The sequence below is a fragment of the Phalacrocorax aristotelis genome, chromosome 19 (assembly GCF_949628215.1).
Source record: "Phalacrocorax aristotelis chromosome 19, bGulAri2.1, whole genome shotgun sequence".
Taxonomy (NCBI): domain Eukaryota; kingdom Metazoa; phylum Chordata; class Aves; order Suliformes; family Phalacrocoracidae; genus Phalacrocorax; species Phalacrocorax aristotelis.
The window spans coordinates 152,935-438,948 of NC_134294.1; the positions used below are offsets into that span (position 1 = coordinate 152,935).

Sequence of the window (286,014 nt, forward strand, 5' to 3'; positions counted from 1 at the left end):
TCTTGGGTATGAGATCTTGCATTTCACAGTGACAACAGCTTTAAGTAAGATATTTTAAAAGCAAATGTGAACAGCTTTTCAAAGTATTTTGCTACTTCTCACTGTTATCATGTTATAATTTGAATTTTGACTTACTATTGCAAAATATTTTCTGGTTTTCTCCATCCTGTTTGCATTTTAACAAGGAGAGGGGAAGATCTATGGAGCTGCCAGGCCCTGATGTGATCAGCTTTTACTATAGCCCCTTCTATAACCATATCTAATCAGTCTTATCCAGCTGTTTCATCCCAAGGTCTCTGGATAACTCAGTGAGGGGCCACATGTCTGCAGTCCTTTCTCCAGCACAGCTATCTGCCCAATGGCTTTGTGCCGCTACAAGCAGTTTCTCTGTTTTCTGTAGCACCCCACATATGCTCTGTATCTTGAGGCTGGTCTAATAATTTCTGGCATCTAAAGACCATCTGATTATTGGACAAAATGGTAGCTGGTTTTTCATAACAATATCCTAATCTGAGATTTTAACCAAGGGCTATCTCAAATGCCATATTCAACCCCTACCTATTTTTTACCTCCTTTGACCTCAAAATTGCTAGCTATACTAGCTGACACTTTTGAAACATTGGGCATCATCATTACAACTATCTAAACAAGTAGTGCACTTGGGCAGACAGTCTTCGAGCTGTAAGCCATTCCTCTGCCTGGCAGTGATTACCAGGAGAAAGCAAACTGCACACTTCAACTATTGAAAACTCTTTGTCTCATGCTGAACAACCAAAAATTATAAAATAGGTTACCCACTATGGAACTCCACTGCTCCCTCTGGGTCACAGAATATCACTTGTGTTATATTCTGGGAATATATACCTCGAATATGTATCCTGCCTACTGCAAAAGTTATGAATAACAATGCCCCGATTTATTAAAATAGGCATCAGTTATAGCCTGCTAAGAGAAAACTATGGAAATGCCTGGTTCATATTACATAGAAGCATTGACTGTCACGCTCATAGTGATCCAGAACAATTTCCCTCAGTTCACTGAGGACATGCAAACCAAGACAAATCCTGCCAAGCTTGAATCAAGGTAGTTCTTCACTGCTTTTGGAAGAGTAGGGCTCAGCTCTTGCTGTACTGCCTCATTCAGACTGGGGCAACAAGATGGAAAAGTGCCGCTGGAAGCAAAGAACACAGCATTTCTTGGTCTTTCGATCTTTTTTCCCTTTAACTTTAAACCTGAACTCCCTGATACCTATTTCCCTTTATCTCTATATTGAGACCTGATATTAGAACAGATCTTTCTTTCTAGGGAATGTGGAGTCCTTTGCCTTGTTCCCTCCCCCTCCAGGCTTTTCAGTCCCTGATGGGGGATAGTCTTTTGAGGCCAATTTGTACACTTTTCAGTCACTGTATTCCACAATACGAAAAGCAAGCCAAATGCCTGATTAAATAGCATCAGATGGTTTGAGCTGCCCTTCAGCATATGCCACAGGAGCAATCCCTCACCTAACAGCATGCAGCTTCTTGCCCAGGGTCCCTGGCAGTCCAGAAGGATGCTGTTAACAGTGTTTCTCAGCCAGTCCTCACTGCTTCTGAGCTCTGGTTTTGTTTGACAGTTTGTCTCACTCTCATTTCCTGATTCCCCTTGTCTGTGTGTGTCATGACAGTAGCATTCATGACATGCTGGATTGTGTTTCAGGCAGAGAGGCTGCTGTGGAACTCTGGTGTCCACTGGGCAGACCTGGTGCACTTCATCTTCCAGGGTGTCCACATTCTGCTAAGGATCTTCCTCCACTTGAGTTCTGACATCCGTCCTATCATCTACAGCCTCTTATCCTGTCACTTCCATAGCTATTGCCAAGACCAGCTATTGCCAAGACTGGTCTGCTGCTGAGCTGGGTGTGCAGCCTCCCCCTCCTCTGGGATTCACTGCAAGACCAGGACACCACAACAAGATGCTTTTCACTTGAATGCAGTGTTCACATTATGACACTGGACTTCAGATACTAGCTATGTCTCTTATTGATATTGGAAACTGTCCATGGAGTGTGTCCGCCACAGTCACAAGATCAGGAGCCCAAAAGTAAGACAGGCTTGAAACTAAGAGCTCTTTCATGCAAACACAGGATTTTACCTGGTGAACTAAAGCAGGGGTTGTCTTTGCTGGTGATATACTACTGTTATGTCTGCAAAGATGAGCCCTACAGAGAGGTGTTGGCACATCAAGCCAACAGCTCATGCTCAGCTGGGCTGCACAAATGCCTATTAAATGTAAATGGAGATTGTCTCACTTCTCTGGAGACAGTGTTGGAGATTTTCTGGCACGTATTTTCTTCGTAACTACTGACCTGCAGCTCTGTAAAGCAAGTCATGAGTTGCAAAAATGTGGACAAGAAAGGATTAAACCTTCAAACGGTCTTCTAGCCTTTGCATTTTTGAAGCATACACAACCTTATCTAGAGTGAGACTCACACCTAATAGCAGTATGTATTGAAGCTTCCCTGCTAACTGTGGAGTACTTAATCATTTATTGGTATTCACTTCATGGATGAAAAGGAGACAGTGACTGGCTTTGACCCAGCAACTCTCTTAATCTCTTCTCTCTCTTGAAGGGTGGATGATGGCATTTCTTTTTAAATAACTCTTACAAGCTCCTGTGGAACTGAAAACTCAAAAAGCTTGTGCTTCACATCACAGAGTCTTAACACATCCCTTTGTGACAAGAACATCAATAAACTTCTGAGGAGGAAAACAGGGAGTCTGGAGTTAGTGTTTAATAAACTTTCAGACTCTGACATGAAGACCCTGTCTTTGCTAGCCTGACTTCATCCTTGCTTTCTGAGTCTTGCTCTGGTGGTGGTTGCAGGAAGATAATCATCTTACTCCCACCATTGAAACAGAAAAGCTCTGGAAGGATGCTCTACAGTAAACAACTGGGCCATGTTGCTCTGATTGAGAAGTATGAGTATGTAAATGAAGTGTGTAGGGATACATTGCTGTTTTCAAAATGTAGGTTGAAGTTTGAAGCTTGATATCACCCTCACTTGAGCTAATATTCTTGAAGGTGGAGTTCTTCTGAACTTATGTTAGCATGGAACCACAACAAACATCACTGTGTTCTACTTTGGGCCTGCTAATTAGTGAACTTCAGGTCTTTAGGGCAATGTTGATGAAACAAATTGAGAATTTGCCCTTACTGGCAAGCAGATAATGAAAGTGTTTCACTTCTTACTGAAAAGTTGCTTGTTGCAAGGGTTGGGTCCATCTCAATCAGCTGGAGGCTGGGTATTCATAGAGTGATTCACCAACTTATTCTAAATATGTGCCTTAAGATGAGATGAATCCTCTCTACTGACTAGAGTCCTTAAATCTCACTAAGTAGAAAGCAGTTTAAAGGGGCTAGCTCAGAGGTAGCTGTCTAGATTTTGCCAGGCTTTTAACTTGTAGACTAAATAGAGTTTTCAGGGACACTATTAAAATATTATGTGATTTCACCAGTGTTCCTTAGGGCAGAATTTGGTCTCCTGAACCAAGGAGTAAGTTTTCTTCTTGCCTTTTTTGATGCTGGTGATGCGAATGAAGCATCTTCTATTTGTTTGGTTCCCTGATGAGTAATTATAGAACCATTTTTAAGCACATTGTTCCTATAGGCTGCTGCAGACACATCTAGTCACCTTTTAAAACACACTGCTGTGAAAAGTGAGTAGATGACTGGATTTTTACATATTTGTTTTACTTATTATTGGAGCCAGTCTCTGACACAGATGAAATAACATTGGGATATTTTTTAATTCAGCAACAAACATACACAAAATCTTAAAAAATTACTCAGAATAGTAACTTAGATTCTGTGTTAAAATGGAAAGGTTATAAAGAATGGTTAAAGCTGGTATAAAGCACCTGCTAACATGAGTCAGGTCACACCAGGTCATAGAAGCTGGGTCTGCTCTTCTTAGGATGCTGTTAGGCATGAAGTGACAGAAATTGGACATTTGTGTTTGTAGCATTGACTCAGCACTGTGACTCTGGCTGCTCCCTACGGATGACTGGGGTCCTCCAAAACTCCACCTTAACCTGCCTGCCACACACAGCCTCTCCCAAACCCTCTGTACAGGCATCCCAATGCCTCCTTTCTCCTCTCTGTACCAGGTAAGAGCACTCTCCTGCCCACACAAAAGGGCAGCATAGGAAGCTCTTGTTCACCTTTCCAGAGTGACCCAAGTTTTGGTGAGATGAGCTCTACTGCAGGAGTGGGTTCACACTATGAATAGCAAAAAGCTGTACTTTGCTGTTATGGGTACGAACAAGAGGATCAAAAAGTGTCAATGTAAGGTTTGAGGGTGACTTACTAGAAAAGGACAGACACTTCAGTGTCTGCATTACTGAGGGAAACATCTTACCTTCTCCATCAGACAGATGGAGACAGTACAATATGATGTTTCATCCTGACCAGTGAGTGACATGGGATATAAATACTATTTTTTTCTTGGAAGCTTTTAAAGGTAGCTGATGGGTAAACAATCACTTCTTTTTTTCCAAAGCAAGAAGAACAGCTTCAAACTGGCACTTAGCCCTCACTCAACATGACCAGGGTTAGACCACTCAAAATCTTGCAATCAGACACTACATTGGTGAGCTCAAAGCCCAGAAAGCACTGTTGGGTCAGGCATGCCGTGACAGAGTGTAGGCACTTCTACAGGAGATCAACCATAGTGCAACTTATCTGCCTGCTTACGTACCTCTGGGCATGATTACACATGACAGCAGCAAGAATTTGCATAGAGTTTATTGCTGTTGATATAGCCCAGATTAAATACTTGAACATACAAGGTTGTACAAGGTAGGAAATGTAATCACCTACAAAGTCCAGAGGAAATCAATACAGCAGCAACCATGACTCCCTGTAAGGCAAGGTTTACATTATTTCATATGTTTATCAGGGAACTGAAATTGTCTGAAAAAAAAAGGCAGGGAACCAAGTATGTGAATCATAGATTTCCAGGCCTTCAGTGATGGTCTCTCTACTCAAAACTGAAGCTGAAGAACTGCACACAGAGTAAAACAGTGAGAGAGAACGAGATAGGAGGGAGGCAGGGAGATTTAGTTTGTCATTCTCTCTTGAGACATTTCAACTTTCAAGAGTCTGTGTGGACAAGCAGCAGAAGGAGGTCACTCTGCAAGAGTATCCAACCTCATACCAGTTATGGTATGGGTGAACATGCACTTTGAAGGGTCTTTGTGCTAGTATGCCTACTCTTTTGCACTTCCTTCAAGATTTCCATGCTGTACAGCCATTGCCATACTCTCCAGCTAGGCTATTAATTTTAAGGTAAGAGTTATCTGCCCAAGCCCTGTGCTCCAGTTAGGGCTGCAATTGCACTACTCTCCTAAACTTGAAGGGGCACTGCAGGAGCCAGTACTCCTCAGCCGGTGGTACTTGCCCTATCTTGCACTCGTGCCTGACGCTGTTCCCATCACAGTGATATGGTATTGGCTGTTAATGACATATCATCTCTCCTGCCTGCCTTGGCATTGAGTGGGCATGAGAAGGGAGAAGAAAATGCACCTGTGGCTTTGCAGATTGCTTGGAGGTGCACCTCTCCTAAATATAGTTCTCCCCAGACCAATGCCCTGTCCCTTAGCATCCTCCCTCATACCTGCATAAACACAATGGGTGCCTATTCATACAGACACCCTTCCCAAAACACATATAATGATTCCCATGCATTCCTGTACTTAAATGACACACTCACACACTTGTCTATACACTGACATAGTCACCTTCAGGGTGCTGGGCCATCTCATCTAGACTGCACTCTTCCTAGAAAGGTTGGACTAGATGATCCCTGAGGTCCCTTCCAACCTGTGATTCTGTGAAACCTGAGTCCAGCTGGAATATACCAGTATATGTTCATATGGCCCTGCTCACAGGAGTAAGCTTCAGCTTCTCTACTTAAGTGCTACAATACCCTTTGTGTGATAACTGCTTTTGAGAAATCCATGGAGCCAAGACATAACCACATTTCTGTCTGCTCTTTTCAGTTTCCTTATTGTGACCCAGGAAAGAAATGGACCCTCACTTCCCAGGTATCTCAAGCAGGGCCTGGTGTCTGGCTGGTGTAATTTTCTAGCACATAATGCTTTTGGCAAACCCAAGTGAGGCATCTTGTTCATGGTAGATGGGCTCCTGAAAAGCCCTGGAAAAGCCCTTGGGCTGAAGAAGAGGTATTTTCTGAAACACAGGAAATTCTCAGCCCTCTGTCGATACCAGTCAATTGCCACAATGGTCATCAAACAGACAATGTAAGTGTGGAGACCTAAGTGCTTGCCTTTTTTTTGTGGCATCCAAACACCTCCCATCCAGCACATTCTTCTGCAGGCAGCCCCAGTTACTAGCTGGCCTGTTGTGCACTGCCAGGGATCACAAGTGGCATGTGACATATTTGTTGGGTAAAGGAGTCATTTGCGACCATCTTTCCCTTTTAAATGGCAACCATAAAGCCACACAGACAGGAGAGCCTGGTAAGACACAGATTTGGAGCCACCTCCCAGAAGTGGTCAGAAAAGTAGAGGGGACATTTAGCTATAGAATACAGGTTTACGAGGTACACGCACCACGTTGTACGTGTTCAGACCTGGTGCATCAAAGCCGGGAGACAAACCCTTGCGATCAAATGGATAAAAGTTAAAGAGCTGCCCGTTTTGAGTCTCCAGTGAGATGGAGGCAGAGCCCAGGTGCAGAACACATGGGAACTCCTTGTCAAAAACAACTTGGAAAACACGATCTTCCAGGTGGTGGAGCTTGATTGTCCGGTACTTTTCAGGAATCAGCTCTTCCACGTGAGGCCCAAACTGCTGCATGACCAGCACTCCACCAGGTCCAGCTTTGATCTCATAGAAAGTCAGGTTGGAATAGGTATAATAGCCAACATAAGGACCTGGACTTGGAGGAGGAATCAAGCTTTTCCCTGCCTCTCTGAATGCCGTCTCCATGGCAGGAATAAGATACTCATATGTCTGAGTCACAATATCTCTACCCTGAGGCCTGGGCCCTGCCATCAGCACAATGAAGCTCAGGCGGAGCTTGGGAATAAGAGAGAAGGTAGCTGAATAACCATCAAGGTCTCCGTCCTTCCTAATGACATCATATCCCAGTTGCTCATTAATCTCCCAGGGCGTACCAGTCTTGTTAGCAAAGTATTCAGCGGAACACTTAAACAGAGGGGTCAGCATTGTCTTCACTGTGTCAGGCTCTAGAAGGCGACGGTGGTAGGTGCCTAAGAAGACCATTGCCAACTTGGCAAGGTCGGCAGCTGTGGAGTACATCTGGCCAGAAGGCCTGTACCAGCCAAGGTCATAGAGAGGGGCTGGCTGCTGGCTGCCATAGAAACCCACAGCCATCTGGGAGCGGATTGGTGGTGTGATATCAAAGCCAGTGTCCTCCATGCCCAAGCGTTCCAGGATGTTCTCAGAGATCCAGCGCTGGTATTGCCCCTCAGCTGCATGGTCTGCTAGCACATGTGCCATCAGTGAGAAGGCCAAATTGCTGTAGTGGCATCTGAAAAGGAAGAGGAATATTTCTGGATCAGCCTTACCTCAGTGATAATGTGGGTATGACTACACAAAACCAGTGGCTATGTCTCTCTTCTCTGGGGAAAATTCTCATTATATGAGATGACGTTTTAAACAGAGGAGAGAGATGAAGCAGGGACAGAGAAAAACTGAATGGCTTTGCCTCAATTTGTTCTTAAGTCAAGAAAGAGAAATTTCTTACAGAAACACCAGCAGAGCTATTTAACGACTATGTACAGAAAGAGAGATGGAGAACAAACAAACAAAAAAACACCTTTATGCAAAACCCTATATATCTGCATATCCCAGCTTATTGTTTATAATTATTCACGAAAGAATATATCCACTCTTTTTAAGAGCAGACTTGAGAGTTACAGGTTTTTACCTTAAAGGTCTCAAAATCCCAGGTAAACCCCTTTAAACATTTAACATGGTATAATCACTTAAGCACCTAAGATACCTTAAGATGGTAAAAGCACTTAAAGGTCTATAAAGCAGCATCCAGCAATGTTGAATCATTAAAGACACCTGAGTGCTTCAGTCTTTAATATCCATAAAGTGATTTAAGTCTTTATACTTAATGAAGTTTAATGACATGAAGACATGAACGGGCAACCTATTTTCAAACACATTTTCAAAATTCATGTTGTTTTCAACCTTTTTTTTTTAATTCTGTGAAGCTACACATCTCACTGAAGCCTATTTAGATCATAAATTTGGTACCATTTCAACCATTTTCAGCCCAATTAGCATATATATCTCTTCCCCAAGAATAAATACATTCTGGATCTAAAATTTTATAACCGAAATGCAGCTGAATTTCAATATACCCAGAAAAAAATGTTAAAATTTCTATATCAATGAATGGGAATTTCCTTTAGGAAGAATGATCTGTTAGCTGTGAAGTATATCCAGGAACATGGAGACAGAGTTAAAACTATCAGCATGTCAAGTAATAAGGGGTTGAGAGACTATGATCTTGATAGTAAGCATAATATAAATATCAATGAAGATGATGGGATTAAAGTCTTAAAAACCTTTAAGGAACATCTGTTGTAACCTCCTACTTGAGTCGGGACAGAACAAATACGAGGTTGCCATGACTGAGCTATTGAGTTTGGTAAGCTTGCAGACTTCAAGCCATAGTGAATCCTCAGGCAAATTATTTCAGAATGTTCTGAAATATTCCCTAAAAATTTTGCAGACCTAGAGAGTTTCTCCCAGTTAGTCTGAATCCTTTCCCTCACCCGTTGTCCACTGGATACTGTCCATATGTAACTCAGGTAATAGCCTTTTAACAGGGTATATGAATTGTGACAAACATTAATAGGACTTGTAAATGATTTAGAGAAATATAAATCACTACAGACATAGCAAGATTTTAAGTGAAATCTATGATGATTTAAACCAATTAAATTAACATGCTTTTCCACTTTTGAAAATCTTCATCTTTCACAGTTTAAGGCTCCTTGGACCTAACTGTAGCAGTTTAATTTGCCTCATCTAGGCTTCTCACTCAGTCTCTATACACATTAAAATAAAACCCTGGCACCTCTAACACTCACTCTTTTCAGCCTAAGACAGGGGTATGGGTAGATGGCTGAAGCTCCCTTTGGGAATGGCTGTCTTTTATCCATTGGCCATGGAAACTGCAGCCAATATTAGTGGAGAACACAAACCCAGACCAAAAGCTTGTAAGTGAATATAGCTGACCTGGTTCCTGGATCAGCAACCAAGACATCATCTTTCAGGAGAGCTAGAGCATCTTGCGTATTGCCCTTCCACAGCAGACTGGTAGATCGCAGCCTCCTGGGCAGACCTGTGTCATGGAAAAGAGAAGTTAACAATCTGAGATAAATCATGGTCCAGGAAATCATGAGTCTGGTGAAGAGTGAGCAAAAGGCAAGATTCAATGGCAAGATGGAAACAGCAATGATGCACATAGGTGCTTTATACACATAGCAAATGTGCTGCAAGAGTTTTTTCATACTGGACTGCAGGACACAGTATTCAAGTCATGGACCAATGTGTAATGTAAGTCCTACCCCAGCACCAACTCTGGGTTGCTATGTTTCAGTAACAATACCTTGGTGAATGATTAAAAAAACCCTGTATCTCCAAGTGTACTGTGGAAGAGAAGGGCATATTGGGTGTTGGGGAAATCCCTGTCCGTATTTCCGTGTGATTTCAAAGGTGTGCAACAGCCCCTTCAAAGAGGCTTTTGTTCTTTAAGCCTTGCTACAGAGGGCTTGAATTTCTCTGAACCATTCCAGGCTTGGCCTAAAGTGCTTTTAGCTTCCCCCCGCCCCCAGCTTTAGCAACATTTAGTCAGGGTTTCAGAATGTATAAAAACATAATTTCTTTTCACTTTTAATTCCACAACACTGAACATGGATTCCCTAAAATCTTTTGGCCATGACTTTATAAAATTCCATAGCTCCTTTGCACAGGATGTAAGGCTCACTGAGTCCAGAACTTGGATTACATCTGGAATGACATCCTCATTGCAGTTTACAGCTTGCTTTGATTTAGAGGTTAGGAGAAAATCAGGAAGGGAACATGACAGAAAAATGGCTTGCAATCATCCCAGTGAGCATGTGTTTAATCATGACAAAGCTCAATGAGGCCCTATTCTTTTGTAGCAGCAACACATGTTTTTCTCAATTAGCCTGACCTTAGGATCTGAACTGGAACAAGAACACTTTCTGTTTCTGGTCTGTGGTTATTTGTGCAGCTTAATGACCAGATAAGAGGTGCACTGAGAATCTTCCAGTAGACAATGGGGTCCTTAATTTCCTACTTGCCACAATGACGGCAGAGGAAATGGTGCACCACTGGGAGAGCTCACCAGCACCATGCCAGCAGTGCAGCGTCTTTCCTGAGGTTCACTAGAAATGATAAACCAGAGAATATGTGTGCATAACAGAAAATCCACAGTCACTGATTTATACTTCATGGGCTGCTAATTGATGTGACAACCATGCTGTTAATAATTTACAATAGCACCTCATACTGTCATTCATGTATATTTGACAATAGCAGTCTTGACAAGCTGGAACTTCCCTCTAGCGATGTATCCATCAAGTGTTGAGAAGAAAAATCTTTGGAGTTACTTCTGTAATATGCAAGGTAGAAAAGCCCAGATAATAAGCATATATTATAGATCAGTTTCCACTGGCAGAATTTACATGAAAAGCACTTTACAATATGTCATGCAGTGGCTTTGATCTTGAAGCTAAGGAGAACCTATTCCTTTTTGGGTTTTCACAGACAGGAAATGTAACATATGACCTCAACATTAATTTAATTTTTCAGTCGGGATTGTGAAACTGCGCTTCCCTTTCTACTAAACTGTCAGGGTCCAAGCTGGTTGGTGTGCCCTGCTGGTGTGCCCTGGGAAATTTGGGCCACATTCTAACAAAAAAGACATAGGAACATAAAAGGAGCTAAGCAGGGGAATAAATACAGCACAATGATGGAAGCAATGGAATGGCTGCACATTACAACCAATTACACTATGACCAGGTACACTTTTGACATACGCTTTCTACAAGTATTACTAGGGCATACCTCACACCTCACTGATTGACAGGGAACTGCAGCAGGGCTGGGAGCTGCAGCCCCAGCACACAGTGCTCCTGCAAGGAACAGCCAGACCAGCCTCAGGGGCTCCTGAGAGTCAAAGGGGACCAGGCAGAGTTGGTGCCCCTGAGGACATCAGCAGGCTGGCTAGAGCAAGACTTGTCTGCAGGGAGAGGGGCAGGGCAGGGTTGTGCACCCACCTTTCTTTCTGCCTCCTGCTGCCACTGGCCGTTTTGTGTTGTTTTCTGTTTGTTTCCAGATTTCAGCTACACCATTCCTTTTTGGGGAACCCTTACTTTGATATTGGCTTGCTTCAGGTGATGCTATACCCTGCCCAGAGGTACTGAAATTGGCCTCCATGCTATTTTAATCCTAGGTCCTAATTTTAGGGCTTTCATTCCAATCTGGAATAATGCAGATGCTACAGAGTTTAACAAAAATGCCACATAAGATATCAACACAGGCTCTTTGGCCACTAAGCTCTGGAACCTCCGAGTCAAGTTTTAGTAGCTTTATTTCTGAGAAAGGTTAAAGTTCTCCGAGTCCTGTGAACTCCTACCTTAACATAAGAGTTACCCAATTATGAAAGTAGTAGCAGATTAGTAGTCTTCTGCCAGCAAGTACAAAGCTATTAATAGCTCAAGAATCCCAGATCAGGAACCACACTGACACTTACATTTAGGTCAGCAATCAAGGTCTATCTGTTCAATGCAAAGAGGTTTGGTGCCACTTTGACCCTCAACTCTACATCTCAGAAAAATGAGAGCACCCTGGGCTGGAATACAAAACACTGTTATGCAGTTGGAGCCTGATTACAGGTCATGCTACTGTGTTGAAAGAAATATATATTCACCTTGCATGGAAAAAACAATTCCCTAGCCCACAAAGCAGACTGGCCCCTTTCATAGCAGATGTCCTGGACAAGAGTTTCCTTTTAGCACTTCATGAAGCTGCTGCCAACGTGCTTCCAAGTGTTCTGCCTGACCTCTGGGAAGTGCAAAGGTGCAGGGTCCATACTGGGATGTGGCCTCAACAGCAACCTTTCTTATCCCTGGCATATGGTGGTCTCTTTCAAGTGGCATAATGGTGGGCAGAGGGCATGCAGGTAGCAGTGCTGTCTCACCTGAGAGCTGGCTGGCCATTCTTCGCAAGGTAACAGGTGATGGCTTAAGTGGCATTGTGCCTTTTTCCAAAAAAATCAGACCGTCTGCTGTGTATCTCTGTTCTGATTCCTTGAGCCTTCCCAGAGGGTTCTTAATAACAAAGTTCTGGACATAACGTTCCAATGGGTCATCAAGAGATGTGACTTTTCCTTCCTCCCACATCTTGTATAACATAATGGTGGGAAAGATCTTGGAGACACTGGCAATTCTGTTAAGGAAAAAACATATAGAGGAATTAAGCATTAAGAAACACATGAATCAAGAGGAAAGATGGTCAGTTGTGCTGGTTTTGGCTGAGAAGGGGTTAATTCTCCTCACTGTGGGGGTCAGCTACCTTTCCAGCTTCCCGCGCTCTGCCGCGTGGCGTGGCAGGGGGGGCTGGGAGGGGCAGGGCCATGGTGGGGGCGGCTGACCCCGACTGGCCAATGGCAGGTTCATTCCATACCATGTGACACCATGACCAGTATATTGAGGGGGGGCAGTGGCAGCGCGGGGGCGGCGCGGCGTCGGGTCGGCGGGCGGCGAGCGGCTGCGGCGCGTGCGGTTTGTTCCGGCGGTTCGTTCCCCCTCTCCCCTCCCTTCCTTTCCCCCTCCCCCGGGGCTTTGCGCCTCTCGTTGTTCTCCTTTACATTGCATTTCTACTGTTGTTTCTTTTAATTTTCATTATTAAACTGTTCTTATCCCAACCCACGAGCGTTACCCTTCTGATTCTCTCCCCCATCTACCGGTGGGGGAGTGAGCGAGCGACTGTGTGGGGCTGAGCTGCCGCTAAACCACGACAGTCTTTTTGGCGCCCAACGTGGGGCACGAGGGTTGGAGATAACAACAGCTGCTGGTCCCAGCACCATGTTGTCCTTTTTGCAGTTGGTGTTAAAAATCGGTGTTGGTTGTTTGAGTCTGCTGTGTTCTGCTGTGATTAGTAATGTTTTGCCTACGAGATTTGTTATACAAACACTCGTTTTCAGCTTTATCTGGTATTTGGGGTTTTTGCTGAAACCGTTACTGTACTTCGGATACCACCTTGTTGAGGCAATTAGCAATTATACCTCCTCCTCTGAGAGATTTTATATGGAGGAAATACAGAATAATACCTTTGCAACTTTGTTCTATGATGTCTGTGCCTTTGTTACAACAACGTTTTTGTATCTTGAACATCCTTGGGTGGTTAAGGTGCAGTCATTGTTAGTTTTTGGGCATGTTGTTTTGGTTTTGACTAAGCAACTTAAGAATATCACCCAGAAATCTGCCCCGAGGCTTGATAGTTACGAGTGGCAGGGCATGTGGGATAGCATGGGCAAATACCTAGGGCAGTGGGCACCCCCAGTGTTTTGGAGTTTCACCCCCGAGCAAGTGCAGAATCCTAAAAAACTAGTAGAATATTTGGAGAAAGTATGTTGTTACGCTGGGAACTCCAGAGAGACACAGATAACTGCAACATGCTGGGGTCTGGCCCATGCATACCGAGCCCTGCTCAACAGTATTCAGTGCCCCCAGGGGGAAGAGAATGTCTCTGGATTGAAATGCAAAGTGACTGGCACTGTAGACAATCCAGCCCTGACAACAGGCACTGCAGCCACTCAAACCCCCACAACAAGTACCGGAGCTGGCTCAGAAAATAAACCCGTACCAGTATCAGTTGCCCCCATACATAAGACGAAATATTGGAAGCGGACATCAACTCGTTTAGAACGGGATGATGAAGAACCAGGGCCATCGCGGGGAGAGGAGGGAGAAGTAATAAATGAAATAGAGACCACCCGATCCCTGTCCTTAAGCGAGTTGCGAGATATGCGAAAAGATTATAGCCGTCGTTCAGGTGAGCACATTGCCACCTGGCTGCTCCGATGCTGGGATAATGGGGCCAGTAGCCTGGAACTAGAGGGAAAAGAAGCCAAACAATTGGGATCCCTTTCTGGGGAAGGGGGCGTTGACAAAGCAATTGAAAAAAAACCACAAGCCCTCAGCCTCTGGAGGCGACTCCTGTCTGGAGTGAAGGAAAGGTATCCCTTTAAAGAAGATGTTACATATCGCCCAGGAAAATGGACAACTATGGAGAAAGGCATCCAGTATCTCAGGGAATTAGCTGTGTTTGAGGTGATTTATGGTGACCTGGATGATCAACGGTCATCCAAAGATCCAGATGAAGCCGAGTGCACACGACCCATGTGGCGGAAGTTTGTACGGAGCGCACCATCTTCGCATGCAAACTCATTGGCAGTGATGTCCTGGAAAGATGACGAGACACCAACGGTGGCAGAGGTGATAGATAGACTCCGGGATTATGACACAAATATCTCTTCCTCGCTTGTCTCTGCTGTGGAGAAACTATCCCAAGAGGTCCAGCAACTCAAAGAAGATCTGTCCTACTCCCCACCTCGACAGAGCAGTGTCTCAGCTGTTAGGAATAAGCGTCCTTTGGCTCAAAGAAGGGGATACACACCACGGGCCACCCTATGGTTCTACCTGCGTGACCACGGAGAGGACATGATGAGGTGGGATGGCAAGCCTACTTCGACCCTACAGGCACGAGTACATGAACTGCAAGGGAGAACAGTCACTCAGGGAGGCTCTTCCAGGAAAGCTGCTGCTCCAGTTTCCAGCGAGCAAGTCCCCAGACAGAGGAGTAGAAGCGCAGATTTTATTTCTAAGTGTAATAGAGGGACTCCTGATTCACATTTACAGGAAGTGAGTTGTGACTGCCATGATCAGGACTAGAGGGGCCCTGCCTCCAGCCGGGTGGAGGAAAGGGATAACCGGGCTTACTGGACTGTGTGGATCCGATGGCCTGGCACGTCCGACCCACAGGAGTATAAAGCTTTAGTGGACACCGGCGCACAGTGCACCTTAATGCCATCAAACTATATAGGGGCAGAACCCATCAGCATTGCTGGAGTGACAGGGGGATCTCAAGAGCTAACTGTATTGGAGGCCGAAGTGAGCCTAACTGGCAATGAGTGGCAGAAGCACCCCATTGTGACTGGCCCAGAGGCTCCGTGCATCCTTGGTATAGACTACCTCAGGAGAGGGTATTTCAAGGACCCAAAAGGTTACAAGTGGGCTTTTGGTGTAGCTGCCTTGGAGACGGAGGAAACTGAACAGCTGTCTACCTTGCCCGGTCTCTCAAAGGACCCTTCTGTGGTGGGGTTGCTGAAGGTCAAAGAACAACAGGTGCCAATCGCCACCACAACAGTGCACCGGCGGCAATATCGCACCAACAGAGACTCTCTGATCCCCATCCATAAACTCATTCACCAACTGAGGAGCCAAGGAGTCATCAGTAAGACCCACTCACCCTTTAACAGTCCCATATGGCCAGTCCGGAAGTCTAATGGAGAGTGGAGACTAACAGTAGACTATCGTGGCCTGAATGAAGTCACTCCACCGTTGAGTGCTGCTGTGCCAGACATGCTAGAACTTCAATACGAACTGGAGTCAAAGGCGGCCAAGTGGTATGCCACAATTGATATTGCTAATGCATTCTTCTCAATCCCTCTGGCAGCAGAGTGCAGGCCACAGTTTGCTTTCACATGGAGGGGCGTCCAGTACACCTGGAATCGACTGCCCCAGGGGTGGAAACACAGTCCTACCATTTGCCATGGACTGATTCAGACTGTACTGGAACAGGGAGAAGCTCCAGAACACCTTCAATACATTGATGACATCATTGTGTGGGGCAGCACAGCAGAAGAAGTTTTTGAGAAAGGTGAGAAAATAGTCCAAATCCTTCTGAAAGCTGGTTTTGCCATAAAACAAAGTAAGGTGAAGGGACCTGCACGAGAAATCCAGTTCTTAGGAATTAAATGGCAAGACGGTCGTCGTCAGATTCCAATGGATGTGATCAACAAAATAGCAGCCATGTCTCCACCAACTAGCAAAAAGGAAACACAAGCTTTCTTGGGCGTTGTGGGTTTTTGGAGAATGCATATTCCAAATTACAGTCTGATCGTGAGCCCTCTCTATCAAGTGACCCGGAAAAAGAATGATTTCAAATGGGGCCCTGAGCAACGACAAGCCTTTGAACAGATTAAACGAGAAATAGTCCATGCAGTAGCTCTTGGGCCAGTCCGGGCAGGACAAGATGTAAAAAATGTGCTCTACACTGCAGCCGGGGAGAATGGCCCTACCTGGAGTCTCTGGCAGAAAGCACCTGGGGAGACCCGGGGTCGACCCCTAGGGTTTTGGAGTCGGGGATACAGAGGGTCTGAAGCCCGCTATACTCCAACTGAAAAAGAGATATTGGCAGCATATGAAGGGGTTCGAGCTGCTTCAGAAGTGGTTGGTACTGAAGCACAGTTGCTCCTGGCACCCCGACTGCCAGTGCTGGGCTGGATGTTCAAAGGAAACATCCCCTCTACACACCATGCAACTGATGCTACGTGGAGTAAATGGGTTGCACTGATCACCCAGCGGGCTCGAGTAGGAAACCCCAGTCGCCCAGGAATCTTGGAAGTGATTATGGACTGGCCAGAAGGCAAAGATTTTGGATTATCACCAGAGGAGGAGGTGACACGTGCTGAAGAAGCCCCACTGTATAACAAACTGCCAGAAGATGAGAAGCAATATGCCCTGTTCACTGATGGGTCCTGTCGCCTTGTGGGAAAGCACCGGAGATGGAAGGCTGCTGTATGGAGTCCTACACGACAAGTAGCAGAAACTGCTGAAGGAGAAGGTGAATCGAGCCAGTTTGCAGAGGTAAAGGCCATCCAGCTGGCCTTAGACATCGCTGAACGGGAAAAGTGGCCAGTGCTCTATCTCTATACTGACTCCTGGATGGTGGCAAATGCCTTGTGGGGCTGGCTGCAGCAATGGAAGCAAAGCAACTGGCAGCGCAGAGGCAAACCCATCTGGGCTGCCACATTGTGGCAAGATATTGCTGCCCGGGTAGAGAAACTGGTTGTAAAGGTACGGCATGTGGATGCTCACGTCCCCAAGAGTCGGGCCACTGAAGAACATCGAAACAACCAGCAGGTAGATCGGGCTGCCAAGATTGAAGTGGCTGAGGTGGATCTGGACTGGCAGCATAAGGGTGAACTATTTCTAGCTCGGTGGGCCCATGACACCTCAGGCCATCAAGGGAGAGATGCAACATACAGGTGGGCTCGTGATCGAGGGGTGGACTTGACCATGGATATTATTGCACAGGTTATCCACGAATGTGACACATGCGCTGCAATCAAGCAAGCGAAGCGGGTAAAGCCTCTGTGGTATGGGGGACGATGGCTGAAATATAAATATGGGGAGGCCTGGCAAATTGACTATATCACACTCCCACAGACCCGCCAAGGCAAGCGCCATGTGCTTACAATGGTAGAAACAACGACTGGCTGGCTGGAAACATATCCTGTCCCCCACGCCACTGCCCGGAACACTATCCTGGGTCTTGAGAAACAAGTCCTGTGGCGACATGGCACCCCAGAGAGAATTGAGTCAGACAATGGGACTCATTTCCGAAATAGCCTCATAGACACCTGGGCCAAAGAGCACGGCATTGAGTGGGTGTATCACATCCCCTATCACGCACCAGCCTCTGGGAAAATTGAAAGGTACAATGGACTGTTAAAAACCACACTGAGAGCAATGGGGGGTGGGACATTCAAGCACTGGGATACACATTTAGCAAAAGCCACGTGGTTAGTCAACACGAGGGGATCTGCCAACCGAGCTGGCCCTGCCCAGTCAGAAATCCTACATACTGTGGAAGGGGATAGAGTCCCTGTAGTGCACACAAAAAGTATGCTGGGCAAAACAGTCTGGGTTCTTCCTGCCTCTGGCAAAGGCAAACCCATTCGTGGGATTGTTTTTGCTCGAGGACCTGGGTGCACTTGGTGGGTGATGCGGGAGGATGGAGAAATCCGATGTGTGCCTCAAGGGGATTTGATTTTGGGTGAAAACAGTCAATGAACTGAATGGCACAATGTGAACTGCTATATAATATTGTGTGTCACCTCTGTGTTGTATCAATGATATCAGAGTACGAGCCTCCCAACCCATGGAAGATCAACTATGAAACAAGCCGTGCAGCAGTGATGGAACGATGACTGACTCGGTATGCAGCAACCCAACGCCACACACCATCTCTCCCACCCGGAAAGACTGATACAACAGATGGAGCCCAGAGTCATGGACTGGGTGAACTCAATGGACATTTTAATGGACATTTTACAGGGAAGATCCATGAACTAAGGGAATGATGTCTGTGTATTATGTTAAAGGATGGGAAGGGGAGGGGTGGTGGTTGGTACGGTTGTATTGCATCATATGGGACCTGGGCATGGTGTAAGTGGTATGGAATAAGGGGTGGAGAATGTGCTGGTTTTGGCTGAGAAGGGGTTAATTCTCCTCACTGTGGGGGTCAGCTACCTTTCCAGCTTCCCGCGCTCTGCCGCGTGGCGTGGCAGGGGGGGCTGGGAGGGGCAGGGCCATGGTGGGGGCGGCTGACCCCGACTGGCCAATGGCAGGTTCATTCCATACCATGTGACACCATGACCAGTATATTGAGGGGGGGCAGTGGCAGCGCGGGGGCGGCGCGGCGTCGGGTCGGCGGGCGGCGAGCGGCTGCGGCGCGTGCGGTTTGTTCCGGCGGTTCGTTCCCCCTCTCCCCTCCCTTCCTTTCCCCCTCCCCCGGGGCTTTGCGCCTCTCGTTGTTCTCCTTTACATTGCATTTCTACTGTTGTTTCTTTTAATTTTCATTATTAAACTGTTCTTATCCCAACCCACGAGCGTTACCCTTCTGATTCTCTCCCCCATCTACCGGTGGGGGAGTGAGCGAGCGACTGTGTGGGGCTGAGCTGCCGCTAAACCACGACATCAGTACATGAGATCACCTGGCTGAACCACTGTCTGTAGCTTTACATGCAACACCTTTGCTAATTCAGAAGGAATGGCTAAAATGCAGGTGAGAAGCTTGAATTAATATCCTTAACTCTGGCCTTTATGGACTGCAAGATAACTTTCAGTAGTATCTTTCCAACAGTGCAATGGGCCACAGAACTATTTCTGTTCATTTACTATTCATAAGATAACTTATTTTGTAAATTATTGCTTAGTAAATACTATAACAAGTTGCAAGTATTTTATTGGAATTTTAAGGTTAAATGCCATAAAGTTTTACATTTCATATTCAGAGTTGGTATTTGGGTGGCTTCAGAACAGAATCCAGTTTACAAAATGTCTTCTGGAATAGGACTGTGGTTCCATTTTGTCGGTTTTTGGAAACAGGGCCACGATTAAGAAGGATGGCCAGAGGCCATTGTATTGTATTGTGCTGCTAGAGGTGAAATTCTTGGACTGGCAAAAGGCAGCCTAGAGTGAAAGCATTTGCCAAGAATGGTTACATTAATCAAGAACAACAGTCAGAAGTTTGAAGATGATCAGATACCATCTCAGTTCTGACCATAAACTATGCTGACTGGCCATACATTTTTGGGGGGAGCCTCTGTGGTGCAATCAGTTAGCGTGTTTGGCTGGTAACCCAAAAGCTTTGTGGTTTGAGCCCACCCACAGACAGGTTCCCCTTTCCCTGCCAATGGTGGGGAAGTTGGAACTAGATGACCTTTAAGATCCCTTCCAACCCAAACCATTCTATGATTCTGGAAGAAATATCATCAGGTCATCTATACAGGGGTTTTACCATGATACAGAGTGGGGAAAAACAGCTAATCACAGATGCTGAAATGTTCCAAAATTGTTTACTTGGAGGAAAACATTTGATAGTCAGAGTGCAGCCCATATGTTTCATATGTGTGCTGTAGCACAGTTATAAATCACTGAAAATAGTATAAATCGATGATAATAGATCTTTAAAGGAAGTAAACACTTCCTTTGTATTTGTTTTTGGTTTTTTAACACACACTGAGAGCTTGATTCTATCTTCATCTGAAAAATAATGGCCAATATGGCTTTGACTTAACTGGGAGAATGAATAAGCAGACAAGTCTACCTTGTGTGTTAAGTAGATACTCTTCCCAAACCCCATTTTTTTGCTAGACTAAACTTTTTTTTTTTAATCCTATGGCACCGTCTCCTCACTGTTCACAAAATCTGTGCTATCTCTCAGTCTTCAGATCAGTGCCCTCGGCCTCCTCACAGCTTGGAGATATTCCTAGGTAAGGAGTAGTCCGTTTTCAGGTTTTCAGGTTGGTCACTGATATTCCAGTCTAAAATATTGTCAGATCAGATGTTTAAAAAAAAAATCAGAAGTAAACAACTCAGTAAGCCACAAGTATATGATAATTTAGGGACTAGCTGAGGCACTGTGTAACAAAGTTTCAGTGTAAGAAGAGGGTTCTGCCAGGAGGAGATGCAGTTTGTGATGGTGGCTCTATTGCCAGATATAAGATCTCCATATGTGTATCTGCTCTCTTTCTAGCTCTCATGCCTGCAATACAGTTGTCTCACCTGTAAATAGTATACTCGTTGGGCACCACTGAGGAAGGGTCCAAACCATTCTTCTTCCCAAAGTTGCCTGTCCAGAGCACAGTGTCATTGTAGATAACAATGGCAGACATGGCAGGGAGACCAGAACTATGAACCTTTTGGCGGAGCATCATATCTACCTGGAAAATGATGGGAAATGATGAACTTCGAAATGAAGACTCTTATAATGTATCTAGTCTGTAACAGGCAGTAGAAGATCCAAACCGTCAGCCCTCCTTACTTCCAAGCACCTGAGAGTGATTTTTTCACATATGTTTTGGCAAAAGGAAATACTTTAACTGTACTGTTCCTTTGAATTTTTTATGCTGAATTATCCATTCTCTGTCTTTCAGTCTACATGCTCACCAAGTAGAAGAATGTCATGCTCATATTTGTAATACCTATGATGTTTATATGGTTAAAACAAATGCTAAAACCTATTAATTGTAATTTCCTCCTTTTTCAATTACACTGTGCACGGCTGTTCTTTGCACTAATATTTTATGTTCAAAGATGTATGAGAAGAAGATCCAGACTTTTCAAATATCACATGACAATTTTCATGCCATGAAACATGCAAGAGTTTAGACTCTTGTTTAAAGTGCAGTCTGAGAAACAGCACTGAGCAACTAGAGGGCTTTGATTGCTCTTTGCTGTTGTGCCAAGGTTGTGTGGGCCTAATCAGCCAGCTGTGCTCCACCCACCTCCTGCAAGCAGAATGCATTGACCTTGCTCTTTTATGACTTTTTCAAAGCTATTACATCATCATGCATAATTTATGTTTTGCACAGAAAGGTTAAGACATAAGAAATGGCCTTCCAAGCCAAGCATCTGAGACAAGAAAGGCCAAGCTGAGTCATGTCCTCAGGATCTCTTCACTGGATGGACTGGTGAGGTGCACTGACAGCCAGCAGTGAAAACATCCAACTCATGCCAAGTCCTTCTGTAGTGCTTCTTTGCTCTCCCCTCTGCATGTGCCGATGGCCCATCAGTATGGTTAGGTACAACAGCACCTCCAGACTGGTCTCATGTCAGCAAGCATGGTCCTCCTTAGCATTTTCTCAGAGAGAGTCTGGCATGTAGACCTGCCTGGGCATGCAGAAAGTTGACAGAAATGCATGATGCTCTTCTAGACTCAAGTGTAATTTTGTCCAGTACTCAGCATTTGTATTTGGCTATTAGCAAGACTCTTCTGAGGAAAATGTAGGCCCTTCTAATAAACAAAAATATTTACTTTTAGAAAATAAGTGTTTCCTTAAGCCTCATGCATGAGTGAATGTCACTCTGTTGTTTCAAGCTGCTGTAGGCAGATTTTTCCCAAAAATGTCATCCTCTGTATACAATATAATTACTTCTTGTACTGTCCAGAGTCCCAGCTCCAGGATCCCTGGCCTGGCACAGGATGGTAGTTTGTCTCAGGTAGTGCAAGATCTTTAGTGTGGGTTTGAGTGTCCACAGGCTTAGGCAGAACCTAAGGGCATCTGAAGATACACTTCTGAGGTGCCTAGGACCCATTCAAATGCCTATGTCTTCCTATGCATCTACTGTTCAGGTTCTCTGTGCCTTATTCCATCTGCAAAATAGGAATACTTTCACCAGCCTACTTCAAGGAAGTGCTTGGATACTTCATTTCCGAGGAGCACAAACAAGGGAGGTTAGATGTCTCTCTGATGGACACTTAAAGTTCTGCATGTTCCCCCATCTCTCTGACTGATCCTAATCAAATAATAAACTACCTCTCTACAGTAACCCCGGAGACAGTGGCAGAGAATTCATAAAAGTGAATGTGAAGTGATAGCAATTGAAATTCAGTGTAGAAAAAGCAGTGTGCATGCAGGAAAACAACCCTAACTTCACACACATACACCCAGATGGGCAGTGAGCTGGTCATTAGCACTCAGGAACAAGACCTTGGCGCTATGATGGATGCGCCTATGTAAACATGTGCTCAGTGCCTTAGAGCAGAAAAAAAAAAGGTAAATCAAATATGAGGGATTATTAGAGAAGTAACATAAAATAAAACAGAAAACACCATTTTATCACTGTGTAAATCCCATAGCCACCAGCATCTTGAATACTGTATACAGTACTGATTTTCCGCATCTCCACAATAGTATGTTGGAGCTGGAAAAGACTCAAGGAAGGGTAAAAAGAACGATCAGAACTGTGGGACAGCTTCAATTATGGCTAATTAAGCTACTCATGAGAAAGAGACAGATGAGAGGGTCTATTATATGATAGGGGTCTACCAAATCAGGAGTGTCCTGTCAGAGCATGGCTGTCCTTGTGGTCCAGTCAGGGCAACACTGTGGTGTTTCCTCATTGCAAGTACAGCCTACTAGAATTTCAGACAGTGCTAAAATTTCAGAGACAGTATATCATACTGGGGAAAAGCAAGCGCCTCTCTTATTCAGACGAAGGTCCTCTTCCTCTTCCCTTTCCTCTCCATTCCTTCCTTGAAGTTACCTACAAATAGCTTTTTAATTTTTAAATGATGGCATGGGGAAAGCCAGCAAAGCAATAAAATAAGGAATTGGCAGTCACTGATGAATAGGAACTAGTTATATGAGTCACCTACTTTCCAGGACATGAGGGCTGCCTAATAGTAGACAAGATGCCAAGAGCCATCATTCTGTGCTGATGTATGCTCACCAGACCTTCTGATGGACAAGTAATAATGTTTCTTCGTCATAGGCTGCCTTTTGGATAAGATAACTGCTTATTGCCCTGTTCTGTCTGTTTAGTGAGGAGTTTTATATACTCATTTCTAGATTCATATCCATCTCCTCAATTTCCCACCTCCTTCCCCAGAGATGCTCGGGGGCAAAATACATATTCTCCCCTTTACACCTTCAGAAAAGCAGCCATGAGCTCTGTCTCCCTCTGTTCCCTTCTCCTCACAGACCTTCTCCAATGCATCCTTCAGAATGGGGATTGGGTGGTCCAGTGGTACTGGTTCCGGATAGTGGGGGCACATCTGCACAGCTTCTGATCTCACTTCTATCACGGATGGGCCTGGAAAACATTCCAAAGACAGAATATGTGACTTGAACAGACACACTAACAAGCTTTAACCTCATCCAGCAGTCAGCACTAGCTTTCTTGCTTACATTTTTCAAAGCTGAGGACATTTCTGCATCGGCAAAGAGATGATCTATTTCACATAAAACATGACTTGAAGAGGGGACTGTGCTCTGTTATTGCTTATTCCAACACAATATAGCACATGGGATGGACAGGAGCTGCAATAGCCTTCAACTGACTCTGCAACCTGGAAAAGTAAAGAACTGGGACTACAGAAGCCTGTAGGTACTTGAGAGTGGGTTTAGACCCCATCAAAGTGTCCTGCCCGTGTCTAGGGGAAATTCTGAGTTTGGGTTCAGGAGGACAGAGTTGTCCCATGCATATTATAACCTCAGAAAATGGATGTGAAAGTGAATTGTGAGTGCCACCAGAAATCTAACACTATAACAACAGTTGATAAGCTGCATACCTAGTATATTAGCTGTCTTCTAAATTAGCTGTATCCGGCATATACCAGAGACATAACATAAATTTCTGTGGCAAGCAGTCTTTAAACTCATTGAGAGATGGGAAGTCTCTTACTTGGAGGCACTATTTTCCCAGGTGACCCAAGGTGTTCATAAACACAACTCCTCTGCTCTGTAAGCTGTACACAAAATGCTTGTTTTTCTTTTCTCTTACCAACTGAGCATGAAGCACTAGAAATACAAATCAGAAGAGAAATGGCACTATGAAAACTTTGAGATGAATGGGGATGGATACACAAGAGGCTAGAGGCAGCCTCTGATAGTCTGTGATAAAAATGTAGTCTGAAATCTTTTTGACATTGGTACCTCTGGCACCTTCACCGTGGGTTTTATGCCACCTTTGGGCTACTTAAAACTCTGATCAGTTACACTATATATATTTCATCCTTGCACATACAGTGCCTTGAGTCTATCTGTTGAGTTTTCTATACTCAGCATAAGATAATTCTAGTGTGAACTAGAGGCTTGAGCTGGTTCAAAGATCTAAGATTAGGGGAACAAGGAAAGAAGTAAACCAATAAGCTAAAGCATGTGGTAAGGTGTAAAAGAAAACTCGTTCTAAACTGGCGTGGCTTTTATGACAGAATACTAAAAAAAGAGATACAGAATGTAAAATAAAACGTCTCCTTGGTATTTCAATTAACGTAGGTTAGTGCCAGAAGTAATGGGGCCTCTGGACACCAGCAGAGTTACATGGTACTCCATCAACCCAGTGCTCATATCCACTATGTCCTTGCACCACTTAGGAGGAGGTAAAGTTGTGTGCTGTTTGGGAAAATACTCTTCGGGGAAAAATGTCCTCGTGGGGAGAAAGGTGTCTATTGGTCTCACAAATTTCATAGAATCACAGAATCATAGAATCACTTAGGTTTGAAAAGACCTTTGAGATTACTGAGTCCAACCATGCCAAGCAATGTCCAAGCTTAAAGATGAGTACTTACTGGGCTCCACTTTGGGGAGGCTGTACTGCCACAGAAAGCAGCCTGTCATTGCAACAGTCAACAGGAAGAAGAAGATGACCAACACGTGAGTCCACTTCACCTCCATAACTGTGAGCTTGAGGAGGCTCCGGCTGCTGGATGCCTGCTGTAAGTCGGAAAGATATGATCTCAGAGAGAGAAAAACTGCCTGTCATGCATACCAGCTAGAAAGAAAGAGGCACACTGGAGAATAAAGCTACTGCAGGGACCTTGACTAATTCCAGTACTGTTGCAGCACCACAGCTGGGCATACCAGACCACGCTGAAATAACTGGAACTAGAGAGGACTTCTTGTGTTCCAATAAGGTTTGCAAGATGTTACTCTCCTTATCTTGTTGGCCTTGTTGGTTCTTGTAGAAGAAAAACATCCACTCCTTTTACCTTTTCCCCTCTTTGCAGGTGAGTCTCATCATCCCAGACTGGCAGGATTCTGTTACAGCTCTCATTTTCTCCCTTCTCAAACATCACGACTTATTCCTGGATATCTCTCCAACCCATTTTTTCCAGAGTCCAGCATCTGTTCATGGCAGCCACCAGCCAGATCACCTGAGCAAATCCAGCTTTTATAGACGAATGATGGAATTTTCCACCATGTACTGCCCTTACCCTTCTATTTTGTGCCTGTAATTCCCATTATATCATGTACCATCTGTATGCTTGGCATTTACAGATGCCATGTTTTGGAAAACTGGCTACTATTTTGGGTTTGTGCAGCTCTCGCAACACCGGAGACCATCCAGGTTGGTGATACTACCATATAAACGTTGAAGAAAAACAAGGAACAGATGACAAATTATTAAGTGCCTAAGCATGAGCTGTGCTCTTTCACTGACTGTAGGAGGTCAATAAGGTGCTTTTGAAAGTTTGGTAATCAATGTTGTAAAACGTACGGCCTGCCATTTGCATCCAATATGGCTCATGTTCCACTTCCACAAAGCTATTTCAGGTTGTCTGGACTCACTTGTAGCATAGACAGACTAATATACTCCCTTTAGATTTTCACATGGCCCTTTTCTTTCTTTTTTGAGCTACAGGAGAGTTCATGCAAAAGCTTCTGCAAGTCAACTGAGCCTCGTCCTCACAACGAGGGAATCTGCAGAGCCACTTCCAGACTTGTACATGGTTGTGTGGCTCTGTAAGGATCCAACTGGGGAATCTAGCCCCTGCTGAAAGCCTAGGTTTCAATTCCACTTTCTGCACAATGACAAACACTTCACAATTATTTCTGAAAGTTTTTAGCCAGTTCAGGCATCCCCACAAAAATTTCTGAAGGCATCTTACTTTAGGTTCTTCGATAAGATAATTAAGATTTCAAGGATGGTGTCAGACCATACAGGTACCTGCAGACCCACTCAGACCTGAGCCTGCCAGAGCACATATGCAGTCCGTATTCCAGATACCAGACTAAGGGACATGTGTTCCTAAATAGGGGAATTCCATTTTGACACCAAACACTGTTTCATTTACATATCATAGAATCATAGAATCATAGAATCATTAAGGTTAGAAAAGACCATCAAGACCATCGAGTCCAACTGCTAACCTGTCACTGCCAAGTCCACCACTAAACCATATCCTCAAGCACCACATCTACCCTTCTGTTAAATACCTCCAGGGATGGAGACTCAACCACCTTCCTGGGCAGCCTGTTCCAATATTTGACAACCCTTTCAGTGAAGAATTTTTTCCTAACATCCAACCTAAACTTCCCGTGACACAGCTTGAGGACATTTCCTCTCGTCCTATAGCTTGTTACTAGGGAGAAGAGACCGACCCCTGCCTCGCTACGAACTCCTTTCAGGCAGTTGCAGAGAGCAATAAGGTCTCCCCTCAGCCTCCTCTTCTCCAGACTAAACAACCCCATCTCCCTCCGCCGCTCCTCATAAGACTTGTTCTCTAGACCCTTCACCAACTTCGTTGCCCTTCTTTGGACACGCTCCAGCACCTCGATGTCCTTCTTGTAGTGAGGGACCCAAAATATATACAGATATATATACACACCAATACATATATACACCTATATATATACATACACCTATATATATATACACACACCCCAATATATATACCAATATATACCTCATACAGTGCCTTAGTAGGCAGGAGATCATATTCACAAAAGGAGCAGCCTGTGTATTGAAAACCTCTTTAATCACCCCCATGCTGGCAGGCTTCAGTTTACGCTGAAAGATGTTCGCTAGAGCTGCAATGAGATGCTGTTTTCCTACAAGGAGTGGGGCAGGGTCCTCCTTGCCCTGGAGTACTCATGGGGCGACTTTTTTGGATTTAGTCCCATCATAATAAGGTGAGTCCTCCACCAACCTGCAGTTACTCTGACCATTTTTCTGCCTCTTTCCTTGCTTCACTGAGAAACTCTGATTCCTGGGTCCCTAAGAGCAGGGTGAAAGGAAAAGATTTTCTGGTATATGCCTCATCTCATGAACCCTAGGCTCCCTAGGCAACTAACCGAAGACCCAAAGATACCAAGACTGAACTCTCATCCTTTAGTCCAAACTCCGCTTTACCTCTTGTGGATGATGAGTGCCCTGAATGTCTCTTTCATTCTCTGACCCATAATCTAGTGACAATGCAGTGAAACTATGGCAATGCTCTTAAACTAGAGATATGGATCTCTCTTTCTTGACAGAGAAATAAAAACGCAAAAGTGGGAGGAATGTTCATCACCCTGAGGAGGTGCTCTACCCTCTAAGCTACCTTTCAGGACAAATATCACTCTGTATCTGGGAGACTGTCAGACAAACGGATAGAAACCTACAAACATACTCCTCACACTTCCCACTCCAGGACCCGTCTCATCTCACTTCCCTTTCAGCTGGTTTCTCCATCTTACGTACATTGCTTGGTGACCGTCACTGCTAACAACATAAACACAGCAAGGCAGGGGGAAGGAAGCTATCAAGCACTTAGATATGCGCAAATGAATGCAAACACATGCTGGAACAAGTGCACGCAGCTTCCCGTGGATAGGTCAGCTATATGATACATTTTTTCCCCCTGAGCTTTGAAAAATTAGGATGATGGGGGGGAAGTGGGCATTTCACACAGACCACCCAGGTACACTGTCCTGCACCACCATGCTCATCTAGGCAGGCTACCACAGACCCTGCTAGCTGCTCAGTCAGAGGCACATCTTAACACCGGTTAGGGAGAGCAAGAAAGAGCCCCTGTCCCTGCACATACCATTGCCAGAAGCTGTCTCAGTCCCAGAGGCTGTTGTCAGACGTCTCAGCATGTGTGTACTGTAACAAAACCACACTGTCTGATCTCATCCCTGGAACAGCAGGAGCAGGGTGCCTTGCTGTGCTCCTAAACGCAGCTGCTTATCATGGGCAGGTGCTGCTCAGTCACTCCAGCTGAAGTGGCCATTTTTAGCTCCCTGATGGTCCTGCTCTGGGTTTCCCTGTCCATTTGGTACATTCAGACCCTCCAGAAAGTGCTGCTGACCTACCCTGGGCAAGGAGATTAAGTGACAGGGACAGAATGGCATTTGCTCTCAGGAAAGTGCCTGAGATTGAATGTTAATTCTTCCTAATGCTTCTCTGCCATGTGTGTGAATCACAGCTGAAACCATGAGGGCTTCGCAGTCTATTTATAGCAGCTTCATCTCCTCCTGACGTCTGAACAGGAGACGATTAACTCATGAGATGGACAGCCCCTGCATGCCTCCAGCCACTGTCCCTGGGCAGGCTTGGGAGGGGGTAGGCTGGGCAGTTTGCAGGAAGGGGAGGTGGGGGAGCTTAAGCCAGGAGCTCAGGCACTCTCTGGGCTTAATCCTGAACAGCCTCCTGGAGTTCCTCCGCAGCAATAGCAAGGGAGTCATTCCCAGCTAATATGCTCACTAGACATAGATGGAGCTGGTATTTTCTTTCTCCTTAGCTGCTGGGGACTCTGAAGGATGGTGGAAGGTTGTGATTTGCATGAGGTGAGCCTTACCCGCAGCTGTAACCCATCCATGGCTGCTCAGAAGTCTCTTCTCATCCCCTGTGCCGTCTGTCTCCAGAAATGAAAGGCTCATAAAACCCTGTGATGAAGAGAAACAAAAAATTAGTGCAGGAAAAAAATTGAGTCAGAGCAAGGACGGAAGTCCAGAGTAACAAAGCCTAGCTCAGATAAGCAGACCAGCAGGGAGACACTAGTTCTGGATAGGGAGATAAACCACAGTAACTACATGAGAAAAATCCCTAGCAACACCTTCCCTCTCTCTACCTCTGTTTGGCAGCACCCCGCGTTTACTGAAAGAGCTGGACCCAAGCTCTGGGACTTGCCAGGGCCCACAGCCATCCTCATCCTACCTCCCAAGCACAAGAACCTTGAGCTTTGGCACTTTCAGGGCTGACACATTTCCATTGTGCCTGCTCTGCAGAGTTCTTGAGCCCTGTCCCTGGCTTCTCAGCCTTGCTCCCCCTACACAGCCAACACCACCCTCCTTAGCCTTGGGTATCACAGACACAGCCAAGAAGCTATGACAGATTTGTGCCAAGATAATGGCATGGCTGCCACCTATCCCATAAAATCTCCTTCTTGTCTTGCTACCTGGCAGTGGCAATTCAATAGGCAAATCCCCCTGTAACAGCTCTTACCAGCCTTGCTGTTACCCTCCGGCTTCCAGTGCTGATGAATTTGGAGCTGTCCTGGAGCTGCAGATGTTAAGAGCATCTGAAGCACTAATCCCAACAGTCAGCCTCTCTGAGCACAGATTAATTGGCTATGCCTTACCCCTCCTCAAGCAACACAGCATCTGTCCAGGGATGTAGACAAAAGGGAGTATTGCTGATGATTTCGTAGCTCAAACAATACAGCAGGGTGGAAAATGGGGACCTGTGTATAAGGAGGGTATCCTTAACACCCTGTGAGCTGGAAATCTTAATAATGAGCTGCCATCACCATGTAAAGTACATTATAAATGCTCTCCAAAGAGGATGGCATGGTCATGCCCCCAGTTATGCACCAAGTCCAGGGAGATTGTGCACCTCAGGGGTCCTGCCATCCTATTGCCTTCTTCAGAGGTCTACAGGTAAGGGTATTCTCTTCAATGCCACATCTTCATTTCAGTATTTCCAGTAGTGTTCCAGGCTCTGACAGTGCTCAAAATATTCAAGTGGAGCCCATGCAGGCATGTACCTGTGCCCCAGGGTTGTGCCCAAGTTTTAGTGAATGGGGCTGCAGACGACCTCCATACTAATTAGATTAAGCTCTTCACAGTTTTGTTAATCCTCAATTCTGGGAACAACTATTTCTTTCTGTCCCTGCTACCAACCTCTCCAAGCTTTTCTTTGCAGTCTGTGCAGTGATCTTCCCTGAAAGCCAAAGAGAAGAATTGCACATGTAGATAACTCATGCTTTTTACATATTACACATTGTTGTCCCATTCCTTCTTCATTTTCACTCTGTTTTGGCAGAGTTCATTAAAAAACCTAGAGTTTTTCAGTCTCCAACTCACTGTGATTTACAGCAGTTCACTCATTATCCCTGTATTTCTTGAACTTCTTTCTGAAAGCTGTTGGCTTTGTGCTTCCCCACAAAAAAGGATGTGCATACCCAAAACCATGATGGAGTCTCAGTCTTTTCTGGCTCAACAGTGCTTCATAAGTTTCACTTTCATGTTTTTCAGTTCCTCCTTGCAACTGAGTGGCCTTCCACTGGCTAAGAGAAGGGTCTCATCTTAGAGAAGCCTCAAAACATGGCAGAGGGCTTGTGCCTGCTCTGTCCTAAGCAGGTTTCCAGGACAGTCTCTGCCTCCTGGGCTGCTGTTTCAGAGCATCCCTCTGACCTGGAGAGCCACAGCTAGAGAGGTAAATAGAAGTTGTCCTCCCTGCTGCCCAACTGAACGTATACTGCACATAAGTGACTGCACACAAAGATTTTGTGTTTCATAATACCAGTTACAGCAAAGCGACACAGCCCCAGGCTGTGAAGGTCAATCTGTGAAATAGCTTTGACCTGGAAGCACCCAGGACCCCAGCAGGATAAGGAACAACCAAAACAGACAGCTGTGGGCTTTTTAGGCTTCTCGACCCCTTCAGCTGCAGATTGATGCAAAGACCTGTGCATGTCCCGGACTGCCCTGGCAGACAGTCTGGCTGCATTCATTCCTCTCTGTTTCCAGATTGTTTGGAGCCAGCCACGCACTGCCGCAATCACAGGCACTTTGCACGGGGCAGGCTGTTCCTGGAGCAGTGAGCCAGTACACCTGGCAGGCTCTCTGCAGCTAAATTAGTTGACCAGCCCTGCCCAGAAACAATCTTTGTCATTGGCACTAATCGCGCTAATGCAGAGATGCTGGAAATCAGCAGTGTGAGGTATCACCCCCACCCACAACCCCTTCCCACCTGCAGCATCCTGCTGGGCACCGCATGCATTTTGTTCTTCCAGAATCTCAATCTTCTCCTCCTTCTCAAGTTCCTCTCCCATCCCCATTTCCCTAGCTGAATTTGGGGGATATAACTTGCCGTACTGTATGGGGTATACGCAGAAAGGATTTATTGTGGGGGGTTGCAGATGTGGCCTTTTGGGAGAGGTCAAGGGGTGCCTTGTGCTGCTTCCAGTCAGCTCCATAATGGACCCACCACAGGCCAAAGCTGACCCCGTCAGTGGAGCTTGTGATGCCTTTGTAAAAATATTTTTAAGAAAGGGCAGAAAATGCCAGATGGAGGGAGGAGGAAGGAACAAAGTGAGGAACAAAAGAGGAATGGCCAGGTCACAGGAGGAGAAGGTGTTCCATAGTGGTGCAGATATTCTCTGCAGCCCATGGAGGGACTCAAACCAGAGTAGGTATTTCCTGCAGACTGTGGAGGGGACCATGCTGGAGCAGATATCCACAGAGCAGCCCATGGGGGAACCACTCCAGGGAAAATGGATATTCCTGAAGAAAATGCAGCCCATGAAGGACCCACATTGGAGGAGATTTTCATGAAGCACTGCAGCCTGTGGGGATCCCATGCTGGAGCACGGGAAAGGTGAGGAGGAAGGAGCAGCAGAAAGAAACCACTTTATGCTGAGCTTGACCTGCTGTCCCCAATCCACCCTGTACCACGTTTGGTCAAAGGTGGGGTGGAGTGGGGGTTGGGTAGGGAAGTCTGGAGTGAAGGAGTGAAATTGAGTCTGTGAAAGTGGGGGAGGAAAGGTGTTGGTTTAATGTTTGTCTTTTTGCTTCCTGCTACCCAAATTTGTAATTATGCTATATTTTAATTGGCAATAAATGAAGTTACTTTTCCCCAAATTGTGTCTGTTTTGCCTGCAACAGTAACTGGTAATTGTCTTCCCTGTCTTTTTCTCAACCCGCAAGCTTTCTCGCTCCCAGTTTTTTCCTATTTTCTTCCCCTTTCCCACTGAGGGAGGAGAATGAGTGGGCATCTCAGTGGGAGTTTTGCTGATAGCCAAGGCTAACTCACCACATGTGCATAAGGATAAGCTCTCCCATATGACTTTTTCCCGGTACTGTTTTGCAAGATCTCTGCCTTGAAGGGTATTCCTGCCATTTTCCTGCCAGAGGCAGGAAAAAAAGATACACCTTCTTCAGTCACTCCAGTCTTCAGGAAAGTCCCATCTGCTGCCCAGATGACTGGTTCAGAGCAGATCCCTATACAGAGAACTTGTCAAGACTTGGTTTTGTTAGGTAGCAAAAGTTTTGTGTGTGAGCTAGTGAATTTTTGTGCTCAGAGTTGTGCTGGCTCCTAGACTGGGAAAAAATGACCTCTGAGCTATTCCTTTATCTACAAAGTAAACAGGCCCAGTGTCTAAGCAGTGAATAGCCATGCCTCTGTGAAGTATGGCAGTGAAATGCACACAGAAGCTTGGGCTTAAACAGACCCTATCCCACTGTGGGAGTGCCTTTTTTCCTGCTCTATGCAGCTGATGATTTAAAACCAACAGATGTTGTCTGGGTAAAATTTTACCCCAAATCCTTGCACAATCTCAAATGAAACAGTCTGAGTGGATGAATCAGGTCCTGATGTATGAGTAGCTTAATGAGAAAGAAGGAACTAGAAAATGAACAGAGGCAAGTTCTTGAATGAATGGTCCAGGCACTTTCTGTCTGCTTGGGGGAGCTGTGAGCATGTTTCAGGGGCACGGGCGCAGACACACTATCATCTCATTATTGGGCTGTCAGTCTTTTAGCAGTGACAAAGGGGAAGCTGCAGCAGGAAAAGCAATTGGCAGCTTTAATTGCCCTCCCCTCAGCACCAGCCTTTGAACCAGCATGAGGGTGAAGGGGGACTTTTCCCCTTCGCAGTTCCACTTTGCAGAGCTCAGCCAGAGACTCTGTTGTCCCACTGGGTGTCCTTTGTGTCCTACTGGACACCATTGTTGGTCTTTGTGTCCCATTACCAGCTGGTTCATTTTCTTGATAGTTCTGTATGGTTTGAAGTGAGCTTTGAAAGTCAAAAGATAGAGCAGAGTGCCAAATGGGGTCCAACTGGACAATCCTGTATCTAGGCATCCTAGCAACAGTGCGGACTCAGGTGGCCAGCATTGCCATTTGCTAGCATTGCCCAGCTCAGGAATTCAGAAAGCAAGAGTCAGAAGTCTCAGAAGAAATACTGGATATTGGAGACAGCCAGGACAAGTTTTCAAAGGTGTCTCCAAAGTGAGTACCACAGAGGCACACTGGTTTTACTCTTTTGTTTAATGCATCATGATCCCGTGACCCCAGGATTTGGGAATTTATTGAAAAACTGTTTGCCAACAGATTTGTGATAAAATCAGACAAAAGTCTATAGAAATGGAGAATACTGCTCCATGGTACACTATGGGATATACTACATTATATTCTATGAGGCTTTGTCAGGGCCCTGAGAGCATTAATGGCCTGGACCAGCCTCACCTGGAGCCTCCACCTCCATGCCCTGCCTGTTGGCCAAAAGGGCTGCATTTAAGCTCAGTATCTGAGACTTTAGTTCTTGCCTGAGGTACGTTGTAAGACTGCTGGTACCTAGCGTAGCTATGCCCATTCCCATGCCTGGCCGTGGACTCCACTGATCCTGACCCTGACATGCAGATTGACCTTGGACCTGCCTCATCAACACCAGCTCCCCTGATGATGAAGACTCTCGACTGAAGCTGGCCACGATGTCTGGTGCTGCTCCGCTCACCTCGCTTGGGTACTGTGAGGCTGGGTCCTGGCTGGTGAGGCCCCTGCCCAGCTGGCTGTGTTATTGCCCTGGTCTCATGGCTTCCTGTCCCTCAGGAAGCAGACAGACCTCTTGCTCCCTGACAAGAGTAAACTGCTTTCAATACATTTGATTTATTTAACACATTTCCAGAAAATGCATTTTTTTCTTCCTCAACTTGCCAACAAGTTGATGCAAAACCATCCTGTTCCTGGAAGTGTACACAAACAGCAAAAGTACACGTCCTAGATGCCACAACCTTACTGAGTATTTGTGGGTCATTAACGCACGAGGCAGTCCAATGTTTCTGCCACTGAAAATCTACAGACCTCCTACTGTGTATTATGAGATTTTTGACAGTTACCTCAATCTGCAAGTCCTGGAGTCACATGATTAATATCCATCATTTCAGTGAAAACCTGTAATTCCAACCTTCTTTGTTACAACATGAAAATGCCATGCTAGAGGCTGATTCTAGAAAATAAATGAAAAGCCAGAAACTATTACTTCTGGCCCTTGAGTGTCATCCATTTCTTTTATGTTTTAGGTCTGCTGATGCTGAAATTGTTTTTTTAAAACACTGTGACACTCCCTCCACTTTCTGGAGCATAACTTTGGCAACCTGACACATCCCATTGTCTTTGTCTAAAGCTGCACCTGCATCTACTGCATTTAGACTTTGCAATTCCAGTTATATAAAAAAGTTTACCATCCCAAGCAGGGGTCTTTAGCATGTCTGCTTCAGGGTGAATTTCATGCAACCAGAAGGACCACTCCTAGCATGGGAGCTGTGATGCACTGTTTGCACTGTTAATAGGACCTCAAGCGAGAGTGAGCTGCTCAGAGGCATTCCGTCATGGTGGCAGTGCGTGTCACAGCCTGGGGAGCAGCAGAACCCTGATGTTTCGGGTTTCCTCTCTTTTTCCTCAGTCTCAAAGCAAGATGAAGAATTTCTCATCTCAGAAAGGGAAGGATGAATGCAAATTCCTATCAGTGCTCTCACAACACAAACAAACAGAAAGGAAGAAAACCAGTAAAACTGAAAGTGTGATAGTTGCCTTATTTCATCCAGTTGCCTTGGGCCTCAGAGAGCTGCTTGTCCCTGAGGATTAGGCGTGCCCTCATGCCTCTGTGCAAGGATCTTTGTTATATCTAGTGCAGATTTAGTTCAGTGGAGAGGAACAGGACGACCATGGCATTTCCCTTGCTTCCCTTTTGCAGTCTGGTGGGATGCTTTTGTGCTGCTGAGACATGCTGGGTTGCTGTGTAGGTATGCAGCTCCTCCATCCAGGCAGCAGCTGCATCCAGCTGGATTTGCTGCTCCACTAGCTCCTCTCTGCTGCTGGGAAGACACAGTGAAAAGATCAAAATCCAGTGGAGGTAGGAGAATGGCTCTGTGACATAAGAACTGCTTCACACCCTGTGTCCTGGCTCTTGTGCGTGCTTTCTTATGGCTTAAAGACACCTTTTTATTTTCTTGGCTCATCAGGATGCTGGTGTTGGCTTGGGCCGCAGGTAGGGGGTCTGAACTCAGGCCATAAAGTCCTGACCTGTCACAGGCCAGCAGAGCCCCTAAAGGTCTGCAAAAAAAAAAACCCTGTTCTGGGTCTGAGAGGGGCTTCCCTCAGTCCATGGGGCAACAGTGAAGCTGCCACCACCCCATGTCTGCGCACATCACAGCTGGATCCAGCTTTGGCTCCCTTTCCTCTTTCATACACGTCTCAGAAGTCTGCAGGGAAGATGGATTTTTACTAAGCCATTTCAAAGCTCTCTCATTAACTGCTTGCCAGCAGCCAGTTCTCTGATAATGGGTATCGCCTGGGGAAATTGCAGCCCCATAGCAACAAGGAGTTTAATGGCTATTATTCCTAAACGAAGGACACGGCTCTAGTAATGTACCTCTTGCCTCTAGCAAAGTCCCTTAGAAATTACGATTTCCCTTCCCAGGTAAGGCAGAAAAATACACAGTCACAAGTATGTTAAAAAGACACAGCCTGGCCTGGCAGTGCATTTTTTAATAGTTTAAATGTCCCATCAAACGGCAACATGCTCCCATTGCAGCTGTCTTTTCTCTGTGCACCTGAGTCTGGTGCTGTCACTTTTCCAGCCCCTTCAGGCAGTGGAAGATGCCATTAGATCACACCCAGCCTTCCCTCCTGTCAGACCAAACCCAGCCCTCCTCATATCTCCTGTGCTCCAGCTCCAACCATCTCAGCAACCCTCCTCTGGACCCATTACTGTTTATTAACATGTCTCCCATACCCCAAAAGTGGACATGGTTCTCCAGATGTGCCCTCATGAGTGTCAAATAAATGGGAAGAATCCTTTCCTTTGACTTGTTAGCTATGCTTCTGTTAATACAGCCCAGTATTAATCTGAACCTGAAGTTAGCCTTCAGTGACTGAAGGGCACATTCAAGGCAAGGACAGAAAAGCTGGAAGGATCATGTACAGCTCCTTTGCTCATGTACAGCTCATCCAGGCAGGCAGTGATGGACAGGCAGCATGCATGACAGTGACAAAGATGCTTTGAGGCATCCTGAGGGAATCTGGGCCTCATCGGGCACTCAGGCTACTTTTCTGTCCCCAGTAAGTACAAACTGACAACTTTCCTCTCCACAAGACAGACACATGGACTGTCCTCCCCTACTGCAGGGATCCCTGGTGCAACTCTGCTAAACACTGTCCCCATGATCTTCATGCCACCAGCTCTCACAGATAAATTCCCTTCCTCATTGATTTCCACCCATGCAGCAGCTCCATCACCCCTGACAGTGCCAGCAGGGTTTTTTAAATCTTCCTCAGACATGATAAGACTGAGCTCAGCAAGATGGATACCCTGACAGCCTCCAACCAGAATCAGTTAAAACTATTGGTGTCTCAGATGTCCCTATGATAGGTGTGCCGCAGCCTGCACAAGCCCAGGACCACTCCATTACTCTCTTTCCTTGCCTCCCATGTGCCACCTTCCCCAGCCTCCCAAAAGGGAGAGAAATCAGAAGAGTTTAGAGCTATGGAGAGGACTGCTAAAATTGGAATATCAACTTGCTTGAGTAGAGAGAAAGGGTTTAGAGAGGCTACAGGGTGGGAGAGAGTTGGAAGCGTGAACTGAAGGTGTGCATGGATAAGCAGCAACCCTCGAGAGGGCTGAGAACAACCAGCAGAGAAGATACTAGCTGCATGCAGTATCCAGCGTACACTCTCCAACACTCTCTTCTTCATCACCAGGGAAATTAGAACACCCCTGGGTCATCCTTTTTCCCACATACAACTCTACCTGGTGAAAGCACTGTCATCCTGCAGGCTGGGCCTGGCACAGGGGGAGCTTGCACATGAGTGTGTGTGTATCTGTGATGCCCTCTGCAGGACTATGTGATGCCCTATGCCCTATGTGTGTGGGAGTGGGGAAGCAGCTGACTGTAGAAGCAGCTTTGTGGAACACTCATCCTGGGGTGCTCCAGCTCTGGCAGAAGGGACAGGATGCACAGCAACAGTGCCTGACCCCTGTAGCCACCTGTACTCACCAAGACTGCTGGCACTGCATGTCCTCAGAAACACACAGCTTGGAGGACCATGGCTGGCTTAGAAATATGAAGTTTCTAAGAGTATTTTTCACTGCAGCTGGCTTTTGGAGCTCTCGAGATTGCATTCCTGCCTTTTTTCTGTGCCAACGGGGCTGCAAAAGCTTTCCAATGTTTTTAATGAAAGAGGCATTTCTCCCACAGTCATCATGGGAGTCTAAGATCTGGGAAATACTGAATATTATGAGTCATAATAATATTTTAATATCCTTGTACCTCCTCTGTAGAATGAACAGAAGGCTTGAGCTCCATTTTTCCCTGAAGAGCCACCTAACCCAGACAGGCAATTCCTGCGTGTCACCAGCGTGACCCCAGGGAGAGGTTTCGTAGCAGCTGTGCACCCCTTCTCAACAGAGAAATATTCTGTAGCATGTTACAGGATGCTGGAGCTGGTGTCTGAATGCCTCCAAGACTGACTTTCAAGTCAATTAGATACCAGCATACGGTTAGCCATTATAGCCAATTTCCATGGTTGTGCAAACCAAGTCACTGCAAGTAAGAAGATTTTATTCAGGTCTGAAAAGACTTGAAAAGCTGGATCCAGTGGCAGCAAATGCAGGGAATCTTCCCTGTCCCCAGCCCAAAAGAGCGTGGGGGGATTTGAGCAGGTGCTGAGGAACGATGCACAGGGGTCCCCAAAGCCTGGGTGCACAGGCTGGGCTCTCTGTGCTGGTGAGTGGCCTCCCTGAGTCTGGGTACAGCTGGTGGTGGCTGTGCTCATGCAGCCCCATCACCCACCAGGCACCCCAGCCCCTGCCAAGCTGCACACCCACGGCACAGAGCCTGACCAGGGGCAGAGGCACAGTGATGCTGCCAGCAGCACCAGCTTACCTGATTGCACGGTCCAGGCTGAGAAAGTGTGGGCATCCCATTCCCCAAAGAGGTGACACAGGGATGCCTCACCTGCAGCCTGACCCTGGCTGCTGTAGGCTGAACCAGCAGCCACCTGCTCTGCCCTGCCTCCGGGTACTTTAAATAGGTCAGCAGCAGGTGACTGGATGAAATTACCCTTCATTTTATTGTAAGGGAGCTGCAGACAAGGTCCTTCCCTGTGGCTAACAGCAGGGTTTTTCAGTGACAATGTAATGATTTTAATCCAGCAGTTTTTATTAACTCCTCACATGTCGTGCACCTGTGCTGGTTCAGCCTTTCCCTGAAGCATCACCAGCCAGGTCAGGAGGATGCTGTCACTGCGCGTAAATGTGCACATGTCCCAGACATCACTGTGGGCCACAGCAGTATGAACCTATTGCTGGGCAGCCAGTGAAAAGGCTTTCTCAGTGCTCCCCTGATTCACTGCAAAGACCAGCAGCCATCATGGAGTTCTATAACAGTGAAGTGCCAGTTTAGCCTGGAGATCAAAATTTCTCAATTTCTGGAGGTAAACAGAGAAGAACACTGGTCTTCATGTGTCACTGCGTGCCAGTGGATTTTCATCATGGCAGAGAGCAAGTGGAGTCAACAGTAAAAGGCATGACTTGAGCATCGGGACATTGTGGGGGCAGCAGGACACCAGGGCAGGCAGGGGTAGGGATTGGCTGCTAGACAAAATAAGGTCTGATGGTGGGTGATCATGAGGGCAGGGATGCCTCACTGGGGAAAAACAGCAGGATGAAGGCTGTGAATGAGCCCAGAGCTGGAGCAGGCTTGTAGTGTCAGATGCTCAGTGAACTGCATGAAGTACAATTAGAGTAAATCATGACGGTATGAATGTCACAAATCAAAGAGGACTGACTTGTCTTTATTCCCTGTGTTACCTTAAACCTGTCATCTTATTTTGCCAGTCTTCAGCAGACCCCTAGGAGAAGCAGGGCTGACATCCCACCTGAGATGAGACAGCCTTGAACAGTGCTGCTGGGAACCATCTCCATTTGGCTGTGGTCTTGGCTGTGGTCACTTCTGCTCCTACAGGAGCTAATACTCCAGTGGTAACCTCTTTCCTTTGCTTTCCCAATAGACCAGGTGGTGGTGGTGGCTGAGAAGAGTGGGGTCAATGGGGAAAATTCCATGTAGTTTCTTCCAGATGCCAGCACCTAGTTGTTTCCACTTGCTCTCATCACCCAAAGCTCCTTTAGCAGAGCAAAATATGCAAAACCAGGGGAGCCCAGGGCACCATTTCCATGTTTTAAGGTAGACATTTATAGCAGACATCTGTGTGGTACCCTATGACTGGACATAGTACTTAATGGGATGGTCTCAGACTTAAAAATCTGTTTTAGCTGGTCCCAAGAAGGCAAGGAAGGGGGGCCTGTCATTCTTCATGTCCCACAGTGCCTACCAGGAAGGCTGGCAATACCTTCAACTGTCAACTCCAGTTTTCACGTTTGCATTTGCCAGTCAAAAGCAATATAAGTGCTGTTCCTAAGTAGGGGCTCCAGCCTCTCATACTGCCCACTGTTGAGCACTGTTGAGGCTGGGATTCATGCAGTTATCATGCATTTCTCCATTTTAGGAGTGGACTCACCTGCAAAAGTCTGAACACTGCAAAGTCTGAACATTGAATGCCTGGCCTCTGCAAGCACAGTCAATAAATGCTGGAAAAACAGTCTCTCTCTGCAGTGAACATGTAGGATTTCCAGCACAGACAGCAACACAAGGGACCCTGGTTTATCAGGTGTGACAAAGAGGCAGGACACAGTCTCTGAGATGGGCAGATCTGGAGCATTTCAAAAGCTGCCCCAGGTGAGGTGCTTGGAGACTCTGCAGCTATCCCTGCACAATGCACAGGAGGCTGGGCTGACTGAAAGGTGACCAAATAGCAGTGTTGTTGGTGAAGGTAAAGCCAAACTAGTTGGCATGCAGAAGTGACCCTGTGGGAGAAGTGCTGTGTTCTGGACAGGTCAGAATCAGATGGTTTGGCCTGAAGACACTAGGAATGACAATGACTGGGGCAGCATCTGGCAATTAGAAGGGTTGGCTATCAGTTTTTGTTTGCTGCATTACTCCTCTCGTTGGGCTGAGGACCCCCTTTACTTCTCCAGAGAAGTGTAGGAGCACCTTCAGCCATGCTTGTTTATTTGAGACTGGAAGATATAAAACCAGGGTTGCCCAGGAGTATCTTGGTCTTTGAGTGTGCACAGAGGCATGACCTTGTGCCCAGGGAATTTGCTCTGGATCTCACCTTGTACATTGGCTCCCTGACAACCATCATGGCATGTTTTCACCATAGGACTTAGCTTCTGGCTACTCTGAGACACAACATTCCGGCCTTGCTCAATTCCCTGATCTCAGAAGAGTCTTCTGTATTTTAATATTTGTGGTTGAGAATAAATAAGGTCCATAGAGACTGTGCAGGGCTCATGTAGGGCAGCCCACCTTGGACTGGAAACAGGAGCAGGCTGCCAGGAGCTGAGTGACAGTGCCCTCAGCCAAAGTGGCCCCAATGCCAGACCAGACATTAAGAGCAGCTGTGCTGGGACAGTCCACCATCTGTTTCTGAAACTGGGACACTCCCAGATCCCAATAGTTAGGTCAGGAGGCAAAGACAAAAGAGGCTGTAACAGGGACAATTTAGCCAGTCTGGTGGCTGGTCCCACTGAAAAGGGGAGGTCTTCCCTCCTCTCATTCCTCTTCCTGCATCCCTGACTCTTTCCTGACCCCAGTCCCTCTCTCCTCCCTTGCACTAGCTCATGTGCTTGTCAACCTTTCTGCAAGGGGGTTCAACTCATAAACCTACTCTAGGAGAACCCAGCAGTGCTGAGGTGTCTGCTGAGCACCTCTGGAGGAGTGGAAGGTAAAGCAAGACCTCCCCCTTGTGCTGAGCTGTCACATCACTGCATCTTTTAAAACCGCAGCCTTGGACAAATGCTGCAGATGTGAAATTATTAAAGGAATAAACTTGCAGAATTCAGAGAAGAAAATGCCTTTTGCTTCAACAAGTAGGACAAACTTACCCAGATTCTGTAACAGCATGGTGGAGACACTGTGCCGCTTCTCCTGAGAAGTGATTGGGTTTTCCCTGTTTTTCTCATAGGATGAGAAAGGACCTTAGGAAGTGATTTAGTCCAACCTACTACTAAATTCAGGGTCAGCTCTGAGGTCACACCAGGTAACTTACAGCTTTTTCCTGTAAGGTGTTGGAAACCCCTAAAGTCTTCTGGTCTTCTTCAACTGGTTTTATATCAATAAGGCTCTTCTGAAGTTCCCTTAAGGAAGATTAATTGCTGAAAGATATGGCCAATGACTATTTCTTCCCATTGGGTTGGGTTTTAGGACTATGACTTAAAATCTTACTAGCTTGCCCAGGTGATAGCCTGAATGTTTTATTTAAACATTGTAAACAGTGACATCTCCTGGCTCTCAGCTGGGCAAGAGAGTGGGCACCATTGCTCCATGTCCAGTCCACTGAACATTGGTGAAACTGAGGCACAGAGGAGAGGCGGGCACCTTAATTTCACTGTGGCATGGATGCAGTTCAGCAGGCCAGTGACACAGGGCTGTTTTTTACCAATGCAGGAGGCTTTCCTCCTCCCTGTTGCCATGGGATGGATGCAGGGCGTAAGCAGGTTGTGCACCCAAACCTTCGTGTGATGGAGACAACATATGCATTTATTAAAATGAGGAAAGCCTCTGTGCAGCAGCTCCACTCCAGGATGGTCAGGCAGCATGACCCAGACCCTGAGATATCTTACACAGCTCCCACAAAAACTTGGGTGGGAAATTACTGTGACTTATGAACCAGCCTTGGCTACATTTGAGCAAGCCCCTAGGCTTCAGAGCAACCTTCTCTATTAATGAGACTATCCTGATTTATGACAAGTATGGCCCTTTCTATTTTGTTTATTATTTCCCTTGCCATTAGGCATTTGCTCTGCCCATGGAATATGGGAAGGAAACAAGCCATAAACTTAGGAAGGCTGGAAATGAGAGCGTTGTTGGTGAAGGAGAGCTTGGAATACCTTTAGAGTTTAAGTAGCAAAAAGCTGCCATTCATGTCAGTGGGGCTCAACCCGTTTGCAGTATGCCTACAGACTAGCTTCACAACTACAAATATCCCTTCCTGATCTGTGCTCCTCTTTCACAGCCATGGGGTTTGTTCCCAGTACCAACCAGCTCTACATGATTTATTTTGCATGTTAACCTTGTGCTGCTGTTGTGGAACTCCTGCATCACGCCAGCATCTCATGCAGCTCCAACATATGCCCAAGACAGCACTCTGGCTGTAGCTGTGGGCTTTGGCTGGGTGAATGTTTCTGCTCTACTGTGCATGGCCCAGGAGATATGTCTTTGTTCTACGCTGTGAGCAGCCATTTCTGCCTTGGGGAAAAAGCAGGTGCTTTGCAGACTTTCTTGACCAGAGGACACAGGTGGCACTTTGTGCAAGAGCAAACATGCCATGACAAGGCAATCTATCTGCACTCTTTATTTATTTGTCTTCCTTGCCCCGTTTACTTCAAGTCCATGAGTTCCCATTGCCACCCTACAGTCTGTCTTCAGATACCTACTTAGGAGAAGAAAATACAGGGGAATGCTGACCATGCCTCAGGAGAAGAGGTAGCCAGCAGCAGTCTCTTATATGCTGTTGCAGGACCTATGTTCATTTGTCCTACATGTTGCATGTTGAAACCAAAGAACATTTTCTTCTTTGGGTAATGCAAGAAAATATGTGATTCTGTGAAATATTTAATACAGCTTCTGGTAGAGGCTTTACCTTGGGCAGGTGGAAGTGCGAGACATTTAAAAAAATAAATTTCTAAGGTCACAGTGCAGTGCTGTGCTCCTCTGCAGCCTGTCAGAAGGTCCCACTGACCAGGCTGGGCTGTCCTTGCACCCAATAGCTTAGTAGGGCTGTCTCCCCTCTGCAAAGACAGTCATGGTGTTGTTACAGCAGCCAAACCCATGGAATGTTAAGTTTAGCCTTAGTGAGACTCCTACTAATTTCTTGCACTTCAACTGTCTAACAGGGAAAGCGTGTTAACTAAAAACTGACCACACTAAACTGTTTATCATTTGCATATGATAAAAATACTAATCACCAAGCAAACTGGGTCCTGAGGAAACAGAAGCCCAGTCATGGGCTTGTTGTATATTACAAAATGGCTTTAGCTCTTCTTCAGCTATGGTGGACAGGTCTTCACAGGTTTTCTGATAGCTCTGTACAAAGCTTAAACTGGGACTTACTACAGGGTCTAGACTGGGATTGTAGAATCATAGAATGGTTTGAGTTTGGAAGGACCATTAAAGAACATCTAGTCGAACCCCCTGCGGTGGACAGGGACATCTTTCACTAGGTCAGGTTGTTCAAAGCCCCATCCAACCTGACCTTGAACGCTTCCAGGGTTTGGGCATCTACAACTTATCTGGGCAACCTGCTCCAGTATCTGTTATGTTATTGCCGGCCTCTGGTTTTACTTTCTTGGCAGCATCAATACAGTTAACTGAGATCTGTGTCTCAGATCAGAGAGGTATTCAGTCAGCATGTTACAAAATGAAAGGAGCAGAGAATAAACTCAGATGGTGAACTGAGTTTCCTCAGATTAGGGCGTGGGGAAAAAAGGGGATAAAAAAAAGGAAATAACATCCCAGAAGCTACCAGAGGAAAAAAGTCAAAGAGTAAATGAAAGCAATTCTGAACAAAACCAGTACAGGGTAAGGTCATGTGAAAGAATAGGACCCTTTAAAATTAATTTGAAAATAGCTGATATACTAGGAACCCTCTATCACCTAAAAATAACTTTACCTGGGTCATATCTATGCAGTGGAGTTGGATCTAGACCCTGCTTCCATTACATGTCCTTTCTAGGCACACGTAGGGTATATATTCAAGGCCAGGGCAAGAACAGCAAGGCATGTGGTTCTTGATTTGGACACTCACATGTATTTCCAAAAATAGGGCAAATTTGGTCCAAGCCATGTGTGTGCCACCACTGGAACCTGGCTGACACTGTCTCTTCACTTTCTTGCCTATGTGAGACGGTGAGCGGCATCATGTGCCTAGTGACACAAGACTGTGTTTCATGCTATTGCTACCCAATGCAGACATATGCCCATTGAAGCACAAAGGCCCTGCAGAACCTGGGCTTTTATGATTTATTGTCCTAGTCCTGCTAAGATTTTGGGGTGATTGGGATTCTGGGGTCCATCAGGATTTTTGAAAATTGTTGCCCATTAACTTTTGGCAGGGGAGCTAAAGCTTTGAGACTTGGAAATACAATCTTCAAAACAGACATCGCCATATACTGAAAGTACAGTTTGTCTGTTGAAATATTCCAATTCACAAATTCGCAAGATAATTTGGGTTGGAAGGGACCTCAAGAGGTCTCTTCTCCAACCTCCTGCTCAAAGCAGGGTCAGCTATGAGGTCAGATGGGGCTTCTCAGGGTTTTTTCCAGACAGGTCTTGAAAACTTCCAAGGACAGAGACTGCACAATCTCTCTGGACAATCTCTTTCAACACTTGATTGTACACATAAGAACAGATGCACATTATTCCTTTATCTGTGGAGCTTTTAGGTGCATGCCAATCTATTCAATAAAAAAATAGCCCTAAGAATGTGCTTGTTATTTTATAGGCAACTGTAAATAGTAGTTTCTGCCCTGTGCCACTTTCAGTCCCTTCTCCTCTCCTTCCAGTCCCTTCGCCTATCCTAACAGACAAAAATCGACGGGTGAGCATCACAAGATGTACGCACAGGGTGGTGAACGGAATCAGGAAAATATTCAGATAGTTGCTCAGTCTTCAAAGTTGGGTGTTGCTACTGTCACACACTTTCCAAGCAGATGCATTCTGGTGGAGTTATTGGTGTCCTCAGATGAGTATCTTTATGCATTTTAATACTTTGGTGTCCCAGAACAATTCATACAAAGCTGTTTCAACAAATCAGAAGGAAGGAAAAAAAAAGAAAAACCCAAAACGCACAATAAATTGCTATACTCCATTACAAGAAAGGGAGAGAATTTAGTCCTATTATTTAGATGTCACATGCAAGGACCACTGGTCTGAGGAGATAAGGATGAAGCCCGTAGTGATGAGCACTCATAAGTGTTTCTTTCTGAGAGAATATTTAAAAATAAGTGATCTGGAAAGAAAAGCAAAGCATAAACAACAATTAGCATGTCTTTATGTGGGTGTAAGGAATGATATTGACAAACAGAAGAGTTGAATCCTTAAATAGAGAGTCTAAGATGGAGGAGAAGCACGCATGTGAGGGTACAAAGACAAACGCTTCTGAATGGGTCTTGGAGAAGCCAAAATATGGAACATTTCTGTTCACACAGTGGTAAAATTATTGGAGGAAGAAGGAGTTGTAATGACCAGCAAATTCAACTGTATGTATTCGTCCCCTGACTTGTTCCTCTGCCCTGTGTACGTGGCTTTCCCATGCTGTCAGTGGAAAAAGTGAGGATATGTTATTAATTTAGGAGTAAGAGAAGAGCAGCAGAAATACAGCCCCATCCTCTTCTGTGTAACGGCAGTCTATCATGTCCTATCCCAGGGCTGTGGTTCCTTGCTGTAATGTACTGCAACATTTATACTGTTGCTCACTTTTAACCTCCTACTTAGCCATATACAGTCACTAAGGCACAGAGACATTGGGTAACTTGCCAAAAGACTGATGGTATGTGCTGATTTTCATACAAATTTACATGAATTTGCATACATCTCCCCCTCAGTTTGCATTCGTTCACTGTAATGCCAATAAGAACAAATAAAATATTTTCTAGTCTGAATGAGTCAAACTGGTTCTACTTCTCATATGTTTTATCTTTTGCTGATATTAATTTTCAGCTACTAGTTGATTTATTTTCTTCCTTTTCTGCTGCATTTTCCACCTCCCTTCCACCCGTAGCTATAGTGATCTATTTTTTTTTACGTTGTATGATTATTTTTATCAGAAATTATTCTATCAGTTGTTCACAATGTAGGCATTAACCCAAACTGTGGCATAGACTATCCAATTTACACAACACTGTTCGCAGACCAATTTTAATATGCTGCTTCATTTTTCATTTCCTTTTCTGTATAAACAGGTCTCAAGTACGTGTCTAAAATGTGCTTGGTGAGAAGTGTCAAGTAAGTGGAATTCCACACAAAAAAAATATTGAAGGAAAATAAGCCTAATAGGTACTTGCTGTGCAGATGAAAGATCTGTATGCAGGATCGTAGGCTGGGAATATGCGTTCTGCGTGGTGCAGCGTGGGTCTGGGGAAAAGCAGATGTTTTGGGAAATCTCTTAGAAGTCACTGTGGGACCTGACTGAGTAAGAACTAATGTTATGTTGACATTTTTTCCTAATATCCCACCTGAACCTTTGTTGTCTTTGTGGCCCTTGTTTTATTGTTTGGTATCACTGAGAAGTGTTTGGCTTCATTCTCCTTGTAACTGCCCTTCAAGTATTCGTGGGCTGCAATTATCAGCCCCTCAGCATCCTCTTTGTCTGACAACACAAAACAGCTCCTTCTACCTGTTCTCAGGCATTGTGTCTGAGACCTCTGACATCTCAGTCACCCTCTGCTAGTCATTCTCTGTTCCTTGTTTCCTATCCTTCTTGTCCTGGGTGGAGGGATGGGGCTTGGGGGATGGACAAACACAGACTATTCAAGATACAACAACAGAAGCACTGAGTAGAGGGATGCCATAACTCCTCCCTGCTGGTCACAGTCCTAATGTAGCCCAGTTTGTGTTTTCCTCATTTGCCATGAGAGTGCACTGTTGACTCGTGTTCAGTTTGTTCTCCTGGTCCTGCTCAGCAGGGCCGATCGACTGCTTCCCAGCCTGCAGTGATGCCGGGGTCATCCTGCCCTGGGCACAGAGCTTGGCCTTCCTAGCTGCTGAACTTTGTGAGGTTCCTGTTTGACCAGGCCTGAAGCTTGGTGAGGTCCCTCTGGACTGAAGCTCTACCATTCATGTGCCAGCTACTTCCTTGTATTTAGTGTTGTCTACAGGTTTGGTGAGGGTGCATTTGGGTTATCATGCAGAAAGCATATGAAGATATTGAACTATATCAGTCTGCTGCTTGACCCTGGGATACTCTGATTATTGCTTGAAGTCAGTCATACTTCAGTCTGGTTGTACCCACTGATTACTGCCCTTTGATAAGGGTGGTCCATTACTGCAGCCTTTAGCTCAAGATTTATTTCATTGTATTATCTCAGTGATGTCCAGTCTTCCCAGAAACTATTCTTCTACCAGTTTCATGCTACCTCCAGTGCCTCCCATCCCGCTCCCTCCACTTACCACCTCAGCTAACCCTTCATCTGTGAGATACACCTCATGGCTTGAGCCTGACTTCCCATTCTGGGATCACTGCCACATTGTCTGCGGCTCCAGGATCACTGCCTCTTGTCTTGGCAGGAGATGGGCTTGGTAAGCATCCTCCATAGCCGCCTCTCCTAGGAGCCCCCAATTACAGCCAGGTTTGGTGAGACATGCGCTGCCCAGCCATGTTCTGGGGAGTATGGCCAAGGTTTGGGAAGCCTGAATGCATTCCCATGTGGGTCTGTTTTCTCTGGGCAGGCATTTGCCCTCTCAGAGCAGGGGAGCATGTGTCTTACACTATGCCTGCACACTGATTCACATGCTTCAGGGAAAAGGCAGGAGCCTTTTCAAAGGTATCTGTACATGGCCTATTTAGCTAATTACGATAAACAATAAGAGGAAAAATCTACTTCAGTGACCAGGAAGCAACTATATATAGTCAGTGGGACAGAAGAAAAGCGACAGTGATATTCTCAAACTTTCCCCTTTGTTTAAGACTGTGGTCATGCTAAGAGACAGTCATTCCCTGATTTTAAGTCACAGGTGAAATACATGCTTATTTGTACATATACTCACTATTAACTCTGAAGAACAAATCTAATCAAGTACCTGAATTGTATAATCAAACTCCTAAGAAAAGCCTAAAGATTACTCCAAGCTTGGCATACAAATAGATGCCAACAGAAGCAGCTGAGGCCCTCTAACACAGAACTTCCTTCTGATGCAGGGAACTCTGCACAGGGACTTCTGCAAAAGATGTCTTTTGGGGAGCTCAGACTCTACCAGAAATCAAGTTATTCCATTGCCACAGAGGGATGATGGTCTGGAGATGATCCTGAAGGATGTAATGTTAGAAGAACACCTCTTTAGGCCACCTCCATGGAGGAGCGTAAGCAAGTGCACTTTGGCTGTGATTAAAGGAGGAGGATACTCTTGAAGTTAAAATTCATTTACTCTTACCCTCTCTCTTGTGGGGTAGGATCCAAACAAGGGGAACAGTGAGTTTTAATGACAGTATTAGCAAAGTACGTTACAGACAGGACATGATGTTCAGGAAGCCCAGCATCAGCCACCTGTGTGATGAAGAAACATCTTTAACTTTAAATAGACTCAGCTGAGAAAGAAAAGCAAAGAAATTTCTGTCAGCAGGTAAATACAGCTCTACTTAACTGTGCAATCTTTAGCTACAAACAATATTTAACAGATGTTCAAAGTTAGTTTTTCAAGCTATGTACCTTTTGATTACCAGTTTGCTCAGCTAATTGTTTTTAAAACTCTAGGAGGGAAAACTGTAAATGTGATCTCTGTCTAAGAAAAAGCCATTATTTATAGCCCTACTCACCCCTCAAAATATGATCCTCCTCATTTTTGCAAATCAGACTTTGTTTTGGTTTAATTCAGTTCACTGCCTTTTTACCTGTTTCACCTGAGAATTTTACCTGTTTAACCTGAGAATTGCTCAGGTTATTAGCAATCTGGTGACTTCCCTCAGTATCTCGCAGCAGACAGTGCACCAAGAAGGGTTAAACAAGCCTGCAAGTGTACAGGGAACATGTTCCACTTTTATTACTGGTTATGGCACATAAGACAGAGAACCCAGCATGTTCTCTTTAAAGGAAAATTGTGTTCCTCTGCCTGCTTCAAGCGTGTCAGTAAACTATTTCTGAAGGATGCAATTTACTTAGTTGTTCAAAAGCCTTTGTCAATGTTCCTCACTAAAGCCACAAAGAACCGAAAGAATCTCACGAAACTCAGTCATACAACAAACTCCAGCCAGCCAGGCGCTACAGTCAGAGACTCCCCTGATGTAGTGCTGTGGACTCACATGTGAACCTAGAAAATGAGAGCCTGCTCTTCAGATTAAATGCTTTCTTCCAAATGCCACCATCCATGGTATCCATCCTGGCTTTGCTCACAGAAGAATTGTATGAGTTGTCTTCAGGTAAGCACAAGCTGATTAAAAAGACGTGACTGACAGAATCCCAGAATCCCAGACTGGTGGGGGTTGGCAGGGGCCTCTTGAGGTCACCCCGTCCCACCCCCTGCTTGAGCAGGCACACCCAGAGCAGGGGCACAGGACCGCGTCCAGTTGGGGTTTGACTATAAACAGTAAAAGACAACAGTAAAAGGTAAAAATATTGCTTGCACAAAGACCAATGGTTCAGGTGACTTGTCAGCAGAAATCCTGTCCTCTGGCAATTGTGGCAGCCATACACAACAATGTATGTGCCATTTCTACTCCTGCTATCTGAACAAAGAGACCAGGTCCACGAGAGGCCCAAAACAAGGAAACACAGGCAACAGAAAGCAATCTCGCTTAAGCCTTACAGAGGGTCAAGCAAGCAAAATTCTAAAGCAAAAGTTCACATTGCAATAAATATTGACTCCTGGGTCAAAACTGCTGTCCAAAAAACTCTTTCCCTTGCCAATCAAGAACATCCAGGGAGGCATTGCAAGGAGTCAGTAGATGGCACCCTTTGTCCTCCATGCTGCACACAAGTGATCTTGTTGAGACCACCTGGGCATACACATCCTGGTGTTTGTAAATGTGCATGTAAGAATGGAAGTGGGCAGAATCAACTTCCTTGGAAAGTCAAATTAAGTCAAATCCTTTTCTGCTTCCTTACAACCTCTCACTGAGTTTTGGTGCTCTCACAACATCCAGTCAGAGTGCACAGCTTCTTCCTCTCTCTGCATTATTTTGCAGGACAAAGCCTGTCTTTTGCATTCCTGCAAAGGTGTGATGCTTCTTGGGGCTAGTTTTATGGCTGAATTGAGATATTTTCTCCACAAAGGGCTCTGTCCCTCTTCCCTGAACCACAGGGTGCTTGTTCCAGCTTGCATGCAAATCTCAAGAAAGATGCATTTCTGCAAAAGTTTTCTGTGAAAAGCTGAAAAGTGAGCGGGTCCAGTGCCTCCCAAGGGTTTAGGAAAAGACCAGGCTGTCTAGTCTGACAGGACAGGGTGAAGTACAAAGTCTACAGGGAATAAATAGAGCCTCCTGCTACCGAACTCTGTTTGCTTTTCTCTGCCCACGGACAGCAAACATCTGATGGGAAAGATGAGAGGCAAGGATTTGAAGAGCAGGGAGACAGAGGGCTTGCAGGGTTGGAGACACTGCCAAAAATCTGTTTCTCTGGGCATCAGGAAGGGAGCAGTTTAGGCCTGAATAAGGCATATTTTTACATGATAAGGTGGCAGATTGTCAGGGGGCCAAACACTGTAAGTCACAGACCCAGTGGTAATTCACTGTGTTTCTCAAAGTGCCTGCAGTTCTCACTCCCTCAGAGAGCTTGGTCTGCTTATCCCAAGTCACCTAGCACCAGGAGCTTCCATGCGCCCTTACCACAGGCTGCACACAGAGTCTCCATCACCGGAGAAGACTATTCTTGGGATTCCGATGACTAACTGGGGCTGTGGGGATCCACACGACCACTCCATCTGCACGTGTCTCTGGATATTTGGGCTCTCTTTCCTGCAAGATCCTGCATGTTCTGCCTCTGGTTTACTCATACAGAAGGGGCATGGGACCTGCTACATGGTAGGAAAAGTCAGCAGAAGTGATAGGGTTAAATTCCTGGTCAGATCCAGGTTTGGATCCTGCTCTCCTTTACCTCCCTTCAGACCATCACATGCTTCAAGGCCAGAGGGAACCAATGAGTCAACGTAGTTCAGCTTTGTGCTAGTACAGACTTTGCATTTCACCCAAATATCATGCCCAGAGGCTTCAACTATGCCTCTTCTCCAGAGAGCAAAATTCTGTGCACCACAGATGGTGAGGGGCAGAGACCAATGTGCAACCAGCAGCCATGTCTCATTACAGCAGAGCATAACTAGGAGACACGTTCCTGGTTGAATCCCATGGCTACATAGCAAGAGGTAGCCCATGAGGACCTGGCAGGGAAAATACCTTCCTCAGATCAGGACTGATTACACGGAAGTCCTTCCCTCCCTCACTGCTGTAGCACTGGCTTACGGAGTAAGCCCAGAAACCAGAACAAGGTACACAGTGCTCTGTGAACAAGAAGGAAGCTGCTGTCCAAAGCCCCGAGTGTACCCCTCGTAGGGGACGGTAGTAGTTAAAACAGCTGAGCCACAGTTATCCCTTCAGACCCTCTGCCACTAAATCCTCCCACAGTTGTGCAAAGGATGCAGACCACTGACGAGGCTGGAGGAGATAATCAGAGACTGTCAGGCATTTTAGTTCTGGCTGCATCCCTGTGCAGTGAATGTCACCTTGAATGTCCCCCCTCATGCTTCAACACAAATATACGCCTTTTCTTGTTGCTGGGTAATGTTGTCTTTGGCATACAGTGATGGCTGTCCATAGCTGGCCACCAGCTGCTACCCCAGTTTACTGCGGAGCTAACATTGACATTTGTCTTCATGCTGAGCTTCAACACTGATACAGGAAAGTGCCAGCTTTACCCTGTCATGTGGAGACAGCACTTTTATCTTGGCCTGAGGGAACTGGGAGCTATATTTTCAGGACAGGTCAAAATACTCTGATAAAGGTGGCCTTTCCCACTGACACAGATGCCCTTTAATGGGAAATACTTAACTCTTGTGCAACACTACAGACCCAGCCAAGATGATCCTGCAAGACCCAGGGGAAGACAAAGAAAAAAAAAAAAAGAGTGTAAATTAGTTCCTCTAAACAAATTCTCATCACAAAAACCTGATGCTTCGATTCAGCACCAGTTGGGGGGGTGGGAAAAAAAGGTACAATTCCCTCCAGAGTGAAAACTGACATGGGGAGCTGCTGCAACAGCGAGAACAAATTCCTTCAGGGTAGAAGGAGAATGGTCACCAGCTCAAATTCTGCAGTTACCAAAGATGAGAAGACTCAGAACAATGACCTGAAATTCAGAACAGAGGTGCATCTTACCACCTTGCCATCACTACTGCCAGAGAGGGTTCAGAAACAGAGAACAGAAGTGAAAACTCATTCCTACATACAGCAATAAAGACCTCTGGGATGAAAAAGGAACTGCATTCATCCACACCATGGGCCTACTCCAAATGCTCCACTTGGACCAGCTCAGGTACAGGTTATTTGCTTCCCAGCCAGCCGAGGGAAGGTGCTTGGCAACATTTTGACGTGTTCTCGGTTATTTTTCAAGTAAGTCATTGGAGACCCTAGGTCAGCTCAAAACCTGTGTGAATTTTAACAGTGACATGGGTGAGGCTGTACTGAAGTGCAACCACAGAGCCTCCACTGTTTGCTAGTGCCTCTGCTCCTCCTGACCCCTTTCTGTTTCGTTGTAAGGGTATATTGACTTTCCACAGGAACAGCTGTAGTTTGAGATACCCTTCCTGCTGTATAGACCCTTTTTAACCTTCATTTAATCCTAAATACTGTTCTGGGCCTGACTTTGCTTCTTACATAGAGGCCATCTCACCCCCGTTGTATGCCTATTCTGCATGAATACCAATATTCATCACAGAGCTTAGACATGCCTTATGGCTTAATAAAATCCATCTCAGTCGAGGGAAAAGGTTTAGACAGGAGTCAGCTCACACAGAGGAAACTGCTCCTCCAAAGCACCTAACAAACTCAACAAGCCATTTTTCATAGGAAACCAGTTACAAATGTATGTTTGCAAGCAGTAGGCTAAGACAAAAGTAGATCAATTTGTTAGATAAATTGCACATTGCGGACAGTAGGATGACATAATTCTGGGTTGTTTTTTTTCTTGTGACAGGCAAATTTAAGACCTAGGTTACCACATAAAATTATTTGTTAAGGAAATAATGTTCTTTCTGGCCTACTGACTCTGAAGCAACATGGAAAAGGGGAAAGATTTGGTGTCAGATGTCTCAGAGCTGTAAGGAGTTAATATATTTATAAGCACAGTCTGTAAAAGGTACTCAGTAAGGAGGTGTAAGATACCTCACAAATAATTCAACATATATACAGAGCCTGAGGCTGCTCAACACATCCATTTCCCCCAAGGATCACTGAAGACGCTAAAGATGGAGGGGGTGGGGGAAGAAATGGCCTCACAGGGAACATGATGGAGCTGTGATAGCTTAGAAGCAGATATTTTGCCAGCACTGGACTTCAGCCAATGTCCTTTGGTGGTTTGTAAAATGGTAATCAAAATTAGTGCTTACTGAAGCACCACTGCTTTCTGTGAGCAGAGAGATTGCTGAACTGTCGGACCACCCTGTGGTCCTTCTCATGGCACAGTATAAAGCTGTGCAGACCACTTCTCAGCTGGTGCAGAGACCAGTACTTCTCCTAAATGCTTTACTGTTGATTGCTGAAGCTCAGGACAATACTGTATTTGGCACAGATTATTTGGTTTTACTTTTACAAGAAGCAAAAAGGAATAGAATCACCTTGTTCACTCACAAAGGAGCACCAATGACTGGGTTTGGCACCTGAAATAAGCAGTTAACAGAACAATAAAGTGAACAAAAATGCAATAAATCCATGGAAGGTGAGTTTCACAAAAAGGACTCATTTGAATTGTTTCATGCAACTAATGCTCAGTTTGATGGACCTGCCATTGACTCTTCACTGTAACTCTGGCTACTTGTGCTAACCCCTTGACTGCGACACACAATTCACCCTGTGAGTGTAATAAGTCTCAGATCTGGCTCTGAAGTCATGTGCAAGAAGTAAAGTCAAACCTCGCAGTACCTTGTTTCCAGCCTTGGTGGCTTTCACATAACCAAACTGTACATGAAAGTCACTGCTACAGGCATCACGGAAGGTCTGCATAAGTACCTGCAAATCAGGCACTTATCTCAACAGATGTCCCTTGTGGATTCCTGCTCCTGCTCTACCAGTGAACTCTTCTATGATTGCCTGTCTCTGAGATACTTGCATGCACAGCCCCTGTTACACACTCTTCCTCTAGAGATATACCTGCAGGCCCGGGGGACTTTCAGCCCAAAATGACTGAATAGGAGCTTTTTACTGGAGAGGTGTACCTTACAGCTGTGGCTGTCAGTGGTCCTACCCACTGCCCTGCTGCCAAGCCTGCTCACACAGTCACCAGTGCCAGCCTCTGCTCGACAGGGCATTTTAGCAACTGAGCCACTAAAAATGGCAGGGTCAGAAATGGTCACTGTAATTAAGGTCTTTATTTTCCAACAGGTTTCACTGTCAGGCATGCTCTTGAACTTTTGAACTTCCATGTCATTGGGCTGGGTCTCCTGGGGACACCTTTCTGCTACATTTTTATCCTGCTGTTATTTCCACTTATCCCCATCACCTTGGTGCTAATGAGTACCCAAAACCCACTGCTTTGGGCAATGAGATGGAAGCTCCTGCCCTGATGTCACACACAGATTCTTGGAGCTGACTGTGACTGGATCACTATACCTATAACTTCATATTACTTGGGCTACCCTCAGCTCTAAGCACCTACATGATACAGGTTCAGTCTAACACACTGTACTTCATCAGTTTAAATGTCCCCATCACACATATGGTAGAGCTCTCTCTGTGTACACCTGATGTTTCTAAACATGATTTTGCACTGCCAGCAACAAGAACTTTGCACTTTTGACTGAACACTGGCACAGGTTGCCCAGGACCATGTCCAGATGACTTTTGGATATCACCAGGGATGGAGACTCCACATCCTCCCTGGGCAAACTGTTCCACTGCTTCATAACCCTCCCAGTGAAAATGTTTCCTGATGTTCAGACAGAGCCTCCTTGTTTTAGTTTTTGCCCATTGCCTCTTGTTCTGGCACTGGGCACCGCTGAGAAGAGCCTGGTTGTGTCCTTTTTGCACCCTCCCTTCAGGTATTTATATACACAAATAAGATCCCCCCCACCCCAAGCCTTCTTTTCTCCAGGCTGAACATTCCCAGCTCTCTCAGCCTTTCCTCATGTGAGAGATGTTCTGGTCCCTTTATTGGACTCTCTCCAGTATATCCATGTCTCTTTTGGGTTTGCCAGTGAGTTGTGGGGATGAGCTAATGTGAAGAAGGGGTGGTGCTCACCGTGGGATATCACAGTGACATCTGTCATTCCTCCCTCCCTCCAGAGACTCCAGCCAGGGGTTTCGCACCACAGCCAGCACTGGTTTCAAGGGACCTGGCCATCACCTTTCAGGGCCCGTGTTCACCCACAGTGGATTTCTGCCCTCCCACTGTGTGCAATGCATCCTGCAAGCCTGCAGGCTCTTCAAATGAAACTGGAGCATTCTCAGTTGCTCCATTCTTAGTGGAGGCTGACTGCAGCCTTGCTCTTCTCTCCTTCTCACGCACACAGTAATCCCATCTTACTTCCTGGCCAGAAACATATGGTATGAAGAGGGACGTGACTCCTGCAGCTCTCTGCTCCTCATACACCTTGGTGTGCAGAGCAGTGGCTGCCATGCAGCAGCCTCTCCTCCAGCCCATCCTCCCCCGCTAGCTCCAGGCCTCTGGCTGGATTGAAACACTGGATTGCATGCAGAATGTCAGCAAAACTATGTTTGGACGTGGGACCTTCATGTGATTTCAACAGACAGAGACCTGGCTGCAGTGTGACAAGTCCTGCTCTTCCCTTTCGTCAGGATGTGCATGGTGTCAGGAGTGTTTCTCACTTCTCAGGTTTTTCAAAAGCTCTACATCAAAGACAGCCCTTGGTTCCCTCTGTTTCTTTAATATATCCCACAATGGCCTTGTTAAATCACAGAAACCTTTTCAGCTTTTTTCCTTTCTTTCTTTCTCTCTCTTTTTTTTTTTTTTTTTTTTGTAATAATCTTTCATTTGTGGGCAAATAGATAAGCGAAAGTGGTTACTGGGGGAAGGAAATTTCTTCATAAGATTTTTTTAGTGTCTTGCTTATCAAAACAATGGAAAAGAAGCACCAAGGAAATGCAAGCAGGTGGATTAAATGTTTACCTTTTCTTTTTTTTCTTTCTTTTTTATTTTTTTAATGTAGCTTTGTTGATGTGCCTTTGATTTTCTCACTCTCCTGCTATTTGTCCCCACCTTCAATCTTCGGCTGGGGACTGGCCAAAATTGCACCAGTTGCCCATGTAATATCTCTTTTTTCTTGCCTCCAACACCAAGCTCACAGGCTCAGAGAAAACTGCTAAAACCAGAAATTTCCCATAGTTGTGCTAGGTTCCCTTGAGCCCAGAGAAACCTGATGCAGCTCTAAGAAGGCCAAACTATGCTAGGGTTCACACTTCTGGTGTGAAAGGTATGTGTAATTTGGCCCGAACTGGGCATGTCAGGTTGTGTTAAGTCACCTGGGTGCCTGTCATAAATCCTGTCAGCTCCCACCCAGCCACAGCAAGCCAGCCCACGACATCTCCTCCAGGGTACCACCCACTTCCAGGCAGCTGTCTTCTGAATTTGCCATCCATTTTCATTTGGCTTACTTCTTCCAAAGTGTCCTCCCTTCTGGCATGAAACTGGAAGCTTTCTCCAGACTGCTACTACCACTGCATCTTAGACCACCTTAAGTTTCCAGCCTAAACTTAGATGTCCTGTGAATTCACCCCTATCTTTCCTTGAACCGCTACTATCCAAATGCTTAAAACATCTCCTTCCCAGGCAGTCTGAGTACCCCAAAATATTTCACAGAAACATTTAGGTTGGAAAAGATGTTTAAGTCATCAGGTCCAACTGTCAACATAGCACTGCCAAGTCCACCACTAAATCATGTCCCTAAGCACCACAACTACATGTCTTTGAAATATCTCCAGGGATGGTGCCAGAACCACTTCCATGGGCAGCCTGTGCCAATGCTTGACAACCCTTTCAGTGAAGAAATTGTTCCTAATATCCAATCTAAACCTCCCTCTGGTGCAACTTCAGGCTGTTTCCTTTCATCCCATGACTTGGGAGAAAAGACCAACTCCCCTTCACTCCAGCCCCTCTCAGGCAGCTGCAGAGAGCGAGAAGGGCTCCCCTCAGCCTCCTCTTCTCCAGGCTAAACCCCGCCAGCTCCCTCAGCCGCTCCCCAGCACACTTGTGCTCCAGACCCTGCCCCAGCTCCGTTGCCCTTCTCTGGACACGCTCCAGCACCTCAAGGTCCTTCTTGACCCGAGGGGCCCAAACCTGAGCCCGGCATTCGAGGTGGGGCCTCCCCAGTGCCGAACACAGGGGCCCCATCCCTGCCCGGCTCCTGCTGGCCACACCATTGCTGACACAAGCCCAGGTGCTGTTGGCCTCCTTGGCCACCTGGGCACACTGATGGCTCATGCTCCACCAACTGTCAACAGATCTTGATCCTATCTCCTCCAGACCACCGTTTTGTTTCCGAGTGAAGCATGTCTTGTGTGAAGCAGAGAAGCCTGCTCTCCTAACAGTCAGTCCTCCTGTGATAGCCTTCCTAAAGGATGTATCTTGGGTGGGACATACATTAGGTGTGCTGATGCACTGGGCAGCTGTCCTCATCAATGTTGATCAAACAAACAGCTGTGCATCAAAGCTAACTCTTCCCCTGCTCCTCAAATGGCGGCACATCCCCAGCCCAGACAGGGCTGCATTAGCAAGAGCACAAGTAGAGGGATGGGGAATGTGGGTTATTCCTCTCTGCTTAGCACTCCTAGGGCTGCATCTGGAGAACTGTGGACAGTTTGGGGGCACAGTGGTACAAGGGGGATGCCAAGGAAGCCTGCAGAGTCCAGTAGAGGGTCACTAAAATACCCAAGGGTGTTGAGTGCATGGTCTCTGAGGGAACTGGGTCTGTGTGGCCTGGATGGGGAAGGATCTATAGCAAAATATGTGGTCAAACATCTCTGGCCCTGGAGATTTTCAAAACTTGACTGGACAAGGCCATGAGCAACCTGATTTGGCTTTTGAAGTTAGAGAAGGACGATAGGGTAGAGGTCCCCAGATGGCTTTTCCACCTTTCTGTGACTCCATTAAAGTAAAAGCCGAAGTATAGGGCAGACTGTACTCATTATTCTGTGCAGATGCCATATTCACAGCTCTTATTCATAGCTGTTTCAGCTACATTCACCACCCCAAGCATGCCTTACTGGAGATGTAACACAACACTGCTTCAGAGTTTTCTAGTTCATTACATGTATACTTCCCTGAGCTGTTAGGAAATGCTTCCTATTGCACATTGTAAGGATTGCACCAGTCTTTCGTGGTCATTTCTCGTACAAGTTCAGCCAAATGAAAGCACCGGGTGATCACCCTCTAGGAGAAAGATTCCCATATTTCCTACAACATGTGCAGTTTGTATCCTTCTCTTTAATGGCACCCAGCTGTTCCTGACAAGGATGCCAATGCTGTACCAGCAGGAACTGCCGTATTATGCAGGGACCATCCCTAGTTCTGCCTACACACCTTATCTCTGCCAGGGGCTCTGCCTGACCCTATTCTCCTACCCGATAGAGGAGGACATGCTGGAAAGAGAATCCAGTTCTTCCTCTGATTTCTATAGGCAAGCCTTAGAAATGTAGTCCTAGAGAGGGGGCAGATGGAGTGAAGAGTGAAAGTTGGAAGGTGAGATGACAAGAATTTACTGTTTTTCTTTGCTATCTCAGCATTAAAGAACTCTCTGTTGGATCAGGTTTTGGGGCTGCATGCATGAAGACAGCAGCTGGGAGATCAGGGCTGTGGAGTTATCAGGGTGGATGGGGTGAAAGGGATCCTCAGCAGAATCTGTGTGAAGGGTCTGGGTTTAAAATCAGGAATATCTACAAAGCAGTGAGATATTGCTGGATGTAGAGTGACGACAGCAGAACAGTGTCCAGAAGCTTGCAGAGGGTGGAGAGGGTTTTATTGCCTTTTCTGATCATCCTATCATCATAAACTGCCTCCAGCATACAGGTGTTCTCATCTGCAGGTACACAGCCTCCGGTTCTCCAGGTCCAGCCCCAGAGACTGGCCTGAATCCAGAATGGCTTTGTTTGCTCAAACATGCCCTTGAGCAATTGCTTAAAACTTGTCTTGGACTGGGATCAAGCACTGTGACAGTACATCCTAACCTTACATCTTATCACAGGTTAAACCGGTCCAGGCAGGAAAGACATCTTAGCATTAACATTCTGCTTCCCTTCCCCATTCAGCCCCTACCGTAAAATCTGACAACTTCTCTTGATAATCTTTTGGTATCAGAGAAGATCAAATGTTCTCAGATGTACACAAAATATTTCAAAAGTAAGAAGCCACTAGAGAATTCAGCAGGAATTCCCCAGCCTGCCCAGACCTTCTCTCCTCCAGGTGAGAAGCAAATCACTGCTTCCCCAGTCCTGCCTTTGGCTGTTGTGGTCCCACATTTGTTGCCATTTCAAGGTACTCTTACCCTATGTGTGCATCTTACAGCATCCAAGCAATTGTCAGCAAAGTGTGACCCCTGCAAGTGCTGAGGTCCAGCTCCAGGCTGCTGTGCACAACATGGAGCAAGGAGAGCAGTCTCCCATCCAGCACCTCAGAGAAAGCGAGTCATGTGGGGTGGGATTCACAGTAGCCACATGATTAGTGTAGGGGTGGCACAGCCAGCCAGCTGTAAGCAGAAACGTCTCTGAAATTCTTGCTTGCCTGGATTTATGACATCTCTCTGAAGCTGGAGCTCACAGATGCCAGACTTTTCTGGGCTCGGCTCTGGCTCATTAAGGTTTAGCTGGAGGTGGGGACAGCACCAGTGTCTTGTATAAAAGCCTAATGTGCAGAACATGCTCCTGTGAAAAGCCACCAGAAAGGCTACTCGAGATCCCCAAATCCAGAGCTACCCTTCCTCAGGACAGTGCCTCAGCTACTAGGAGGTTGCTCTGATGGGTGGGGGGTTGTAGCCGGCCACTGCGTTGTGAAGGTGGCTACAGCATCCCAAGAATGTAAATGACATAAGTAGAAAAGAGGAAGAGGCAAGATGTGGCCAGCCTGCGTAACCTTGACTTCAGGGATGTCAGCTAGGAACTGGGGGAAACTGAGGTGTCTGCTGCCGACTGTTTGTCAGGTGTCAAGTAAATACTGAGCAAAGTTATAGACACAGGGACCAGAAGTCAGGACTAACAATGGGTCTGGCCAGCAGAGCTCCCCTGCAGCTGTTTTGCTGGCCGGCTGGGGAACTTGCAGGCCCACTATGCAGGATGAGCCATCACTCATACAGGAACACAGTCCTGGGATGGATGAAATATGGGTAAAAGCCAGCATGGTATGAAGCCATTCCAAAGCAGAAGGAAGAGGAACCAGTAGTGGGCTGGCAGCAGGATGGGTGGGTGGAGGGGGCTGCCTGCGAGTGACACTCATGCATAATTCCCTTCTCCAAAGCTGGAAAACAGGCTTCAGCCTTGTCTCTCCCCTGCTGGTTAAGCAGACACAACCGCAGAGCAGAGGAGGTTCTCCTGCCCTGAGACACCTTCCTGGTGAGACCACTATCAAAAGCACAAGATTTTTGTAGGGCTCAAATAACATTTTGTCTCAAAAAGGTTTCTTTTATTATTTCCCAGCTAACTAAAAACCTTTGCAGTAGCCCAAACATCACAGGAGGAGACAGAGGGAATGGCTGTGAGGACAGCACAGGGCAGCTCCATCTCCTAGATGCTTAGCTTAAATTGTTCCTCTCCCAGCACCAGTCCTCTTACTAGCCGAAGTTACCGCTGCGTCTGTGCAAGGGCCAGAGCATGTGTGCTCTGTGGCGGCTGTATCAAGCACTTGCAAACTACCAAACATCCTCTGCGCTCCACCCATGGTCCCCCATCAGATCAAGTTCCTCCTGCTGCCTCAGGCAGAGTGGGCAACACTTGCAGTGGGGGCAACACAGTGGCATTTTATGCTATTGTTATGGTCACAGTGCCTCAGTTTCCCAACTTCTTGCATGCTGAGACATCAATGGGATAACATCCTTGTGCTCCAGAAGATCAAAAGAAGTGGTTTCTTGGCACACAGGACTCAAAGTCTCCTAACAAGGCATAATCAAAAATGGTATTTGGCACTGATACTGTGTTCCAAGCCAGGGACCATAAATCCTCCTCTGCCTTTCTGTCACCTGCTATAGATTCTATTCAATTTCCATCCTTTCTATGGAGGCCTCCCATCTAACTAATGAAGAGTAAACAGGAAATCAGATGAGATCTTTCCAGACATGCTGGAGAAGACAATTCTAACAGCACAAACTCTTCCTCCTTCCAGAAAATCGTTGCCTTCCAGTGTGACTCTGTAAATCGCTGCCACTCACTCTGTGACTGGCTTTTCAAACAGACCTCTGGAAATCTCCAGTGGAGACACATCATTAGGCAAACCAAAACTACCCACAGGGATGCATGCTGGAGGGACATCTGACATGCTGGGATGGAGCAGAAGAACCCATGGTGCCATCATTAATAGCTATTGGGAATGGTTGGGGAATGGCTGGAAACAAATTTATTCACCTTTATCACTTAACACATCTCCTGAAAATTTACCTGACTAAGCATCTTGCCTGCTATTAAACCTAATTTTCTTACCATTGTGATGCTCAGCGGTGCTTCTCTGATGGGTGTAAGGAGCCAGGGACAGAACCTGGTAGCTGTGTACAAAAATGTCAGTCCCATAACCTGGCAGGAATTAGGGAACTGGGACACTGTGGGCAATAGATCAACCCATGGCGACACAGACACATAGGAGCAGAGTGAAAGAAAGTATGAGGCAAAGTCCCTAGGAAGAAATCTCTGGGAAGGAAGGCAAATCAGGAGACTGAGCTAGAAAACTTAATGCCTGGCCCAGAAAGAAAGGAAAAAAAAAGGAATAATTGGACATGAAAGAAGGAAGACTAGAAGTAAGGAAAGCTAGCCACATGCAGGGGATCAGAAATACAGAGAAATCATGCTAGCTAGGGTCAATATTTCACATACTCTCCTAATCACATCTGCCTAGCTCTTTCAGCAGGAGCCAGGCCAGAGCACTGAGAATTCAGCATTTCTGATTACAGAGGACCCCAGGCTCTTGCCCAGGTTTGGCTTTGCAGCTCATTAGCCGTGCAAGGAGAGAGGGAAGTGGAGGATGGACAGGAGTCAGGGAGGTGAGAGCCCCTCCCTTGGAGATGATATGATGTGCACATCCATGTGGGGAGGAATTACCTTGGCCCAATAAGTGCAAGGTGTTTTCACACTTAATGTGCTTCCCCAAGGTCTCCAGCAAAGGTGTCAAGGTGAATATCAAGCAGACCTGAGGAGCCCCAGGAATTGGGCTAAGGAGGCAGTTGCCATGGTAACAGAGTGGCTTATGGTACACGATATTAAATGATATGTCACATTCATAAACTCACTGTGCTGAGGCAGTGTCTCGGAGGAGCCATTACAGCAAACCCAAGATGAAGCAAAGAGCAAGCTGGGGCTGGGGCCAGCTGCCTGCTGCCAGGCTGTGCCAGGGCGTGTGCACAGACGTGCAGTTGCATCGGGGCACTCCAGAGAGTGCGCGCAGATTTCCTGCATGTGGGCATGGTTGTGCTTGTGGGTGTGCTTGCGGTCAGGAGGGACACGCAAGGCTGGGCTACTGCTGTTCCTGGGGTTTGGTTCCCTCTGGAGGCACATGACAGCTGGTTTGCTAGAAAGCGCGTGGCCTGATGTCTTGTACTTTGGCAGGGGAGTGTGATTCTTGCACATAAACACAAGTGATATCCTGAGCTGCAACCAGAGCTCTGCCACTAAATCACGCTGTGCCTGGGGCAGGTCACCACAGCAGCTAGCCTTTCCCATTTGGTGCATTCAAAACAGTACAAAAACCGTGATGAATTCACCAAAGCATAATGATCTGATTTTAAGGGGCAGTGATTTCCTTCGTATTGGGGCAGAGACAGACCCCTTCTGCTCCTTTTGTGAATGGTGTCCATATCTCAGGGATCAGAATGATGGAGGCCATAGACTTCTAATAATTCCCACAGACTTTGTCCTTCCAGCATCAGAGACTCTGTCTTTCTATTATGCAAGGTCCCACTGAAGGACCCTGAAGATGGCAAGAACCTAGTCCAATAGACCTGGCCTCAGGTGTCATGGATAGGTCCACATTCCAGCCAGAGCCTGGCCATGGCTGGCGCAGAACAGCACGCATAGGCGCACCAGGTTTGGATAAGGGTGCTGGTTTGAAGATCGTAGAAGTGTTGTACAGGGGGATCTTGAATAGAAATGACAAAGTCCTCTATGCTTCTGGCTCTCATGGTCCTTCTGCAAGTACAGAGCAGGCTGAGGGTTGGCCTTCATTTCCAAAGGGAAATGCCTCCAACCCCATAGGACCTCACCTGCTTGCAGGATTCAAGCAACTCTGCCCAGCCTCAATTACCTCCCTCCCATACACTCAGTGGAAGCAAGTTTGAGCAAAACATATTTTTTAAAAAATCTGTTTATTAATGACAAATTACAGAGATTGCAATTTCCCCCAAACTCTGTGTATCCCAGGCAAAATTTGTGGAAATATTTTGCCTCAGCACTGTTCCCAGACCAGATTTGTTAAGTCAGCTAGCAGAGGTTTTCACTTTTGTTCATTCACTAGCTTAGTAGAGCACCAGTTTACAGTGGTGATGGAGCAAATCCCTCACCTGTCTGAAGGGACTTGACCCACAAAGCCTTAATACTGTGGACTACTCAGGATTTTGTGGTGAGGGATCTCTCAAATTGAAGCTGTTCCCCTTAGAGCATGGTGATAATGTGAGAAGAACCCTGTTTGTCACTGATCGAGGCTTTGTACATTTATACATTTATACAGCTTTGTACACCAACAGTAAATGGAAAGAGCAAGAGAAACATTCTCTCTCCACCTGGTAGCAGACAGCCTGTGCTGGGGTATAGGTTCAGAGGCTGAAGCAGAAGGTACATATAACCCAAGCTTCCCATAGTCCGCACCGCTGCTGCCTGAGGAGGGCTTTGGTTAGCTTCCCTTTCCTGGTTTTTTGGACAGTGTCTAAATCTGATGAGAAAGAACCAACTGAGGGAGCAGGGAATGGTGCTGCTGACTGCAATGGTGCTTATTTCTGGGCAGAGGTGGCAACAGAGCTTCTGCGGAGAAGAGGAAATTGCCTCATTACACTTGAAAGTTCTCATTCTCCATTGTTGTTCCACATGCTATGGGGAAAGTTAAGGAAGTTCAGAAGTCAACAGATGGATCCAAACCACTACATTATATTTTAAATTCATGTAATGATGTAGCTCGAGATTAACCTTTAAGATCAGCCTTACTAAAGATAGCTGAGCAGTGCCATTTCTTTCTGTTAGCAGAAGTTATTACCTTAATGTACTTACAACATTTACGTTTCTCCTCCTGTCCCAGAGGGATCAGGTGTTGGGTTCCCTGAAGCCCACACCCTGTATTGTTCATAGCACTTGCTGAACACAGCCAGTGATCTGGGGTCACTCTGTACTCAGCAGCAGCCCAGCACAGAACAAGTGAGCAGCCACGCACCGGAGACATACATAGAGATCTTATGGCATATATTCAAATCCCAGCTCCCCTAGGCCTAAACTGGGAAGCTGGTGTGGCTGGGCACAGGTCTAGACTATGCAGAATGTGTATTGCTGTCACCCTACAGCACAGAACTGAGCCAAGATCATCCCAGATATACACTGACTAGTCCCTGCTCTTTGGACTTTTTTAATTTCCTTATCCAATAAATGTCAAATGTAAAATGCCTAAGCAGTCAGAGGAGAACCTCAAGGCACAGTTTTTCCAGCAGGTGCCACACAAGAGACTTCCTACCTGCTTGTGCCACACACCTGTGGGTTTTATGCTCCTAGTTTTAAAATGGACACAGTGAGCGAGGGTGGTGGTAGAAGGTACTTCTGTTCTCCCTTCCCCAAATAATTGCAATTATACATACAGATTTCAGCTGGGATAAAGGATGTAGCCCTTTGTTTCTTGGGCAGGTGCTCTGATTGCAGGATATGACACAGCCATAAGTGTTTTATAAGAAGACAGAGGTCTAAGCATCTAAACATAAGAATAAGTTTCCTGCTCCAAATGCCAATTGGACATGAACTCATGTGGAAGAAACTCCACACAACCTGTGTCATTGTCATCTCCAATGTAGGGCCACAGACAATCCATGCTCAGCATCACCATTGTCACAGATCCTAGTCTCTGATTCTGTTTTTATAATATTCCCTCTAGTGTATGCAGATCCCCCAAATTCAGCACTACAAATTCCGTTCCTGGAACTGGGCTGTTAGTGCTCAGGTTGGGTGGTTGCTGCACACTGCAGAGCTAGAGTCCCTCAGGAATTTAACTACAACATTGTCATGATGAGGGAGGAGTATGGAATAAGAAGGGGGTTGAACATTAATAACAGCAGAGAAGACTGTTGATGGATGATTCTAGTACTAGAAAATCTAGAGTTTTAGACTGGACTTGGGAAAATTTGTGAATTGGGCTAAACCCAATGAATGCAAGAGCACCTTTATGTTCCTCTGTTCCCAAAAAACAGCATTGCAGAAGCATACAAAGGAGGTTTTTTTGTCCACTCCAATCCCAAATCACTGTTTCAGAAGACATAATCTCTTTTACTAGGTGTCTGTACTGGGTATTTGTGGCAATGTTTTCATAGCACAGGGCGATGGACGGATGGCCACGGTGGGAAAGGTCAGGGGCTGCTCTGTGCTGGACACTGCAACGGACCCACCATAGGCCAAAGCTAAGTGTGTGGTGACTGTGAAAACATATTTAAGAAAGGGCAGAAAATGGTGGATGGAGTGAGTGGGAGAACAAAAAGTGTGAGAAACAACAGAGGGAACATTAGGATCAGAAGAGGAGGTGCTCCACGGCAGAGCACCTGCAGCCTGTGGAGGACCTGCACTGGAGCAGGTGGATGTTCCTGTCGGGAACTACAGCCTGTGGAGGATCCATGCTGGAGCAGAGGAAAAGAACAAGAAGAAAGGAGCCACTCTGCACTGATGGCAACCCTGTCCTGCACTGCCTGTTTTGCTAATGAAGAGGTTGGGAGTAACCTTCAGTGATAACAATGGGGGGAGGGCAGGTTCTTGGAGTGAAGTCAACCCTGGGAAAGAGGGGAGGAAAGGTGTTTTGTATATGTGGTTTAATAGACACCTCTGCTTCCCAATAACTGAATCAGTAATCAAATATATTATTTGGCACTAAATTGGTTTGCCCAAGTCGAGTCTGTTTTGCCTGCGGTGATATTTGGTAAGTGATCTTCTGTCTTTATCTCAGCCCATGAGTTTTCTCACTCCTGATCTTCCAAATCCATCTCCCATCCTGCTGAGGGGAGGAGCGAGTGAGAGCTGGGTAGGAGTCTGGCTGCTAGCTAGGACCAACCCACCAGTGCCCATTCTTTGTTACTAGATGCAAATCTGCCTGCATCAAAAAATGTTTTTAGCAGACTTCCTTTGCCAAGTGTTATATCCTCCTTTCTGCTAGTGTCTGCTCATCATTACCACTCCAGCCTGTGTTTCACCCACAGCAGGTCTCAGCTGTAATGCCAGACTTGGCTTCAGATCTCTGGTCCTAAAGCTGAGCCACACATATGTCCAGCAGAAACTCATACATTATTCATTGGAGAAGTAGACCTTTAAATGTCAACTATGTTTAAATCTAATGTTATTTAGATTTTAGTAATATCACATGCTGTAAAATTTTCTACCACCTAGGCTATTCATTCAAAATCAGTTCTCTAAGAACTCTCTATTAGATACAATTCTCTTTGCCAACAAAAAAATAATCTCCTATACAACACAGTGTTCATTAACCTGTTTTTCCAAAATATGCAACAAAACATACACGCATGCACACTTCTTGCGTCATTATTTCCCAGCGAACCAATGCCCATTTCATATTGGATCTGCGTCACTAGAATTTTGGTTTCTAATGTACTTGAAAAACTTAACTCTATTGATTGCAACCATGGATTTTTCTCTGCTGATTTTAACTCCCTTTACCAATTTTCTGTTTTCTTAAATGTCTGCTTTCCAGAGGTTGTTAGGTATCCCTCCTCTCCTACTGTTACTTACAGCTTTTCCTTGTTCAACAGTTCAGCCCTAGTTAAGGGGGGGGGAAGTCGAGCAGCAGGAGCCACTATTGCTGAAAAGAAAGATGAGCCCTGAGGAAAGAGGAATGTGGGACAGACAGATGGGGCAAGATGAAGGGGGGTGGTTTGACTAGGATACCTTGAGGGTCTGGGAAGAGAAGAAATGGATGGGTGCCTAAGAGATGAGATTGCTCTTGGCAGCATCATAGAATACATACTGAGGAACTGCGACAAGCAGTTTAGATATGTGACCGATTGGTGGTCTCCCATTGGTCTGCAGCTGTGCTCCTTGGCTCTGCTGGCCACACGGGAATCTCAGCAGTGTACGGTGTAAGTGACATGTTGCCACTTCACTGATCAAGGCAATGATGTCCAGCCACAAGGAAGGGAGGCAAGACACAGGGAAGAAGCAGAAGGAACAGAGAAAGCTGCTCAGCCCTGTATATGCACAAGGAGCACTAAAATCAGTGCTGAACACAAAGAGAGAAGACAGGAGGAAAGAAAACACTCATCAAAATGAGAAATATCCAAAGGTTAAAGAATGTAAAGCGAAGAAGAAGCATCATGATATGGCATGATAAGGTCTTGGAGAAAGCACAGGTCCAGCAATGGTGTCCTTCCAACCCCCCAAAACTAATTCAAATCAAGAAGAATAAATGATTCCAGCTGATGAAAGAATATGGTGGGGACTGCTGTACAATGCCCTTGTCCCCACTGTGTTTCTGGAACACATCTCCTTCCTCTGCCCAAGAGGTGCATCTTTTTTGGACCCCATTGCAGAACATGAAGAGCCACAGCCAGAGCAGCCATTTGCATAACTTTATGCAAAACGTAGAAGACATCTCTGTAGTTCCTAGCGCTCCAATTCACTGTGTTCCCCTGGTGAAAGATATGTTCTAAGGCCACTGGCTGTCTTCTCCCCTTGTCCTGCTCCTGTGTCCTGCATAGCTCCCCTTCCTTGGTGGACCTGTCTGAGCTCTTTGATGATGCTGTACCCATAATCTGATATAAAGGCAATATGTCCCTTACCTTTTTCCACCACTGACCGCTACCAGATATCCCTCTGCAATTTCCCTTACAAGAGACTATGAGAGGAAGAACAACATCCATGCCTGACAGAGGGAGTAATGAGCCTCTGATGTAGCAAAGCAACCTGTTGTAGACAGACAACTCTGGCCAGGAAATCCTGCTTGGAAAGCGGTATACATGAAACCAAGCCAGAAACTGGAACTTGCAACCAAAACCTGGGGGTTAGAAGTTGTTTTAGCCCAGCATACTGGCTGTTGTGCTAGGTCCTGCACAGCTCCACACACGGCAAGTTATGCAAATAATATGTTAAGCTACTTTTTTTCATGTTTGCAGACTGTTTATACATAGCCATAAGCATAAAAGTATTTGAATGTAAAGGGAAACGTATCATTTGATGCATGTACGGTCTAGGTGTTCCACAGATTACTCCAGTCTCCTTTCTTAAGTGGAGGAGGCACCATAAATTACAGAAGCCAGCAAATGCAGAGGATAGGAAGCCTTCCAGATGGGAAAACTGCACACAGAAAGCCACGTCCTGTCCACTGACTAGCTGGGTGTGCAGTGGGTTTGGTCTACCTTTCTTTTTTTTTTGGTCATTTTGCCCCACAAGCCCTGTGCACTTTGAAAAGTATGACTGGTAAGAACGGCTGCTAACAAAAGCTGCAGTTGGAGATCAGAAGGAGAAGAAGAACATATAAAAGACAGTGACCCAGTCTACAGGAGGAATAATACAAAAAGTAATTGTGCTTTGCAAGGAGAAGCCTGTTTTTTGTTTGGGCTTTTTTGGTTTGGATTTTTTTTTTTTTTGGGGGGTGGGGGGGGAGGGTCGGGTCTTTGTGTTGCTTGGGGTTTTGTTTTGGGTTTTGGTTTGTTTGTTTGTTTGTTTTAGAAAATAAGATTATGGCCTGGAAAGAAATAGAAAACATTAAAAACAAAGCTAGGAAGCTGTTAGATGGGTTAGCTAACTAGGATCAAAAGATATTTCTGCACAGGTTTTAAAGGAATTCCTGAGGCTGTTTTTCCAATGTCTTCAGTGGACTTTGCATCAGTCCTTATATCTGTACTAACAGCAATTACGAGGAAGATTAGAAAGTTGCCCACTGATGTGAGGAACACTAGTCCCAGAGAAACAGTCTAATTAAGAATCAGATAATACAGCATTTAGATAAACACAGTGTAGCTTGATTGGGTCAAACCATCACAGCTTCTGAAGGGAAATGTACGCTTTGTTAACCTGAAAAAGTTAATAAAATCAGAGAGCAAGGTGACCTAAGTGCATGTAACTTACTTGGATTTTTGAAACACTTTTTATGAGGTTCCTCATAAAAGATTGTTAAGGAAAACAAATAGGTATAGGATAAAGGAAAATTATTTATTGGATTAATAACATATTTCATCAAAAGATACAAAAGAAAGAAATGTAATGGAAGTTTTTTCCCTACAGAAGCAGAGGCAAGAAAAGGTTTTCTCAGAGAGCCACTGTTGTTTTTCATAGTCTTCAATTAAATATTAAAAACTATGTTAACTTTATTGTCAATGCAAAACATGTATTTAAAATATAGGAGATACCAGACTTTCAGCTGTCTCTTGTGACAGGAGTCTGAGCTATCCATAACTTTCAGATGGATTTTCTTGGTCATCTTCCATAAATAGCCAAAGAAAATGTCCTTAAACACAAAAAACCTCCCAGATTCTGCTCTCCACATCCAACACCCTGCTGATATTCTGGATGGAATATCTCTGTTCAGTCTCTATTTCTGATGTTCCCTTGACTGCCATATGCCTTGTCCACATGCCTGCCACACTGACCATGGTCCTTTGTGATTCAGGCTAGCACCAATGCTGCCATATCATGTCCCTCCTCCACAAAGCTCCTGGAGGACTTCACCAATAGGCCAGCCTCTGACATGTCCATAACCCCTCTGGAGGAAAGATGGCTTGGAGGAGAAATGCTCCTTGGAGTTTGACATCTCAGATAGCTGGAAGACTCAGCTGAAGTCTTATGAAGAAGTTAGTCATTTTCAGAACATCCAAGGCTGAAGTGTGAGCTAAGGTCAGACAAAGATGAGATGCTGATGTGTTATATTGATTCTGAGGGTTTCACACAGGTATCGTGGTGTATAGATGGTCACCACAACCTGCAAAAAACTTCATGGCAGAGATTCAGGTGAACCACCAGTTGGTTTTTGGATGGTCAGTTTGATCTTGCTTCCCACTCTCAGCAAATCACCAGTATCAGACTTGTGATAGAAAGCCCCTCTGGTCCAGTTCTTGACACAGAAATGATTCATGTGTGTATAAGACATTGCTCTATGTATTCCCCAGAGCATTGAGAAACTGTTCCAACAGCTTGGAGCACCCACTGCCTGAGGCAGGGAAGTGCCAGTGGTGCAGTAGTGACCCAGGCCCTGAGGGAAGCAGTGACGTTTGTGATATTTTTCAGGAACAAATCCCCCTCCTGTCTATAGGAGGCTCATTGAGGTTGCATAGCACCCCTATACAGGGAAAAATAGGCAGTGATGCTCTTGGGGAACCATAAAAGTAGCACAACACAGGCTGGGCTTGAGGAGGTAGCATGCTGGTGAGCTCTCTGCGGCCTGTTGTTCCAGGTCCTGTAAGGACCAAGGTGCAGTTATGAGTCGGAGAAAAACATTGTCTGCTCTCTGCACCTTTCCCTTGGCCTCCCACTTATGGCATCTGTCCCTCCTGTTCCCTCACGTAGATCTTGCCCTAACAGAGCTCAGACCTACTAGTGTGCTTCTAGTTCTCCTGCTTCACCTTCCTCTTCAAACTGCCAGACTACTCCTGCCATCAGGTCCTTCCTAGCCTACGGAAAATTCCCTAAAATCTGTTCTGTATTACACTACCTAGTGTTCCCCTGAGCAAGGTACTTACCTTCTACCTCATGTATTTCTCCTCACAGTATTTGCTCTGCAAGCATAGGGACAAATCCTGGGAGTAGTCCTCTTTTTCTGTTGCAAGATGTTATTGCCACTTTGGGAGACCTGGCCAGCTGTGCACTGCTAAAATTGCATGAAATACAAGAATGGGATTTACATTTAGCAAGGTGAAGGTGTAACATACCAGAGTTTGGGCATACCATGTAACATACCAGAGTACTGGCTTAGATGGTATGTACTTTGCAGCACAAGAGTCACCTGAAACATGTGGCTATATTTGAGTACCCACTAATGTAAATGTCTATGAGAAACCTGGTGGTAAAGATCCCACTAAGCAAGAGTTAGCTGCATAAAATGGCACAGTGACCAACCTAGGACAATGACAGAGACAGGCAAGAATTTCCTATCTTCTGAGTGGCCTCCATGAGCTGTGCAGCTGGTTTTCCAATCTTTTTGAATCTCAGGCAAAACACTGGGGCCCAACAGCCTCTTGGGTGAGACAGCTCAGGTTTTTTAATTGAGTATCACTTGTCTCGTGCTAAGCATGGCAAAGGTTCCTACAGGGAAACAGCACAAGCAGGCAATTACAAAGTCCACAACATAAAAGAATGATGTAGCAACTTGACCACATTTCATGTAGCTCTGGGGAATGAGGACTGTCCATGATTTCATGCTTTAAAAAAGCTGAAAGACACACACAAAGAAACATCCCATCTGGGGTGCCAAAATGGACTGTCGTGGTTTAGCCCCAGTCAACAACCAAGCCCCATGCAGCCGCTCGCTCACTCCCCCCTGGTGGGACGGGGGAGAGAATCGGACGAGTAGAAGTGAGGCAACTCATGGGTTGAGATAAAGAAAGTTTAATAGGAAAAGCAAAAGCTGCGCATGGAAGCAAAGCAAAACAAGGAATTCATTCACTCCTTCCCATGGGCAGGCAGGCGCTCAGCCATCCCCAGGAGGGCAGGGCTCCATCATGTGTAACGGTTACTTGGAAAGACAAACACCGTCACTCCAAACGTCCCCCCCTTCCTTCTTCTTTCTCAGCTTTATATCCTGAGCATGATGTCATATGGTATGGAATATGCCATTGGTCAGTTTGGGTCAGCTGTCCCGGCTGTGCCCCCTCCCAGCTCTTTGTGCACCCGGCAGAGCACGGGGAGATGAAAAAAGTCCTTGACCAGTGTAAGCGCTACTCAGCAACAACTAAAACATCTCCACATTATCACCGCTGTTTCCAGCAAAAATCCAAAACGTAGCCCCATACTAGCTACTACGAAGAAATGTAACTCTGTCCCAGCTGAAACCAGGAAAGTCCGTCAGCATTACAATTTCATACATTTCACTTAAGCTAACAGAAAATCCAAAATATTGGGAAAAGAGGAAAGGAGACATTTGGAATTATCTGCACTCTAGATGCTCATGAAGAAAACCAGGATTCACTGAGGAGCTTGTACCTAGTGTTTCCTTTTACCTTCACTAGAGATGGGGAGATGTTGAAGTACAGCCTCTTTTACGGTAAATGACGAAAGCCTAATGTGACTGATTTATTTCATGTGTCCCAATCAGAGAGGTATTGTGCAACTTGCTGAATTCTTAAATAAAAATAAAAAAGAAGCATATATGAGAAATGCCTCAGCAGAAATTTTAAATGGTGCAACTATGTAAATATGGGGGTCCCTGCCTTCTTCACTAAGGTTATAACCATTTCCCAAGTGTCACATTTATTTGCTGAGACAGGAATAATGTAAAAGAGTCAATCTATTGCACATGATTTCATATAATAACAGAAAAAAATTAAGATTGGAGAGGACTCCTGGAGATCTCTTGATCACTCCCATACTCCAAGCAGGTCTGTCTTTAAAGACCCATCATATCAGTCAGGAACTTGTTCAGTCAACTTTTGAATGCCCTCAGTGATGGAGAACCCATGGCCTTGTTGAGCCACTGTTCTGGTGCCTGGCCAGAGTTTTCTTCCCTGATGGTCCTGGTGGGCTGTAATTACATAGGTTTCAAGAAAACAGAAGATTATGTGACTACGTGAAGTACCTCCTGTTCCTGCCCCTTTGCAACACGGCTTTTACTTCAAGCCTTACATCTGAAATTCATCAGGGAGTTCAGCCTGGCACGCAGCATAACTGATACCAGATTCATCATAATATTAGATGATAAAGAGGACAGACTAACAACTTACTGTGAAGCCCTCAGGAGAAGCAATACAATTGCAGAACCAAAGACATTCTAAACTAAGTTTAAATTGAGAGAAAACCCAAAGAACAGAGCAATCTGGAAACCAATAATACAGGAAATCAGTCTCCTACATGTGGTAGATTTTAATCTTGTATTGGGCAGTTTATGATCTGCCCTTATTGTTGATCCAGACACAGCTTTGACATTGAGCATCTTGCATTGCCGCTGCATTAGGCCCTGCTCTTCTCGTGTATGGTAAATGCTCTGCTCTCGTGAGGTGGACCTAGGGGGCATACACGCTGTGTCTTGAGATGCTTGCATAGAAACTAACTGCACAGCATAATGGGGCTACATCATGTGAAAAGATGAAAGGTCTCAGTACTTTCTGCACAGGGCAACGGATGCCTGCCATCACGTTTCTAATCAAGAAACATGAAGGAGGGATTTTGGTAGATTGCCAGTGACAGTGAAGGAAGCCACAGCTGACATACCAGACTGATTAAAAGGTTATTTTTCTCAGGGCATAGCTAATGATGCATAGCGAGAGTAGTTTGACTATTGTAATTATATTCACTATCATTGTTACTTGTTTGTGGGATGGAAATGCCTAGGGGTCCTGCTGGAGCCTAGAACCACTGTGCTGGATGCTGCACAGACACATATCAGAATCGATTTGAGAGACAGTAATATAAATGGACAAGACAGAGAGTGGGAGGAGAAACAGAGGCACAGAGGTAAGAAGAGTTTCCTGTAGATCATTTAGGGTATCAGCCATGAGTTGAGGCCATCCAGGTGTCCAGTGCTCTGCCCACCCAGCTGGGTGAATGGAGAACAGCCCAGATTTGAAAAAATGGTGTTTCTTCTAATTCTTTGGCCACTATTCTGATATTTTAGGGCTTAGATCTTTTTTTCTAGTTGTGACTGGAAAAGGGAACTTTTTTTTTTATATCACTGTCAAGTTTCTGGTTTTTTGACACAGTTCATAATGACTTCTACACTACACTGGATGAAAAAATGTAGCATACCATGAAATTGCAAAGATCACAGAAGACTTCAGAGCTTTTGTAGAAAGCTGGGAAAAATCCTCTCATGTTCCAAGCAAGAAGAGACAGAAAAGACAAAAACTCTCTGGTTTTATATTATGTTGTAAAGCCGGACTGTTGGGGTTTTGGATATGCAAGCTGCCTTTCAGAGAGGGTGGCTGCTTTTCAGAAAGGTAATTGGGCCAGACAAGGCCCCTGTAGATGATGACCAGCAGTATGGACTGAGAAATTGGACTACCAGCACAGGAGACAATACCAAGAAGTTAACCCAATACCCAGTGTCTATTAAAAGTGGCAGGGGCCTGCCACTCGGTGACAACGTGAGAAAGACTGAAAGGTCAAGCAAACTTTGAGATGCTCATGAAACTGCTACAGTGTGTGGAAGGGTGAAACAGAGGCATGGAATTCACACAAGTACTGAGAAACCTCAGGGGTGCTGGAAACCAGCACGGATGGATGGAATGAGGTGGTGCTTTGTGTTAGCAAGGAGTAGAGGGTGGAGAAATGAAGAGTTACAGCAGGGGCAAAAGAGTGTCTTGGTGCAAACCACTGCCAGGACGGGTGGCTGGACAGCAAAGAAAGGTCTCACTAGCCTCCTCTGTGCCCCTAACTCCAGCCTAACCATGATCCGTCTCCATACAGTAATCAAATGTTTAAGCATTAATGGGCATTATGGGGGATTTTAACATCTCAAAATTGGACTGAAAGATAATTACCGCTTAGTTGGCTCAGGTACCTTAGGTGATGGATTTTTTTGCAAAAGTAAATATAAGATTGTTTCAGCCCTAGCTCCTGTATGGCTTTAAATGTAGTAAAATTTGAATAAAGTGCGATTGTGAGCTGACTTTTCTCACTTTCAATTTCAAAATGGACAAAAGTAGGTCTAGAATGGAGGTTTGGAAGCTTAGAAAAGCAAACCTTGAAATCTAAGGAAATAAATTATTGAGTCTGACTAAGCAGCTCTGGGATCTGTGTGCAGAGAAGGAGTAGGTACTTAAAATTCAAAATTCAAAAGGGAGAGAGAGCAATGAGAAGAATTATGTTTGAGAGGTCACAAACTGCAAAAAGAAAGAATGACCAAAAACCTACCTCACATAAGAAATTAAAATTAGTAATAGTAAATGGTACTTAAGCCACAGAAACCAAGGGGAACAAAGAGAAAATCAGGTATGAGCTTCACAATTTGCAGGTGACACAAAACCGGGACATACTATCAGCCTGACAGAAGAATTGGATAATGTGATTGAAATGGTTCAGATGAGGAGACATATCGTAACACAAAGCAGAGTCATGTCCTTAGGAATCCTCAGCAAAGGCTGCTTTTTTTCACACTTGTTATAAAACAGGGGTTCAGGAGTTAAGAAATGAAAATGCATGAGCTGTTACCATAAGGAGGGTGGAAAAAGTTTTAAGTGTTTATAGGATGCATATGGCTATTGATTTTTTACACTAAGAATACACAGGGCCAGCCCTGACACTCATTTGAGACATGTTGCACAGTTCTGCCACTAGTGTTCGTCATTACTTTAGGAGGAAATGTTCATGTGACAGAAGGAATGTATTTTCTGTGTAAATATCAAGGAGAAACAGGAACTGGGTAAGCTGGCAGATAGGTCTGTAATGAAGTATCATGAGCACCAAGTCAGCATTCACCTAAAAACCAGTGGCCAACTCATCACATCCCACACAGGCAAGCGGAGGGCAAGCCATAACAGTGGCAAACATGTTGGGGTCTAGAGTCACAGAGAAATGCCTAACTCTGCCAGCACCTGCAGGTGGTCTGACAGACAAGACCAGAATAATAACATCCCATCAGTCAAATACATGGATACTCTTGCCCCACAGTCTTCATTACTGTGGCTAAAACATCTATATAAGTATCTCTTTTGGAACTGGCAGTAAACCTGAAATCACTGTGTCTTGTGGAGTATAGATGGTTTGGTTGCCCCATCTCTCTGCATCCTTCTGCCCCATCTGCATTGTGTGGAACAATCAGTGGCTTTTTTACGTAGAAAGGTCCTGTGGTAAGTAGTCGTCTGCAAGACACATGATGCAAAGTTTCTGCCAGGGAAGCAGAGCTATTAGTGAAGCTGCTGACAGAGATGGGATAAAAAACATTGGTATTGATACTGGAGTATTTTCTACAGCTTTAAAAATCCACCATCCCAATAAAACTACTACTGGACCCGTTATACTCAACCCATAGGACTGGAGAAAATGCATTCCCATCCTCAGTTACATCTGGTGTCACGAAGCAGGAGCAATGTTTCAGTGAAAACGTTCACAGTAATAGAGGCCATTTTATCTACGAAAAGAAGTACAATGTGGTTAGGTAATTATCAAATATTTAATGTAAAAAAATGTTTTACATAGAGGTAAACAGGTAAAAAACAGCAAAATATTTTTTAAAGTACTGAGATTATGAAATTCTTTCCATTAACTGGATCCAACTATGTTCCTTTTCCTACATAATCTATCAGATTCTAAGGAAGATTTCTTTTAAAGCTAATAAAACCATTTTTGAAATATTCACTCTTTGTTCATTTGCATTTGCTTACAGAAAATTGTGTCTACGGTAAAGACAGCAAAGCAGTAATTACTTAAATTAGTTTGATAGATGTTTAGTAATGTTTTGATTACAATATCAATGTTAGATACCAGTAAGTTTGTGAGAAACAGAGCATTTAAATGATAATGATTTTTTTTTCAATAAAAAGTTTCATTTGACACAAATATTTTGAATGGAAAGCCCTTTTCATATAAAAATTTCAAACACTCAAACAATGGAACAAGTGCAGAGCTGAGGTCAATACGGTGTGATCCAAATGTAATCATTATAAGACAGAAAAGGGGCACATGTCTGTCAGATGAAATATGGATTAATCCACCTGTACAAAGAATAGTTTTATTATGTGGGTGATGTCCAAGTAGCTCCAACTTGCTTGGAAAATTGTCCTGTAGGACTGACAAAACTTTGGTCAGGAATGAAGCTGAAGGTCATCAGCAAAAGGCAACGCCAGCCTAACAAATCCATATGAACAACCAAGCTCAAAGCCATCCCTGGAGTTCCTCATTTCAGCCTACAAGGTAGCAATGAGCCCCAGAATCATAGGAAAGGGATTTGTGCGCTTCTCTAGTCCATTGCTCCACCTCTATACATGAGGAATTACACGTTTATCACTCCTGATAAAAATTCATCTAATCTGTACTTCAAAATATTCCACAGTCCCTCTGGTGACTCTGACCTAAATCTTGTCATGCAAATTAAACCCAGTAATTTCTAGCTTATTCATAATAGATATGGAAGCATGGCTATTCCCTCATTCCTTTCATATGGCCTCTAAATCAGCTCTTCCTCCAGACAAACATCACAAATCCTTTTTTTCCCTCAGAGATATCTATCCAATTCATCTACCTCTTTCTCAAAATGTAGTTCTCTAAACTGGCAAAAGCACTCCTGCTGTGACCCTGCCCATTCGGAGCACAACAAAACGATTACTGCACGTGCATAAAGAATGGCAAATATATACATAAATATGCGTTTTTTTCCCTACTTTCTCTTTCAACAGCAATGTGTTATGCCTTACTCATGCTCATCTTGTGACCCACTAGTGCCTCCCAGGTTCTCTTCTTTAGTACTACCGCCAAGCTAGACTTTTCCTGCCCAATACTTGCTGGAATATTTATTCTTACCTGGAAGGAACAGCATCTTGCATTGGTGTGTATCAAACTGTGCTGAATTTCTTCAGTGCATTTCTCCATATTGTCAGGATTATGCTGAATTTTAAGCTTTTGTCTTTATGACTGTCCACCCTCAAATCGAATGGACAGAGGAAGAAGATGTGGTGAAATTTGTTAGATGAAAACAGCAGCAGCAAGCAATCTTCATTTGCAAGAGGTCAGGCTTTGGTGGGATTTTTGAACTGCAGACATTAAAACGGGCATCCAGAGGTAGGTTTTGTGTTTGGGTCAAAATGATAAGATTTGTAGTTCAGAAATGTTGTGAACGACTAACCCCCTCCTTCTACCTGGCAATTCCTTTAATGTAGAGAGGACATGAGACACATTACCTTTTTCAACATTAACAGTCAACTTGGAAGAAATATGTTAGATGTGGAGCTGGCCAGAAAAACAGGATCTTTTCTCAGTAAAACTGTGCTTCTGAGACAATAAATTTCTGAGAGAATAGCAACACTAAAGGTGACATAAGTGTCTGCTTCACTAATGAGCAACAGCCCAGGCTCCATGCCACCATCATGAACTCAGGCAGGAGTGCACCACGTCTTCACTGCAGATTTAGTGTAAGTATCAAGCCTCAGATCTTAAAAAAAACCCCACAAAACCAACCAAAACGAAAAGCCCAAAATGAAAACATTTTGAGCTCAGTAAAAGCACTTTTGCTAACAAGGCTTAATTTAATTACCAAATCTGTGAGTAGGGCTGATCTGCTATGAGAAAATCCTGTTCGTCTCTCACTGTGCTGATACTTGCCGTTGGGAAGGAACACATGGGAAGTGAAGCAAACCCACAGCAAAGCTGCAATAATGGCTGGGAACTGTCTGAAAAATAGTCTCTGCTGAATTTCATTTCCTCATCTTTTTCTCAAGCAATCACCCACACCTCGATTCAGGGCTGAGTAATGAACGACTGTTTGATCCTCAACAACCAGGGCATTCAGTATTTTTTTTCATTGCACAACTGAAAGAAACTTGTTGCATGCAGTTTGCACCAAATACTAATATAAATGGAGGAAGGGAGGGGAACAGATGGGTGCCAAAAGGAAAATAATTCAGCAAATGCAGGAACAACAGAGGCATGTCTTCTCAGCAAAGCCATTCACATTGTCACGAGCTCATCTCTAACCATTAGAAATTTGTCTGCCAGAGGCCTGTCCCAGCAGCTCGTGTTTACACTGTCCCAAATAGAGCAGTGTGAAATGTCAGTGCTAAACCATCATTGCAAATGACATCATGGAAAGTAATAGGAGAATAATCACTAGCGGGTGTCAGAGAACAATTGCCTCTGAGGTTTTTTTTCCTAGGGAACATTGCATTCTCCAAAAAGGTCTGTGTAGATACTCATATGACTAAGTGCATAGTCTTTTTTATTTTAGTTGTTGTTTGATAAAGGCAGACAGGTTTTAACGGGCTCATTATCATAACAAAGGAGAGGAAAGAAGGTACAGCTGCTGATGTTGGAACAAACAATATATCTCTTCTTGACCTTCAGCCCCCTTCACCCCTCCACCCTCTGTCCCTGGAAAAATCCCCATTCCACTGTGCCATGGTGTGAATCAGCACCTTTCTCTGGAGCTCTCCAATTAAGATTCAGCAGTGCTTGGAGAGCAGCAGTCGGCCCACACTGGACTAATTAATTTTTCCTGCCTGAGTAATTACAGTCCAGAGGTGACCATGAAAGCCTAGCAAATCAATTTGTGTTTTACTGAGATCGTCATCAGTCACGGAGCACTAATCAAGAAGAAAAAAAATTACCAGAGACAGAGCTGGCCCCTTGAACAACAAGCAACAAAGGTTGTTCTAAAACTGCTAAACTTCTGTGCTGGAGATAGCAAACACAGTTCACAAAATCTTTTTTCTTTTTTTTTTTTTTTTTTCCCTATCAGTCAGTTGCCACAGTCACCTTTTGCAAATTTAAACTTCATCTCCTTCCTGGTGCTCACATCCCATGCAATGGATTCATATTCTAGTCAAAAACACTTCAAAGCTCAGTTTATAAAGACGAGCACAATCATTTTGCAAATGTCTCAGCAAGCGTTGGGAGTGACTTTACCACTTTCCAAACAGAGTCAATCTGCTGCTCTGCTGAACCAGTGCATTGCTGTCAGCAGCTCAACCTATTTTCCAGGAAAAACTTTACCAAATGTGCCAGGGATCCAAGCAGACAGCTGTCTCCACACACCACTTGTCGATACACCCATGAGATGTCTCTCTCCGCCTTAACAGGGAGCATCCCAGAGATATATTGTTTCCTGAAATCCAAAGTTTTCTTCCTTGCCCTTCTAATTTTTCCATGGAGTTCATGCAACCCTAGATGAAGCGGTTTTGGCTGGTGGCATGATGGAGAAGATAAAGCTTTTCCTCCATGGCAAAAAACTGGGACACGTCATTCTCCTAGAAGTGGCTGTGAAGATTTGTAGACAGGAGCTGTCTCGCTTGCAAGGGTGCAGGTGAGATGGATCTCACTGTAGAAGTGCCATGGCATTGTGCCCAGCTAGAGAGGATTCTTCTGCCCAAGTGAAGCCAAGTGGAGCAGTCCAGTGGGGTGTATGTGTCCCAGAGTCCCTAATAAGCATACATTCAGCCTGAGTATTGGTCACTACTTGTGGTAAGGACAGTCCTGCTAGCATCACGTGTTTGAGCTTTCCTGAAGTCTGTCTTAGCATGCCTCATCTCTTAATGGAGTCGAGAAGGGAATAACACCAACTTAGGCAGGAAGAGTCACTGTAGAAGTCAGATGTTCCAGCTCTTCTCCAAGAGATGAAGCACCAGAAAACATAGAAGCAACATCCTACATACCACCTTTTTTATATGGAAACACCTGGACGCCAGCAGCTACAGACCATCCACTGGATATTCTTGCAAAAGGATTAATATTAGGGGGAGCCGTGAAGACCCCTGAGGAGCACAGGGTCTCTGACCAGTCAGTGACACATGTGCCCGCACTTCAAACTACAGCCTGTGCCAAAACCAGGTGCATCCCTAGCATACAGAAAGGATTATGAGGGTAGTCTAAGGCACATCACAAAGAGCACACTGGAGAAGATGTGGGTCTACCTGGCTGCAAGGGATTTTCTTTATCTTTCCAGGCAGGACTGTGAGCTGACAGGAACTGAGAAGGAGCCCACACAACATTCATGTTGCTGTGAAGTTAGTGTCCCTGAATGGATGTTACGGTCACTGAATGAGGGATTGTTTGCACATTTTATGACCTGGAAGTTCTTGTAGCAATTTAGAAATGTGTTACCTCTAAGAAATTGCACTATTAGTATGCAGACAAGAATACTCACAGTAGGGAGAATGAGTTAGACTACCACAAGGAAGCTGTTTACTTCCCAGACAGAACAGCTGTGACAGAAAAATGTGGATGACATTGCAGACAGCTGAATAGGAATCACTATTTCTAGTGCAGTGGCTAAGGCATTTTTACCCTGGTTTGGAGTATATGCTGGTACGATAAACATCCAATTGGAAAAACAGGTCATGGGCTGCAGAGACAGAAAGGTTAGAGAAACCACCAGGTCTGGGTATCTGAGTGGGATTACATCTGGCTAGTCAGAAATAGGAGTGCAAAGAAGAAGATGTGATGAAACAGTAAATTGGGCACAAAAGTGGCATTAAGTCTTCAGGGACAAAGAGGTGGTCAACAAAAGAGGAGTCAAACTGTTAGAAGGGAGTGGCAGGACAAGTAGATGCTTTGTCACACCAGGTCTTACTATCCCTATCTATGAGCAGTCATGGAAGCCTTTTATCACCAGATGAAAGTCTTTGGCTGTCACAGGGGTAGTGTGACTCCCCACCTGCAGTGCAGTTAAATGAGCTGCCACAGAGCCGCACTTCCACTGATGTTCAAACTGAATCACCTAATAAGCAATTTTTTGTCTATTTCCCCTTGTTATATTGTGTAACACCACTTTGTAACTTCCTTCAAGTAGCTGCAGCAACTATTAGATCCTCCTTCAAGCCCCTGTTAATCTAGATAACCCAGCCCAACTCTCTTAATGCCTGCTTGTGGGCCTGGAACCTGGGCCTGACCGTTTTTGTCACCATCTGCTCTTTCTCCATCTCTCTCTTGAAGCAGGAGAGAGGGTCCCCGAAACTGGCTACAATAAATCATGTTTGTCCTCACCAGCAATGACCAGAGAGGAAACTACTTTCCTTTAATCTGCTTGCCACAATTCTCCTAATGTTGCCCAGGGCACGGTTTGCCTTATCTGCAGTGAGAGCAAGCTCTTGGCAGACATTCAACCTCCCATCAACTATTTCCTCCAGAAGGACCTGTGACTTTTCAGCAAGACTGAAAGCATCCAGTGCTGTCAGACAAGGGATCTGTGCTCATTCAGATTGACTCTGGGATGTCACAGTGCATGGATAGACCTAAACAAGTGGAGAAGGCTATTCAAGTGCATCTCTCTAAACCCTTCCCTTTGGAATACGTGGACATGCATATGAACACAGGCATGTCTGTGTAAACACACATGAGCATGTGCGCATGTGTCTATGACAATATGGGGATAATTCTCACTCCCAGGTACTTGCTGCCAGGGCAGATGGTTGTCTCTGTAAGTTAGTTCAAGGCTTTGAGACTCTTCAGAAGGATGCATTAGCCACATGTTTTATTTGAACAGGAAGCTGAGTAAGGAACAGGCTTTGGAGTTGTTGCGCACACAGCACAATGCGATCACTGCCCAGAGCTTTCCAGGATGCTCTTGTCATATAGACAGTCCTGATGCCAGCCATTTCAGTCAGGACTCATAAAAAGTCAGTGGCAGGGCCCTCAAAGCCAGGATCAGCTAGGAGGAGAACAGGATGGACTGAGAAAAGCACTTCTTCCCCACCATTGACCTCCACATTCCCTTGTCCATCAGGTCCTCTACAGTGGGACAACGTTCCCCTGACAGATACCATTGGTCGAAAAAAGAGTGCTACACCCGGAACATGGGATGATTCATGCAGAAAATGCCATTCTCTGTTGAAGAGCCTGCTGAGGTCTGTTTGACTTTTCTGCCCCTGAGGTCCCTTAACCTTGCTAAGGAAAGGCTGTGTGATGATCAAGGTGGCCATCAGTGGTTCTCTGCCCAGTAGCTGAGCAACTCGATGCTCCATTTAAGTCCATGACCCATTATCCAGAGAATCCATCTACTACAAAAAGCTGTTCCTATTAACTACAGTGAAGTTTGTGTTCAGGTTTGTTTTTGGGTTTTTTTGTTTTGTTTTGTTTTGTTTTCCCCATGCATGGAAGCTGGGTAGGTTTTTCTTGTCCACCCAAAATGATGGCCCTTTTCCAGAATGGACTTTTCTTGCCAACATATTTATTTTTAGACTTAATTGCCTTTCAGATTCCTCCAGAGGACCATGCTTTGAAGAACCATTGCATCTGGAAAGGCCCAAGCCCTGAGTTCAGCAAGAACTTGTGGAGAGGGATGAAATTGTTGGGATTTTTTGCTTTTCTCTTTCTCCATGTTTCCTTCCCATCATTCCCCCTGCTGTCAAGTAAAAGAACTTAGTTTTTTGACTCTACCAACCTCAACGAAGCAGAGACTGAAGGGACCCTGAGGCGCTATTACCGCAATGAATGGCTCACCAAGAGCTTTTTGTCCTTCAATGTAAGCAGCTTGCAGCATGGTAAACCCACTCCATTGGGTCAGTTAATAAAAACACAACAGATAATTTATCAACATGGTGGTTTGAAAGCCACTGTTGGTGAGAATTACCAAATTTGCATCCGAGAGTAATTATCTTTTGCTATAAGATAAAACCCTTTCCAAAATTCTCCCGCCCCTCGTGCAATGGCATCAAGAAGATGATTTCTCTTGACGCGCTGAACTTTTGAACCCAATGAAAAAATCTTTTTTTTAGTTATACAAGAGAGTCATTGAAAGTTCATTGCCCTTTCTCACATTTGCACCACCAAAGGGACATAAGGAAAAACATCAAGTGTAATATCCATCAATGTTAGTGAGGCATTCAAAATACATCACCGATGCATAAATAACCCAAATGAAACTCCAGTGGCAGGAGGAGGTTCTGGAAGACCGGAGATACACAACAATATTTAATTATAAATTGCATCAAAATTATTGTCTTTACTCATCAAAGGACTTCTCACAATCATTCCTTTAGTTGAGATGTGAGCCTGAAAGCTTGGGTGCCCCCATGCAAAAATTCTGGATTTTTCTTGGTTCACTGGCTACTTTTTCCTGCCAAAGCTCATAAAAATCCAGACGCCAATTTACTTAACACGAGGGGTGTGAAATCCCCACTTAGTGAAGGTGAAGTTAATTGGAAAAGAAAAAAATCATAAATCCAGGCCACTGAGCAGTTTGAATTGGTGAGCTCTCCTGTGACCTTGATTTGTTGTGGTTTTATTTTCCTGAAATGTTTTTCCCAACACAAGTTGGATGGAAAAATCTTTCCACTGGAATCACCAATCGTTGGCTTTTCCTATCCTTTAAACAGAGCAGAGTATGTGTACACTTTGTGCAAGGCAATTGCTGATGGAAAAAAATCCTTCTGACAGGACTAGCAGAAGAAAGCAAGCATCCAGCTTGCATAGGTAGTCCATCTCATGTGAACCCAGGGCTGCTGTGCAGTTGCTGTTACCAATGTTTATGCAAATAAAATCCTCTAGAGTACCTTTACTTCTGTAAGCAGAAATTCCATCAGGGATGACCCACAGCATGTGCTATGAAGAAGGTCAGGCTACACAGTCACGAAGTTGCCTTCTGGTGGGAGACTGGAGACTCTCAGCTGGAAATGCTGCAGCGATATGGCCCGCAAGGACATAGACACCCCAGCCTGGTGGAGATCCCTGTTACCAGAGACAATGTCGTGGAGGCTGAAGAAAGCACAAGGTGATGTAGGCCACGGACTGGTCTTGCCCTAAGGAAGAGATGACCTTGACAGACTCAAGTCAAAATGGACTGTGGGAGATGTTAATTTGAAGAAAAATAAAGGTTTCCTAGTCTGTAGAGAGGCTCTTATATTCCTTTCTAAGATATGTCCATTAATCAATGAGAGTAAAGTAAGGCACTGTCACATGAAACTCAAAATCAGCTACAGTTACTGTTCCTTTTTGTACATTACTTTGATTGTTTGGTGAGGGATCCTTCTATTTAGCCACTGCATAATATTGCCCACCAATAGTTTCTACTCTTGCCAGTGAATACACGCATTTCCTCTTCGTACATCAATTATCCTCATGCTAATCTGTGTGGAAATACAGGTGGAGGGGAAAGAGACTGTCACAGCTGGTGAAAGCACCCATTGGTGCCAACATAAGCTTTATTGACAGACCCAACTCTAAGAGTTGTCAAAACCTAACTGGATGGTAGGGGAATAGAAAAGTCGACTGTGGAGATCTTACCCACAAAGTATGAATATCCCACTCTCGGTGAGTCAACAAGCATTTCTATGGCTTTCAGTGGGACAGTAACTGTAAAGGAGGCAGGGAATAGCTACTGGCACTATTGCCCGCAGGCATATCAATGTGTTTATTTGATATTCAACAAGCAAAGTAACCAAATGGAGGTGCTGAGCTGAGATAGGGACATACAGCACATGACACAGAGAAAGCAGGGACAGACATCATTGAATAAACTTAATATTGGTGTATGGTATAAAAAGCAAGGGTGCAAGGATACCTTAAAGCCTTATGCCTGATTGAAAGTGGCAAAAGTGTTATGCAGGAGATTTCCAAGAGAGGAAAACCAGTTCCTTTCTGAGCAATATAGAATGAGACACCTTTTTTTGGTGTTTTGAAGCATTGCAGAGCTAAAGCTAGGGAGGACATAAAATCAGAGCAATTCCTCCTCCAGCCACCAAGCCAGCAGGACAGGAGAAAATGTATACAAATAATTATTCTCTATCTTCAGGTATTTTAGACATCTTTTGTTTATTGAAAAGCAAGTGCAGATGAAACCTTTCTTTCCATGTGCCAGTTAAATGAAGGAAGTGTACATGTATCCAGTGAAATAAATTAATTATTGATTCATATTCCTTCTCTTCTCCTCCATCCCCTCAATAAATATTAAAAAAAAAAAAGAGATTTCAACCTGTACTGAAGGCTTTTTCAGTCTTGGTTCATCATTCAATTTTCACTCCACTAGGCTGTGCTGTCCATATGTATTGTAATGGTACAGCTCACTGAGCCTCGCCAGTGGTTACCAGGGTTCTAACCATGTCTCCGCTGTAATAATCCATTGCAATTCCATAAAACATACTTGGATTTATGACGTTACTTATTCTCTATAAAGTCACATTGCTTTTTTTCTAATCACAATTTTATCCTTTTCACTCCTCCAAGAGTCGCTCACAATCGCTAGCTAGGGTGTACGTTTACTGAGCACTAATTGCCAGGGAACTGAACAACTATACGCACATCTACACACACAAGCATTCACATATACATAGATGTGTATATTTGTTGCTAATAACAAATTTGCAAAGAAGGAAGAGTTTAAGAAGGATGGGAATGAGTAAAAAATCGTGTTGTGTTTGGCAAATCTTTGCAACCTGAAAGAATGGAATTTTTCTGAAGGCCAGACATTTCTCCTTAGACCCTTGCACAGAGAATCATCTGCCTGAACAGTTGGACTGTTTACCTGTGACATTTTAAAAATGAAACAATCCTACTTCGATTCAGAATAACTTCTGTAAAAATTTACATTTGTAAAAATGTAAAAAAAATTGAAGAAATGACACTGGGAGACATTGTGGAACCAAAGAGGAAGCAAAAAGTGTCATTTCCAGTGTCATGAAATTACTCAGGAATTTCGTGTGTCTGTGTGTGTGTGCGTTTTTTAATTTAATGAACACAACAAAGCACAATAAAAATAATTTCATTTTGATTTGATCACAGTTGATTATTCAGCTTCCGCTGTAAGACTACTGGCACTGCATTTATTTACCTCTCCGCAAATCTTCCCATTCAGAGCATTCACAGCTCCATAACTTCTCATGAATAATGTACTAACTAGCATAAATGTGACACTTTCATATATGTGTCCTGATCTGATTAATTGAGACTCACAACATCCTATGATCTATGTTATCTCATCCTGGCAGTTTATATATATTAGATTGACCTGAAATACACTTTTAATTGATTTTTACCAACAAATCCAAAACGCTGCAGTTTGATTTTTTACTTGTAGTCAGCCTGGATCTTCACTTAAGTTGCACTGCATTTCGTACTTTGATGAATTTCTCCATCAAGATCACAACAAAGCACCTTATGTATATATTAAAATGTTAAACAAAATATGTCATAAGGGAATAAGAGAGCAAAATGCAAAACCACACTGCTTAAAGTCTTATTAAAATACATGTATGTCAACAATGACAAGAAGAAGTTTGATGCACCACAACAAAATCAATAATCCAGTACTCAGAACTGGGAAACAGCTTGGATATTAATATTTAAAAATCCAAATTCAGCACTAATTATCAGCAAAAGTTTGGAAAGAAGAGGGCTAATATAACACTATCATCCTTTATTTGTCTCTGTAAAGAAGGGTACGTACCTTCTTCTGAAGTCCTGTGGTAAAGGTGAAGCCTCAGAGGCTCTGGTTGGTCATTAGGAAAAGCTGCTTTCGCAAGAGGGTGGTGCAGCCCTGGCCCAGACCACCAGGGAGGTGGGGGATGTCCTCCATTTGGATTTCATCTAAACAAAGCCATGGTTGCTCTGATCTCATGTGGAGACAGTTCTGCTGTGAGTGGGAGGTTGGACCAGAGACCCCTGAGGTTCCTTCCACCAGCCCCGCTGAGTTCTCTAAGTAACAGGACAACTTGGAAGATGAGGGGAGAGCAAAGCAAAGATCCACCTCACTTGGTGGATGATTTCCACTGAAAGTTTCTTCTGCTCATCTGTCATCCCAGGCAGTCCAAGAACTTGTGCCTGGCAAGACACATTTTGTGGCATAGTCTGGTCATTGCTGTATGCACAAAAAGCACCACAGGGTCCTTTTAGTATTCCCCCAGAAAGACACGGAGGCAACCTTGGGCTGCTTGATAGCATCCTTGATGGGGGACCACTCCTTTGAGTCCAGCATCAGCTCAGTCCCCCATTCCTATTCCTCCCCTGTATTCCTGTGAGAACCTCATGAGGTTGAACAAGGCCAAGTGCAAGGTCCTGTGCCTGGGCCAGGGCAGTATCAGAACAGGCTGGGGGATGGAGGGATGGGGAGCAGCCCTGCGGAGAAGGACTTGGGGTGCTGTGGGTTGAAATGCTGGACATGATCCGGCAATGTGCGCTCGCAGCCCAGACACCCAACTGTGCCCTGGGCTGCATCCCCAGCAGCGCGGGCAGTGGGGCGAGGGAGGGGGTCCTGCCCCTCTGCTCCGCTCTGGGAGACCCCCCTGCAGCGCCGCCTCCAGCTCGGGGCTCCTCAGCACGGGACAGACACGGGGCTGTTGGAGCGGGGCCAGAGGGTGCACAGAAATGCTCTGGGGGCTTGAGCCCCTCTGCTGTGGGGCCGGGCTGGGAGAGCTGGGGTTGTTCAGCTGGGGAAGGGGAGGCTGCGGGGAGACCTTATTGCGGCCTTCCAGTGCTTGAAGGGGGACTGTAGGAAGGATGGGGGCGAGCTCTTTAGCAAGGCCTGTTGTGGCAGGACAAGGGGTGATGGCTTTAAACTAAAGGAGGGGAGATTTAGACTGGGTATAAGACAAAAGTTTTTAGAATGAGGGTGGTGAAACTCTGGCCCAGGTTGCCCAGGGAGGTGGTCGATGCCCCATCCCTGGAAACGTTCAAGGTCAGGCTGGATGGGGCTCTGAGCAACCTGATCTAGCTGAAGATGTCCCTGCTCAGGGCAGGGGGTTGGACTGGATGGCCTCTAAAGGTCCCTTCCAACCCAACCCATTCTATGATTCTATGATTCTATTCTATGATTTATTCCAGCATTTCTCACGATACTCTGATGCCTGGGCACATAGGCGAATCTGCATTGCAAATGTGCCTGGGAAGACCTGAAAAGTCAAAGCTTTCATCATGTTCTGCTGTTAAAAGTGTATCGGAACAGAGTTACAGATCCTAAAGCTATTGCAGCGCAGAAAACAGAAAATACAAATGTGCACTAAATCCTGCCCCTGAGCAGATGAATGCAAAAACATCACAGTGAAAAGGGTGAGCTCTTGGTGGAACAGGCACATCAACAAGCTAGGATGCTCGTTGCATTTGGTTTGGCTACTAAATGTCCTGTCAGCAGTTATATAAAGGATAAAAAAGCCTTGAGGAGAACAATTAAGGCCCTCCCTTATTTCTCTTGGTGGCAGAGGTATGAACAAACCTGGCAAGCACAAGATAAACTAAGTGGAGCAGAACCAGAGGTTAGTGGAGAAAACATGAAAATATGAGGCAAAAAATGTGTCAAAACTGAGAACAGCAAATAAAGAAGTATAAAAGAGGGGAGATAAATATGCAAAGGAGGAACACTGCAGACAATAGATAAATGCCTTATGAAAAATGCCTCACAGTGGGCTTGTATCTAATACTCGTAGGAAGATCAACCATTATGCAAGAGTCTGCAGACCAGAAAAAGCCAAGGAAAGAAAGCACGATACCTGGGATACAAGTAGTGGCTCAAAATATCAGATTTTATACATTTTTGACACTAGCATATTCCAAAATGGCAGATTTTTTTTAAAGCTCTGACTAGCACCAGATAAGGAAAAACCTGGCAGAGGCACACAAACAAACAGGAAATTGAATGGGAAGCAGACATCAATGCTTCTGCGAATGAGCAAAGCTACAAAGACTTCCACTGCATTGTGCCAAGGGAGAAAGCAAACCCAGAGCTAAGCAAAGAGAAATTAAATTTTCATGCAGGCTTTAACACAGTGTAAGACACAAGCATACTAGAAAGGATATTCATTGGCCAAACAACACAGAAATAATTGCTTTCAGCAGTAAATTAAAGGAATCCTGACACGAAATCAGAGAGAAATAATCCATACAAAGCTACAGGAGTGAAACGGGTAAGCAAACATAACATATTCAGAGCAGACAGTACAATGCAACTGCTAGCAAGAGAGAAATCCTTTCTGATAGCCCAGTACTGCAGATACTGTTGCGACGTCAGAGCTAGCAGTTTCAATGTGTGCTGAGCTTCAGACGTAACTGACCTCCTACGTAATTTCTTTTGCACAGGGAAGGACGACCCTGAATGATGCTGTGAAGACCTTGACCTGACAGAAATTGATATTACAGAAAGCATCAACCACATAAGTTGTGGCATGGGTGTAAGGAGGTCCTAAGAGGCCCACAAAGTGCTACGTGTGTGATCTTTTCAGGGAACCATGCCTCAGGCTATCACAAATACTAAGGCATGCGGAGGCTTTGTTACTAGCATTGCAGATGAAAGCAGACAGGTCACCAGATCCCGATGTCTGGGAAGACAAACTCAGCTGAAAGTACAGGAAAACCATTACGAAGTTGAAGGCTGTCCTTCAAGGCAGACTTGATTATGAAAGGTAAAACTGACTCCACGAATAGGTCCCTGGCCATCATGCTTCATACTTGGTGGAGAAGCTGAAGTCAAGCCTTTCTTCCAACTGAGACAAGAGGGAATTTAAAGCTGTGCATCCTTTGACTGCTCTATCTGGGGTGAAGGCATTTAAGCATACAAGTAGGTGGTGCTGTCATACTGCCCCAAGAAGTGTGCAAACAAAGGGAGGTGAGGCAAGTAGACAGGTTTTGAGCTGTGCCGCAGCTCATGTGCAGTCCAGCAAAGCACTGAGATATCTGCATCTCCTAGGGCAGAAATGTAGGTGCTTAGGTGGTTATGCACAATTTTAGAGATTCTGATTCTATGATCTGGAGCCTGATCTCACATGTGGGTCTCAACCAGATGGCATCTGCAGGGAGAGCTGAGATGTAGAGATATATCTTCCTCTAATGTCACTCTTTAGGTCTCTATAACTTTTGGAAATTGCAGCCCTACGCACCCATGATAGATTCTGATTACACAGCAGTTCCCCATCAGTGTTTTTCCACTGTTGGCCAGTTATGAGTTATGCCTGAGTTGCACCAGTGTGATGGGAGAGAAACCTAAATCACTCAGCAATCACTAGTGTGTCTCTGTGGAGTGTAGCAGAGATGATTTGGGGGAGCTCTTGGGCTGCTGTTTCCTTACCAGCTGGCTTCCAAAGCAGCAAGCAGACCAGTTACTTGGGGAATGGATGATAGAGGACAGAAACAGCATTATGCTGTAGACTGCCCTTCCTGGGTCAGGGAAGGAAAAGCTTATAGCCTGGGAAGATCAAGTTTTTACATGAGACCTATCCAGCTGAGATTCCTTCCTAATGGTTTGCTCTGGAAAGCAAGGAAGCAGGCTGGAAGTGGCCCAGGTCAGACCAGTTTCGTATTTGGTCAGCAGCATCATTCCCCTCCCCAGTGTTGCCCTATATATTTTGCCAGTTGCTATATGAAAGACACATTGCTCTTATTTATTACTTTAGTATTTATTATTATTTAATACTTTATTATTTATTATTATCTGGGAGGAGTGGCTTATACGCTGGCAGGCTGTGCTGCCATCCAACGAGACCTGGACAGGCTGGAGAGCTGGGCCCAGGGGAACCTCATGGAATTCAACAGGAGCAAGTGCAGGGTCCTGCCCCTGGGGAGGAACAACCCCCCGCACCAGCACAGGCTGGGGGCTGAACTACTGGAGAGCGGCTCTGCTGAGAAGGACCTGGCAGTGCTGGTGGACAACCAGGTGACCCTGAGCCAGCACCGTGCCCTTGTGGCCAAGAAAGCCAGCGGTGCCCTGGGGTGCTTTGAAAGCAGTGTGGCCAGCAGGGCGAGGGAGGTTCTCCTCCCCCTCTGCTCTGCCCCAGTGAGGCTGCATCTGGAGTGCTGTGTCCAGTTCTAGGCCCCCCAGTTCAAGAAGGACAGGGAACTGCTCGAGCAAGTCCAGTGGAGAGCTACAGAGATGGTCAGGGGCTGGAGCATCTCCCTTGTGAGGAAAGGCTGAGAGACCTGGGTTTGTTCAGCCTGGAGAAGAGAAGGCTGAGGGGGGATCTCATCAATACCTATAAATATCTGAAGGGCAGGTGTCAGGAGGATGGGGCCGGACTCTTTTCAGTGGTGCCCAATGCCAGGTCAAGGGGCAATGGGCACAAGCTGGAACATGGGAAGTTCCACCTGAACATGAGAACAAACCCCTTCCCTGTGCAGGTGCCAGAGCAGGGGCACAGGCTGCCCAGAGAGGCTGTGGGGTCCCTTCCCTGGGGACATTCACACCCTGCCTGGACACAGTCCTGTGCCCCTTGCTCTGGGTGTGCCTGCTCCAGCAGGGGGTGGGATGGGATGAGCTCCAGAGGTCCCTTCCAACCCATAACATTCTCTGATTCTATGATTACCAGATCTGAGTACAAATGTTCCACCTTCCAGCATATTCTGCAAAATGTTTGCATTTTCTATTTGCATCTATCATATTTGTCAAGTGTTTATGGGCTCAGGAGCTTCCTTTAATTGTTTGCAAGTACTTCATACATGCAGTGCAGGTGGTAGAAACCAGGTGACCAGGGTCTCATAGCATTGGCGATTACAAAGATACTTTGGGAGAGTGGGTGACCTCATTCAGAAAGTAAGGCTGGGAGGAGAAAAGGGGTGCTGCTGAGAGGGCTCATGGTATATTAATTAGCCAAAGGAAAGCCAGGAGGAGACTGTCTGGCCCAGACTAATGCACCAACCTGGCACCAATATTGCTAAAAATTTGGCTTACTTGGAGAGAATTTCAGGTATGCCCAAAGTTCTTGGGAGTTGATGCTGGCCCCATCGTTTGTTCAGTAGGTTTCTAACAGAGATCGGGTCTTGCCCCAGCTGGAGACAAAACTCTTCCTTAGTAACCTGAAGTGGCCAGTGGGGTGGGAGGTGAGCTTTCCAGACAGGAAAGACAGTTAATGCCTTTGCTGCCTTGTCAAGACCCTCCTCTGTGCTTGTTCTGCATGCGGGCTGAGGGTCAGTGTCTGGGTGGGTGAGCATCAGCTGCACCCACTTCCATATGGCCCATAACTACTTGGTCCCTCTCAGAGATCCCAGTTTTTACTGTCCTCCTTCTCCTGTGACTTGTGCCCCTTGCTGGTCATAAGTCCCAGGCTCTTGGGAAGAGTTGTCAGTGCAGGAAATAAGGGTCTCTGCCCAAACACCTTGGGGGCTTTCCAGGACCCCATGAAAAAGGGACAAACTTATGCCCTGTTTGGCTACTTCCAGATTTGTAGTGCCAGAAGGAACGATGCTGATTAACAGACAAATAAAAGACTTCCTAGGTTTATTGGTTTCAGTCTGATGCTTCTCATCAGTATTGTTGACAAGACACTTCAGAACTGTTGTGCATTGATCATGTGCAGAGACTGGAGTTGGCAGGTTCAGGTGAACCCAAAGGTTCAGATGTAGATCCAGCTCCTGCTTTCTAAATGTAGCTGTACAAAAGTGTCTTATGACTACAGAAATGTTTACCTCAGTTACAAACATGCAAACCTAAGCTTCTCCTGACAAATGCATGCAGAAATTTCTTTTGCCTTTGGAAAGGAAGTAGGAGGGTGACAGAATCAGACATCATAGATCTGTGATTATGAACTGAATTATTGATGTTCTTATGAGTCAAACTCTTTATTGCGGCTGAATGTTAGATTATGACAGCTAATGGTCTATACAGTCTATTCGCTATGTTATTTATATCAATCATCTACACCTAGTTCTCTCAATGTGCATGACTTCAAGGACTGAAAGATTACTGCAAAGAAGAATTTGTGAATAGTAATTAAAATAACAGCATTGAGTTCATTTCCATAGAACTTGATCCTTCCACTGATTTACAATGATAATTTACATGTATTATAATATTTTTTTTTTCTTTTTCACATGCAGGGCTGTCGAGGGAGCAAGATTCTCTTCCAACATGGGGTTCAAGCTGGGAGGTAGTTGCTTAGACAGTGAATTGCTTTGAGGTTCCTCTTCCTGTATACAATTGTTTGTCAGCACATTGGGCGGCTTAAATGTCATAGCACTAAGATATCCCCTCTTTTTCCATGAATACAGAAGACCAAGAAAAATCATCACTGAAGTTCAAATACTCAAATATGTGCACATATACATTCGTAGCATCTTTTTAACTAAAGAACAAGTTAATGACAAAGTGTTCTTCTGGATAATTTACAAGTGGAGCAAATGGCTAAATTTGTCAATTAATTCTTCAGACTAAATGGTTTAAGCAGGGTAGCAGTGATATCTGTTTATCTTGAAGTCATTTTCCAGGCACTAAACAAGTTCTGGGCTTGTTTCCTTCTCTCTGAGAGATCGATGTCCCTCAAGTTTGTCTACCATAATACTTACACCCAAGCAGGATTATTGTGAATGGCAAAAGTTGGACAAAGCACCTAGAAAAGAAAGCCACAAGCAAATGCTTCAAACTTTACAATTCACATTTATTTTGAAAAAATGTTTTGTTAAAAATACTCCTACAAACGCATTGGAGCAGCGGGTTTCTGTTTCCTTTATAAATACATCTGATTTATTTCTTTCTTTATTTTTCTCAGTAACATCGAAAGACATCTGATGAAGCCAGGGGAAGCCCTGGTCTGAATGGAAGACACATCCCTGTGTAACAAGGACCTGCACACTATCTCCCCATTCACAATTAAAAAAATACAAATACTGTCATGAAAAGTGTTGCATTGTCCACAGGGCCACAATCAACATACAGGATGATGAAGAGCAGGAAACTAGGGTTGGGGACACCCCTGGAGCCCAGCTAATGTATCCTTGGACTAGTGTTAAGGGGATGACAAGATGTAGCATTGACTAGACGCACTTGTCTTTGGGCAGTTGAAGGATACACAGAATTTCCCCAGCCTGTACTGCCAGCTCCTTCCAAAGCTGTAAGAAGGGGGTCAGAGCACAGCAGAATCTCCTCTCTCTACAAACGTTCCCTATGACATAGGCAGCTCCTCCATAAATCTTCCAGTGAAGTCTGACGGCTTTACACCTTGTCGCATTGGAGGAGCCATATGAGCAAACCACAGCAATCCACCGTCCTGACAGGCAAGTGGATTTGTTGCCACAGTGCTCAACCACCCTCTTCCCTGCTCACCTTTCCATCTCACATTTCAGCCCCCAGCATAAGGCTTCCTCCCCTCCATGACCTTCTTGCTTTGTCCCTTGCATTACTGACCTGGGCTTTGGTCTCTGAGCTAGGACAGAGCTTCCCTCCAAGGACTCTTCTAAAATGGAAACACGGACAGCTATGTTGGCTCTTCAGTTCCTCAGAAGCCCATTGATAAATGGCATCTGGGGGTGCAGAGGGCAGTTTGACTGCCTGTGCCCAGCTCACCCCAAATTTTGAGCTCCCAGTTGCAACTCACCTGTGTCCTATACTCCAACACCTCTCAGACCATAGCTGGGCATCACAGCTTTATTTGGGACAGTACTTCGAAACACCAGGCTCATTTCTTCAGCAGGAACTGATACTGCTTGGCTCTGGCTTCAAGTGCTTGAACACTCCCATAAAACTTAAAACGGGGCCACAAAGGATCTCCTGGGTAGACTGACTTTACAGCCCATCCAAAACAGACCGCATGGCAGGGAGTGACACAAGGCTGGCAAAGACTTTCCAAAGCAGACCTGGGAATAGAAATCATGTCCTCAGCCTGGTGGGCATGCTCATTTACCTGTGGGTAAGAGGCAGGGTTGGCCACTTTTACCTGAACTATTCCATGGGAACATTCACCAAGGATCCTGACACACCTGCCCTGGTTCCACACAACTTTCTACTTCTTTATCCAGGAAGATCTGGGATGCAAGTTGGCTGACATTTCCAGGGAGGAAAACAGATAGGCAGAAGGGGGACTTTTTCATGGGAAGAAATGTAGATAAAAACAGGTTCCCTGCAGAGATGTGCTGAGCCAGCTCCAAGGAAGCGAATCCTTTGCAATGGCCCGAACCTAAACAAATCATCCAGCCCTCCTATCCTAAGGAAGGGATAGAGGGCAAAGAAACAATGCAGAGGAGAGATAGCTGATGGTGGAGGGCAAGCAGTGAAAAAGGGTGCAAGGGTCGCAGGCTGAAAAGTGGATGGAGAAGTCACTGGCAGAGGGTATCCAACAGAACACCCCCTGATGCAGGGGTCTATGCTTGGATCCACGAGTGAAGGAACAGATGCAAACCCTCAGTCCCTGATTTCTCCCCATCCAGCTCCAGCAGGAGAGCAAAGGTTGTGCTGTGATGTGTGGTTTTCGTTCAGAAGGGCCATTATGAAGAGGGGAGAAGTGAAGTCAGGACCTCAGCAGGATATTCTGGATGATCATGGACCACAGCCTGGCACTTTGGAGGTGTGTGCATCAGGGACTGCTCTCCTTGCAGAAGGGGCACTGTCAGGGCACCCACAAACTACATTTGTCTAAGAACTCAAGCTCATCTTTAGTCTCTGCAACTCCCTCACCCTCCAGGGAGTCTTTCCTTCCACCCCTGCTCAAGCCAGGTTTTTTGCTGCCCAGACCTTCTGCCCAGTCTTCTTCCCAGACTGCTTGATGGGACAAGGGTGACCAGACTTGTCTGTCCAGTCTGCACATAGCTGGTCCTGGGTAGGGTGAGCTGGGGTGTCTCACTTCCTTCCACTGTTGAACAGCTTGGAAGAAAACTCTGGAGCTTGAAGGCAAGATGGTCAGTGCTTCTCCTGGCCTGAGGGACCTAGCCACAGCCTGACTGTGTGACCCTGAGCAAGTCCTTACTCCAGAAGCACCACAGTATTTTGGGACTTCCAGCAATTTGAACTCAGCTGTTTAAACAGGAATTGTACCCTGACTTCTTTGTGGCTGTCAGTCTTTATTTCTCTGTAGCTCAGATGTGTGAAAGCCTTGGCTTGCCTCTTGGCCGTGTGCTTTACAGACCATGAGGTGCTCAGGTGAGTTGGGAGCAGATACAGCAGTCACTAGAAGTTAGGCTGGCCAACATGAAAGCCATAGTCCCACAACTTGGTTTCCTCACATGAGGGATGGGCTGTTCTACAGTGAAGGCTGTGATTCTCATAAGACCCCAGTGCTCCTGGGATCATAAACACAGGCGCTGTGGTTTTCAGAAGAAAAAAGAACCATCAGAGAGCTTATAAAATCATCAGCTAGACATACACTGGTCCTCTCCCTTCCATCCCCTACTGGAGATCAGAGCCCAGAGGGGGGCCAAGCAAGCAGCACAAGTACACCACAAGTTCTATCTCTTCCCTGCTCTCTTACAGCTTACAAGGGTCTGCAGGGGGCCAGGACTACACATCCAGGGACTCCTGCTTCAGAAAGGCCCTTCTCCCACATTCCTGGGGTGCTCTGCAGAAGGAAGTGAGTCACTGCCCATGTCAAGTAGCTTTTCACTTATGCCACCAAGGTAGCATAAGCAACAGAAGGTGTTATTTTTGTCTGGATCTAAGTTGTCCCCAGGAGATAAAGAACATATGCAGCTTCAGAAATGGGCCAGCACTCAGCTGAACCTTGCACTTTCTACCTGCCTGTATCTTGTCCTGGAGCCCCCAACATTCAATGCCTGCACTGGGGTGCCTCTGGGATTTTACTGTGAACACCCAGCTGGGCCCTGGATCACTCCATTGCACCGAGATCTCTTTCCCATTTTAGAAGCTTGTCCCAGGCTCCTGTCCTGCATTTTCACCCTTGAGGCAGCTCTCATGAGTCCATTTGGACCCATGGTTAGATACCCAAGCAACCAGCAGCTCATGCAGGCTGAGCCAACCTCCAATACAGAGGAGCAAAGAGTCTCACTGTCAGAAACCAACCCACAGCAGAGGAGGGAAAGAAGGAAAGGGCTGTCTCCTTACCCCAGCAGCCCCTCTGCACATAGTTCTCTGAATCATAAAAGATTTGAGGCGAGGATGCTTCATAGAGAGCTTCCACATCCAGAGCTGATGGACCACCAAGACAGTCTCCCTTTTGGTGCTGTTACGGCTGTTCGAGGCACTGATGACACACTGCAGCTCTGAGCCCTAGGGGATGCCTTGTGTTACACAAGGAATTGGAAGGAAGAAGCAAGTGATTTCCTCTAACATGGGAAGGCCTCTGGCTCCACACAGAAATCCTTTACCAGAAAGATTGAAGAATGGAAAATCAATGATGCTCTATTGAGTGTTTGGGCTTTTAAGAGATTTAAAATGTGTCAGTCCCAAGAATACAACAGTACAAAAGTGCTGTAGGAATGCTGTTATACACCCCATGCCCTCAGGCATCCGTGACCCTGAAAAACTGGAAGAGGTATTTTTGTGTTGAGATTATTCTTTCACAAATCTGTCCAGTCATCTTTTGAATCCATCTAGTGCCTGGTATTAACGTCCTCCAGCAACAAGTTCCACCCTTCAATCATTGTGCTTTGTGCCAAAGAATAGTCTGCTTCACCTGCCTTAGTGCTTTTATTGTGCTTATTCACCTTACTCACATCTTTTCTGACTGAATGGCATGAAATTTTTTATCATCATGGTTTACGTCTGCCAGACCAAGAATCAAAATCTATTTATTTCTTATACCTCCCAAAGACTTCTGGCTGTTCCTGAGGCCCATATCTGTGTACTGCTTAGTTTCTGCATATGCCTTTTGAGTTGAAAAGAACAAAAGTATCACCAGCGTTTGAGAAGCAAGCACATCAGAGGTACCACTTCATAACAACATTCTTGTATGAAGGCTACTGAGTGCTAATACTTGTTAGTAATCAGAGACTTCACATTTATTCACTAGCAAATGCCAAGAAAGGGTGTGGATTTGCCACACCATCTGTCTCAGGCTGGTGTCCACAATGCCTGCCTTTGTCAACCTCCATCTCCCACACTCACGAACCAGCTCACTCACCAACAAACTGGAGTCAGTGAGCTGGAAATGTGAAAGGAAGGCAATTTGGGGGAAAAGGGTGATTTGACTGCCAGCTTAAACCTCAGGTTAAGCTTTCATGTCGTCCTCCTTGAACTCCTTCCATTAGCTTTTGCTAACACAGCTGTTTGGCTACTAAAGAGTCAACAAAATTTGTCCTTTCCTCCTAGACTTGGTCAGAATCATCAAAGGATACAGCATGACATCTGTGCAGGAACTGAAGACCGACCTTAGAGGTAGAAGTAGAAGCTACAGTTGAGACAGCTAAAAAAGTCCTGAAATTTACTGGAATGAAAGAACTGGGAAATGATCAGCCAAACATTTGTTATTCTTTTTTGCATTAAGACAAAATGGAGTTCCTGAAGAAAATGAGGCACGCAAAGTCAAGTCTTGTAGCTTGTTTTCAGGAACGGCAACCAGGGACACTATGAGTACCTAATGGTCTGTCATTGGCGTGAGCACGTCAGTGATCAGACGGTGCTACAGAAGTGGGACTGCTGCTGCACTCCTACAAAGCATGGAACTGCAGAGAAATTTCTTACAGAATTGAAAAAAAAAAGGGGAGAGAAACTGCTGAATCAGTTGTAAGACAGCTGAGAATGCAGATTAAGACAAAGGTTTCTGGGGAAAGAGTACTTCTTGCTTCCAGTCCCAAATTTCTGTAAATTACATTTGCCAGTAGAGTTGGCAGGCAAAACAGAGGGAGAGCAATAAGGTAAATTCCAGGAACCATTTGCACAGTGGAGGGAGTTGTTTAGGAGAGCTATGGAAGACTGCAGCACATATGGAAGCAAACACAGACCAAAGTTATGTCCTGTCTTTGGGAAGGGCTCCATAGTTACAAAGCAAAGTAATCCTGGAGAACTCTAAAGACAAGTCCAAAATGTGACCGAAGATTTAAAAAAAAAAGTATATTCTGCATAGTAGATGGACTCTAGCAGCTCCAGCAACGACAAGATGAAATCACTAATACAGAAGAGAGTCTTTTGGTGGGAATTTCTTGTGAAACAGCCAGTGGCAGAACGGCACTGAACTGTGAACATGGTGGAACCAAAATCGCGAGCAGATGGGACCAGTGCTCAAGTCACAAACTGGAGTTCCAGGACAGAATGTCGTTGTGCTGACTGCAAGCAGGTACAGCTCAGATCGTGCAACTCCGAGGACACGTAATTTGGCTTAATTAATTGATACAAAGGACTCTTGAACCTAGATCTGGAAGCATGTCAAACACCAGCTGGATAAAAGATTGCTGTGTAAAAGGAAGGGAACGCAGCAAAGAAGATAATTTTGGGATAACTGCCAGCAGAATATAGAAATTAAGTTGGTACACATTAGTTGTTCACATCAATTTGAAGGAGGAAATGCTGAGTTCTATATGTGAAGAAGTTGTAAGTATGTAAAATTTTCAAAGATGGAAAAAGACCAACATCAAATCAGCCTCAAGTTAGACACACAGGAAGGAAGATGAAATACATCAAAGAAATATTCACTAAAACACACCAGACAACAGTGATACTTCCAGACACTTTGGATTCATACATCCAAGGCAGCCACAGATTTATTATATTATCAGAGGATGCAACTGTTAATGATGCGGCAGAGTTCAAGCCCTGACTCCAGGTTTTGTATAAATCAGCCTGGAAAATATAACAAGAAGTTTTCTCAACTGCTCAAACCCACAAAGAGGTTTTCTCTACAGGCCACCGCTAATCTGCAGCCTGCATGATGATTACTGGGAAAGAACCTTTCCTTTAATGCCAAGTCAAAGAACAACTTCAAGGGGTGTGGAAAAAGCATTATTAGTATAGCCAGCACCTAATACTGATAAAGCATCCTCTCTCCTTAGCTCATGAAATGCCAGACCAGGAGGAAACTCTGCCCTGGAAAGTGCTTAAGCAGCTAGTCAAGAGAGCAGGACCCTACTGTTGTGGCTGGCCAACGGTCCCTTTATGTCAGATCTTCCAAGCCAGAGCTAAAGGAAGATGTAGCACTGCTTTCTCCCCAGCCTTGCATGGGGTACCATTTTATATGCCTCCCTGCATGTGGTTCTCTTCTTGCTAACACTGGTGCATACTGGTGCAATGATGCTAACAAGATGACTCGGCTATAAAATGACTGGCATGGAGTTGTGGGATAAAACTCTACATTTGAGCTATAATACTAGATTAATAGTGCATAACTGGTAAACCCTGTGACGGCCACATTTACCCAGATCACATGGAATCCCCATGCGTGGATTGCTGCCATTGAAAGCCGCTGCTCAGTAGTGAGGACACCGTGGAGAGGAGAAGCCAGACTCTAGCAAGCAGCTCCTCAGCTGCTAAACACCACAAATCTCCACTAAGTTTATGAAAAGTAGATCTCAGATTTTACTCGGAGTGGGGAAGATAATCTGGGGAGAGGGAACACGGTCCGTAGTGCCATGTTTTTGTGTCCCCAGAGGCAGCAAGGGCAAGTGATTCCTCATGGCAGTGCTGTATCTTACAAGTTCATTTTTCCTTTTGCCTGGCACCCCTTTGCTGTGAATTCCAGGTAAAGGGCTGGTGGCAACAGTTGAAAATGACCCACTAAATATACTATCATGGAGATTCTCAACTGTTTACTATCCATATATGCTTTGCTTTCTCCACTCTGCCCCATGATGCTCTGCATGATTTGAACTTCTCACTGGCCAACCAACTTCATATTTTCCACTTAGCATCCTGCTCAGCTCTCCTGCTGCCTGCCATCACCAGACACGGGTGACCCTCAGCAGCAGATGGCAGTGGGAACAGAGGAGAAGAAGGGTAGGTCTGGGAGGTAGCTTGAAAGGTGGAAGGGAATTGTGAAAATTGCAACAAGCTGCCTGAAAAATCTCATTGCCATCATTTTTGTTAAGTATTCACGCATGCACACATGCATGTGCACAACAGTATTTCACAGTGTCAGTGCCGGCAAGTGCCTTTTCCCCTTGTTATGTTTTCCCCATGAAGTTGAATTTTGCCATTAGATTCATATTTGATACCTATGAAATAAATATGTTAAAGTCACTTCAGTGACTCTGCCCCTCCACTGGAGCATGCTCCAGAGCATTTGCAACCAAAGTACTTTACAGAAACTTAGTTCCTCGTGCTCCCAGGAGAGCTGGAGGGATGCAGAAAATTGCAATGGTTTATGGACCATTTCTATTTTAGGTCCAGTCCTCCATTAGCCCTACACAGTCAAATACAGACAGATGTCACAGCAATGCCTGGTATAAACAGACGGGAATGTGTTACTTTTAGTACTAACACCATGTGATTTTTGGTCAGAAGAGACAAGGATGTGCTTTCTCTGTCCTGCAGACAGCTGCCACAGCTTTGGTGAGCTGTGGCTCTGAGCTCAGTATGGTCCCGTCCTTCACAGTGGGTTGGGTCTGGTAGGTAGATGTGTATAATGCTAGCCAGTGAGGAGATTCAGTGCATTAAGACAAAATGTCTCCAAATGAAGAAGACCTGAAGTGCCCTTCCAAGCCCTGTCTAGCAATGACTAGCTCTGAAGGGATGCTGCCTGGCCATTGCTCCTCCTTACTGTCTGCAGGAATGTAAGGGACAGCAAAGAACAGTCAAGAATTGTCTGGGAAGGACAACTGAAGGGCAACATGTGCTCCTTCCACATGGCTGCCCCACAGGAATTTTCTGGTGAGTTTTCTGGACAGACAGCTCTCCTTGCAAAGCCCCCTCGTACATAAAATAGCTGGACGGCTGTGGCTAGACAACTTGGCACAGCACCATGCTTCCCTCACGCTGGACTGCCACCAAACAGCTTCAGGCATGCCTTTGGAAAGACTGACAACTGTTCCTTGTTAAAATACAGCAGCTACAACGTGAGAGGGCAACGCACCCTGTGAGCAGTTCTCCCTGCTGTTCCGCACTTTGGCGGGATGGGGCGCACAGAGAGGCTTCCCGTCTCCCTGTGTGCCCTCTGCAAGCACTTCGTGTGGTTTCGTTGACAGCATCAATTTTTGCATGCTGCTTTTTAAAAGTTGAGTCCACGTCCAGAAGCAGTGCTTTTTAAATGCAAGGACATTAAAAGCATCCCTTTGCTAGATACACTGGTTAAAACAGGCTGGATATAGGACAGAGAGCTGGTTATGTCCAGGCACTACCTGCATACAACTTGTCTATAGTCCACTCACCCCTTACTCTTTCTAGCTCATATTCTGCCACCTGAAAGCGATATAGGGGAACAGCATTGCTGTCAGAAGGCATGCCCTGTGGATACTGAGAACAGAATATGCCCCTACGTATGCAGCACACACCGGCTGCTGATGTCCACATGGCTACAGATGCACTCTTGGATGCAAGATCGGGGCAGTACTGTATACAGATGAAAACACAATCGTGCACTAGAGATTTCACATAAATAGGGGCTGGAGAGAAAGTTCTTCCAATTAAGGCCCCTGCTGTGGAAGCTGTGCACCAAACGTTGGGACAGTGCAAGGGTGGAGCAGAGAAGTAGCTCTCACTTGTAGGGCACGGTCTGCTGCCACTCACAAGTGTTTTGCCATCGGATCTGGTCTGAAGGTGGAAAATGCTAAGTATTTTATAAATGGCCTCATATTTTACAAGCATCTAGGGAGAAGATGTCTGGCCACAGAGGTCTAGACAGCTTGAGACTTTCATCTACAGCAGACATGCTTCCTCTTGGATTCAGCTCCTGGAAAATAGAGCAAACCAGCTCCCAGTGAACATCCCATGCTGCTGAAAACAAGTGGAGGACACTACAAATGACATGGCAGTAGCAGACAAGGGCTTGTAAACGCAAGTTACGCTGGCCATGGCCAGGGGGCACGTGGAAATATGCCACATGTGGCCAGAGGTCGGTGGTGGTAGGCTGGTTTAAAAGGATATGAGGTGGTGCTGAACAGGGAGAACAAACCCAATTCTAATTTGTACCCCCCCTGTGCTTGGTTGGTGGTATTTACACATACCAAAGACCTGGTCAGTAACTAAAGTATTTATTTCAATTATTTATAAATCCAATGATTGACCATTCAGCTTCAACCACAGCATTTTGCCTCTGGAGATCCAGGCTACTAGATCAGTTTTTGCCTTTGCTGTTCCAGGCTCTCCTCAAGGCGACTGGCTGAGACTGAAGCTGCCCAGAGCCCCCAGCTCACCATCTAATGAAGGGACTGGGTCCCCAAAGGGCACATTCACAGAGTTTGGTTGCTGTAGTGAACCATCCACAACCTGGCAGCTAACACAATTCAGACTCCAAGAAACCATGTGCCGCAAGCTCCTCTTAGAGGACCAGGCTTACCCTGCCTTTCTGTGGTACATGTACCCATCTGACACCTCTCTAAGCAGTCAGACATTTCCAGAGGAGTCTGACAGCCAGCTGTGGAGTCATCATTCCCTCCCACAACCCACCTGCTCTCCCCTGTCTTTCCCTCGCCCCCTGCAAAAACCTCTCCACAAACCTCTGTGGTGCTGCTCGCCCCTGCACCAGCAACCCTGAATCAAGCAGGTGGTCATTTCATCCTGTCGAACAACTGGAAACCCAACAGTTAGAAACATCTGTTGAGCCATGACAAATTGCAAAATAACAAACAAGCAAACGGGAGGGAATGTGCATATAAAAAGATTTTTCTCCTGGCATATTGTCAATAAGCTGCAATTATTCCTTCCACAGGGAAGGGATTTAAGTTCTTGAATGATATGATGCTTGGAGATGTCGTTTCTTTTTCATTAAAAAAAAACCCCAATCAACCAAAAAATTCCAACCCCAAACTCACAAACTGGTGTTAACAAAACAAGGTAAAAGGACAAATCTCCCAACAATGACAACCGAAAAATAAAGGTACACATCAGCATTGGTAATCAAAAACTACTACATACTGTACTTGGGAAGTCTTCTGGGAAAAGATCATTGGCATCTAGTGAGGACATCACTAAAAGTCTTGTGCATATGATATGTATGAGACAATGATGCCATCAGAAGGTGGATGGACGGACCCTTAGGAAACTGTCACTCACAAAACTGTTCCATGACAAGAGAAAATAAGAGATGTAAAAAGGATTGGTTTTCCCCATCCCCACCCCCCAAGCATTACAGATTCTTTCTCATTTGTCGGAAACAGCCTCTTCTAGTCTCAGTTTATTTGTTTTAAGAAAAAAAGTCTTCAGCTTTTGAAGAAGTCCATCAATTTCTGAGATACACTTGGTTCCACAGCACCAAAAAGTTTCAGCTCTCTCTCCTTTTTGATTTGCTAACAGGGGCTTTCGGGAAGTACTCCTGGCTGCAGGACATCCCCAGAGCCGTCATCCCGTGTGGGAAAGAGAAGTGCTTCTCGTGACTTTACTTTGCTTTCATTTTCTTGAAAAAGTCTCATTGCTCCAGAGGTATCTGGACCCAGCTGCAGCAGCCTTGTGCAAGAGGAAATAGATGAAGCTGCATTTTTCTCTTCCTTTGGAGACTCCCATTGGTCTTGGAGCCCTTTTCAAGAATGCAATTGCTTTATTATTATTTAAAAATATTTCATAGTTTGTTTGTTTGTTTGTTTGTTTTTCAAAATAGTTGTCTTTTTTTGTTCCCTTTTTCCATTGCTTAAATTCTAGAAGCTCTTAGTGACTTCTCTTTATTGATGACAGGGCATTTCTTCCTGTTGCCATGATCCTCAGAGCAGCTGCCTGTCTCTGGTCCATGCAGAACACTCAAGAACTGGAGCTTGGACATACAGGGGCAAAGGGGAGCAGGGCCTCAAGGAAGAGGAGTAGGAGGACACATAGTTATCAAACCTCCACAGACTGAATTTGGTTCATCTGTGCTCTCATCACCTGGATACTGTTCAGAATTTTCTTCTGGTGTCCTGCTAAAGTGACCCCAACTCGCAGAATGTCCCTTTGGGAGGAAAAGAAACAGAGACTGCATAAATATCAGCAGACGTTTTCTCACAGCAGAAAAAGCCCATATATGAGAGTGGTGTGTCAGGAGCTGAAGCCTCCACTTCAGCTTGTTTTTTCCATAAATGCAACAAATGCATGCAAACCTGGTGAAACCTCTACTCTTTCTCTTTGACTCCTCCTGGCTTTTCCTCCCAGTCTTTGCATTTGCTACCTACCTGCAGCACTCGCAGAGTACTGGAAGCCTCAGTAGAGAGCATGAAACCAAATACTAGAGGCTCTGCTCATGGCTTGTAAGTGAATCTGCCTTAGGTTTTCTATCCCTGCATAATTTTTATTCTTTCTTTGCATGTTTGGATTTTCTCTCCCATTTTGTGACACAGTAACCCATTTTTTCCACCCCTGGAGACATACGAACAGGATGCACCACATCCTCGTCAGTGTGAATCTCACTCCCCCTGTGCAGATGATGGCTGTTCTTGCTACTTTTGTCTTGATCTGATGAGGCCATGAAGTGATGAACCTTTGCTAGTTATCCTCTTGCTAAATCATGGCGATCTAATTTTTGCATAGCTTCTATTTTTTATAGATATTAGGCATCTGGGAAAAATAAAGGTCATGCCAAGAGCATGAGTATGACTCTGCATTGGTCCTATCTGTGATCACTCCAGCTGAGTGTGCTACTCATCTTCCTCTTGGTGGATCAATCTCAGTCCTAAATTATTCTGATCAGGGAATGGATGGCATTCATGAAACGTGACCCATACCTGACTCTATGGATTTCAGTTGACTTTTCTCCTTCCTTGAGTGTTAGGAACAGACTTTGAAAGGAAGTGTGGCAAAACCCTTGCCTGTTTCAGAGTGGAAGTCAATGGGCAAAGAAGGGTAGACAGGAGCTCCAAGGAAAGGTTCACAAAAAAAATCCTCTAGCACAAATGGCGCTTGGGCCTGTATGTTTGCTTTATAGCTTGCTTTAGACCTTGTCTTTTTTGTCATGTTAAGAGGAGGATGAAGTAGGAAAGCTGGGCATGGGACTATGCCACAGATTTACACATTCTAGTTGGCAGTAACTGACTGAAGACTGGAAACCTGCTAGCACACTACACAGCTCTGGCACCCAGGATGGCGGCCTTCACAGTGACTGCTTTTCTTACTGCAAGGGCTTTCCATTCCCTCCTCTGCTCCAGCCAGATGTTCTGAGCTAGGGAATTTTCCTCCTTGGACGAGTTCTGACACTTTGACTTTTGCTTTTGTTCTGATTGGGAACAAAGCCCAAAGCCTTCACTCATGTCTGTAAGCCAGAATAAGACTGTGGCCCTGCACAGCCTTGTGCTTCCTAAGCTTTCTGCCCTGGGCATAGATACTCTGGTGGCCTAGGTGTCCGAGCCTGCAGGCAAACCCGTGAGAAACATTTCAAGTAGGTCAGTGTTGAAACCATGTGGATTTGGTGAACTGAAGCAGTCTTCAGTAAACACTTATACCTTTCTGGCTATATGAATTTTAAGAAAACAGTGTCTCATGGCAATTCAGCTCCACTTACATGATCATCTACTTCTGCAAAGACCAGTGAACATTAGAAGGTGGTTTCAAGTAATGTTTCCAAGGAAAAAGGACTTGGAGTGTCCTTCTCTCTATTATTATGTCCAGAGATAAATGTGGAAGAGAGGTTTGTCAAAACTGGAGGGTACATAAGCTGAGGAAACCCTTGTGATTGTGATGAAGGCCCTCAGAGAGGACTTTGAAGATATTGTGAGGGATGAGGTAAGGAACTGGGAGAAATGGCATTTAAGGGACACTGAGCATATCTGTGAAAAACCAGTCTCCGTTGGCTGGACTGCCTGCAGAACTGTTTGCTGTTACACGTATTGCAAATAGCGCAGCTGAGGCAGGGTTGGGTTTTGGTGCAGGTTGATGTCCCAGTTTGGTCAAAGTTGTTCTTCTCTGTCCTTTAGATTTTATGGACACTCCTTCTGCTATATGAACAGACTGTAGTGCCAAAATCATCCCCAGGGCCTTGGGGTTGTACCACAGATGTACTGAAACAGTCAGAATTGCCATGTGAATTTCCTGGCAGCAAATAAGAACAAAAAGCCAGAAAAGGTCAGTTGGGCTGTTTGTGTGAACATATTCTGATTCATTGGTAGATTTAAAGTGTGGAATTAGGCACCAAATCCAAAACCCTTCCTGGTTACCAGGCACAGAGAAATCGTAGCACTTACAGATGGCTTTAATGCTTGGTGCTTTCTTAGGCAGGCTTTCTAAAGCTAACTGCAACCAACCACAAATCTTTCACCAGAGGCATCAAAGCCCCAGCTAGCCCCAAGGGATTTCAAAAACCACCATGAATGGATTTCAGCCGCCTGCTTTCTCTGAAGAACTTGCTAAGATTTTGCCACTGAGGGATGTTTTTAGTGAAGGCAGGACAGTTCAGAACAAACTTGAAACCATCTGGACTTTCAGAGGCCTTTCTTAGGCAGAAATTTGTTTGCAGCCTGCTTGTCTCCATTGCCAATAACCCATACATCCAGAAGGACTGCGGAGTCTAAAAGTGCTCTCAAGTGGCTGGAGAATTGCCTGATGCTGGCCTGAAATCTCTATTTGTTCCAAGTTGGGGTTTTGGAGACCCTTGTGGGGGTTTTCGTTTTCACAGTGGAGACGTGCAGCATGATAGCATGGAAATGAATTCTGCAGATACGGAGCAACAGATAGACACACAGTCTGGAGACAAGGCAGAGCCTGGAGAACAGAGCAGTTCTGCAGAAACTGAACAGACTAAAAGTGGGTCCTCAAAGCAACAAATTATATAAAAGTAAAACTACGTCATGTGAAAAACAGAAACTAATTCAATGTTGACTAACTGCTGTTCAACTACTGAGACTTCCTTGTGCTTTGGGAGTAGAAGCCTGGGCACTTACTCTACAGTCATCTGAGATACTACGTCAAAGGTGGTGAAGCCAGCACTGGCAAAGCTGTCCTTGTACTGGCTCATCTTGATGGCATCCAGCCATTCATCCACAGTGTTGAAGCTGGTATAATCTGGGATTGTGCGGTCAAGTAGGGGGAGGTTCATCCTGAAACACAGAAATAGGGAATAAGCAGAACAAACAGCGGCAAGCATGTGCATTTCTGCACCCTCCGTCAGCTGGAGGGACATGGACCAGCATCATTCACAGTGCCTGCACCACACCATATCGAGAGGTACCACACAGAAAGCATTCTGTTCAACTGAGGGAAGGATTGTGTAGAGCATCAGAGAAGTCTTTCTGGATCACTTTGTACAGGAGAGGTAGGAGTCATCAGAGATGATGTGATGCAGCTCTAAAATCCTGGCTGCACAGGGGGAGAAAGTACATTTTCATAATGGAACCAGTGCTTCCCACAAGTTGATGTAACACCACCCAGTCCAGGGAAATATATTGCCTGATGAGCCTTTATTTGCCTCCACTGAGTGCGCAATTGGACTACCAAAGCAACCATCCAGCAATCACGTGTACATGAAACCAAGACGCTTCTCCAACTGTGCAGAGCACACTGTCCAACTCAATGAGCTGCCTGTGTTCACCAGATCTAACCTGTCCAAGGACAAGGACCAGAGTGACCTTGACATCTTTTAATGCCCTTCCTATAAAGGACCAAACAGCACAGGCCAAGCTGCCTCTAAAACAGGTAGCCTAGACAGATGCAAGGATGGTGCCACTGGGCCACAAAGGACAGCGGATCTGCAAATGGGAGCCAAAGGAAAAAAGGAAGAGAGATACATACCCAGAGGAAAGGGGTGCCATGGCTTTCAGGCTGTTAGGATTTCGGATCATTTTATCTAAGGTGTTGACAATTTGCCCAAATTTGGGTCTGTGGTTTCGATCCTTCTGCCAACAGTCAAGCATTAGCTGGTGCAGGGCGTTTGGACAATCCATAGGCGGTGGCAGCCGATAGTCCTGCTCGATAGCATTTATTACCTGCAGGAGGAGAAAAAGAGATGAATACAGTGGCAAAAAAGCCTATTTAATTTCTAATGTTCCTTTCCTTGGACGGTGAGGGTGACTGACATGGCTAACCATACTGCAGCAGGGCTGCTCTGCCTCTCCTCTTAGCCACTGATTGATTCTTGTAGCAATGCACTACTCTCCAATGCCCAGCCCTCCGCATGTCGTGTTGTCCTGTGAGGTGATGCCAGCCTTGCTCAGCCGACACGCAGCCTTGCTCGCTATTTGTGATGAGCCATGCCCATCAGTCTCCTAATCTGGGGAAATAGAGCATCCCCACTACCCTGACAAGGATGTGTGAGCCTGCAGCTCCAGGCATGAGAAAGGTGAGTCAGAGGGAAAGGTTCATGTTTTCAGGCACAATGTAACAGCTCACTGGGAGGAGAACATCCCCATCCAGTGAAGGGTCTGCTCATGGGTTACAGACAGGGGAAGTTGTATCTGTATTTTCCTTCCTGCAGCGATGCTTCTACTCCTGCCAGCAACCCACCCCTTCCAGGCAATAGCGTCACGCCACAGGACAGGGCTGGGTGTGCTGAGCCACAGTAAGAGCTGGATCTCCCTACAGTCCCGGGTACATGCAAACTGAAGCCCACAGTGGGGAGGACCAAGATCTTGGTCAACAGAGCCAGACACAGGAGAACGTTGCTGCAGCATGCAGAGAAGGGTGCAGCACACCTTGCCTAAGCCATGCTGCAGCTCTGTGGGCCAACACAAGAAAGCTTTGGCTGCTGCCTGTTTGGTCTCTCCTTACTGCACCACAAGACTGAGGAAAATGTCTGGTCTTGCAATGTTCAGTGGAAATAGCACATACACAAGGGCTAGAGGATCTTCTTCATGGGGAACCCTATCTCCCTGTCACTCTGCACCTGTAGCCCTCCATCCTCTCCTGAGTGATAATCAAGGAGGATGGAGCTGCACAGCTCCTTCCAGGGGCATTTGCTCCTCTGACAGAGGCACATGACGGGCAGAGGCAGGCTTCTCCTTCCTTCTTGGCCTTATGGCTCCTATGGTCATACACACAGCACAGGCAGTGAAAGGCAAGCAGAAGAAGCCATGGTCACTAGAAACAGGCTTGTGTGTGGCAACAAAAAACAGAAGTGAGGATAAAAACCAGAACTGACGGTCCTGCGGTAACTGAAATCAGGGGCAGCATTTTGAAATGACCAACTCTCCACAGAGATTATAAAAAAGGGGAGGGAGATTGACAGAACCTCCTTCAGGGATTCAGAAGAAGGACCTCGATGTTTCTGGTTATTCTCACCGTGTAATCAAGGCTTTGTCCAGCCATGTGTTGCATACTTCCCAGGACAGAAATCAGCGTGGCTGTACCACCCTCTGGGGGGTATAGCCATACCCATACAGCAGCATAATGAATACATTTTTGAGCAGGAAGGCTGCACAGAGAAAATGGAGGACACTGCAGTTGGGATTGGGAGGGCATCAGGCAAGAGTGGGTATAGGGGTGACACTGGAGGTGCTGTGGCAGTAGAAGGCTGCTGCTCCAAAGGAGGGAAGGTGGCAGATCCATGACAAGCAATCCAGGGTGTAAGGTGGGGCATCTGGCAGGGTTTGAGATGGACTGTGTCTTCAGGCAGAGAATGGGCTGGGCGGGAGCTCCAGACACTGATGTGTGTGGCCAAGGTGCTGGGCAGGCTGACCTGAGACAGATGGGGGCCGGCACTTCCACTGCCAAAAATGTGCCAGCTGGAAGGAGTCCCTCCCCTCTGCCCCCTGGGTGGATATGACAGTGCCCCACTGGGCCTGTGAAGGTCCCACCTGAGGCATCGCTGGTGTGCTTTGTGCAGCTCTTGGCTCCTGGTCAGGCATTCTCCCAGGAGGTGCAAGTTGTCCCCTCTCCCAGCTCTCTGGATGGCAGATCTATCCAAGACAGAGGGGAGGGGAAGCACGGAGGGAGCAGGGCTGGGAAGGGCCATCACACAAGCATCAAGTGCTCATCTCCGGCACAGGCTGAACGGTTTCCCAACAAGCTGCCTGCCTTTCTGCCCGCAGACACATCCAACGAGGGGCACAGTCTGCACTCTCCCCCCCAGCCTCTTCAGGCGCTCACACCCCAGGGTCAGGAGGCTAATCTGCAGTGAGTATCTGCCACACGCTCATTTGCAGCGAGGACCAGCTGCAATTAAGTGGTGACAGCTTCTGGGGCACAGTGTCCTGCGGCAGAAGGGAAGAGGCCGGGGACAGGCGCCACACAGCAGGCTGTGCCGAGGAGACAGGCGTGGGCTCTGCCATCCCTGCCAGCTGAACTGGTGCTGCTGTAGCAGGGGGGCTGCAGCAGGAGAAACCATTGAGGGAAGAGGTCCAGGGGAGGCCAAAGGAGGGGGAAGGCAGGGGGCTACATGTACAGAGGCAGGGAGAAGGGCAGTGACACCTGGCTGCAGGAAATGCTTGAAACTACAAGCAATAATGAAGCCTTAATGGGAAGGGAATTGCCCTTTCTGAGAAGGGCATACCCCTAACTCCCTTCCCTTTGGCTCAAACAATTAATGCAAAGACTTTTCTGGTATGCCTGGGGCTGGGACAGGGTCAGGAACAGTTGAAGGTGCTGAGATATCACATATGTGCTCCAGGTGTTGGGGACTCACTTGAATAAATTCCCCACCAGGCACTAGGGAGGAAATCGTCCCGGTTTGGAGAACCCTGACATGGCATGTATGGAGTTATATTGACTTGAAAAAGGGCTGATTTGCCATCAGGGTGGGAGGAGTTGCAGGAGTCAGGTGGGAGCTTGGCTCTCACTGTCTCCCTGGCAAGCAGGGTTTTTTCAGGAGCCCACAGGACGGCGGCAGTGTGGAGGCTTCCAACGGGCTGCCTTAGAGGCAGCTCTGAAACAAGCTGGAAGCCAGGCAGATGCTGTAACATCCAGGTTTGCAAGACCCCGGCGTGCAGCAGAGAGGGAGGGACCAAGGGTCTACCCAGGACCTTGGTGTTAGATCCTGAGGGTTCAAGAGGCGAAGACTGCATGAAGATGGGCAGCTTTTCAGAGAGACAGTGTTACAAGAGACCTGGGAGCCCCACACTAAAGGGGTCTTCTGGACACATGGGTGTCAGTGGCACGCATTGCCACTGAGTGGATGGGCTCTGGCCACCCAGGTATCACAACAAGAGAAACAGGGAGAAGAGCATTTCATGGTGAATGTGTGGACTGCAGTAACAGGGCTTCCTTGCATGGAGGCAAGGAGTCGTGGAAACTGCCTGGGTCCCAGGGAGCAAGGAGTGCACATCTCCACCTGAATTAGAGAAGAGTAATGAAGTATTTAAAACTAAGCATGTTCTGAAATACCTTGTGGTTTTGGCTTCTAGCTGCGTACAAGTTGCTTGGCTTCTTACTATCACAGTCCAAGCTTGCCATGGGAGATTTAGTGACCATCTAGTGGAAATGTCCTTGACCACGGCAGGGGGGTTGGAGTAGATGATCTTTAAAGGTCCCTTCCAACCCAGACCATTCTATGACTCTATAACAGACTTTCACCAGACGCATGTGGCTTCCTGCAGATGAAGATCTGCCTGCTGTTCTAGGAGCTCTCAGGTCAGTGGCAGCATTTTGTTCTCCATCCGCCTGTCCCTTTCCTCCTGGGCATCTGTCTACCAGCACCGAGGGTGCTCACATTAACCCTGCCCTACTGCAGTGGGGTTGTACAGTTGCTAACCTCTGCTACAGCAGCACAATGTGGCCAGAACAAAAGCCAAAGTTATCCCCATTTTTTCTTCCAAAGGTGTTGACCTTGGACACCTCTCCCACAACAGAGAAAACTCCAGCCACAGGTTGGGTCTAGCTGTAGCCACGCTTTGGCCTCACAATGCTCCCAATTTCAGTGTTTTTGCTCCTTGTTTCATAACAACTCACATCTTGATTGGTCATATCCCAGTAAGGCCGCTCGCCATAGGACATCACCTCCCACATGACTATTCCATAGCTCCACACGTCACTGGCCGATGTGAATTTTCGGTACTGAATTGCCTCAGGTGCTGTCCACCGTATTGGGATCTTCCCACCCTGCAGGAAAAAACAGAGGACATAATAGAAAGACCAAGAGTAACTGAAAACAAAAGGTGTGTCCAAAATATTTGCCTTCAATTTGCTCATAAAATTCTACAAAGAAGGGACCATAGGACTGTCCCTCAGACTAGATCAGGATGGCTGTGGCTTGTCTAGCCAAGTCCAGGAAACCTTCAAGGATGATGATTCCCCCCATTTCTCTGGTGACCTGCCCCAGGCACCACCCTCTTGGGGAAGAAGCTTTTCATGTTATTCACCCTGAACCTCCCAAGCCACAGTTATGTCTGTTGCCCCTTATATCATCTGGTTCCACTGCAAAGAGTTTGGCTCTGTCTTCTTCGTAATTGCCCTTCAAGTACTGCAGGTCACTTGTAGGTGTCCCCTCAGCCTCCTCTTCTTCATATTAAACAAGCCCAGCTCCTTGCACCTGCCTACTGCTACAGCAATCTGAGGCATGACACAATGCCCATTGTGCTAGTAGGGTCTTCTGTAGAAAAATGAATGGCTATGAATGTAGAAAAATCCAAACTGATCCCCTTTGAATCTCCCTCCATCCTTTTCCTGTGACCTAGCTATTTCCAGAGCAGAATAAAAGAATTGGAACACCGTCCTCTTCAGCTTTCTACATCTATAGACTCTTTGAAGTCAGTGATATATCACCCTCTTGAGCTGAAGTCCTCGTGTGTCAGTCTGTTTGTTGATATATACAGGATCCAGTAGTTTTTGATCCTGCTTGTTTCTGGAGATAGAGGTCGAGTGAATATCTTTAGAATGGCATGCTTAGTCACTGGTGGGAAATGGGATGGACTGGGCCATTATCCTCTGGAGAAGTCAGAACTCTCCGCTCCCATAGAGGAGTTATGCGCAGAAGTGCACGAGGGTGGCGTACACAGCATGGGGCCACAGGGATTCCAAAGCTCTGCTTAAGCCCTTGCAGCTGCCTGATTTTCCACCCGGGTCTTTGAGCTTGAGCCATTCACAACTCAGGGGACCTTCTGAAGGGAAAATCTTTCCCTGTGCTGGAAAATAAGCAAAATTGTCTGCGTTTTGTGGCTGTGAGCAGATTAAGGAACATTATATTTTGTCACTGAATAACTGCCTTGTCATATGAAGGGCCTCCTAGGACTTAATAGGACTCAGACCCTATACATGCTAGAATAATGAAAAAAACATAATGTTCCTTAATCTTCTCACAGCCACAAACCTCAGACAAAATATTTTGTTTTCCACAAGAGGGACAGCAACCATTCCATACCAAACAGGATGTCCTCTCCATCAGGCATGCTCTTAACAGAGCTCTTGACAAGCAGTGGATTTAAAAATTGCCTAAAATAAAGTCCTAAAGCAGCAATTAGAGACTGGCTATATTGGGAGGATCCTCACGGGAACTTATTCCAGTGACATCTCCCACCTCTGGTGATCTGACCTTCACTATCCTTGTGGAGGAGATTTTCCTAAGGTCCAGCGTGAACCTCCCAAGCCACAGCTTGTGGCTTTTGCCCATCCATGGACACAAGGCCTCTGGGATAATTATAATAACACTCTTGGGACATTTGAGGATTGTGCCTTTTGAAGAGGAAGATACTTCTGGTACTCGGTTACAGAGGATGCACGTTATTGTGGATAATATGTCCTGCCACAGTGCCCAAAGTTCATGAAGAAAAACTTAGAGATGACAAAGAGAAAAGCTATAGGCACAATAACAGGAATAGAAATCAGAAGTAAAAACCAGAAGCTCCCACGCATTTGGCTTACCATAGGGAAAGGTAATTGCACATAAGGGTCACATTGTGAAAAATAAATGTTGCTAGTCTTTCTAAAAGCCATAGGATGACCATATAAGATTGAATGGTTGATGTTTGAAGCTAACCAAGTTCAGATGGGAATAAAAGCACCCTCTTTTAGGTGTTTGTTAGGTATTCATCTACTGTTAAAATTCACTGAAAGCTATGCCAGCCGTCTCATCACTGGCAGCTTCAAAAGATCTGGGAGCGATGATTTCCTAGAGATCATGACCCAGCTCTATCAACACATATTTCCAAGAAGTCCTGTCATAGGCATTGATCCTGTAACGCTATTGTAAAGCTATGCTGTATGCCCTTGCAAACAATGGTATTTATGAGAACTGGCTGCAATCTTACCGACCAACAATAAAGTCTCTAAATTATCCTTTGGTCCCTGTGCACATTCTGTAGCCTGAGACAGGCCATGAGTCCTTGGTGGCGCTTGTGTCACTGGCACTGTGGTGTCCCCAGGAAGGTGTTACGTGACCATGAAGCCATTTCTGGGAATGTTTTGCTGTCTAATTCAGACAGACTCTCTGGAAGATCAGTATCTAGTACTGCAGAGCTTCACCCAGCATACATCCTCACTTCAGTCTGTCATTCCTGGGGCTGAGCCCATGACATGACAGGAAAAAGGAACATGGCCTCACTGACATCATTGGACAGTGATGGCAATAAAATCCCGAGACTTGCTACTCTGGCAACAAATCTGTCAGGGCAGCATCTCAGAGGGCCCCCAGCTGGTCCATGCTGGATGGATGCAATGCATCATCCCAACTAAGGGCTTTATCAGGTGTATGTTGGAAGAGGCTCAGTTATCCACAGGAATGACTAGATGGCCCGTCAACAGCCAGTGGACAACTGGACAGGACTTCCAGTTGGTTCATCTTCCTTGGTTCATTTCTTTGGTCTTTCCCATCTGGCACCTTATTGCCATTGTTGGCACCCGGAAAAAGCACTTCGCACGTCGAGGGGCGATCTCCCCTTTCCCTCTCTCTCCCTGACTCCTTTCTTCACCACCCATCCCTCCCCCTCTGGAAAACCAACTTTACCAGTGCACTGGTGTAGGTGGGGTCAGAGGTGTCATCCTCCAGAAAACGGGAGAGGCCAAAGTCGGACACTTTGCAGACCAGGTTGCTGTTCACCAGGATGTTGCGAGCAGCCAGGTCCCGGTGCACGTAGTTCATATCGGCCAGGTACTTCATGCCTGCCGCGATGCCCCGCAACATGCCCACCAGCTGGATCACTGTGAACTGCCCGTCATTTTGCTTAGGGGAAGAGAGGGAAAGAGTCCACATGAGAGGAGCAAATCCACAGCCCACCATAGTCTGGCAAACAGCCAGTAGCCTTTGTCTACACTGCACGTCAAGTCACAGCTATGCCACAAGTGTATAAGCTCCCTCTCAAAACAAGAGGGTGGAGAGTGGAGAGCTCATAGGGGCTGGAAGTGACCCTCACACACCCTATGGGCATGACTAGGAATGGCTGCTGTCATCCAAAGGTGGCAGATCTGCCACACCTTGCACAGGAGGGTTCAGAAGGGGAAGTCTGTTCCTATTACGGAAGCTATCTCCCTTCATCACAGTGAATTATCCTGGGATCTCATACCCTCAAGAAGGAGTCCAGTGAGCCATTCTCCATGAACTCAGTAATGATCATGACTGGTGAACTCTTGGTCACCACGCCCTCCAGGTGGATGACGTTGGGGTGGTCGAACTGCCCCATGATGCTGGCTTCGCTCAAGAAGTCCCGTCTCTGCTTCTCCGTGTAACCAGACTTCAAGGTCTTGATGGCCACAAAGATCTCTCTTTTCCCAGGAAGCTTGAGATGCCCACTGCACACCTCACCAAACTCCCCTGTGAACAGAGAGAAACAGGTAGGGCTTGTCAGCCTCCCAGACCTCTGCCTTTCTCCCGAGGCACCCTGCTCCCACGGGCTCCAGCCATGCCCACCCTGCACGCCCCTGAGCCCACCACCCACCATCTGTTCTGTGCTTCCTCGCTCACTCAACACCAAAGACCTCCCTTCAGGCGGACTCATCGATGAGGAGCACTGGACACTATATGCATGTGGGAACTCCTTGTCTTTTACACTGCTGATGGACTTGGTCCTCCACCACTGGATCACCCTGCTCCTGCTAGTCCAGGCTGGGGCTAAGTGTAAGACCTCACTGACACTAGTCTTCCCAGTACATGTAAGGCCAAATCTTCACCAAAGCCTGAGACCACAAAGGAGACTGTGCTGCTGAGAGCCAGCCAGACATTCACAGTTCACCTACCTGCCCCAATCACCTGCTCGATTTTGACACAAGAGATATCAATTTCTTTTGCAAATTCCCTGACAGCCTCATTGGGATCTTCGTAGGTGAACGGATCAATATAAATCTTCATCCCTGGAGTCACTGCATAAAGGTGAGGGAAAGAGTCAGACAGACAGATGCAAATGGAATAACTGATGTCTGGCATCAAGGAACAGAGAAACCTATTTGTGTGAAGGTCTTTTCTACCTGAGCAAGTTGCATAATCAAGGGCATGAAGCAGACACAGCAAAGCAGTTTGAGAAAGAACATGCAGAACATTGTTTGCACAGGATTATTAAATGTAGATTCTAATGAATATTGGCTCATAAGTCCTTGTTGGGGCAGCGGAGGGCTGCATCATTAGCTAGGGCTGCAAACTGTGACCACAGAGAACCACACATCCTCTGCGGCAGGATTTGGCTTTAGCAGATCCAGAGCAAAAGCAAGAGAAGCATTTGCTCTCGGGAGACAGTGCATAGGCACGCCAACGTCAGACCACATACATCATGCTGCAACACTGCAGGAGGACCGTTTGGAGGGACTGCAGCTCTGCCCCGCTGGCCTCCCCGCCGCTGCTTCCACCTCAGCACACCATCCCTTCAGAGACACAGAAAAGTGGAGGAAGAGGCCTCGGCTCAGCACTCAGGACAGGAGCGGGTGATGGTCTGCCTTGGGATGTAAACTGAGGCACACGCTGCTCTTCGTTCTCTACATGGAGACCTACAGCAGAGGCAGCTCTAGGTGCTTGGTGCTACTGACACAGCCACCAAGCCAGACTGACTCCTCCATGGGGGTGTCTGTGACCCTTCCAGGGGCAGCGCAGACAGTCCAATCTGCCCGCTGTTCTCCTGCCAGGTAACCCTACCTGAGGCTGGGTTCCCTCTTGGTAGCCTCAACACGGCCAAGGCAAGCTGTAGGGGACCCTGGGGAAATTGCAAAAGCCAAGGTCTTCCTGCTAGGCAGTCCAGGAGACACAGCGATATGCTTATGACAAAGGCAATGACCATGGGACCTGGTAAGGTTGGACTGCTGATGCCACATTGCACGCTACCTACACCATGGGACAGCTCTTACCTGCAGCCCTGCAGTTCTCCCCATATTATGCTCATTTTGCTGGCCTCTGGCTTGCTCCAAAATTGGGGGTATTTGGAGAGCAGAGCTCACAGCTCACTAAATAAGGAGCCCAACACAGAACCAGAGGTGCAACTCCCAGCTCCACATGTAGGATGCTGCAATGCTTACAGGCTCCCTGCATCTTGGCAATTTGCTAACCATAAGCTGTAGCCTCTCTACAGCAATCACTGCTGGGGAGCTGAGCAGCCACAGTGCCTTGGACTGGTGTCTTGAGCGACAAGGTGGTTAAAAGGCACCCCAGGGCCGTCATCAGTTAATCTGCATCCGGTGGCAGCGAGCCTGTTCCAGCAGTCATGAAGGCACAGCCATTAATGCCATCCCAGCCTGAAGCTGTCACATTACGTACCAGACCCCGGGAAAAAGTGTGAATATATGTTTACACATGCAGCACGGACTGACAAACAACTGAGAGTTGCATTTACATAATCCTCTCAAAGACTGTCATTTTTTCTGGGAAGTTATAGCAATGCAGGGAGCACGCTGCTGCTCTGGCACAGGGCTGCAGTTCAGTGCTCTGCCTTTTGGGAAACGTCTGCCATGTAAATGCAGAAGCAATAGTGAGCCCTGTGCTGAAACACTACTGATGCTTTCCATTTTCTGAACAAGGCCCAGGTCTGCACAGATACGAAGTACAAAAAGGACAGAAATCCTGACGCTGCAAGTGTAACACGAGGTAAATAACTGAAATTTGAAGAAAGCAGGATTATAGCGACAGGTCTGCAGTGAGGGAGGAGAAAGGTGATTCAGGGGTTAACTGGGGGAAGGAGGATGCACTGGGGTGAGGCAGGGCACACAGCGAGGTCTCCAGGAATGCTGGATATGAGGGAGTGCCTTGCAGTACACAGGGATGTTGGAAGAGAGAGGCTGCAAGAGAGGGCATGTTATGTATTGTATTATATACCCATATATATAGATATATCTGATATCCACAAGGATTCTGGGAGCACTGGGATGGGCTCTAGCAAAGGCACCACGAGGTATGTGGGTTCCTGCAGAAGGACAGCACCCTGCAGGACACAGGGAAAGGGGTCTCACTCGCTGCTGGGCAAAGCTCAGGAGATGGAGTAGCAAGACAGGTGTGGCGGCAGGGGTTACACCGCAGAAGAGGATGAGGCTTCAGGGGCACGTGGAGGGATGTGTGTTGGATGTCACAGGGTTTGGTAGAGCATGAGCAGGTGTTCACTGCACGGTGGGCACCTGACAGCACGCAGGTCTGGAGAGTACCGACTCTGCGAGGCAGGGCAGGGATCCGGGTCACAGGGGACTGGTGAGGAATCTAGACAGAGGTCCTCCTGTCTACACATGCACCCACCTGCCCAGCTAGGCAGCCTGAGCCCTACCCGCACGCCGCAAGGAATGAGTGAACAGGAACACAAACCGAAGAGAGAGCGGACCCCCAGGCCTGGCGGGGGGCCACGGTACGTACTGTGGCCACTGGTATAGTGCTGCAGCTTGTCGGTGTACTCAGAGTCAGCACGCTCAAAGCCCCGTCTTCTGGAAAGAAAGGGAGTCCTGAGCACCAGCATGGGTCCAACAGGGCTGAGAGATGCATCTCTTTCCCCCTCCACCTCCCTCTCTTCACCCTTCCCTACCCCTGCCGCGCTCCATCTCCAGTCCCACCCCCTCGCACAGCCACAGCCCTGTGTCATGCGCTCAGACTGACCTACCTGTTGCACACAATGATGATGACAACTACAGCAATGAGGAACACCAGTCCTGCCGCCGAGGAGCCGATGATGAGCGGCAGCTTCTCCTGGACGCTGGTCTGGTACTCAGCTGGCAGGCAAGGAAGAGGGAACAGGTTACTTCAGCACAGGATGGGTCTACGCTAACAAGTACATCGAGGTCAGAGCATGGCCCTGGGCACTGCCCACATTTGCAGGGCTATTGCTAATTGGCTTCATCCATGGTTTTGGTCCGGGACAGCTTGTGCTACCCCAGGCACAGCTCAGGTTGGCTATGACAGGGGCTGTGCCCCAGTAGGAAGGTCAGATGCAGCTATCCCTTTTGAGTGGGCAAGTTTAGTCCCATGGATGCATGCATGCTGTGCCTTGCTCCTTGGCCTCTGGGACAGAAAACTGGCTTGGTCTGTTTTATTTAGCAGCACATATTTACAATACAGAGGCCCAGGCCTGCATTTGCCATCAAAAGCTGTGCACATGAAAATCATAGATTTTGTTTCCTCTGAATCCAACTGAGTGAACACATCCCCATGCCAGAAAAGCTTGGCAGAAACAGGCCTAGATTATGTGATTCCCTGCACAGGCGACCAAGTGCCCATGCCTCTCTCCGGGTCTTGCCAGGTTGAATAAATGCACGTGACTTGCCAACGCACCCCTGAAGGGACTAATGGCAAGGGGGTCAGCACTGCTGCCAGCGCAACTCCATCTTGTTCAAGTCTCCCTAGACCCTGTGTCACCTTTATGCAGAGGCAGCTGAAGACTCACCTTCAGTCATAGTCTGGAAATACATCTTGCCACTATACCGGCCATACCCGGCCACAGTACGCGCCCGCACCTGGAAGACGTAGATGGTGCCAGCTTTGAGGTTTTGCACTGCCACAGTGTTGGTGGGGCTCTTCACTGTTGTTGAATTTAATTCGCTCAGATCCTGCCAAGAAAATACAAAGCTGTCATCGGAAAAACGAGTCCAGAGTCAGGTGCTGCATTTCTAGGAGGAAGTGCAGGAGGGCAGGGTAGCATGGGTGGGGAGACTATGGAGAGACCATGGGCCTGAACAAACAGGCCATTCCTCCAAGCATGCCTCCCAGCAAGGAGACACAAAGCAGAAATGGGAGCACAGTTACCCCTGGCCTACCCACCACCTCTCAGAAAAGGTTCTGATGCAGGTGTTAGCCAGAAACCTCAGGCTGCTTCTCCAAGCCTTGAGCTCAATGGGGGTGGGTTCTGCTCCCTCTTCTGTGCCTACTTTCTCTCAGCACTGTCCTTCTTCCTCACTGACTCGTCCCAAACCTGATCCAGCCTCAGCATCCTCTCCAGTTGCTCTTCCCCCCCTCCCTTTGCCTGTGCTGGAGGTAAAGCCCACCTAAGCACAGGGTTTTAGACCTCAGGAGAAATACTGCCACCATCCCCCTGCCCAGGGCCTGCTTCACCAGGTACCACAGCTAGCTTTTCAAAGCAGGGGAACCAAAAAGCATATTTAAAAGTGACAAGGAGACTAATTCTATGTTTCTGTCCCACTCCTTGTGTACCCTTTTTCTAGCTGAGGATGTGAACAGACATATCATAACCATATAGATGGTATTGCACTTGTGTAGGTGATGGATCCATCACCCTCTTTAGTAATTGTGTCCTTAGCTGAGCATCCAGAAGCACTGGTGGATGGGCCAGGATCTCCTTGTGCTGGTCTCTGTACAAGAGAACAGACAGTCCCTGTCCACCCTAGGGACATGGAGATACAGGTCAACAGAGGAGGATGAAAGATGGTACTAAATGTGGTGCTTCCTATGATGAGGGCAAGTGGCCAGGTGCCTGGCAGCCACGAAGTCCTGAAAGTCAGTGCAAAGCAGCAATATATGCAAATAGCACAATGTTTCTGGAAAACAGAAATATCTTAGGAAAGCCAAGCTGTGAGTATGAGCCCCCATAAAAGGAGATATAGGCATTGATTCTTTAACAAAATTTCTGTAGCTACATTGAAGGTGCTCATTCATTCTGGTAACACCTCCAATCTGGCAGGTCAGGCTGCCTTGGCAGGATCACTTGTTGGAACAGATCAGCAGCTGAAAGCTCAGAATCTGAGCTGGCAAGTTTACAAGCAAGCCCCTGGTATCTGCTAACTTCAAGTCGCTGCGAAGGGCTCAGCAAGCCCAAGAACACCCACCCCACACAGACTCACCAGAGAGGTGAGAGAACCTCACGGGAAGTAGGCAGGGACTGGCAGAAAGAAGTTGGATGCATAGTTTGTGCAAACCCATCAAGTGGGACTGAGGGTGTGATCACGGGACTGGGCTTTCGTCGGCTGTGTAACTCCGCCAGAGGGGCATGGAGGGACTGCTTCTCGTACCATGCTACCAGGAGGTCAGAGAGGAACCCCCAGCAAGGAGCAAAGCATCCACTCTTCCTCACCAACTTCCTCTGCAGCGGTCTCCTGAAGGACAGAGGGTATCAAAGAGGCAATCGGGCAGAAGGTCCTCACTTGCGATGAATCAAGGTTTCCTCACTCAAAGCTGCAAGTTGTGCAGGCTGTTCCTCTCTTGCGCTGCTTTGGCCGCCTGCAGGCGACAGGGAGGCAGAAGTCAATGGAGAGTCTTGCACCCAACTTTGCACACCTTCTGCCTAGAGGGGCTGTGTCCTCAGCCTCCTCAGCTGCTGCACTGCAGGACAAGTCAGAGTGTGTCCTGCCCACCAATAAACAATGGCGTTTGCCTTTGGGGGCTGCTGGTCTCCTTTCTTTTCCACTCTCCACATTGCTAGCCATCTGGTGACTTTGCTTTCATGTTCATCCACTTCTGAGAACAGCACTGGTGCCTTCACTCAAAGGGTTTTCTGCACAGCCAAAAGCTGTGGTACCAGCAGTGTTGGAGGACCACAAAGAACAGTCCTTCACTATGGGGCTCCACACAGCAGACCATGTTGAACCAATGTCCTCCTCATGTTCCTGGGAGACGCTGGTGCTTTCTCAGTTAGTCATCATGCTGGAGAAGAATTGCAAGTGTGCCGGCATTTGCAAGATGGATTATACTCATGACCCAGGTTTGTGCAGACTATTTGCCTCACAGCTGCAAAGCAGCTGAAAGACAGCATTAATGAAGTTAATTTCTTCTTGCATTAAGCTTTTGATTGAGCAGTGCTCTGCTGTGGACGGCTGTTAAGAGAGCAGTCTGGCAGGAATGTGTTTCTCAAAGCGTGCAGTCAAACTCGGTGGCTTGGAAATGCCGACAGCACATCATTCTGCAGGGCAACACAGACCAGCTCTGCAAACGCCGGGGAGACTTCCACGATTAGCAACATTCAGGAACAGTTTTCTCTTCTAAAAATGACATCCATTTTAGTTACATCCGGACCTGGTGCTGAAGGTGCCTGGGTATCACTGTGGTGTTTGGGAATTAGACTAATGAAAATGAAAAGCTCTAGTACAGATACAGACGAGAAAGATCAAGAAAAGATGAGCACAGAGAAAACTAATTGCCTTGTTTGTCTGATCAGGCCTCAGCACTCCCTTGGACCTTTCCCAGGCAGGCTAGGAGAGAAATAGGTCAGGAAATGTTTACGGTTTTAGTGCTCAAGGGCTTGTATGAGTCCTCCCAGACCCTTGGATGGCACCAACACCACAGTTGTTTTAAAATCAGTTGTCCAACTGTTAGAGGGAACCCCATCCCTGCTCCTGGAGGACTTTAAATTGAATGCAGTGGGTGTGCTTACAAGGCGGTTTATAGCCTGGGAAGTTGATGTCTGTCTGTCTCAGAAAGGTGTGCTCATGCCAGTGCTCTCCTCTAACCCCAGACGGCAAGGAAGAGCATTTACACCTCTCCACCCTCCCTTATCAGACCTATTCTTTCCCCTTGGCATATTGCTCAGCCGTCACCTCTCCAGCGATTCACTTCAAACACTTCACCCCTTTCACCCCTCTGGGCTTCTCCAGCAGGTCCAGGGCATCCCAGGTGGTTTAAAGTCCAAACCCTTTGCTGTTTCTCCCAGCTTGTCTTTTTGCAGAGGTTTGTTGGTTTTTTTGTTGTTGCTGTTGTTTTAGGTTTTTTCAACCCCTGCTAATTTTGGTTTGAGTCTGGAAATCCTCATTCAAAATAACACACTTCTCATTTCCTCATAGGTTTTATTTTGAGTCCTCTTCTGATTCCCTTTCCCCGAGCCAAATTTAAGCTGAAACCAAAGTCTGATCAACAAAGAAAGAGTTTCTTGAAACGCAGAGAGTCTGTGAAATGCTCGAAGGATTTGCAAAAATTGTTTCTAAAAAGTCATGTTTTATCAGCTGAAAAAAAAAAAAGCCAAAGAAAAATGTCAACTGACTTCGTTTGGCAGACAGCTCCTCTGCGCGTCTGCACAGCCGCAATCTGCTGCAGCTCCTGGAGCAAACAGGGCCACATGTACAAAGCTAGTCCCAGGCTGTGTGCTGAATCATCACACCCACAGCGGATCCCCCGTGGGATCGTGCACGTTAGGCGGCATGTTCAGATGTGGTACCAGGGTCCTGCCAGCCACTGTGGGGTGGATCCGTGGGGTCTGCAGCCCCTGGACTCTCATGGGGAGCACCACTTGTGGGAAGATCTCAAAAGCATTTGTCCTCCTAGGCAGGTATCTGGTCAAATGCAGTGTGGTAAGACTGCCTGGATGCCTCTCACAAGAAAACTGAGCCCTGGACAGGAGCAGCACGGACCCCAGGCAGGGACTGGGACTGCTGGAAAGCTATCACAGGACTCCTTGGCAAGGTTTCCTCTTAATCTTCTTGATCTCCCAGTTTTCCCCAGACAGCCCCCTCCAAGGGTTTGGGCAGCACGGGGGCAAGTGTCATCCCAACTCTCTCTGTCCTGAGGACAGGTGGGCAACACCAGGCAGCAGCTTTGGCCGCAGGCTCAGCAATGCTGGAGTCCAACACTGCAGGCTGGAGACCAGGAAAGTCCTCTGAGCCAGCCTGGGAGCAGTGCCTCCAGCCGTCCTTGGTACGAGCCTTGGTGACGTCCCTTTCTGGGGATGCTGGGGTGCTGCCAGAACCATGGGCACCATGAAAGCTACAGCCAGCTCTACTCCCACCTCCACCCCCAGCCTCTGCTGCCACAGGTCGCCTCTCTCCCACCGGTCAGCGCCCCAGCCAACCCAAGCCCTTTCCCCAGCGTTGGTTGGAGACATCAAAGGGCTCCTGTGCCTCCTAACACATTTGCATTGATGACTTAACTGGGCACAAGGGATGGGCTGAATGTCTTCAAACAGTTACAAAATGGGTAACTTAGGGCATACCCTCAGCCCAATCATTTTGCATAACAAGGAGACGTAATTATTCTTTGCAGGGCTTGACACTGCAGTGGGTCTCCAGCTCTCACACTCCGGGATGAATTTGGCAGCTTTGGACAAAAACTACTACGCCCTTTCTAAATGAAGACAACACTCACTTTTTTAATAAGACAAACATTGCCAGGTGCCTTTTGGAGGTAAAATAAAAGTACATTAAGGAGAGGACCGTAGAGAGCAGACACGTCATCCAGTGTTTGCGTAACAGTGGGCGCTGATTTGCTCTAACTACATGTGAAAGAAAATCATCATGTTGCCTCTGTTCAGGCATTTTTAATAGCATTTAATAATAGCAGTGTTATAAATAATTTGTGAAATGGAAACAAAAATATACCTTTGTTTCAGGTATTGTGAACAGCTTTTTGTTTAACGCTAAAACACCTATTCAGTTTTTTTTTAAATTTCATTTATGTCTTTACATAGAAGAGAATCAATTCAAAATGAACAGCCAAAACACTTTTTATACAAGATGCATATGCTGCTTTTCTTACATTTGAACTGTTTTCATGCTAATAAAATACAATTTTCTTCTGGGGAAAAAAAAAATTCCACTAGTAACAACTAACTAGCTCCAGAGGTATTTTCTGAGCATTCAGAAGCACATGGGACAGTTTGCAGTGAAATATTTTGGAAGAAAATCACCTCTGTACAGACTGGCAGTTGAGTGAGAACACACCTGGGATGTGTCACACACCCCATCCAAACTGCAGTATTGACGGGAAGCAGGGGAAGAGCACGGCGTATCCAAAGCTGTGCATTTTGGGACTGTTCCCAGGGATCAAGTAAGAGGCTTTCAACTGCAACAAATACTGCAGTGGCTGGACTAACGTGAGATTCAGCTCTGCCAAGCAGGCAGAGAAGGATATAGTGTCATTGCGTTGTTGAAAATACAGAGGTCTCCTGACTGACCAGCCAAAGCATATGAAGACCTTGGTTTGACTACTGATGGATCAGACCTTGAGTGTGTAACTGGGACTTTGGAGTAAAGGCTTACACACACAGAGAAGTCTGGGGAGAGACAAAGCCACTGCCACTGGCGAGGCTCTGCCTCTGTCTCTTGGTTATTCCACTTCTTTTTTAACCTGTTTCCAAATCCTTTGAGGTTTGCTTGCTGTAGGACTAAGCTTTGACCCAATGATCGCTTTCTGAGAACGACATACCTCTTGGTTGGGGAGGAAACAAAGACATGCCTTTCTTCTTCAGCCAAAGCACCAACAGAAAAAATATACCAAGAGATCAAAAGATTCTGCCCCTCTGCTCTGCTCTAGTGAGACCCCCCTGCAGCGCCGCGTCCAGCTCGGGGCTCCTCAGCACGGGACAGACACGGGGCTGCTGGAGCTGGGCCAGAGGGTGCACAGAAATGCTCCGGGGATTGGAGCCCCTCTGCTGTGGGGCTGGGCTGGGAGAGCTGGGGTTGTTCAGCTGGGGAAGGGAAGGCTCTGGGGAGACCTTATTGCGGCCTTTCGTACTTAACAGGGGCTTATACGAAAGATGGGGACAGACTTCTGAGCAAGGCCTGCTGTGACAGGACAAAGGGTGATGGTTTTAAACTAAAGGAGGGGAGATTTAGACTAGGGATAAGGAAGAAATTTTTTACGATGAGGGTGGTGAAGCTCTGGCCCAGGTTGCCCAGAGAGGTGGTCGATGCCCCATCCCTGGAAACACTCAAGGTCAGGCTGGATGGGGCTCTGAGCAACCCGATGTAGTTGCAGACGTCCCTGCTCAGGGCAGGGGGGTTGGACTGGATGGCCTCTAAAGGTCCCTTCCAACACAGACCATTCTATGACCCCTTTCTGAGAACGACATACATCTTGGTTGAGGAGGAGATAAAGACTTGCTTTTCTTCTTCAAGCAAAGCACCAGCCAAAAAAAATATACCAAAAGTTTCAAATACCAGGACAGAGAGCGCCTCAGCACCAGCAGACGGGGCCGCTTGCCCCATTGTCCGATCTGCCGGGGCTAGTGCTCCACCTGAGAGCCTGCTGCCATGAAAAGCACTGCCTGAGTGTGGCTTGGGCCACCTGTCCCTGTGATGAGTGACACACTCTGCCCCAGATTCTGATGATAGGCAAGCAGATGCTCACCTTGCAGTTGGCTGCGAGGACCGGCCACGAACAGCAGCTTCCCCTTTAGACAAAAATTCCCTTATTTACAGCCTCCCTCAGAAAACAGAGGGGAGGGGGAAGAAAGAAAGAGGGGAGAGATTAAGAGAAAGTAAAAGGAGGAGAACAAAATCCCTGAGATCTTCTGTCTCTACTTCAAGGGTCCCCAGGGAAAGGGCCCCTCTTGCCTTCCAGATCTGTCTTGTTACCTACTCATCCATCTTGCCATGGATTCTGGGATCATTTCCAAGGGTCAAATAAATGGCTGTGATTTATGCAATATAGGTCAGGACCTATTTAACAGCTTACAAAGCAGCTCCCCCCCCTCCGTTCTCCCTCTGGCTTTTGATGATGAGAAAATAGGTCACAGGCAGGCAGTGGGGGGCATTAATAATTTCTTCTGGCAACTGCTGGGAAAAATATTTTCAGTTCTATTTAATCATCAAGTTTTTTAATTAGTTAGCTTGCAATTTTTAATGTATAGCTTCTAAGCTCTTGTGTAAGGGGGGCAGATTCCTGGAAGGAGAAATCTCCTGCTCCCCACCTGCCCTGGGTAGCATAGATGAAGTTCACCAGCGAGGCAGAGCTTGGCAGGTCCTGGGACCAATACTGACATGGTCTTCAGGTCTCTCAGCAGCCACGCAACTCCAGCCCCATGGGATGGACACCCGGAACAGCCCTGGCTTGTAGTCGCTCTGCTTGCCTGGGCAGCGGGGAGGTGGAAGGGGCATGTTCCCATCAGCCTCCCCTGACGCCATAGTGCAGTATGTACCTTCCATGGGAGCGTGGGACACCTTCTCCCTGGTACAATACCCAGGTAAAGGGGTTCAAGCTGCTGGACGCAGACACCAGACTCACCTTTGGCGTAAATGCACTGAGGACGGCATTATACAGTATCTCAAAGACTGGACACTCAAATAAGTGACACTTGAGGGACTACAAGTGTGGTCCAGCCTGGGACTAGATACTCTGTGACATCCCAGCTATCCCCATTCCCTGCTAATGTCCCAGTAGGGGAAAGGGAAATATTAGACCCTGGACCCTGACTACCCAGCTCTCCCTGCAATGGGTCCACCTGCCACAAGTGCTGGAGAGGTAAAGGGAGGAGAAGCTCTGCCTGAAAGACCAGCAGATCTTCCACACTTGCAGTGTCTATGCAGGTTCACTGGAACCACCACTGGGCTCCGAAGGGTTGGCAGCCACCCACATGGCCAACCACAGCAAGAGAAGTAACCTAGTCATCAACCAACTGCTGTAGCCTCTTACTCCCTTAGGCAAAGCTTTGCACTGCCTCCTCTCCCAAAAACCTGCAGCTTAACCCTACCAAGGTCCCGCAGTACCTTCTCATAATATTGCAGCTCATAATCCAGGATGACTCCGTTGGGTTGGTCAGGCTGAGACCACGAGAGGGTAATGCTGTTCACGGTGCGGCTGACCTGGTGCATGATGGACACAGCTGAAGGAGCTGCAAGAGAGAGTGAGAGGCCTCAGTCAGATGCCTGCATGGGCAGGACCCGCATCCCCTGGCAGGAGGCAGGCAGGTGTGTTATTGCTGTTTGGAGCTACTGAATTTGCTTCCAGGAGTGGCAGGGCTGTCCAGGGCTCAGGAGATCCTGCCTTTTGCTCTTTGTAGAGAGCCGTTAGGGGAGAACAAAATGCTTCCACCGCTCACTAAGAGTTTGTAATTAGAAAACATGTAGGGCAGCATCTCAGGCAGGAAAACAGATGATTTGCAGGCAAAATGAGCCCACATTTGGAGCAATCACAGCCTTGTTCCCCTGGAAAAAGCACTACCAGCCCAGTGACGTGCAATCCTCCCTGCTTGCCATGGGGAAATAGGGGGTTTTGTACTTTGACATTTGCATAGAGAAGCTTTATAAGGCATAGGCAGACGCAGGAAGCAAACAGCTCCTCTCCGCCTTGGTGTGCTGGGTCTGCAAGTTGCACATGCCAATCAAGGGAGGTACATACAGCAGCCTGAGCATGCAACGCAAACCTGACCTGACATGCTGACAATGGTGAGTCACCCGCCTTGTCAGAGTGCCCTGGAAACAGCACACCCACAGACGCCACTTGTCCCGCTGAGCACAATGGGACCTTCCAGCAGCTCCTCAGACAACTCAGCCAGCTGTCCACCCCCTGCGCTGCCCTGCGCTGCCTACGTGGCTTGACACATGGCCAGGTAGGAACACTGCAGTCGCGGCTGGTGCCATGCCGTGGGAAAACTGTCCTCCAGGGATCTGTGCTAACAAGTCCGTGGGGCAGGGACCATGATGCAGAGCTGCCACCTCCCTGTGAAACTCTGACCAGCTCTGATCCTGCTTGCTGTGGGCCGGAGCAGGTGAGCAAGCAGCCTGGACTGCTTTTAATCTGATTGGCTCAGGTATTGATAGCAGAGATGCCACAGCGTTGCAGGTGGCAGCCTACAGCTCCCGCACCCTTGCTGGAGGGGCTGACACACACAGATGCCCATCCCCTTCACTGCGCCCGAGACTGCTGAGCAGAGCATGTGTCCTTGCCCACCCTGCGCCCAGCCTGCTGATGGCACTGCCAGAACAGCCTTCACGGACCTCAGTCTGGAGGCCATTCCAGACCTCACCCAGTGCCAGCCCAGCCGTGGAGAGTGCTAACTCCAGCGCAGTGTTAGCCCTGGCACGCCTGCCAACACAGACTCACTGCTTCAGCAGCTTCAGGGCAGAGGGGAAGCCTCAGGGGTGGGAGAGGATTGGAAAGTGGGAGCGAGAAAGCTTCCCCATCACTTGTATGCCTGGTTACAAATGGATGCAGAGAGGCTTGCACTCAGAAGGGCTTTTACCAGGTCCAACCCTTTCAATATTTCATGGAAGAACAACTCATTTGACAGCTCTGAGAAACAGCTTGGAGGAGCGGCACACAAAGCAAAGCACCTCTCACCCATTGCCAGTCTGGTTTCCCTTGGCATCATGCACAGCGACAGAAACCATGCCAGCTGAGGATTGCAGACATGGCAGTGGCAGGACTGTGCTTCTTGGGCCAGCGTGGCTGCAGCATGTTCTTGCACATCACTGTAATGAATTACAGCTGAGCAACTCCTCTCAAAGTACACCAACAAGAGCCATTTTTCTGATCCACCATATTTGTCTCTTCATTTCACTCCTGGTTTTCTGGATTCAGAGCACTGTAGCTCCCAGGATGTTCAATGCCTGCTTGTCAAGGGGAGCAGGGACCAGGTATGGGTAAAGCAAAATCTGCCACCACACTGCTGTATCATTTCCCCTCATCTCCCTGGGTTTCCCCACCCTTGAGGGAAGGTGCAGTGCGGGTTACCCTCAGCAAAGCGTTGGCAACCTCTGGCTTTGTCCAGCACTTACTAAAATTGAATGAGGGCAGAACGTCCATCACTGGAGGCGTTCAAGCTCAGGTTGGACAGAGCTTTGAGCAACCTGGCCTAGTGAAAGACGTCCCTGTCCATGGCAGGGGGGTTGGACTAGATAATCTTTAAAGGCCCCTTCTGACCCAAACCATTCTGTGATCCTAACAGCTCCTGAGACCAAAGCCTCACCTCGTCCCAAACACCAATCCCTCCATCCATTTCTGGGCAAGCCAAGCCCCGTTACCCACCAGTCTGAAACTCTCTGTACCACCTCAGACCTTCCCTTGCTCTGTGGCGTACAGCATTGCTTCCCTCCCACCTTAATGTCCCAGTCGCACTGCTTCAGGGCCCATATTTACAAACTCATGGGATTAGTTTCTCCTGCTGGTGTTAAGATAAAACACAGGTAACATTTCTGGAGCTTGTCAGTTCTTGTCAGAGCTTGCTGCTTCCTTGTTGACACAGAGTTCATAGAACACCTGCAATCTCCAAGACAAACATTTCTTTCCCTGTGGAGAATGGCCTTGGAAGGCAGATGTGATGAAGCTACAGATGGTCCCGCAGCCCGGATTGCAACTGGACTGAGATGAGCACACAGCCCATGGTCTCTCTGGCACGTCTGAGCTGCACATGCTCTGGGAACTGATCCCACACTCGCACAGGCTATTCCAGGACCGACGCTGCATACACCCAGACCAATGCCACCACAAAACCGGGATGTGGCAGCGTCCCATGATTTAGACATAGGTTCAATGGCTGACCTTGCAGCTGGAGAAGCTCCCCAGCTCCAGGTCCCTCCAGGTAGGAGTGAGATCCCTGGATGCTCTTCTCCCACTTCCATGCATTTGTGACCAGCCATGACCCAGGCAGCTGTGTATTCAGTGAACCTGCCCTCATCTGGCTCAGAAAAAAGAACCAAATGGATGAGCTGGGGCTCATCTAATGAGACTTAATGAGGCAAATACGATGCTTGTTGGGGAGGAGGCAGGCGAGATCAATGACTACAGCAACTTCAGCGCTTTTCCTACACCTGGGGCAAAGGAGTGCCTCTGGATAGGCAGAAACCTCCGCCACTGTGTCTTCTCAGTAACTGCTCGTGTTATTGCAGACATCAGGGAAAGGCACACAAATAAAATCACAGAAATCTTTAAGTCACAAGTGACCTCTGGAGGTTTCTAGTCCAACTGGCTTGCAGAGTAATTTCAAAGTCAGATCACTTTGCTCAGGACCGCATGCAGTTGAGATCTGAATATGTTCAGGGACGGGGATCCCTCAGGCTCAGGGAGCACCAATACCCAGCTGCCTTGTGAGGAAGAGGCTTTTTCTCAGGTTCCACTGGAGCTTCCCTCATTGCACCTTGAGGCCATGAGTACGGTCCTCTCACTGTGCACCTCTGGAAGAGTCTGGCTCTGTCTTCTCTTTAAACTCCCTTTTGAAATGGAAGACTGTAGCTAGATGCCCCTCAGACTCCTCCTCTCCAGACTGGCCAAACCCAGCTCTCTCAGCTATCCTCATACGTCTTGTGACCCAGCCCCTGGCCCAGCCTAGTGATCCTCCTGCCAGACCTGCTGCAGTTGGTAGTCTAGAATTACTCTGTAGTCCAGATTATTCTGTAGTACTGGGGAGCCCCAAAGAGGACACAGTACCCCAGACGTGGCCTCATGAGTGCTGAGCACATGGGAACAATCACTGTCCTCATTTTTTTGCCTGTGCTCTTGCTAACAGAGCGCAGCACGCTGCAGGGCTACAGCACATGGTCCTCACAACACAGCTTCACCACAGGTGAGAGGGTCCCAGCTCTGTGAATAAGGGATGGGCTGCGACTGGAGGTCTGAGTCTGAAAACAGTTTAGTGAAGTCAGCCAGACCTCAGAGTGACTTTCCGGAGTCTATTCAGAGGGAAAAGCTTCTAGCCAGATAGCGCCACAAAAGCTCAGCAGCTGCAAAGCTAGTGAAGACCCATGAGTTTCTGACTCTTCACCACTTCCAAGGCTGGAAGGTCCTGGTTGCATTTCTCTGCCCTGCCTCTAAGTCCACATGGGAGACCTTCTACAAGTCCACATGATCCCTCTGCACTGCCATTTTCTACCTGGAAAATGAGGTTAGCCATCCGGTCTCATTTTTGCTCCCTGCCTGTCTTATCTAATTTTACTGAGCACTTTCAGAGGCAGAGGCTGTGCTTAGGAGCTTGGTCACCCAGCAGTATTTAATGCATTTAATATAATAGCTAAAAAGGAGGAGATGAAAACAGTTAAAGTGAACACAAAGAACCTCCAATCTGGGAAAGTGCTACCTGGTGTATCACATCACAAGGTGTGCTCCAGCTTTGACAGAAGCATCAAGCACTTTGTGACTAGCCTGAACTACGCTGTAGAAAGAGCTTTTCTGCCACGGGACATGGTGAACTGACAAACACAACAGAAAAGACTGAGAGAGGTACACTTTCTGACACGTGATGAACTCAGCTGAGCAAAGATGGTAAAAGTCTCAAAATATCTAAGCTGACTTTAGTGAACCGTTGTTTCTGAACAAACTATACATAGTCCATTGGGTTTCTGAGTATTTCAAAGCAATGATTTAACAAACTGCAAAAAGGACCAAAATAATAATAATAAAAAAAGGTCTTTCTTCTTCCAGCCTGCTTTGTGCCAAGCCCTTTCCAGGACTGGCCAGAGTACAGCTGCGCTGCTAAAGCCAAAGATTTGCTGGCAGCATTTAACCTGGCGCTGTGGGATTGGTTACCTTGTTCCACGAACTGTGACTCCTCTTTGTTCCCTTGTGACAAAAGAAATGCATCTTTAGGGAGCATTTCCAGGTTGGAATAAATGCGTTTTTCTCATTTCCAGGTTGGGTTGGAAATGGTCAGCAAATTGGAGACAACTGCCCCATTGGCATAAATTGCCCAGTGCCAAAGACACTCCCTGAGCTGTTGGCTCGCCTGGTTGTCCCTTACTCATGGAAGGTATTTGAATTACCGTGTATGGGGGAAATGGATGCTGGAAAAGGGACCTGCCCTGTGACACATAAAGGATATCAGCTTTGGAGCACCCCAGCTCTCAGAGCCACCATCACTTTGAGACGTAATCACCATGAATGTGTAAGCAGAGGCACGTTTACCCTGATGGTGCATCCAGAGGCACGTGTGCAGCAATGATACAAAAGATAAACAGAGCTTTACTTCCACAGTGGGCAGAAACTTACTTTTCATGACTGAAACCCTTGAACCCCATGTCACTTGGAGGCAAAATTAATCATTCGAGTCCTTGAAAGGCACTTTTCCACATCCTCTTTATCTGGGATGGCCTCAGATTCTTTGGATTCCTCTTAGTGGAGCCCTGTGGCTTCTCCAAATTGCTGGAGAAATAAACCAAGCCAAAACCACCACTGGAGTGTAAAATAAGCTTAATGAAAATCCACTGATGTAAAAAGGCAGATGACCTGTCCCCTGCTGCACAAAATCTGCAGCGCACGGGGAGGGGAGGCAGCCGACGTCTCTCATGTGATGACCCCTCTGGGGCAGAAGCACCAGGTGGACGCGATGATGCTTCCATGGTCATCACCCCAAGCCTCCACATGGCCACACAACACTGATCACAGGCAGACCCTTGTCTCGGCTGGCGCTTGGGGCTTCAGCGGTTTTCCTTAATCCACCAGGAGCTGAGCAGGCTTCCCTGGCTTGGGGGCAGCTCTACAGGATAAATATCTGGGATTGTTGACAGCTCTTCTTGTCCAGCTTTTCTGCAGCCCACACAGGGTACAAGGAGGTGCCTGAGCTCAGCTACTGGAGATACATGGGAAGGACGGGGGTCAAAATGCACCCCATCCTCAGGTCTTGCCAGCAGAGCCACATACCCATAACCTCCCCAAAGGACACACAGGTATAAACACTGAGTTTTGCCAAGACTGTAATGACAGCTAAACCAGCAGTGCCCTCACAAACCACACTGGCTCAATGCCACATGGTGGACATGTCCAGGCAAGAAGGTCTCAAATCCCACCACACAGCATATTCAGGCAACCTCATGGAAGGACTGGGATCTTATGTCCTGCTTGACTGACTGTCTCCCAGGAAAACTCAAACTGGGGCAGAAACATGGAGTTACAATGGGGTTTGGCAAGAGAAGCACCAGAGCCACAAGGTTTTTCAGCCCGTTTAGTATTTACCTTCTCAAAAGCAGTGCAGCAGCTTCAACAGCACAGAGGACAATGCTTCACACATGCCCCGAGGCTGGTCTTGCCAATGTCGAGGTGGGTCTGATAGACATCCTGAACGAATGATCTCATGTAGCAAAAAGGTAACGGGCAGGGAAAGGCATCCTGTCTTTTCTGTCTGTGCTTCATAGCTGAGCCATGTTGTGGACCCCTGGAGCCCCTGGTCCAACCTATCTGCCACACGATCATCCCCAGCACCAGATCAGGGAAGATGGAGCTTTTTAGCTGAATCTTTAAACTTCCAAAGATGGGGCTTCCCTAGTTACCAGTCTCTCTGTATTAGTACCCTTTAGCCTTTTTTGATTAGCTCCAGAAATAAAATGTCCATTTTTGGTTATAAAGCGCAATCTTTGTCTGCCACGTTACTGTAAATGAGCCCCACCATGTCCTGCCTCCCAGCCTCTCTAGCTGAGGCACATTCAGCATTTTAAAAAAGCATGTCTCCTAAAGAAAATGAAAAAAAAAAACAAACAAACCAACAAAAAAAACCCCAACCCAATCCAAACAAAAACAAAAACAAAAAACAACTTTAAAAAAACCCCAGAGAGATGACCGCTCACAGGCACACCAGCAGAGCCTTGCCATCTCACAGAACAGCACCTGGAGCGTGTGAGGTGCTTTGGCTCTGCTTCCTGACCTGCAGTCACTGCTGACGGATGCGTGAACCAGGACACAATCTCGGTGCCAGCCCCTGAGCACCCCGACCAGGGCAGAGCCTCTCTCGCACCTCCGCACCAAGCGTGCAGCTGGGCAGAAGGAGGCAGGGCAGCTGCTCCCGAGGACAAGAGACGGCAGCTTCTCATAGCTCAGCATGTACTTACAGATAATTAAGAAATGATGATTTGTTCAGGAAAGGGATCCTATTTTAATGTACTTGTGACTGAATGTCCCTTTACAGGCTTATATCCTTGCCCGAGGGCACGTCCAGGTTTCCCTCCATGGCGCTGCTCCATGAGGATGCTGTGACATGCAGGCTAACACCTCTGTGGGCACGGAACCAGACCGCTCCAGGCTGACCGGCCTCAAGGGCTGCTTAAGCAGTCTCCGCTAAGAGAAACTAAACCCCAGGTGGCACAGATCCATCACAGCAGAGGCAGCTTAACCATTGCTGATCTGCCACAAGAGGCTTTGGATTCTTAACTAAAGATTTGCTTGATCTCAGGTTCGGACGAAGGGGCACATTGGTAGCGTTGCTAAACCTCAGCCTTCCTATAGCCAGTATTTTACTTCCATACCAAATAGTTACTTCTTTTTGGCTTGCCTGCTGACAATGATAGAAAAGATTAAGGGAAAGAAGGAAAGGGAAGAAGACAAAATTGAAAGAAATCTGAGTTTTCCAGGAGAAATAAGCACTTTCTATTCACAGCAATACCTGAAAGAAGGTCACACGGACTGCAAAACCTGGGGCAGTTCAATGAGACAGTGCAATGACATGTCGGTTTTGCAGAAAATTAGGAAAAGCTACTGTAACAACCAGGTCTGAACATCTGCATGAGACTGGCAACAGAACCCAGGCAATGAGTTAAATATAGCTGAAATGCTTGCGGTTGACCCTGTGCATATGTTATAGACAGACATCCAGTTTTCTTTGAGGACTGCAAATTACGACGAGCCCACCGTGCCTCTTGGGAGGTTTTCTTCATGGTTACCTGCTCTGTTCTAAAATGCACATATTATTTTCAGGTTGCAATTTATGGACTTCAGCTTCCAACTGCTGGAACATTTCTGCTTTTGCTAGCTAAATTAAGGAGGATTCTAGAAACAGAATTTTGTCCTCATGAAAGAACTGAAAGATCATGAAAATATTTTCATTTCATCTTCTTTTCTGTTATCTAAGTACACTGAGTTTCTTGAGCGCTTCACAGATTTATCAGCCCACATATCAATCTGATGACTCCCTTCTGAACCTTTTCCAATTTTTTGTTAACCTCCTTTTCAGATATAAACCTCAAAACTGATCTCACTAGCCAGTAACCGTCCCTCTTAACTATAGAGACAGCATCCACCTCCTCGCTCAGGTTTGATATTCCTCTGAGTGTGTCCAACATGACACTTCTCTGACTCATCCCAGTCCTCAGACAGCTTCTGCAGAGCTGCTGCTCCCTCTCCGTTGCGCACCTTCACTCGTTTTTCAAACTATGCTCCCCAGCTCAGGGAAGGGAGGGGGTAACTGCTGCTTCCTTCACTCCCTGCACCTCCCTGCTGATGCCGGGGCAGACCAAGCGCCTTGGGACCCATCCTGCTGGGAGCAGGGTGAGAGATCCTAGATGCATCTGAAATTAGTGTAATTGGTGAAACTGCTATGTAAAGCTTAGGGCAATTCATTACAATAAAACTGACAAAAAGCAGCAGGGGGGCATCCCACAATGAAGTATTGTATCGGGTGAATGAGAAATTAATAGGCCCATCTTCCTCCTTGGTTTTGTGTCTCTGAGTTGCACTGTTTAGAGGCATTCTTAGGAAGCTCGTGTTTCCCTCCCCAGCCAAGCTCCATCACACCAGGTTTTCTCCATCTGTCAGAACAAGACCAGGAGTCCTCAGGACATCTGCTGGGGCACCTTCCTCTTTTATTCAGACAGCAAGAGCTTCTCTCTGGGAGCGGTTACCTTTCTCCCAGCCCTGCTTTTTCAATATCCTAAGGAGACCTCCCTCCTATTCCATCTCTACCTTTTCAGTACACAGAGACCATGAATAAAGGCATGAGAGTGAACCAGGACTCACTTAACAGGACAACAAGCAGGCATCCTCCTTGCAGACATCGAGCAACACAACTCGACCTCCTGTGACACCATCCAGTCCCTCATGCATGCTCATTCCTCCCACCCCAAGGGACCCTACAAGCATCCTATTCCTAATGGGCCTTGACAGCAGAGGCCAATTTTCTGTGTCAGGTCCTGGCTCCTGGGCCACCACAACTGCCAGGGTCCGACTCCCAGTGATGTGACGCTGTGAAACAAGCCCACCTCCAGCTACGCACCAGATAATGTCCACAGCACTTCAGGGCCACTTCAGAGCCTTGGCGCTGCTGGGAAGCTGTGGAAGGTCACACTGCGCAGGCTGGAAAGCTGGATCATTGCTGGAAAGGGAATAAAATTGGACAAGACCCTTCCACCCGCCAGATTAACATCACTGGGAGCAGCCCAGGGTCTCGGACTCCCCAGGCAGCACCTTCTGCATCACTCCCTGGCGATTCAATAGGAGTGCTTGGTAGGACTGTGTGGCTCCAGTCTCTGGGCTGCTTGCCAGGAGACACCAGGGTTCTTCCACAGCTTCTCTTTCATGATCTTTATACCCATTTGAAATGCTACCAGTTGCAATCTGCCCCCCATTCTGCAGCTAGCCCCCTGCCTCCTTCACCTGCCAGTCCTGCAAGGCTCAGCCTTTCACTCCTTGACTGCCAGTGGGTCAGCACTACTGAAATCCCAGTATAATCAAAGTGTCTCCATTCCTCTGCTGGCTTAGCTGGAAGAGTCAGGTTACAGGCAGCAAAACCCCTATCTCTGATCACTTTAATACCACTAACCCGTGTCATGTCAGACAGAGTCAACATTTGCTCTGGAAAACACTCACGACAGAGAGAAAGCAAAGCCAACCCAGCCTGTGGCCTCTCCCCAGCAACACTTTGAAATTACCCAGGGGAAAAAAGAGGTGAACAGCTGGGAGTTTTCCAGCATCTCCTCGGAGCCCTCCTGACAGATCTTGGTCCCTGGAGTGTCAGGTTACCGCCAGCGTGGGGGACGGGGGACGGACTGCTTTTATTATAGGAGGGTCAGCAGGGAGTTCTGGCATTTTCAATTACCCGCATGCAGAAGCGCCTGTGATCCGGGGTCAGGATTAACTGCATGACCCCCAGCTGAAGACAGAGTGGCAGGGAAATGCACCATGATGCTGCAAGGCACCAGCTAGTCCAGAGGCCACAGGACAGGGCAGTAAATGGAGAGATGTGGGGGAGAAAGTTGCTGACAGAGCATCTGGCAGTGGACGCCTGCAACTGCCTTGCAAACGTGTCAAAGAGAGAGACTTGGGAAACCTTGGGGTAAGTGGGCAAGCTTTACCCCACTGCCTTCACCCAGGGACTCAGCTGCCTGGGTGCCCAGGTAGCTCCAACATGTGGGAACGACGTGGGGAACAGGATCCCCCGTGGGACCAGAGCAGGGCACTCCCTCAGTGCAGGGCTCCCAGGAGGTCCCAGAGCTCCTTCTGCACTTCAAGCCCTGCACGACACCAGCAGCTCACACCGGTGAGACTAAAGGGTGACGCTGTGTAGCGGCAAGGACGGTGCTGTGGTCAGCCATGGAGCAAGGGCTTCCCTGGTCTTGAAGCCACAGGGCCTGGAGACATCTAGCTGGGATCCAGGCTCCAGCAGCACCTGAAAAACCGTGTTTGAAATGGCAGGAGCACACAGGGCCTCCATGCAAGGCTGCAGGCAGGTGAAATAAGCACACAGGGCTTAGGTGACCTCTGTTGCTCAAGCATGGGTGAAGTGGAAAGCCAGGACAACTCACTGTGCACTTCCCCACACACCTGGATGTCTTGCGCCAGTGTTTTGCCCAAGAGATGCCCGATCCAAACCAGCCCTCCCTCCTTGCCCCAAGGCATCCCAGTCCCACACAGTCCCTGGCAGGTGACTGTCACTGTGCACTGGCCCAGCTGTCCCCAGTCCAGGTCCCATCACAGACCTCAAGACCTCAGTTCATGTTCTTACTCAGCTCAGAGTCCAAATGCATCTAGATATCTAACTGGAAATGGACTTCTTTGGTGAAAACCTTTTCCATTTTTCGCTTCTCCAGGTAAAGCTCTCTCGTGCCATTTAATCATCGCAAGCTTTCACACCACGGGCCTTCCTGGGGAGTGGATTTGAATTCGGGATGCCTTCCTCCGACGTGAGCACTGGCAGCACCATAGTAAGGAAGATGTGGATGAGAAAGGGAGGAAGGGAAGCTTTTCCTGACCTGCCCTCAGTGGTGACCCTGCTCTGCATGGGAGGTTGGGCCGGAGACCTCCAGCACTTCTGGGTGTGTGAATCTCTCCTGCTAAAATGGTTCACTATTGCTTGGGCTATTAAAATGTTTGTCCATCCAATTTCTCTCCCAGTGTCCTCCCCTGTGATGGCATGTTCAGGAGCTGCATAATTTTGAAATCAGTTACCTCCAGAAGAAGCTGAGGAAAGCAATGCAACCTCACAGGGATGACAGCACTAGGGTTCGTTGATAAATGTTTGCTCTCAAAGCAGAAAAAGCTTCAGGTTTGGGATGTTCACCAGGCTTGCTAGAGCTCTAGAAGACTGGTACTTCACAGGCTGTGAGGTTTTTGTTTCCAAGGTTCCTGGCAAGGTGGCTGCATCAGGCTGGTACCCATGCTGTTTGTGTGTGTCGAATGTCTGGAAAATTTCCCAGCGGGCCTAGCCTCCAGCCCCTTGAGTCTGTAACTACAAACGCTGGAAAATCTTAAAAACACGGCAATGCAGTCCAAAGCTGGTCCTGGCTCTGGCCCCACTTGAATCAGCGAAGGCTTTAGTGTAGATTACAGCCTTTAAAGCAGTTCCTAAAGCCACAAGCCCAGTGACTTCGCCTGGGCAGACGAAGGCTTTTGGCTGTCTTTACGCTCTTTGTTTAACTGAGTTTGCAGCCTTCATGTGCCTGCTGCCATCCTGCCCGCGGAGGAGGGCAGGACTTTGTTCTCAGCACTGAGGGGAGCACTGAGTTTGGGGTCGCTTCATGCCAAGGTCGTCCCCACATGGAAACCTGATCTGCTCCAGATCAAGGGGATGTCATCAGCAAATGGCTGGTGGAGAGCAGGAACACTGGCAGGAGCCAGTCCCCCAGATTTTCAATAAAATGGTACTTTCCCTGAAAGTGTTAATTAATTGCAACAAAACTGTTCTTAGGAATATACTGATTTTGACATTTCAAACACTTAGACCAGAGAAATATTTCTTGAAAGAATGACACCTGCTGCAGGGCATCCCCTTGGACCCACTGGATCTTGCTAATTTGAGACTGAACTTGTTCCCTTGCCCTCTTTCATGGTAGACTCCACCAGGGTGGCTTCCCTCTGTGTGTAGGGAAATTTTTGAAATATCAGGGTTTTTTCTTAGAAAGAGCATTTCCTGCCCAGCCCTACCAATGCGGCAGCCTCCTGCACACTGGCCAGTGGCAGTGATGAACATGGACCGGACTGCGGTGGGACAGGCATGGTAAGGATCTTCCTGCCTGACCTGAGTCAAGCAGAGACTTATGGTTTCACACACAGACAGAGGGACTACTAAATCACAGGGACTCCAAGATGGACCAAGGGACAGCTGGACAGCTGGCTGCATTAACCCCATTTGCTACAACCATCTATTATGGTCCACGTAAACACACCACCAAGCAGCATCATCCCTCCAGAGTATGCTCAGCTGTTTAAGCACTGTAACCCTGAAACTGGCCCCCCGTGCATCTGCAGCCTTACCTACCTGCCTCCAGCATCTCCACCTGCCTGAGTACTGGCACTCAGCACCTCGTGCACAAGCAAGGCAATTATCACTGCAGGCTGTGTTTGCCAAGTGCAGCAGGAAAGATAAATCACCCCTCCTGAACACATAAGCAAAAGGTGAGCTCCTGAGCCACTCGTCAGCTCCCAGCACTCGCATGCAGTGGGGATGGCGGCATGTTGCGGGGAGAGGGCGAGGTGCTGGTTCACCAAAAGGGACTTTCCACCCCATCCATCATGGATGGGCTTTTGTTTTCTACCCAAAGTCAGCTCCAGATGCTTTGAAACAGGTTTCTGAAGCCCCAGGCAGGTGTGGGAAAAATGATCCTCAAACTCACAGAGTAATTTATGCAACAGGGAAGCCTGGGAGTCAGCAGGTGGAGGAGCCCGCAGAGCTGGTAGTAAGCAGAGAAGAGCATCTGCTAGGAAAGCTCTAGCAGTGCAGCCCATACCCTGCTCTGCCAACATCCCCCCAGCTGCCCACTGCAGGAGTGGGAAGAGGAGTCCTGAAGAGCCGGCAGCTGGCAAAGCTCCTACCATCTGGGATCCCTGGCCACGGAGGGTCTCCAGTGGGCAGAGGAGAAGAGACCTGGGCATGGCAGGGACCCTCCTGGGCACTCACCACCGGCTGCTGCAGGCAGGGGCGATGCAGCGAAGGCAACAGGCTGGGCCACCAAGTGAGAGGAGGAGGGCAGCAAATGCCAAGCTGCATCAGGTTTTGGCGGCAGCAGCCCTGTGTACGAGGCAGTCAGGGTGAGGGTGGGAGCTGGGGATGAAGGAAAGAGAAGAGAGAGAAGGGAGGGAAAGGCTGCAGAGCCAGGATGGTTATGTGGATTACTACAGATTATTACATGGGTCTGTGTAGAGGGTAAGGTCTGGCTGTTAATGCTGGATAAGAGAAGCAGCTACAGGGATGTCAAGGTTTCAGGAGGTTTTGGAGCCTGGGAGCAGACCAAATTATCACAGAAGCACATCCAGTGAAGTCCCCAAAGGAAGAAACTGGGGAATTAAGGGACCTCAGGAACAGTCCTACAGTAGCTCAGCAGACTCACTCCTGCTTGTTCTGTCACGCAGGCAAACAGGCTTTGCCCTGGCTCCTCCACATGGGAGATGGCTCCACAGCTCAGAAAATTTCTGCTTTTCCACCTAAACGCTGTCACCAGCCTCTCTGTACCATCTGCTCCTGTCCTTCTGCTTTAATAACTCTTCTCCCTTCCTAGTGCCCCTCCAGCCCAGGACATTGTTACAGGCGGGAAATAAACCCCCTTCACAAGGCTGAACACACAGTGCTTTTTTGGTCTCCTCTCCGTCACGTGGGCTGCCCTGTGCTCTGCTCACCTCATCAGCCTTTACCTGCTGCCATCACAGGTCAGTTCTCCTGAATGTGGATAACCAGGGGTGCATGCAATGACTAAATGAAGCACCATCCAAGCTTTGTGCAATGGTAGTGTGGCTTTGCTACAGCTGGTGAACATACTTTGCTTGACACAGTGCAGTCTTGTCCATGTTGTTTTCCTACAATGTTTTATACTGGAGGGTTGTACCCTTCCCATGGTCTGCCACCAGGTCCTCTTCAGCTGCCTTCCATTGTTGAATTTCACCCCCATTCCACCTCTCAGTGCCTCAGGAGGTATCAGAGTCCTTCTCTGTCCTAACAATGTTTATGTCAGTTTTCTGCATAAGAAATAACTTACCAGACTGTGAAACATCAAGACGTGTGAGACTACTTCTCATGGACCTCAGCCAATCACCTCAGTTCAGCCGCATGCTTCCCCCTTTGGGTGGTAGTGGTCTCCATTCAAGCAGTTCCTGGACAGATTTCTAGCTTTGCTAGTAGTTTTCCAAATCAAATGTTTTTCTGGTGTCCAGACAGGCAGAGTCTACTGCCTTTTCTTCAAAACTCACTGATCTCATTAGGAAAATAAAAGCAAGAACAAGCTACACAGACTCATGTACAAGGATGTGATGGGCCCTCTGTCTCTTGATGTCTCAGGTCAAGACTGGTTGCCTTTCTGAAAGATGTTTTAGACAAAGACAGGACTGAATGTGAGGATAATTGATATGCAAGATGATCTAAAACTTCTCTTGGCTTGAACCTTTGAAATTTAGTATTACAAAGAGCAATGGCCATAAATCATAGCTTGGGAGGTTCAGGTTAGACATCGGGAAAAGTTCCCTCACCATGGGGGTGCTGCAGTTCTGGGACAAGTCACTGGAAACGTGGGCAGATCTCTGCCTTTGGGGATTACCAATAATCGTCTACCCAAAGCCCTGATGTAGTGCTGGCAGCAGTCCTGCCGTAGGTGGGAGGTTGGATGAAAGATCCAAGCTGCAGAGATGCTACAATCTCCTGCCTTTTACTTTTATACTGGGAGGCAACAAGAAATAGACATTCATAGATTTTAAGGTGTGGAAAGCTCATTCCAACTCTTCGAGGTGATTTCTGCATGCATTTTCCCAGGTTTTTGTTTCACAGACAAGTAATTCCTGACTGCAGCCAGCTCAGGGCACAGCTGTGAGCAGCACAAGAGAGAACAGGAGATGCCATGACTCCCTGCTTGCATCCAGAGGAGTGCAGGCCACTGCTGTGCATCCCTCCAAAGGAGGAAGACAGTCAGGTAGATCTTCTGATGCAAAATGAAACTGAGAATATAAAAGCAAGAGTCCCTGTGCCCCAGGTGACACAGTTCTCTCTCTGTCTAGCTTGTAGCACAACTAATGTGACAAGCAAACAGCAACCTGATGGCTGGTGAGAAGTGCTAGTCCCTACCAACCTGATACCTTCAACTTGTCTGCTACCCTGCCTTTGCTCCTCAATCCTCACCCTCCCTCCCCTGACGCCTCCTTACTCCCTGTTGCATTTGGCAATAAAGCTCACGGATTATGGCTGAAGGGATTTTTTTTTGGTTGAAGGTAAGAGAAAAATCCTCCCTCTTGGTGCTTTGCACTCCCCAGGATCTGTCTCACCTGTGCTTTGTCACATCCCAGCCTTTGCATAAGGCCTGGGCTGGACTCAGTTCAGTCACAGGATGTTCACAGCAGAGCAGAGCCATGGCCCACACGCTTGCTTTGGACCACTGAAACGATCAGCTGTCCTCGAACTCACAGGCACCTCCGAGCCTTGTCAGGACAGCCCTGTCTACCAGACACTGCCTGGCTGGGATGGAAGCACCCGGCTGTGATAGCCGTGGCAAAGCAGAAGTTCAACCCCTAATGATGCCTGGCAGGAACGTGGCGTGCAGGTGCGAGCTGCGCATCTCCCCAGCCACAGGACCCATGTCGCGACACGCTGCTGTAAAATGCCACCCAGAATAACAACACACATAATGATAACAAGTGTTCTGGATCCATAGGGAGGGAGAAATTCTGCCAGTGAACTCCGCTGCCACGGATGCTGCTCCTGACAGGTTTATCAGGAAAGTGTATTGGTTTCATCTGTCACGCACTAGCTGGTATTTACACTGTGTTAGCTGTGTATGGCTCTTTTTGGCTCTGTTTGCAGCCAAGAGCCTCTGACATCAGAGTTAATCTTCCCTTCTTATCCCATGTGACACAAGAGCTCCTCACAAAAGGGAAACGTGCCCAAAAATCTGGATGTTCTCTTCCCCCCGACACTGGGAGGTCTTGAATTTGTCTCTGGATACTCCAGAGCCCAGGGCTTTTTCCTCCCTTCTCAGATCACAGAAGCCACAGTCTGTTATCGAGAAGGGCCCTTCCCATGTGCTGTTTAAGTCATCCCTGCCTACGGAGTCCTTTCCCTCGATGACTTTCCCAGGGCACTCAGCCTGCCTGTGGTGTGGATGGAGCCTGAAAATCCTCGGTGCACCAAGACTCTCCCTGACCCTCCTCAAAGAATGGCCACAAATTTGTAAGCAGGGCTGTGTGTTGTCATCAGCAAGGGGGTTGACGCCTGGCATGGCTTTCAATTAGTCAAGTGTCATTATCCCGAGCGCAGGGCCACGCTCAGCTCCTTGACCCCTGGCTTCCCTCCTGTGCCTTCCCTCTTGGGATGCTGGCATGGCTCTCAACCGTCCTCTTGGCACAGATCTTTTGTTCTGGCACAGCTGAGAAAGGGCTTTTGGTGGCACCCAGTCTCTGTGCGAGGGGCTCGGTTTCTTTGGCCATATCACAGTCGGGAATGGCTGTGTGAGACGGCAAGTCCCAGACCTCCCTCCCTGGAGAGCTGCTGAGCTCTGGGGGAGAGGTGCCACTCGGCTGCAGGGGCGACAGGCAGGCAAGTGGAGGGGGGGCTGGGAGATGTACAGGGTGGAGCCGGAGGTCAAGAACAACAGAGAGAAAACACTGTCTGGTCTCAGAGGTGACAGAAGATATTGCCTAGGAAGGCAGTGGGGATCATGCACAGTTTGCTGGAAGAGGTGAATTTGACTTGGCTGAAGACTGACCAGGAAGCAAGGATGTGGTAGGAAGGGGATGTTTATTCCAGGTTCTTTTTATTGCTATTCTGCTGGTCCTGGTCCTTTCGAATTTTCTGTACTTTAAAAAGGGAAGCATCACACCTCCTGTTCTAACAAAACCTGCCCTTCTGGAGGTTAAACGCCTTTGGTCTTTTTAGGACACTCATTGCAAGAGAAAGGTCCAGGAAACCGCCTCCGAGCATGGGCTGATGTTAGCCACTCTTTTTCTACCAACCTTCTCCTAAGAAGAGAGGTGGCCTGTCCCCTGGGGCTCCTCCCTGGCCATGGGGTCTGGACTGCTGATCGCTTTGTTGGTGGGACTGAAAAGATGACAATGTTTCAGTGAAATGTAATGGGTAAACCTGGGAACTCTAAGGTCAGCATCAAACTGGGTAGTCTAAAGCCAACATCAACTTGGCCAATGAGGAACACAAGGCCCTGGGTCCAGAAGAATCCGGCCAAGGGTGTCCGAGGCAACCTGGGGCACAGGGCTTATGAGACATGGACAGAGCAGGGCTGACTGAGCCTGCTAATGAAGACATTAAGGGCAAATTGAATTGAGGCTACAACTGTTCTGAGCTCTGTTAAAAGAAGGTGAAAACTCACTCTTCCCAGCAGGTGATGCAACAAGGAGCCCAAGCCACAAATCAGGCTAGAAATTATGAACAGCATCTTTCCCAGGAGGGTAACATAGTCCTGGGACAGGTTGGCAGAGAGGTGGAGATCTCCACGACTCAGCTAGAAAAAGCCACGGCAGATGTAGCCTCGGTGATAGTCCTGCTGCAAACAGAAGGGTGAATCGGAGACACCGTATGTCCCTTCCACAAACCCTGATGGGATCCTACGGCCCAAATCTGCCACGGCAGCGTGACTTTGTGGATGTAGCTCTTGCCAAACTGTCTTGATTTTTTTCCTGAACTCAGGATTTCAGCAAAGTGCACAGACTTAGAGTGTGTGAGACACCGGGCTCAGGATCATCATCATCTGCAACACATGAAATTAGTTTTAAACAAGGCTGGCACTCATACTGTGTCCAACACAATGGAGGCAGCACCTCTCCTTAAAATTATTTCAGATCTGCAAGACGATATAAAAACATCTGCTGGCAATCGTTCATAGTGTCTAAAATGGCAGTGTTGGGAATGACAACTTCTGTGCAGAGCAATGGTCGTGGCTTGATGGATGAGCCCATGAAAACAGTCATAAGGTTGTGCTTGGGTCTGAAAACAAAAATGCAGGTCTTGCTTGCAGAATGGGAGGCTGAATCGAGGGAAGCAGCACCTGAAGGGGCCAAGACATAAGCCACCAGTGAGGTAAGAGCTGCCCACATGGCACTTGGATGTGTTAAGGGAACAGCGAGACCAGCCAGGAAAGTAGTTTATCTGCTAATGGGTAAAATACCTAGTTCAAAAAATTATGATGAAGAATATAGAAGTGTCCACAAATAGCCATGGGAAAATCCACATTCTGGAAAGCCACCTTACAGCAAGAAAGGTGATTCAGCTTGGTCTAATTACCTCTTATTTTCCCTTGAGAGAAGCCAGTGTCTACATGAGGAGGAATGTCCTATTACCACAACACAACAGCAAAATAATTTCTGTTGATGTAAAGGCAAATGTTAGGGAAATCCAGACCTCGTTGGAGAGGGGTACAACAATAATCGCCACAGCCGTCTTTCTCTGGGAGAACAAGAAGGCGAATGCTGTGTCACATTTGATCGCAAGTTTCCCTTTTGGGATGATAGTCACTGTATGGTCACACCCCCCCAGTGCCACCCCTCCGGCCACACTCAGTACCTGCCCTCTGGCTGCTCTGCAGGGATTGTTTTCTTACTCTCCCAGAGCAGCTTTTTCCTGGGATGCTGAAGAATTTATGACACCTGAAGGTTAAAAATGCTGCTGGTGCTGTGGCATCTCTCCTCAGTCCCAGAAGCGCCAAGCACAGGCAGTCTCCCAGCAGTGGTCCATTTATGCCTGGGTGAGCCGGGGCAATTTTGCCTTGCTTTCTTTGGGGCTGGGAGGTCCCCGAAGGCCAGCATAGCAGGTGCTTTGCAGGGAGGCCATCGTCCAGCCACAGCAGGAGCACAACCCATCGCACATTCGCTCTTCTGCTCTGCCTGAGCTGGAGCCCCAGCTGGCTGCTCAACCCAGAGCAAAGGCAGAGGGAGGCTGTAATTGCTGCTTCCCTAGGCTCATGCCTCCCCTCCCTCTGCATGCTCTCGTCTCCCTACAACACCCCCCATTCTCCTGTCCCAGCTCTGCCTTTGTGTCTGCAGCTTCTGTTACCAACTGCTAATGATCTACATCAAGGCTGCCAGGAGGTGCAGAGTGTAAGCAGAAGAATTCAGAGCCTCTAATTACAGAGGAATTAGCAAGCAGACAGTTACTGTTTAGTGCTAATGAATAGATACATTAAGAGAGACATCACACAGGCTGAGAAGTGTGAGCCCTGATAATAAAGGAGTGTCAAACAAGGAAAACACAAGGAGGAGGATCCAGGGGTCTGAAAAGGATTCGCTTGCAACTCAGCTCTCTGGTTTTGCTAAGGTGGAAGTAGCCACAGGCAGTACATGATGGTAACGAGCACACCACGCAGCTGCAAAGTGCAAAATCCGAGCATTAAATAACTCGTCTATAGCGCGGGACAATGCTGGGGGTGTGCAGAGCCCCCTCCCAGCCCCAGGTAGCATCCCACCCACCCCGTCTCTGTCAGCCATCTCTGTAAAGGAAGCTGGACCAGGTCACCGTCCCAGACCAGTTCCTCTCTCCTCATCATGTGCAGACGTGTTCCTGCTTGCAGTCAAACCACAGTTCAACGCTATGCTAAGCCTGCCTTCAGGGCTCCTGATACTGTATAGAAAACAGTGGCCCTGCAGCTCCCAGGATAACTCCTGACCTAAGATCAGAGGTCAGTCTGCTGGTTCATCTGCAACTAAGACATTTTTGCAGGTTATGTCTGTCTTGGTGCTCTGCGTGCTCAACCAAGTGATGCCCATCTGCACCACTGCTGCTTTATCCCAGACCAAACACCTCTCGTCCCCTGCAGCCGGTACATACCATGGTCTCCAGGCAATTCAGTGGAAATGCCATCATCCACGACTGCCAAATTCAGTCTTGAAGGCCATGTAGTGTCCAGGGCACCCTGGGGCATGTTCACACAACCCCATACAGAGGGACCGCAGAAACTTGCTTGCTCCCACGCATGTTTGTACCTTATTGGCATGCTTCCACCGTGCAATCGGATTAAGCAAAGCCCCAGCCCCAGCCTGTGCTCCAGCTCCAGATGGCTTCCAGGTGGGCTGGGGAGAGCAGCCCCTGATCAGCAACTCTGCAGGGCATCCTGCCACCAGCTCAGCTGCTGCCTGGGGGCTACTGGGGAAACTCCCAGCACCAGCGCTGCTAGCCCCCTGACCCATCCCTGCCCACAGCAAAACCACCCTGTACAGGGGGAGTGTAGGAAACACCCAGGCCAGCACAGAGCTGGAGACCCTGGGTGCAAGAAGTGGTACTCTTCACCAAGGTGGTTCTGCAGTGGCACAGGACCTGGAGCAGATTTCCAGATGGTCATCCCATATATCCATCTCTCAGCCCCTCTCTGTGCAGCTTTCCTTTGCTTTCACAGTCTGTCCTGGCTTTCTCTGCAGTCAGAGCAGAGATTGCAACTCGTGTCAAAATGCTGGAGCTAATCTTACCTTCCCTCCTCAGGAAAAAGGAGCAGTAGCAGGGGCTGCAGCAAGGCTGCCAGCAGCGGCAAGTGCTGCTGCTGTGTCTGCAACAGACCGACAGTGTGTGCAACCGATGCTCTGAGGAAAAAAACCTCAGAAACAGTCATGTGCCTCGTGCCAGAAAGGGATGCTGAGGCACCAGGGGACCGTGACATGAGCCATTCTGCTGCGGTGATGGGGAGGGCAGTTCTGCCTCGGGACATGCTCCAGCTTTTCACTGAAATAAGTGACATTTTTCACACCTGAGGCTTGGGATTCATCCAGGAATCACCAGGCCCATGCACTTTGGTCATCACCAGCATTACGGAGCAAGCCACACCACGCCGTGCCTCACCCCACCTCTTCTCCCCTTCAAGCCCTGCTCACCCCACAGGGTTTCACCCAGCACCTCTTGACCAGCAGGTCTCTGACCACCACCTCCCCTTCCTGGAGGGGTCTGTTGGGAGACATGGTTCCAGATCTTACCAGCCTGGTTGGTGGTGATGTTCACTGATGCAAACTGCGGGGAGAAGGGGCTCTGGTCGGTGACGCCGTTCACTGCCTGGATCTCGAAGGTGTACTGGGTGTGGGCCAGCAGATCGCTGATGTAGATGCGGGGCTCCGTCAGGCCCAGCTGGCGGGGGGCGAACTGCACGTTGTCCCCGCAGCGTGTGCATGCCCCACGGCCAGAGCCACAGCTCTTGCAGATGATGTTGTACACCAGGTCCTCCCTGCCCCCCGAGTCCCGTGGCGGGGTCCACTCCAGCATCAGAGAGGTCTCGTTCACGCTGGAGATGACGGCCTGGGGGGCAGATGGGATGGCTGTAAAGGCAATAGACAGAAAGGTGTAAGAGCCAGAGCCCTGATTGTTGTTACAGGGCCAGCTGCACCCCATCCTTTCCCCAGCCCCAGACAGGACCCTGCAGCAGGCACACGCCGAGCCAGGTGCTTCTCTTGGCATCAGGGATGTGTGGAGCAAGCTGGATAGCCAGAGGCAGGAGCAGGAACAAAGCCTGTCCTCTTAACCCCGGCTCATTTGACTACGTGGCCTCCTGGGCAAAATTCACCAGTTATTTTTTGTAGCGTTTCTGATTCCTGGCCTTTGCACTAATCTCCCGCGTGCCAACACACAGGTCTTCTCATCCAGGTATGGCCCCAGACTGAAGTCATCCCCCTGCCCAGAACAGCACAGAGCAACCCGAATTTCTGTCCTCTCTGCACGTGCAATGCTTGCAAGCGCAGACTGGCCCAGGCTAAGAAAGACCCATGCCTGCAAGGATGAGGTACTCTGAGCCCCTGGCTTCCTCCACAGTACCACTGAGACAGATGCCTTTGCTAAGTATCCCTCTGTGCTTTGACTGATGGGTGTTTCCTCTCCCAGCCACGCGCGGTCCCTCCCCAGTTGCCCAGAGCCCACATACTGGTGCACGGCATGTCGACAGGGTCAGCATCTGCCCGGTAATATCCATTTCGGCACACGCAGTTAGTGGCCCCTTCTGAGGTCGTCCGGCTGTTAATGGGGCAGTGGACGCATCCTTCATCCCCTTGGCTGGCCTTGAACGTCCCCGACGGGCAGCCTGGAAGAGAACCAAGAGCGGTGGTAAGTGGTGAGGACAGGGGCTAGCGGGGATGCCCGGAGCCTGGCAGCGCTGCCAGAAAACACCCTTCAGGGCTTTGCAAACTCCAAAGCTAAAACCTGACAATTTGAAGCAAACAAAGTGGAGAAGGAGCAACTGGTTTGAAGGCTCTGAGGCAGCAGTGCCTGCATGGGGTGCCCATGCAGATATCTCTCCCCCACCCTACCCCCAGCCATGAGCACAGAACAGAGTCCACTCAGGGAGTCTTACACATGCAAAGGGGTTTTTTAGGCACTGTCCCATCAGAAGGTGTGGGCAGCTGTACCAAGTCAGACCAAAGGTCCACACGGTCACCAGAATCTCTCCCCGGCAGCAGCCACCTGAGGAGTTGGGCACACGCTTCGCCCACAATACCTTCTCACCCTCCAACAATTTATAGGCCAGGGGTTTCCCAGAAGGCAGGCTCTTTGCATTTAGTATCTCTTGTGGGAAGTTTCTTCCACTAAGTCACCCAGTCACTTTTTTTATTCCATGCAGTCATTTTGCACCCATTTTATCCTGCAGCACGGAGCCCCGCGGTGTAACCGCACACTGCTGCCCTCTGCTTTCAAGCTGCCAGCTGCCATTTCATTGGAAGCAATCCCACACGTGCAGTCTCAGTGAACACTCAACTGCCATCCACCCTCTCCATGACTCCTCGGGTTGTACAAACCCCCGTCATGCCCCAAGCAAGTTGCATAACAATATTCACTATTTCCTTCTCAACTCTTTTCCCACAACTGGCAAAGTCCAAATTATTTTTTAATCACTAATGTACCAGCTGGACTCCTCTTACAGGCCCAGGGTCTCCTTCCTGAGAAACACAGGCCACCCCACAGCCTATCTCTGTGCACGTGTCTGTGAAGTTGGGCTTGTTTTCCCCCATTTGCATCACCTCAAGTCTATTGAATTCCAACTGCCTTCTCATTCCCCGGTCACACCATCTCATAAGGTCTTTTTGCAACTCTCCACGACCAGTCCTTGTCTTCGCTACTCAGTATCATAAGCAAATTGTCACTCCTGCCCTGACCTGCAGCAGCATGATGGGGTCTACCTCCACTGGGGCTCAGAGCTCTAAGCCACTCACAGATGAAGAAGATGCTCCATTAGCAACAGCCACTCAAAAAAACGCGCGTTGAGAGTGGGTGAGGGCGGCATGGGGTGTGCCTGGTGCCTACAGCACCAGGTGGTGAAGGCTGGACCACAGTGTGAATTACAGTATTAGCAGATACAGCACAGGTGGCTAAAAATATCAATGCAAAGCTTTAAACACCAGAAAGTCCTTTCCAAGTCACGGGATCAGCAGTGCCAAAGCAAAAGCTCGGCCACAAGCATTTATCAGCATGGCTCTCGGTGATTACTCTTGGTCGCGACTTTCCGCTGCTGTTAATGTCTTGTGCAGTGTGAAGAGCCTGGGGGGTGGCAGGTGGTTTCTGCACTGAAACGAGTTAAACAAACTTCTACTTCATTTCGCTGCCAAGGCTTTCAGGAATGAGGCAGATCAGAAAAACAGCCTGGGAAAAACATACACTCGGGGTTGTTGCAAGCAAGAGCTATTACTGAGAAGTACCTATTTTTTTTCTTTGAAAAAAAAGAGGGTTTTTTTTCAGTTTTTGTCTCCCTTTCTTCAAAATTATCCTGAGTCTCCAATGAGAAAAGCTCTAGGAAAAAAATACCATCAGCCTTCCTGCCTGCAAAGTCCCTCCTGCCTCCTACAGTCGAAGGATCTGTTGAAAAACTGGCTTCTCCTCATGTTCCTGCATCTTTCCACCCTCACTGTCCCCTATCCCCCATGCGTTTGACTCCATTTCTGACCCTATTCCCAGCATGTCCCTGGGTACCCACCTCAGAGGGCGTTAAGCTGTTGGGAGAGGTGATGGCTGCATAGCCCTCCGTTACAGAGGAGTGATGGTGGCTCTGTAGCCGAAATGATAACAGGGTCCCCGTTCTAATACCAGGTTTTGAAACACGATAAGACCAACCCACAAAATTACTCTAGTCTGACATCCAGGGTGAAATACAGGGTCATTTGATCAAAGATGTTTTGAGACACGTCTCCTGTTTGAGGCAGGGCCTCCTTCACCTTCCCGAGGCTTATTTTAAAAATAACAACTTTCCTATGAGGCTTCTTCTGCACTGAGATACATAAAAAAAAAAACGCCTGTGCTGCTGAGGTTTAGCGATTGGCCCCGAGAGACAAAAAACATTCCCCCGCTTTGGCCGGGCATCAGGTGACGGCTGCAATTAACACTCGTGTGTGCGCTGCTCTTAAAGTGGGGCAAAAACTGGGGGCTGAATGATTGTTCCCCCAAAATACCAAGCTGGGAGGATACAGCTCTTTGCACGCGCCATCAAAACATGGCCAGAAGTTTCGGCAACTTTCTCCCTCCCCAGGAGGTCCCGCGCACCGACATGGGATAAATTAATCCTGGAAAATCAGAACTCGTCCAAAGATAAATGTCCTGAAATCATGCTGAAAGACAGAAAAATCACTGAAATTTGATGCAGAGTTCTTTTCTATTTTTCTTTTCTCAAGTAATAACAGAAGTAAAATAAACGAACACTGTGTTCAAAAGTGTTTTGTTCCCTCCAGGTCTTCCTCTGGGTGAGAAAACAGCTTTTAATTTGGAATCCACCCAATTTCTTGTTTCCAGACTAAACAGCAAATCAAAACTGAAATCTTCATGCAGGAGCTAAACCCCCTCCTGTTTGAACAGCGTGGATGTTCTCACCACTTGATGGAAGACATGAGAACACCCCAGTTTTCTGACCCGGGTGGTGACAGCAGCTTTGGGACATGCTGCTTCCCCTCAGGCTCGCAAGGAGGCCGGGAGCAGAGCACCCCCAGAAAACCCTGCTTGGAAAGAGGGAATTGAAACAGTGAAAGCACAGGATTTCTACTTTATCAGAGCATCCTTGATCCCAGGAGGGTGATTACCGTGACAGCAGCTCTGGCCCCATCGCTGAAGCAGGGGCAGTTTGCAGCTTCCCACGTGGTGGGCTCCTGCACCTCCAGCACCCATCGCAGGATGCCAATAGGGGTTCACAGGAAACATATGGACCTTTAATTCCCTCACTGCTGCACGTAGGCATGAATGGCTGCCTTGCTAGGGTACGGCCTGGAAACAGCAATGGATTTGCTAGGAGCACTGGCTGTAGCTCTCAGACAAGATGGGAAACACCTGAGCAGGACCAGGTGTCCTCATTTCCCATCCACCCAGGGTGTGGAAAGGTGGTCGTGCCTGGGAAAGCACGTGTTTTGGGAAGGGAATCCCCTCCTCCCCTGCAGGAGGACTGCGCCAGGGAGCTGCGAGGGAAGGCCTCTTCTGCAGCATCTGCTGCTGGGGGCAGCACTGGCATGAAGCTTCCAGTACTCCTTCCCCATAGTGTTGCCTGCCCCGGGACAGCTCGGCGGAGACAGGCATCCCATGGCTCAGCCTGAAGGAAAAGCCTTTGGCCAAACGTGCAGGAGGGACCGCAGAGGGGTTCCCTGTTTTCTGGCCCCGTGTCCCACTGCCTCTCTCTAACCAGCTTTTTAACTAATCCAGTGTGAGCTGAGCAGACTCCAAACAGGCTGCTCTGCATCAAAAACTGCCCTGGCCTTCAGAGCCCACCCCAGACCACTTCTGCAAAAAGGTCAAAGCAAACAGCTCTCTCTTGCAATAAAAGTTTCCAAAATGGCACCTTCAGTCCATGCTAATGGCTCTGAGGAAGGGTCCTCCTCGGCTCCTTTCGCCTGGCTTTGTTTCTCCTGGCAGCGAGGCTCCTTCCACTCGAGCAAGGCGTTTTTAATGGCTGATGGAAAACAGGCAGCCCTGGCTCTGTCAGTTAGGATCCGCCAAGAATCTCAAATCCCTTGCCTTATCTCCCAGCTGCCTCTCTTCTCCCTCCAGGGCTGGAGCCAGGGGGCAGGCAGGCTGGCTCCGCAGCCCGACTTCATCATCATTCCTGGTGCTGCAGGACCCCAGAGCGGGTCGCCTCGGCCGCATCCTGCCTCTCACCCTCCCTCATGCTTTTGGGAGCCCTCTCCCATGGCCCTCCCTGCTCCCGCTGGCATCCTAATCACCCCTTGAACCCTACGCAAGCCTCTGGCTCCCATGGCCACGCACTGCGGGACTGCCCCGGCACCGACCCCACGCCGAATGGGTGCCAGCAATTTGCTTTATGGAGAATAAAGAAAACAATGTCCTGGGCCATGCCAGGAGGAGCATGGCCAGCACATCGAGGGAGGTGTTTTCCCCTGCCAGGCACTGGGGATGCTGCCGTGGCTGGTTTGGGGCTGCCCATTGCAAGGGCAATGTGGAGGAATAGGAGAGTCCAGTGGAGGGTCAGCCCTGGGGCGCAGTGGTGGGAACAGTGGGGTTGGGTTAACTGGGGTAATGGGGGGACCTAACTGCAGCTATTTGGGGGCAGATGCAAAGAAGACAGACTCAAACACTGCTCACGGTGCCAGACTCTGTAACGAGAGACAAGGACCACAAGTTCAGAGCGGACATTAGGAAAAGCTCCTTCTCCAAGGGATGGTGCAGCCCTGGGACAGGCTGCAGAGGGGGGGTGGATCGCTTTCCTTGGGGGAGGTTCAGCTAAATGCCATGGCTGCTTTGAGCCAATGCTGGTGGCAGCCCTGCTGCAAGTGGGAGGCTGGACCGCAGACCCCAGAGCCTACTTCACCAGCACTCTGGGTCTGCTCCTCATGGTGTGTGGGGGTATTTATGACGTTGACCTGCATAGAGACTATTAAGTCCAACCAGCTCTGAATTTACCCCTTTTTCCTTTCATCAACCGTTACAGGTTGAGGTGGGTGCTCTAATGACATTGCCGCTTTCCCCGTTCTGCCCCTTGCACCTTGACCTTTGTTTTCAATTCTGCATACAAATGGGTCTCACTTTGTCTCACCTGCAAAAGTTGCCCATTCTCTGCTTGTTCCTGTCGCCAGGCCCTCACACGATGGTGTTTGTCACCATAGCAAACGGCTGGCGCCTGGACAGCCCAAAGGAGCAATGCTGCCCATTGCCTTTGGATCTGCTTACGCTTGTGCCACGGCCTCTGCAGCCTGGGCGTTTTAGTGCTGGAGGGAAGAGGACTCAATCCTGCCTTGCAGGGCTGCAGTGCGGGAGGCAGGTGGTAACACCCAAGCCCCTCGGACTTGGCATTGGTGTTGGCTGGGAGCTCTGAAAGAGAGAGGATCTTGGAACTCTAGGTGCCAGCTCTCTGCACTCATCCTTCCTGGGGCCACACAGGTTCTACAGTTTCCCTCCTGATAAATTTAATTAGCAGCCTACACTGTTACCTCATACTTGAGATAAGCAATTAATCCCATTGCCAGGTGCTGTCACTGCCAGCGACTCTGACAGCATTTGGAGAGCAGAGGATAGAAATACAGAAGGGAAAACAGGGTTAAATGAGATTAACTGAAGGGGAACATGGTGCTCAGACGACTTCTGTGATGTGGATTAAAGAGCTGTCAATAAAGGCAGAAGTCAGAACACAAATGTTCCTGTTTAACCCCATCATTCTGCACAGGACAGAAATAGAAGCAGACAGCACAGGCCTGCAAAAGCATCCTCCCATCACTAGCAGCTTTTAGGTAGGTCCCGATGCCATTGACTGGGCCAGCAGCCTGTACCTCCCCAGCAGCTCAAGGAGATCAACTGGAGAGGCTGCATTGTCCCCCCAGCACATAGGCACCCCTGCTCTGGCCTCACAGCTGAAGGTGCCAGAACTCCAAAACCCATACCCCTTCCGACAGTGCTCCCCAGGGGTGCCCCCATCTGCCGCCCAGCTTCAGCCCGCAGCTCCTTCAGACACAACGCCCTTGGAAGAGCCCCTGGCAAGAACTTCCACGCTGCATCCTGGCTGTCTGCAGCTCACCACGGGCAGACGTTAAGAGGTTTAAGAGGTTGTGTCTTATCCTCACCGTCACCCACCCTTTCACTTGGTCCACAGGCAGGCACAGAGGGGCAGCACTGGCTCAGCGCGGGGCTGTGACAGGACCTTAGTACTGGCAGGCTGGAAAGTCCTGCAAGGGACAAACAGTCCCTGACCTTCCAGCCAGGCTGCCTCAGTCCAGCCCAAACAAGCCCCAAAGACGAGCAAAACTGCGTGTGCAGGGATTCAGCCTTTAGCTCACCATGGGACAAACCGATAGCAATCATCACACACCGACTCTGCAGCACAGCCTGGGCCAAAGCCAGGCAGTTCCAGTCCCCTGCTCACCTGCAAGAGCATCACCAGCCCGCTAGCCAGGACAGCCTTCGGCAGGGAGTACCCTCATCCAAACCCTTGCAGCTCTCGCCCCATGCCCACACAGCAGCAGCAGGGCTGAGCCCTCACCTGGGAGAGGCTTCGTGCCGGGGGCTTGCCAGCAAATCCCTCCTGCAGCCTCTGCAGGGTTCGCAAGGTCATCTGCCCGCTAGCACCGCTCAGAAGTTCAAGCATCTGGCGAGACCACCGCACCTGTGGGCACACACACCTGCAATCCCCCCCCGCTGACCTGCTCTGGGCGGCACATCCATCAGTGGTATGGGATTCAGCTGTCAGGGAGAAATGCCTGGAATGTCTTACCTGCCTGGTCAACCTGGTTCAGCCTTCCCAACCCATCACAGGGACTCTTAAAGAGAAATGGAAAGCTTTCCATTCCTGCCCGAGCACGGGGACTGGGGTGCTGCCAGCATCCTCAGAGTACAGACCATAATCCAGCATTTCTCCTTCTAGAGCCATTCAGGACACTGGAGGGGAGAGAACTTCCCTCTCCAAAGGAGACACGGAGCTGTGTGTTCATCACACCGCTATAGACCACAGGTGACTGCAGCCTGAAAGGCACGGTCCACAGGTCACTTCCAGAGACCAGCATCCCTGGGTGAAGCCGAAACCAGACGGTGAGTAGATAGGTCAGGAGCACAGCTCTGGTGGCAGCAGATGCTTTGGACCTCCTTGCTCCTGCAGACACCTGAGAGCACTCTAGCATGGAGCTCCACGCTCAGCGGCCAGCAGTGCCCTCCTGATGCATGACACCCCCCACCCTGGGGATGCTGGGTGCTGCTCTTCCAAGAGCAATCCCAGTCCCAGCACATGGGGCGAGCAGGATGCTGCCAGCACCTGCGCGGTTTCCACCCCAAAACTTTGCCTCAGCGGCTTGGCACGCACGTCAGGACCTAGAGCTTCAGATGCCGGAAAACAGCATTGCCCCAGGAGCCCAGGGGCGGCTCGCAGAGGCAATGCCCGCCTGCACCAGGTGAGGTGCTGAGCCCTGGGGTTGTTTCTGTGGAGTGACGTGCTAGCAGATACACCAAATGTCACACTCGTGGTATTTAGCCTTTTGTTTTCTTCTGGTGCAGAGGATGGTGTGACGTGTTTTCCAGCCTCTGACTGCAAGACTGCAGGGGTTGTTTTGGTTTTGCTTTAGATTGCTTAAAACATAGTAATTTATTTTATTTTGATATTTTAAAACATGCTTTCCAGGCAAGCAGCATGTCCTTTTTCAATAGATGTAAACACTGCAGCGCTATGTACTGAAAGAGTGGTTGTTTAACGGGTAAACCAGCTTTCTCCAAGAGGTCTCCAGAAGAATTTAGGACTTTCACATTTTGTTACTTTGTTTGGTCTTGTTTAAATGTTTCCCAAAGCTTCTGCCTGGGAGAGCTCTGCCTCTGGAGGGTGGTATGTTAACCATTACAGGAACAGCTCCCAACCTTTTAACGCAGGGAAAGAAGCAAACCAAGCAAGCAAGTGGTGACATCAAAGTTGCACTGATGGAAAACCCTAATCCTATAAACCCTTCCTGCTTTAATTGGTGTTAAAACAAAGATAATCTTATCTCAGCCTTATAAAAGAAGGGATAGGATGTACTCTCTAAAAGCCTCTCTAAAAGCCCTCATAAACTTGACAAACATTCCATGTTTTGAGCCCAAGGAGAATGGCTTTAATCCTAGAGGAAACATGAAAGTAAAAAGGGAGCTTTTCCTGGACAAGAGCCCTTCAAGTGGACAGTCTCCCCAGCCTTCTTGGTCCCATTGCAAATTCAGAGTCACAGCGCCAGCACCACCGGGCTGCTGGGGACGGGCAAGCACGTCCACCAAGGCCAGACACAGAGACCCAGGAGACCAGAGCAGCCAGCAAACATCCAGGTGCAAGCAGAGCCAGGATCAGGCCCCTGAGCGGACTTGAGCCTCCACCTCCAGGGACTCCAAGTGCATCTGTGGCAGCTCAATGCTTTTATCTGCAAATCACTTGCCTCTACCCAGCTCCCTTATCCCAGACATTGGAGGAGCAGGTTTCAGGGTCAGGGGTGCAGAGTCTGAGATCGGGTCTCTGAAGGACACCCCTACCTGCACCAGCAGCCCCAGCACCGATGGCCAGCGTGCAGGAGTGCTGTTCCCACATTGCTCTGCCTTGACTTTCTGCAGCATGAGGACCGGCATCCCCGCACCCCATGCTCCCCTCTCCGCCTCCAGCAGGCACTCCGCAGACCCACTCTAGGTGCAGCCCCCAGGGGAGCCTTTCCAGGGCATAAGCAGCTTTTCCAGGTGGAGGTGGGGGTGTCCAAGAAAACTTGGAGTGGGCATGTTTAGTCATTATATTTTAATGCTGCTTAGCACCCAGTTTAGACAAGTTTAAAACATGCCAGCTGGTTAAGTGCCAGCAGCCGCTTTCCAGATGACAACATTGTTCTTTGTCAGCGCTAGGTGCTGAATGGCGCTGGCATAAGGGCTGATTAAAAATGGTTCGTTATAGTGGCTCAGATCACTGGGGGTGTAGCTGCACAGTTACTTTCATCCCAGCCTGTGGTGAGCGGAGAAGCTGTAGGAAGGCAGCGCTGCATGGGAAGGGAGGTCACACACCGCCCAGGGCAGTTGCACGCTGTCCACCTCCACTTCCCAAAACAAAGTCTGCTTATGTACTTATGAAGGGCAAAACCCAGGGAGAAGCAGCCTTCCTCCAAAACAAGCGCCCAAGTGCGCTGGCACTTGTGAGATCTGCAGGGAGCACCATGTCCAGTGTGGAGATCTCCAGGATGGTACTGGAGTGGCTCCAGGGGAGGCCACTGGGATGGCTGGGGGCTGGAGCACATGGTGGGCAAGCAAAGGCTGAGGGTCAGACGCGAGCCTAGAGAAGGGAAGACGAAGGAGTGCCCTTACTGCTGCCTTCAGCGACCCAAGAAGAGGGTGTAAGGAATGTGGAGCCAGGCCCACAGAAGTAGGACAAGGCTCAAGGTTGGGCAATTCCAGCTTGACACAAGGAGAACGTTTTTCATCATGACAGAGGTCAAGTATTGGAAGGAGGGCTCAGAGCGGTGCAGGGACCTACATCCTTGGAGACAGTCAAAGCCCCTCCCAAGGCACTGGCATGCATTCCAGTCACTCCAGCTGCCCATCACCAACAGAGCGTCTCAAGCTTTTGGATGGCCAGCCTGCCCCTTGCTTCCTGGCTGTGGGGGTACAAGCCCCGCAAATGGGGTTATGCAAATGCACTGCCGGAGTGAAGGGAAAAAAGAGCCACTTACACCAGAGGCGCGAAGATCAAGCAGCTGTTTGTAGGAGCAGCCCAGCTAAAAAAACCCTCACATTTTTACTTTGCTTAAATTCACTGACTTTGCCAAAACAATCACACATGAAAGCTGCCGTCCCCTTCCCCAAAGCAGAGTCCCTTGGTGCTGTCACCACGCACACTTCATGGACCATGGCACCAGCCTGCGACTCCAGCTCCATTTCAGAAGTCCATCTGTCCCTGCCACCTCTGATTCACTCGTGCGAACAGGCACGCTTCTGGCCCAAGAACATCTTCCAGACTTCCCGAACGACCTGAGCTGAAGCAGCTTCATCCAGCAACAAGCTGCCGCAGCAACGTGCTGCGATGGACTTTTTGAACCGCAGGGTTTTGAGTCTGCAAAGGAAACTGCAAGAAGAAAGCAGAACCTCTGTGCCTCCAGGTAGCCGATCTGAAAAGCTGGGGCTCCTTTGAAACCCCCTGCTCCAGAGGAGCGGAAGATGTACAGACAGCCTCCGCGAAGTCCATCCCTGCAGGGGCAACACCAGAGCTGCAAAGCCAGGGCTGGAGAAGGAGTGTTGGGATAGCCAGGCTGACCATGAGCCATCTCTGCTACCCGAGAGAGGGCCTAGCTAGAGCACCGGTGTCTGTCACTGCACTCATCCTTGCTTATGTGGTCTGTCTGCCTGTAGCATTATTTAGGAGCCATCAGCTTGCTGTCTCAGCGCTGCTGATGAAATGAAACACACAAAATATTGTAACTGTAAGGATTCGCGATGGAGAGAGAAGGCTTATTTAAGCATGCTGACCTGAGTGCTAGGCATTTTGGAAATGGCAGCAACAGAGGCATTTGTGTACAGCACTGTGCCCTGGAGAAGGCTGAGGGGGGATCTCATCGATGCTTATAAATACCTGAACGGTGGGTGTCAGGAGGATGGGCTGGACTCTTTTCAGTGATGCCCAACGCCAGGCCAAGGGGCAACGGGCACAAGCTGGAACACGGGAAGTTCCACCTGAACATGAGGACAAACCCCTTCCCTGTGCGGGTGCCAGAGCAGGGGCACAGGCTGCCCAGGGAGGCTGTGGGGTCCCTTCCCTGGAGACATTCACCCCCCGCCTGGACGCGGCCCTGTGCCCCTGCTCTGGGTGTGCCTGCTCCAGCAGGGGGTGGGATGGGATGAGCTCCAGAGGCCCCTTCCAGCCCCTATGTCATGGTTTTAGCTGGAATAGAGTTAATTTTCTTCACTTTAACTGGTGCAGTGCTGTGCTTTGGGCTTAGTATGAAAATAATGTTGATAACACACTGATGGTTTAGTTATTGCTGGGCAGTGGTTGTACTAGTCAAGGACATTTCCAGCTTCCCAGGCTCTGCCGGGGGCACAAGGAGCCGGGAGGGGAGGGGGCACAGCCAAGAGAGTGGATTCAAACTGGCCAAAGGAATATTCCATATCATGTAACGTAATGCCCAGTATCTTAACTGGGAGGGGCTGGCCGGGGCGGGGCAGCTATCGCAGCTCGGGGACCGGCAGCGTTGGTCGGCGGGTGGTGAGTGGTTGTATCACTTGTTGTTTGGAGTTTTGTTTTTCCCCCTCCCGAGTGTTCCTCTCTCTCTCTCTCTCTCGTTATTTTCTTTTTCATTATATTACTATTATTACTATTGTTATTACTGTTTTATTTTAATTATTAAACTGTTCCTATCTCAATCCATGAGTTTTCTTACTTTGGCCCTTCCAATGCTCTCCCCTGTCCCACAGGGGTGGGGGCAGTGAGCGAGCGGTTGTGTGGTATTTAGTTGCTGACTGGGGCTGAACCATGACTGTCCTTTCTGGCACCCAACGTGGTGCTCAAAGGGTCTGAGATAATAACGGTTCCGTGATGCTGCGTGATTTGGGCCCGTCCCCACCCCCCAGACTCTCACGTGTGTGTGCATGATCACAGCATTTGCAGCATGCAACCACATGCTGTTTTTCCCCCCGCACAGAGGACAGAGAGGATTTGGATCACGCTGGCTTCTCCGGTAACAGGCAGCTGTGCACACAGGGGCTATCACCGAACGCACCTTCAGCAGGAGAGAGGGACGCAGAAAGAAAGATAAAAGCAAGGCACATTAAACCTCTCTAGAAGAGCTCGTCCTTCCCCATATTTGACAGACTTTGGAAAACGTGGATGTCGTGTGATACAGCCATCCGCTGCTGGCATTGCCACCTATTCAGGGTCCCTGGATGCCCAGGACCTGATCTGGACATCCAGGCTGCTGCACATTCACAGACTCGTCTGAGGTCAACCTGTCCCGTGGCATCACCAGTCCAGGGGACCATAAGATCTTAACCTGACTCTGCTACGGCTTCACCCCAGACATGTTCAACCTTTCTTTCTGCTGATACGAGCCAGGCACCTGGAGGCTGGGCAGAGAGCACAGAAGTCCAAGGAAGGAAGCCGCAGCTCTGTAATCAACACATGGATTTTTGATAGCAGGAAATATGACGTGGGGCTGCACAATGAACTATGAGTTCAGAAAACAGAACCACCAAAACCACCCAACTCCTCCCAGACAGCAGGTCTGACCATCCCGCACGCTGAGAAAAAGCAGCATGGCCATGCCAAGATCACCACGTGCCAAGGATGCGCATGTACGGAGAGTTAAAGCAGGGATTTTATATATTATTTTCTAGGAAATCTTTTATCAAGCCTACCTATTTTGCACAACTGTAACAACTTCTGCAATTCAGAGCTGCATAAATACCCAGGAGCAACTTCCACCGTCAGCATTCCCTCTGCACTCAATGCATCAGTTTGGTAGCGGCGTTTGTGCAGTATCAAGGGTTGTGAGGGATCGACATCAGAAGGAGAAGGTTGAAACCTAGGTCCCCTGGTTCTCATTTAACTGATAAACTCTCTCCAAAAGGATGCTCTGCTGAGGGAAAAGCAGCAGCAAATAATTATCTGTCTGTATCCATCAGGACCTGAGAGCCAAACGTGCACTGTCGGAAAACACAGATGGGAAGAGGCATATTTTCAACAGCTCATAATTTCCCTTATTTGGGCGGGTTTTGCTGGCATCCATCAAAATGCACCTTCCACACCTGAAAGCTTTATTCCACCAGATTTCATACTTCCATACTCCCAGGTTTTCATACTCCCACTGGAAAGTAGAGAGGCCTTGGAAAGGTGTCGCAAGCAACTTGAGATGGAAAAGATGGGAGGTGGCTCAAAGACAAGGTTGGAAGTATGCTGGCTGGTTTCAGCTGCATGAAAGTTGAACTCAGTTACTGCCTCTGTGCATTTAAAAGTAATTCCCAGTAAATTAGGGGTCTTCCCCAGCTTCCCAGATTGCTGGGGCTCTTCCACCATGCTTGAGTGCTTGCTGCCAGCGCCGGGCATGAGGCATGAGCACTGAACAGGTTCCCAGAGATGCCAGCAAAGCCACCAAGGACAGAAAGTACAAATAAAACACTGCAAATAATAACCAAAATTGCCTCAAAAATGGTTGCTGTTGCCTCCAGAACAAAATGCAATTCATATTTTTCAGTAAAAATCAATTCTGGCCGGGAAATTACAGTGAAGGAGTAAAAATGCATCTTAAAAAGTCATGAACTGACAGCAGTGGCTTTAAATTAGTAAGCACAAAAAAAAAAAAAAAAGCAGTTGATAAAAGCAGCTAAACTGGGCACTGGAAAAAACAAGGCCTGTAAGATTAACAGCAACAAGATGGACATCAAGAACGCAAGAAAAATGAACCCATAGTAAAGATATGTGCCTGCCACGAAAATATGGCAAAATTGTCCATTGTGACACAGAAAGAAAGGGATATGTAATAATATAGTGTATGCATAGAGAAGGATTGTTTCATAACCAACACTTCCTTAAAATTTTCCGTTCCCCTAGAAGTAGGGAGAATATCAGCAGTTGGCTCCCAATGCCAGGCAGTATTAGATAACTTGTACCCAAGAGAATTAAGAGTCAGCCAAGGAAAACTCTAGCATCCGAATGCTGGTGTTTATGAAATCAGCTCTTGTGAGACCATTTCAGGGGACCAGACACACTGATAACGCTGCGGAGTATGATTTCAAGGGTGACAGATGCTTAGCTCTCTTGGCTAAGATGACGGCACCGGTGCCGGGTGTAAAGAGTGGAACAAGTGACATCAAATTAAGTCCCCTTATATATATTCTGTGTCCTGGGTTTTCACTGGTTTACTGGTCACTTTGAGGAGTGGGATCAAAGACACTCAGTGCGCTGGTGAGGCTGAGCATCCTCCCAGCCCCATTCTGCGAAAAGTGGTCCTCAACTTCACATGACACATAGAAGAGAACGGGCTGAAAAACAGAGAGTTTGAGCATGACAGCCTGGCATGAAGGTGCAGCACAGATCAACAAGATCCACACACAGAGAAGGCAAAAAGTGCCCAACACATTGGCTCAGACTTGGATGTGATGTGAGAACTGCACACAGGCAGCATGATACAACCAACAATTTCTTGGTCCTTCAACAGCCATATAAAAATATAGATAGATTTGGGCTTCTTAATCCACAGAGTGCCCAACCACTGAGTTCATTTGGCTGCAAGAGGTCCCAAAAGTCCTTCTCTGGGGACCTTCACTGCATTTCCCCAAGGTTATTGAGTCAGCATCATGCCCTTGGGGCCAAGAAGGCCAACGGTGTCCTGGGGGGCATGGAAAGGAGTGTGGCCAGCAGGGCGAGGGAGGTTCTCCTCCCCCTCTGCTCTGCCCCAGTGAGGCCACATCTGCAGTGCTGCATCCAGCTCTGGGCCCCCCAGTTCAAGAAGGGCAGGGAACTGCTCGAGCAAGTTCAGCAGAGAGCTACGGAGATGCTCAGGGGCCTGGAGCATCTCCCTTGTGAGGAAAGGCTGAGGCATCTGGGCTTGTTCAGCCTGGAGAAGAGAAGGCTGAGGGGGATCTCATCAATGCCTATAAATATCTGACAGGTGGGTGTCAGGAGGATGCGACTGGACTCTTTTCAGTGGTGCCAACGGGCACAAGCTGGAACACGGGAAGTTCCACCTGAACATGAGGACAAACCCCTTCCCTGTGCGGGTGCCAGAGCAGGGGCACAGGCTGCCCAGAGGGGCTGTGGGGTCCCTTCCCTGGGGACATTCACCCCCTGCCTGGACGCGGTCCTGTGCCCCCTGCTCTGGGTGTGCCTGCTCCAGCAGGGGGTGGGACGGGATGAGCTCCAGAGGTCCCTTCCATCCCCTGCCATTTGTGACTCTGTGATTCTGTTAGCCACTCCCAAAGCCCACAGCATGGCTGTGGTTGACACAAGGATTTCCGTCACCTGCAGAGGAGACGGGGAAAGCAACCATGCTTGCCTAGGTGGGAGGCAGCTGGGTTATTTGGAGCAGGGGCCACAGCGGGAGAAGGGTTTTCTTCAAAGCACAGGGTGCCTGGAGCAGTTCCAGCCAGTTCTGAGAGCAGGACAGATGGCAGAGCCCTGCTAATCCAGACGGGCAAGCCAAGCCCAGAACTGCGCAGCTCCCTGGGACACTGCCAAGCATGAACTCCCACTTTACAGGCCCCACTTGCTCCTACAGAATAACAGGCCCCCTAAGAACGTCCTGCAGGGAGATGCTCGTGTTCGAGTAGATTTGTGCCCTGCCTGGTGAAGGATGTCATACTAGAGCGGAGCGGGGAAAGCAGAGCCGGGCTGGAGCACAGGATGCCTGTCCCAGCCCACTCCTGCTGCAGCTCTCATTAATGGAGTGCAAAACCCCAGACTTTCCACCCTGACACATCTGCATCCCTCGTCCTAGCAGGGTGCATGCTGCAGGACAGGCATGTTAACAAGGAATTGCCTTATTATTAGGGCTGCATGAGCAAAACTCGAGCTACCATGCTCATCAAGGTGAGGTTTATGTCTTCTCCTGCTGCTCCCTTTGCCTCCATCTGTGATACAGAGCCTGGTTTTCCATGGAAAGTCAAGGCTGGGGGCAAGGGCACACAGACTGACTGTGGTCAGCTTGCAAGGCAGAGATCTGCTTGGCGCGACAAGGACCAGGAGATCCTCTTGTGTGAACAGCAACTCTGCCGGGGCTAAACACCAGCTCCTCACAGCATCTCTAGGTCGCTAAGGCTCTTCCTGCCTGGTGACTTCTCTTCCTCCTCTCTCTCTAGGGCACCTCTCCCCACGGCTTTTGTTCCTGTGATTTCATCTTCTCCCATGGGAAACCAGCGTCTCCCCAGCTTGTTCTCTACCCATCCTCCCACACAAGGACCTCAGCAACCCTCACACTCATCACAGCAGGACGTGGAGCCCACTCTGCCCCTGCGCTGGTCCCCAGCACTCTCCCACCAGCCCTGTGCCCAGCTCTCAGGTCTCTGGCTGGTCTGACACAAGGTGCAGGGGATTCCTCTGCAGGAAGGAGGTACCGAAAAGATGATGAGGAGGAAAGTGCTCAGTGGCCGCTCTGCACCAGAGGCTCCTGGAATGGAGATGCCTGAAGACAAATGAAGAGGTACCCAGCAGCATGAGGACCACGGACCCCCCAAACCCGTGGGCCAAGTAAGGAGCAGTGATAAGGAGCAGTGACCAGCTTCTTGTGTCCTAGTCTCAAGAAGAGCTCGCACAACACAGCACATCCCTGGTTAGGGACTCCTCCAGGCAATGAATGGCATACCCGAGCAGGCACAGACATCACGGGCAACACCATGCTCTCCCCAGCACCAAAACAGGGAAGGGACGGCAGCTCACTACGTCACAAAGTACAGCTGATGCAGGCAAAGCTGCAGTATGAAAGAGCCTGCGGGCAGGTAATGATGGGACCCTCAGCTTGTCTGCGGTCCCTTGTCCAGCCAACACCCTGTCTTGGAGGTAGCAACATGCCTGGGGACCGGTAGGACTGGGGTCATGCAGTGGTGGTTACTCATCCCTGGGAAAGCACAAGCAGATGGTGCACAGCAGCCTTGCTTCTCCACTGTGCCAGGATGCCCAGCTGGCCACCACTGCCCCACCAGTCCATCCCAGTACAGACAGTGCCATGGTACTGGAACCCAGATGCTCACAGGACTGCTGTCTCCAGTCTATAGCTGAAAATTAAATTAAAACCACGACAGGGACAGTTAATTAAAGCATATTAGTGCGCGACTAATTAGGGACGCTGACACTGCAACCATCAAGCCCTGTGATGTTAATTAGCTGTTCATTAATGTCAGCTCCCTGTTCAGTACAGAAATATGAACTGCCTATCTCCTGGGCTTCATGCACAGCAGAGTCCACGGCACCACTTGGTCACCTCCTCCGAGAGTGCACCCAGCCTCCCATCACCTCCCAGCAGAGACACCACCACCACCACCAGCAAGATCCTTTTGACCACCAACAGCGAGACCCTCGCCACCACCAACAACGAGACCCTCACCACCACCAACAACAACGAGACCCTCACCACCACCACCAACGAGAGCTTCACCACCACCACCAACAACAACGAGAGCTTCACCACCACGCAGCACAGAGACGTGGCCACCACTGACAGCAAAATGCTGTTGCCATCCTGAACCACTAAGCCACTGACAGCCAGGAGGTCCCCATCCCCACCAAGCAGCGTCATGAACAGCATGACACCCCAGCACCACCTGCAAGCATTTCCCATGTCCCTCATTACTGGACGCCACTGGTGTGCCACCGTCAGAAAGCTGAGTGTTCTCCAGGGCCCTCCCTAGAACTCCCTAAAACTGGCACCCACTGTCTTCCACACCTGTAACGTGTCAGGGGACATGCGGGGCCATCCTTGTCTCCTCTCACTCTTGGCCTTGAAAAGGTACTAGGATGGTGCTGTCCCATCCCACCATCATGCCCACAGCTGGGACATGAAAAAGAAGGCTGGAGGACTGTGGAGAAGCAAAAGCCAAAGCAAGGCAATCCAGCGAGCAACTTGGTGTGACTCACCATCACCACAGGGACCTCCATCCTGCCTGGCCTGGGAAAGGCAAAGAAAAACCCAACAGCTGCTCCCCAGGAGGACAAGAGCTCACACAGGTGTGTGAGTGCACAGCGATTGTAGGGAGCACACAGGGCGGCAGAGAGGACACACCGGCTGTAGGGAGCACACACAGGGCTGCAAGGAGCACTGACAGGCTACGGGGAGCTGGTGGGGGCTGCAGGGAGCACACAAGGGCTGTAGGGAGAAACACCTGGATGGTGGAAGCAGAGGATTATATGGAGCACATGCAGGGCTACATGGAGCACGAACAAAGGTTGCAGGGAGCACACACAGGGGTTGCAGGGAGCGCACAGGCGCTGTAGGAAGCCCACACGTGGTTGTAGGGAGCCCAAAGAGTGACCGTAGGGAGGACATGCAGAGTTATATGGTGCACGTATGCAGGGTGCAGGGAGCACACAGGGGTTGTAGGGTGCACACGCTGGTTTAGGGAGCACACACAGGGACATTAGGGTGTACAGATTGCGCTGCAGAGAGAACAAAGGCAGATGTAGGGAGCACGCATGGGGAAGCTGGGAGAACGTCCAGGCTACAGGGTGCACAGGGGGGCTGTAAGGAGCACAGACGGGCTGTAGGGAGCACACACACGCTGTAGGGAGCATGCAGAGGCTGTAGGGACTACACAGTGGGCTGCAGCATGAAGACACAGGACGGCAGCCAGCGCACACAGGCTGAAGGGAGCACAGACGGGCTGTAGGGAACACACGCAGGGGCTGCAGAGAGAACGCACAGGGCTGCACACAGGAGCGCATATGGGGCTGTAGGGAGCACACACCAGCTGTATGGGCCATACACAGGTTGTAGGCAGCACACATGGCATTGTAGGGAGCATATAGACAGGCAACAGGGAGCACACGCGTGGCTGTAGGGAGCACAGACACAGGTTGTGTGGAATACCTACACAGGGGCCATAAGGAGCACCCACGGGCTGTATAAACCACACACGGGACTGAAGGAAGCAGACGCGGGCTGCAGGGAGCAGACAGGGGCTGTAGACACCACACACAGGGCGGTATGAGCACAAACAGGCTGTAGGGAGTACACACACAGGGGGTAGGGAGCACACATGTGGCTGTAGGGAGCACAGAGGGGGCTGCAGGCAGCGCACACAGAGGCTGTAGGGAGCACACACCGGCTCTAGGGAACACACAGGAGGCTGTACGGAGCACACATGGGCTGTAGGGTGCACACACAGGCTGTAGGCAGCATACATCGGTGGTAGGGAGCATATGCCAGCTGTACAGACCACACGTGGGCTGTACACACCACACATTGTGGGGAGGACATGTAGGCTGAAGGGAGCATACACAGGGGCACAGAGAGAACACAGTGGGCTGTAGCAGTACACATGGGGCTGTAGGGAGCCCACTCAGGCACAGGGAGCCCACACAGGCTGTAGGGAGTACACACGGACTGTATAGACTAAATACAAGCTGTAGGGAGCAAATACAGGTTGTAGGGAGCAAACACAGGTTGTAGGGAGCAGAGGGGGCTGCAGGAAGCACAGACAAGGGGTGTAGGGAGACCACCAGTGGCTCTCGGGCTGGCCCCATTCAGTGGTGTGGTGTGAGCCACCGATACCATGCATGGGACCCCATCTTGATCCTCAGACAACACTCGCCCCAGCTCACACGCAGCCTTCCTGTGAGCCCTACAGATGCCTGGCTTCAGCCCAACCACGGACCCTTCCTGCCCCACACATCCCCCAGCGGGGCCTTGGGGACACGATGGTCCTCCTGTGTTTGGTGATGGTCACGATGCTTAGTTTCCTCACCCAGAGGAAACGTTCCTGCAATGGAGCATCTCCCAGATGCATTGCAGCTGCTAGGTTGAACCAGCTGAAAACCCCTGCATGCTCCACGCCTTCCGCCACGCAAGCCTGCACTGATTCCCTCCAGAACCAAGCTGTGTTTTCACATCCCGCCCTGGAAAACCGGCAAGGATGTTCACACATCCTCCTCTAACCTGCATCCTGCTCCAGCAGTGCAAAAGCCTCTTTGTATGATGTATCCATCGCCTTCAGCCAGCTCTGGAGAAGAAAAGTGTCTCGTGTGTCTGGTGCAAACTGGTGATGGGGTGGGAGCTAAGTGAGGACATCCTAATGGGAAGCAATCAGACTCCACTGCTCCTCCTCCCCCAGAGCATATTTAGAGCTTTCAGAAGGAAACAAAACTTGTTTATCTTAACGCTAATCAATTTATAGCAATCAAAATAAAACCCATTAGGAGCCATTCCCTATTTGAGTTTCAAAGAGGCTTCTGACCCCAGGAGGCTCTGAGCTGATTGATTAGAAATTTCTGACACTAATGTGTGTCTTCGAAGGGTCCAGTGTGGCTTTAATTCCTCTCTCCTGAGACACTGATCGTGTGTTAACATCTGTCAGCCCCTTCCTGCACTTAGGGGAGGGGAAATTCATGAGCATACTGAGTTGCATGGCACAGCTGGGGAGAAGGCAGCATTTGCTGGCTTAAACAGCTTCCAGAAATCCCTTGGGGCAAATCATTTGCATGATCCTTTTCTCCTTGGGCAAAAAGCTGGAGTGCACCAAGACATAAAAGGCACTGATGCAGAGCGGAGGCAGCAGGTGGAGCGGTTAGAGCTCAGGGCTGGGATTTTGGCTTTTGCATCCCAACTTTGTCCCTGCCTCCTTCTGTCCCTGGGCAAACGCGCTCCCCCGCTCCATGCAAGGGTAACAGCGGGGCAAAAACAGCGAAGAAACATACAGTAAAGATTATTTTTATTTGCAGCTGGAGACAGATATAGGGAGGAGCTTTCATCCTTCAAGATGCAGCATGCTTGGTCCATCAGTGCTTTGCATCATGGCGAAGACTACATCTGCCTCCAGTCGAGGACAGTTAATTAAAGCACAGAAACCACCGGTCTTGCAATGGGGTCCTACGTGGTTGGGGAAGAGTAGTTGCATGTGCAGGCGCAGACAATGCCCTGGGAGCCATGATGCCTTGAGGCCATCGCCCCTGGTGACCACAGACCAGTTTACTGGAGCTGGACAAACACAGCTGAGCAAGACAGTGCATTTTTCCGCAGGGAGGTTGAAATAATTGACCCAGTGATGGAGAGGTTCTGCCCATTTGCTACCACATTTCTTTGTTCAATGCAAAAACAGCCGAGGGTGGCCATATGTGTATGCAAGCGCATTAAGGGTAAGGGTATACACATGACCATGTGCACCTGCATGGGGGCGATCGATAAGGGGACAGCACGGGAATGGCATAATCCCTTGCACACTCTTCCATCTGTAGGAAGAAAAGGGGTGGAGAAGGGGTGGGAGGGGAGCGGGTAAATCTGTCCGTGCTAAAGGGATGCAACAAAGACCGTCTGGCAACGGGCTCCCTGCTGCCTCCACCTCCCTGCTGCAGCTTGCCCTCCCCAGTAACAGCCCCCTCTGTGGTGTTCCCAAGTAGGACCAACTGCCTCTCACTTTCAGCAGATTAAAGCAACTAATCTAGTTAATGAAAGCAAATCAGCCCAAAGGAGCCACTCTCCCTTGCAGCAGGGTGGTGGGTCACCGGGAGAGAAGCTCTCGGCCCCTGCCTGGTGCCTGGAGCTCCCAGCGAGGAGGCTGAGCCGCTGTTGCTGCAGCAACCCAGCAAGCAGGGCCAGGCCTTTCACCTCCCCGGTGGGCATGCAAGGTGTGCGAGGGTGCACCTGGACTCGGCGGGAGCCTTCAGTCTCTGCCCCCACCTCATCTGGGAGGCAACCAGCCAGGGTTGTCACGCCAGCTCCGGGTGCAGGGTGCTGAACCTGCAGGACATGGAAAACTGGCCCGGGCCAGCAGGGTCAGCTGGTGCGAAGGTCGCTGGGAGGGAGCAGGACGCAGCGGTGGGGCTCGGTGCCGGCAGCGACAGGGGTCTTGGGGTGCTTCCGGTGGATGCTGTGGGTTTGGCTCCGGGCAAACAGCACATCCAAAGCATGCTGTGACAGAGACCTGCTGCGCTTCAGGCCCTTCTGCCACCTGGGAGGCAAGGGAAAAGGAGTCTTTCCAATGCTGACACCGGAGGGAGGGACCGCTGCCTGCCAAGCTGCCGCACTCAGCGCTGCACAGGTTTCACACCCCTTTGAACGCCTCCTTCTCTACCAGTATCTCCAGCTGGGCAGCCCGGCGGCCATGGCTCTGGCATCCGAGGTCCGCAGTGCTGGCAAGGGGTGGGAGGCACAGGACGGGCTGTTGGCAACGCCTGCATGACGGTGCCCTCGGTGGGTCCAGCTGCTGAGCTGGCACTGCCCACCGCTCTCAGGCATCGCTGGGTCTTCTCAGCCCCACCAGGGCTGGCCGGTCCCTCGACAGCCTTGCACAGATTCGGGTCTCTGAACCATAGGGTCCCATGCTTCGATGAACCTGTTGGCTGGTCCTCAGCTAAAGCCCAATGCCCAGCAACAAACCATTTTGTTTTATGTACTCCAAAACGTGGAGAAGTCCCTCTTCTCATTAGCTTGCCCTAGGGGATGATCACTTAGAAACACATGACTAATTTTTTTCATTTGTATAGCTTTAGTTTAACCCTACGAGTCCTTGTTATCCCTTTCTTTGCCAGATTAAAAAGCCCTTTAGAGGCTGGTATTTCCTCCTGGTAATCATCTCACCTCTTAAGCTTTTTGAGACGCTATTGAGCTCTTTCAGTCCCCCATGGAAGAGCATTTTCCATGGCTTCTGGGACTGTGTTTGTGTTTCTCTGCAGCACCCTCCAGGTTTATTTTGCATATCCCTCTTGAACCGTGGAGGGCAGGGTGGCCTCCTCATGTGGAGGCATTTTTCTGACTTCAGTCTACAAGACAGTCAAATTTTGCATTTAACATCTTCGTATGAGATGTGGCTTAGCACAGCTTCCCACACCTCCTCACTTAGCACTCATTGTTTCACAGGTTTTACCCAGACAGATTTTCAACTCCCTGCCAGATGTAGTTACAGCACGTCTGGCTCTGAGCGCTGCTGACCTATGGTGGGGTCTCCTGTCCCCCCATGCCATGCCACCACCTGAAGAATATATTTAAACCCAAGCTGGCTTTAGCACCATACCGAGGTTTCTCTATCCAGAGATGCTGCTTGGGTCAAGCAGGCTCTGTGGTCCTGGCACGTGATTTTTCATGGCATCCCACCATGGTGGGAAGAGACCTCTGGGGTCTCCAGGCCGATCTCCAGCTCATAGAAAGGGTATGCCCAGCCCTAAATCAGGGCAGCTGTGGCTGCATGCAGCCAAGCCTTGGAAATCCCTGAGGATGGTGATCCTCAGCCTCTCTGAGGAACTGTCTCAGCCTTTCCAAAATCAATCCTGAGCCTCTCAAGGTGCAGCTTGTGGCTGCTGTCCCTTCCTATACCCAGAAGGGTACATATCTATACCATCAGATATGATCTGGCACCACTGATGCGGCTTGTCTCCGTCCTCTTATAATTGCCCCCCACAGCACTGTAGCTGTGCTTACATCCCTTCTCGGGGTTCCCCCACCTCGCTGAAACCTCCCTGTGCCGAGCTCCAGCCACGGGCGGAGCAACCCAGCCAGAGCTGCATCCCTCTACCACCCTGCACAGCGTGCGATGCAATCCTCCTCCGATGCTGGGAAAGAGAGACTCCTGAGCAAGAGTTAAAGAGGCTCTGCTAGCCTAACAGTCATCGAAGAAACTGCTCTGAGATCTTGAACCGAGCTCAACAAGTCCAAAAATACACCACACGGACAGAAAATCCCGGCAATGCGACAAATTCCCCAGTGGCATCCAGAGTTTAGGCCTACCAAGGGTGACCAGCTGCTGTGCAATGCATAAATAACGTCCCTGCGAACGCACACAGTCATGCAGATGTTGAGGATGTCGATCATCGTGGTGCTGGAACACGGAGGCACCCTGAGCACCCACCTGCAGGCCAGAGCAGGGGGCGACGAGTGACACAGCATAGCCTCCTGACGTCCCCAAATGAGCTGGGTTTACCACTCGCAAGGAGTGCCAGCAAGCTCTCAGGGTGCTGAGTGACTGGGCAATAATGCGGCAAATGAAATTCAGTGGTGACAAAAGGAAACTAATGCACTTGGGGGAAAAGAGCCCTAATTATACAAACACAATGATGGGCACTAAATTAGCTATTAACATGCAGGGAGGAGATCTCGGCAGCACTAGAGATAATTCTCTGAAAACATCAGTTCAAAGCTCATCCATCATCAAAAAAAATGAAAAAATGTAAGGGACTATTAAGAAAGGAACCCAGTGCAAAACTGGAATGTTATTAAGCCGTTGCATGGAGCCACATTTTGAACAGTGTTTGCAGTGGTGGTCACCCTTAGACAAGGTCATGAGGTAGAAGCTAAAAATGATTAGGGATACAGAGCAGCTTCCATATGGAGAGTCAATCAACTCAGGACCTTCCATTTGAACAGAGACCACTCAGGGAGGTTTATAAACCCACCAGGAATATAGGACACGTGAATGGGAATAGATTGCTTTCAATTTCTTACAGTATGCAAGGACGTATTTTTTAACATGGTGCATAATTAAATTGCATAACTCGCTGCCACAAGGCACCGTGGGCACCAGAAATATGAACAGCGTGACAGAAGACAGGAGGAATCGGCACTCTACCCATCCCTTATTTCTCCTACAGTCTAGCCAGTACAGGCATTTGCAAACCAAGAAACAGCAGGGTGTTTCTGGAAAAGTCTTTTTTTCCATCACACACACAGTCATGCTCAACACGTGGGAAACTCTCGGACACCTCCTGGATGTGTTTTGGGTCTGCCCGGACCAATTGGTCAGCACCCATGGGACCTCCAGCCACCAAGAGCTGCAGCCGACAGCTGCCCAGGGGACATCACCTGGAGGATGCCCATTTTTCCAGCCCCAAATACATACAAGTTAACAATGTCAACACCTGAAACAGAAGCTGGAGGGGCTGCCAAAGGTACCTTGCTGTACTGAGCTGTCTGTGAGCAGAGTGCCCCGGTCGATGGGCTAAGGACAGCCGCGGTCTCCCACGAGAGCAGCAGGACCTGCAGCATGGCGTTGCAGTAAGGGCTGTGGTCTGTGTCCCCAGAGCCCCAGCATCCCATGATGTTGCACTAAGGACCACTGTGTCCCCGAAGCCCCAGCATCCCACAGACGTGAACGCTGCAGCAACAGGGTCTCTGAAGCCCTGGTCTTTGCCCTTGGGATGGGTGTCCAACCCTGCCCATCTGCTGCCCATGCTAAATCCATGGCACAGCGCCTGTGCATGCATTTAAACCCGTTCTAGGAGGCTGCTCCAACACTTCTGCTGGCCTCCAAGAGCCTTCTGCGGAATAAGAAACCACCCCAAAACAGATCAAAGATGTCCACAGAGAGGCTTTTTGAGGGGAAAGAGCTTCTGGGCTTCCCATTTGAGGGGTATGTTTCCCTTCATGCTCAGCCCAGTGATTAGTGCTCACCGGGGAATCAGAGCTGCAAAATGAATTTGAGAAGACAGAGCAGTGTCAGGCTGTTAGTAGCTCAAAAAGGATCTTGGCTCCCCTGAGCCCGAAGGCTGAGCACTTACTATTCAGGCCCCTGCAATAGATTTAACAACCAAACGCTTCCAAGGCAGGCGGTGGCCTGCCTGCTAGCCTCTTCTGCCCCAACTCCTCCCCGAGGAGACCATTAGCACCTGAAAACAGAGAAGCCATGGCCTTGGCCGCAGCATCTGGGGTTGAATGCGGCGCTGCAGAGGGAGGCTGGATCCGTATGAGAGCGAGGGGTACGAGACAGTGTCACACACCGCCGCTGTGCCGGGGCTCATATTTTTGGAAACAGCATCCCAGAGGGCTGCACTGGATGCTTCTTATTCTCGTGCCAGCCCTGACTGTTTTGGAAAGTTTGGTTAAGCTCCATTTGGCTGCCTCCGAGTTATTCAAGCACAGAAAGGGGGGTTATTGGTTACAGGATGTTTCAGATTTTTTTTCTGAACACGGTTCAGTCAAGAAAGCACAGATTTGGCCTGCCTGGTGCAGCTCCTGCATTGAGGAGAAGCAGCCTTTTTACACCAGCGTGCAAAGTCACAGCTAACTCAGCAGAACATTATTTAAAAGGACTCACAGCCCAGGTCTGCTCAGTCCTGGCTCTGCAGCCAGGGCCAAGAGCCACCTCCTCTGCAGCCCAAACGCCTCCATCACCATTCACCCCTGATCGTTTCTCTCCGCACCTCCAGCAAAGGCCACGCTCCCCACGCAGCCGCAGCACCACGCTCTGCATTACCATGCAGAGGTTTTGCAGGACAGGCTGGACATGAGCAGGCAGGGCTGCTCCAGGCTGCCCTGCAGAGTCAGCGCTGCACCTCAGAACACCCCGGGAGCCTGGGATGCCCCCTCCTCGTCCTCAGCTGCTCGCTAGCCGTAATGCTGATAATAAAGAAACCTCTGTGCGTCTCCAGGGAAGCAGGACTCAGAGAGGGGCACAAAGACTCCCGCAGCTGTGTGTTTGCAAACAACCCAGCTGAGCTGTGAAGAGGGGCTGAAAGCAGTAATTGTCTTTAATTAAAGGAGGTTGGAGGCATCTCAAGCTTTTACAAAAGACATTTCCAGTCTGCTAGCAGATCCAGCACTCATCGCTGCTGCAGCCGCAACCCGGCCCGCAGGTTCGAAGGTGGCGCGTGACAGCAGGGATGCAGGCACGCCAGCCCAGGGATGCGGATGCACCCGTGCCAGGGCAATGCCACGCACCCGCAGGGCACGAGGGACGTGCGCACCTGCACTCTACGGAGGATCCAGCGAGCGAGCTTGCAGCAGGACGAAATACCCGGGACCCCTGCAAGCCTTGCACTTTGCGCTACATCTGAGCCAGATGCACCTGTGTCGGGACTCAGCAGCTGTCTGAAGGCATCCCACCCTCCTGCTTAACCGGGCTGCACGTGTCTCTGTCCAGGGATGCTTCCCCACCCTGGCTGGTGTCTCACCCCAGTCCTGATCTGCCCTCGTCACCCTCCCACACTGGTCCCTGCGCCCTGCAGGGCCTTGCCGGGGAAGCTGCGATGCACGCAGGGGTGATGCACGCAGGCAGAGGCTACAGACCAAACACCGAAAGTGCTGTTGCTGCAGCTCCTCCCAGGCTGATTAATTAATCCTGCTCATTAGCGAGCAACCTGGGCTGGAGCAGAGCTCTGTCATGATGCTGCATCCTTGCAAGCTCATGTTGGGCTAAGCAGACCTAGCCACAGCAGGAGCATGTGCTGTGCCTGTCACCCGCACGTATGGATGCTGCCTCCCTGCAGCCCTCTGCCAGGGCTGGCCCTGGCTCCCAGCCACGCTCTGAGCACCAGGGAGACGGCAAGCAAGCCCAGGGTACCAAAATGTCCTCCTTCTCTCCTCTCCTCTGCGCTCAGGGATGAAGGTCCCCAGGGAGGGCATATTGCCCACCACATGCTGCTTCCTCCTTCCCACACGCATTTGCTTATGGCCTTCCAGCGCATCAGCGTGCAGCAAATCATGGCTCCGGTCTCCATGGAAACCCCATCTTGGCCCCCCACCCCCACCCAAACATATGCAACACGGTCAGGCTGGCGCGGCAGTGGTGGTCCCATGTGTCCTGCTACCCCATCCCCGGCTCAGGAACCTGCTCCTGGTTCCCATCAAGGCCTTTCTGACCCATTCTCATGGCAGTGGCCAAGGCAGCCCTGGTGTCAGGCCTCCGGTCTGGAGGGACAACCAGAGAACTGTGTTGCGCTAACCTCTCTCTTTAGGCAGGACTGAGCAGTAAAACTGCACTTGCGTCCGGTCTGAACTCTCTGCTCAGCTTTGCACACGCTTTTACTGCTTTCCCACACATAACCCCTCTTCCCGCTCCCCACTCAATATCTGCCTTGCAGCTGGAACCAGCCCTAGCACAGGGACAAATCCCCGCCATGGCCGCTGCAGAGGTGCAGAGAACCAAATGCACCCAAAAATCATTAAAGATGTCAAGGATGCACAGGCTGCGTGTGAAGTGCACGTGTATTGGGCTCGACATGTCCTAGAGGAACCGCCGTGCATGTTGGGCAGGTCCCCATGTGCATATTTTTGCCTGGGAAATCCTGGAAAGAGCAGCCGCGTTCTAATTCAAGAGAAACAAAAACAAACTGGGATCGCTTCCATCTGAGCCAGACAGCAAAAACCTTTCCAGAAGCAAAAAAAAAGACCAGCTCTAATTATAGGGTATCCTGAAGATACACACGCTTTGATTCGTCACTCTAGTTGCAGATTAACCGTACTCGTGGCGGCAACGCGAGGAAGCAGTGGGCACGATAAAGTTCCTCTTCTGGCTTCCTAATCCTGTTTAGAAAGTAGAATAACCAGTGTAAGCAGTCACCAGGGGCGAACCGGTGCACCGTGCTGTTTCCAGCACCACAGACCTTTTGCAGGTCCTAAGGCTAGGATTTGCATGAATGCAGCTGGAATACTGAGCCTGGAAAAGCCTGGAGATCACTTTTCCTACAACAGCTCCCCCATCCCTTATCCTTCAGTCAGTGCCACAGGTCCACTCCCAGGGTGTAAACTGAGAGCAAAACACCAACATTATTGCTTGGATCAATGTCCGAGCTGACGTAGGTGGCAGTAACGGCGTAACCACAGTACTTGTGACGGCGACTGGAAATTGCAGCATCGCTCGCCTCCTCCAGACAAGAGGAAGGAAGGCTGGAGAGGCGCCACGCGCCAGGGAACGCGGTGTGGACTGCTCGTAGCAATGCAATGGCAAATGCAGGCAGCTTTTAACCCATCACGGGGGTGCACAGCAGGGAAAGGCGAACGAGAAGCTTCTCTGGGCCTGAGTCATTCCCTGAATGTTCCCCCTAATCCTGTTTGCCCTGCTTTTACTCTTTCTGCTTTATTAACAAGGGCTGTATGTATACACCGAAAGCCTCAGAATTCATTTTGCTCGCCCTGTTGCAAGGGAAGGCCTGCAGGAGTAGCATTTCCTCTGTGGCAAACCCTCCTAAGCATCATGCCTTCAGCTATGGGAATCCTCTGGATGATGGCTGCTGGGAGAGCAGCTCCAGCATCGGCTGCCTGGGCAGCCCGAGGCATCGCCTCCTCCTCCCTCATCCCAGCTCCCTGCAAGCCGAAGACGGTGCTGTGGGACGCTGAGCCACTCAGAACGGGATGAATGGGGAGGTTATCTGCCAAAATAATGCTTTGATCGTGGTTACAGCAACATGAATGTGTGGGGAATTGTCACCGGCACACAAGACGAGGGAGAAGGAAAAAGGGAGGGCAGGGAAAGGGGTGGAGGAAGGCTCATGAAGAAACAATTGGTTTCCACTGAAATGCCCCGAGAGAGATCAGCACCTTAGAAATCCCCGCTTAAGGGTCTGATGCCCAGCAATGTCCTCCATCTGGTCTGTCCCTTGATCTCCTGCGTGGGGGCACTTCGGGCGGCAGCGCGGGGCACCAGCCCGCATCCGCCTGCCCCGCGCGCCCCAGGAGGATGCAGACGCTGTGCTCACCAACGGCTCTCCCGAAGGGCGGGGAGAAAGGTGGAATGGCGTGATGGAAACCACCTGCTGATGTCTGAGAGCAAACACACCCCTGACGCTGCACAGACCCTTCCCGCGTCTCTGCAGAAAGCCTCCTGAAGAGCTGATGCCATAAAAAGGCAGATAGCGTGCATTTAATGGAGTGTGCTGTTTGACAAATATTATCTGTTACTACAGCCGCTTCACAAGTCCCTAAAATCTTTTCAAAAGCCATCCAGGCTGGGAGAAACGCAATTTGGAGCAAAGCACCCACGTTACTCTACTTTATGGGCTCCACTTCAAGCTGCACTTTAATTCTTACTAATCTTGAGGGTTTGGGCATTTTGATAGATTGAAATGAATAAAGCCTTTATTGTGTGTCCGATTATTGTTCACTCTGCTCCTGTCTCCTGTCAGAGCTGCAGGTGGAACATCCGTGGTACTCCTGGGATCATAATGTTTTGAAAGGAAATTGCTAGCTTTGGTTTCAGACTGAAAAACCGTCTTCTTGAACACAGGGTCTCCGTGAGCTCTGGATGTGACAATAGTCTGAAAGTGCAAAAAGGCTTTGCAAGTAGGAGCTTGTCCTTGAAACTTGTCAGTGCCCAAACACTGAAGAACCAGATATTCCCTCAAAATGCATTTTGAATTTGCCCCATTAGCCACAGGTGTTATTTCAAGCCATCATCCACCAAACCTGGGGACCTCCAGTGGGACTCTCACCTCACGATCCCGGTATGCCCACCCCCTCCCCGGCTGCCACCGCAGCACCACTGCGGTACCCGCAGCCCACCACGGAGGGGTGAGCAGCCCACAGGCCTGGGATACGCTTGAGCGCCACATCGTACACTCAAGCGTCAGGAGCCCCGTCGGCCAGCTGAACCCATGACATGGGTTTTTGCAAAGGTCTCTCCAGTCTTTGACGCAAGGATTGAAGCCAATACCTCAGTTTACCTCCAAGGGTACTGGGATGCTAACATCTAGGATGCTAGCAGCTTGGCAGGTGGCATTTCAATCCACTGAAGTGGAAAAAAGCTCTCTGTCTTTGAAGACCTTGCTTCAGAGACCTAGAAAGGCTTCACGGGAGTCACTTACCCACAGAACACATTGTGTTCAAACAGGTCCCCCTTCTGGGTGCCTTTCAAAGACAAGGATGCGGGAGGAGCAATGCATGGAGTTGGTAGCTCCAGGTCTCAGTAGGACTTTTTTCTTCCTCCCCTTTACAAAGGTGCTTTCCAAGACCCAGTGACTTACAGTTTCCCGATCATGCTATACCTTGTCCCCCATTTTCCAGCCTGTAAGACCTGATGTCCTGCAAATTCCTATTTCTCATGTACTACAACCACCTTCCCCACTTCTTGGGCAGGTGCTGGACTCCAGCAAAGGCATCCAAGCAGGCATGAGGTTGCTGCCCACTTGGAAGAAGACTCCTGCTGAAGCTCACTGGCAGGGAGGAAGACAAAGATGTTGTTTCAGAGCCTCCTGTGCTTGTAAATGTATTTGCAGTGTGGCTGCAGCCCTGCCTTAAACCAGCTGCTGGCCACATCCCACAGAGTGCCAGGCTGTGCCCCTTCTTTCATGTCTTCTCTTTTTAATACCTAGCAACATATTTTTGTTATTTTCTTAGACGCCACTTCCCCAAAGGCCAAGAAATGAAGGTGACAGGGGGATGCCTCAGACTCACTGGACGGCGCTCACCACTCTTCTGCCTGGCTTTGCTCCGCATCCTTCATGCAACTCCTTCCTTACGGTTTTTAACACCACCCGTGCAAGGAGCGGGTATTGTGATCGGTGTCACTGAACTTAAGGTCTCCTTCAAGACGTGAAAATGTTGTGTATTTTGCTTGGCCAAACCTAATTTAACATTGTTTTAAGTTTTGTCTATGTAAACACAGCCATCGTGTGAGCTATGAATGCTTTCATTCCATTTCCTAACCTTTATGGGGACTTTTATGTATACTTCCCAGTGATATACTATTTTTCTAAGGCATATGGAGAACAATAAAGAGTTTCCCTGGAGCTAATTAAGCTAATCATGGCTTCTAGATTAAATTTTCCATAGGATTTTTACTTTGTATCGCTAAAATAAAATAACTGTGCTCCTACGAGTGATCATCTGACATCAGAATAACTTCAAATGAGCTGAGAGAATGTCTGAGGGTATTTCCCAAAATTAAATGTTCAAAACAATCTCTTTGCTCTGGCCCGACTCACAGAAAAATCTCAAATGAAAAAAGATAAATCTTCAGAAACAGCATTTTTCTCCAGTTTTCCTCACATTACAGATGATGAAGAATATTCTGCTCTTGCCCCATAAAGATGCAGCACTCCGATGAATTCAGGGAAAAATCCTCCTTGACCCCCAAATTTCTGAGCGCTTTGATTCAAAGGAAAAACTAATGGTACAGAACACATTCCCCTCATTTTATGGCAATAATGAGTTAAAATCCTGGAAGCCCGGGCCTGGATCCCAGCTATTCATTCCAGTTCCTATTAATGTTTACCACTTTTCTCAGAAAAAAAAAAAAAAAAGAGGCCTATGAAGGAGAGGAAAAGCAGGAATAGATGCTGCTCTCCAGCCAGCGCTGGCATGAGGTGCTGCCAGAGCCGCTATCCCCCCCTCACATGGGTGTAGCAAGACCAGGAATGTGGTATTTGATCCAAAATGCTGTTCATTTGTAAAAATAAGTCTGGGGGAGATTTTCTTCTCCGTACAGGCGTCAGCTCCATGAAAGCACCCATGTTACACCGGGGCTCCCGTCCCTGTGCCCAGGGCACAGTCAGGGCCCGTGGGTCAGAGGGACATCCCTCTTCCTCCGGTGGAGACTCCCGGCTCTGCTCTCACCCACCTCCTGCCACTGGCTCGCTGACCCCAGCACAAGGAAATGCCTGGGGAGTGACGATGCGGGGAGCGACCTGTCCCAGCGCGGGAAGGGGTGCAGAGACCTTCCCTGCAGCTCTGCGGGGGAGACCCTGAGCAGAGAGAAGAAAGGGCTCCTGCAAGAGACCGGGAAGCTCCAGCTACGGCAGACAGTGGCAATGCAGAACTCCACCATGTCTCTCTGAGAAACCCTGGGGATGGCCGTCATTTCCCTCAGGGAACTCCCAATGGGTCTTGCTGGACCTGAGGTCTCCATCCCTTCCTCCAACCCAAGGGACTCGTGACCTGCCATACTAACAAATGAGAACATGCTGCTCCCCTCCCAGCTCCCAGGGGGCTGCTCCCGGGTTTTCTTCTGCAGCCTGCTGGGGTCTTCCCTTACACCCTCACAGCCGGGATGGGAGGGCTCTGCAATGCTCCTGCTGTTCAAAAATCACACTCGTGTCCTGGAAAATCTTGTCTCCTCCCTTTCCCTACAGAGAAAATACTTCTGTGGAAGGTCTCAGCCCGTTCCTTGTCTTGAAAGCAAAATGAGGCAGCAGTTCTCATTTCCCTTGCCTCCTTTTGGCCACAAAGCTATAGCCCCTCAGAAGCCGCATTTCCTATTCTGAGGTGAGTCGTCCACCTCCCTCCTTCAGTAGCAGATGTCTCACCCCGTTCGTGGACCACCTGTAACCCTCCTTGCGAAGTCAGCATCTCTTGGGGCTTCAGAGTGCCAGAAACCAAATGCCTTGACCCCACCGTGTGACACCCCCTTGCTCTGCTAGGCTCCCCCCTGGCCCTACTCCCATGTTCAGAAGCCCCAACACTACCCAGCAATGTGCAGAGGACAAGCTGGCCTCTCCTCCAACTCCACAGTGCACCGAGCCGGCTTGGAGCGGTTAACACTGAGCAGCTGCCATCCCCACCACAGCCCTAATTGGATTCACAACATGGGGAGGTCAGCAAGAAGAAGGAGGGAAAAGAATCAAAGCAATGGAAAGAAAGATGCTGTGTTCTTGCTTCCCAGATGGAGAGGGAGGAGAGGGAGAAGCCCAAAGAGCAGTATCCACAATGACATCGAGCCTCGGCCGGCTGGGAGCATTCAAATTGTCAACAACCCTGTAGAAAAGGCAGACAAATTCCTGTTTTGTACTTGGGAAGAAGCCAGGTGATGTAATATTCTTATAGGATGATGGCGAAATACTTTCCATTCCAGCAGTAACTCAAGATGTTAAATAGCAGCTACTAAAGTTAAACATTGTTAAATCAGTGTGGCAGGATAGCCTCTACCTCGGAGTTTTTAAAGAGATGGCTGATGAGCCAGTGGACAGTTAATGTTCACTTTCCACACGCTGTGAAGTAGTAGGATGTCTCAGAGATGTAGGAAAAAGCTATTTGTTAAATGAGGCAGTCTTGGCTATTTTAGGACTGCCACTGCGATGTCAGTACCAGTCAAATAAGGATGTGCCAGCCACAGGATTCAGTCAGCGAAGGACTAAAGGAAGATAGTAATAGTAGTGCCAACCTACGTACATTTATGGAAAACAGATTACGGCAAACTAGCCTCGAATGGTTTTTTGATGCAATTACAAGATTGGCTGAGAGAGGTAACAGCATTAATGCAATGCACCCAAACTTCTGCAGCGCATTTCCCTCAGTAACACACACTATTTTGATTCAGAAATTAGAGGGTCCACAGACACCGTGGGACATGTTCAATGCATTAAAACTTGGCGAGCTGATACTGCTACAGTCTGAGATCTAAGCCGAGAACGTGCAGAGAGCGGGTCTGTTTCTACTAAAGCCAACAAATTTGGTTCGTGCCTCTGGGCTATTTAACATTCTTATCAATGACCCAGGAGAAAGCCCTAAGCATTCCCAATAAAGTTAGCTGATGACATGGAAGTTGTAGTGTGGTGAATACTGAAGATGATGGGTTCCTGATACGCAGCAATCAGATGCCTCGGTGAGCCAGGCACAAGCAAGTAATGCGCATTTCAGTGCAAGCACATGTCAAACCACACACACCTCGAGGGACAAGGATGTGGGCCACGGCAGTTACCTGCTCCCAGTCCCACTGGGAAGGACAAGGATCCTTCAAAAGCACCCAGAGGAACATCATTGCCAAGATGTTTGAAGCAGAGGGGGGATGTAGGAAGAGAGAAATCTCAGCATCGCCTCTGGCACTCAGCTGATCACTATGAGCATCCTGTATGTGGGATGGTGGATCTGCCGATGGAAAGGCTAAAGCAGCACCAAAGGCCAGGAAGAGCCCAAAAAACTGGCCAAAGAGCTTACCAGAGGACCAGGGGCCAAAGGTTACTCTTAAACAGGCACACAGAAAGCAGAGGTGTGGTGATGGGCAAAGTTCACCGAGGTCCGAGTACCAGGCGCAGCCAGGGGTAAGAAGGCAGGAGCAACCTCTGGAAGCGTTTAACGGGCAATTCTCCATCTCTGGAAACATTTACATCACGATTGGCTGTATCTGCTCCAGCTCAACCAGGAATGCTTCCTGTAAGAACTTAATTACCCCTAGGGCCTTGCAATTTATTGGCTGGATCCAGCATTATCAGTGGAGGCCCAGACCCGAAAGAGGCATGGAGCCATAAATAGCCTCTTATCTTCAAAACATCACGTACTTATGGGATGTGACTCTAAGACAGCTCGGACATACCCTTCTCCAAGACATCAGAAAGCTGCATGCCCCTCCAAGCCTTTAGCACATGCCTGCCCCCTCCCAAACCCAAGCACAGCACAGCTGGGGCAGACCCCCACTGCTGCTCCCACCTCTGTGCTGGTGGAACAGCCCTGGGTCCTCAGCACGTGCACAGCGCTGCCTCCGCACCCGCACCCCAGCACACAGCAGGCGGTGGCAGACCTCCTGCGCTGGTCCACAGAATAACACGCAAGCACAGGCAGGGAAGCCCATCATGGAGCCCACCTGTAGGACACACATCTGCAGGGCCACAGCGTTACCAAACCCACCAGCCAGGCTGGTGTACGCCATGCACCAGCCCACTACAGCAACGACCCCGGAGGTCATGCTTCCCCCTTGGGAGCTGGGCTCGGGCTGAGTCAGTGCTGGAGCTGACCCGGGAGTATCCAGCTGGGTCAGTGGTGGAACCGGGCTGTGGTGCTGGACAGAGCAGGCACCAGGCTGGGGCTAGAACTGGGTCAGGACCCCCGCATCCTCCCTCCTGGCCCTGCCCCCCAGGAAAGGAGCAGGGGGCAGGCAGTGCAGGCTCTGAAGGGGACACACTGTTGAGCCCTCAGGCTCTCCATAGGGGTGGCCCGGTTCCACCTTGAGCTGGAGGAGACAAGTGGCAGCCTGGATCTTCTACAGACCACCTAGGTGACCAGGTTTCTCCTCTTCATAGGATGTCACCAGCTCCTCTCCTCCACAGAAACACCTGTGACCCCAAGGGACGATGCCACATGTCTCTGATAGCAAGAGAGCATCCCCACCAGCTGCTGCAGGGTGACACCATCCCTTGTCGCTGCAGCAAGACCAGGACTCCCCATGCTCTGCGCTGGATGAATGCAACAACAAGGCTGCCGCTGCGAATGCAGGGATCGGGGACATGGGCAGATGTCCTCCAAAGCTGGAGAGGAGCTGGAGATGGACACAGGGCTCAGCAGCTAGGACCAGCAGCCAGCAGCTGCCACCCCTGATCAGGCAGAGACCCTTGCAGGCAGCGTTCATCTACTGTGCAGTCCAAACAGAGAGCGCAGGCAGCACAATAGCTCTGCCTCAGCCGTTGCAGAGGGGAGCCAATGAATAAGGGAGGCAGAGAGAGAAATGTGCTTAATATGCTGCATGGGAGGGACAGGCGGGGGAGAAGCTGGGAGGCGGCAGACAAAGAACAGGGAGATGGAGAAAAAAGATGCAGGCAGGGAGCAGGAGAAGGTGAAGCAGGAAGGACAGGGCTGGGCGTCTCGGGCTGGGGAGGGCGGCGTGGGGAGGCGTGTGCGTGGATCCCCTGGCCAGTGCAGCCGAAAGACGCCGGGAAGTGAGCAGAGGAGCGGAGCGAAGAGCAGGCAGCCAGCCCCTCGCAGGGCCCTGCGGGACTGGCGAGCAAGGCCCAGCAAAATTAAAATCTCTTAACCACACAGAATTGTTAACTGCCCCCAAATCCTTTTGTGCTGGGGCTGCAAGCTTAGAAGAGCTTAAGCTGTTAGATGCATGAACTTTCTCCATAAATATCCCTTGTGTACACTGCTGTGAGCAGGCTTGTGCTGTTCTAGCCAGATGAAAAGCCCAGTGGAGAAAATGAACAACTCCTTCCAGTGCCTTGCAGCTGCACTGAGGGGCAATCCGCTGTTCAGGATGCCCTTTTCCACCCGTGAGCCATGGCCCCCGCACTCCCTGCCACGTCCCGTTTGGGCAACCGAGCCGTGTGAGAGCGCTTCACCCCGAAAGCCAGCTCGGATTTGCTTTTGTTTTGCTTCTGGAAAGGGGCCCAGATTCCCTCCCACCCCTCGAAACATGAGAAAACCTGCAGGCCACATGTATGAGTGAGTCCCCCAAACCAGGCGTCTCGTGTGCTGCCTCCATGGGGACTGGGAGCAAGGACACGATGGGAAGCAGGCAGGGATGCAGGACTGTGTCCCGCAGGTCCTTTCTGAGCTGAGATGGGGAGGAGAGACCTTCCTCTGCCTGACTCGGCCAGGGCGACCAGCCCCTTCCCCAGTCCTCTGTGGGGCTCACTGGGTGTGCTGGGAGAGGATGGGGATGCTAGGCTGCCCTCCTCCCGGTCCCCACTCTTCTGGGGGCTACTGGCGGAAAACGGAGGGTGTGTCCCAGTCTGGCACAGCCCTGGGGTCCCATCCAGCCCCGACTGCACAGCCCCATGCGGGAAGGGGAAGGGGAAGGGGAAAGGGAAAGGGAAAGAAGGGAAAGGGAAAGGGAAAGAAGGGAAAGGGAAAGGGAAAGAAGGGAAAGGGAAAGGGAAAGAAGGGAAAGGGAAAGGGAAAGGGAAAGGGAAAGGGAAAGGGAAAGGGAAAGGGAAAGGGAAAGGGAAAGGGAAAGGGAAAGGGAAAGGGAAAGGGAAAGGGAAAGGGAAAGGGAAAGGGAAAGGGAAAGGGAAAGGGAAAGGGAAGGCAGCCCCGGACCCAGCTGCCCCAGGGAGACGGCAGGCTGCCAGCCACCACGTGATTAATGATGGTGGGGAGCGCGGGGCCGGCGCACGTCAGCACTGGCTGGAGAAACAGCTGCCAAGGTACTGGACCTCCCAAAATCCTGCTGCTGCACAGACAAAGAGGAGACTTGGTCTCTCCCTCCTGCTCACTCCCTTCACCTCGGCCCCCTGCTTCTGCATGTTCTGCCTCCCCTCCCAGCCCCACCGGGCCAGGCTGCAGGGACAGGGCTCTGCATAAGGAGGTCCTGACAGCCCTGGGGCATGTGAAGGAAGCCTCCCTTGGCTGCACTGGCAGCAGGACCAGGCACCCCTGAGAAACTGTGGCTGCATCAGAGCAAAGCGCTGCATCAAAGCAAAGCGCTGTGCAAGGCTGGGTCCACTTGGGGTTAAAAAAAAAGGCTGAGATGGAAAAGCTGACATGAATCATTTTGGCTTTCTGGTGTTGCTACGAATGCTTCACTTGGGCATCATAAAACACCCGTATTCCCTTCAAGGCTGGGATTAGCTAGGCTCCCTTTCCATACCGCGCTGCAGCAGTACTTCCTTGCTGTCCCCGTCCCCAGCACCATCCCTGCTAAAGCTGGAGGACACTTGTCCACCCCGAGCTCAGTGGGGAGGGACGTTCAGTGGCTCAGTGAGGAGTAGCTCAAAGCACAGATATTAAATAACACCCCCGCACATCAGTGTGCTCAAGGAGCCCAGCCACCAGCAGAAGACATGGTGCCCTCTCCAAGGGGACTATCCAACCCACAGTCCCAGCTGAGCATGGCCAGAGACTGTCGGTCCCCCTCTCCAGTGTGTCCATCCCCCCACTTACCAGCACCTATCACATGCTTGATCAGTGCTACCCGGCCACACCTTCCTGCTGCAGGAAGAGAGGAGATGCAGCTCCTTCCTTGCACTATTGAATGCCACCAACATATCTGTAATTGATCTCAGAGAAAACCCAGCTCCGCTCAGAGTGTGCCAATGCTATTAAACCATAACGCATTCTGACGTTCAGCCGGGTCGGGGGGAGACGAGCCCGTTTGCCAAAGACCATGGCTTGCCCTGTGCGTGGCAGAGCCACAGGTGGCCCTTACACATCCCCATCTCCCCCCGACAAGCACAGCAGCTCCTTTCTCTCCCTCCCCGAGCCCACATGTGATGGAGGAGGAGCACCGAGATGGGTTTGGGCACGGTGCTTTCAGGGAGGGTGGTGCAGAGCCTCTCGCTTGCCTGGGCCCACGCTGGCTCCGTGGTGCTCAGCTGAGCTGAGCAGGCACTCCTGGAGTCTGCTTTGAGCATCTATGGGGCAGCAGAACATCTACAGGGCAGGAGAACATCTACAGGGCAGGGACCTCTGGCTGCTGAGGGATCTCAGGAGCCAGGCTCAGAGGTACCCAGGCTGGAAAGGTAAGCCTGGCCCTGAACAGCCCGTGACCATGTCCCACCCTGGGCTGTTTGCACCTCAACGGGAAAATGCTGCAGACAATTTGTTCCCTCCCACTGCATTGCCTTTGGGTGCGTGCACTCCCACGCCCCTCCACCAGAAACATTTCAGCCCACACCAAGGCACAGGGCGCAAACCGAAGTGAAAACAGCCGCAGTACTTTGGGGGGGTGACTGCAGATCAGTGGCACACACTACAGCTACACACACCTGGAAAGCAGAGAGGGCACCAGCCACGGGCTGGCACCCCTGGACCCAGTGGCTCTGAGGACCCAGATATAACGCAGAGCCTCTGCAATGGACAGATCAGCCCGGGGCAGGAACTGAGGAGCTCAGGAAGGAGTCAGCATCCACACACGTGCTCCTCTCCCGCATGCCGCTGTGCTCCTCTCCCCCCCAAAGCGGTCACTCCCAGGTGGCTCATGCAGATCCCAGCTGCAAAGCCCAGCTGCCACAACCGGCAGAGCCCACCGGCAGCGGGGCGAGCGCGAGGAGCGAGGCCAAAGGCGAGCGGTTACCTCTGCAGACGGTCCCGTTTTCCACCGACTCGTAGCCCGCCCGGCACATGCAGCGGCCGATGGGCACCAGCCACTCGCCATCCCCATTGCAGTACAGCTTGATTGGCACATCCACCTCCTCTGCGTTGGTGATACACGTCCCCCGGGCTGCCACCAGTGAGGTGCTCTCCGCTCCCGAGAGGGTTTCTTGGAAGACAGCCCCATTCTGGATCACGCGGGGACACTTGCGGTAGAAGACACGGACAGCAATCAAGGACATGCAGCCTCCATAGTCCTGGAAGGCCAGGTAGAAACCATTCTTGGAGACAGGCCCAAAACTGCGCACCTCGGTGTTGATCTTCATCACCCGTCCACCTAAGTCCACCTGCGAGAAGCTCTCATCGGCAGCAATCGTGTCCACCTTCATCCAAGGATTCTCCATCCAGTTAGGAAAAGTCTTGGTGGCCGAGTCAAAGTCTGACTCAAAATAGTAGAGGTTAAAAGTCTCCTTACAGGAGCCTGGGACATTAGGGATGCTGCTGCAGTCCCGGACAGAAAATTTCATTTCCACGTGGATGCGGTGCGCTCCTCGCCTCCGGATGTACTTGGTCCGGAGCCAGTTGTTTTGGCTGGATTCAAAGACGTTGCACACCTGGTAGGTGCGAATCGTGTTCATGTTCTCATCATACCCGCTGACCTCTTCCCACTGTGGATGGGACACAGAAAGTCAAGGGGCTGCACCAAACTGATGTTTCCCACCCACCTCACCTCTTCCCACCCCCACCACACACCAAGTGGGCGAGCTTTGCCACTACCAGACACACCACACCGTGCTCACCCCGCCGCACAGGGACCCCCTTGGTGCCCAGTACCTCACCCCCGCACAGCGCCAGCACCAGCCTGCAAGCAGACCGTGCCTACGCGCCCCCATCCTGCTCCGGCAGGGTTTGACCCATGCTGCACGGCCCGGCAGGCTCTGTGCCACGGAGACAAGGTGGCCCAAGCCCTCAGTGGGGTTCAAGGCCATCTCACGGCCAGCAGCACCATGCCCCACGCCTGGATTTATGGTAAAGGATCTCTGCCGGGTGGCAGGGCGCAGTGGGGCCATGCACCTCTTCTGCAGGCAGTAATGTCTTTAGCAGGGGCTCTCGCCCATGGGCTGCACTGTAGAGGAGAGCCTCCCAGCAAAGTAACACGATGCCTTTAGCAGATGTATTCCCACTGGTACCGCTACGGTTACAGACATGGCAGACAGGACCTGCTTTCTCAGGAGTGTGTAACGCAGCTGTAAAACCTCCTCACCGGCTGCAGCCCAAGCACCGGTGCAGGCGGCTGGCTGCACGACGGGCCAGTAGCCAGCGGCCTCTCCCCAGAGGAAGGAGGGGAGGTTTATGGGAGCCTGGCTGACCCCACTGGGTACCCAGAAAAGGACTTGCTGGGGCTACATCCCGCTGGTAGCCCTCACCCCTGCCCCTTCAAGGGCCGAAGTGCTTTGGGGTCCCTCCTGTCGGTGTGCACAGGACCAACCCCCAGCTATCCTAAACTGGGTCTATGGGATGTCCTACAAGCCGTGTCACAACAGTAACATCTTTCCTGGCAAGACAGCTTGGAGTTGACGTATTTCCCTATGGGAAGCTCAGCCGAGCTCCCACCAGCTGACTAACAGCTGACTCTGCCGGCCCTGGAGGGGTCTCCGCAGAGCTCAGGGCTGCTGTGGCTCCTCCTGGCCCTGTCCAGATCCCTGCCCTTTTCCCAGGCTGTTTTTTGCCAAATTCTTCAGCACTTGTTGTCTCCATCCTTTGTAGGACGGGGAGACTTCAGGGTGGGTGACACACCAGGCAGGGGCAGAGCTGCAGCCTGTAACTGGCCACCACTCCTCTGCGGTGTGCAAAGACAGGAGAGGGTCCTTGTGGGAGAAGAGCCTTTCACTTGTCTCACCTGAACATCTCCCCCAGCCCAGACCTTGCTGGGGCGCAGAGCATCTCCCCTCGCTGCCCCCTCCCCACCCGCAGTGCCCTTGTGACGCTGGCGGTAGGCCCCAGGGTCCAGCTAGAGTGTGAGACAGTCCCAGACAGCTGGAACGGCTTCTCACTAACTTGTTCATAAACCTGTTCAAGTGGAAGCCGAGCTGTTTCCCACAGACGTGAAACCATGAGCAGCTCTGCCCTGGATGCGGGACTGCAACATGCAGGGCAGGGCAGCAGCACAGCCAGCGCTTCCAGCCCGGAGCCAGCACCAGGGCCGGCACTGAGGTCCGCAAGGAAAACCCTGCCGGAGCAGAGCATCCCCACCCCCTCAGCCTGCAGACAGCCTCACAGGGGCATCCAGGACTGCAGAGGGAGGCTCCTGAGATGGGAGACAGATTGCTCCTTGCACATCAAGGCTAACAGCCTGTCAGGGAAGATCCTCAAACAGCTCCAACCACTTCTCATGGGCAGCGGCTGCAAATCTGCTGCTGTCACTGGGGGAGGAGGGCAGCATCCTCACAAAATGCAGGGGGAGCATTTGCCTTATTTTCCAGAAATAAATTTGGCATGGTAGTGGAAAATTGCAGGATGTCCCTGCTTTTTAGGGGACCAGTTGGGAGGGGGGTGAAGGAATCAAGGACAAGGCACAGGGAAGCAATTCTTTCCCCCGCCCTGCCTCTGATAGGGCCCTCCCTCGCCTGGGCCACTCCTGGCACCCGCTCTGAAACAGCGTGTCAGCCCCCAGGATGCAGGGATGCCCAGTGCCTGCCCTGTCCCCATCCACACCTGCAGAGACCCCAGAGAGGGCTCAGCCTGAGGAGCTCAGCCTGCCCAGGCAGGAGCAGCGCATGGGGAAGGAGAGTCTCTCCAGTTTGGGGGTGAACAGTCGACGGTGGAGGCAGGGCATGAGGAGACCTGTGAGCAGCACGGGAGCTCCATAGCCAGGGAAAAAGCAACTATTTGAGCTTTTAGCTCATTAATAAACACTGAAGAGGCAATAAATAGGAGAAGCACCCAGCAGCTGTTGTCTTCCAGGTGATGCTGGCTGCATTCAAGCTTGCCGAAGCCAAGCCACCCATGGGCAAGATACCCTGCCTTGTCCTGGCAGCGGGCATGAGGCCGCACTGGGAGAAGCCATGAAGGCACCACAGCGTCAGCACCCACGCCGTGCACAGCGCAGGGCACGACACACACCGCGTCCCCCCAGAGACCTGCCCAAGGTGGGGATGGGAGGTGATTCCCACCAGGGATGCTGGGGCTGCACCTGATTTTCCAGATGGGCATCTCCATCCTGCTGGGGACACAGGACCTGGGAGCGCCCCGGGGGCCCCGCTGCCTGCTCAGGACCCCCAGCATCCCCCCGCATCCCTGCAGCAGCAAGCGGGGGGGCTCCCAAGCTCCTTTTTCTCAGCTGGGAGAGAAAGTCACCCCCACGCACCAGCCCCTGCACTTCTTCGCCGCGTAGTTAGAAGCTTCTCCCTTTCTCCTCTCTCTCTAATTAACATGCCAGGAGCTCAAAAGAAGAAGGCAGCACAATAATACGGGAAGACGGCTTCCAGCAGGCCCAGGCCTCATTACTGTGGGGCTGGGGAGCTCAGAGCAAGGCATGCTTTACATATGGAAACACGGCAAACAAGAAAGGCTGGGCGAGGAGAGAAAAAGACTTGACCTCTGCTCCCACCCATTGTGCACCCGTCATCCCCCCTCGGCGGCCGGGCCGGCACTGGCAGGGCGGCCGGGCTCGCGGGCGGGCGTGGGGCTTTATCATGGTGATGGGGGACTGGTGCCGGGAGCACCCACACCCCAGCACAGCAGGGCGGCCGGGCTGCTCGGGAGCCAGGTTTAATCTCCCCAACGGAGGCTTTTCAGGGCCATTTCTTTTCTTCTGCCAAGTCGGATTGGGGAGGGGGCTTGCTGTCAGCCCTGAGGTGAGGTCCACAGAAACATCTTCATCCAGCCCACCTGGAGGGTGGATGGAGGGCAGGACGGAGCCTGAGCTACCACCTCCATGCACAGGGATGGGAAGCATCTCCAGGCTCTGCCAGGCTGGACTGGGCCCCCCGAGCCTGAGGGAGCGGGTCGGGCATGTCAGGCACGGGGGGTCCGAGCTGCTGCCAGCCACTGCAGCCAGAGCAGGGCAGGATGCTTCGAAGCACCACGATGCCTCGTGCAGATCCCATGGGACAGGGACGTGGCTAGGGCCGCTCTGGTTTTGTGTTGTGAGTCGAAGGGTGCAGAGATGCGCTGACTTGTCTAAGCCCTTCTTTAAAGGAGCTTTTTCTGGGTGGTCTTGGGATGTGGCTCAGGGGATTCTTAGCAGCAGTAAAGTGGAGAGACAGTCACTGCTTAGCCAGCAAATGTCCCTCCAGGAGATGCCAGGGATGCTGGACAGTCATTTCAGGGCTTGATCCAATGGCTGGTCTGGGTGCAACCTTACAGGCCAATGCCCTCATCCTTTTGTGCTGCAAGTGACAGGCAATGGGATAACAAGTGAGCTACTGAGGGGACAAGCGACAGTGGCCTTGGCATTTTATTTCTCCCTCTCTGTGATTTTTAACTGGCTGCAGGCTAGCTTTACAGAGAGTATGATTCCTCCAACATCACGTTGGCCTGATGCTGTAGGGTAAGAATTACACTCCTCCAGCACTGGGGTAGTTTTTGGAAGCGTCACCTCTTAGAAAACTACTGGAAACCTCAACTGTCACCCTCTTCTGTGCTATTCCCACCACACCTTTTCACACAGCCAAGGCACTCTGCTTCAGCAGGTGACTTGTTGAGCCATCCCACTGATGTTCACATGCAGCAGGAGGACCCAGACTGGGATCCAGGCCCCTGTAAAGCCACAGAATAACTTACCCCCGAGGGAGGATGCACTGTCCAGCCCAGCTCTGCCGTTGCTGTTGTGGAGTCCATCAGCGTCTCTGAAGGAAGAAGGTGAAACAAGGAGTCATCGCCCGTTTGGTCGATGGCCTGATGAGGCTGGTGAAGGGCAAAGAGGTGGAGAGGAGCCAGCCCAGGGCTGCAGCCATCGAGTCCAGCCTATGCCAAGCCCTCTGACCAGCTCTCAGCCAGGGAGGAGCCCAGCGTCGGTCCTTCCACCCATTTGCTTCCCCATCCATTGCCCATTGCTCCCTGGCCCCTTGTCTCCTGCAATGCATGGGGGCACATGCTCTTCCACCCTCCAGCCCAACTAGACTTTCTTCCTCAAAACCCAGGATCAGGGTAACAAGGCCCCGGTGCAGCTCTGCTGCTGCAGACAAGAAGCCCAGTCTGAGCAGGTTTCCTCCATCACCTGCCAGTTTCTTTTGCAAAAGCAGGATTTTTTTTCTCAGCATTTTGCATGGTAGGCAGAATCCTCGTCAATGTGATAGCACACAGGAAGGAATAACACTTTTAGGACTTAAAAGTACTGAAAAATTAAACCAACATTAAAGCTGTTTTTCCAGGTGATCTGGGTTGAAATAGGTCAGGCGGTGCTACTGCCAACCAGCACAGAGAAGTCTCCCTAAGCCACATGGGCAGCAAAGCCTCCTCATCCTTTCCACAGCTCGTCACGCTTCCAGCACTGAAGTTTTTTTCATCCCAAACAGCTACAGGTTGGCCTAACTACACTGATGGCATGAGAAGGGTTGCTTAGGTTATGGCACTCCAACAGCTGGGCTAACGTGCGTAGATGTTCCCCACCCAGCACGGGAACGCACCAGACAGCCCCATCAGAAATCCATTGGAGAGACACTTTGATGAGCCGTTTCCACAATCTGGGCAGCCCTCCAAGTCTGTGGTCTCACACTCGAGGGATTTTTCTGCACCATGCCCAATGCTGACATTTTAAGGAAATAGGGCAATATTCCAGTGTTCAGGAAACAGAGTTTAGAAATCATGTCCAAAGGTTTCAGCACACTGAGGTTGGGCATGGGAAAAGAGTGATGCTTGTGGGACAGACTGTACAGGAGAGCACAGGGCCAGTGACTCTGTGGCTGAGACCAAGGCGATGCCCACACAAGAAATTATGTCCTTCTGCTCTGTGGGGAGAATGTGAATCTGCCCAATTTCAGCGCATTCACTCGGGATGCCAACTGCATTTGCAGGGGTGCTGGAAAGCATCAGTCGCACACACACAGAGGACACAAACACAAAATTCGCCTTGCAGCTTCACTTTCCCTGCCCTTCCAGTTACTGCAGGACAGGCAGGGAAAGTGGCCAGCTTTAGGGCTCTGCAGCTCTCAAGAAAAAGCATCTCATGTACAAGATGCACCCCCACTCTGCATCAGCTCACTGAGAGCGCTCAACCAGGAGAGCCCCAGTACAGTCGAGATCTCCACCTACCATCCTACAACCTGACAAATGGTGCCAGTTCCCATGGCCACAACAGAGATGGAGAGTTACTGGCTGTAACCGTGTCCTTTTGCTGCTCCTCACCACCAAAAAACCAAGCGTTCTGCCACGAATCCCCCCAAAAGCATCTCCACCTTCTCCACTTTCACTACATTGAACAAAAACAAAGGAAGAAAAGCTCAGCCTTGAGCAGACCCATCATTTGAGAGACAAGCCTGGATGCAGAAGTGGCTGCCCAACAGCGCACGTGAGCTCCCCACTTCCCATCAGCAAGCCAAAAAGTGCCTCGGCACAGATATGCTCCTTGCACCTACTTCTGGCAGTAAATCATTTTCAGACTCTTGGTTGTTCGTTACTCCTGGTTAGAGCCAGCAGTTTCCAGTTCACAGGAAACAAGGATTTCAAAATTTGGTTTTATTCCAAGAGTAAAAAGCAAAAATAGTTCTTTTCAAATTTTCCCATTAGGAAGAGTTCTGGAAAACAGCTAGTGCCGAAATGCTGTCACTCAGATTTATGAAATTTCTTTTTAAACTGAATATTTGTTTACATAGTTCAAGAATAGTGTTTATTTTATCAAAGGATCTGGCTTTTTCATTAAAACACCAGTGGCACTTTGATCTGAAAGGAAAACAACATTTTTCAGCTGGTGCTAGCTAGAAGTTGCATTACTTTAAAAAAACTTTAAATTTGTTACTTTATTTTAACTGTCAATGACAGTGGTGCCCAGTAAATATATTAATAGCAGTGACTATAATGTAAAAGAAGATACACTCTAAAACAGTAAATAATTCCCCAAATAAAAATAATATTTGAAGCATTTTGCATTTTTAAAAGTTTTTTATTTAATGAAAACTCAGTGCAATGGGAATGCTGTGCTCGGTGCATTACAGCAGAGCACACTGCCCTTACCCCCACCCGAAGCACTGCACATCTCCTTGGAGCTCTGCATCTACCCGAGCTGGCCCAAGGTCATCCCGTTTCGACACATGACAAGGAGGAGTAGAAATTTAGCAGGTTTTCAACAGGTTTTTCCAATGGTCAACTATCCTCTCTTAAAAAAAAAAAATCCTTCCATTAACTTTCGTCTGAATTTACTCTGTTCAGCTGCCAGCTATTAGATTTCCTTTTACTGGTACAAAGACTCTGCTATCCAAAACCTCCTCTCCCTCTTGTGGTGCTTAAAGGTGGCAAATGAGTCATCTCCAAGATAACAAAATTAGCTGACCTTCCTTATTCTTCCACCCTAAAATAGGTTCCTTTCTTTGAGGCTCCTGTTTATCAACCTCCTTTTTGTGCTGGGGCCCAAGACCTTAGTCCCCACTGCGCACATCTGGAACATCCCAATGCACCCTGTTTTGCACAGCTTTTCTACCAAATTGCTGCCCTGCCTGAAGTCCATTCGGAGAGAGGTTGGCATGTTAGCGCTTAGAATTAGTTGCCTGAATTACAGAAAGTTGTGAATAACTGTTCCCCACGACTCAGGCGGAACCAACTGCAAAAGGGGATGTGAAGCCATGATGGGTTTTCGGTGGGGGGGGGGGTTGCTCCAGCACCTGCTGATGGCTGACTTCAAAACACCTTATTGCCCAAATGAAATAACGGCCTGCCACAGAGTCATCTGCCCATGTACCTGGCCAGGAGTACCTCTCACCCCCCACCCGAGGGCGAGGAGGCCACGTAGTCCTCCAGGGAAGATCGCTGTCTCATCCCTCAGAAGTTTCTTATTTCCAGACAAAAGAAGTGCAGTAATTCATTTCTCCAGCAAACATAACCAGGAGCGATGTCCAACATATCCCTCATCTGCAGGGGTTTCTCTCTGCCTCTCTCCTAGGCTCAGACCTGCTCAGATCTCCACAGCAAGAGGCACTGGTGGGCAGACTGCAGTGGGAGGCAGACCGTGGTGGGAGGAAGGCCCCAGGAAGATGCAGCCAAGCCCTGCTCTGACATCTCATCCTGCAAATGCTGGCACAGAGTCCGAACTAGCAATCAATAAACAAAGAAGGTTTAAGAAAGCAAGAAAAGGCCCTACCACCCACCTCAGCCGCGCAAGAGAAAGGCTGAGATTCCCTCAGGGTCTATTCCTCCTTCAGCTCCGTGGACTTATATTGCTGCAGGGGGACTGCAGAAGCTCATCAGAAAGGAGTTTGCAAGATGATTGATTGTGGTCTGCAAGGATCTACACCAGGAGAAAGTAGCAGCAGAGCTCCTTAGCCTGTGAGGGAAATGGCAGCTACAGCTTTGCCTGGGAGCTGAACCCCATAAGGCATGTGGAAAACAACATTGAATTTTACCAGGGGAGGTGATGGCCCCTCAAGAGGAAGAGGAGCAGATCTTGCGCTGTTTGCACCCTTCCCCACCCCAGGCGAGCCAGGAGCTGGAGAAGCACGTGCAGCAGGAGCACACACCGGGCAGGAGGTCACCTTGGTTCCTTCTGGTCATTAAGGTATGAAAACCAAGGAGATACTCAGGACATCCCTGAGTGGACGCGTAACTCCAGGTACCAAGACATCAGTCGTACAGAGTTCTGCTACAGGTCCAAGCCCCACACGATTATAGGCCCCAAGGAATGGGAACCCACTATCCTCCAGAGGCAGCTCCTCCACCCGCAGCAGTCCCAACGGGGCTGCCCTCAGCACGCTCGGCCCCTTGCGACTTCTGTGCCCACGGTGACCTGTGGTGGGCTGCCATGGCCCTCGGGCCTCCTGAGCCTGACTGCAGGCTGCCCACGCTCATACCCTGCTCCCGGCACCCAACAGGACCAACTCCTGGGCTGGGAACAACAGAGACAGACCAGTTTCTGGATGGGCATCCCCAAGCCCTGCCAGCATGGGGAGGAGAAGGGCTCAGCTTCAACCAGCAAAATCGGCAGCTTCACTTGCTGTTGCAGCCAACGCTCCACAGTGCCATCCTGCCGCTGTGGCAGAGCCAAATAACAGCATGAGGGGCTGGTGCCTCGGCAGCCCCATAAAGACCCCCCCGGCATCCAGGAGAGAGCAACCCCCCAGCAATGATGGTGACGACATGGAGCAAAGCCACATGGGAGCCGCAGGGGCGGGTGTCTGGCCCCTGGCCCATCTCTGGTGGTTGGCGATAGCTGCAGCTCAGTGAAATGCTCTCTCCGGAGCAGCATTTTCTCAATATTGTTGTTTGTGTTCTTCCCTCCCGCGTGTTTATCTGCAGATTCACATGCTACCCACGGCATTATAAATAAATCTGCAGCTGCTCGAAACCATCAGACACAACTCTGGCCTGCTTCCCACCAGAAACCGCGCTGCTCCCCACGGGACGGTTTGGAGATAAGTGCCTGTCCTTTTCACTTTGAAGATGCTTTCAATAAGCAACTTTCTGCCAGTGCCGGGGCCCGTCGCCGGCACTGCTGCTTGCTGCGAGGGCACGCCAAGGCTCCAGCTCGAGCACTTTACATCTAAAAATGCGTCATCACCACCATACCACCGCCTCCAGATGCTCAACAGCGATGCTGAGACACCTTCAAGCTGATGCTCTGCTGTGCCAGTGACCTGGCTGTGGGGCTCCTACACTTCCACGCGGTCATCTTCCTGCTCAGCACAAGCAGGAGGAGTGGGGGGATCTCAGCTGCACCAGCTTTTTCCATCTGGCCAGGTGAGGACTGAGACTGGTGGGCAGACCTGGGAGGGGAGGACAAGACTGGGATGACACCGGGTGCTGGCAGTGGGATGGCCAGGGCTGGGGATGGAGAGTGGCAGGACCGAGGGACAGTGCTGGAGAGGCTGGGGGGACAAGGGATGAACAGAGAAGCTGGGCACGTTGCAGACACACTTCTCTGTGTCCAGAAGAATAACTTAATAACTTCCATGGAGTTTTGCCAATTTAGACCAATTTAGAGCATCTGGCCCTGAGTTTCTCAGAAGTCCTGGCAAATCCTTCGCATTCACAGGCTCCAAACTCATCCAGATAAAGAAACAGCTGGACAAATAAGTAGCCTCACAGATAGCTGGAGCCTCCACCCTCATTTTTCCACCCACAACTTTTTCCCTTCCCCTTTCATTTCTCACGCCAGCTCCTCCCTCAGGGTAGGAAACTTGCCAGCACTGTAATCCTAGTACAATATTACTAACACAGGGAGCGAGCTTCTTGGTTGACCCAGGATCGCATCAGCTCTGGCCAGTGCTGGATGTGCAAAGCAAGCAAGGAGTTGCCCAGGCCTCTCTGATGGGCCGGTAGCAAAGTCATCCCAAGGCAGATGCGGGGGGCAGACTGTGCCTCATCACCATCTCCCAGACGTGACCTGGAAGCCCACCTAATGCTCCTCATCAGGTCAGTCCAGGCTGGAGGGATGCTGCAGAGCGGACTCAGTGCCGGAGCCCAGCCACATGGAGCAAGACCGGGATCCACGCCAGGGATGCCACAGCTTGGGACAAACGGCTCCATGCAGGCACATGTGCTCCTGAAACTGCGCTTCCAGCCTGGCCTCAGGCACAGCCACCCCATCCCCACGCAGGGGGGTGGCTAATGAGAAACCCGTCTGTCCCCCGCCCCGAGGAGCCCTTGCTGCAGATCTGTTTACCCTTCCAGAAGTTGAAAGGCCCCCTCTCTGCCTCCTGTGCTTTACTGGAGCCTTACTATAATATTTTTGCCAGCGAGAGCTGAGAGGGGCTGAGCAAACCCAGTGGCCCTTCTCTGCAGCCCCGAGCTTTGCTTTGCCTGGCTGATGGCCAGCGGAACAAACTGAAACCCAATCCCCCCCGGCCGACCTGCTGGCGCAGGAACAGCACGCTGCATTGTGAGCCAGCGGCTACAGGATATTTTGGATACTTCACTCAGGGATCCACTTAAACTCCAAGAGGGAGCGTGATTGATAGGGAGCGAGAAGAGGCAGTTGACTGAGCTGGGATGGGGACCACCGGCATCCCACCCCGCACCCAGAGCCCCAAAGGCCTCCCCAAGGGCAGCTGTATGGGGTTATGCCGGTGGTCCCGGTGCTCTGGACTCCGCAGACGGTACCCAGTCATTCAACATCCTTCCCTGAAAAATTAGGTTAATAGTCCTGGGGACTAGCAAGGCACAGAGCATGGAGGCCTGACACCAGAGGTACCACACAGCGCTGGCAAGGAAAGATATCACTGCTTTTGGGGAGCCATGGAGACTTCCTGGATCCTCAGTCCACCAGGACATCACCCAAGCCCACCTGCAAGCTCTGTGAAAAACGAGCCAGCCCCAGAGCCAGCAGGATGGTGCAGGGGATAGTGCTGGAAGCTGGTGGGGCTCAGCAGTGCTTGCTGGAACACCTTTACCCATCTACTCCGTGATGCTCAGCTGCTTGGGACACTCAGAGTCAGGACTGGTGCCAAAGGAAGGTCCCCAAGGTGCCCTGCCCTTAGCACAGCAGTTCAGCAGCCCCACTGCAAACTCCCCCTGCCTTTTTCCGCACCTTGTGGGGGGGCTGCCAGGAGCTGGCCTATGCTTTCACCAACCCCACCTAGATCCCTCCCTTCCCCCGTTCCCCCATGCCCCGTCTGACCATATGCAACACTGGACCCATCCACAGGGGCCAAGCCCAGGGTTGACGCTGCTGGGCATAAAGGGGGTCACTGAGGCCCTTGGCTGCTGCCCCTTGCTAGAGTGGGGGCTAAGGAAAGCAGGGCTTGGAGCAGAGCTGCACCTGGCCGTCGGGCATACGGCAGGCCAGCGGGTGAGGTGGGAGCCAATGCCCAGCACTGCCGTAACCCAAAGCCAGCACACCGGGAGGAGCACATTCACAGCTGCTCTCCCCAGCCCCTCTTCTCCCTCCTCTGAAGCTGCCGGCTGTTGCAGCCATTGCCCAGCACAGTGCTGGCTGCTCCACTGCTTAAAAGCTCAAAACCAAGGGGAAAGCCCAACTTGACAGTCCCAGGAGTCCTGCAAGTCATCCAAGCACATGTCCTGCTTTCTAAGCACCCAACTGACCATCTAGATACTGTCACTGGCAGGCAGTAAGGATTGCTCCGCTCATCTGCTTGGCCAGGATGGATATGGCCCAGCTCTGGCGCTCAGCTGAGAGGGACTGAGGCTGGGAATTCAGATTTTGTGATCTTTCAGCCCGGGGCCTCTGCTGAAGAAGCAGGTTAGGCTGGATGTGAGGGAGGACCATGCTCCGTCTGGCTGCCACATCACCCCCAGCCGTCACTGCAGATGCACCCTCTGTGTCCCCAGTTTGCTTACACCGTCTGCCCCAGAGGTCAGCAGAAACCTGATAACCCCACCGGAGATTGCGGAAAGCTGCTCCAGCAGCACCAGGGACCCGCAGGCCTTGCTGGCAGCATCTGTCCCAAAAGGAGTCAGGACTTGTAGGTGGTCTGAGTTCAGACAAGGGCAGGCTGCCGGGAAGAGACAATGCAGATGCTAAATGCCAGCAAGCAGGGGCCCTCCTGCTGCTGCCAGGAATGCGGTAGCCACACAGAGAAGACATAGATGCAGACATTTAGCAGCCATTGCTACTGTCAGTGCTAATGACTCAGTCCCTGCAGTGGCACTGACCCCATCGTCTGCAAGTCACCCTGAGGAAGGAAATCCCAGGGTTAAGCAAGCGTTGTCCTCACCCTCTTCCACCCCATCACAACAGCCCAGCAAAGACTAAATTCCCCACCGAGCCATCACCCAGGAAGATGGAGCAGGGCCACGCCCCTCCTAATAGACCCCGGGTCCCTTTTCCTCTCCAGGGACACTCAGGGAGGTTGGAGACCCCATGCCCACAAGCTCCCTCTGCAGATGCTGCAGCCCAAAGGAGCTGGCAGCCCCCACCACGCACTGCCGCAGTCCAGCTGTTAGCGCGGCACAGCCACCATCCAAGGCTGACCCCACAGCACAGATGCACACACGGCCGTCACCGCTGGGGCCCAAACACAGAGCCACTACCCACGGTGTGCAGCAGCCGATGCCACGTACAGCTCCTGGCTGCAGCATCCGGGGGAAAGAGGTGCTTTACAACATAATAACCTGCTCCCACTGCTGAGGCTGGGGGCTACTGGTACAAGGTGTAATTAATGTCCAGGGTGCAGCGCCCCACCACCTAGTCCCCCATGATACCCCAGGCGTACTCTCCTGTACCCCAGACACTGCATCCTGTGTCCCCAGACCCACTCTCCAGACCCCCGGGCACCAGGGCGAGGGGACCTCAGGAGACGTGGGGTGCAGCGGGAAGCCCGGAGGCCGAAGAGCACCACCAGGTAAGAGCACCTCCTCAGCTCTCACATGGCATCCATCACTTTTCCACACTAACTCCTACCCATCATGCGATGAGATGAGCGTTGAGGGGACCAGGAGGAGCGACGTGAGCCTAGCGCAGGGGTTTCTGGCCACTTTTCCCTGGGGCCGGTGCCATGGGCCACCCCCACCCAGAGCAGGGACAGTGTGCGCAGCGAGCCCCCGTCCCACCTCCCAGCACCGCTGGCACTAAATGAGGTTTTGTCACCCTGCATGGTGGCGCAGGCTGCAAGCAACTTGTTCCCAGCAGGCGCCGGAGCCCTGCTCAGCATCCCAATTGAGCTATCCTTAATGGGCTTCAATTTTAATTTGCTTTTATTGGAAAACACAGATGGTGACCCTCCCTCCCCCCCACCCAAACATATACAGGGTAATAACATTTACAGGGGAAAGATATTATCTCCAAACACAGCCAAAGTTCTAGTGAAAGCCCCACCGCCACGCAGCAACATGCAGCTGTGCTGCACAGCCTTGTGCCTGGCTCGTAAAGGCAGGGCCCCACAGAGCCACCGGCATGGCAGGGGCGAGGGGAGGCAGGACCAGCGTTCAGTGAATAAGACTTAAAGACCAGGACTAGCCCCCGGTGCAGCCAAGCAAGCCTGGCAGATTAACCTGGTTAACTTCTTCTATGAGCGGGTCTTTGCAAACCAACACGGGGAGCTGCCCGAGGCGGAGGGGTGCCCAAAGCTGCTGTCCAGGGCTGGGGGACTGCGCTGGTGTACCCCCCAACACCAGAGCCAGCCCCTGCCTGCAGCCCAGGCGGCTGCTCCCAGCATCCCTGGCTCCAGCCCGGCTGCTGCAACGAGTTCACGTCAGAGGTCGGGGTGGCTGCAGGGAGCGCAGGGACAGGCAGGGACGGGCAGGCACTGCTGCGCAGGCAGCCAGGCTACACCAGCCCCCCAGCAAAGATTAAGCATCGAGTGGCCTTTGACTTGCGCCGCATGCACCTGGGCACCCAAACACCAGTGTCTGCGGATGCTCCGGCTCCTCTGGCACTGCCGGCGCTGCCGCGCAGCGACCCAGACCCCCTTTCGCATCCCCCTGCCACCACGCACGCAGAGCATGCGGCTGAGCGGGGATGCCCTCCACCGCGCACGCCTGGCTCCATGCATCTACCTGACAGCCAAGGATTCCTGCTTTTCACTGTTTTTACTGACAGGCTGTAAATTTGCTTCTGGTTGGCAGCTCCAAGCAGGAATGGCTCGGGAGGAACCACAGGGCCAGCTGCAGGCTTATTTTTGCCAAGCTGCAGAGGGATGCCCCGTGCCCGGGGCTGGCTGTGGCAGCGGGGGGCTTCAGATCAGGCTCCCAGCCACAGGAAGCCTCTCCCCGGGAAAGATGCAGGAAATCCCACAATCCCTACAAGGAGCTTGGCTTCCTCCTAGCCGCCCGAGGCCAGAGCATCTCCCTGCTGCCATCCGTTTGGTATCTCTTGGGGTTTGCTCACAGCCACGCCAAGAACGCAAACCCTACGTCCCCTCCGGGCCCCTCCTGCTGCAGATAAAGCCTCACTGGAGCTGATAGCTGCAGGCAGTCAGTATTCTTAGTGAGCTGCAAACGTTTTCTTCCTTGGGAAAACCCCATCTTCAATACCTCACCACGGAGAGGGCTTCCTCTTTCACGCCCGGCTAATTCATTACACACTAATACAACCTCCCCAGGCAGTGGGTTGAACTAAGGGGATGCTCCCCTGGTGGATGCTGCAAGGCTCCTGCTTGCTGGTGGCCCTGCCTGGGCGAGCGATGGGCTCCATCCACCCACCCATCACAGCGCTGCCTGTCAAGCAGGAGCTGGCCACCTGCGCTCTGGCGGGGAAGAGCATCTCTGAAGCAGGCAGGAGATGGGCTGTGGGACTGCAAGGAGAGAGAAGCCCCTGCAGGGATGAAATCTCAGGTCTGACTTGCACCTGCACCACAGCAGAGCTGCCATTGCCCGAAAGGCATGTGGGGAGCGGGGAGCGGCGCGGGAGTGGGAAGCATCCACGCTGGGACATATCTGCAGGTCTGCAGACCAGCCTGGAGAAGGTGGCAGCAGCTTGTGAACCAACTCTGCTACTCACGGGGCTGGAGTAGAGCACTTGCCACCGGGATGGGGTCCTGGAGACCCCAGTGCTTGTGGAGGCTCATTTGAAATCAATGTGGGTAACGGCAGAGCAAACCTCATCTTGAGAGCTGAAGATGAGAGCACCGATGAACCGGGGATGAGCAGTTGCATAGGTAGGGACAACCATAATCTGGTTGCACTCATGTGGGAAGATATTTTTGCACCAACCAAAAAGAAACACACCCGGAGGTGGAAAAGGGGCAATTTCCAAAAGTTAAAAGGGATTATTAGCAAAAATTGATTAGGGAGGAAATGTAAACAAAAACAATGAAGAGTAATTACAGCTAGCTTAAGAAGGCTTTGCCAAAATCTCATAAATCTGCAATCATAAAAGAAGGCATCTTTAGCTAAAAATTATCTTGGCTTTGAATAAAAGAAAAAAATCGCAGTAAAAATAAACATATTGTATAAATTAAAACCAGGGGAAGTTGGCAGCAGTAAATTAGCAGTTATAGGATGCAGACAGTAGCAAAAGGATGTATCAATGAAAAAATTGATTGGCAGAAAACATAAAGGAAAGAAGAAGAGGACCTTTTAAATACACCAAAAGCAAACACAACCAGAGCTGTGGAAAGGCAATCCATAGGGATGCTCAAGTGTGAAGTCAGGCAGCAAAGGCAGACGCCCCAACACACCGGGCCAAAACAAGGGCAAAGCCAGGAGGGACGAGCAGGCGTGGTGGCTCCGGGCTGGGAACCAGCAGTACCCAGGGGATGCCAAGAGCCGCGGACTTGCCTGAGACCCCTCTCGCTGGCAGCATCGCACTGCCCCAGGCTCATCCTGTCCCATCCAGGAGCAAGGGATGCGCAGTGTGGGGGCTTCCATAGCAACTTCAGAGTTGCTTCCTGATAGCAGAGTCATGCCCAAGACAACTACTTGCTCTCAAGCAGCTCCTTCATGCGGTCAGCAGAGCCCCTACAGACCTGTGGGGCAAGGGCAGCCCCAGGACCATCAGCTCTTCTCTCCCCTTCCAGCACCTTCTGCCATGCACCCTGCAGGGACGGCGCAGTCCGAGGATGGGGAATGAGTTCGTAGCATCCCACAAGGCTGGTGGGAAGGAGCTCAGGGGACTCAGTCTGAACCCATCCCCAGCATGAGTCTGGGGCAGCTGGCGCTTTTCCTAGCTAAGCCTGGGAGAGCTTTAGGGCTGGAGATGCCCCAGTGCCCTGTGGACCCGCTGCAGGTGATGCAGGCATTTCCAGCTGCTCAGCGAACCGCTCCCGGACCAGGAATATGCCTAAAGCATGTGGTCCAGGTGCGGCCTGCAGAGACACCATGGTACAAGTACCGCTGCAGGATCTGTCCCTCCCCCCCCAGGCATGATCACCAAAACCCAGGGGGAGAAACAACCCATCGGCTCTGCAAAAGCCGCAGCAGTCACCCAGACAGCTCAGCCAACATCTTGGCAGGAGTCACACCAGAGAGATGCTCAGGGCGTTACCTGAGCAGCCGGATGTAGGACAACACGGTGAGCACCGGTGAGGACAGATCCAGCTCCGAGAGCTCTCTGGGCCAAAACGCAGGCAGTTCAGCTCCATGCTGCGCTGTTACTTTCTTGCTCTGCGCCTCAGATGCGTTGTCAAGAAGGCGCAGCAACGGGGCACCCCCAAGCAAGCTTTGAGGATAAAAGGGGCAGAGGTGTCAGTGTGCATGCTGGCCAGACATAGCTAGGAGTTCACAGCTCCTCTGCATCCCTCCACAGGACTGGTGCCACCCCCGGCCAGCACGGACCAGCAAGCACAAGCCACCAGAAGTGCCCTACAGGCGGCAGTCAAGGGGGGGAAGGTCAGACCACTGCCACCACGCTTCTGTTTCAGAATCTTTTCTGACTGTGGGTAAAAGCCTCCTGTGCATATCAGCATGCCCTGCTCTTCCAGAGCATGCCTGTGCAAGGAGGAGCTGTCGCTCCTCACCACTGGCTGGGAGGGAAACTGAGGCAGGGAGCACTCCCCACCACCTGCCCCAGGATGCTGCAAGGAGAGGCTGGGGAAATTGGTGGGCATGAAGCACCTTGTCCCCTGGCAATGCCTGGTTTTGGCCTGGCACTCATCAGCACCCCCAGACCCTTCCAGCACTTGACACCGCACCGCAGTCGGCGCTGCCCATGCAAACCCAGCCACGCACCCAGCAGCAAACTCACCCACAGGCACCTGTGGACCCTGCAGGAGGACGTGCTCTCGGGACAGGCTGGGTCTGCGCCCTCTCCCCAGCACCCCACACCTCCAGTGCTCTTTGCATGGGTGCACGGTGGGGCTGTGGAAGAATCCACCCATGGCACTCTTGTTATCCACACGCAAAAACCACCCTGCCAAGAAGAGAGCAGTCCTGCATCCTCCGAGCACCAAACGATGTGCAGACAAATACCGACAGCTTTGCAGGGTTTAGGGTTTGCTGCCTGAGCCTCGTAAAGTACCACGCTTCCAAAATTTAATGTACAGGGTGACCGAGGCATTACCTGACAACCTCCTCAGCCTTGACACAGGAAATCAGGCGAAAAGCTTGTGCAGGGAACGCACCATCCCCCAAATTCCCTACTCAGCATGAAGCAGCCTTTATAAATCAACGTCTGCAGAAAGAAAACACATGAGGGAGCAAGTTAATCCTCCCCTTGCTGCTGCACTCCTGATGATCCTTGAATCCCACAAGTATGATGGGAAGGGATCTCTGGATGGCTCAAGTCCCATCCCCTGCTCAGGGAGGGACTCTGATGTACGGGATGTGCTTGAGCACAAACCTCAAACCCCGGGGAGCAGTTAAAGAAGAGGACACTGCTCTTCTCCCGTTGCCCAACACTGCGCACGGTCCTCTGCCATCACAGCACCCCTCTCGCTCTCATCAGGAGATGGAGCGCACTGAGAGCATCCCTCAGGTCTTGCTAGCCTGAGCCAGCCAGGAGCCACGATAGCCGAGCCGTGGGAAACCAGCAGCACGCTGCACCATTGCCAGCAATGCTGGAGCAGAAGGGCTCTGGGGTGCCCAGGGCATTGGCATATGGCAGGCAACAGCTACCCTGGGCCAAGGGTGGCCACTAGACGTCCTCAAGACCAGACTTGCCTGCCAGGCAGAGCGCGGGCTTGCACGCCCACCTTCACATGGGGTCATCGCGTCTCCTCCAGAGTGCCTGGGACCTCAGCACACCCCAGAAAGCTCGATGAGCTACCGGTGCCTCGGAGAGCCCGCAGCCTGCGATGCTACCGCAGCCCAGACATGACTGCCCCGAAGTGGATGCTTTCAAGCACAGCCCGGGGCTCAGCAGCAGCAACCGCTCCTCCGAATAGGGATGCCAGAGTGACTCCAGCTGATTTGATCTCGGGGGGCGCAGAGGCTGCCCGCAGGAGAGGTGTCCAACGCTGCCTCAGACTGGCCTGTTTTCAGTGGAGCCTGGTGACAGGCCAAGGGGCCACGGGCACAAGTTGGAACACGGGAAGTTCCACCTGAACATGAGGACAAAACCCCTTCCCTGTGCAGGTGCCAGAGCAGTGGCACAGGCTGCCGAGGGAGGCTGTGGTGTCCCTTCCCTGCAGACATTCACACCCCGCCTGGACGCGGTCCTGTGCCCCTGCTCTGGGGGTGCCTGCTCCAGCAGGGGGTGGGACGGGATGATCTCCAGAGGTCCCTTCCAACCCCCACCAGTCTGGGATTTCATGATTCTCACCATCCACGGGGCAGCGTGGCTGATGCAGAGCAACAGTCCCTTGGGAGATGGGCTGCTGCCACGGGCAGCTTCACAGGGCACCCGAGCTCTTCCCATCCCGCTGGAAACCCTCCCCTGCAAACACCGTCAGGCGCTGCTGGCTTCAGTAAGTCTCTCCTGCCATTACACATACCTGGCTGCTCACCAAGAACACCTGGAGCATGAACACTGCCTTCCAAGCTGCTCGCCCCAAATGCACAGGGCAAGTCTCCCCAAAAACCACATCCTGGTGGGCGGCGAGGAGGGGACCGGCGAAGCATGTCTGCACCCCATCACACCCCAGCAGCCCAGGCAGTGGAAAACATCTCCTTGCAGTGAAAAATACCTCCTCAGTTCACAGGAGATACCTCTCCTGCCTGCAGAGGATGCAGCACTCCTCCATGTCTCCTGATTTATCCCGCCAGAGAGCAGAGGCACTGGGACTGGCTGCTTCAGCACAGCCACCCCCGGCAGAGACACCGATGGGATGCACAGGGCTGCTGGCCCCATCTCTCCGCTCAAGCTGCCGGGGATTTATAGATGAATAAAACCCTGTTGGCTGAGAGTTTGTTTACGCCTCTCAGAGAAAATAATTAACTTTTGATACAGTTCTGACTCACAGGACGTGTATTCAAGGAACTTGGTAAAAATATCCTTAAAGCTGCCCCTCTCCAAGCATTGGCAAAAGCAAACTGTAATATTCCCTATATCATGCCAGGTCAGCGCCAAGCCCAGCCTCTCCAGCTCTGCACACCCACCTGTCCCCATGCTGTGATGTCCCCAGGCTGGGACTGCTCCCCAGGTAGAGTCTGCAAGGAGCAAAGCCCTGAACCGAGAGACTGGGGAAGAAGCCACAGAGGGGTGGGAGAGGTGGGGGACAGGCAGGGGCATCACTGTAGGGCCCAGCCATGCCAGCTGGGGAGGTAACAGCCGCTGGCACCCAGCTGGTTCCCACCGCAGAGTGTGAAACAAGATGATCGGATCTTCAGTGCCTTTTATTTCTGGTAACTTTTCTCCTTCAGATATCACAGATTTGCCCAAGGGGGTCACTCAAACAAAAAAGCCTCCAAAGCAAAATGCTGCATCGCAGTCACAGGTGACAGGAGGGGACACCTAAACGGCTCAGTCACCACCCAGCGTGTGGGTCGTCCAAGGTGGCACCTGGGATGGGGCAGAGCACGCAGCGACGTGCCCGGGAGCAGGACCCCGACAGCGTTCGCTGCAGGGGTGGCGCAAGGCTTGCAAACGCTTGTTCAGCACTTGGGGGGCAGCGCCCCCCTTAAAATGAAAGGGACTTTCTGCTCCCCACAGAGCAGAGAAACATCAGACCCTGGAAAACACAACCATGGGCACTCAAAAACCGAATGCATGAACAAAACAACTTTAACCCCTTTCTGCTGCAGAGAAGGAGGCGGCAAAGCCCCCCGCATGCTGACACCTCCACCCGCCTGGGGGCAGAGGGGACCCCCACCCGAGCCCTGCGGCCGGCGGCTGTCTGCAGCGGGGCTGGTGGTTGTGGACGTGGCAGCGGGTGTCCAGCCACAAGGACGGGCAAACAAAGGACAGTTCAGGGCTCCATCGATCGGGAGGTCAGACGGGTGAAGCACGAACATCTGGTCCAACACTCAGCCCAGCGCCGGCCGAAGGACTTCCCCGGATTTAGACAAGGGTGAGTCTTTCAGAAGGAAGCATCCAATACTGGTGTTAAATTTCCCGGGATGGGAAGCGCCCCCAGCCGCGGGTTGTGCCTGTGCAGACGGACCTCAAGCAGCACAGGGTAGGCGCAGGCCGACGCTGCAGCAGCCATGATACAGGCAGCTGGGAGATGCCCACGTGCAGCAGGGTAACCCTTATCAGCAGCTTGTGTCCCAGCATCTTTGCGTTTATTAGCACATCCCTTGAAACTGAAGCTTCAGTAAGACGTGTGTTATCAGAGAAGTTTGCTCTGTGGTACCCTCAGAGGACGGGGTGAGCAGAGCCAGCCCAGTGTGCTCCTGCCTCGGGCAGCGGGAGCAGGGCTTTGGCAAGACGCACCGGCATTCGCTCCAGCCAAGCGCAGGCTCGCACATTTCTAAGGCAGCAAACAGCCTGGCCAGGCTGCCAGGCCGTTCCTCCAGCCCAGCACGTGCCCGAGGATGGCTGGAGACAGAGGGGTATTAGCTGGAGGGAAGAGCCCCAGGGGTCAAAACTAGTTTATGAGAAATCAGTCACCTTTGATCTACAGATTACGAGCAATAACGAATTGACTACATCCCTGGGTGAGCTGCTGCAGTTAATTAGACACGTTATTAAAAACATTCTCCTCTACCAGTCTGAATTAGTCCAGCTTCCAAGCCACAGAGTCCTGCCCTGCTAAATTAAACAGCCCTTCACGATTAACAACCCTTCCTCCCGGCCTGCACCAGCAGATGAGGCAGAAGACACTCCTTAATCTGCTGGATAAAGCAAACGACAGGCAGGTTTTCCACACCTTGATTCTTGACTGTAGATGTTTTTTTCTATTTTGATTCTCTTTTGGCTGCAGACACCAGAAACGGACCTGGCTGCCAGGACCCATCATCACCAGGAAAGGATAAACGGGTATGTGCTGGCTCACCAAGCAAGGACCTGATTAGCCCTTTCACCCCAGGGAAATGCATTTCAAAGGGGTTTTCAGGGCCCGTGATTTCCCAGTTAGCATCTCCTGTCCCATAGCCATGGACCACCCCTTCTGCTCCCAGATATACCCTGGCCGTGCTCAGAGCCACTTTTGTTCCCCTGATGCACCGAATTGTCTCAGGTATGACCAGCCCATCCTCTCCCACCTTTATTACCCTCCCAGCACTGGTACTTGCTGCAGGCGGGGATCTCATTAGCAATACTGCCCAAAAGTGGTGATGATCCACTCAGACTATTCTCCTGTGACCATCCAATTTTAAGCCCCTTCAGTACAGGCCTGTAAATCTATTTCTTGCTGGAGCATTGTGGGAGCCCCCCCATACTCCTAAAGCTGCTGAATTGCACGTAAGTGGTTTGAAACCCCTGGTTACCTCTGCACAACTCTTAGGATGACTAATCCATCCCCCAGTTCGAAAGCACCAAGCGCTGCTCACATGCTTTGCTCCACACTAAAGCACAGTGCAGCACACATCTCCATGATCTGCCCATTACGGCCAGCCTGAGCAAGAAGGTACATCCTCAGGGGCAGCTTTGTGCCCCATGATAATGCAAAGCAAGTCCTGCTGCTGCTCTGCTCCCCTGAACCCCACGTCTTCACCCCACGTCTCCACTGGCAGAGGAGAGAACAGAAAACCCCCCTCGAAAAGCATCACTGCAAGCTTGGTTTTTGCCTTGATACACACACTCCATGGGGTTTTGTAGCTGGATGCTTCATCTTATGAGAGCCGCCCTGGCTGCCCGTGAGCCTCGTGGGGACCACGCACGCTGGCTGCAGGACCCAGCCCCCCCCAGCATCCCGACCCCCACCAGCTGGCGAGCCTCCGCCTCGCTCTCAGAGGCTTTTATTAGAAACACACAGTCACGAAACGTTGCAAGTGGAATCCATTACACAGCATTTAGTACGTATCATTTGTATTTCACAGCCGGCAATCTTTCTGATTTCACAGGGAAACGGCTATTAAAAACCCTGCTGGAGCGGAGGGGAAGGGACCGGTGTGCCAGGTAGGAGCAGGGATGGAGGGAGCATTTCCGTGGCTGGGAAGGACCCACTCCCACAGCTGGACATCTTCCACAGTTGCAGCCTCTCCCACTACATCCTCTGCTTATGAGATGCTGATGGCATGAGGGAGAAGGCAGCTCTGCTGTCCACAAGCAATTCACCCATTCACCCCCATCTGACCCAGATGTTTTTTGAAGCTGGGATATGATTTTTATCCGATTTGGGGGGGGGTGGGGTGTATTACTTTTTTAATTTATCATTACTTCAATTATTACTGCAAGGAAAGAGAAACTCCAAAGATTCCAGCATTAGGTTTAGCGTCGCTCCTGCTCGGTATTCTGGGTGGCTGCAGACATTTCTAGCTTGTACACAGCAGAAATGTTGTGAGCCATGCCTCAGAGACAAATCAGTTCGTGGATTACCTCCTCTCCCACCTTCTCCTTGGCACTTTGACCGCCGGGACAGGATCTCGGAGGCAGTGAGTATCCATGGCCAAACATGATCATCACCATCAGGGCAATGCTATTCATGTACCACCAGTGTTTGGGGCAGGGTACAAAGAGAATAAAAAACAAAGACATGGTTTAAACCCTGAACCTGTCCATTCTCAGAAAGACGCAATTTCCTAAAGAAAAGGCTGACAGTAGTGAAGGGAAAACACAGCTTTCGCCCGTGCTCAGCTAAGTAGAAGGCATCTCATCCCATAAGACAAGAACAGTGACTCGTCTCATCCCATAACACAAGAGTAAGTGGCTCCAGGATGAGCACCTTGACCCAGGAGAGACCTTTTCAAAATATAAACTGTGACTTGGGATGTTCAAGTTGGATACTGAAAGATTATTTAGGATATTGCTTCCTCAGGAGAGCCACACAGCCCTGAGGCAGGCCACCAGAGAGGTGCAGGTCTCCCGCACTGGAGGTTCCCAGAACTTGACTGGGCAAATCCAGAGCCACCCTGATCACTGCTACAACTGAAGCAGGGGGACCTTTGGGACAGGGACACCAGAGCTGGACATCTACTCTGATCGAAGATGGAGATGCCTTGTTCTACTGATGGCATTGAAAAGTCTTGCTCTTCTAGAAGGTGTGCAAACATAGCAGGACCACAAATCACTTCCCCGGTACAACTTCTATACAATGATGCAAGCCACTGCCTCATCCAGATGCCAGTTTGCCAACGTTCGCTTCTTCTGGCAAGTGAAGCTACAACACGCAGCTCTAAATTTTGCCCACAGGAAGGTTGGCTGGAAACACAGTCTGGGAAACACTCTTGTACGTCGTCCAGGCCCATCTCCACATTAGCCATCCAAGGGAGCCACCCCATCCCACTGATGACACAACCCCTTCTGCCTGCTCCAGGATGCCCATCTGTTTAGTATTATAACTTACTTGGTGGGGGGAAAAAAACCCAAACCTCTTTATGGTGTTTTGCAGCAAAAATCCAGCAGATGCACAATGACAGCAAGGCATGAGTAAGGCAGGGTCTCCCTGGTCTGACACCAGGCTCATCAATACGAGCGAGTCTGCACCTTGGCATCCATCCTGCAAATTCAGAGGGTCACCCACCCTTCAGTGGATGCCAAAAGGACTCTTCTTTCTTAACCAGCAGCAATGCATCAAGTCAGCTGAACTTGCTCAGCCCAAAACCAACAGAGATACCAGCAAATGTTCAGCAGGAGCCACCTTCTAAGATGAAAGCTGGTTTTGCCAGGGCAGCAGGTCCTTCTCCATCAGCAAAGCAGGGCACGTCTCCTGCTCAAAGGCTGTTGTCATTGCAAATTCTCTCAAACCCAGCCACCAGTGATCCTTCTTCAGTCTTAAAACATCCCATTCAACTCACCTGACACTGTGCCCAACCTGAGGCTGAGGCAGTCGTGGACTCCCCTCTCCATTTCAGCAGGAAATCTGGCCAGGGCTCCTGAGGAGGAGGATAGCGAGAGCCAGGGAGAGGCGAGTGCAGGGTGACCGGCATGCCTGAACTGAGCTGCCACAGCAGACTCTGCTGTCACCTCCCCAAACTATGTCTCCTCCAGCTCCAGGCTTGTCTACAAAGGAGGGGGTCCAACCTAGCCATCACTGGCACATCAATCTATCGGAGCTGGGACTAGGACTAGTCTGCACTGTAAACTCATCACAGGGCAGTTAAGCCAAAGAGGATGCTGGAGAAGACATCTCAGTTTGCATCGCTTCAGCTGAGCCACCATTGTGCCAGTATAAATCAGAAACATGCTCAGGATACGAAATGGTGTAACATCACATGTGACGGAAAGCCAACACATGATGGATACAGAGCCAACGACCCCACTTTCACCACCAGATTTCTGCTTCTCACACTGCCTGGAAACACCAGTGCCTCGTACCTGCCAATATCTGTCATTGTTACACTATATCATACCCTGCAATCGGTGAGGACAAGCTCATTATATAATTTTAATGCATAAAGTGCATTAAAGGCCCCGAGGTCTACAATTTCGGACCTCATAATGACACAGAGAGAGGGCTGAATCACTGGACTGGAAGCAGGTAATTGCCGCAGCGCTGACGATCACAGCCTGCGCCGGCCAAAGAGAGGACAGGCTGAACCTGAAATGGTTTTGCCCACTCCTCCAAATGCATTAGTTTCCCAAATCTCAGAAAATGAGCAAGCGGAGCCAACCAGGAAACAGGAGCCAAAAGTACAAGTGAAAATCAGAGGCGTTTTGGACTAGGTGACCTTTGGAGGTCCCTTCCAACCCAAATCATTCTACGATTCTATGACTCAAAGAAAAGGTTAAACAATTTTTTTTTAAAGGGTACAATTTGACAACCTAAGAAGACAACAACTTCAAACAAAGCCAGCCTCAGAGTAACAAAGTGCTGGTGACAACTGCACGTACAAAGGCAATACTTGAGAAGCGGAAGGCGAGTAAGCAGGTAACTCATATTTTATTGTGACTGGTATGAAGTGAAGCAAGTTAATAAGGGAAACCTATGGAAAAGTCATGTCTGGCACGGCGGAAGACAAGAATTAATTATGGTGGTGTTATTCTTTTAAGCATATAGACAAAATGCTAAGTAAAAATGTTAAAATTCATGGAAACAGAAAAAAGCACTGACAATGCCCAGGAATGAGGATCTGGAGACCCCGTCACCATTTTGGGCCCTGCTTCACCTCTGCACCATTCTCAGGGCAATTTTTTGTTGTTGTTGGGGTTTTGTTTTGGTTTGTTGTTTGATTTTTTTTTTTACCCTCCATGCAATCAGAGCTTCCTTTGCTGCAGTTCTTTTTAACAGTTTGTGAAGGGTGGCCATGGCCAGCAAGTCTGAGTCTTCATTAGGAAAGTAGGATGTTATTTCCATAGCCCTCAGGAGGACACGGCTGCTTCCTCCCATTAGTAACACAGGATTCCTTAGCTCATACATAACTAATGACCCAGGGACCATCTGACTGTAATTCTCTTAAAAATCACATGCGCCATTTGTAACCAGCTAGAAAATAACTAAAACTTTGGCCACAGCTGGAATGCATTCGTCAAGGCCACGCAGTGACCAAACAACTCAGCTCTTTCCTACACAGACAACAATCTCGTGGAGGTGGGAAAAGCCACGGCCATCGTTTATCTTCATTTCTGGGCTTTTCAGTTATGACACTTTCATAAGCAAGGCCAAGGAACCACGGCCACATGCAGTTCCGGTACAGCTCCACAACAGATGAAAAATCAAGTCCTGGGACTAGTCATTAACATCAGGTTGGAAGAAAACCACAGGAAAGCTCCACAGCCTGGTTCCAGTGCTGGTCAGTGTTTACATTAATAACTGGGCAGTGGAGCAAACCTATGCATCTCTTTGCAGCACTGCGTTCCCACAGAGCATCCCCATCCCCTTTGCCAAGGCGGGGGAGAGGTGAGGCCAGAAGCACTTTGGTGAAGGAAACTTCAAAAAGCTCTTTGTCATTTGCAGCAGCAGCCTGAGGAAAAAACGGCGCAGATCCATGAGCCCCTGCAGCCAGTGGAGAGCGTGAGGCTGGGGACAACTTCTGACTGAGAAGTATCAGAGCTTATAATACCTCAGGGACTGGAAGGGGGAGAGGGAGAACTGAGAAATTCAAACACTTTTCACAGCAACAAACTCAACAGACATCAAGAATTAGCCAGCAAGAGCCCGTGAGGGGATGTCTGAGAGAGGAAGAAAGCTGGTACATCCTTGAAGACACTAATGCAGAAGCATCTCAGTGCAGAAGAAGGATCACGTTTAGTAGATGCACTAGCATTATAACGTGATAAAATAGTAGGCATTCAAGGTCTTGCTCAGCCTGGAATCACTTCTGGGAAAATAATGAAAATGCTGATGTAATTCAAATCATAAAGAATTAAAGAACAGGAGTATAATTAGCACCAGTCAACATACTTCTACAGGAAACAGGTCTTGTCAAACAAATCTGATTTCATTCTTCACTGAGATTACAAGTCTGATTGGTGAGAGTAACCGTGTACAAGGCAGGAAGCTTCCCGACTACCGAAACCAGGAGGCGTGACGGCAGCACGGAGCCAGCCGTGCCAGCGACAGCGAGCCGTTGCCTGGGCGGACAACTCTGTATCACCGAAAACATGCTAAAGGGATTAAAAGCTGATTAGCTGGCAGGTTTCAAGTAATAGTTCCCAGCATTGGACCTCGGTGGACTCTGCAGGAACCAGCCCCAGGTTCATTTTTGTCTTACAGTCAGTGTGATGGAAAGGGATGAAAGAAACCGATGCTGAAGTGTCTAATGCTCTTCAAGGCTCACGGAGCATCCTCAGGTAAAGGATGTAGGATTCACCTCCCTTGGCGTTCACCATATGAAAATATAATGCTTCCACTTTAATGCAGTTGTTAATTTTCTACAGATAGTTAACGACAGAGAGAAAAGGGCCTCTGAGGACAAGGCAGATGATCTGAAACAGCCACCCCTGGCAGGTGGACTGAATTGCCCTCTGCAGGATAATAAGGGAGGGGATCTTGCTAATGGCATACAGTAGAAACCCCACTTCTGTGCTGGTGAAAATTTGACCAAATCATCTTCAAAGGAAAGTTCGTGGGGGACACAATCATCAAAATAATTTAACCTCTGCTGGGAAAAGCACTGGAAAGTCTGGTCTCCTCCAGCAAACACTCCTCAAGCTGGTGTGGCTCAGCAGATGTAAGCACCAGCCAGGAGAAACTCCAGATGGTCCCAGTGGCATGGTGGCCCTGATCGGGGACAGCCCCCTGCGCCCAGTTTTGGCACCACAGCACGGATGCTGTTCCCACCCAACAGACGTTCGCTATGCGTGTAACAATGGGACGGCTTCAGTCCTCTTCCAAGCGGGAAGGTTCACCAACAGGACTGCCATCACAGCGGGGACCGCCTTGGGAGCCGGGGGATTAGGGCTCAGTCTTGGTGCACAAACAAATGCCACCTTTGCTCTCTCCTCCCCTCCATTTCTAGCAGAGCAGGAGCATTATCATGCTTTTAAGGTTTCCAGGACAGATGACTGTCCCAGACAGGAGCATCTACAAGGTCCCATAGACGAGCTGCCCAAGACACAACCAAGATGTGCACAGTCCTGCCTCAAGGATGCAGCAGCCAGGACAGGGAACGCCCTCGGCATCACCCGCATCCATCCGTTCCCTGCCCTGCAGCTCCCAAAGGCTGAATGACAAAACTCAAAGCACCCCGAGAAAGTCTCTTGGTATTAAACTGGGGCTCTTCCACAGCAGGCATCCTGTGTGAAGGTAAAGGTGAAGACGGGAGTGCACCCACAGCTAGAAAGAGACACCCCGGTGCCCAGCCTGAGCTTTAGGGTTTTCAGCGGCTTTTGGGAACTTGCTCAAGCTGCAGCAGAGACACAACAGGTCTGAGGTGTGCTGCGAGATGGCAGGGGGAGCTTCCCCAGGTCCTTGCCTGCCCCAAGGCTAGAGAAAACTCTCCAGCACCCCGGCAAGCAGCAAATCCATACGGAAAAAGCGCTCAGCAATGGGGAGGGAGCAGCTGCTGTTGTCAGTGCCTTCTGGGCTTGTCACGGCTGCCTCTTACTCCCTGCCTCCCCAGCCAGATCCTCTGACATCCAACACCACCTCTGTCAACCCAGCCCAGTTGGGTTCCCCCACTAATACAAGCAGAAAAGCCTTCCTTTGGGGGGATCCTTTAAAGCAGTGCCCCCCCTCCCCCAAGGAAAAAAGACTTAGTCGAAGCAAATGCCAGACCCATTAAGAGCAAAGGACCTCACAGCCAACAGAGGAATGCTTGGGCTTGATGGACTGTTTATAGAGTCTTTTATAGGAAGGATGGGTAACCTAATCCCAACTACAACATTTTTTATGCTGCTCTATGAGGGTTCAGCTGTGATTAAACTGTTAGCACAGTCCCATGGCACATAAAACCATGGAGACCAGCAAGTCTCATCTGTGCCGGAGCCCTGCAAATGCAAGCAGCAAAACTATTCCAAGCATTAAAGGCTGGCAAGCCCTGCCATGGGCCTTCCCTGCTTGCACCTCCAACAGGCCTCGCTATCTTACGAGACCAAAATAAAAGCAACTCGGCAGTCGCTGCCGTGATCTCTAGTGAAAATTTACCCCTGCTGCAGTCCAGAGCAGGGCAAAGGATACCCACCCCTTCCAGGACTCGTTTTGGGTCCCAGAAGCCGGGTGCAGGAGATGCAGCAGCTCTTGCAAAAGCGTGCTCTCAGCAGTGGGCTTCAGCGTCCTTCTCTTCTAGAAGCAGCCCCAGGGCCAGCACAGGCCCTCTGCCACCCTCCTAAGACACTGGATAAATCCCATCACAAAATTTTCTGGGCGGTTAAAACACTTGATTTTGAGCCAACCTCACTAAAATGAGATGATCAGAGTCGTGTGTCCCCACTACCTCCACTCCATGGCTGGAGCAGGGACCACAGCCCCCAGCACAAGCAGAGTCCTCCCAGGAGCGAGCCTCGGGCAGAGGACATCCAGACACCTCCACTCGGCTCAGGCAGATGTTGGCCCATAAAACCATGCCCGCCTGGGACAAACCACCCCCAGGGTGCTCTAATTTGACTGACTGAGAAGGAAATAAGGATTTGGAGGGGGAAAGGTAGGAAGAGCAGGTACCTCCAAGCCCAGGCTTGGCACAGGGTCACACCAAACCCACGCTGGAGGACAGGCTTGTGCAGCAAAGAAACGCCCGCTCTCCAGACCCTCAGCGTAGCTGGAAAGGGGAAAAGAGCCGGGGGGGCTGGGGCAGGAACCCCCCTCTGCTGCAACGCATCAACAGGGACTGTTTGTGGGATGTGCATCCTCAGGGAGCGGGACCACTCGACGTCAGACCGGCAGGGCCTCCCTCAGGGCGGCTGGTTGGTGGGATTTCTTCAGGCAATTTGAACACAATGTTTGTTTCATTTTATTTTTATATAATTGGAACAGAACCAGGGCATTTTATTTTTGGGGTTGGGTTTTTTTTTTTTTGGCTTTGTTGACTCATCCGTCAATTTGTCTGGCCGCCCTCACAGTACTCCCTGGCACGGTGGGGCCACCACATACCCGTTCCAGGTGGGCTCCCAACACTCACATTAGCCCACGGTCATGCGAGGTGGCCCCTCAGCATTAGAGCTCTGGAACACACCGAGCACAAGAGGCTACCATTGGTTTCAAACACCACTTCTACATCAAGAAAAAGACACCGCCAGCTCAGAAACCCTGCGTTGAGCATCCTCAGCCACAGCGGCCAGGAGAGAGACATATCTCTCAGTGCACAGCCGGGCTCTTTATGTGGGATGGGGCTTCGCCAGCAGTTTTATTTTAGCCCTGCACAAGAGCACAGCACATTCCTGCCACAAAAGGGAAGGAGACCCCCACAGTACCTTCAGATGATGCCACCTGAGCCCGTGCGCCTATGGGGTTTCTCCTTCCAGCACACGCAGCACAGACCCCAATGCACCATGCGCAGGGTAATGGGTGCCTTGATGGGGAGACAGTGGGGTGGGCACACCACCATGGCTCGATGAGCTGCCAGCTCCCCCAGGAGACCCACGGCAGAGGCCAAGCCCTTCTCCACCCCCCTGGCCACTAAGCAATTCGAGGCTGGACGACACACCCAGGGCTGACCTCGCAAATCCCATTTTTTTCCCTTTTCCCTCTGTAGCCCACACACCGAGGACCTCCCAAACGCACGATAAAATGCCAGGTCAATTTTCCAAGGGCTCAGCACCCACAAGCAGGAGCACAGGTCATATTTAGGCCACCCAAATTACAGGGCAAGACTTCTCGAGGGTGACCTGCTTCGCCTCCCCTGGCACGAGGCCACGTGGCAGCCCCTGCCACCCCGTGAGGCAAACCGCGGGGACACGTGCGCTCCACTGGTCCCTCCTGTTAGTCCCCAAACGTGCCGCTCCCAAACCTACCGCTGCTCCCAGCAGTGTCCCCTACACACCCCTTACTTCCCAGTCCAAAACTCAAGCCCCGCTGTGCAGCCCCACCTTTTGTTACGCAGAGACATACGGAAACAGGGAGCAGCAAAGCAGCGCTGCGGGACCCAGCCCAGGGAGGCTGTACCTCACCCTCAGCCCCGCAGGTAAGCAGGGATGGGATTCCACAGTGCTGAGGGATGAAAGCAAATGCTGGGAACGAGCCGGCTCGCTCAGCTTTTGGCATGTGCCCACTTGCCCCCCATGAGGACCCCCCAGTTCAAGAAGGACAGGGAGCTGCTTGAGCAAGTCCAGCGGAGAGCTACGGAGATGCTCAGGGGCCTGGAGCATTTCCCTTGTGAGGAGAGGCTGAGAGACCTGGGCTTGTTCAGCCTGGAGAAGAGAAGGCTGAGGGGGGATCTCATCGATGCTTATAAATATCTGAAGGGTGGGCGTCAGGGGGATGGGGCTGGGCTCTTTTCAGTGGTGCCAACGACAGGCCAAGGGGCAACGGGCACAAGCTGGAACATGGGAAGTTCCCCCTGAACATGAGGACAAACCCCTTCCCTGTGCGGGTGCCAGAGCAGGGGCACAGGCTGCCCAGAGAGGCTGTGGGGTCCCTTCCCTGGAGACATTCACACCCCGCCTGGACGCGGCCCTGTGCCCCTGCTCTGGGGGTGCCTGCTCCAGCAGGGGGTGGGACAGGGTAATCTCCAGGTGTCCCTTCCATCCCCTGCCAGTCTGGGATTCTGTGATGTGCACGCCCATGAGCTGTGTCCCACCAGGATGGGGACAGCCACTTGCTCAGCCCCAGTGCTTGGCCTAGAGGGACTAGCCTGGATGCACTCCCCAGCAAAGCCATACCTCTGTGTGTCTGCACCTCCTGCCTGTCCTGTGGCTCACCATAAACCAGTGGAGCCCAAGAGACCTCCCCAGCCACCACTCGACCCAAGGCGGAGCGTCAGCAACCTCTCAGAGCGGTGCAAGGTTTAGCCAAACCCAGGAACAGAGACCAGGCAACAAATGGGAGCAGCTGCCAGTAAATTCAGCATTTCCAGAGGATCTGTGTTTATCAAAAGCTGTCACTCTCTAGCCAGAACAGGTGTCAGTCACAGCAAAATCTCATGGCAGCTACTCAACCTGAAGGCACGAGAGTTTGACATCAGACCAAAAAAAAGAAAAGATCATTACCAACTTCTTTGCTCTCCATCTCACCTACAGCCTTGGAAAAAGAAAGGTGAACAGCCAAAAGGGAGAGAAAACCTGACGTATCAGGTGCTGGCTCTGTGCAGCAGCAGCACAGCCACACAAAGTAGGCATCGCCCAATCACTCGATGATGCTCAGAGAGGATCTGCCCCCCCGTGACAGAGCTGCATCACCAGCCGTCACCCAGCTGCCACAGGTGGTCCCAAGCAGCACCCACCAACCCCGGGGCAGCTCCATCGCACACCCGAGCTGGCCTCATCCCACCCGCAGACTCGCTAGCTGCCTGCTGCCTGGAGATTTACACTGAGCGCAACACAGAGCAGACCCCACGCTGCCTGTTCAACACCTCCCACTAGCCAGACACCAACCCCCACTAATGCTGCCAACATCCTAATTAGCACCTTCCCCGTGCCCGCCCTGCTCCCGACTGCTCTGCATCTGTCCGAGGACTCTCTGTGAGGCTCCCCAAAGGTAGAGCAGACGAATGGGGACATGTCCTGGGAGGCGCTCGGCACCCCTTCCCCTCCAGAGCAGCTGGCACAGCCTGCTCCTCCAGCCCACGCCAGCGCCCCGCTGCTCTGCTATGTGTCTGCTGTCAAGGGATTTCCACACGGCATCATGCACACTTCTGTGTTTATCCTTTCCGAGCCTCCAGAGCAGTGCTAACATGCAGCGAGGATGGGAGAAGCCCAGGAGGGTCCTTGTTACACTGGGAGTATCCAGCCCTCCACAAGGTGGGTAAAAGGAGCAAGGCTTTGTCCCAGGTTTGGCATGGACAATGGGACTCTGCCCAGGGAATGCATTTGCCCAGCCTGGCTGGAAACTGTCTCTGGTGGAGCTGCTCTGCTCTGCCTGCCTCGATCCACCCCCTTGCTGCCGCAGCATCGCGCCCCGTGCCAGGCAGGAGCGGGCTCGGAGGGGCAGGGATCTCCATCCCACTACCCAGCATGCTCCAGCACTGGGCAATTAAAACCATTCCCCACGTCCGGGCACCAGCCACTCTCTGCTCCCCAGGGAAAGAAAAAAACCCCATCGCCGGTTTGCTTTCCCTCCCGGAGCTGGCCTGTTGGCCCGTTTCTATGCCAAAGCAGCGAGGAAGCCACGTGCCTGCTCGCATTTAACACGCAGGTGCTCCCTCAGCACACACGCAGGCAGCTTGCGTGCCGAGGTGTGCATACAGAGGCTGGGACAAGCACACAAAAGCAGCGCTCAGCCACCTGCGAGGGTGCTCCGCAAGCAACCTTGGAGGTGGTGGGGATCCTGCAGGAGAGATCCACAGGAAAAGGCCTTTCCTAAAGCTGGCATGCCACAATTAACCCTCTGCAGCCTGGCCAGCCCCCCTCCCTACAGGCGACGTGCTCCAGCCAGCCCGTACACCTTGTTTTATTTCATCCGCGCTGCCCCCAGTTCACACATTTCTCCTGCTTGCTTTGTCCCCTGATACCAGACAGGCTTAAAAGTAAAACAAGGCAGAGATTTATTAAGTGAGGCTCACAGTAAAGGTTTCCGAGTTGCAGTTGTGGAGCCTGGAAACAGGATTACAAGCAAAGCAAATCATGAAACGCGGCCGTAACTTCTGCACAGTGAGACATGACCCTCACGTGCTCCAGCCCATCTCACGCCCAAGCATGTGGTATGCACCGGCTGGGGGGCTGCCTGGCCAGCTCGCAGCCGCTTGCCGCTGCACTAACCTCCCCATGATGGCCCGGGGCTTCTTCAACCTCCCCCCTGCTGCACCCAATGCCTTTAGCTGGACCAACCCTTATCTTCAGCAGACTTTCTCCCATACCTTGCCCCAAACCAGCTGCACATGTATTTGTCAGTCCAGAGCGCTCCTAGCTCTTATCCAAGACCACAAACAGCTTCTTCAGACACATCCTCAGAACAGGGACTAGATATGGGATAAAGGCATCATCCCCATGTATGCCCTGGGGCCAAGCCTTCCTCCTTGGTGAGACTGATGAGTCCCACCACCCCAACCCAACAGCTCGAATGCTGGCCATACAAAAAGCTGAGCTTGCAAGAAATGGATGCATCTCGAGAGAAAGGCCTGAAGCCAAACTCCAGGAGGCAGCCCCTTGCCCATACCTGGGGAGAATGAGCTGCAAAGTCACAGGAGCCAGTGGCAGGGAAGGATGCTGCCAGCCCTCTCCAGGATCACCAGCCATGGCCACCCAGCCCATGCCTGGAGGGAGTGGCATGGGCAGGCAGATATGGTCCTGGTAGGATACACACACACCCGCCTCTTGGGTGACAGCAACCACATACCTGGAGGCATCTGAACAGCCTATTGCTGCCCAGCTTGTCCTCAGGCACATCGTGCCCAACCCTCTAGTCCCAGCAAGGAACCCAAGCCAAAGCACTTGGGTTCAGTGGCTACCCCTCATGAACGAGTGGCTTCCTGGGAGGCTCCGAAAAGCAGGATCTCCTTGGAAGATGGAAGAGCATCCAAGGACTCCCTGTCCCCTGCTCCAAGACAGAGTGCTCCAACAGGTCCTCCCTTGCCCTGAGAGACTCTGGGGTAGGAAGAACCTGCACTGCCACACTACGGTGCATGGGATGCTTCTCATCTCAGCCTCCCGTGGCCTCTATGCACCAGGGCTGTGGAAGATGGAGATGCCTTCTCTCTCCTGCTTCCCTCTGCTGAAGTTGTCCAGGCTTACAGAGAGTCTGGATAGAAGGTCTGGCGGTTCCAGCCCCTGTTCGACCCTCCTCACCCTCCCTGGCTCTCCCCCTCCTCTGCCTCATAGCAGCTCTGCACCAGCCACCCAACAAGGATCCCTGCAAGCCACAGCGAGGACACGCAACCAGAGCTCACCAGGCCCTGGCAGCACTCCCCGCACTTCGAGGACGCGTTTTGGGAGCTGGGGTGACACTTCCCATGGAGCAGGGCTCGTTTCAGCCCACTGCCAGGCAGACGGACCTCAAGCAAGCCTGGCCCTGCTGGGCACAGGCAGAGCTGCTCGGAGTGAATAACCATCATCTGGGACATGGTTTGGCCTTCAGTCTGCCGCGGACCAGGTGTCCCCACGAGCACCAAAGCCTGGGTGGGAGCAGAGGGGAACAGAGCCCTCCACAGCCAGCCCAAGTGCCTCCCCCTCCTCTCCCATGGCGGGGGCTCGGCAGCCAGCCGCAGGCTGCCCAGGAGCCCGGCTGCGGAGCCCATTGTTCCCTTTGTCTGGCCTTTTGAGCACGAGCCCGCGCGGCTTAAGGCATCCCCTCCGCGGCGGGGACGTTCACACGCTCAGCCGCCCTCACCACTCCCTGACCTAAACCCAGCCTTCACCCTCCCAGATGAACCCCGGGCTGAGGGTAGCTCCTCTCCTCCCCCAGCTCCAGCTAGATGCTCTCGGCATCCAAAATGTCGAGGAGGGCAAAGGTGAGCACCATCGGGCATTTTCCAGGGGACCTTACCCCGCCTGACCAGACTGCCAAAATCAAGAGCCTGCATAAGGCTGGAAGGCATTCCCGCACCCGGAGGGTCCACCATCATGGCCAAGGCGATGAGCACCCAGGGCAATGTGGACCCACCAGCGCTTTGCCTCAGAAGCTGCAGACAGCCTTGAAAGCCAAGCCGGCAGCTGCGGGGGCAACAAGGCCCCCACCAAGCATGGGGCATCCAGCATCGGAGCCTGGAGAAGACACCTTCCCCCTCGGGGCAGACCTCAAATACCACATCTGCCATGGGAGGCTGAGCCAAAGGGATTCCTGGTTCCCCTCCCGCCTCCAGCAGTGCACTGGGGTATGCTGCGGGGGGAGGTGTAAAAGCACCCCACTTCGTGCAGCCCAGCATCAAGAGCTCCCTGATGCGCCCAGTACCCAGGATGGCGGGGGTGGGGGGGTTCATCCTGCCCAGCACAATCCTGCCCCCACCCTCCGCGGCGCCTGGTTTTAAACCTCCTGCCTGAGAACTCAAGAGTGAGTGAGCAAATACGAAATAATGAATCATGACCCCTTCATCACCCCCTTCTTCACACTCCCCGCAGTCTCGCACACCTCTGCGCCCCCCCAGCGACATCTTTCCTGAAGCCCACCCCGCCACGTACCTCTCCTGTACGAGCATCCTCGCCCTCCTTTCCCAGCCTTTCCCAGTTCTGAGTCGATGCTTTCAAAGAGCCATCCACAATGACTTTAAGATCTCTTTCTTAAAATGCTAATAAGTAATTTAAAGACTGCCACTGTGCATGCATGGGTTTAGGGTAATTTTTTCCATGTGAATCCCTTTTCATTCATCACTGACTACATTTAATCTGCCACTTTATAGCCTGGTTATCCAGTGTCATGAGATCCTTTTACAATATTTTAAAGACAACTGTTGTTTTTATCGTCCTGAATAATTTTGTATAATCTGCAAACTTTCTTGCCTTTGAGTTCCCACCCCTTTCTAGTGCGTTTATAAATACGTCGCGCAGCACAAGCCTCACGCTGACCCCCATCTAGTGGGAAAACTGACTCTTTGTTTCCCCCTCTTTAAGCAGATTTTAATCCATAAGAGAGCCCTTCCTCTAAAATTACTGCTCTGGAGTCTCCTGGATCACCCAGGGAGCTCTTCTTAAAGGATGCTTGTCCCATTTGCTCTGGCCCCAATCGTTTTACCAATTTATTCCAAAATATAAGCTCTTCTGCCTTCACTGCAGGGCGGTCTCTGGGCCCTGACCTGGGCAGGAAAGCTCCTTGGCAGGAGTCCCCTTGGCCACCGCCGTCTGGGGGGACACTGAAGTTGTTCCTCGTCTCCCAAGGTGCTCCACCCCGGTCAGGTCTAACCTCCTGATTCTCATCTGTTGGGGGGATAATTCAGTTCTTCTCACAAGCTGTTTTTCAAACTCCTCTCAGCCTGCCATATTCTTTGCGTTCACCACACCACAGTTTCTGACTTTTTTCTATTTCCCCTTTTAGACACCAATTCCACTTTCTGAAGAGCATCTTTTTACCTCCGGTGACTTCCTTCAATTTGCCATTTAATCAAGATTTATTTTCTTTTTTAAAACTCATAAGGTAAATGGCTGCGTGCATTTATCCTGAGCTTTAATATAATTTCCCAAGTATTTTGCTATTTTAGCTGCTCCCTTCAGCTAGCTCCTTCATTTTGCCTGACTGACTTACAAAATGTTACTGTGTAGTGTTTTTAAGTGCTGGTTATTTCAGGGATGCGATGGTCTCCCTCGAAGAGAGGTAAGGTAGAAAGAACATCATTTATTAGACTAACTGATAAAGCTTCACCAACTTCTGGAGCTCACCGGCCCCTTATCGTGCCCGCTGGGAAGCTGAACCTGCTCCCACGGAGCCGGCTCCACGCCTTGCCCTGCGTCACACATGATGCTTGGGTCTAAATCAAGAGATCCTCCTCTCCTGGGCTCTCCAAAGAGCTGCGATTATTCACAGTCGCTAAAACTACAATTTCTCAATAACGCCCCTATGTGACATTTACAGAGGCACAGACCATCCACAGTTATAGTTGTGTTTTCTGACCTTGTGGCCCATTTCATCTCCCATAAGGGCTGGCAATCAGTGCCGCGAGGTGGGGCAGGGGGCTAGCAGAGACCTAACGCTGCTCCCTTCATCCCCCAGCGCAGAAATTCAGAGAGGGGCAAAAGGCATGGCCTGATCCTCACTTACTCCTTCACCTCCACCCGGCTGCGCTCAGCGGGGACCAGCACGCCCCGCGCAGCCGCCCCTGCACCTGCAACCTGGCACAAACTGCCACCCACGCAGCACGTCCCCGAGACACCCACCATCAATACAAAGTCGGTGTCAAGATAGATATGCCACATATCCCCCTGCGGCCCCTCTCCTTCCTTGCACCCTCCCAGGTGCCGAGGGCTCCCAGCCTGCCTCCAGCATCCCCAGCCATACCGCCTGGTGCTGCCTGCATCCCCGGGTACCAGCCAGGGCAGAGCCCCCCCCGACACCCCCCAGGCACTGCCTCTCCCTCCCACCTGCGCTACGTCAGCCCCTTATCGCGGGAGGCCCCACTGTTACCCCCTTATCTAAAGGCTGAACTTTTGCCTCCGAGGATCTCCCCTCGCTACCGCCATCCCGACACAATCCAACGGGCAGCCGCGCCTCGCTCCAGTGTCTCTGCAAACCAGGCACCAGGTTTGGGAGGGGCTGCAAACCAGGGTGTGAGCCGGCGGGGGTCTTTCTTGGTAAAAAAGGACTTTCTGTGGGATGGGAATCCCGCACCCACCCCAGACAGACCCACACATTAGCACCCATCTCAGCAGAGTCGGTCTGTCGGGAGCGGGCGTGTGTCAGGTAGGAGCGGTGGGGTCAGACTCTCGTTTATCACAGCTCTGGCCGCACTCGTACAAAAGCACTGGGGCCTCGGGAGGTATCTCAGCACCCAGTATTTACCCAGCTCCTCAGGCAGGCTTCGCAGCCCCGCTGGTGCCGACCCCTCTTTGCAGCCAGCTCAGGTATGTGTACACAAACAGCCGCCAACCTCTGCAGGCAGGTCCTCAGCCCATCCGCAAAGGGGACCGCGGCTCCCGCCCCTGGGGGACAGCCCCAAACCCCCTTGGCAGCATCCACCCAAGGGATGGACCAGCTTTGACAGATCCGGGGTTTTTCCCTGGACCTGCTGCTCTGTCCCACCCCTCCGGAGTGTGCTGGGCTCGCTGGGATGCTCCCGCAGCTCCCATGGTCCTGGCATGCCCCAGGCACACGCCACCTCCCTGGAGCACCGAGGCCAAAGCAACTGCCCTGGCGCGACCCGTAACCTCGGTGAGACATCTAAAGCCTTCCAGGGAGACCATGAAGCCAGACACAATGAGGACAAACCAAGCCCTGTGCTCGCTGGCACCCCCTCTCACCGACCGCTCCTGGGCCCGGAGGAGCTGCTGGGTGCTCAGCAGCGGGTCGCAACCATGCGGACAAGGAAGGTGACCATATTTTAACACTAAAATATGTTATAGCTTACATAAAGTACAATATACTGTATATTATGTACCTGTATGCTATGTAATAAATGCATAATGAATACTGTGTACATTTTAATACATTATTAACTACGCAGGAACACAAAGGTCATGTCTCCAGCTTGCTGGAGGATGGGCACAAGTGTTCATGGCCAGCACATCAGCCATGGCGTACCGCAGGGATGCCGGCCCCGGGAGAGGACGCAGCCCTCCCGCCCCAGCACCGCTTTCCAAGCCCAACGCCAGGCTCAGGGCCGCAACCCCCCGGCACAGAAGGACACTCAACATGAAGCCCCCTCGGCCGCCCGTGACGCTGCTTCCCAGCAAAGCTCCCAGCGGCCCATCAGATCCCCCGCTGCCTCCGCGCCACTGGCTCCCAGCCTGCCTGCGCCCTCACAGACATTAGGGCCATCTCGTTTCTCCTTTCGCATTTTTTGGCGCACGGGTGGCTTTCCTCCAGCCCTCGGGAAACCTGCCAGCGCCGCAAGGTTTATGAAAAGTTAACTCCAACAGAGTGAAGAGCGCCTTCGGGGTTTTTTTTTTCCTCCCCTCACACGCGAGTTAGCCAGGCTGTTGATTTTAAAATACCTAAGTGCCCTTCCCAGCTCCCCCCAAAATACCTCGGAAGTATCAGCACTCCAGATACGCGTGCGGCATACGCCGGCAGGAATACAAAGAGGAGCCGTTAGTGATAGCGGCACTGTTACCAACCGGTGTGGGATCCAGACCCTTCCAGGACTCCTTTGTTCTTGACTTTCTGGGTTTGGTTTTTTTAAAAAAAAAAAACACACACACAAAAAAACTTTCCTTTTATAAGCCTGAACTTTCTCAGCTGCAGATACGTTACCTTGCAACTGCCTTTACAACTGTACGCAATCCTTAACCTCTGCTTTATGTACGTTGTCATCCACCTCCCTGTTTTCCATATTGATTTATGTTTTACGTTCTTTTCACATTTCCTTTTAACAGCCGGTTTTAACCAAACAGCCTTTCCTCCCGAGCCCGAGACACGCATTCTGCTGGCCAGTGAGTAATCAACTTCCAATTTTCATGCACACTCCTGTTTATATTTCCTTCCCTATCGGCTTTGTTTCTAATTAAGGTTTGTTAAATGCAAGTGAATATATGTCGTTCAGAGAAATATAAAGCATGTAGATAAATAAACACCCCACACACAGGCACACTGACTAAGGCTGCGCTTTCAACCACGGATCCCAAAGCACTTTGTCATGTTCATTAACAAAACCTCGCGGCTCCCTTGGGAAAGACGCTTGTATTATTTTACGCCTTGTAATTAGGAAAACTGAGGCACAGAGGAGACAAGTGAAATTACCAGCATTACAGAAAAGCTCTGTAGCAGAGCTGGAAACAGGACTCGAGAGGCAGGATCCCCGGGCAAATAACCGGAACATGGTTTTCCCCTGAACGAGCCTTTTTTTTCCCCCCCATTTTGGCCCTGGGAATTTGCCGGAGCTGGCGAGAACAGCGCAGAGGGCATTGCCACCATGGAGGTGCCCCGTGGCCAGGGGGATGTGGTGGGGTCCAGCCACCGCCACCTTGGCCAACGGGCACCGCTGGGTCAGTCTGCCGGCACCAACAGGGCCCAGAGCATCCGCAGATGCCCGTGGCCGCTACATCCAAGCGCCCCGGGAAGACCCAGGAGGAGGCAGCTCCCAAAGAAGAGAAAGGAGCCCAGGGAGCTGCAGCCCACGTGCTTTCACCTCACCAGCTCCCGAGAAGCCTCTGCAAGGAGGGAAAGGCTGGGACGCGGTAGCCGGTTGCCACAGATTGCAGGCCATCATGGTGACCCTGCAACACGCACACACACACAAAGGCAGGAGGCAAAAATGGGGGCGTGGGGGTGACCCCACCAAACCCAGATCAACACGTTCAGCCCAGACAGCGATGGTCACTGGAAGCGTGGTGCAGGGCCCCCGTTGACTGTCTCCCCGGGAGCACCCCCATCCATGGAGAAGCACAGCTAATGGCGATCATCTCAGGTGGGTGAGACCCCCCGCCAGCACTGGCCGCCCCCATGTCTCCAGATACACATTCCCCATCCCCTGGGATGAGCCCAGGTGCTTGCACATCCAGTCCCTGCTGCTCCTGCCGTGCCAGCGGGAAGGTCACCCACGTCTAAAAGCAAGCACGCAAGAGTTGGGCACCAAACGCCCAGCACCACCCAGCAGCTCCTCTCAGCGTGCAGGAAGGGCAGGGCAGGGTGGAGGTGTCACCCCGTCCCTGCACGAGGTGCCTGGCTCCCTCCTCTGCTGGAGTCAGCAGCGTTGGCTCCACACGGCCAAGCCCGCTTGGGCCCCGCTGGCCAAGCGCAAACCCCGTTGGAAGTGTCAGCGCGGCCGGCTGATGAGGCCAGGCATCCCACGTGGACACGTATGCTCCCACAAACACGCTCATCACCCCAACCCCCTCCCCCCTAATTAAAAACATACTGGGCTCATTTGAATAGCATAGCTGGCTAGCGCTCTCCACTGCAACGTAAATAGTCCTATTTATGCCAAGCTCCCATATTGTAAATATCACGATGTATAGCTGGCCAACCCATGAGTCATCTCCCAAAACTCCAACTTAATAAATGGTGCTTCATCCGTGTTCCAGACGAACACCGTCCGTGCAGCTCCCACCGCCCGGCGCCTCCACGCCCGAGGCTGCCAGCGGCCGCCCAGCCGGACCGGTGAGGCCGAGGGGCCAGCAGAGCCACCCGGTTCTTTGCCGGCTCCAACACGGCCCTCCCACGACGACCCGTGGACCACGCGGGGCCGGGATGAGCCCGATTTCGGCCTGACACCTCGCCCTCACCCGTGCCCAGCCCAGTTCTCCAGCGCTCCCCAGGGCGCCCCGCGCAGCAGGCGGGCTGGGGGCGTGCAGGCATGGCTGAGGTGGGCTTGGGAGCGGGAAGACGTGGCCCCCCTTGCCTAGACCCCAGCTCCGGGCTCCCGCCCAATGCCTTCCCCGCGCACCCAGCCCGCAGGAGCTCCCCACCTGCCTCCCGGCTCTGCTTTGTCTGAGCACCGGGGGAACTCGGCGGGGAGCCCGGCTCCTCCCGGGGACGCCGGGAAAGCCATGCCGCCAACGGGGAGCCGGCCGTGAGCCCCAGGATGCCGGCAAGGCCTTGTCGAGGTGCGCCCCAAAGCCTCTCCCAGCCGCCGGCGGCGGGCACAGCCTGGCAGAGCCCGGGCATCCCCGGCACAGGCTCCGCGGTACTCAAGCGGCGCCCGTGATGTGCTGCGGGGGTGCCGGGCTGCTGGCGGGGGGATGCCCACCTTGGCAAAGGGATGGCGGAGAGAAGGGCAAGGCAGCGATCGGGAGGGTCTGCGGACGGGGAGGTGGGGGGGTGGGGGGGACACACGGCACAAGAGGGGCCCCCAGCTCCGCTCCGGGCTCCGGCGCCAGCGCCTCCGGCTGGGGCAGCACTTCCCCAAAACTTCGCCTCCCCTCCAGCGCTGCGGAGGGGGTGCGGCGGGGAGGGGGAGGGGGGCGAAGTGCCACCCCCCCAAAAAAAAAAATAGGGAAAAACACGCGAAGGGGGGGTCGCCCTGCCCCACAAGGGCCCCCGCCCCCCACCGCCCCCCCTTACCTTCCACGGCGGCGAGCAGGGGCAGGAGGGCGAGGGGCAGGCAGCAGAGCCACAGCGGCCCCATGGTGCGCGCCGGGCCGGGCATCAGAGGCGGCGCGGCCGGCGCTCCATGGGGGCGGCGGGGAGCGGCGGCGGCGGAGCGCAGAGCCGAGCCGAGCCCCTCGCTGGGGCCGCCGCCGGCGCGGGCACGGCCGCGGGCACGGAGCGCACCGCCGGCCCCGCCGCCGCGGCCGGGCCGAGCCACCGCCGCTGCCGCGCGGGGGAGCGCCCCGCGCCGCCCCCCCCGCCCCGCCCCGGGGCGCCGCGCTGCCGGCGGGGGGCGGCGGGGGGCGGCGGCGGCGGCGGGGGGCGGCGGGCGGCGGGGGGGCGGCGGGGGGCGGCGGCGCGGCGAGGGGCGGCGGGCGGCGGCGGGCGGCGGCTCCCCCCGCCCGCCGATGGTTTCTCCCGGAGCTGTCGATCATCCAGAGAAAGCCGTGATTTCAGCCCAAATCTTCCTCGCCGGGGCTGGCCGCGCGCCGCAAAGGAAAAAAAAGAAAGAAAAAAAAAAAACCAAAAAAAAAAAAAAAAACGGGGAGGGGGGTTCCCGGAGGGATGCCCCCCGCCCCCGCCCTTCCCACCGCCCGCGGCCCCACTCCGGCCCGGCGGCCCCGGGCGGAGCATCCCCTCCGCCGGCCCTCGCCCCCCGCCGCTGCCCACCGGGGCGGGCGTGGGGTGCCCCGGGGGGCCGAACGCGGCGAAGGGGGGGCGCAGGCTGCGGGCAGGGCCCGGCAGGAGCCAGGGACACGTCCGGCGGGACAAAACAAAGAAAGAAAAAAATAAAGGAGTGGGCAAAATCCGTGGCTTGCTGCCGGCGGGTTCCGGGCAGCCCTGACCCCCCCGACACCCTGGAGGCAGCCCCGGTGGGGCGGGAGCCGGAGTTCCCTCGATTCCCGTGCGGGGCGCGCCTGGGAGGTGGTTACGAGACCCTTTCGCACCAGACGGGGTCAAGCAGGGCTCTCCCGGGAGGTGCGAGCTGAGACCCAGCTCCCCCTCACACCCCCCAACAGCCAAATCTGCCCCTTGGGCGCCTCAAGGGGCCAAACCCTCTTCAGGACACGTGTCACCGTTACCAGAACTGTTTGACCCAGGAGGTGCCCCCTGCCACCACCCTGACATCTCCCCCTCATCCCTTCCAACCCGTGAGCACCCACTTTGTACCCAGCAGTGCCACACTGCTCACCTCCTGTAGCTGTGCCCCTATTTCTTCTGGCCAGGAGGTGCTCGTGTGTCTGCTGAAGGGTCTTCTCAGGGAAGGTCCCACCCTGCACACAGGGCTCAATATGAGCTGTGCGAGGTTTGCAGGCCAAGAGCTGAAGAGCCATTGGACCACCAGGATGGATCCCTGCCCTCAGCTCACCAGAGTGCCTAAGACAAGGAAAACCAGGCATGGCTCACTGCGCTCTTCACTGTCCCTCTGCTGCATGAGGAGCTTGAACATCTTGGGTTCCCTGCCTTGACCCATCACAAGTGACTCATGTCTTGCCAACCCCAGGTGTCTCTGGAGGAGGTCAAGGCTCCCTGATGGTGTTGGCCATATGCGTGAGCCACATGGGCTTCCCCAATTCAGTGCGACCAGCTGCAGGCTCTGCTGCCCTTTGGGAGCTCCTGTCACTGCAGATGTTACTGGTCTTGCAGGTTGGCCCCATATTCAGTGCAGCAGTCTCCAGAGAGTCCTGTGGCCCAGCTCCATAGTGTGTGGAGAAGCTTTCGTCTTTAGCACCTCACTAGGGTTCACTCTTACATGAAGAGTACTCAGTTCATCACAGGAGGAGGCAGAAGAACCAGGGGCAGCCGGTGACCTCGCTGCTCCTGCCTCCAGATGAGTTCCTCAGCAGGGCAAGAAGCACAAGCATCCCTGCAGTTCCCCACCGTCCCAGTGCTCTCCAGTCTCTGTGATGGTCACCTCACTCCCCGCTGCCCAGCATTTCTCATCAGATGTTACAAAGCACTCACCGTTTCCAAACTCCTCAAACCGTCATGTCAATCCTTCTGGATCCCAGGGCTGTTCTTGTGTCCTGCAACGCCCAAGACAGATATGCCCCAGAGGAACCACCCAGTTCTCCAAAGGGAGAGTCTGGAGTCCAGGAGCAGTCAGCAGCCCTGTCTGTTTGCCAGAGTCTACCCAGACCCTCCGGATTTTCTTGCAGCTCTCCAGGGCCGTGCTGCCAGAGGTGATAGGGATTTTGTCCCAGTGGAGCAGTCACTGGAGACCTTCCCTCTTCTTCAACTCCGCTGAGCATCCCTTAAGCTGTTGCTCCTGGAGATGGGACCTCGGACTACACAGACTTACTGTCTGACTGCCCAGTGGCTTTGAAGATCTTGTGTACTCCTTGGAGTCCAGTTTGTCCCCTGAAGACGCTCTTCAGAGTCAATAATGAACTGTGAGCACTGGTCCCACCTCAGGCCTTTACTCTGCTCCCAGGAAGGGCTTTCTATGACTGTCACATCCCTTCGGCGTCCACGGGAAGGCCTGCTAAGGCCCCACAGCTGTCCTCACACGCTTGCTGCTGTCAGTGTAGGGGGGTGCAACCAGTGTCCTGCAGCCCACAAGCTCCTCTGGTCACCAGGCCAGCACCTCCAAGCAGACTAGCAAGCGCCGTGAAGCACCCTGACACGGCGAGTGATGCCGGACCTCCTCCAATGTCCTCTGCCAGCCACGACAATGTGATCTGATGCTCTCCTTGCTGCCATCTGGTGACAAGTGGCTACAGCACTGTGTCACATGGACCTGACCACCACCAGGCAGCTGGTCCCACTTTGGGAGGCAAGGTCTGTTGGTTATGCGGGTAGATGCTGCCTGTAGCTAACCCTTGGGCAGCACTCTTTTAGGATGATGCTTAAACCCTGCTGCAAAAATGGTTGGATAAAGCCTTGTCTGGGAAAACCAGCAGCACTGAGGTTACAAAAAAGGGACAGCTACCACTTCAGTTACACCAACTTGTTTATATCAAAAGATGGTTCCCAGGCAGACAGAGCCAATAGAGATGACATCTAGGGGACATTAAAATGGGTTTGATGGTGACGCGTTTAATGTAGCATTTTCAGTTCCTGGTGCAGGAAGAACAGGTTTCATTTGCACATGAAGCCCTTGGCTCATCACACCTGGAGGAGGTGGCTTCCTCTCACTCTCCGCAAGTTTCAAAAGGAGCAGCAGGCGACAGCCAGGAGTCAAGTGAGACACAAAGAGAAGCAGCATGCATGACGTGGCGTCTGTGCAATTGGGGATGCAGAGCTGTCATGTGCAGTCTCAAGGGCCAGTGCAGCCATCCCAGGGCCAGGAGTGACAGGGAGCATCGCCCAAGGAGCTCCAGCCACCAGAAGGATCCAGGAGAGGCTGCTTCTTCTTGGGGTCCAGGGAAGCGTCGTCCCCTGGGGCTACTTGATCAAGCTCAATCCCCCAGTTGAGGGAGAGGGCAGTTAATTTTGGACGGAAGGGATGAGGCATGAGTCCCTGGTGGCAACTAAAGCAGTAAGTCTGCCTATAAAGACCCACCCAGAGCAGGCCGGCAGCTGGTCAGGGGCCGGGGAGAGCCACCCTGCAGGAAATCAGCACCCTTGCTTACATCCCTGCATGCAAAAGGAAAGCTTTTCAGCTCCTGGCTGAATCCCCAGGGCTCCACGGAGCCTTGAGTTTCCAGGGGCAGGTTGGGAGGAGGTAAACACAAGCATATTTTTACAGAAATCGGAGTATCCCTGCAGCAGCAAATCCCGTAAAAGCAAAACCCAAGTGAAAAACAGCTTCAGCTGTTCTGGCGCTGGCTGCGATGGGCTTGGCCCCAGGCCAGTGAGTTAATTCTGCCTATTAACTAATAGTATAGTATTGTCGGCAAAGATTCATTGCTAAACTTATGTTTTTAAGATATCACTTATCATTTAAACACTTAACTCTTGATCCCCGAACATGTACAGGCACCATGTAGCCCTGCAGCCATGCTGCAGATAACCAAAGCCACCGCTGGCTGGGGAGGCCGGGCAGTGTTTAACCCTTTTTCCCCTCTTTGTCTGAATGATAAATTGTCTTGAGTAGCACTTTCCAAAGGAGAGCAGGCCCTCCTGCTCAGGGACCGCTTATTATCACCTACTTAATGTTCCCAGGCTCAGCAGGGATGGAGGAACAGTTCCCGACAGCGGGTTTTTCTAACCTCTGTGACGGGTGTGTGAACAGCAAGAGACCCTGTTGATAGATGTGACTGCAACCTGCCACCAAGAACGGCCTCCCTCTGCCCCTCCATGCCTTTCCCTGTCGCCCCAAATGCTCTGCAGTCAGGTGGAGAAGCAGGTCTTGTCCTTCAGGAGGAAGGGTGGGAGCAGCAGGGGCTCCCCATCCTCCAGGGCTGAGCCCTGGGTGCTGCCCAGCACCTCACAGCTCAAGATCCCTCGTCTGTACGGTAAAAAAGACATGTTTTAAGGGCCCTCCGACATCTCTCCCCACCCCACCCTGTTTCCCAGAGCAGACCAGCATCTTTACCGGTTGTACTGGTCTCCAGCCACCACCCCAGCAGGGGCTGGCTGCAGCCCACTGCCCTCCCCACCGCACTGGGGACATTGTGGTGAGGTTTCTCCGTGCAGAGTTAAATCCAGATAAGGCTTTTACAACCCTCTATGCTTTGTGAGAGTACCTGGCCCTGGATGGCTTGTGCTGAAACATGATACTGGAGAGCCGTCCTCACTCAACCTGTTTGGCTTGTTGCAGGGTCCTGCCTGGAGGGAGCTAACGGAGGGACCAGCGGCTCCCTCTCCCCTTCAGCTCATTCCTCAGGCATTTCTGAGCTTCGTGCATGGCAGGAACTCTGACGCCGCCTGGTACTGGAGGCGGGGATGAGAATGAGAGGAAAGGAGGAAGGTGGGAGGAAGGTGGGAGGACGGCACAGGTGAGCTGAGCATCGTCCTGTGCTGGGACCCCCAGGAATGCAGCAGAGCCCCAGGAAAGTTTCAGGCAAGGATTTCATCTCCTCGGGGAGACGCAAGTGGTTGCAGAAAGGAGCAAGGAGAGGAAGGCGGTCATATTTCTGTTGCCACTGCGAATGTCTGAGGCCTTAGCTTTTAGAGCCTTCAGCTAAATTAGGAAGCAAAAGTCAACTGGTAGATTGCATTAAAGATTTGAGGAGTATTGCACTCCTGAAATGAATGAAACTTTTGAATGGTAACCATGGGAACAAATTAAAGAGAAGAGGCAATTTTGAAGTGTTTCAGATAGATTTAGAACTGTAGAACTGGGCAGGAAATTTTGGATATTTTGTTCAACAGATAATTCGAACGCAGCTCATGACAGAGATGAACGCAGGCAGGTGAACATCAGATGAGACAGGTAAAGCTTAGATTAGATGCTGCAGAAATTACCCAGTTGTGGCTGTGTGTTAACTGGCTGTAGAGTTAAAAGAAAGCTTTTGGAAAAGTAAAGTTTATACAAGTATCTCCTTTGGGACTGCAAACATGTCAGGCTTCCTTGAAAAAGTTGTTATTGTAAATAAGCAGGACGTTATGGAGATAGAAAGGAAAAAAATCAGATAAAGAGAAGGCAAATTCAAATAAAAGCATATAAATAATAAGAAATTCCCAATTTTCCAGAATGTAGAGAAATGCAACAATCAAGAATTTAAGTTATTACTCTATGTTTTAAAAAATACATAAAGAAAAAAAAGGGATTTAGATATACAGCAAAGAATAGGTAGAACAGTCACCAGAATGTCATTTATGTATGTAAATCTTATCCAGAAGACTTTACAATCATGAGGCAACACTGGCAGAAGGTGGGATTTGTATTCTGGAAAATATTTTCATTTTAGTCCCTGATTGTTTTAGCCAGAAATAGCAATGTTGGAGAATAAGGCTGCCCAGTAGGTAGCCTCTGATGAAAAACTGCTGGGCATTACATACTGACAGAGGCAATGATATAAAAGGATGCAGTTTAATTGCTGTAATTTAAAAAAATTTGTAAAAGAAAAGGATGTAACCCAAGCTATTTTGTGGCAGGGCATCCACATTCCAGAAGTCTTCCAGAAAATAGTTTTAAAGTTGTTTAAAGGAAGCTAGAAAAGCTGAAAAGTCTAACTCAGGTGTCTGTTTAATATTACAAAATTACAGGGTGGCATCCTTGAAATTGAGAATGCTGAAATGGCATTTAATAGGAAACTGGGGAGAAAACTACCTGGTTTTTGTCATCGCTGATGTTAAAAATAGGAGTTTTGCAAATGCTTATGAGCACTATGAGAAAATGCAACATTATGTGTTATGTTCAAAGCACTTATCAGCAAAATCCTCTGGTGCCCTGAGATCGCATAGGTTTACGAGAAGGCAAACACAGGATCAAAGGTATGTTGTGAAATAGCTCTTTTCTCCTAAGAGGCGATTACTATAAAAAGGCAGACCTGAGGGAGGCAGCCACATCCTTCCACAGCAGAAGGATGGAAAAAGAGACAGGTTGTCTGGGTCTTTCTGAAGAGGAGCAACCTAAGGGAGACTCAGTGGCATGGAGAGAGGAGACTGCGTGCAGACAAAAAAACCTCCGAGGTCTGGAGATAAAAGGTCAGGAGTCAGTGGGAACGGTGCCGCGTGCTGTATGAGAGGCATTTCACGTTTTCACTTTGGGTGTGGGAATATCAGCCCCATTAGGGTTTTGGCTAAAATGTGACTGAGCCGGAACAAGTCCTGTGAAGTGAGAGAGCCGCTGGGTGCTGGGAGATGCAGGTGCCGTGGAGGTGCTGGGCAGAGGGAGCATGGCTTCGAGGAAGGGGAGGCAGGGGCTTACACTGAAAATGTGAGCAGAAATAGGGGGTCATTTTGGGGCTGGGCAGAGGCATCCCTGCAGGGCTTGATGACTGCTGGCCCCGGAACACGGGGAAGAGACCTGCTTGCTGTTTAGCGGCCGGCAGGAGATGGGTCTGGCAGGCAGCGAGAGGAAATGCTGCCCCATTAGCCAAGATGTATGGAGCGTGGCTGCCCCTGGAACAGCCTGCCCATCTACTCTTTTGGTTGCTGACCTGGCAACATGAGGGTCCTGCCAGCAAAAAAGCGCTCAGGTGTCTCCCATCCTTTGACATGCTGGCACAGCACTGCCAGGATGAAGCAGAGCGGGTGGTGAGGCTGTTGCCCAGGTCCCTGCCGTGCACACCAAGCACAGGGGCTGCAATGTTCAGAAAGGTCATGGTTTTGTCCTTTCATTGAGCCCTTCAGCATTGCTGATGGAGGAGGCTCTTTGCATTTTTCCATGCAAGAACTGGTCCTTGCAGCTACTGGGGCCCCCTCGGCCCATCGGCTTCAGCATCCTGGATGGTCTCAGAGAAATGTCTCCTTCTTGAGTGATCCTTCAGGGGACCCTCGTGAGCAGCTGGGGCTGCTGACTCCTCCTGCACCCACGAGAGATGTCCCTGCTGCTGCACGACCACGGCGTGAGGGCTAAGCCCCTCACCACCCTTCCCCAGCACCAGGAGCTGACCGGGTGTCTTGAGGTGTGCTGGTGGCCAGCATGACACCAGCCCATACTGAAGGTGCCAGGAAGACACAGGGAACTACAGAGCTGCAGCCTGAGGCTGCTCATACAAGGCAGAGGGTGTGGATCTAAATACACCAAGACACCTCTGTCTTGGATAGAGTTAAAGACACCTGAGTAAGTGCTGTCTGCTAGGGGAGAGTACATGGGGCTTCTGCAAAGGGGGTCCTGCTCCACAACCCCTTGGAGCCCTTCACAGTGGCCAAATACACATGGATCAGTGCAGTATGTTCATGTCATCTGCTGGGGTTTCCAAAGGCGTTCCATTAAGTCCCCAGCCATGAGTTTTTTAAAGAAAGCAAACAGACAGGGGGTACAAGTGAAGTTCCTTGTCTTTTTAATTGCTTAAGAGATGGTAGCAGAGGGGTGCAGGCAGCAGGCACTGTAAGCAGAGGAAGGTCACCAGTCAGTCCTGCAGGGTTTGAGCTGGGACCGGTCCTTTTTGACAGACCAAGAAGTGGCAGGAATAGAGATGAGCAAGGAGATGACAGGGGATAAGCAGCGCACATGGGTAAAACAACCATAACCTCACTTGCACAGTGACAAGCTGGCCACCCCCTGGCTTTTCCCATAAATAAACCAAGGCTGTCAGATGAAACTTGGGTGAGGTTCAGGACCACGTTCAAAAAGATTGGGGTTCAGGAGTAAAGGAGGTGATTCTTCACATGGATGGGAGATGAACTGTGGGGCTCCTCAGCAGAACTGTAGATACACGAAACTCACAGGGATTCAAGTGGAGACTGGTCACGTTCTCAGAAGGGCAATCCAGGAATATGTAACACACGGGAAAACCCATGGGAATGAAAATAGTTGGGAAGTCTTCACTACAGATCTTTCTGGGCTCATGTAGCTCCCCAGCCTGGCTCCTTTCTGCCATTTAAACCCTTCCTGGGTCCATGGGAGCTGTTGTGGATGCTGGAGGTTTGCCCCATGGGCTACACCAGCCTCCGGACTGAGCCACTGCAGATGCTCCGTGGCATCAACACAGCACCAGCGCATGGGTAGGGTCCTCCAGCACATCCTTGCTGACCAGCTGCCAGCCCCATTCACACCAAGCTCAGCTCCTGAGATGAAGGCTGCCGTATCCTCCTACTCATCTCCAGGCTGCTATCAGAGAGGCCTTTAGTTTGGTTTTGATTAAAACAACTCTTTTCTTTTTCTTTTCCTGAGATGGTTTTCATTCTGGCTGGAGAGCTGGGATTGCCAAGCGCCAGAGCTGCTGCATCAGTGCTGGGCTGGGGGCTTCTGCAGGCCACTGGAGCAAGGGAGCTGGAGGAGGGGAGCAGCAGACAGCTCTGAGGGAAGCTCAATCCCCTGGAGGCACAGCAATCACAGAGGCCTCCAACCTTGAGATATGGCGGCAGGGATGTGTCAGGCTGCCTCCGTGCTAAATACATTGCTCAACAAGCATACTAGAGAGGAAATAAATCAGCCCCTGATTTACCTGGGAGGACAGATACTTCTTCTCAACTGGTTTTTAATTTGGAGTCAATTTCCAGGACCAGCTGTTCAGATGTCTCTGAGATAAGTGATCTGTGTTGCACTTGAGTCAAACAGGATTTTCCTTCTTTTCAGACCAGCAAAACTGTGCTCTGTAAGTGGGTGTTCCAGCTAATGAGGTGTTAAGAGAATCAAAAGTACTTGCGGGCAGATCCAGCTGCTAGTAAAACCAACAAGAAACACCAAGGTTGTCTTCAACTTCGAGGAACAACTTCAGACAAAGAAACTGTCCTAAGGGCAGGATCAATAAAAAATTGGGGAATACAACCACAAAAATATGGCCGTATGTCATGCTACAGCTGCATTATGTGGCTACATATGTTCCCTTTCGTCAGGCCAACGGAGGAGTCTGATGGTGAGGGGCATACTTGGAACAGACACAAACAGTGGATTTTAGCTTGCAGAGCACAAGGAACCTACTGGGAGCAGACTCCAGAGCCCTGAAATACCACAGCTTTCTGAAGAAATGGCCACAGAAGATGTAGTGGATTGTATCAGGGAGGTTTGGCACAGGTATCTGCTCCCCAGGGAGAAGAGATGCTGTTTGGGCTTGAGCTACTTGCCTTGCTTTGTCGTCAACAAGGAGTCCTTTGCAGTGTCCGCAGTGTTGCAGAGGAATGGTTTCAGGGCTAGCCTTGAAGCCAAATTTATCATCTGCCCATTTTGTTTGCCTTGGAGCAACCCGAAAGCCCAGCTGACCCATGCTCAGTCGCAGTGCGCGCCACCCCTCAGCAGTGGAAAGCCCAGCCATCCCCACCTGTCCTCTCTGCGTTGTGGCAAGGCAGGGAGGTGTTCCTGCCACGGTGGAACAGCAGGTCCTGACGCCACCTGGCACGAGGATGGAGGGATGCACAGGCAAGGGCAAGGCAAATGCCGCGCACCACACTTTGCAGTGACCTAGTCTTCAGGACACTTCCACATCACAGAATCAAAAAAATCATGGGGGTGTTTTCTGAAAGGGATCTCCTTAGTGTTACACAGGCCCGGTCAGCACACCAGCTGCCCATTAAGGTTAGGGAGGAAGCACACAAGGAGGCTGAAGAAGACCAGGTGGGGCAGAGCAGTGTGAATGTCCTACCAATATAACATCAGGACACAGGGATGGATGTCTTAGCACGAGACCCGAGCATGGTGGATGGAGGTTCAGAAACACGTGGGAGAAACACAGCAGGTTCCCTCAAAACAACAGCGCTTGGCAGATACCCTGCTGGCTGGGCATCACCTGGTGATGCTGAAAGGTCCACAGTGCCCTCAGGGGAGGTGGTAGGACACCGTCGGGTCTAAGACTCACTCTAGGGCTGCAGCAATGCGAGAAAACCTGGGGTTGCAGGAAATCCCCTGGAGGGTTTCCAGGACTTGGCCAGGTGCAGCCACATCCACCCTGATCTGGTGGTGTTGATGACAGTCCTGCTGCAAGTGGGGGGCTGGACCAGAGCCCTCGCATGGGTTCCCACCACCAGCTCCAGGATTTATGCGTATCTCAAGAGCTGACCTTCTCTGGGACACAGATGCCGGTTTTGCAGCAGGAAAGGGACCTGCTGCAGGTGGATAAAGACATTTCCCCTGAGCGGGGCAGCAGGGATGCAAGAGCTGGGAAAAAGGCTCCAGTAGCAGGACCCTCACTGCCATTGCAGGACAGGAGAGCACTTGGCATCAGTTGAGAGAGGTCATCAGTGGATGGAGCCCTGGAAATAACACAAAACTGGCAGAAAGCCAGTGTCTCTTGCAGCACCGGGGCTTAACTTTAAAAATAACAACGGCAGCAGCCCCATTTTTCTGGAAAATACCTGCCCGGTGCTGGGATCCTGCATCCTTAGGTCCCTAACTGACAGAACTCGGCATCCTTTGGGAGTTGAGCTGTGTTATCTGGCGAAGGGGGATTATGCTGTGAAAACTGCTCGTTGGGGATTGTATATTAACAGGATATGCTCGGCTAGTTGACAGGAAGCAATAAAGTAATTTGAAGGAGACTGGGAGAGAGTGTGTGAGTTCCTGCGTCTGTGTTAAATCACAGCACTAGATAAGCAAACAGCACAGCCCCAGAGCCAGCTGCCAAGAGGGAGTTGGCTGGTGCCAGAAATCTCCAGGAGCTGCCGCAAGTCCAGCTCAAACGCGGCATGGAAACCAGTGGGATTGCAATTGCAACCCTCCCAGCCCCTGCCTAGGGCTCCAGCCTCGCAGCGGGCAGGTTGGTGGGTCCTGTCACTTGTCACCCCAGCCCTGCACGCATCCATATGAGTGGAAAGAGAGCATCACTCAGCAGCCAAGAGACCCTGGTGCTCGCCTGCAGGAGCCCAGCCCACTGGCCTTTCAGGGACTCCGGGAAGGAGCTGCTCCTCCCAGCATATCCAGGCCTGGAGGAGGAAGGGGAGGAGACCCAGGACGAGAAATACGTGCAAATGCAAGAAACAAGGCTGTGAGAGCTGCTGAGTGAAGGGTGAGCCAGAGACTGCCTGCAACAATGAGGGGAGCAAGGAGGGGCTGTCAGAAAACATCAGGCACTTCACATCCCGAAACTGGCGCATTTTTAAGTGCCCTGCTCGAATCCTGCCCAGGGGAAGCGATGCCTGCTGTGTATGTGTCAGCAAGCACAGCACCCAGCATGCTGTCCCTTGCTCAGCCTCCCACATCCTGCTGGAATCTAATAGAGCAAAAAGTCAGCAGCGTTTTTCGCTCTTGTAGAGGCTTTGCTGGCCTCCAGGAGGAGACGTCTGCAGGCATCCTGGTGCAATCTCTGATCCTTTTCTTCAGGGACATGCTTTCACACCCTGTGTGTTTGCCCAGGGAGCTTGCTGCCATGGGATATGAGTGCTGCGGGATCTACAGCCCGCTGTAGATCTGTGGAGGCTTTAGGCACTCAAAATGGTTTCTTCAGAATAACAGAAGTAAAAAAAAAACCCACAAATGCTGCCTTCCACCATAGGCAAAAAAAAAACCCCAGTCCTGACTCTCGATGAGTGTTGAGGCTTTTTTTCCCATGCGTTAAGGGCTCCTACCTAGGCGACCAGGCAGGACGCTTACCTTGGCAATGGTTTATGCCAAAAACTGTACCTCACTCTGAAGCACCTAACGCTGCCCCTCTCAGGGAGCACAGAGCTCTGGTTTGGTGTGCAACAGGTGAAGGGGGCGGGAATTGTCAGACAGGTGCAGTGAGGAAGAGCCGCATCCATGCTTTTCATCATTCTCCCCCTCATCAACGCTTGTTGATCTGGTCCAGCAGATGGTCAACACTTCCACACGAACTTGGCCCTGGGCAGTGGTCTCACGTGTTGGCATTTGTGAGCCCCCAGGATGGTGCAGCCCTGGTTTCCTCATTTTGAGCCTAAGTCTTGAGGAAACATAAATTTTCACTCATGTTCAGTGACTTCCAGCAACTCCAGTCCTCAAAGGAGAACTCCTCCCCAGGAGCTGCTAAGCACCATGCAGACCAGCAGGTCAAGGTGGTGTGGAGATGTTGATGCCTCAATGTACTCGAATTTAAAGCAAGTACAGGCTCAGCAGGTGGGATGGAGAAAGGCTCTCCTGTACTGGCCGGGAGACCAGAAGAAGTTGCAAGTACAGAGGGAAGGCCAGGAACTGGATGGCAGCAGTAGAGCAGGAGAAGGTGTGGGGAGCTGTGGGATGGTCAATACTAACCTGTCCCGAACTCTCATGACCTCTCTGACTGCCAAGGGTTGTTAGTGCAGCCCAATAGTTTGTTAACATCACAGCTGGTTTCTGTGGTGTGTGAACATGGAGGCCTCCAAAGCCACTTGCTGGCACTTAAACTGCTGCTGCATGATATCCAGAGGTCAGCCCTCTTCAGTCCATCAGCATGGTCTTCCACTCACATGAGCAGCGGGCATGCAAAAGACTCAGAGAGCAGCAGAGGTGGTGGCATCTTTCCCTCCCTGCTCATCACCCAGGACTCCTGGTTCAATGGACGTTTATCTGCCAAATCTCTCTCATCTTTGTGAGAGCTGGAAGAGAGAAAACACTTCCTTTCTCTGTCTGCAGCTCTTAGTGACCTTGTGATGGTTGAACACATTGGTCACACCACACCCCTGTCTGCACATGTCTCCATAGGAGAGAGCAGAACGGGACGTGTGTGGTGGGGGGAGAAACGCAGTGAAGCCAGCTCTTGGAGAGGAGATACTTTGCTGCATGATCAAGGAAGCACTCTTCCACTGCCGGAAGATGGGCTCCTTTGCAGGAGGAATGAAGTGCATGGGAAGTTAAGCGAGTTGAGCTGAAGTGAAACAGCTTCTGCGTTTCTCAGCTTTAGGGGCTTTTGGGCCACCAGTAGGAAGCAAGGAGGTCTGGGACTATAAGTGGGAATGTGCAGCCTTTGCTGGCTTAATAAGCCTTGCAAAGTGCAGATTCAGCTGGGGCAAGAGGAACTCCCTAGGGCTAGGTCAGCTCCTTTCTCTGAAAGCAATGGCAGGGGAGCAAGCCGGGAGCAGGGTACCCACAGGGGTCCAAACTCTCCCTTTAGGTGCAAGCTGTTGTCATGCTTTCAGACAGCCTCTGCAACCCTCAAGTGGAACACAGGGCTGTCACCTCCTCCTGTGATGGGTTGTGGCATGGGGGAGCCCTCAGTGTTGATAGACTGCGAAGAGATAGGTGACACCTTCCATAGGTCCTGTTAGGTGCGTGGGGAGGAGGGACTGCACACAAGGTGAAGGGTTTTGTTCTCTGACTTCACTCACTTCACTTCACTGGTCCCATTGCACTGACACTGGATGCCCAGTAGAAAGAGTCACCAACAATGTTCTTACACCCTTCCTTCCTCCCACACACCTCACACAATTTTTGGAATAGCCAGGCGGGACAAACATAACTTGTTCTCCCGCCTGTGGAAGAACTGCTCTAGCCGGCTCTTCCAAATACATCCAGGCCAGCCAAAGCTCGAAGCTGGTGGTCTTGTTCAGCAGCGAAATTGAGCCCACCTATGAGTCCTTCTCACCGACCTTTCCTTCCACAATTTGAATGGACCAGGCTATGCTGGTGAAGCAGCTGGCTAGCTGGATGATACATAGGTAGCCCCCACAGTCTGGGAGATTACACTACAAGCTCAGGGTATGCATTGTGCAGCCCTTCTCATTGGCATCACTCATTAGACCAGTGGGTGGCACATGGTGCCCTCCAAAGAGGCTGTTTATGCTTCATCTTCCTTATCTCCTCTAGTCCATCACTGTGTCTCACACTGTCTCACCCTGGAGAGCCACGCTCAGACTGTCTGACCTTCATCACCAGGTTGGCACCAGGAGTTACCCAACCTGCTCATGAGTCATTTCTGCATGCAGTAGAGAACAGCATCCTGCAGATAATGGACATACCCACTGCTCTCCACCTCTGATCACAGGGCTTTGGAACTTCCCAGGTGGGAAGCTGCTGCAACCACTTCAGCCCTGCACACTTTCCTCAGCCGCATGCATGAAAGCCTCAAGGGTCCCTGATGGGACTGCCCAAAGGAGCCACATCCCAGCCTCAGCCCCACTCCTGCCCATGTCTCTCTGCTCCATTGCCTCCCAAAGAGACCTAAAGCAGCCTGGGGCACCTTGATCCTCTCTGCTTCTCCAGCACTTTGTCCTCCTTCCCTGACATCCCCACCCAGCGGCAGGAAATAGATGTTCTCCCAGTGCATGACCCAACCACATCACAGCAGAATTGGAAGGGCTCCTGGAGCACTGGCTCCAAGCCACCAGAGAGGAAGGACCACTCCCTGGACTGGACTGGCGCCAGGCTAGAGAGAGACACAAGCTACCTTAGCTGCAGTAATTAAATCCTCAGCCCATATGAGAGAGAACATCACGTCTTCCCCACTCCGTTCATACTGCTGCAGTACGTGCAAGTCACTGGCATCACTAGACAAGCACATCAGTCCTCCCCATGAGAGGCAGAAGAATTAGGCTGGGCTTAGGTTGCCTGGGCTTTGTTCCCTGCTGTGCTTTCCAAAAACATTCACATTGGCCTAACCTTCACGATCTGCTTACCCATGTCCGAGCACGGCAGAGTGGCTGCCCTGAGCCTGGGGAAGCAGAGGCAAATCCCTGGTGTGGGCTGACTCAGTTTAGACACATTCTTGTACTCACCAATACACAATGCAAAGAGAGTTGAGGCTGCAGGACAGGAAGGAAAAAGAAGAGGCCCAACAAGTTCAAATCTGTGGGAGACGGCACCTAGAAGTGGGTATCAATGTGTATTATTTACTGAGTCACTTTCATAGTCTGCTCCTAGGGAGGGACAGATGGTTTCTCCAGACCAGACTAAAAGTATCGCTGGCTTTCCCCATCTTGGGAAGAAACTCATGTCCTGTTAGCTTTGCTTGTCTCCTTAGAAGCTGGAGGTCCTGCTACACTAAAGTGCTGCCTTGACAGACACAGGGATTTCTTTGCCCTGCCTGGGCACCTCCAGGCTCCAGAAGATGCTCCCCACCTTCTGCTGTGGCCCCATGCATGGTTGCTCTGGTCCTAACAACGGCTGGCTTTGAAGAAGCTGCAGGCAGCTGCTTGCACTCTGGTGGTAGGATGGCAGATAGGATCCTGTCTTTCTAACCTTACCTGCATGAAACATGCCATTACTCTGGCTTCTGAGGGCTGTGAGATGATGGATGCCTGTGAGCCTGCCTAGAGTTCCCCAAGGCTCCCTAATTCCCCAGGACACATGCAGCAGGGCCAAGATGCCCCAGCACGGCTCGGCTCGCATGTGACTGAGCACCATGATGAGCACATAGGCTTCCCAGGGGGCTGGGTCACCTCCGCCCTCCTGCAGGTCCACCAGTTCCCACCAGGTCCCAACTGGTCAAGGCACCATTAAATGCATGGAGGGTGTTCCTCTCTGCTCAGGGTGCCAGCATCACTTTTCTGCCCAAAAGCACCAGGTTCTCACCCTGCCCACCTCGTTCCCCTGGGAAGGCTCCCCCTGCTCCTGTCTCATCCCTGGGGGCCAAGGGGGGGCCGGCACTCATACAGCCCCTGCCAAAGCTGCCTCCCCTTCCCCCCAAAGCAAGACCCCCTCCCTGCAGCGTCAGCAGAGCTGCATTTACCGCCGGGGTCTGCACTGGCGTGGCACGGCCTTTCTTCCTTTTCATCCCTTTCTCACTCCCTGAATGTGTTTTGCTTGCTTTGGCGGTGCGGGGCAGGGAGAGTGCCTCTCCCCGCCCCCGCTCCTGGGGATCCCCCCGGCAGATGGGGCCAGGATATGAATGTGCACACAGCGAAGCCCCTAAGAGGATTTGTTGGTGCCCCTTTCATTGCGAGCCTTTGTGTGCTGCTCCGCTGCGGTGTGACGCCCCCGAGTTCTCCCCCGGCTTCTCTCCCTTCCACTCCAGAAGAAAAGAAAGTGCCTATAAAGGCCTTGTTTGTCCAACTTGTTTGAGGGGACCATATTGCTGTAGGTGCCGCGGGTCCTGGCGTGACAGCTTCACTCCTTTGAGAAAGGGTGACGTGGGGCTCCCTCCTGGGAGGGTCCGAGCGGGCGGCTTAGCCAGGCGCTGGGAAAAAAGGTTTCAGTTGCATTTCAAAGTCCACTGAACCCTGAATCCCCAGCAATGGTTTTTCCAGGGGCTCTGCAGACAGACAAAGCCCTGCAAGGGCCACCGTGGCAGATGCTGGGAAGATGCTGCGTGTCCGGTGGTGGGAGGAGGACCTGCTAGCCCCCCAAAATCCCATCGGAAGAGCCGAACAGGGCTGCCAATGTTGCTTTTCCTATGACACCTAGTGGTAAAGCCAGGGAAGGAGGAAAATGTCAGCCAGGTTTTCCTGGCTGGAGCAGGGCGGTCTCCTGCTGCGGCATTTTGCCCTTTGTATTGCAGCAGACAGTTTCCAGTTAAGAGGGACGCAAAACCAAGCTGCACAATAGCCTCAGCAGCGCAGAGACGTCAAACAGTCCACCCCGAAACATGTGCTTGCCCCATGCCTTGTCTTGGACTTTCAGGGCATACAACAGGGCCCTGAAGCATATGCCTGGGCTGGAAATGGAAGTACACACAAGCATACCAATCATCCTTCTCATGCTGGTCTGTGCTCCAACATGTCCCCCCGTTTGTCTGCCAGCTGCTCAAAGGCAGTTATATGACATACATGTCAGGTTCGGGAAAATTTCCAGAGCAAGTGTAGTGCATGCGCCATGTCTTGCAGAGCGGAGAAGCGTTTGCAGCAGCCAAAGGCGAAGTGACTGTGCACCAAGAAACATGGCTCTAAGGATGCTTGCAGGGCATCTCACCCCAGCTAAGGTGGCGTCCGAGCTCGCATGGTCCTGGCAGGGGGGTGAGGGGGCTGGCTGAGAATGAATATTCTATGAGAATGAGAATTCTATGATTTTATGATTCTGTGAATAACAACCTGGGCTGCTCACTATTCAACCAAACTGTGTAAAGGTGTGGCAAGAGCTTCAATACCTTATCAGACACTGGAAAATCCACTCCGGAGAGCACACACTGAAGAGGTTAATCATTAACCTCTCCACTAACGGGTCTCAGTCCTATTTCTGACTATTTACTACACGCCAGAGGATCCACACTGCTGATAGCTGATGGACATTGACCCATGCCGAACGGGACCACGGGGCCTAAACCCCCTTTTGCACAGCCTCTCCTGCAGCAGATCACCTTGACTTGGCAAACAGGACGCGCAGGAAGGATGAGCCTGCAGATGAATCAGGGTGTGAGGACTTCAGGACCACACTGACAGTGGGACTAAGAGACCAGGGTAAGGATGAAGGAGGGTGCTTTGGTGGCCCTGCACAGAAGCAGAGCAGCTGTAACCTCTGTTGAAGCTCACAGGCTGAGCTGAGAAGCTGTGGCAAGTAGTTGTGCCACACTGCGAGCAGCCAGACATGCAGCTGACCCTGGCTCATTGGGATGGAGGTTGATCTTCCATGGCTGAAAATTGCTAGAGGAAACCCGGGGGGCACTGCCTGTCTCCTGTGACATTTACTTCAGTCCCTCTGAGGGCTCCTCGACACAAGCGATGTTGCCGCAGAACTATGGTCGAGGAAAACACTTGGACCCTTAATAAGAAATGTAAGTTGGGGAAATAGTGGTTATTTAACAGCACCCACATTTTAATGCCGGAAGGAAAAAAATGAGCAAAACTCAGAACAATAAAAGCTGCCTGTAAAAATTAAATACATTGGATCCAGAATCAGAAACTAAAATGCTTTAATAATAAGTGGGTGATGTTTCTGTCCGCCTGGGCTCGGGGTGCTCGGATGCTCTAGTAGAGGTCCTTGGGGTCACGAATGCACAATATTCAGACATATCCAATGTTCCTGTACTGCATTTACTAGGGGAAAAAGAAAACAAGGAAAAGGTTGAAAATGGAGGATGAACCACACAAAACCCTGATAGGAGCCACAGGATGATGAGGAAGTCTGCCCAAAGGAGGAGGACGAGCCTCCTGGATAAATCCCAGCCCACCTTCCCTGCTCACTCATGCTCTGCATCCTCCCCTGATGCCCCAGCCTGGCAGATGAGAGGGAACATCTGTCTTCATTGCCTTTTGGGGCAATCATTGGTAGCTGCAACGTTGGGGCTGTGAGGCAGAGGGTTGCTATGCCATTTCACAAACTCCTCTGGCATTTGTTTCTCTTTCAAAAAGGCTTTTCTTTCCCTTATTTCTCTGCTCAGTGAGGAAGCAGGTCCTCCTCTGAATCAAAACAAAATAGATACGAAATGCTGTATAGCAAAACACTGTTTGGCCTACAGCTTTAGCTCCTAGGTCTCTTCAGGCTTTTCAGCAAGCCTGAAGGACAAGCACAATGGAGGTGGAGACTGAGGGATGGAAGAACTGCCAGGACTCATCCTGAGCCTGGGGTCAGAATTGGAGCAGTTGTGGTGGATCCACATGGATGTTAGAAAGAGAGACCACCTACTCCTGGCAGCCCAGCCCTCCCCAGGAGACCATCTGGGACTGGGAAGGGCCAGCTGACCCATGCCTTTCTCCAAGGAGCTCTTCTATGTGCAGGGCCAGCACCCAGGCCCCAAGGGCTCCTGTCGTGGTTTAGCCCTGCTCAACAACCAAGCCCCACGCAGCCACTTGCTCACTCACCCCGGTGGGACGGGGGAGAGAACCAGGTGAGTAAAAATGAGAAAACTGTGGGTTGAGATAAAGGCAGGTTTAATAGTTCAAGCAAAAGCTGTGCGCACAGAAGCAAAGCACAACAAGGAATTCATACACCCCTTCCCATGGGCAGGCGGATGCTCAGCCACCTCGAGGAAAGCAGGGCTCCATCATGCATAACGGTGACTGGGGAAGACAAACACCATCCCTCCGAATGTCCCCCTCTTCCTTCTTCTTCCCCCAGCTTTATATACTGAGCATGACGTCATATGGTGTGGGACATCCCTGGGGTCAGTCGGGGTCACTGTTCCGGCCGTGCCCCCTCCCAGCTCCTTGTGCACCCGGCAGAGCACAGGGAGCTGAAAAGACCCTTGACTAGTGCGAGCACTACTTAGCAACAACTAAAACATCTCCGCATTATCAACACTGGTTTTAGCACAAATCCAAAACACAGCCCCATATGAGCTACTATGAAGAAATTTAACTCTATCCCAGTTGAAACCAGGATAGCTCCCAAGGTCGCAAGGGACTGTGCTCTGCTGCAGGCAGCTGGTGGCACTGGCAGGTCCACCCTAGCGCTAGGCAGAGCTAGGTATCGTTACAGGAGCAGAGTCCAGGTCTCAGTGGGGGCTGGGGCCTTCCCGCTCTGGTGCCTGGTGCTGTGTAGAACCGGGGAGTCTCCAGGAGCCAGCGGTCTGCACAAAACCCTCATGTCCCCAGAACCTGACTCTCAGCCCAGCCCTCATGGGCATCCCCAGGCTTCGGGGATGGATCCATGACACAGGAGCACCTTGCACAGCAGAGGACACCAGATTGTGCCCTCCATGGAGGGTGTGCAGCTCCAGCCCACGCTGCTGGCAGGAGCCGCTCGCCTGGGGATGTGCAGGGCTGTCCGGCTCCCTCCCAGCTCGTCGGGAAGTGACGCTGATGACCCGCCGCTGTTCCCGTCTCCTTGGTGACTGCACATGCCAGCATCCCCAGACAAAAGCTCTCCTGGCACATAATGGGAACAGAAGGGAGCACTGGGCAGCAGCATTCAGCCCTTGGGGGATGCTTTCTGAGCCCTCACCCGAGGGTTCCAGGCTCTGCTCTTTCCGAGTCAGGCAGACAGACAGACTCGCAGACAATCCCCATTTAAGATGAGTGTTTCAGGAGTATGTCCACACATGTTGCATGCATTTCCATGGAGATCCTTCTGCGGCGTAGCAGTTCTCGCAAGGCTGCACATGGCCGTGTCTCCCTGCACCGTGGGCTCCTAGCTGTCTCCCTTGCTTTTTTTTTATTTTATTTTTTCCCTCTGCATGTAAATGTAAGATTTAGGGCACTTGGAGGCTGTCAAGAGCAATCCTGGACTCTTCCATCCCAGTACCGACTGCCCAGCCCACTTGTGCATTGCTCTCGGCTGCCTGCTGAAAGTGCGTTGTGCTTTGCATGGCGTTTGTGTGGTTTGCATTTGCTGCATATGCCTGCTACGTGCCTTGCGTATTAATTCACGTGAGCCTCTGACTCATGTCATGTGAGACACATGGCTACATATGTGACAAGGGTGTGGCTTGGGGCTTGTCTCACAGCATTACATAGGCTGAGATCACAGCTCGCCTTCCTGGCGGGTACTGCAAAACAAGAGCTGAAACCCATGTACCTCTCCAGTGAGGCTGATGGGAGAGGAGATGCGACATAGCAGGGTCTGTTCCTCCTGTGGGGAAACTGAGGCATTCGGGGGGGGTCACTGATTCGTCTGCAGTCACTCCCAGGAGCCTGTAGTGGAAGGAAAACTGGTCCGCCTTTCCTTTTTCTTGCAAAACAGAGAAAACCTCTGGAGGGGAGAGCAGGGCTATGTGGGGCTCTCCCAGACCTGCGTTATCACATCTCCAGTGTTGCTTTTGAGGTTTTACCATCAGCCCAGTTACACAGCTGAGAGGATCCCCAGCACGGCACCCAGTCTCACTGCCCCGGTGCCGCGGGGGACCCTGCATGCACGGGGTCGGGGGGCAAACCTGAGCTCATTGAGCTGCATCCCCCAAGGGGTTAAGGACATGCACTGGGACAGGTGGGACCAAGCCGTGCTCCCACCAGGCTCTCCTGCACCCCCTTCTGCTGCTCCACGCCGGGGCAGAGGCCGGGGACGCTGGTGCTCAGCTGCGGCAGGCGCCGGGCGGCAGGAGGGCGGGAGGCAGAGGGAAGCAGAGCGGAAGGAGCTGAGCGCGACGTCGAGGCGAACTGTGCCTGGAGCTGAACGCTGGCCAGGCTTCCCATCCCCGCACGTCCCCATGGAAACCTTGGCCCCGCTGCCCCGCCTCGCACCCACTCCACGTTGTAGGTCACCGATGGCCGCGCTGGCCCAAGCAGCCTCCCATGGGGGAAAGTGGCTTGCCATTACCCAGGGCCAGGGCTACAAAAGCTGCAAAGGGGCGAGGAGTTGAGCACTTCCCACACCCTCAGCCTTCATGCACCCCACACCACACGGCTAGGGGTGCCCGAGCTTCCTCTCCCCTGGCAGCAGGGTGGGGTGCCCCGCCACGGGGTGCTGCAGCAGCACGATTGTACCACCCCACAAGCTGTCTTTCCCCTCCTGCACTCCCTTCCCAGCACGAGTCCCCTGAATGCTCCATTTGAAGCTAATTCCGGCTGAAATCTGGTTTGCTTTCCAACGTTGCTGCTTTAAATTGGAGAGATTGACCTTGTAGCAGGAGGTGACATGCAGATGCACATCAGCAGCCCGTCAGAGCGGGCGGCGGGGGCTGGGGGGGCTGCAGAGCTGCCTCGGGGACAGGCCAACTATTTTATGAGTAATTTAATATCTGGAACACAGACTTTTCATTCCCAGAGATCTGCTGGGGAAAGAAAGAGCCTTTCTGCAGCCCTGCAAAGGCTGTTCCTCATAAGGAGGCAGAGCAGAAAAAAAAGGGCTGGGACTTAACCCCTTGGTGGCCGGCCCAGAGCAGAGCCTCAGCAGCTCCCAGTCCTTGCAGAGGCGCCAGGAAAAGCAGGAATTCCCTGTGCACCTCAAGGTGGGAGACAAGCCAGTCTGTGTTGCTCCAGGCAAAAGAAACAATTGCTCCTTCCCATTCAAATTCAAATCTAAGCTTGAATGTGGATGGGGAAAACAAACTTATCAGAAGCCCTGAGGTTAAATTTGGGATAGGAGGTGTTGCCTGCACTCCCTTCCCTGTCTCAGGCTGGTTCCTGCTGTATCAAACTCCAGAGTCCCACTGAGGTTGCAACCAGTCCCATCCACCAGTGGAGCGAGTGCACCCAGGGGATCTGTGCTGGGATCTCCTGCCCTGCTGACAATGAAGCAACGGTGTGTGCCTCAGGGTCCACCTACGCTGAGCTGGCCCTGCTGTGTCCCATCGGTGCCCGCAGCCCTCACAGCAAGCACAGGACAGGGTACTGCCCCAGTCACACCTCTACCCAGGGCATACCAGCATCGCGGCACAGCACTGAACCCAAGCAGGGTTTCCCATATGCCTCCTGCTTGGTATTAGATTTGGGGAAGGGGAGGCAAGGAACAACACTGAAAAAATGCAATGTCTCACTACGCAGCCCTGCCCAAGGGCAGAAGGTGGAGACCAGCCGCCAGCTTGGCACCGGCCACTGTGCCTTGGCACTGGGAGGCTGAAGGGAAGGAAACGCTCACAGGCTGTTCAAGAGGGAGCTGCTGGCAGGGGAAAAGCATCTCTGGCTCTGGGAGCAACGTCATGAGCTAACTGAAGGAAGGGCTGTTAGGCAGGGCTTGCATAGGAGGCTGCACTACGTGGCCTCCAGAAGACCCTGCCGGGCAGCGCGGCTGCGGCTGTGTGGTATTGCCAGCAAGGACTGAGGTCAGCCAAGGATGGTTTAGGAGGGGCTCTTCCTTGGGTAACGGGTACTGGGGACTGACCAGGCTCAGCGCAAATGGATCAGCTCCTTTGCAAGTGCCACATTGTTTGCTAGTGACATTAGACTTGAGCATGGGACCGACGTCCCTGGCTCAAACTTATGGCAAACAGCACGACTGTGTTTTGACCTTTCCCGGTCAGCTTCACTTTCCATGAATATTGATAGGCACTTAGCACGCTCCACTGCATCAGATGCTGCCAAAGTCCTGCTTACACGTGGACTGGAGGTTTGGCAAAGGGAAACCCCCCAAAATCCCAGCTAGACAATGCAGAGGAAACCACCACTTGATATTCTTGCTGATCCCTATTGCTGTGTGCCTTGAAATAGGAAGATTTTGTTTTAAAGGCCTGACAGCTCTCTATCAGTGCATGCATTTCAGTAAATTTGCTCCAACTGAGCTTTGGATCAGACCAGTGCCTGGTTGCAGGGACTCCCCAGAAAGTGACCTTAACATTTGCTGGTTTTTTGGTGTACAGTGGTACACCTTCATCTGGCACGTGATGGGGCAAGATGAACGGGTGACACAGCTGCGCTCCAGGTGAGCTCACCGAGTCCATGCGGCCTCCAGCATTGACAAACCAAAGCACCCCACACCTCGAAACACTACCTGCCTCAACACCTACCAGAGCATCTGCTGAGCATCTGGAGGCCTCTGTGCAGGCACATCCCAGACCTTGGTGGAGGCCTGACTCCACAGAGAAGGGTCACAGCACCATCTGGTGAAGCTCTAGGGCTTAACCCTGGCTCAGGCATGAGGAGGTACTGCTGCTTCAGTTTCACCTGTGGTGCCACTAATAAAAAAAGAATCAAAAGGGACAGAAGAGGATCAGAACACGCGTGTCAGGGCAGATCTGCAGAGAACACGCAGAGAGCAGTGTGGGTGCGCACGGGTGCATGGTGTAAGGGTGCGCAGACTGGTGTGAGTGGGCACAAAGAGCACAGACAGAGAGTGTGCACAGAGCACTGGGACAGCTCTGCCAGGTCCCAGCTGAGAACAAAACCCCCAAATCTATTCAATGGGTGCAGACGTGGTGTGGTTAAAGTTTGGTGGGTGACAGGCGCTCATGGGTAAGATGTAAAGAATTAATTAAAGATGCAAATTGGTCCTTTCCCTGAGAGACAGTGAATGTGGAGCTTCCCCTGTCCAGCGTCCTCATCACCAGGCTGCACCAGACCCTGCAACAGGTTTGTCTCCAACTCTCCTGTTAATGGTTGTGTTGTTCCAAGACTGCTTTGTTTTGCATGGAATAATTGATTATCTACCACAGTGGTGGCTGGGGGAGGTTTGAGAGCAGGGCTGTATCAGTCCTGCCTTTCCTAGGTAACACCAAGCAGGCAACACGTGCCTGGCAGCGCAGCACCTAGCTACCCAGATAGGTTTTGACTTTTCTTGCCGTGGCTCTGAGCACCGCTGAGGAGCTTGCGGAGAGACTGCTGCCACAGGGCAGCAATCCAGGCCCCTGCTGTTCATGGTGCCGTGGGAGGGGGCATCTCTGGTTTGGCTCTGGCCTCAGTGAGTGCCATAATAACTCAAGAGGAGGAGGTCCTCTCCAGCTGCCCTGCGGTGGAGACCTGGGGCTTTAGGGCTTCCTGCAGGGTCAGAAACACACTGCCTGCACTGAGCAGCCCTGGAAGAGCTGAAGCATGATGGTGCATGGACCACCACCACCTACCCCAGCCGCTCATGGCCCCTTTGGCCCCCTTTTCTCAGCCATTTTGGATACCTGAAGTGTGTGCTGCTCCATGGCCTGTGCAGTGGCAGCTTCAAGGGAGCAGACAGCTGCCATGCCATGGAGCTAATGCCTGAGGTGGCATTGATGGGTGCTGGCTGAGACCCATGGGAGGAAGCAATACCCTGTGCACCTCTCTTTTCTGGCTGCAAAAACACAGTGAGCTGCACTCCAGAGACAGCTGGTGCCTGCACTGCCTTCTGACTCCCTCCAGGTACAGCCAAGACCCTGGAAACCCTTTGACTTGTGCTGGTGTTAGGTCAGATATTAATTTTAAAAGTAAAAGCAGCTCCACTCCAGATGGGTCCTGACAAAGACCTTTTCAAAAGTCCGTAATTATTATATAAATTACTCGGAAAGGCACAAAAACATCACCTTGCTGCCCACCCAGATCCCTTCCTGCAAAGCTTCCTCCTGCTCCCTGCCTGTCCTACTGTGTGCGGCTATCCCATGCCAGAGGAACGACTTTGCATTTGTCTCCAATGTCAGCAGGTTCCTGACAGCTCGTTTCTCCAGCCTGTCAAGGCTGTTTGAATGTCAGCCCTGTCCTCCAGTGTATCAAGTGCTCCTTGGTTTGGTGTCTCCTGCAGACCTGCTGAGGGTTCAGACTTAGCTGGTGTACACTGCCCTGTTTTGGGGTCATATACCTACTCTTTTCCTCCACCTGCCCGGCTGACCCAATTTTATTTGGTATGCTGCATCTCCAGCTGCAAATTAGCATGTACGTTGCAGCTCTATTTTAAAAGCAGCCTAGTGTTCCCGCACAGGGAGAGCTTTGGGACGCAACACTGAACATCTCTGAACATCTCTGCCCTGCCCTTCAGATAGGCAGATCTGGGGACACAGGGTGGCTGCACCCTTGGGGGCAGAAGCCACAGGTTTTGCTGGGAGCAGGACCAAGTGGTAAGGTGGCAAGGACAAAGCATTGAGGCAGGGCTGCAACAGGCGGCACTAGTCCTGCCCGGTGATGAAGCCTCAGATTTCTGCCCGGTCTCTGCAAGCTTTGCCCTCCCAGCCTGTGGGACAAGGATGCTCCTGCTGGCGAGGCGAGGGCTGATCCAGTCTCCAGTGCCATCTGCCGGCAAATCGTCCCGGGCAGACGCTGGAGCCTTCAGCCTGGCCGTACCAGTGCCAGGCAAGGCTGGAAGGCACCTTGCGCTGGGGCAAGGAGACCTGTTCAGCCCAGAGCTGTAGGGCCCTCGACCCATAATCAGGCCGCAGGAGCTCAGTAACGATGCTTCCTAAAAGCCAGCCCGTATCCCACTCACTCCCTCAACACCCTTTATCACCACCCACTTCAGCCAGCCCCTTTCAAATCCCAGAGGCCCACAAAAACTCTCCTACATCCTGAGCACCGTGTACACCCCCATGGCTTCACACCCCACCTGCTACGGCTAAGCTGGGGGCTGTAGAGAAACCCCCAGTCAGGTACAATGCTGGATTGTCACCTGCCCCTGGGACAGGGACAGCCTTGGGGTCCTCAGCTCTAATTCATCTGGAGGGCCTTAGGTCCTCGGATTTTCAGGGGAGTTTGGCTGTGCTGTAGCACTTGCATGTGTTGGTCCTCTGCTGGGGTTTGGGGCTGCTCTGGACTTTGCCCAGCTGCACTGGCAATAACCATGTGCGCCACATCTCTGCCGCGACTGCATCAGGCTCTGGCTTCCCCATGTACATCTGGCTCATATTGTGACAAGCTTTGATAAGCTTCTTTGGATATTATTGTCACCACCACCCCCCAAAAAAAGTCTAAGAAAGGTTGGTGTCCCCAGATCCTACCAGCCTCAGGGCTCTCTAGTACAGCCCAGCACCACCTCCAGCATCTCCCCATCTACTACCAGTACCTAGTGGCCCCAATTTTCCCACTACGACGTGTGTCCTGCTCCTCGCTAAAGACCAGGCTTCCTCTCCATGTTTTCCTAACCCTGGGCTGGGACATTGTCTGGGTGGCTCTGGAAGGAGATACTCAGCATGGGCTGCAGCAGGAACTGCATGAATTGCCTGGTCCGGCTCAGCAGTAGTGGATACTAACGAGCCCCGGCTGCACCCAGGGGTGTGGGAAGCAATGCCCTGCATATCTGAGCGTTATTCAGCAGGGGGAAAGAGGCAAATCTTAGGTAGGAAGGAACCACCAGCACAAGGAGCTGTCATTTAATGTGCAAGGCCAGCAGCAATGGGTTTACAGCACCAAATCTGGAGCACAGAGTCATTTCCAGGGGAGTCCTCAGCCCTGCAGGGGCCAGCCAGGAGCAGGGGAAGTGCTGCAGAGAGACGCTGTTGGCGGGTTAAGCATCTGGGAAGATCAGGAAGCCAGAGAAGACACTGTCAGACCCTTCAATCCCCACCACGGAGTTCTTCTCTGTTGGCTCCAGCCAGACAGTCTCGTCTGCTGCCAGCTTGAGGACCACACCACCCGTGGTGACCTGGTAGCTGTTCTGCACGTAGTCGCAGAATGTCACCACCTTCTCACCCCTGCTGCCACCCCGGCCCTTTTTCATACTGAGACACAGGTTGCTCCTGGAGGTGATGTGGTAGGTGAAGTAGTAGATGCCTGGGATCCGGCAGATGAAGCGGCCATACCGGTTCTCATAGTGGCCCTTCTCGTTGGTGATGATGCGGTCAAAGCGGATGGGCTGATCCCGGCGTGGGTAGATGCTGATGGTCCTGGCAGCGGAGAAGGCGGACTTGAGGGTGGTCTTGTAGTCACCAGAGTCCCCCTGAGGGCCGGGGGGTCCCATGAGACCTGGTAATCCCTTTGAACCAGGGGGACCCCTGGGGCCAATCTTCCCAGGGTGCCCCGGCACTCCTGGGTCTCCCTTCTCCCCCATGTCTCCTTCATACTCCACCTGGCCAGGGGGACCTAGAAAGTAGGAGGAAGAGTTGTTGCGGTCACAGCCAAGCCCCATGGGACTGCAGAGGTAGCATTGGGAAGGAAACTGCAGTACCTGTGCTGGGGTGCAGGTCAGCAGAGACCCCTGCCCATCTGGCAGGCAATGACACCCCTTGTCCTTGCACACCTTCCCTCCTCAGGTTCCTCAAGGTGCTCCAGTCTGCCCAGCCCCTTCTGTCCCTGAGCATCATCCTCACCTGATAACAGCCCAAAGGTACTGGTGGAAAATGGATTGCCTTCCCAGGACCATGTACCTGGCACTGCCCAATCTGGCACCTGGGCCAGGGCAACCCCCAGTATCAATACAGCCTGGGGGCTGAAGGGATTGAGAGCAGCCCTGCAGAGAAGGACCTGGGGGTACTGGTAGATGAAAAGCTGGGCATGAGGTGACAATGTGCGCGCGCAGCCCGGGAAGCCAAGAGTCCCCTGGGATGCATCTAAAGATGTGCACGGTTTGACGGTTGGACTCAACGACCCTACAGGTCTTTTCCAACCTTAAGGACGCTAAGTGTGGCCAGCACGTCGAGGGAGGGGATTCTGCCCCTCTATTCCGCTCTGGTGAGACCTCCCTGAAGTGCTGCGTCCTGCTCTGCAGCCCTCGGCACAGGACAGGCATGGACCTGTTGGAGCGGGTCCAGAGGAGGCCACAAAAATGATCCGAGGGCTGGAACACCTCTCCTCTGAGGACAGGCTCAGAGACCTGGGGTTGTTCAGCCTGGAAAAGAGAAGGCTGCAGGGAGACCTTACTGTGGCCTTTCATACTTAACACAGGCTTATACGAAAGATGGGGACAGACTTTTGAGCAAGGCCTGCTGTGACAGGACAAAGGGTGATGGTTTTAAACTAAAGGAGGGTAGATTTACATTAGAGATAAGGGAGAAATTTTTTACCATGAAGGTGGTGAAGCTCTGGCCCAAGTTGCCCAGAGAGGCTGTGGATGTCCCATCCCTGCAAACGTTCAAGGTCAGGTTGGATGAGGCTCTGAGCAACCTGATATAGTTGCAGACATCCCTGCTCATGGCGGGGGGTTGGACTAGACGACCTTTAAAGGTCTTTTCCAACCCAAACTATTCTATGATTCTATGATCCTACGATTTTCCTGCTCTTGGTATCTAGAAGATGATGTTTTCCCCACCTGCAGCCTCCTTCTTACCTTGCTCGCCCTTTAGGCCATTCGCCCCGTCTCTGCCATTTCTGCCAGGCTGCCCTGGTAACCCTGGGATGCCTGGGATGGTGCCATAGGTCTTGCAGAGTGTGGCACTTGCAAGCTGCCCTCCAGCCAGGCAGATCAGCGTTGCCCACATGGTCTGCATCTGCTGGAGCACAGAAGGATGATGAGGGGCTTGAGTTGGCCAGTGGGAGGGATTGAGAGGCACTCTGTGCTGCTCATTAGGATGATGACTAGAAGCAGATCTGGGTAATACCATCAGGGAGGGAAAACATCCTTCTGCAGAGCCATATCTGCTCACCTGATGGCCTTGGAGGGACCAGCCCCTTTGGGCATGGGAGGGCTTGTCAGTCTCTTCCCACTCTTAAATTACCAGTTTACAAGTGCCCAGAGCTTCATCCACATGAGTATCTGGGGACAGGTTAGCCTGTCCCAGAGGTCTGATGTCCAGCCTGGCCATGCTGCATCCACAGGCATGTGCTGCAGGTCCCCACTTCTCCCTCAGAGGAGAAATTCTCCATCCCATATTAGGACCACAACTGTAGGGTAAAGTCCTTCCCCAGGCCAGAGCAGTTTCATTATCTGCAAGGGGGTAGTTCTTGCTTTCCATCAGCATATCTGAAGGACAGCTTTAGTCCTTGCAGATGGCAAAGAAATCCCCAAACCTGCCCTCTTAAGTCCTGTGGGTTCCCACTGTGTCCTGCCACATGCCTGTTTTATCCCAGGAGCAATTCTGTAATCTAACCAGCCTTACTGGGGCAGTCATCTGGGCTTCTAGTCCCCAGGGGTTCAGTCTTCCTTCTGCCCTCCCTGCATCCCACAGCCCAGCTCCTGGTGCAGGTCCATGTGGGGTAAGCTCTGGGCATTTGGGGCTGCATGTGGCCATCACATCACCCCAGCCACACTCTCTGGCCTCAGGTGGACTTTCCCAGCACTGAAATTCCAGTGCCAGTAGGAAAAGAGGTTGATGAGTTGGATCCTCCAGCCGCAGCAGCTCCAATTCAGATGTGGCAGGTACAAGGACCAATCCACAGGCTCCCAGCTCAGGCCAGGCAGATGGCAAAATCATCTCAGGGCAGGAAAGCACCCCCAGGGCACCTTTCATACTGATGCTTTGTCCCTGATCACCCCTCTGGGCCTTTGCCATCTCTCCTTTCCATCTTCCCCCTCCCTGAGATGGGGCAGGAGGGGTTGGAGTCCCACCAGGGATCTCCACCACCCCCCAGCCCTGCAGCCCCCTTTCTCTTCTGGTACAGCTAAGTGGCAGTGATGCAGGGGGTGAGTGTCACCCTGGTGCTGCCAGGTTCCTTACGTGCTCCTGTCTGAAGGGAGAGCTGGGGCTCAGCCTTGCCAATGGCTTGGTCTTACCTTGAACGCCTCGTTGCACAGACCGGGAGATGGAGCAGGACACACCAGCGCCCTGCTTGGAAATGACCATGGCAGGAAGCAGAAGTTTACTGCAAGGGATATTGTGAAAGGATCTGGGCCACATCCCTTTTTTATCTTTAGCTCCTGTCTTTTCTTCAGCAGCACTTTCATATCCGCCACGAATGCTGCCTGTCAGCTCAGCAGCACATGCGGTCCCCAAACATCACTCCAGGGCCTCTCAGGAATACAGCTCTGGCCCTGGGGAGCACAGAGATGTCAGCTGTGCCCTGAAGGATCCCTGGGTCCTGCTCAGCTGTGCTTCCTATGGGGAACACTGCCATGAGCTCCAGACAAATTTGGGGTAACCCCCAGGACTACAGAAATGTGCAGGCACTTAGCTAGTATCCCTCATACTTGCCATACATACCCAGCTCTGCTGGGAGGTACTGGCAGGCCCATAGGATGCTACAGCATCCATCACCTTGAATCTGTCCCCCAGACTCTCCTAAATATTGTGGATACGAAATGATTTCACCCTGTGCTAAAAGAATTTCCAGTCCTGCTTTTTCATGCTTTGCAGAGGTGAAACACAGGACATACAGGGGAGATGACCTCTTTTTCCACTGTACAATGTGTGCCACCAGGAGGAACCTCCACCCGGTTTTTAGTAGGCTCTGTAGCCTCCACAGCCATAAGCTCCTTTGATCTGGCTCTGGGAAGCCAGTGCTTCCCTTGCCCTGTCCGTGGTAAAGCTGGGACCCTGGGGAGGTCCTACACACCAGAGGCATGGCTATGAGGTCTGATGCACCTGTGGCCCTCTGCAAATGAATTGCATCCACTTGGAGGTGAAGGGGAGTATCAGGGCCCCTGTTTGGAGGAGCCTTGTTACCCCCCTATGTGGGGGCTGTGTGCATGGGCATGGGAACCGTCCCCTTCCTGCAGTCAGTGCAGCTGGGTGTCCTACCCCCCCTGAGAAAAGACAGGGTTGTGAATGGTGTGTGATGCTTACTGATGCTGAGTATGGCCAAGCCACTGAGGGCTCGAGGATGTTCTGACACCACACAGACATCCAGATATCGTGCACACACGCACACCACATCCACCCGGCCACATGCAGGCTCTGTCTGCAGAAAGGGAAGTCATGGAGAAAAAAACCACACTAGGCCAGGCACACTGGGGAAGGCTTTATTGACAGTTTTGACAGCCAGGTGATGGCAAAGGTGCTGTTGCAAGCCTGCTCCAGGACACCTGGCTGTCCCTGGTGCAACCCAGGTGGGACGGGGAGAGACGCAGAGAGACCGCAGGCCCTAGCAGCAGAAGGTAATGTGGGGTTATCAGGGTGGATGCACATGGCAGTGCCAGCAGCATCCTGCAGGCTTGGTATCGTCACTCTGGGTGCAGATGCCAGACGTCCCTGTTCCCCCAGTTCAGCAGCTGCTTGCACTCAGTCCCCAGGCTGGGGGTTGGGCCAATAGCTGGGGCTCACCCCCTTGCTGGGGCTTCCCACATAACAGAGAAAGCTGGAGCATCAGCAACAGCCTCACAGTGAGCAGCAGTGTTTCAAGGCAGGGCAGAGAGATCGGCATGCTGGCGTGGGCTCTGGTGGTCCTCTAGTCCGGGAAGAGTAGGAACCCAGAGAAGATGCTGTTAGAGTTGATGATGCCCACCATGCCATTGTAGTCATTCACTGCCAGCCAGACCTGGTTCCCAGCATGCAGGTGGAGGACGATCCCACCAGAGCTGACCTGCATGGTATTGGTCTGGTGGTCACAGAAGCTAGCCATCTTATTCTCGTCCTTGTACAGGATGACGCAGAGGTTGGATGTCTGTGAGGAGTGGAAGGTGAAGTAGTAGAAGCCAGGGAGCTTGCAGGTGAACTTGCCCGTGGTGGTGTTGTAGTCATGGTTGGTGTTGGTGATGACGTGGTTGAACACCACAGGGACGTTCTTCAAGGGGTGCTCGTTGGTCTGCCTCGTCACTGAAAATGCTGACTGGTGCTTCTGCTTGTAGCTGCCTGGCATACCCGGCTGTCCAGCCATGCCCATTATCCCAGGGTCTCCAGTGGGACCAATGAGACCCTTGGGGCCAGTCTTGCCTGGCAAGCCAGGGCTGCCCGGCTCCCCTTTCATGCCCTTGGGTCCTCGTGTTGCAAGAGTAGCCGGGATGCCTGTGGGACAGTGGAGAGTGAAAGAGACAGTGTCAATGGCAGGATGTGGGGAGAGGCTCCTCCAGCCCCTTCCCTCAGGCAGAAGAGGATAGTTGCCTCTCTTCAGCCTCCTCTTGTCCTGCCCTGTCCACAGAGGATGCTCTCTACAACCTGCAAACCAAGGCAGACCAGCCACGGAGGAGTCAAAGTTCCCCCTTCAACAGCCTGCATTGTTCCCCTCCATGCTCACTCACCTGGCTCTCCTTTGGATCCCTTCAGCCCATCCCGGCCATCCTTGCCTGGCACACCTGGCATGCCTGGCAGGCCTGGAGCCCCATAGCAGTTGTGAGGGTCTCCTCCAGTCACAGCAGATCCCAGATTCAGGAGTAGGAGGGCGAGGGCCAGATGGAGTTTCTCCCAGAATCTCTGGCCCATTTTGGTTCTCTGGAGCATAAAAAGGGAAAGAAAGTGCTGGGGTGAAGTGCCACAGCAGGGTGGCTTCCAGGCCATGGGGCAAAGAAGGTACTGTGCTATGAAACTGACTGCACCAGGAGCACCTGGCTGTGATGGCTGTGCCCTCAGTGTCCCCCCCATACCAACTGCCAGGCAGTGGGAAGGCGGGTATGTGGAGACAGACCCATGTCTCCTTACCCCCAAGGCAGCCCCTGATGGCACAAGGAGGGTTGGACTTTCATTCTAGATGGAGCCATGAGGTATTGTAGTAGCCATGGCCATCCCCAAGCTCTCCCCGTCCAGTGTCCCTAACTCCCTGCAGATGCGTATGCTGCTGCAGATTGTTGCATGATGCTGCGTTGAGGCTGGAGCTCCCTGGACCCAGCCGATCTCAACCCTTCTCCAGCAGCAGCCTGACTTTCCTGGTTCTGCCTATCAGGATCAAGCCACCCATCAGCTGGGGATTTCTGAGGACAGTGCCTGGCACAGGGGACTCGGTTTTCCCCCAGTAAAGACAAGCGTGCATGCCCCCTCTGTAACATGTGTGCCGCCTGCAGTGCCCCTGTCTCCTTCTCATCCTCCTCTCACATAGCCCAGCACTGCGCCATGCTGCTGGACCCCCAGTCCCCATGCAGCCCACCCCAAAGAGATGGACCCTGCAGCAACTCTTACCTCTGGTGGGGGGAGCAGGGCACAGGATCCTGCACTGCCTGCCAGCACAGCACAGCGAGGACGACTCTCTGTGGCACCCTCCTGGAGGAAGTCATGGAGTTAGAAAAGGTCCCCTGGGGACCCGGAACCCCCAGCTGGCCCCCAGCTGAGTTTCACATCCTCCTGCCTCATTGCTTCCTCTGAGCAAGCACTTCCCTGGCTGTCCAGCGAGACCTGCACTCGTGCCACCGCAGCAGCAGGGGCTGGAAGGCTAGAGGTGGGAAGAGCAAGAGGTTCGCTAAACCCTCCATCCTCCATCGGGAATATCACTCTGCCAATTGCCTGCCTTTCCCCTATCTTTAACTCATTTCTCAGTAGAAAAGCAGCAAGCAGATGGGGAGCAGACCCTCACACAGCTTTATGGAGGCAGAGCTGTCTTGCAATGATGGCCTGGTGTGAGGTCATCACCTGCTGAAGGGAGATGCTGCACCTTTAGGCAATGGGACTGAAGGATGTTTCTCCCTGAGGGTTTCTAACCTGTGGGATGGCTGTCCTCTCTGCACCCTGCCCTGTGCTCCACCAGCGCTGCTGGGTGCTGAATGCACTGGGGCGTCACCATCCATGGCTGGGGTGTTGTTCCTCACAGGTGACCTGGCGTCTTCCTCACTGCTCCAGGAATTGAGACATTTGACTGCCCAGCGTGTGTGGAGCAGTGCCTCTGAGCAGCAGTCCCGGGGTATGGCACCTGTATGGCTTCCCCGATGCCTTCTGGCTGCCCGATACGTGCCTAGCCTGCCCTACTTCAGCCTTCGCTGGCTGAGCATGAGCCAGCAGTGCCCAGGTGGCCAAGGAGGCCACCAGCCCCCGGGCTTGTGTCAGCCCTGGTGTGGCCAGCAGGAGCCGGGCAGGGATGGGGCCCCTGTGCTCGGCCCTGGGGAGGCCCCACCTCGAATGCTGGGCTCAGGTTTGGGCCCCTCGGGACAAGAAGGGCCTTGAGGGGCTGGAGCGTGTCCAGAGAAAGGCAGCGGGGCTGGGGCAGGGTCTGGAGCACAAGTGTGCTGGGGGGCGGCTGGGGGAGCTGGGGGGGTTTAGCCTGGAGAAGGGGAGGCTGAGGGGAGCCCTTCTCGCTCTCTGCAGCTGCCTGAGAGGGGCTGGAGTGAGGGGGGGGTCAGTCTCTGCTCCCAGGTCGCCAGTGACAGGACGAGAGGGAACGGCCTCAAGTTGCACCAGAGGGAGGTTTAAAATGGATGTTAGTAATAATTTACTCACTGCAAGAGTGGTCAAGCCCTGGCACAGGCTGTCCAGAGAGGTGGGGGAGTCACCATCCCTGGGGGGGGGGTTTCAAAAACTGTGTAGATGTGGCACTTCAGGTCATGGTTTACGAGGCCTGGGGGTTGACGGTTGGACCTGATGATCCTGGAGGTCTTTTCCAACCTTAATAATTCTATGATTCTATTATTCTACTTCCCACTAGTCTCACCTCAAGCTGAAGAGAGAAAAGCATCACCACACATCCCCACCACCCCATCAGTCACCCTGATGTCCCTGTCCTCCCTTGCTGAATGGGTGGAGGACCACAGCTGCCTTTACCCTTCCTGGGAGAATTTGGGTACCAAGAGAGGCCCACGTGGGTGAGGTGCATGATCTGCTGCCTGTATTTACCCTTGTACAGGACAGCTAGCTTGGACTTATCAGGAAAAGGACACACATAGGCTAGTCCCAGAGATTTCCCATTCCTGTAAGTGCCAGCTCTGCTGGTATGCTCAGTTGCCTCCTGTCCTGCCATTGCAGCTGGGGTCTGTGCTTGGCCAGGGGCACACTGGGATCACTCGTCTCCCTGGGCCGCTTGGGAAGTGGCCCAGGACATTGGTGGTTTGGGGAAGACGCATGAATATGAAAGAAAACCCAAGTGGCTGTCTTGGATGAAGGTTTTATTTATTCTGATGGGGAGGATGTGAGAGGCAGTAGTGGCCCAGCACCAAAAAGGCATTTGCAATTGTTAGTCTAGCAGAAGCAGTAGCATGCAGTGATTTCCCACTCAGGAATAAAGACCCACAGCTGATGAATGGCTCCAGTGACAAGCGGTCCCCTCCAGTGTGGGGTCTGAGTGCCCAGAAAAACCCAGAAAAGCCCAGTAGAAAGGGCTGCTGGGGCCAGGAATTTTCTGCCTCCAGGATGGAGTGAGCATGCTCAGCACGGAGGTAGCTACTTGCAGGGGTCTCACTGTTGCAGTGGTGACCCACAGCCTGGCCACTTTGTGACATTGGTGGAAGAACAGGACTTGTCTGGTGACTCAATTTGGAGCTGTCCTGGTTCACTGTGGTACTAAACCATCCCACACACTCACACGGAGAAAACGCATGCAGACACAGGCACCACAATGCTGTGGTGCTAAGCAGGTCTGGACTGGCCGTCCCTCAGCCCATCTCTGGGAACAGCATGAAGCCGCTGAAGACACTGTCTGCCTCGGAGCCGCTGTAAATCATGTTGGTCCTGGCAGGGATGGTGGTCAAGGAGACCTGGTCACCCACGGCCAGGCTGAGCACGCTGCTGCCCGAGTTCACCTGCAGTATCTCACGGCTGTTGTGGTCGCAGAAGCTGACAATGGGCTCCCTGTTCTTGGTGATGCTCAGGCAGAGGTCCCCTCTGGAGACCACCTGGTAGACGAAGTAGTAGATCCCAGGGACACGGCAAGTAAACTCCCCTGTCTGGGGACTGTAGGAGCTCTCCTCGTTGGTGATGATGTTGTCGAACACCACTGTCCTGCCTATGGATGGTGGGGATCGCCGCGAGGCGGAGAAGGCAGGACGTGGCTGCTCCAGGATATTGCCGGGATTCCCCTTGTACCCTTTTGGCCCTGGCTGGCCTGGGAGCCCGGGGAGGCCAGGCAGCCCGTGGTATCCCTGGTTCCCTGGGATGCCAGGAGCCCCCGGCTCACCTGCATCCCCTTTGGGTCCCCGGATGCCTGTCCTCTGTGCTGATTTCCCTGGGGAGAGGTGGTGAGGAGGAGCTGGTCATGCACATCTGGCATCTCTGAAGCTGCTCCCACAGCCCACGATGCTCCTACCAAGAGGCCTGAAGTTCCCAGGCAACCCCCATCACACAGCCTTGGTTCCCCCTTACCTGGCTCTCCCACGTCACCCTTCTGCCCTGGCCTCCCATTGAGACCAGGGACTCCTGGGGAACCATCCTTGCCGTCTGGTGCCCGACACACGCCATCCTCCAGCAGGGCCATGCCCAGCACTGCTGCCAGGGTGCCGGTCGCCAGCCAAAGCCCAGGTTGCATCTTGCCTCCCTTCAAGCACAGGGGTGGGGGAATTGGGATGGAGGCAAGCAATCACGCAGATGCACCTTGGACACAGACATACAAGTGCTCTCATCAGATGCATGCACAGATCTACCATGCCACCCATGTGTTGTCCAATACAGATAGCAAGACACCACATGCAATGGTGAAAATAACTTCACAGAAGGATTTTGAGGCTGTTTCATTGCATAAGCTGAAATCATTGATGTTACTGAAAAATTCTGACGTGTGCCCATGGCAGGACTGTGGGATTGGAGAGCCCAGGACGTGGAACATGGCATGAACCCTGTGGTAAGTGTCTTGGGAGTGGGTGGTCATGCATCAGATGAATGCAGAGGATGCTTCTTCCAGTGGTGGGGGAGCAAGCACTGATACACAGGGCAGTGGTCCCAAGGGACGGGGAGCACAAGTGAGGAAGGGGAGAAAAGAGACACAACAGAGGAGGGATAAAGAGGCAAAAGGGATCTAGGTCTCCAAAACACAGAGCTAGGGGAGAGGAGGGAGGTCCTGAGCATGCAGACCTACCCCAAAACCTGGGGTACTCATCCCAGGACAAGCCTGGAGAGCCTAGTGATGTCCACAACCACACACCGCAAGGATGGATTCCTGCAGCCTCCTTCCCACCCCACCCCCGCCCCCCATCATCTTCTCCCCCTTGTCCTACTTTAAACCCCTGAGGAAGGGGGAAGTGAAGAAAGGAGGGGGACAGGGAGCAAGGACTGGAGAGCGGTGGCAAAGAAGGCATGTGTCCCCAGCTATTTGGGGTGACTTACCTCCTTGCTGAGGGTGAAGACAGACCCGTCTGAGCAGCAGCTCTGTTTTCTGGAAGCTCTTCCTTGGGAGCAGGAAGGAAGAGGAGCAGGGCTGGGGGGATGAACTTGCGTGCCCAGTGGTTTGCCTGGTTGGGGAGGAGAAGTGCCAAGTTTTGATTTCTCTGCATGAGAGAGAAACTTGTTCCCCTTTCCGCGCTCAACCCTGGCTGTGCTGGACAGCAAAATTGCAGGACCATAGGGTTCCCCGCCTGGGGCCCAGCAGCACAGTCCCTGCAGCAGGGACCGGTGGTAACTGGGCACAAAGCAACAGAAAGTTGGCAAGTGCCCAAAGGCATGCCACAGCTCTGTCACTGCAGGAAAGGACAGGTGATATGAGCACTAGGTGGCACAGCCATTCAAGGGATGCTTGGGGGGGGCCCAGGGGTCACCCCGATGGCTTCTGGACTGGGCAATGGGCAGAGCGTGGCTGTCACTGGTACCCAACCTTGTCATTGCTGCTGCTGGGTGCTGAGGCATCCAGATGCTCATCAAGGTGCCACACCCTGATGGAACAGGGATCCAGCAAAGGGACCGTTAGTGTCTGTGTGGCTCAGCAGGGCCTCAAGCATCCTTGAAGAGACATCTCCTTCCCACTGCTCTCACTTCAGTGGTTTAGGAACCTTGTCACTGTAGTAGAGTGGGAGAAGATGGGGCCTCTGGCACCTAGGTTGCTCCTGGTCCCCTTTGAGTAGCTGTACCTTGCACCTGCCAGATCTGGGCAACCCCAGGAGCTACGTATGGTCTGACCCAGACCTGCAAAATGAAAAAGCCAATGCCCCACACCACCAAGCCCAGGGAAGGTACCCAGGGATATGCATTCAGCTCTACCACAAAAGAGCCCAAAAATGCCACCAGTACTCAGGCCACAATACAGCAGGGAGCAGAGGGATAAGATGTGCCGCAACGAAGGTGAACATCCTTGGGACCCTGGGCACAAGCCAGGCCACCCCACAGAGGAACGCAGTAGGTGGCTAGGAGGGGCTTTCTGGTCCATATCCACCTGGAGCGTCCTTTCAGGAGTCCTGTCGCAGCTACACTTCCCTTCACGAGAAAGCAGCACTGGGGTGCCCAAAGCAAACACAGCAGCAGCCGGAGCTCAGGGAGGATGTTCATGGAAAGAGGACAGTGTGCAGGCCTGGGATCAGGGTGGTCCCAAGGCCAAGGGGGCTGGTAAACCCTCTGTTCCCCCCTACCCGCTGCCTCCAGTGCTCCCAGTGTTGCATTGTTTCCAAAAGAGCTGAAAAGGGAGCAACTAGTGTGAAACCACAGACGAACACCAGAGACCCTTGCCAGACACAACTTTGCTCATCTCCATTAATAATTACCTCTGGAGATCTGTCACTGAGCTGATCTTTAATTCATTGAATATATGCACTCTTAATGCAATATAATACACATTTTTAATCAAAATGTCACCCCATAATAAATCAGATGCCCAGAAGAAATAGAATTTTATTCTATCAGCAGAGTTCCTCTATCAACCAGGCCTGTAATCATGTCAAGAAAAGATGACAGGTGAGTTTGAAAAGACCTACCTTCCACAAAAGGGTGCTTCTGGACAGTAATTGTATTTCTGCCCTATTGCCCTTTCTTAATATACAGCCAAAATGAGACCACTCCGTCATTTCATCCAGGATTGATTGATGGCTGTGTCCTGGTGTTCCTGTGTCCTTTGTCCCTGACTGTCCTCTTAATCCCATCTAAACGCTCAATTACAGGGGGCTGGTTACAGGTTTTCAGCACCTCCTGGAAGCTGGTGTTGGTCCAGGAGGCACCTCCTCCAGGTCCTTGAGACTCCTGAGCAGTGCTTAGCCCCACTTGCTTGACTTTCAGTGTTGCTGCATTCAAGCCAAGCCTTCTGCTCCCATCCTCTGAGCACCTCTGAGCCACGAGCGTGCCCTGGCAGCCCAGAGGGCCAGCCATGCCCTGGGGGGCACCGAGCCCTGCATCGCAGCCGGGCGAGGGAGGGGATTGTCCCTCTCTGCTCCGCGCTGGGGCGGCCTCACCTCGAGCGCTGTGGGCAGTGTTGGGCACCGCAGGACATTGAGGGTATAAAGCTACAGGAGAGTGTCCAGAGCAGGGCCACGGAGTTGGGGAAGGGTTTAGAGGGGAAACCGTACGAGGGGCGGCTGGACTTCCTGGGTTTGTTCAGCTGGAGCAGAGGGGGCCGAGGGCAGCCTCATGGCGCTCTGCAGCTCCCTCCCGAGGGGAGGAGGAGGGGCAGGGCTGGTCTCTGCTCTCTGGTGACCAACGCCAGGCCCCGAGGGAATGGCAGGGAGATGTGCCAGGGGAGGATGAGGCTGGGCATTAGGGAAAGGGTCTTCCCCCCGAGGGTGGTGGAGCCCTGGAACAGGCTCCCCAGGGAGGCATCACGGCACCAGCCTGGCGATATTCCAGAAGCACTTGGACACGGCCCTCAGAGACACGGTGTGAATTTGGGGTGTCCTGTGCAGGGACAGGAGCTGGGCTCAGTGATCCTTGTGGGTCCCTCACAGCTCAGGGCATTCTGTGACTCCGTGATTCTACGATGTCCCCCTCCTGCTCTGCAGCTGGGACACCTGCGGCTCCAGAGGACGGCTGGCTGTGGGGAGCCATGGATGAGCGTTGCACAGCTTCATCCCAGGAGCTTCTGTAGACCACATCTGCCAGCACAAAAATACCTCCATCCTGGCACACTTCTTCCTCTTCCCTTCAGGGTGCCCTGGGAGCGGTGGCTGGGTCGGGCGCGGGGCGGCAGCGAGGTGACACGCCACGAGGTGGCAGCGCTGCCTCAGCTATGCTTGGTGTCACCTGCACATGGGGGCCCCCCTTCCTCTTCCAAAAGCAGGGCCGAGGGCGACCCCCTGGGGATCCCCGTGACCCCAGAGGCCACACGGCAGGACGTCCAGCTGCAGAGCAAGCGCAGGGGCTTCTCTGCCTTGGCACCTAGCGATCATACGGCAGGAGCCAGAATAACACAGCGCCTTCCTGCAAACACAGCCCCATTGGGGCCGCAAACACCATCCCCCCAAGCTGGGAATAGTTTGGCACCCCCTGAGACTCGGGGAGACATGATGTTTCCTCAGTGAGGGCCAAGCCATGGTGGAAGGAGCAAGGGGTCGCAAAGCGCTGGCAGGTCATCCCTGCTGATACACGTCCAGCAGCATCCCACCAGCGCCACCACCAGCAGGCTCCAGCACAGAGACTGAGCAAGGGCAATGGAGGGGGACCCCCAGATGACATGAAATGGGGCCAAGCCCAAGGCAGAGGGAAGGTGGGTGTACGCTGGAGTAGCCAGAGGATGTAGGTGCTCTGCAGAGCCCCAGACAGCACCAAAAACAGCCACAAAGAGGACAGCCCTGGGTCTGGGGGTACCTGGCCACTCTGGTGAGCATCCACATCATTTAGGGCCCCTGTCATGGCCTCCTGGCTCTGCTGCAGACCCAGGACCAGCCTTGCTCCAGATGGATTTTATCCTGAGCAACCCTCCTCCTTTCAGGATGGGCCATGGGGCAGCTCCTTCACCTCCTTGCTGCCCTTACACTTGGTGGTGCCAGGCAAGACAGGTCAGTGACATCCCAGCCTGGTACCCTTCACGGAAGAAAAGTGACCCCTGCAAAGCCTTCTCTCTGCACCCCTGGTGCCTGCAGGCACACATGAGCTGCCTGACAGCAGACAACAGGGAGAGACGCTCCCCTGCTGCCCTCCCTGCTGGGGATCCCCTGGGGTGCTGAGGATACATCAGGTAGCTAGCACCTACCTGTCACTGTACAGGAGACAGCGACAAAGGCAGGTGGTGGGACATCAGCAGTACTGGCCCGTACTTCGCTCACTTCTGCTGCCAGTCACCAGCATCCCAGCCTGCCACCCACATCCACCAGGAGGTCGGGACAGCTCAGGGCATCCGCACCTCTGCAGTCGCTAATGGCTTAATGATGCCCAGATAACCATGCAAACTGATTTTGCAGCTGTTGAGCTGGCCCGTCCCAAAATGCTGAGCCCGTGCTGCTGACCACCAGAAAGACTTCCGTGCAATGCAGTGGTGTTTCCCTGAATTCTGAAGTCTCCCGTGCTTCGATCAACGAAACAAGACGCTGGGACAGTTCAGGTGCCCTGGAAGGATTTCCTGAGATGTCAGCTGAAAATCCTTTGCCACACAATGTCGAAACTGTTTTAATTGCTGTCCCAGGGGATGTGTTAAACCTATGACAGATGTTTACACAGAGCAGGTGTGAGGAGCAAAGACAGGTATGGGGTTTAAAAGCCAGGATTTCATGCTCCAGCCCTTGCTTACTGTCTCCTAGCACTGATGCACATCCCTGCGGGTTCATGGAAGAAAGGAGATAGATGAGTGCTGAGAAGCCCTGGGCAATGCTGGGAAAGCTTGTCTCATCCCTTCTCCTCTTGTTCTCTGTTCAGAATGTCAGGACTTGTCATTGTTCAACATCTATTGGTTAATTTGGCTGATTGTTTCCCATTCTTTAATATATCCATTATTTATTTATTTGCTTGTGTAACAAGCAGTTCCAGATTGATCATGTTGGCATGTAAATGAGCTGCTCTAGTGCTTGTCACTGAAATTTGTAGATTGGGAGAGTTTGCAATCAAACACAGCCGGAATCTAAATTACAACATTTCAGGCAATAATAGCAGGGAGAAGACAGGAAGGATGTGCCATAAATAAGATGGGATCAGAGCAGGGTGCCCAGAGCTATGCTGACAACACGCCAGGGGCCCCGAGTCATGCCACAGGAGTCCCTGTCAGTGCCAGAGGTGGGCCTGGCAGGGCAGGCGTTACTCTGCAGATGGTTCCCCCAGGGGAGAAGGGCAGAGGAAGCAAAAGGCTTTTGGGGAACGGTAGAATCTGGCCCATAGCCAAGGGCTACTCGCTCTGGTCTCTGAAGAGGGCTGGTTAGCCTAGCAGGGTGAAAAGTGTGCAGACACAGGACGCAATGACCACCTGGCTGCACAAGGACGCACAGGATGCAAGGAGCGTCAGACCTGTGGTGAAAGGACCTCTGGCATCTCACATCCAGTTGCTTGCTCATGGCAGGACTCTTTCCAGGACTAGCTGAAGGTGGCTGTGGCTTTGCCTACCTAAGTCTTGAAACCTCCCAAGGACCGAGATCTCCCATTGCTCTGGGGACCTGTCTCAGGGCAGCACCACACTCAGGTGAAGAAGCATTTCCTAATGTCCATCCTGAATCTCTGAAGGTCCACTGTGTGACCACTCTCCTTTTTACATCATTTGGTACTACTGAGATGTGTTTGGCTCCATCTTCCTTACAATTTCTCCCAAGTAGCTGCTGCTGTGATTAGATCCCACCTCACTCTCCTCTTCACCTGACTAATCACAACCCAGCAGGGCAGCCTCCCCACTGCTGATTGTAAGGATTAATAATTTCCCTTGACCTTGGCCATAATCCCCCAATGTAGCAGTTTATCTTACCTGTGGTTTGCTCACATTCAGCCTGCTGCCTAGCGCTCGCCTCCCCAACCCTTTCCCTCCCCCAGCAGTGAGTCTTCAGCCTCTTCACCCCATGTGCAGAAGGCAGTGCTTCTTGTAAGTCTAGAGGAGAGGGTCCACAGTACCTCCTAAACATCCTCAAGGGTTTAAAAAATGGCTTGAAAACTACAAGGCAGCTGAAAATAAAACAAGACAAATCCTGGTCCTTCCTTCATTCACTGCTTGGTTTTTTGCTATAGACTCAGGAGACGAGACTGTCAGAGACACCCTGGACGACATGACATTCCCTTCTAAATCCAAAGTGATGGCCACGTTGGGGGGGGCCCCCACAAGGTCTTCCCCTCTGGGCTTTGTGTTCTGACACCTCAGTACTGGGTATGCAAGGTTTGCACTCTTTGGTGCTGTCAGGCCATGGCAAGACCATCACGAATCCCTCCACCAGAGAGGCACGTGCTCATCCCAGCGGATTGGGGACCGCTGTGCACTCATTTGTAGAAATGTTGTGCTCTTCACTGGGCTGAGAGGACCAGCACAGACCCTTCCTGCACCCTGTGCACGGCTAGCTCTGGAAAGCTGCCAGAGCATCGCATGCCCTTCCCAGGCTAATCTCCATGCCATGGTCTGGATTCCCTGACATAATGCCTTGAAAATGGAGTGGAAGTTTCCTGCAGGCAAGTGTTAGTGTTAACTGGGTCAGTGGCAGCTGGAGGTCTGTGCCGGCTGGAGACTATTACAACTTACTTCTATTACAACTCACTTCCCACAGTGGCTTCTCTGGGAATTCAGCTTCCCTCTAACTGACCTTGGTTGCCGGATCGATCTGAAGTTGCAAACTCACTTCTCACGTCTGCTCAATTTGTAGGGCAGCTGATTGCTGCTTTGGAGGCTTTGATTGCCTTTGCTTCTGGCTGGCGGGGACCCCGGTGGGTGCCTTGCAGGCATCATTAGCCAACCTCCAGCTTAGTGGGTTTGCCAAGGAATATTCCAGACAAGATGCAGCAATGCCATGCAGAGCCAGGTCTGATGTTTTCAAGGCAGAGAGGTATTAAGCTTGTGGTAGGATGGAGGTCACGATGCCTCCTTGTCCCTCTGGCCCGTGCCTGAGCTCTTCAGCAGCAGAAGTAAGGTTTTGCTTTCGGTAGCTCTCTGGGCTCTGGTTGCCCAGGCAGGCAGCGGGCAGCAGCACTGGTATCCTCAGCACTTGTGCGGTCCACACGCATACAGTCTCTGCTCAGGCACTTCCATTAGCTCTACAGCTCTACAGCTACCACCTGTAGGCAGATCCCAACCTCTCTACTTCTGCTGTGCTCCCTGTGACTTCACCCTCCTCTTCTCAACCATCTCCACTGCTTTCCAATGAGGACACAACGCCTTCCCAGCTTGGGTGGACATGTTTCCACTTGCAGTGGCACTAACTGCTCAGGATCCCCTCCCACAGGTGCTGCCTGAAGTCCTCTCCCTCCTCTTCACAGCCAGAGGTCAAACCCGTGTCCTTGCTGCCAACTCAAAAGCAAATCGATCACTATATAGGAGGCAATTGCAGTCCTCGGCAAGTCTTTGTATGGGGGGCAATCACATGGCAGCCCCAGCACTGACTCCCTGGCCTGGAAGTTATTCTTCACTTGAACTCTTAATTTCAGAGCTGCACTGAGGGACAGGAAGAGTCCCAGCTTCTAATTAATTACTGAGTTCCCTGTAATTGATGCAATTTACTGCCAATATATCTGTTTTATTGCACTCTGGAGAAGGTCATTCTGTAACACTATTTTCTCAAACATCCTTGTGAGTCACCATAGGCCACGTCCTGAAACTCATTTCCAAACTCCAAATCCGGGGGGAAGTTGGCAGTGGGAGGCAGAAGACGACTGTGGCCCTGTGCCCTGTGCCCATCACCAGAGAAAGTCACCCAGGAGGCCCCTGGGGAACCACATGCATGGAAGGTGGCTGCCTCTGGATGGTGGGTTCTGGCCCTCTGCATCTGGGTCTGGTGAGCACAGAAGTCCTAGGGTGAGGGTGAGCACAAGTGGAGACACGCAGGACCCTACAGCTGGACTCCATGCGGCATTTCACGTTACACAGACTGGGCATTTTTATTTCCTGTTCAGATTCATCCTGTAATGGGACGTATTTGTTTACATTAGTCTGCATGCGGCGGTTTCAGGAGCCTCAGGATGGGCAGATCAGGCAGTGGGATTTCTAGGGAGCTCTAATCCCTCCAGTAACCTGCGAGCTTTTCAAATTAATTTATTTGGGGAAGCCAAATGGAGCCTTTCATTTGCCACAAGGGTACAAGAATATTAGCAGGTCGTGTCTCCCGTTCTCAGTCCTGAGCTGGACGGATTTACCTAATCCCCTAAAAGCCCATATTGGTGGGACCATGCATCTGTGTCTCTTCTCAGGTGTCTCCTATTACGCTCTGGTGTAGCATCCCCTGGGTAGGGCCGTATCCTTCCACTCGGAGCCATGCTGACATGCCTTGCTGGGGCTTAAGGGGGGATTTTACTGAGACCTTTAAATTGTCTCACTCACTAATTAATGATGAGGTTTCAATTTTGGAACATGCACTTAGATAAACTGCAAAACCGAATTTCATTAATCTTAATTAATGATTTAAATACTCAGAAGCCTCTGCTAAGGCCCTGTGATTGATGGCAGCTAGCTGGCTGTATCACCTTGCTTTGGTCCCTTGGCATCTTTCACTGTCCAGTGGGGACGTGGGCACTGACCCTCCTTGCTTTCCCTTTGCCTGTTACCTTCAGATCCAGGCTGGTCTCCTTTCTGGAAGGTTTTAGCTAGGTGCTTGATCAGAAAGTAAATGAATGACAATTCATACCTTGTGTTAGACAAGACGTTGTCCCTGAATTTAAACTCTGTGTGTCTCTGTGCATGCAGCCCCAGCAGCGGTGCGTGTCAATAGCTAGGGCTGGTGGAAAACAGGCTTTGCAGACCACTGAAGGGAAGATCTGGGCAAAATGGTCAAGAAATTGCACTTCAGGCCCCTGCAAAGCATGGTCCACACCCTTGCAGGGCTTTGACAGCCCATGGGGTGCAACGCGTGTTGCATGTTATGCTATTGAACGTGGCACCAAGAGCATTTCCCAGTGCTGAGATGCTGAGGAAAGACCTTCCACTAGATGCACATGCACAGCTGTGAAATTGCTCATGGAAACATGTATTAAGGGAGTGAAAGGACCCTCCTGCACTGCCAGAAACCTGCTGCTGAGCCTGAATTTGAAGATGGCACCTGCCTGCACCCTGCTTGCATGCTGCATGCTGGAAGGGCTGTCCCCACGGTGGTCCCTCCCACACTCTTGGCTCCCAGAGGGGTGAAGACAGAGGTATCTGTTACGCTTTCAGATGAGAGTATGTGATAAAAGTTCCTCTGCACACCCACAAAGGGGCACAAAGAAAACACGGCAGGAGAGGGAGTCCAAACAGTACCCTGCGCTACTCCCAGGCGCATCACAGGAGAGCCATCAGCCCATTAAAGGCCAATCTCCACAAACCCAGAGGAGCACAGGGACACAGTGCCAGGTAGGAACCCACATTACAGACTCCCAAGGAACAACCACCTTGTCCGGGGCCCCTTCCAGGGCTGTCCCAGCAGAGTCATCAGCCCCAGAGTCGAGGTGTGAAACCCATCACCGTAAGTCACTGGGAGCAGTTTTTGTACCAAGGGTGTTGCTGCCTAGGGGTGTGAGACCCATCGTGGTATGCGGGGGAAGAGCATCTTTTGATTTATTATGGGCAAACTGAGTGCCTGAGGCCAGCTGCTGGAGGGGTCCACATTGCACATATGTGTGTGTATGTATAAATGGAGAATATATATGCGCTCAGTAGTGGACCTTCATCCTGCTCAGCCAGAGAGGGAGCGGGATGAGGGTGTTGGTGCTGTTGATGTTTGTGTGGGTGCTCTGAGTGTCCATCTGTGACCTGTGTGGCTGGCAGGTATATAGGTACATAGGTATACAGGTATATATGAAGTACCTGTATGCTTTGCATGTGCGTGCCTGCTGGGGACGCACATCTTCAGCCTCACTGGTAGTTGGACCTGGGACAGGGAGCTGCAGCAGCCTCGCCTCCCTCAGCTGTTGGATCCAGCATGTTTCCCACTAACAAGAAATACTGAAAACCACAAAGACATTGGGAATCAGCATAGGAACCACCTGCACTTTTGTCTGCTGTGGTTACAGGGATCCCGCTGCAGACCCTGAGGGCTGTGTCCACTGGATATATAGACAGGGAGAGAAAAACCCCTTTTGGAGAGAAGACCAAGAAACTCAGCCTGTGATGTTGTTCTTCCAGGAGATGAGCATCCTCCTGCTCCTCTGGGATCTCACTAGCTCAGTGCGTGGCACGCAAAGCCTCTTTCAGCATCCCAGTTACTTTGTGGTTTGGATCTGGACGTGAGAGACAGTTGTCTGCAGCCCTGCGGTGATATCCGCTTGACTTTTCCTTGACACCTGGCTCCTCAACAGCAAAATCATTGTTCCCTCTCTGGCCATACCCTCCTCTCAGAGGAGCATCAGGAAGGGATACTCCCTTTTTTTCAGGTTGTCTCATAAAGATGTATTTTTTAAGGCCCCACTTCTTCAAGTCATGAGGTTAAGCATAAAACTCAGTTTCCACCTAAAACAAGTATATTTTTGCCCATCTGGTGAAGGAAGAGCCCAAAAACATTACCAAAAGGCTGCTGTCAGTTAAGACATCAAAAGCTGAGCATGACAATCCAAAATGAAGAATGGTTTTAAGCCAGGCCTTATTTGGAGGTCTGGAATAGTTCTGGGGCAGAGCAGGGGGTTCACCATGCACCAGCTTCCCTAGGGTGAATTGCTGGGAGACTTAGGACATAGGGACATAGACCATAGATGTGACCTGGGGTGTCAGCATTTCCCCTGTGCCTCTGAGGTCCAGATGTGTACTGAGCAGCAGCTATGACCTTCTGTATGCCCTACGTGCCTGGGGATGGGAAGCCTTCCCTCATGCTGTGCCTGAGGTCTCAGCGCTGCAGGGCTGACAGCCTGGCCCTTGGGCAGCACTGTGTCTTCTCACCCTTTATTTAATATCACACTTTGCTTTGGATGCTGCTTAATTTCTAATTAAACCTGTTTGCCAGTGGTCGTCCCCGAGCCCCCAGGGCTGTACTGCTGAGGGATCCTGTGTTTCTGGCATCTCTGAGGCAGCATTCCTCCTGTGCCTTTCTGTCTGCCTCAGCAGTACTCTCAGCAGAGCTGATCCTGCTACTTTCTCATCCAACTCTACAGAGTCATTGCAGGGGAGGAACAGATGGGAACCCCCAGCAGGACATCCACCCCAAGGGAGAGCTAGCAGGACTGCAAGCTGGAGACAAGCACGCTGGGACATCCATCTTAACCAGACAGCTCCCTCTTCACGAGTGCTAGTGAAAAATCTGTACCAGTGCACTTCACCAAGCCCTCTGATGGCCCAGCCCTGATGTCTGGACAACCCCAGAACCCTGCAGGGAGGCTGTGGTCTGCAACTAGTCCTGAATGGGCCTTCATGGGATGAGCCCTGTCAGTGCAAACTCTCATGCCAGTGTCCTAAAACCAGACTCTGGACGGAGGAGGTGTTGCCATCTGACTGTGCCTCAGGAGTGTTATTTGGATCAGATTGAGATCAGATAAATAATCTGCATGCAAAGTGCTTTGCTGATGCACAGCTGGCTCACATGACAGATACAGGAATCAGGGAGCCAGGGAAAGTTTATTATACCTGGGATTATAGAAGTGTGTGACAATTTACTGTAAGCCGGCCAGAAGTAAGGTATGCTCTGCATTTTGATGAGCCCCCTGCATGAGTGAGCAGCAGCCGCAGCCGAGGAAAGGCACTGCTGGGACTTGCTTTCCTTGTAGACCCCTGGACTTGAAAGCATCAGTGGGCCAGCCTGCAGCCTGGGCTGAGCAGCCAGCGAAGAGCGCGGGATGTCGCTGGAGGATGGGGACGGTGCCTGCACACACCTCCCAGCCTAGATCGGCTGTGCTGGGCATGCCATTTGGAGACATGGTTGCCATGGCTGTGTCCCCTGTCAGCGCCTGGTGTATGAACACCGAGGCAACTGGCTGCAGGTGCTTTTCTGGCCCTCCCAAACCTCCTCAGCAAGCTGCTGCCTGCTCTCCTCCCTGCCTCCTTTCTCTCTGCAGTAACCCACCTGGCACAGATACAGATGCATCCTCTGCAATGACAACAGAGAGGGAGGAGAGCCAGCTCCAGCTGGGTGGAGTAGCTGGAAATAGCCTTTTATGAACCATTTTTAGCAGTTCATTCAGAGTTGTGTTTTGCCAGCAAAACTTCCGCGCACTGTTTATCTCTCTTAGCGGAAGGCTGTTATTATCGCAAGCTGAAGCAGCATGTACGCGGTTCCTCAGCAGCACAAAGCCGGTCATGCAGAGGAGAGGCGCGGGCAAGCACAGAGAGCAGCCGCAGAGTGCCATTATTAATTCACGCTCACATTCATTGTAACACCTTGAATCATGGCAAATTTGACTGGTGTTAACCACTCAGTGCAAGCAAGGGGCTTTCCAGGGGAAAATGCTTGTGTGACAGAGCACACTGGCTTTGCAAGTGCAGCTCCAGGCCTGCTCAGCAAAGCAAGAGTGGAGTAGTACTGGTTTGACTGGGTCCTTGGCGGAGATGGTGGCTTTGCTTGTCATCAGCAGCCTTCATGTCCCACCATTCCCAGTTAGTGGGCACAGAGGTGGAGTCACTGCAAACCTGTAGACAGGGATGGCTAGCGGACATGGGGCTTCACTGAACACCTCAGATCATCTCTTCCAGCCTCTTTGAGCCTCCCCCAGGTCTCAGTTCAGGGATTGCACCAGCGGCATAGTTTCCTTTTTGGCAAGGAAGGGGTAATTTAGCACACCAATGCACTTCACCCCAGCCCCTCATCCTGTGGAGGCTGCACGGAGATGTGCGCTCCCTAGGTACGGCGATCCCTAGTTTGCCAGGCAGCGCACTCAGGCCGGTGGTTTGTGGGGAAAGATGGCTGAGCCCTGGTCCTGTGCCGCCCCCAACGCCTTGACTAAGGGATTAAAAGACACTGGCAACTTGAAAAGCAGGGGAAGAGGGAAGACAGTGTTTTTCAAGCCGTTAATAGACTTTTAAGCTAAACTCCCTGCTCTGGGTCTGGTGGGAGGACTGGGCCGGACAGCCAGGAGGATGAGCTGCCTGCAGAGCATGGGGATGTGCGTTGCACACGCACACGGCGGGCGCAGCGGGCTCCGTCGCACACGTGCGGGGGCCATGCCGGCACAGGCACACACGGAAGGGACCAAACACACCACCCCCATGCGTGAAGGGTCCGCACGCTCCATGAACACAAGTGCTGTCACCCCCACCGGCGCACGGGCCCCCTTCGGTGCAGGGCACAGCAGGAAGGGCCGCGCGTGTGCGCTGTGCGTGCGCTCGCCTGTGAGGGAAGCAGGAACTGGGGCTGGGTCTGCGCTGTGCGGGGCACACGGAGGCACACACCTGCGGTATAAATGCCGACACAGCAAGGTCAGTCGCACGCTCCCATGCGTACCTCCACCACGTGCTTTTCTGCGGGTCTATTTCACTGAGGCTTATAAATCAGAGTATTTTTTTTAAATGTTACACCAGGGAAAAATGCACCCGTGACTGTGGGTGTGTTTGTCGCAGGTATTTCTGCAGCTGACCCACGGCTTGTCTTCCTGCCTTATTTCTGGCTGCTCTGCCAACTGGACAGGCTGAGGAGAATAAGTCTTGGTGGCTGCTGACAAGCCTTAGAAAGAAAATTTAATGGCAGTCCCAGGAGCCGGGCTTCGTGGTGCTGGGAGCGTTTCTCGCCTGATGCTGGGTGGGATTATGGACCATAGCAGCAGGGTGTTTATGCCCACCCTCTCCAGGCCAGCTGTGGAGGACATATCCCATGCCCGCTTTGGTCTTTTTGCCTGGAGTATGACCCCAACAGCACTGGGGATGGCCTGACCTGGTGTCCCATGTCAGCAGCAACAGCAGCATTGCAAATGGAAAGGGAGCAGTTTCTGGTGGGAGATTTTCCGGCCTGGTTGTGCTCAACGAGAGGACCAGGACTGGCGGTGTGACCAGAGCTGTCATGGGATGGGCCGGATGCCCCAGCCTGGGGAGGGATGCAGCTTAGGGAGAGGGGAAGAGAAGAAGGAGGGAGTGTGAAGCATCCTGGACTCCCTGAGGAGTTAAACCCGCAGCCCCAAGGACACAGCAGGCTGGGAGCATGCATGAGCCGCATTAAGGGGGTTTCAAAGGCAGGGGCGAGTGTCCCTCAGAAAGGCTCAGATGCGAGGCTGCAGCAGAGCCAGGTGCAAGGAGCTGCTCTGGACCCGGCGCAGGCAGGAGGGGGCAGTAAATCCTTCCGAAAGCATTGGCTGATCAGAATATTTGCATTGTTTTTCTGGTTTTTTCTGATGTACTAATGAAATGCTTTGAGGTATAGCAGGAGCGAATGCGCTTCCTCAGCATGGCTACTCTGGGCACTGTCTGGTAAAGGAAGCCTG

At 50.5% G+C, this 286,014-nt stretch overlaps 5 protein-coding genes across 14 annotated transcripts; all 5 read right to left on the minus strand.

Annotated features, from left to right (window-relative positions):
- Positions 1-4,766: 4,766 nt before the first annotated feature.
- LACTBL1 (lactamase beta like 1) lies at positions 4,767-25,724 on the minus strand. The gene is made up of 7 exons (XM_075113927.1): positions 25,641-25,724; positions 25,221-25,365; positions 23,634-23,743; positions 20,711-20,868; positions 12,274-12,521; positions 9,282-9,387; positions 4,767-7,554 (listed from the first exon to the last, which is right to left on the minus strand). The coding sequence occupies exons 1-7, from the start codon at positions 25,722-25,724 to the stop codon at positions 6,576-6,578; spliced, it is 1,830 nt and encodes a 609-aa protein (XP_074970028.1). The 3' UTR covers positions 4,767-6,575.
- Positions 25,725-105,370: 79,646 nt separating this feature from the next.
- EPHB2 (EPH receptor B2) lies at positions 105,371-234,756 on the minus strand. Of its 8 annotated transcripts, none has more exons than XM_075114216.1 (17): positions 234,581-234,756; positions 196,353-196,417; positions 191,551-192,235; positions 152,531-152,686; positions 151,596-151,931; positions 130,295-130,419; positions 122,317-122,479; positions 121,537-121,645; positions 121,296-121,360; positions 118,715-118,837; positions 118,045-118,292; positions 117,489-117,704; positions 114,500-114,649; positions 112,411-112,512; positions 110,411-110,604; positions 109,564-109,719; positions 105,371-106,646 (listed from the first exon to the last, which is right to left on the minus strand). In XM_075114216.1, exons 1-17 carry the CDS (start codon positions 234,663-234,665, stop codon positions 106,538-106,540), a joined length of 3,087 nt encoding a protein of 1,028 aa, XP_074970317.1. In that variant the 5' UTR covers positions 234,666-234,756; the 3' UTR covers positions 105,371-106,537. The 8 variants fall into 8 exon arrangements, with proteins under 8 accessions (XP_074970317.1, XP_074970314.1, XP_074970315.1 ...); XM_075114213.1 differs by having other exon boundaries at positions 121,248-121,360; XM_075114214.1 differs by having other exon boundaries at positions 121,296-121,363.
- Positions 234,757-261,378: 26,622 nt separating this feature from the next.
- C1QB (complement C1q B chain) lies at positions 261,379-264,857 on the minus strand. Of its 2 annotated transcripts, none has more exons than XM_075113807.1 (3): positions 264,687-264,857; positions 263,304-263,463; positions 261,379-262,120 (listed from the first exon to the last, which is right to left on the minus strand). In XM_075113807.1, the coding sequence occupies exons 1-3, from the start codon at positions 264,855-264,857 to the stop codon at positions 261,546-261,548; spliced, it is 906 nt and encodes a 301-aa protein (XP_074969908.1). In that variant the 3' UTR covers positions 261,379-261,545. The 2 variants fall into 2 exon arrangements, with proteins under 2 accessions (XP_074969908.1, XP_074969909.1); XM_075113808.1 differs by having other exon boundaries at positions 263,304-263,466; positions 264,687-264,765.
- A 1,000-nt stretch (positions 264,858-265,857) lies between these two features.
- Positions 265,858-268,050, minus strand: C1QC (complement C1q C chain). 2 transcript variants are annotated; one of them, XM_075113822.1, is made up of 3 exons: positions 267,958-268,050; positions 267,087-267,276; positions 265,858-266,853 (listed from the first exon to the last, which is right to left on the minus strand). In XM_075113822.1, exons 2-3 carry the CDS (start codon positions 267,265-267,267, stop codon positions 266,297-266,299), a joined length of 738 nt encoding a protein of 245 aa, XP_074969923.1. In that variant the 5' UTR covers positions 267,268-267,276; positions 267,958-268,050; the 3' UTR covers positions 265,858-266,296. The 2 variants fall into 2 exon arrangements, with proteins under 2 accessions (XP_074969923.1, XP_074969922.1); XM_075113821.1 differs by lacking the exon at positions 267,958-268,050 and having other exon boundaries at positions 267,087-267,285.
- Positions 268,051-269,850: 1,800 nt separating this feature from the next.
- On the minus strand, positions 269,851-272,101 carry C1QA (complement C1q A chain). The gene is made up of 3 exons (XM_075113789.1): positions 272,017-272,101; positions 271,060-271,231; positions 269,851-270,922 (listed from the first exon to the last, which is right to left on the minus strand). The coding sequence occupies exons 2-3, from the start codon at positions 271,220-271,222 to the stop codon at positions 270,354-270,356; spliced, it is 732 nt and encodes a 243-aa protein (XP_074969890.1). The 5' UTR covers positions 271,223-271,231; positions 272,017-272,101; the 3' UTR covers positions 269,851-270,353.
- Between the last annotated feature and the right edge of the window lie 13,913 nt (positions 272,102-286,014).

Coding starts and splice junctions, on each gene's coding strand:
- LACTBL1 (XM_075113927.1), bottom strand. CDS start 25,724: ATGTTTGAGAAGGGAGAAAATGAGAGCTGTAACAGAATCCTGCCAGTC. Junction 23,744..25,220: donor CCTCCCCAAAGTGGAGCCCA/GTAAGTACTCAT, acceptor AATGTTTTCCAG/GCCCATCCGTGATAGAAGTG. Junction 20,869..23,633: donor TGAAGGATGCATTGGAGAAG/GTCTGTGAGGAG, acceptor ATCATTTTCCAG/GTAGATATGATGCTCCGCCA.
- EPHB2 (XM_075114212.1), bottom strand. CDS start 234,665: ATGCCCGGCCCGGCGCGCACCATGGGGCCGCTGTGGCTCTGCTGCCTG. Junction 121,364..121,536: donor ATCATCATTGTGTGCAACAG/GTAGGTCAGTCT, acceptor CTTTCTTTCCAG/AAGACGGGGCTTTGAGCGTG. Junction 106,647..109,563: donor GTATCTCAGATGACTGTAGA/GTAAGTGCCCAG, acceptor TTCCTCCCAAAG/GGACATTCTGCGAGTTGGGG.
- C1QB (XM_075113807.1), bottom strand. CDS start 264,857: ATGAAAGTGCTGCTGAAGAAAAGACAGGAGCTAAAGATAAAAAAGGGA. Junction 263,464..264,686: donor TGTGCAACGAGGCGTTCAAG/GTAAGACCAAGC, acceptor GTGCTCCAGCAG/ATGCAGACCATGTGGGCAAC. Junction 262,121..263,303: donor TGGCCTAAAGGGCGAGCAAG/GTAAGAAGGAGG, acceptor CCTACTTTCTAG/GTCCCCCTGGCCAGGTGGAG.
- C1QC (XM_075113821.1), bottom strand. CDS start 267,285: ATGCTCCAGAGAACCAAAATGGGCCAGAGATTCTGGGAGAAACTCCAT. Junction 266,854..267,086: donor GGGATCCAAAGGAGAGCCAG/GTGAGTGAGCAT, acceptor ACTGTCCCACAG/GCATCCCGGCTACTCTTGCA.
- C1QA (XM_075113789.1), bottom strand. CDS start 271,222: ATGCAACCTGGGCTTTGGCTGGCGACCGGCACCCTGGCAGCAGTGCTG. Junction 270,923..271,059: donor GGGTGACGTGGGAGAGCCAG/GTAAGGGGGAAC, acceptor ACCTCTCCCCAG/GGAAATCAGCACAGAGGACA.